The sequence below is a fragment of the Poecilia mexicana genome, unplaced genomic scaffold (genome assembly GCF_051168715.1).
Source record: "Poecilia mexicana isolate PSO_F unplaced genomic scaffold, ASM5116871v1 scaffold_11, whole genome shotgun sequence".
Taxonomy (NCBI): Eukaryota; Metazoa; Chordata; class Actinopteri; order Cyprinodontiformes; family Poeciliidae; genus Poecilia; species Poecilia mexicana.
In genome coordinates this window covers 21,038,758-21,303,524 of record NW_028263380.1, presented here as the reverse complement: position 1 = coordinate 21,303,524, position 264,767 = coordinate 21,038,758, and the positions used below count along the sequence as shown (strand labels likewise).

Sequence of the window (264,767 nt, the reverse complement as noted above, 5' to 3'; positions counted from 1 at the left end):
TATTGGGTTATAAGGACTATGGAAGAAAACTGCACTTAATGTAATAAAGAAATCTCTGGATATAGTATTTATTACAAAAGTTAGTGCATGCTAATTCCTGATAGCATGCGTGTCATGCAGGGAGCTTTCTATTTATAAAAACATAAATACTTTAACTTTTGTTTATTTATAAGGAAAACTATTTAACTGCGTTCTGAGCATTCCAAAAAAAATTAATATAGTCTGAAAATAACAGGATCTTTTGGTTTATCGGTTAGTCCGTTGCAAGAACCAGATGCATGCTATTCAGTTAGCATGCATAGCATACTTGAAGCTGTCGCCAAATACAACCGTAAATTGTTGATCTGCAAATGTTTCATTATTGTTTAATCAATTTTCTTCTTTCTGAAAAAATACATATAACACAGTAAGGAAATCACTTAATGTAATACCGTAATTTCTACAATTTTATGAGAAAGTACATGCTAATGCCTGTTAGCATGCATAGCATACATTAAACCTTCATACACAGCATTGAAGAAAATAACTGAGTAAGAGTTTATTGAATATTGAATAGTTTATATCGATGAGAACATAGTGAGGAGAAAAACGGAACTTTTCAAACAAATTTTCAGTCGTTCAAGATTATTGGTGTTTCTGTATTCCTACAGATATATATCACTCCGCCTAGTCTGAACGTAGTACCCTACCATAGAAGAAACAGCAGTAAAAGCACAGAGGGCGGAGGGATCCGTCTGCCCTCTCACAACACACAACCAGCCTCAAACGTGTTCTTGGTGCTAAATGCTAACAGCAGAAATTCTCTATGATCATATATTCAGACTTCATTTTTTAAAATACAGATGTTTAGTGGTTTCAATTTTAATGGAATAAACAAATAGTTATCATACTAAAAGCGAAGAGAAGGTAAGTGCACGCGAAATATTCTTGTCAAACGTATATCACACTGTTTATGAAGTGAAAGAGTTAGCTGTTCGGCTAGCTATTAGCTTCGTTAGCTCAACCCGAACTGGCTCAGGAAGGTGGGGGCAAGATCGTGCATGCAGGGAGAGCCCTTCGTGTTTGCTGCAAAACACAACATTGCCAGTGATTTTCAAAACTGCACGTCAGGATTATTAGACTGAAAGTAAGTGTAAAGTCATTAACTTTAGCAGCTAGTGCGCTTTATGGTTGTTAATGTTGAGGTAGCGTCTTTGAACTGTTTTTGAACGGTACATTAGTCGGTTAGCTCACCTAGCTAATTGAAAAGCTAAGCCTTAAAGAGGTAGTACATCAGTACAACATCTCAGTAACATCAATTTTAAACAGCATTAGATGCGATCATTTAATAGAGTTTGCAAATTTAAATGAACGATAAAAAGTTACAAATCTAATTCATGGACAACAGTGTTTGAAGTAGCATTTGTAGCACGGAGCTAACACTCTTTGTACCGTACATACGGTAGGTGTGAAATTCATTTTTATGGTTTACAGTTGAGGTAAAAATTATTTAAGTTTGGTGATCAGTAGTTTAATAGTACATATATAATCTGTTTTGTTTCTGATCACTCACATATTATTTTTTTTTCTCCTCACCGTGTTAACGTGTGATTTGGTTAAGATTTGATTTATACGGTATTTTATTTGTTTGTTTATTTCAGATGACCGATTTATATAGCTGACATAATATAAACTTTGTTTTTGTTTTTCATTTTTACTGCTGACAAATAAACACCCTGGACAATTATTTAGAATTTTAAAAAGTATCTAGAAATCCTAAATAAAACAAAGGGTTCAGATTTTGTCCCTTTGTTACTGTTAATATATTTACTTTTTTGACTCAGATATTTGGAGGTGTTTTACAGCGCTCCGTTTGTATGCACTTCAGAGTCATTAAAGGTGATGTTTGACAACTGATGACTTCTTTTAATGCAGTCAGACTATTCAGGGTGCTGTGCAAATGTGTCTGCAGTAAATAATTTTGTTTGCTTATAACTTCATAAATTTATCAAGATGATGGATCAAATATTATCAAAAGAACTTTTTCACAGTAAATGATAAGCATTATGATAAATGCCCACCCAAACATCAAACTCACCATGTATTATTATTTTTAAGCAGACCTTAATTCATGTCACCTGAAAAATAAGATGTAAGAAAATATTGCATTAAATCAATTCTTTGTCATTTTGTTGCTGCGTAAACTAGAACTGCACAGACGATTGCATTGTCATATGATTTTTTAATTTTAGCACAGTGATGCTAATTTTCTGCATCGTTTAATCTGTCGTCACAAATGAACTGTTTGATGAGTTTAGATGTCTGATAGTGTTCTAGCAGCTGGTCACTTTTTAAACTTTACAAAGAAAATGGATGTTTGCATTTAGAGTTTGTTTATTTAAAGAAAGGGGAGCAAAGAAACTTAAAATTGCTAATCTGACATTTTTTAACTGCACTTCAAACCTCAAAGTAATGGTGTCTTGCTAATTTAGATTAATTGAAGGGTTAAATTATTTCTTCAGTTTGTCACAGAGTTCTGCAAATAATCCATTTATATTGGTTGTGTTAAATCCAAATAAAACTTGGAGGACTGGATTACTACTTTGTTTAATCTATTTATACTTTTTATATTGTCTTTAATATAAAAAAATCAGAACATTAAATAATTTAAATTGTACATCTTGAGATTTCTGAGCTGCCTGATATTCCAGTATTTTACACAGTTGCTATTTATTTTGCATGGAGCCTATAATAAATGTTGTGGGTGTTTTGTTTGCAGGTGAGGAGTGGAAGATGATGGAGGTGGAGACAGCAGATAAAGGTCAGAGTTCAGAGAGTCATCATAAAATAACATATTGTTCAAAGTTTCTAACACTGACACCAATAGTCGTAGGACTAGATGGAGATTTGTTGTCTCTTTTTTTTTAATTTATAGAAATTTTAAAATTTGTGGTGCAGGAAATATAATATTACTACCTGTAATAAATCTGCAGTTGGTAACTTTTATAAAAAAATAGTTTTTTCATTTTATTTTTTAAAACTGTGACTAAGTTGTGACAGTTTAATATGAGGCAGATAATCTGTGAAAAGATGAATGTCCTCCATCTCCTCCTGAGTTACTGCTGTCATCTGAAGAAACACACCGCTCCCAAAAATAACCTGTCAGAGCCAGGAGGAGAGTCTTAGCGCTGTCAATCATTCTCATGTACTCGCTGCTGAATGTGCTAATGGTGGACAAACAGCTTACAGTTACAGGAAAACCTTTTATCTGCTGTCATTGGTAGAAATGCTAACTGGCATTAGCATCATAACAGGCTCTGTTGTGGTGAAGCAGCAACAGAGCAAAGAAGGTGGGATGGTGAGCATGAGAGTGATTGAAAGCACTGAAACCCTCCTCCTGGCTCTGATTGGTTGTTTCTAACTGAGTGGTATGTTCCTGTAGTTTGTACTGTCACAACATGGTGACAGTTTCAACTTATATGTAAAAATCCTTCTTTTTAAAAATAAAAACTACATGCTGTGCAGCTTCAGGAAGTTGTTTTTTGTAACGGTTGTGCCAGTAATTGCAGGACTGGATGTAGATTTGGGTTTTTTTTCTAGGAATTGTCAAATCTGTGGTACAGGAAATGTGTTGTTAATCTTTAATAAAACTGGTCTCGTTTGCAGCAGCGTGTGCTTCATCCACTGCGGCAAATCATGAGTGGGAGAAAAGCCCTGAACCAGTCCGGATCATCCAGATCCCAGCCCAACCAGTCACCACAACCTCCACTCCCATTAAGACCGTGAAGGTAATGAGATATTTGCATAGTGACGTCACTGACGCCGACTCGACGTTGAACTGTTCTTCAGTTGTAAGTTGCTGCAATGACCCAGTTCATGTCTTCAGCCTGCAGGATCGACTTTGGGCTTCACAGTCAACGGTCGGCCGATCCACCTGCCGCCTGGAGGTCAGTCTGACCGGGTCACACTGGTTCAGGGTTTTACATTATTCCATCACACTTTAGTTTTATTTCATTTTGACTTTTTGTTTGTCTAGTTCAATTAGTTTTAATTAGTCTTTAAAAGTGTTTCTTAGTTTTTATTAGTTAAATTTTGTTTACTTCAGTTTGTCTAAGTTTTAGTTGTTGTTTTACTTTTTTATACTGTGGTTAATTTTTAGGTGCAGAATTAAAAAGTTATGGTTATGTACACATTGATCGGATAATAAATACTCAACAGAAAATATTATAGACAGCGTTAAATGTAGACGACGTTCCCTGATCTACTTTTTTTTTTGTTTTGGTACATCGTTGACTTTTAAATATAGAAATATTCAAATTAACGGTTCATTCACACCAGCCTAGTTTAATCCACTTTAATTAAACTCTAATTTGTTTATCTAGAAAGTTTGAAACTCTGATGCAGACCAGAAAAGTGAACCCGGACCCATTGAATGAATTAATTATTTTTAGGAAATCAAATAAACATTTTATTTCCTGAATGCAACAACAGAGCATTCCTTTAGTGAACACTTGATGCATCTGCAGCTAAAAAGATGCATCCAACACCAACATTTTAAAGCTCTATCCTCCAAAAACAGGAAGAGAACTACAATGCAAAGAATTCTGGGTAAATACAACCAAAACAAACATCTAACGCTACCAGGAGAAATGGCTCGTGGTCTTTTACCAAAAAGAAAAGAGAAATCCTACACCCACTAAAATCTGATGCTACTCGATTGTTTTTGTTTACATTTCGTGAAGAAAGAAGTTGCGCTCATGTTGATTCCTTCAGTGGTTCTCGGTGCAGCGCCCCCACAGGCGAGGAGGGGAACGAGTTCATCAGTTAGTTTGGTTTGTTTGACGCAGTACAGCAGCTGAAAACATAATAAATGTTGACATTTTGATCCCCAATCGAACCAAATCCACCAGACCAGCAGAAAACACAGTTAGTTGTGCAGCTCAGCTCCTTCATTCACTAAAACTTTTCTGTCTGTCCTGCAGGTGGCTCTGCAGAGCTGAAGCTTTGCTCTCACCCTGGAGGCTCAGCCAGCGGCTTCACTTCGATCCAGATCCCCGTCACTCTGACCCTCAGCAGTCCTCTGGGGACTCACTGCATTTCCACCTCAGCCTCCCTCACCGCCTCCTCTTCCTCATCCTCCTCTTCCTCTGCTCCTCCTGCTGCTGCTTCGTCTCTCTCAGCGCTGCTTGAACCCATCCCCATCATCACAGGTTCTCACCTCAGCCACGTCTGGAGTCACCTGGCTGTGTTTGACCTTTGACCTGACTGTCTTCTCTGGTGCAGGTATAGTTTCGGGTGAGGCGGCCCAGAAGGTTCTGAACGACCACAGCGTGACGCTCAACTCCAGCTCTCAGAAGACAAAAAAAGCTCCGCCGGCTGCCGGAGCCCCGAAAACGAAGAAACCCCGACCCAGCAGGATCGCAGCGCCCGACAAGCTGCTGCGAAAAGGTAAAACTCAGCCGGAGCCGGTTTCAGCATTTCTGCTGCTTTTCTCCTTCTGTATTGATCATCTGCTCCTGTCACTCAGATTCATCAGTGGCTTATTGAACTGTTAGCTTTAGCGATACACGATAGATCGGTACTAACATCGGTATCGGCCGATTTGTATCGGTGCATTATTTATTTCCATCTGTTTTTCTGCTGCTGCAGTGTTCATGTCAGGCTGCAGATAACGATTGATTTATCAGTATATTGATTATTCTGACGATTAATTAGATAGAAAAATTGGCACATTCTGCATATTTCTCATTTAAATCTTTTTATACAGTATTAAAAATACAAATAAACAATTCAATTCATCTTTAAATCAGAAAAGGAAAATTTAATTTAATAAAATTTAATCTGCAGAATGGGCCACATTTTTTTACCTGATTGTCAGAATAATTGATTAATAAAATAATAAGCAGTTTCAGCTCTAATCTGAATGAAACTCTGCCTCCTTTGATAAAGTCCAGACTCTTTTTTTTTATATATATATTTTTGTTCTTTTTCTCTCCACAGGTGAGATTGGTGCTGCCACTCCGCCCGACTGTCAGATCTGTAAATCTCAGTACAAACTCCTCACCGAGCTGCGAGGCTTCATGTGTGTAAGTAACGACGTCATCAGACTCTGCACATCGTTTTATTTACCCTAATCTAACCGACGGCGTTCTTCGTCCTCTTCCTCGTCTTCCTGCTGCTGCAGATGTGCAGCCCTGAGATCGCTGAAGCTCTGATCAACCTGAGAAGGCAGAGGATCAAACGCCGCAGGAGGGAGAGAGAGCGAAGAAAAGCCTTGAGGCTCAGCAAAGCGCCTCCGGTTTTCCACAGAGAGTCTCCGGTGCAACCAGTTCTGTCTCCTGTGAGTTTAAACTTCAATCCCAGTTTAAATCGCCTCTGACGTCTGACTGGACAGAACTAATTAGAATTTAAAGTTTATTGGTCTTTGAGAATGTATTTTTGCATTATTATACAATAATAATAATACTTGAAAATTGTCTCAAAACAACAATATAATCATTTATGGAAATAACTTCTGGGACTGTTTATTAACTAGCAAAATTTGTTATTGTTACAGGTCTAGGTGTTTGTTATTTTGGATATTTAAAATGTTTTCCTTTTCCAATGTGGAGAGTTCATTACAAAATTAAAGTTTCTTGGTCTTTTAGAGAAAAAATTTACATTATACCATTATTGAGATATTTGAAAATGGCCTCAAAACAACAATATTATCACTTATGACAATAATTACTGAGACAATAGTCCCAGAAGTTGCTGTGATATTGTTATTTTGAGACCATTTACAACTAACATAATGTTAATAATGCTAGAACATATTACCAAAGATAAACTTTAAATTCTAATTAACATTTAACGCTGAATCTGGAAAACATTTTGAAATATCCAAAAGGAATACCGTATTTTCCGCACTATAAGGCGCATAGAATAGACGCTACAGTTAGGGTTGCCACCCGTCCCGTATTGAAGCTAAACGGGACGCGATTTGTTCCGTACTCTACAAATGTGGATGTGTTATAATTACAAATTGGTCCCCGAGTACTTTATATAGTAGGCCAGTCATTGTTTTACTCACGATATTGTGCCCATGTGCTTTCTGGGTAACACAGACCAATTGACACGCTGCCGCCGCAGTCTCTGTCCCCCCACCCTGCTTTAAATGTATAGGGGCTGGTCCCTTGGTAACCCTAGTCGAAGCGCCCCGGATGAATGTCTAAAGCCACTTTGTTGACATAAAGAATGTCAACAAACAGTCCGACTCCGGTTGGCGAGGAGAACCTTCCGCGACTGGGCCGGGGCGTCGCCGGACGATGGTCACCCTTCTCTGTTCGCCCACAGCATGTTGGTGGAGAACGTGGTGCTAAATGACCTGCAGACGACCTGATTCTAGACGGTCGGTAGGTTGATAGGTCAGTCAAACTTTATTAACAAACCAGCGTTCTGACAACTGTCCCAGCATGCACCGCGCGCTTCTTCTTCTACGGGTGAAAATGAAGTCGGCGGCTGCTTACCGTAGTTGCTAGGCCTGTTGTGGCTCAGTATTGGTCCATATATAAGGCGCAGCAGATTATATGGCTCACTGTCGGCTTTTGAGGAAATCGAAGGTTTTTAGGTGCGCCTTATAGTACGGTAAACAAAACAGAAACAAATAAAATTAATTATAAGGTCTCAAAAATGGCCGATGCATCAGACTGAAGGCTTTTGTCATCCAGTTTTTGGTAGAAAAAGAGAAAAGCGATAAATCAGGACCTCGTTTTAATTTATCCTGCGATAACTTCCTTCATTTTGTCCCCTGAAGATCAAAGCCATCACTCCTCCGCGGAGGATTCCTAAGCAGTCTGGAGACGTCCAGTCGGAGGAGCTCAGCAGCCCCACGTCTCCAACCCTCAGCCCCCCAACGCTGGAGAAGTTTCTGCCAGTCGACTATCCTCCCAGTAAACTGGTGATAATGGTGGAGGACTTCTTCTACGGTCGCGCCCCTGGATGCAGCACGGATAAAGACAACCCAGACGAGAAGTTCGGCGGGGTTTTCCACTGCATCCACTGCTCAGCCGTTCTCAGCAACAACATCCAGTGAGACTTTTCACTTTGAGTCGATTGGTTTCGCTGAGTAAGTCGCTGATTCTCGTTGCTTTGCTGTTTGTGTTGCAGGTTGATGGACCACATACAGCAACACGTGTTGTCTCAAGAAGACGGACATGGTGACAGCGTGTCCACCTGTCCCCACTGTTTCCGTCATTATCCGTCTCCGTTCAGCTTGCAGAGCCACATAAAAGACGTTCACAGCCAGAGCGACTCAGCAGGTATTAAACTACAGTGTCTTTTTCTGCTCTGACATGCATCTATATTTGACTCATATTAATTCATTTTCTTCAGTTATTGTAGATGGTTTTGGAGTAGCTCTGTGTTTTCATTAAGACTCTTCTTTTTCAAGGTTTTCTGATGTGTTCCTGCTGTCAGCTCATGTTTGACTCATTTTTGTTATTATATCCTTTATTTTTCCAGCTACCTTGTATTGTTGTAATGACTTGATATTAGATTATTCCAAGAAACATTACATGTGGCTGTAAAGGTTACTTTTAAGTTAGTTTTGTCTCATTTCAAGTGTTATACAATATTTGAACCAGAACCTAAACAGAAATACTTTTAAATAGATTTTGTGTTTTCACAATGAACCAACCAAATCAGAACTCAGCCAATCAGAAAACCGGACAGCTCAGACTGCTGACCAACCAAAGTTGTCGTGTTTTCAACAGTTTTTAAAATATTTTTCATGAACACTTCTAGGTTAAAATGTGTCCAAAAGGATCAGATAAGTCTGGAAATCTGAACATGTTAAGTGTTTTTTTTTTTTTACATAAAATGCGTTTGATGCGTTTGAACCTTGATAAAACACAGCTCAGTTTGCCACAGCTTGTAGAGAAAAATGATTTCCAGAGCCGTTAATAAAACAAGGGTAAACAAAATCCATCTTCTTCAGGAACCTGGTTGGTTTACACTGTAAAAACACAAAGTCTTACCAAGTATTTTTGTCTAGTTTTTAGTGAAAATATCTGAACACCCTTGAAATAAGACAAAACTAACTTACAAATTTCAGCAAAATATAGGTGATCGTTCTTAATATTAATGAAGAAATACTAGTTTCCATTGGAAACATGTCTTGTTATAAGTGAATTCATCTGCTAGTGCCACAGCTCTAACTGGGTTGCTAGGTAACGGGCTTGGCTTGGCTGGGGTTGCTAGGTAACGGCTCATTGGCAGTTGATTGTGAAATAAGTGAAAAAATCTTCCAATTTAACTTGTACTTTTCTTTTATCAATGTTAATGGATTATTAACTTAAAACAAGTTTGTTCTCAGTTAGTTTTGTCTTATTTCAAGCGAACTAAGATATTTTCTCTAGAAACTAGACAAAGGAACTTTGTAAAATTTTGTTTTTTAATTGCAGTAATGAGGAGCTGATCTGAAAAATCCAAAATAAGCAGTCGGGTTGCAAAAACAGTTTCCTAACCTGCTGTTGATCTTGAAAACCTCTTGACTCTTTGTGACGATTTGTTTCCTGCTCCAGTGATATGCAAGATCTGTGAGGTGGCGTTCGACAATGAACCCGCCCTCCTCTGTCACATGAAGAGCACCCACAAACCAGGAGAGATGCCCTACGCCTGCCAGGTGTGTTTCTGCTCAGACTCCTCTTCATCCGCCTCCTCTTCGTCTGCCGGGTGAATCTGATCCCTGCTTTGTGTCTGCAGGTGTGTGAGTTTCGGTCGTCCTTCTACTCCGAGACCTGGTCTCACTTCAGAGAGGATCACTGTGACACCAGGGAGCTGCTGTGTCAGTACTGCCTCAGAGTTCTGCACACCAACAGCTGCTACCAGCAGCACGTTGCCCGCCATCAGGTACGCCGCTGCACTGATTAACGCTGTGCAACCTGAAGAGCGGATTGAATAATCCTGCGTTTGTTTACAGAAGAAACAGACACTCAGCTGTGATAAGTGTCGCCTTCACTTCCTGTACGTCAGAGAGCGCGCTGAGCACAAGGCGCTGCATCATAAAACTCACGTCACTCCGCCCCAGCTGAGTGGACTCAAACCCGGGACCAAGGTACGCCTCATCTCTGCACAGTCTGCTCTGAATCTGTCAAATCAACATTAAAAAACCTCATAATCCTGCAAAAAGAGAACAAAATTCAATTCAAATTCAAAAATACCTTTTTAATCCCAAAGGGAAATTAAATAAATGAATAGCTGTGAATCTGCTTTTCCCCATTCCATCAGTTCGCTCTGAAGCACTTTGACAGAAAACCGTCCGCCCTAGACTAATTTCAACAATATTTAATTTAAATAAAAAACTCACATTTACATTTTTCTCAACAAAAAACATTTAAGTTATTCCCATAAGTTGGTTTGCAAATGAATTTTTTGCATTAATGGTGACCTGTTATGCTTCCTTGAGCATCTTAGCATATCTCTGACCTATAGGAAACATTGCAGTTTTTGCACAAAATGATTCTCAGATAGTGAGATTTCAGTCTGCTTAGTTCTGCCTATTTTGACCTCTGTCACTTTAAATTCTAATAATGTTTACACTCATACCTGAAAGTTGCTAAAAAAAGATGCAAATTTTACATCAAATGCATCTTTGAAAAGCATTAGTGGAGCCTCCTGCATAACCAACAAATTTCAGCAAGTGGTTAACAGCGCATTCAGCAGTAAAACCAGCTGACCAAACATCCTGGTTCACATGTCACCATCATCAGTTCAGGTGACATGTGAACCCATTAATTCACACATCTGTCCATCTGTCCGTCTGTACATCTATCAATACATGTCTGTTCTTTCAACTGCAAATTAATCAATGTTTTAAGCTTCCAATTTAAATTCAAACATCTGTAGAAATATCTCAAATAAATTTTTGTTGGTACTTTAAAGATAGGCCATAAAAATTGTAGAAATCTTGAAACAGTTGGAGCCCGCTGGATGATTTGACACAGCTGAACAGAAACATTTTACAGCCTAAATGTTACAGACACTGAGAGTCTGATGGAGCAGCAAGTTTGATGTTTGTTTTTCACTAAAAATTTTGAGTTTGTTAGTTTTAAGTTTGGTGAGTATTTCTTCTTGAATTAAACTTTGCATTGTTTCTGTTCTTCTTGCAGGTAACAGTCAGGATGTATTCTATAATCGGTTCAGAGAAGAAGGACGAACTGGACAAAGTTTACATTCCCTCAAAGGTCAGATATTGGTCAGATATTTATTTAAAGGCCATCCGCCACATGCAGCAGTTTTTCTGCCATGTTTAATTAAATTTTTGTTTTTCAGGTGGTCGATGTGGCTCCGCCTCTCCTCCAACAGGAAGGCACCAAACAGAGACCAGTCGAGCGTTTGGGTTCGCTTTTGTCTGGTTTGAGCGCCAACAGGTAGGATTACTGAACCTCCATCTCTTCTTTAAGACGAAGTAAAAACAAGTCAAGCAGCAGAAAGTCTGGATTCAGCAATGTAAAATAAATTGAATTGTGGTTTATTTATTTTACCAAAATAGCAGCTCAGAGTTGCAGCTCAGACTAAAACAGGGCTGTAAATGATTCATAAACATTAAAGTAATCAAAACCTAACATTTCCTTTAATCTTGTAGAGAGTTCCTTTTAGTTATTAGTCTTTGGTTTTTTGTAGCTTTAATTTTAAGGCCTTAAACTTCATTTTGTGAATAAAATAAGCCTGGAATCGATGCATCCAAGCATCTTTTGTTTATTATAAAACAGTCAAGAAGCAGGGAGTTGCTTAAAGGAGCCAATCGTGTTCCTTCTGTCAGTATTTCTTTAAATCACACGGCTCTTTTGGCTCATTCCCGTGTGAAGTCTAACATCTTCCCGGGTCCACAGAGTGTTATTGTCTTTAAAATCCCCCAGCAGCTGCACCGTTTACATTTCTCAACTTAATGATGAACTGCTCCCAACGTAAACAGCACAAACCTGTGATTAATAACTGTGGAAGGTTCTTGTTGGGTTTATAAACACTGTTTAAATTTACATCCATGCAGAACAAGACAAAATACACAAAGTTTGATTTGTGTTTTATTGTATTTATTCCACACACTGAAGCGCAGATGTCCTATTTGTATATATAGTTTTCTTTTTTAAGGTCTCCCGGCTCCTAAGGCTTATGTCAACAACTGAGAAATTAAGTTTGTTTGAATGTCCACATGGATCACTTGAATGGAATAAAAACTTAATGCAACAGAATAAACCTTTGTTTTTTTCCTCCACTGGTTTCACAAACCCAACCGGTGTTTAGAAGAATCAGGTCTTATAACGGATTCAGTTTCTCTGTTTACCTGCTTGTCTCTGTCAAAAAAAGAGGAAGGGATTTTTCTTTGAGTGTTTTTGCAGAAAAAATAAATATTTAGTTTTTCTTTTCAGGTGATCAAATGATCAAATTCAGTCCACAATCTTTAACAATCAGATTAGTGTTCCTTTAATGTAGCAGCAAAATGAAATCGGATACCTGCTCTGCCAGGCGGCCATGTTTTCTTCCAACTGTTACACTGTAAACAACACAGAGGACATGGCTTACCGTTTGATTGGTGGAAAATGACAATAAGCTACAAAAACCTGTTCAAAAACAACTGAAAAATTGTGTTTTTTTAATGCAGTTTTGCTGCCCCCTGTCACAGTGGCACCCTGGAGAAACAGCCAGCCGTATTGGAAATTAACTACTGAATCTGTCAGTATTAATGCTGAAATCTGCTGTAACATAAAATAATTTAGTTTGAACGTTTGAAGTGAACATTTGCATACATTGAGCTGAAATAGATTAATTTAGAACCAGGCTGAAGCCCAGAATCGTCTTTTTTCTCTTTGTGTTTCAGCGACTTTGACCCGTCGCAGCGCTGCATCGAGTGCCTGAAGACTGTCCCGGACCTGGAGATCCATTTCCCAACACGAGTTCACTGCTCCTTCTGCAAGTTCGCCACATGTTGCTCCAACTCCTATGCCAACCACATGATCAAGTATGTGTGCACTTCACCTCAGACCCCGTCCAGCGTTCATTTTGCAGAGCACAAACACTTGAACCCTTTCACAAGTCGACACAATGTGCTGAGATGTCAGTGCAACGTTTTTGGTCAAACAAGCATCACAGCGACAAAACTCTCCTGCACTTATTTATTTTGTCAGATTTCCTCTATTAGTTTTGTCTGGTTTCTAGTTCAAATTAGGACTGAATAATTATTATCATAGTCACCAACTAATTTAGTAATCGATTTGTCATTAAAAAAGACAATTTGCTGTAAAAGTAACACACTCATATGTAAACTTTGCATTTAAGATGAAAATATCTTTGTAAATAAGACTTATTTACAAAGATATTTTCATCTTAAATGTAAAGTTTATATAGGAGTGTATATTTATATCTTTGTAAATAAGCACTATTTACAAAGATAAAATGATACGTTATTGTATTTTGGCAATAGAATTTGTTTTCTTATTTAAAAAAGGAATTGAATTGTTTATTTGCATTATTTAATGGATTTTTAATATTGTATGAAAAAGGCTAAGGCGGTTAAATGAAAAATCTGCAGAATGTGCCAGAGTTTAATCTGATTAATTGTCAAAATAATCTGTAGAACAATCGATTACTAAAACAATTTAGTTGCTTCCCTTGTGTAAATATTTTAGTACACTTCAGATAAGATAAAACTAACTTACCAGTAACTTTTCAGCAAGAAACAGAAGGTAGTTTTAAGACATAAAATCCTTAATATGAATGAAAAAGTACTAGTTCCACTGCACATAATTTCCCTTATTTCACATTCAACTGGCATTGAGCTGTTACCTAGCAACCCTAGCCAAGCCCAGACCGTCACCTAGCAACCAGTTCCAGTTCCGCTGGCAGATTTTTTCACTTATAACAAGACATTTTTGCCAAGTTAGAAGTGAAATAATCTGCCAGTGGAGCTTTTCCATCAATATGAAGGAATTAATTATGTAAAACAAGCTCCTGTGTCTTGGTAAAAAGTTATGTACAAGTTTATTTTGTCTCATTTAGACTAGCCAAAAATACTTGGTAAGATTTTTTTTTGCAGTGTAAATGTGTTATTTTGTGGCCTTATTCAGCATGTTTTTTGTTTTCCCCCCCAGTAATCACACCACATGGAAAGACCCTCAGTTTCCAGCCGTCTTCCAGTTGAATCCAAGGTGAGCGATGAGAATCTGATGGGTGTAAATGGGTATTTCAGATGGACTGAAGGTGCAGGCCTGTTAAATTCCCTGGTTGTTTACTTTTCAGGTTACCCCAAGCTTTAAAGTGCAATTCGTGTAAGTTTACCACCTTCAACGGGGATGCGATGGCCAATCACGTGACGCAGAAACCGGATCACGTTTGCATCATGTTAACAGACGAAGGTATAGTACAAAAAATCACTTCGCTCCTGCTATTTACAACTTATCTAACTAAAACATAATTTGTTTATTTTTGTGCACTCATTGCATAGTAATGCGTACATGTGTGTTATTTGTGTTGTTTTGGACATTTGGTGTGAATTTGATGTCAATAAAACAATATTTAATGAAATTTTGACATTTTTAAAACATATTTTGCTTGAGGTACATTACATGACCACCAGATGGCGCCACTGTTGAACATTTCTGTGTTCCATGTTGTTGGCATTTTTGTAGTGACATCCCAACTTTAATTTAGACGTTTTGCTTTTTTCCACACAGAGAGAAGTTCGAAACAACCTGAGAATCAAACGTTTGAAAATCAAACGTCTGTGAATCAAACAACTGGGACTCAAATGTCTGAGAATCGAACGTCTGAGAATCGAACGTCTGAGAATCGAACGTCTGGAAATCAAACGTCTGGGAATGAAACGTCTGGGAATCAGACGTCTGGGAATGAAACGTCTGGGAATCAGACGTCTGGGAATGAAACATCTGGGAATCAAACGTCAACGTCTGAAAATCAAACGTCTGGAAATCAAACGTCTGGGAATCAAACGTCTGGGAATCAAGTGTCTGAGAGGTAAACACACAACACTGAACAAAACCTCTCGATATATTAGACATTATATTGTAATTTTATTAATAATACTGATTAGATTTGAGGCTTTATTTGGATTTAATGTTCAATTTGTGAAAACAAAGAAAAATAAAATTTGAAGGCAAAATAACGTTTATTTCATGAGACATTATTATGAAATTTATTTCCTTCATTGTTTTCATGAGATGTTGGCTATAATCGTTAAAGTTAACTGGAATAATTGCTTGAATGTAGCAACCTGAGTGTTATTGATTGTTGTACCTAATTTTGCAGTAGGTACAATAAACAAAGGTAACTTTACTCACTTGGTCTTTACATTCAGTAATGAACTTAACTGTTTTACTTTTGACTTGGTTTTCTGAAATAAATGCACCCTCTGATTATTTGTTTTCTATCAAACTGAGATAAAGAAAACAAAATAATTTGATGAATCTTTTAGGCTACGATTCTGTGAACAGTTTCTTTTGTTTTCTTTATTTTAATCCTCTTTTAATCTCGTTTCTGTCTTAGCCCCCCTGTCAGTAAGAACCTCAGTAATCGTAATGGCGTCTTCATCCCGATTCAACTTGTCCAAAATGGACAGACGTCCCCTCAGCTGTCCGTCAAGGCCCTCAGCGCCGCTTCCTCTCCGCCTTTCAGACCTGCCATGACCATCAAGATCATGGGGGTTGAAAAGGTGAGACAAACTCCTGCGGTGGAGCTGAGGAAGCAATAAATACATTTATTTAATTTCTCTTTGGGAAAATCTTACCAGGTATTTTTTATCTAGTTTCTGGTGTAAATATCTTTGTACTCTTGAAATAAGACAAAACTAACTTACAAATAACTTCAGTAAGATATAGGAGCTTGTTTTAAGTCAATAATTCTTTAATATCTATGAAAAAAATACTAGTTTCACAATCAACTGGCACTGAGCCGTAACCTAGCAACGCCAGCCAAGCCCAGACCGTAACCTAGCAACGCCAGCCAAGCCCAGACAGTAACCTAGCAACGCCAGCCAAGCCCAGACCGTAACCTAGCAACGCCAGCCAAGCCCAGACAGTAACCTAGCAACGCCAGCCAAGCCCGGACCGTAACCTAACAACCCAGTTCTAGTTCCACCGGCAGATTATTTCACTTTTAACAAGGCAAATTTCCCATGTTTTAAATTAAATAATCTTCCAGTGGAACTAGAGATGCACCAAGCCGATGTTAATATCTGTATCGATCCCGATATTTAAAAAAAATTCTAGATTGGTTATTGGTGACATTGTGCTTGATTCATAATGGCAGATCTATTCTCAGTGATGTTATTTATTATTTATTTTTACATTATAAGTAGAATTTCTATCTGTACATTTTAAAGAAAGTTTGTTTTTACAAGGTAGTCAACCTGTTGTTTTTGTAGTTTTCAGTTTCTTTATTATTTTTTCTACATTGGCTGTTACACTCCTAATTTCACTGACTGAACAAAGTAAAGTTGGTTTTACACCTGAGCTTGTGAAGCTATATGTGTATTTAATTGTGTGGTACTGGTGCAGAGTTATCAAATATATTTGTGGGTGAGTATATTTATGTCTGTGTTTAAGAAAATAAATGCTTTAAGTCAGTTCAACACCGCTTCACTATATTGGACAATTATCGGCTCAGAAACCTCAGATATCTGCGTTGAGATCAGAAGAGAAAAAGTGGATTGGTGTACACCTGAGTGGAACGAGTATTTTATCATCAATATTAAGGAATTATTAACTTAAACAAGTTCCTTTATCTTGCTGAATAGCTGCTTGTTTTGTTTTGTCTTGTGTATTAAGATGTCTACACCCAAAGCTAGACCAAAATATCGTAGTATTTTGTGTTTATGTGGTGTATTTTGTCTTTCCTCCTCTCCAGCGGGTGGGTCCTCTGTCCCATGATCAGCTCTGCGTCGTCCTCTCCTCTTTGTGCCACGGGATAAACGAGACGGCTCGCCGTACCAACGTGTCACCCACCACGATCCGGTCCTGGATCGCGTTGCAGCAGCGCGGCCTGGCGCAGAGGAAGTGGGGCTGGAAGTCGGACAAGATGGCGGAGTGGGTCCTGAACCGCAGGGAGCAGCAGCTGAGCGTGACGGAGACGGTTCTGCTGCTAACAGCCCGGGCTGCGCTGGGGGAGAGCACCCAGGTGGAAGACTGCTACAGCTGGACCATAGACTTCATGCTGAGGCACGACCTGGGTCTGCAGACCACCAACAACAACCGGCTGAAGAGCATCCGGGAGAACAGCAACAGCTTCATCCAGTCCATCCACTCACTGGTTGGTTCGGTAGAAAACCCGGAAGGTCCACTTAACTTTATTTAAACCAGAACTTATCAAATAACAGGATCTATGTTGTTTTTATTCACGCTGGACTGGAAGACAAGCCTCCAGCCACTAGGTGGCAGCCATGTTCAAATTATCATTGTATCATAAAATTACGACTTTATTCTCTTATTAAAATCAAACAAAAATTCTTATATTATTACTGTAAGCAAACTAACTGCAGCTCACTGACAAAGACCAGGCAATAGATGAAGCCTATTTAGTGATAAACGTTTACAGTTTTAAAACGGTTTAAGTCTAAAAACTAGGGACACACTGATTTACGTCTTTCACCTCTGATATTGAGGTCACATAGAGCTGGTCCCAGCGGTTTTTACTGATAAATTATTAAATATTGTTTCAGTTTTTGTGGAGGATGTGAAAACATTCCTGATGCCCTTTGGGTCACGACTGACGAGGTTTATAAATGCTCTCCAGGTCCAGAAGGGGGCGCTGCCTCTGCACTGCTGGGGCTGCATGGACGAGCTTCCCGTCTTCATCGACTCGGACCTGTTCTCCAAGCAGCAGGCGTCCGCCTTCCAGCTGTTCGGGTCGCCCGAGGACGAGCCCGTCTTTGACATCGTCCTGTCTGCGCTGTCGGACGGCCGCCTCCTGCCCCCCCTGCTGTTCTTCAGAGGAACTGCGTCCAGCGTCCCGGACGGTTTCCCCGACAACGTTCTGCTGGAGGCCCGGGAGGGCGGGTTCAGGGACGAGGAGCGCCTGCGGATCTGGGTCGATAAGGTCAGCGGCGCCATGGCAACGGAAAAGTGTTTGGTGTTAGACATCGATTTAAAAAAAAAAGAATCATTTATAGAAATAATAAATATTTATCTACTTCAGATCATTTTATCGCTTCATTTATCATTTGACCGTCTCTGTTTAGTTACTGACGTCCGTCTATCAGTCCGTTTCCATCCTTCCTTCCTTAATTCATTCATCTGTCAGTCTGTCCATCCATTTCCATCAGTGGCCTTTCATTCATCCATGGTCAATGTTTACATCCTTCTTCACCTTCATCCATCTTCCTTTTCTGTGTTTCTTCCTTCCTCCTTTTTTCCTTAAATCAAATTTGTCCTTCCTTCTCTTTTATCTTCTTTTCTTTCCTTCATCCGCCCTTCCTTTAATCAAACTTTTCCTTGTCTTTCCTTTTATTCCCTTCATACTTCCTTTCCTCCTTCCTGTCTTCCATCTCTCCATCTTTCCTTACTCCATTAGTCTGTATTTCTATCATTCCTTCTTTCCTTCCGTCTTTCTTCTTTCTTGTCTTTTTTCCCTCATCTTTCCTGTTTTCATCATTCCTTCCTCAACTTTTTCACCAAACTTTTCTTTTCCTTTTTTCCTTTTTATTCCCTTTGTCCTTCCTTTCATCCTTTCTGTCTTCCATCTTTCCTTCCTCAATTAGTCTGTATTTCTTTCCTTTGTCTATTCCAGTGTTTCTCAACCCTGGTCCTCACTGCTCTGCTGCTCTGCATGTTTTAGATGTGCCTCTATTCCAGAACAGCTGATTCAAATGATTGCAGACCATCAGGTGCTGCAGAAGCCTGTAAATCACCCAGAGATACAATTCAGGTGTGTGGCAGAAGGGAAATGCCTAAAACATGCAGGACAGGGGGCCGGTGAGGACCAGGGTTGAGAAACACTGGTCTATTCTTTCTTTCAATCCTTCCTTCCACATATCAAACTCGTCCATTCATCTGTCCGTCCGTCCGTCTCTCATTGCGCTGTAATTTTTTGTCTTTTTAAACACGATCGTCCGTTGCCGTAGAAACCAGGTTGTTTTCCTTCGAGTCATTCTTGATCTTTAACCGGTCGGTGTTCGGCGCCGTCCCTCCTCTCCGCTCCAGGTGTGGCGACCTTACGTGACCTCCAGATCCGGCGACAGGACTCTGCTGGTGATGGACGTCCACCGCGGTCACCTCAGCAAGGCGTTCAGGGACAGTCTGTCCGCCGTCAACACCCACATCGCCTTCATCCCCGCAGGATGCAGCTGCCGCCTCCAGCCGCTCGAGATCTGCGTGACGCAGGTGCTGCGGGATTTTCTGCAGGTAGGCAGCGGTGGAGGCGGAGCTTCTTTCCTTCCTTCCTGCCTCAGTGTGTGGATCTGTGATGTTCTGATTGGCGGTTCTGTCTCCAGGCCCGGTGGTCCCAGCTGATCGCTGATGGAGGTCTGGACGGGCTTGGACTGGACCAGCTGGCTCTGACGTTGGCCTGCTGGCTCAGTGAAGTCTGCTTCACTCTGAACGCGCAGACCGACGTCCTGCGCAGGTGAGAACACCTGATGATGACATCACAGTTACTTAAAGGCCATTTTAAACGTCTTTAATTGGGTTTTATGGGATTGACCAAAAGACGCCTACAAGACCAAAAGACGCCTAGAAGACGATGCATGATTGGATTTTTCGGATACAAATAAGTATCTGAAAAGTGTGGCATGCATTTGAATTCGGTAACAAATAGTACTGGACAATAAATTATCCCAGAAGTTACTGTGATAAACAATAATACTGTTGTTTTTGGACCATTTTCACCAAAAGTCACAGGAATTACATTTAATCATATTTTCAAATGTATTTATTGATACACTCAATGACTAGACAGTGGAGAAAACAGTAAAAATAACAATATGGACAGTTAAAAAAAAAACATTAATTGGAATTTATTATGAAAACAATAAATCAACATTTTTATAATGACAGGAAATTTATTATAATAAATGATAAGTAACATGACAAATACCCATACCCATGGGTATACATACATTAAAAGATGCAAATAATAAAATAAATTCCCTTTTTTAAATAAGAAAAACATTTATAGCCTAAAATGCAATAGGAAAAAAAATTCAACTGTACGCCACACTTTTAAGATTTTTTAAAAAAGATTTTAAAACATTTTGTGTTTACTTTCATCTCTTAAAATACATTTAAGTGTAAGCTTTTCACAAAAAGTGAACACATTTAAAAGTGTGAAAACTTTTACTCACCGCTTCCACGATCTCCTTCAAGGTCGTTCACGTTGGCTTGCAGCCTGCAGCACCTGGAGAACCAGGGAGAGGCGGCGAGGATGATCACAGCTCTGACCGAAGTGCTGACCCAGCCGCTCGACTCTGGATCTCCAGAACCCGGACCAAAACAAGAGCGTTTACTGGAACAGACGCCTCCGCAGCCGCCGCTGCTGGTGATCAAGGAGGAGAAGACAAACGGTTGGGATGAAGAGAAGAAGCAGGTGGAGGTCGGCAGCCTGTCCGCCCTGCGGCAGGTGTTCAACAGCGAGAGCGACGCCGAGTCGTTTCACGGCTTCGCCGACGTCTGATTCTTCACCGCACATCGTATAAACAAGCTGCTGCATCCGGAGCCTCTGATACGTTTAGAGACGCTCATAAATGCTACTGACACAAAGCTAGTCGAAGGAAAACAGGAAATGCTGTGTGTTTTTAAGGTGGAAAAACTTTATAGACATTGGTATGTAATGATCAGAAACATCAACATGAATCATGAAAAATAATCTAATATTGATTCTGAAGCTCAGAATGGAAACATGAGTCTTTTCACTGCATAATTATTACAAATTAAAGTTGTAACTGCTGGGATGGTTTCTCACTGCTGCTTTGTAAAATAAACCTTATTTTTGTTACTTTTTTACTGTACCAATGAATTATGTGATGTTTTTTCTAGAAAAATAAAGGAAGTTATGTTTAAATTGATGTCACCGACTCAATAAATTAAGAACTGAATGAGAATTTATATAATAAGGTGTCAGTGAAAACTTAAAAAGTCTTAATTGTATGTATTTAATATTAAGTCCTTTAAGCGTCTTGCATTTAGTTGTGACCAGGACTGTTTAATCTCGTATAATCTGTGGGGGTTTTTTCTCGCTGGAATTTTTAGTGAGGCAAATTTTTGAATTACGCGCATGCGCAGAAGCATAAATTGAGTTCTGTGAGTCGAAGCGGTTGAGGCTACGGCTAACTAGCTGCTAGCTGGCTAGCTAGCTGTTTTGCTTTTATTGTGGGTTAAATGCACATTTATCGGACGACGTTAGCCATTGTATTATTTCTGCAGATAAACTCATATAATAAACTGCAGTTATCATATGCAAAGCACAAAGAGCCACAAACGAACCTCAGAAATGTCAGTTTTGATCTCCTTGCGTGGCTAAAGCTCCCCAGAAAACAGTCGCCGTTTCTACTACTATTAGCACTGGCCTAAGAACGACACAAACTCTTAAATCGGAAGCTTAGTGGATTTTAAACACAGTAGTCAAGCACTAGTCCTGCCTATTTTTTTATTATTATTTCAACTAAATTGTTAATATGGAGGCTGTGGAGAAATAAAAAAAATGTAATCAAGTATATTCATGCTTTGAGTGAGTTTAGCATATTTTGAATATCAAATATAATGGTTTATATTGCTACACTATGTTATACCCTTTACAAATTTGTATTCTCCTTATAGTTTGAAATGTTTCGGCTAAGGCCAAGATGAATAACCTTGTTTGCATGCAACAGACAAGGAGCGTAAATTATGCTAGAACAAGATGTACGGAATGCTCTAGCATTTTCTGATAGAAAGGTGTAGCATCTAGTACGTAGAAGAAAACATTACTCCTTAAATGGTTAGCAGCCAAGACTGGAGTGTTTGGTGCAGGAAAGGATTTGACAGTTATAGTTTGTGTGTATGGGAATAGTTGGAGGGGTTCGCAATATCTCCGGGTGTGAGGATGAGAGATAAAAGTATGAGGTCCTCACTCTCTCACTCAGAGACGCGACCTCCATCTGAAGGGACTCATTGTGTTTGTGGGTGAGTTGTGTCTCCATTTGGCCCAAAGTATTGATTTAATAAATGTCTGGTGAGTGATTTTACATTCTGGTAGAGAGACGTGTTTTTGAAGCGATGGTTGTTTCTGTCTCTCAACAGCTGAGAAGAAGGAGAAAATAAAGGCTAGCAGAACATGGAGCCGAAAAATGCAGCGATGATGGCGACAGACTTCAATTAAGTAAGAATATGACAAGAACTACAGTTAATCTATATGGTTAGATGGTTTTAAACTTGAGTTTTGGGTTGGTGAAACACTTAGAAACCATGTATAAACTTTAGTTTTACACACTCAGTTTTATACACTGAGGTTAACGTAAATGAACTCAAATCTGTTAGATTTTTGTTGTAAAAGTGACCATCATCCCTATTGGTGCTTAAATATAGAACCATGAGAACAGAACCCGTTTCCCAGCATGTCCACCAGAACCAGGGCTTCACACCCCCTGACCCCCAAGGGCGGCTCTGATCAGCAGGGGGATGCAGGATTTCAGGACCTTCACTGTCCTCTGTTTAAATTTAGATTTAGGACAAAGACCAGACCTTGTAAATCCCACTCGGGCCGAACCCACGGGTCCACAAAGGCTTCTAACATGCTCAGAATGTGCAGAGCTGTGCAAAAATCTCAAACCAAATCTCATTTCTTTAAGATTTCCTCTCAATGATCCACATTTTCTGCTAACTTTTTAATATGTTCTTCATTAGTTGCTCTTGAGACTTTCTCATCTTTCTTATTTGGGTTTTAAAACACAAAATGTTACCTAGTGTTTTTAGTCTAGGTTAAGAAACACTCCAATGGGCATTGCAGCTCCCCTCACCGTCCTCTACAGGGCAGTAAAATGTGCAAACTGTTTAAAAACTCTTTATTCTCTTACTTTAGCTCAAATCCTAATGTTGATTTTTCTGATTTATTATTGTCCCATTGATACATTTTGTTTTTTATTCAATCAACTTTTTGTGTTTTTGAGCTTTTCTTGGGAGACAAAAACAGAAAAAATGTCAGATGTCATCATGAACTCTGACCTCTAATCTGCACATCTGGAAACTGTGTATTTATCAGAAGGCCGATTAGCATTCATTAGCATCCGTTAGCCTCCCTCTGAGCAGCATTAGCATGTTAAACTGTGGCCCAGCGTGCAGTCTGAGGCTAAAGGGGTCCAGCAGGGGGATCAGAGCAGAAAAATCAACCATTTCAGAGTCGATTACAGCAGCTTTGATGTTCTGTCTTGGTTTATCCCGAGTTGCTCCTCACTAGTTTACATGTCAGCCGCAGCAAAACGTCGATCAAACAGCTGAGCGACATGCAGAGTTGCTCCATGCTTTAATCTGATCATCGCTGCTGCCTGATCAAACATAAAACCTTTTTAATCTGGAATAATTACAGAGAAAATGTCTGCACAACTCAGCTGTCTGTTTGAGCTGGAAAAAGGGGAAAAATTGAAACACTGGGTGGTTCTCTCTACCGCTGCGCCGTCTGAGCAAGCCTCTCTGTGCTGTGTGTGACAAATAAGAAGTCTGAATTTAATCTGAGTTAATCCAGCTCTCATTCCAGATTACAGTCTGAACTGATTGGAGCTTTAGAGGGGGAGCAGCAAGAGACGGAGACCAGCACGAATTTAATGGGATTCTGACAATATTACACTAACTACTAGTGAGGAGCCATTAAATATGTTGATAAATATGGAGGTTAACGGTCTACTCAAAGTACCCCGGTGTTGAGGGGGCAAAATAAACCCAAATCATCACTCCTCCACCACCGAGCTTTATTGTTAGCGTGATCCAGAAATCGTGTTGTTCATTCAGGTCAGACTATGCGTACCTAAACCTAAAACCTGAACCTGTTCTTTAAGAAACAAGAAACTTCTCACCAAGAAATAGGAGCTGGTTTTAAACTGATAATTGCTTAGTGTTGAGTTTTTGAAAGTACTAGTTCCAATGGCAGATTATTTCACTTACAACAAGACATGTTTCCCTTGTTATGAGTGAAATAATCTTCCAGCGGAACTAGAACTGGTTGCTAGGTGATGGGCTAGGCTTGGCGTGGGTTGCTAGGTAACGACTCAGTGAGGAACTAGTACTATTTTCATAAATATTGATGAATTATTGACTTAAAACAAGCTACTACATCATGGTGAAAAGTTACTCGTAAGTTAATTTTGTCTTATTTCAAGTGTACAAAGATATTTTACGCTATAGGAAATAGACCAAAAACACCAGGTAAGATTTTGTGTTTTTGTAGTGTTTGGACACCGTAATCGTTAGAGACACAACTTTGGCTTTTTCAAATGCCAGGTAACCACAATTTATTAATATTTCAGAACATTTTAACATGTATTCTGATGTTTCACGATAATTCCTAATAAATGTTTGATAATCTCTGGAAACTTTCTGAGTTTTCTGAGAAATCCTGGCAGTTAATGATATTTTCCTGCCCAAACCTGACAGTAGAAAATGTACTTGTAAGTTAGTTATTTGCTACTTTAAGTGCACTGAGATATTTAGGCGGAAAAAACTCTAGTCACTATTTAAAAAGGATAAAGTTGAGTCTGTTTTAAAACCTTGAACTGGTCCAGAACCAGTTGGACCAGTTGCTCTGAAGTGTTTGTAGCCAGTGGACTGGAACAGGATGGAGACCCAACAGTTGTACATGCTTTCCCACTGAGCAAACGTTCAGATGTCCTCATGTGGACAGCGATGACATCACTGGTGAGGTCACCCTGCGGTGGATTTCCCTGAGAACCGACCTGAGTCTATTGTTCAGCATCCAGCTGTGAGCGACGAAACAATGAGCTTTTATTACGCTTTGAAGGGCTGCACAGCAGATTTTCTGACGGGGTTGTTTTGTCTCTAACCGGCCGGATCAGTTTAACGACACAGAAGCTGTTGGTGTCTCGGCCTGACTGAACCTGCGGCGTTCCTGCGCTGGCGCTGGAGCGTTCTGCTGCTGTGTGCTTGGACTGGAGCGGCTGCAGCCTTGAGTTTTCCTGCCCCGCCAAGACAATGCGATGAGGTGGAGGGGGTGGCAAGACCAGACAGGAAAATCTAATCAGATAAAAAAATCTCCGGAGTAGCGCGGGAATTCAGCCCGAAGTTCTCTGGATCTGATGCTGCTGCAGGAGCTCAGGAGAAATTATCAGCTTCGTTTCACAAACTGCACTCAGAAATAACAGCTGACATGTTTTCTGTACTCCAGCTTCCTGCAACAGGCCAGAAACATGACGGTCAAAGGTGAACAGGATAGCTTAGGTCAAAAGACCAGTGACCATTTTATTTGTAGCACAAAATCATCTAGATCATGAGATTTTAGTCTGGTTCTGCCTAATTTGAGCTCCTTTCGGGATCAGGGTTGTGATAGTTATCACATTATTATAGTTTAATTTAATGCCATAATTACTTTTAGTTTGTCTAATTCAGTCAGTTTTAAGTAGCATCTATAGTGTGTTTGGTAGTTTTTATTAGTAATTATTAATTAGTTAGCAGTTTTAGTTTTTTCATACTTTGGTTAATTTTTAAGTGCAGTAGTATTGTGATTATGTAAACATAGATTAGACAATTAATACTAAATATAAGATACCATCTTCAAAAAATATGTTTCATTATTGTTGAATAACCAACTGGTGGTGTTTTCTCCAAACTTTTGCTGACTAGCCATTTTGCGGACTAGCATAAGGACGATTATGAACTGCTGTCATTTCATGATGTAAATTGGTTGTGTAGAAATTTTTTTTATTTCAGATCAGTTTGAAAGGCTAATAACTAGATTAATAAACACAAAAACATGGATATTATATCTATAGTTTCAGTATGTTTTAGTTAGTTTTATAAACACATGATGTAGTTTCACTTAGCTATAGTAATTTTTCCCCATTAATTACCAATTTTATTTATTTCAGTTAACGAACAACAACATTTAAACATTAAGATGTTATTTAATTGAACTGAGTTTAAAAGAAGCTGACCAGCAAGCGTGTTGGAACTCCACTGTGGTTGCTAGGTTACGGGCAGAGCTCCCCTGGGGTTGCTAGGTGACGGGCAGAGGAGCTCTGCCCGTCACCTAGCAACCCCAGGGGTTGCTAGGTGACGCGCTGGGCTCCACTGGGGTTGCTAGGTGACAGGCTGGGCTCCACTGGGGTTGCTAGGTGACAGGCTGGGCTGCTGAATTTGTGACGTTACATTTGGAAGATTTTTGAAACGGCTCTTTTTCCAGACACCAAAACATATTGCCAGAAAACAACTGGTTGGTTTTAAAGTGTTTGGGTTGTTTTTAGTAGAAACCATAACAGACAAAAATGTGCAAAATGTGAGTTTTGCATATTACGTCCCTTTAAAATTAATGTGACATCGGAATTGGGCATCAGCACCTGCCGTGTGAATGTAACCAGATGTTTTTCCATTGACCATATTGTTGTGCAACTTGACATTTTGAAAGTAGATTAGCTTAATTTTGAAAAAACAATTTTTTTGACAAAAACATTTGGCTTTTGCATGAGGTAGTTTGTTTTCTTTCTGTATGAAAATTGGTTTATTTCGCAAAACATCAATGGAAAACATTTTCCACATGAATCAGATGATCACCCACCGGATGTTGCCACAGGCGGAAGCCGCAAAGAGGAAAATTGATTTATCGTGTGAACAAACTTATTCATGTGATTTTAATTACATTTCTTACTTTATGGAAACTCAGCAGATGCAAACTTGTGATTTTTTTTTCCACATCATTAGTGGAATATAAAGAAAGTTTTGTGCACATTTGTAATTGAAACACAGCTACTGTTTACTGAGAAGGCCTGCATCAAACATGCAGCCTATATGGGCCACAATCCAACCTGTAGACTATTAATCTCAGGCCCATGTGGGCCCCATATGTGAATGCCGTTCTGCAGGATGAGAGGTCTAGAACTGTATTTCTAGCCTGTCTGAATAAATTATGTTCCTCAGAAGCTCATTTTGCAGCTTGAAATATTACATGTGCTGCCTTTGATGGTCAGCCGTTGTCTAAATTAAACATCGAGGCGCTAATTTTGGTGGTGAAAGGCTCCAAGTGAGGCTGAATATTGATCAAGGGAACGCTGTGCAGCTGCAGCCCGTTTGCATAATCTCAGATATTCTCATTTTAAATGAGCCGAAGGCGCAGCGTTACAACTAATCCCTCTTCTTAAGATTTATATGACACTTTTTAATGGAAAACTAATGTTGTTCTGCACACATGTGGGTTTCATTGTGACGTTCACTTTTCTTGTACGAGCTTGTTCTTCCCCCCCATGTGCCTCGGATCCCTACAGCGGAGGTGGTGAGTGCATGTTTTGCATGACTCACACAGACACAATAGCTGGAGGTAAATACACCAGTTTGAGGTTAAACTGGGATTTTCCTCTGACTTTAAGTAAACTCAGGAGGAAACTGATTCCTTATAAGAGAACATCAGAAAAAGGAGTGTTTTATCTCTTTGTTTCTGCTGATCTTGGTGGGTGAAGGTCTCTTTTCTTCACTTTTGGCAGGCTGGGGATAAACTTGGCAGGAAAACCATTGCAGCTCGATCCCCTCCTCATCTTCTCCTCCCCCTCTCTCCCTCTCTCTCCTCCCCCTTTTCTCTAGATGTGATCATGTTCATTCAGAGCTCAGGCGCTCAGATCATCACACCTCTCCGTCCTTTTGTCTTCTGGTTGTCCGCCTCTCTGTCCTTCCATGTGAACGATGTCCAGGCTCAGGTTTCTGTGCGTCCATGGAGGCTCTGTGCTGCTGCTGCTGCTGCTGCTGATGGCTGGTGAGTCTTTAACTGTCTGAATGTTGCAGCTGTTCGACTTCCTGTTCAGCTGAACTTATTTCACTGCTGAACTGTAACCTGACATGTTAGACCCCCTCTTCTCCTCCTTTCCTCCTGCTGAAGCCACCAGAGGTCTTCCTTTTTGTTAGGATGACAGACGCATGTTTGCTTTAGACTTTGTTTTGTTTTTTACACCATTTAATTAAATCCACATCAATCCAAGAAATGAACATTTGAGTTTAATAAGATCTGTTTAGAGCACAACCTGTTTATGCAAAAACAAGCTGACTAATCTGATAATGTTTACGCAAAATTCAACTTTAAGACTCATTCTTTGATGGTTTCTCTACTCTGTAGTTAATACTTTTACTTAAATAGCAACACTTCTAGTTTCTAGTGCAAATCTCTTAGTGTTCTTGAAATAAGACAAAACTAACTTTTAACCAATAGGAATTTTTACCAAGTACTTTTAGTACAGCTGCAAATATCTTAGTTCACTTGAAGTAAGACAAAAGTAACTTACATGCAAGTTTTCAGCAAGAAGTACAAGTTTGTTTTAAGGGAATAATTCCTTAATATTAATTTTAAAAAACGCTCTAGTTTCACTGGTAGATTATTTTACTTATAACAAGATGTTTTCCCATATTAAAAATTAAATAATCTGCCAGTGGAATAAACACTTTTTCAGCAATATTGAATTTTTTAAGTAAAAAACTCCTGCATCTTGATGAAAAGTTACTTGTAAACTAGCTTTGTCTTATTTGTATTGTATTAAAATATTAGGATTAGAAGCTGAACCAAAACTACTTGGTACGTGTTTGTGTTTTTGCAGTGTTGTACTTTTCAGCCTGACTGAGGTTGCAGGTTTCACACCAGCGTCTCAGACTGGATGGCTGTGGGAGAAATGCTGAAGTGTTTGCTGTCCTCACAGGCTTGTTTGCATTCACTTATAATCTAATTAACGTTAACTTTGGTGACTTTCAGAGAGTTCAAGTGGAGGAAATCAGATTACATCCTCAGTATTTTTCAAAGTGTTGACCAAATGTGAAGCAACAAGAGTTTAAAATAAGAACAACAGATGGAGTTATAAACAATCAAAAGGGAAATAAGATGATAGTTGTGAAGGTTGCAAACATCTAGCTGCAGACATGGGCTGAGTTTAGGTGGAGATTTAACCTGCTAATAATTCTGCTTTTGTTTTCTATTTATTTTTTATTTGCAGATAATTTATATGTCAACCTGAAGTGCAGATGTACTTTTATTTGTAGCCTAAACTAAAAGTTTAAGCGTGTTTTGTTAAGGCCGTTTTACTCGATCACATGAGTCATTCAGGATGGTTGTGTGGGAAGTTGCAACGAGTTTTCTAACTAAATAAAGATGGTATCACACTTTATCAGTAATCTAACGACTTCTGAAGTGATAAAACTAAAGTTTATCATTGCTGTTATTTATAAACATTAAATCAATGATCCCAGCAACACCAGTATTAAATTAAATAATTACTACAATGTGTTTACACATTAATGACTTCAACATGTCATGAACAAACAGCTCATAAACAGTTTAATAAGTTTTGAATAAGTACTTGAAAGGGCTACTTTTCACCTGTATGTAGCAGCTAGCACTAACACTTTTGTTTGTGAATAAGAATAAAAAGTAAAAAATAATTTTCAACCTTGTTATTCTTTAATTCAGATGTATCCATGTTATTTTTGTCTTCCTCTACAGGCCCGCAGCGGCTAAGAGTTTTTGTAATGTCCAACAATTAGCAGCTAGCTTTGCTGCTATTTTAATGCTAGCTTGTAATAAAAAGCTTATACAGTCTTAAACTTTGTTTTTATCCATTTTCTCTCTTTTTCTTTAAGATGTGTTCTTTTTATATTGTGACGGATGTTGGACCTTCTCTGGGGATAATCTATGTTCTCCTCTGTAACAGTTAGAGAAAACATTTTTGTTAGCATCTGCAATGCTATGTTAAAATGAATCTTTAAAATACATTAAAATTAATCTTAAAATGAATTAAAATGAATCTTAAAGCTAATCTATAGTTATTAGCATCTGCAATGCTAATAACTATAGATTAGCTTTAAGATTCATTTTAATTTTCTTTTCTCTTTTTTATGACAACACAGATAGCATAAAATTATGCATTATATTTAAATAATTTGTGATTTTTAAGCGGTTGCTTTTGCTAACATCCAGTAGATGCTACCTGCTGTATTGCTAGCAATAGCTTTGTTTAAACAGTAGCAAGTGTTTTGTTAGCAGCTACCAAAAAGCAAACAGCTTTTAAAAGTGGTAACTTTGTATTGTGAGGATTTCTACCCCTCTTTGTGGCAATTGGGGCAGTTCTGGCTAATAACATTTTTGCCCTCTTGTTTTTTGAACTGCTGTTTTGTTAGATGCTTGGAAACAGTTCGTTAGCAATGTAGCTATTAGAAGCTAACTTTGTATTTATTTTAATGCTTAGTTCACATATATTAAGAAAACTAAGGCTAATTTTAGATTATTAAATGTTTAATTTTAGCCTTCTTTAGATTAAAATAGGTTTTCTAGTAAGTCAACTTTCAATTTATGTCCTTTTCAGTAGCAGTTCTGGCTAACAACATTTTTGCTAGCAGTTAGCAGTCACACATAGAGTTCCATTAAATTTTCTTTTAACTCAGATCATATTAGCATCTTCAGAGAGCTGTTGGGGTCAGGAAAGACCTCTGACAGCAGTCAGTTTCACAGCTATTCTGAGGAGGCCTCTGACTGAAGACTGTTGTTGTATGACTGCCTCATGACTGTCCTGACATACTAACAGCTTAATTTCATGTCCTGGCTGACACCATTGCCACTGCTAATCCACCTCGTTTGCTTTGCCGCTCCTCTTTAGTGGTCTGGCTGGTCATGTGGTTGGAAAACCAGGCAGAGACCTTGGAGTCAGTTATATGATCTTTGTCTATTATGATGGATTTAGCGTCTTAGTTAAGTTAAGCTTTAGAGATGCTAATCATCTGCTTCTCGTTGTAAAAACAATACCTTGTTGCCACGGTGATGCATCATAAAAACTGTCTAAGAGGGAAAAAAACAGGGGAAAAAGACGCAATAGTGCAACAGAAAGCAGTATGCTTTACAAACTGGAACAAATTTGGTTTTAGGTTTTCTCTTTTGTTTTTCTCTGCCTTCTTTTACAATGAAAAGCAGGTGATGAAATATCCCATGTGTTGTTCCCATATGATTTTTAATTGAAACTTCCTGTAGATAAATGTGCTACAACTGGTGTTTACATAAACATGAACAAAAAGTGCAGACTTGATTACATTTTTGTTGATCCTTCTCTAGAAAAAGCCGCCAAAATGTTTCCACCTTTCACCTGCTTAGTTGCTGTGGTGTTCAGTTGCTGTATTCCTCGGGGACCACAGGGGGGCGCTGATGCTCACCCACAGCGCATTGCAGTGAGTGAATCCGACATGTGCTCAGCCGGACCCGAGTAACAAAGGTTGCAGCGTCTACTGGTCATGGATTCATTCATGCTGCTTCTCAACGGCAACGATCCATCAAATTGCTCTGATGCCCAAATGTGGCTTAATAAGCCGCTTCCTCCCACATGCTTGACCCCTCTCCTCCTCGGGGGCCACAGAAATCGCGGTCGTCATGGTTACGGGGATCAGCGGTGACCGTGCGGGACAGATAAGAACAGCTGTCCGCCTAACGTCTGCTTTTTAAGCGGAGCAGAAAGATCCGACGGTCCTTAAAGTGCACACGTTCAGCTTGAGTTTCATTTAATTTCAGCCAAGCTGAACGTGTTTTACTCTGAAGTGCGTGGGCGTCGGAGAGTTTGTGTTGTGCAGCTGGTTTTGGTAAAGTTTCTCTCAGGATCATGTGACTTTGCCAACAAACACCCCCACACTCTGACAGACCCCCTCAGGCTTTTATTTTTCTGACTTCCTGTCAACTTCCTCCCCCTTTTTCCTCTCTGCTAAATTCAGTCTCCAATCATCTTCCTTAATCGTCGTCCTCGCTTAGTTTTTGACTTCCCATTTGGTTTACCGTCCAGTCCTGTTTCTTTCCCCGTTCCTCCTCCTCTGTGTTGATTCTTCCCTCTTTTCCCTTGTATTGTTTAGTTTAATTCCCAAAGTGGACTCATCCCCGCCAGGGGCGGTCCTAACATGTTGGGTGCCCTGGGCAAACAACATTCAGGGCCCCCTTCTGCTTTTTCAACCAACCACAGTACATCATTTAAATTTCTATTGTCACAATACAAGCACACTTTCTTTTAATATCTCATTTGAAAAACGTGAAAGTGTGATGCAGTGTCAAAAGTGTAAGAAAATATATCTTACATGATATTTGTAAATAATATCGGTTCATCTCTATTTAATAGGTTATAAAATAGTTTCTAAGAAGTAGCCCAATACAATAGAGTGATTACAGCCGGCTAACATAACTTTCCCAACTAATGTGGGATTAATGTGGGAATTAATTTAAGGGGAGGCATTATGGAAAATTCACATTTTGTACATTTTTGTGGTTCCATTTGAGCCTCAACTCCTTCTAAAACAGACAAGTGTTTAAATAAAACCACACAGACAGGTTTTGGCAATCGGTTAATGTTTCTTGGTGTCTGTTTCACAAACCTTTGGAATGTAGCAAATTTGCTGTGGTTGCTGCGTTACCTAGCAACCACAGCAAAGCCTCGCCCGTTACCTAGCAACCCAAGTGTGTGGAGTTGGGGGGGCGTGGAAAGCAGCAGCTTATCTGGATTTAAAGTGACATGAGGCCCTAAAACAACTCAAAATAGGCAGAACTGACCAAACTCAAATCTGATTATTTAAGAATAATTCTGTGAAAAGAACGTAATGAACATGTTTGTATAAAACTTTAACTAACCTGCTCAAGTAAACATAATAGATCAAATTTAAGGGGTTGTTATACCGACAGCAAAAAACTAGGACTAAAACAAACAAACCTACATATATTTCCAATATTTTTTAATATTCAGAATGGGAGATCAATCAACACCTCTATTATAATTATTATTTCCATTAGTAATAGTTTTACTTTATTATCTTGTAGTTTGAGAAGAATTTGAGTATTTAAAACTGTGATATTTTATTCTGAAAACCAAATTTGTCATCCTAAGCAGCTAAAAGCAAACAACAAAGTTCCTGCCGCCCAAGACGAGAAGCCGCCCTGGGCAGCTGCCCATGTTGCCCGTATTGATCCCATCCTGTTGACTGGCAGCTGACGTCATACGGCGTGTTTCTGTGTGTGGGTCAGCTGGGTTTCATTTCCCCGGCCCTGATGAAGCTGTTGACTGACAGGCGCTCACAGACGACACACTTCCTCTTTAATCACTATTAGCAGCCCGTCAGTCAGCCGTGTGCTTTGATATCCCAGTGGGGACGTTAAAACAACCAAACACGTCCACTCTGCCAGGTCGGACCGAGGTTTACGAGCCGGGGTTGCTTCATGTCAGCGCTGGTATGTGAGTGGTGGTTGGTTTAGAAAGGGAAACACAACAGGAGTCCAAAATATTCACTCCATGCACTCCGCTGCGTCCTCCAGCGGGACGTTTCACATCGTTTCTGTTCTGGATCATTTGGGGAGATAGCGTCTTTACTTCCATGTAAAAGAGCAGGTGGGAAATGTTGGCCGACAACCAACCAGATCAGATTTGACGGATTAAGGATGGCAGATTACGGACATTTGACCTCAATCACTGAGTCGCTCTTCTACGTTTGTGAGCCTCAGTTTGGGTTTCAGGCTCCATGTTTAAAAAGAAACTCGACTACGCTCTGTTTTTGGTCATTTTGCTCTACTTGTATATGATTTTATTTCCACAGTGAAATATTGATTTAACACTTTTTAAATGATTTCACTAAATTATCCTGGAAAATATTTAATTTGTCCCTCCAGGATGTAAAACAGTTTTTTTGTGATTGTTGCGTCTTAAAATTGCTGATTTTGTTGAACCTCTTTCAAAAAGTTGCAATGACAACTTTGCAATGACATGGTCTCACAAAAAAATTAAAACACAGCAAAGGTTTTAGAAGATAATTCACATTTGTGTTGCTGGAAATGAAAAAAAAGCCTTTTATAAATCAACAAAATAGAAAATAATTATCCCAAGATGTTAAACTACTGCAAACATTGAGGCAAACCTCATATTAGTGTCTGTTTTATCAAAATATTACCCATTTAATTTATTATTGAGTAATATTTTTACTTTTGCATTTTTAATTGGGGAGAAAAAGTTAATTTTAGCTTCTGAGGAATTTCATATAAGGGATTTCGGCCCTCTGTGCAAAAAAATTTGGACACCACTGCAAAAAGTTGGTGAAAAGTTTGTGAAAAGTTGGTGAAAAGATGGAGAAAGGTTGCAGAAAAGTTGGTGAAAAGTTGGTGAAACGTTGGTGAAAAGTTGGAGAAAAGTTGGTGAAACGTTGGTGAAAGGTTGGAGAAAATTTGGAGAAAAGGTGGTGAAAAGTTGGAGAAAAGTTGGTGAAAAGTTGGAGAAAAGTTGGAGAAAAGTTGGAGAAAAGATGGAGAAAAGTTGGTGAAAAGTTGGAGAAAAGTTGGTGAAAAGTTGGAGAAAAGTTGGTGAAAAGATGGAGAAAAGTTGGTGAAAAGTTGGAGAAAAGTTGGAGAAAATTTGGTGAAAAGTTGGTGAAAAGTTGGTGAAACGTTGGTGAAAAGTTGATGAAACGTTGGTGAAAGGTTGGAGAAAATTTGGTGAAACGTTGGTGAAAAGTTGGAGAAAATTTGGTGAAACGTTGGTGAAAAGTTGGAGAAAAGTTGGTGAAAAGTTGATGAAAAGTTGGTGAAACGTTGGTGAAAAGTTGGTGAAACGTTGGTGAAAAGTTGGAGAAAAGTTGGTGAAACGTTGGTGAAAGGTTGGAGAAAATTTGGTGAAACGTTGGTGAAAAGTTGGAGAAAAGTTGATGAAAAGTTGGAGAAAAGTTGGAGAAAAGTTGATGAAAAGATGGAGAAAAGTTGGTGAAAAGTTGGAGAAAAGTTGGTGAAAAGTTGGAGAAAAGTTGGTGAAAAGTTGGAGAAAAGTTGGTGAAAAGTTGGAGAAAAGTTGGTGAAAAGATGGAGAAAAGTTGGTGAAAAGTTGGTGAAAAGTTTGTGAAAAGGTGGAGAAAAGTTTGTGAAAAGGTGGAGAAAAGTTGGTGAAAAGGTGGAGAAAAGTTGGTGAAAAGGTGGAGAAAAGTTGGTGAAATGTTCACTCAAATGTGCAAATGATGAGTGAATTTCCATTAATAGTTGCATCTTTAGGAACTTCCTGCCTGATGCTTCAGTCAGAGGTATAAAATGCTGAATAAATGCTAAACGTTTTTTAACCTTCGTGTTTAAAAACAGCTGACGGGCATTATGTCCGTGTTGTGGTTGAGTCAGTGAGCATCCTGGGAAAATTTTGCTCTTTTATCTGGAACAACTGAAGCCAAAATATCTCCTCTGTGAAGCGTTCGCTCTGTTCAGCCTTGAGGGAAAAGGTGAGCTGCTCAGATTAGAGGTGGTGCGAGAAAAGAACCAGCCAAGGTAGTTCAGGCATCTGGTGGGGATGCCTTCCAGATGTCCTCCACAGGAGGAGCCCGGAGCCCGGCAGAGATCATATCTCATGGCCGGCTTGGGAACGTCAGGATCCCCCCCACAGAGCTGGAAGAAAAGGCCTGGAGGAGGGAGTCCGTGGATCAGTGCTGCGTTCCCCACTGAGCCCCAGAGATAAGGGCAGGAAGATGGATGAGAGGACTGAGAGGGTGTTGGTGGAAAGGTGGGACATTCCTGCTGCTCGCTGCAGTCCTGACAGAGCTTCAAAGGGAGGGCCGAGGTTTTACGGTCCGGGTCCGAGTCCTCTGCGCGTGTTTGTGTTGTACAGGAGGAAACAGGAAAAAGACGGAAGAAAAGGCAGCAGGAAGCGGAGTCAGCACTCACCTGCAGAGCCTGCAGCTGTTTTTACGCTTCGGTCAGATGGTAAAAGTAGCAGAAGAGTCAGCGGACGAACATGCATCAGTGCAGCAAACAGCAAAACATCCTGGATGGTCATCAGATCATCGGCATGGAACAGAACAGGGGAGTCCAAGGTTTCTGCACCGAAGCTGAAAATGTGCTTTTTCTCTCCAATATGTGAAAAAATATTTATCCACACGACAATAAATAAAATAAGTTAAATTGAATGAAACCAACATTAGTATGACATTTTCCTTTAATGTTTACATTTATTGTACATTTTGGATCAATTACGTTCTATTTCATTGGTCTATCTTTGTATTGTATATTTTATATAAACTTTTGTTGTCGTTTCCCAGACACCAAGACACATTGAACTTATTTCCAAAAAACGACTGGATGGATTTCTAAGTGCTTGAGCTTTTTCTTTAGAAACAGTAGAGACCAAAATGGAAGTACAAAAACGAGAAAAATGTGAATTTTTGGCCTTTAAGGTTAATCACCTGCAGACTAATAAACTGACCCTTCAAATGGACCTTTTAAAACTGTCACAATGAATCACACACGCAAAAGTTTCCACATCTAATGCAGTTCCTGAACCTTTTGTTTTCACCATTAAAAGAGCCAACAGCAACAAAATGTTTTGTTTATTCACATTAATGGACGGTAAAATCCAGATAAAAGCTGAATAAATCCTGTTTCTCAGGAGGAGGAACATTTTTACTGCCTCTCTGAGGCTTTATCAGTCACTACCGTGGGCTTAATTCACCAGAGTTATGATGTGAAGCTCCAGCGGAGAGGAAACTTTTTCCCAGGATCGTCTCTGAGGGTCTCTGGAGCGGCTGATGGATGTGAGGGAGGAAGAGGAGGCTCCTGAGGGAGCAGCTTTCCCATCAGGCTGAAGGGTTTTCTCATCACTGTCTCTCTCTGTGTGTCCACTCCTAAAACATCTCTGTTAATGGGTGATCTGTGTTTTTTCACCCACCTGCTCCTCTGCGTTTACACTGGAGAATCAGCGCCACCTGCTGTTCATCTGCTCTGATGCAGCCAGTGGCAGTGGGAGGAAACCGGCTTTAATTTATGTTTACTGGGCTTCTGGTGGCCAACCAACACAAACTAACCCATGACTGAGACATGGAAGAGAAAATAACGCATCGCCTTCTGGAGAACCGCCTCCCACTGGACTTACATCTGCGATTATTTTGATCTGATGATGCTGAAACTATTTTTAACAGCTATGATTCCTTCAAAATCTCATGCAAATTATGAGCAAACTTTTAAAATGTCACAAAAAAGAGAAAAAGTTAAATGTAGCCATGTTTACATCTACTAGGCCTGTCACAATGAAGTATTGTTCCAGAAGTTATTACGATAATCAATAATATTGTTTTGAAACCATTTTCAAGTAATATGATGGTATTAGCATAAATAATTCACAAACTCAAAGATCAGTAAACTTTAAATTCTAACGAACATTTAACTGGAAGACATTTTAAATATCCCAAATAAATAAACAAAACAACAGAAACAATAAATATAATAGATTATGAACAAAATTTCTCCTAAAAATTCAGCTAGTTGAGACCAAAACAGCAGACTGAAGATTTTTATCATTCTACCAGTTTTTTGGTAGAAAGAGAGAGAAAGGAGAAAAATGATAAATCACTCAAATGGAAACTATTGAGTTTAATTTAATTTATTATGTGATTAATTATTACGACAGGTCCACCAGGCAACCCAAAGCTTAACTTCATCAAACGTTGACGCTACGCTTGGCTGTAACAAACAGGAAGTAGAGGTTTCCTCTCTCTGTTTTTAGAAAACAGACAGAGGTTTTCAGGAATGTGCTTCTGTCAGGAAAGTTTTAACTCCTGGTCTTCATTTAACTTGAACTCATTAACCTGTCAGACGTTCACCAAACCTGAGATATAATTTAACGTTTGTAAACTTCTTAATGTGGGCTGGACAATAAATCAATAGCAAAACATATCGCAAAGGATCAATGGATAATACGGCTAACAGAATATTCAGTATTCAGTTAAGCTAGGTTCACTCTGTGGTTACCTAGCAACTCTCTCACCCTTTGGTTACCTAGCAACTCTCTCACTCTGTGGTTACCTAGCAGCGACCTGCTGAGTAACTTTCACAGTAGCAGTTTAAGGTTTCTCCATTGTGCCTCATAACTGCTTAAAAATAAAAAACAACGGCGTGGAGTGAAAACTGGATAAAACAGGTAAAGGTAATGCCACTAGTTTGGAAGTATTTCAGATGTTTAAAACAAAAAACGAATCAATTATTGATATTCTCTGATATGAAAAGCTTTTTTTCATATGTTTTTCAGCCATTTTCAGCCCTACTCTGAATTTGAAGGTTTTCAAGAAAATTTTCTCCTTCAAATATAAATATCGTTGGTATTCACAGAACAAGAAAAGTTTAGTCTGATGTGATATCAGTGAGAAAATGGTGGAGATGTTCAAAATATCAACTTTCAACTGTTTTATCTACTCATTTGTGGACCAGGACAATGTGCATATAAGGGGAAAAAGGCCACTGTTTCACTTTCTCTCTGTTCTCCGTTTGAAACTTTAGAAAGTGAGAAATGAGTGGAGGAGGAGAAAAAGTGCACGAAATGTGTGCAAGAAGGATTTTAAGAAAATCTGTCTAAGCATTTCTGGCTCTGGGAAATCTCTGGGCAACACTAAACTAATCTAGTTTAGCCTCAATTGAAGCAAAAGCAAATGGAAACTAAAGGAGTTTAAACCAAAGTAGCTAAATTAAAACCAAGAATCACTGGGTCCGTTTATCTGGGCTGTTTGGTCTCGCTGGATTTCTTCTCAACTGTCTCCCTCAGACAACTGCAGTAACTCTGTTTTACCATAAAGTGGAAACATGCACAGAGTTTATGAGAAGCCAAAAAAATTCACAAACTCCCCACAGACTCTGCTGCAGGCTGCTGGAAAATAGCTTACACACATGCACATGTAGAAAACTAAAAAAAAATAAGAGAAAACATTAATAGATCATCTCTGGTGGTAAAAGTTCAACTGTAAACACTTCAACAAGTTTTTTATCCTAAAACATCAAAAGGTTTATGTATCAATAAGTTTGTTATTGATGAATCATGGATGAATCATGGATGGATGGATGGATGGATGGATGGATGGATGGATGGATGGATGGATGGATGGATGGATGGATGGATTGATTGATTGATTGATTGATTTATGGATTATTAGTTTATAGTTTTAAATATTGAGATAATTTTTCCACTAACTGTGAGACAGAAAGTAGAGACTTAATGTTGACCTCTGAGTTCGTTGACCTCTGACCCCGTCACAGAACGCAGCCTGTTTGACGTTTTAATGTGTTTCCAGTTTGTGAGGCTGAGTACTACAGCGACTCCACAACGCCTTCAGAGTACGACTCCGACTACAACTCCACCTTCGAGTACAGCTTCTTCAGTGAGTCCCGCGCTCTCAACCGTGTGGTTTCTCCATCCCAAACTGCTTCAACGGACTGATGCTAGAACATAGATAGCAGCTCAGGTGGAGGAATGAAACCCCTGCTAATAATGGCTGCTCTCCTCCCAGGTAACAGCAGCATAGAGGAGCTGGACAAGTTCATCGGTGGGATGTCAGAGGTCGACGAGGAGGAGGACGAAGCAGAAGAAGAAGAAGTGTCTTTCACTACAGCAGCTACACCCAGGAGAACCACAGAGAGGAGCAAGAAGGAGCAAGGCGGGTCAAGAGGGGGCGGTGTTGGTAGCAGCGCCTCTCTTCCTGTTTGTCTGGTAAGAAATCAGTTTAGTTTGGTTCCAATTAAATGTTTTTAAATCACCAAATGTCTGTCAACACACTGGTGAAAACAAACACAACATTTCAGAAAAATATCGTCATCCCATAAACCTGACTTCCTACAAGCCAACATAGAAACGATGCAGACACAGTGTAGTGTCTGTAGTCTGGAAGTCACAGCGCAGTTTGTGACTTCCATTAAAGTAAACAAACTGACTTCCGTTAAAGTAAACAAACTGACTTACATTAAAGTAAACAAACTGACTTACATTAAAGTAAACAGACTTCCATTAAAGTAAACAAACTGACTTACATTAAAGTAAACAAACTGACTTACATTAAAGTAAACAAACTGACTTACATTAAAGTAAACAAACTGACTTACATTAAAGTAAACAAACTGACTTACATTAAAGTAAACAAACTGACTTACATTAAAGTAAATTTGTTCCCTTTAATGGAAGCTGAGCTTCTGAACTTTCTGAAGATGCTGATTCTGACTCAAACCTCAGTCTCCAGTCAAGCTTTTTGTTTCCTCTCAATAGTTTTTCTTTATTTTATTGAATCCAGCAGCAAAGACAAACACGAAGCGCAGCAGCAGACGATCCGGATCAAAGCTGCGATCTGTCTGATGTTATTCTTTAAAGTGCTGATTCAGCGGCCCCGTGCAGGTGGCTTCTGTTAACACGGAGAGTCCATCTGCTTTCTGTGAGAGTGGATCCGATCTCTGCCAGCGTCAACAAACACAGCACTCCTCTGGACCGGCCAAACTAATACGGCCGAATGGGTTCAGCCCGACACGGAGGATTGGGCCTGAAGAGAACCAGCAGGATGAAGGAGAAGGAAACGTTGCTGTTTATTTTAAGTATAAGTGACCCTGATTGAGTCCGAGGTTCTTCTGGGTTGAATCAGTGTGGGGTTCGGTGTCGTCTCATTGTTCAGCTTAGGAACCGGCACAAACATCTCCAGGCTGTCGTCTGCACCACAGAGGGAGAAAAATGGAGTTCAGGGACAGTTTTTAAAACCTCAGACGCGACAATTTAATTATACTTTTCCTCTCAACAACAGGCTGAGTTTTGTCTCGTCGAAGTGGTTTTACCTCCTGCAGCCTGGAAGAGGACGACATCTGGACTGAAGCAATCAGAACCGTTTCAGTTTTGTATATAGAAGTTGATGAAGACTCAGTATAAACCCAGTGTTGATGGGGGGCCAGAATGTGTTTACATACTTTAAGGACATTTCTCACTGCTGTATTTAACTCACAGTTTGAGAGGTTCCTGAGGCGGCCAGCAGGGGGCGGACTGCATGTAGTGCTAACGTTAAAAGTGACACATTACTCTTCCTTATGCAGGTCAGGATAAACAAAACGTGTTCACTACATCTTTTAATCTTAGATAATCAGATTATTTGGTCAGTTCTGAATATTTTAAACTCATTCAGAATGAGATGTCTTTGGGGCGTCTTGTCACTTTAAATCCAAATAAATTTCTGCTGGCCAGGCCTCCCAACCCAACGTTTACACTGGCACAGGAAGTGGCATTGATAGAGCTTCCTGCAGCCGACAGGAATGCAGAAAGTGGTTTCTGGATGGAAAGTCAACAACAAACCACTTGTGTTTTCCACCAACTTTTGAACAGAGCTTAGAAAAGTAACCAAATGTGCTGGAACTTCAGTTGGGTTGCTAGGCGACGGGCTGGGCTTGACTGGGGTTGCTAGGTAACAGTGCAGTGCCCGATCAATGTGACTAAAGGTTCTTCAAATGGCTCACTTTCTATACACCAAAAAACAAACTAGTTGCCAAAAACCACCCGGGTGTTTTTTTAATTGCTTGGACTGATTTTAGAAGCAGTGGAGACTCAGATGGAAATACGAAAATGTGCAAGATGTGAATTTTTAATTATAGGTTCTCATTTAAATCAGAAGAAATGACAAGTGATGCTCCATTATCCTAATTTAGGGACTTTATACCCACATTTTACTATGTAACTGTATTTGTTGGGCTAAGTTTCCACCTCATGAGAGTTTTGGGTTTTGCTGATGAGGCGTTTACTGTCTGCAGGAACTCAGGAAGCTGCTCTGGACTTCGATGATCCTCGTGGTTCTGAACTTACAGCAGCTGTGACACAAACTGACGGAGGAAACGTAAACGTCCAGGTGAAACACAAACATGAGACGGACACGAAAAGCGTTGTGCATAAGTTTTAAACCACCACCGTTGATATTTTTAAACAGTTTGATCTAAAACAGTCTTACAGACGTTTTCATCAACTTTCTCCAGTTTAACTTTTTAAATCCTTTTGTGTCCAGTGCTGTAATGGAGAATGAATCACAGGAAAACCAAAGAATAAAGAATAAAGAATAAATGTATTCTGTACACAAGAATCTTAAATGTGATTTGTTTGGTAAAAATAGCTCAGGAATCACCTTACTAGAGTAAAAAATAAAAAAATGTCTATCTTTTGTCAGATTAAGAAATTGCGGCAAATTTATGAGCTACTTTTGACTCACATTTCAACATGATGAGAACAAAAGAAATTAGGAAATTTAATACTATTGTAAATAACATCACATCCTCAAAGTTTTGCTGAATCAGGTTTTCATAGTTAAATTTATTTACATTCTGGTTTCCATCTATTTTTTTCCACAACAGAAGAAGAAACATGAATTTCAGGTTTAAATGACTCATGACTGACTTTGTTTATAGATCATAATTTAACTCTGGAGCTCCAGGATGAATTCATTATGAAGAACAAATGTGTTCCCACAGTTATTCTGCTTTGTTTCAAAAACTTTTCCAGTCTCCCAAAGGGAAATGTTCTCCCACTCAACATGAAGCAACCCGGAGAGAAGCAGACATTTTAACTCCACAAACATTTCTCTGGAAAAAATTAATTCAAACATCAAAACACGTAACTCAGCTCCTTTTAATTGACATTTTTGGCACAGATGGTTAACCTAAAAGCTGTGTCATTTACCTCCACAGGAACTCAGTATTAATTAAAAAATAAACATTTGAGCATCGATATCTGCATGAAACTAAATCACTGAATCTTTAACCTGAATCAGAGGAGGTCGTCTTTCTCTGTTGGGTTGGACCGATAACAAAAAGTCATTTTATAGATGGAAAGTCTAAATGTTTCTCTGCATCTAATTAGTTCATGGTGTAGTTACCATTTTGAGCAGACAGAGTCCCTTTTTGAACAAAAACCGTCGCTTTTCTCGACATTTAGAGTAAAAAACTATCAGATTCAAGCAGCTGCTTGAAATGAGACTCAAACAAAAGTTTGTCTGCAGCCGCGACAAACGAGACACGAGGCTGATGTTCGATTCGGCTCAGTATCTCACCTTCCAGCTCAGGTCCTACTTCACAAAACGCTGCTATTATGCTGTGATTTATACTATTGGCTCAAAAGCTAATAACAAAAAAAACAACAAATTAACTTTTAAGCTAATTTGTTTTTAAGCTTTTGGCTTAAAAACAAACTGGCTCATCAGCTAATAACAAAAATCACATCCTAATTATCTGTGGAAAAGTAGCCTATCTGTGAATTTTTGCAGTTTGGGAAGCTAAACTATGTAAATGGTCTGAACTTATATAGCGCTCATTTTGACCACTCAAAGCGCTTTACACTAGAGTCACATTCACACATTTATACACCAATACGCAACTCGGTAGGCATTTGGGGTGAAGTGCCTTGCCCAGGGGCACATCGACACGTGGCAGGAGGAAGCTGGACTACTCTACCCACAGAGCCACAGTCGCCCTGTAGATGTAGATGTAATGCTACTTGATACAATCCAGGAGTTTTTCCTTGGTTCTGATTGGCTGTACCTGAAAATGTGAAGATTATTGGATGTAAGCGTTTGTGGTATTGCTAAGACGGTTTCCACTGAGAGCATTAAGGCATATTTAATTCATTAAAACCAGCAGTTCAAAGGGGATCTCAGGTATTTCAGCTCGGTTTAAGAGGCTGTAGCTCATAACCACTGTAAATACCGGGGGTTCACTCAAAATACAGCGTACGACTAAGACAGGCTAAGCATTTTCAGACTAAACAGAACTCAGATCTGGCCTTGGGGATGACTGATTCCCAAGGCTCACTCATCGGTCCTCTAATATTTAAGATAAATACAGTAACTCTAGCAGGCTAACAACAGCCATGTCCTCATTGAGGTTTTTTGACAAAGTATTGTACATATTAGCTTAAGTTTGTGTAAAATACGCAGCGCATGCATTTCGTTGGTGTAAACAACCTCGAGCTGCTGTGAACTGGGCTGAAGCTTCAGCTGACGGTTTTCTGATGGACTGTTTGTCTCTTCCAGGTCTTGGCGGGTCTGCTGAATCACCTGAAGCGCGGCGGGTTGGGTCCGTTTGAAGTCGGCGGAGGCTGAGCCGCCCCGACCGGTCCGAACATGGCTGCCCTTCGCTCTGATTGGACGCCTGCCAAGCCCGACGCTGAACTCGACTCCAAACAGACTGAACTGTCACACCTGAATCCGTTGAAAGGGAATCCGCCTCATTTCGGGAGCGCAGCTTTTCCTCTCTGTGGGGACATTTTGAAATCTATGATGGAAATATTTAAAGTATGGATGTTTGATTTTGCCAGAATTTGCTGCGTTAGCTTCCTCTAGAAATGAAATTATGACCAAACAAAATGTCTATTTTCAAGTGAAAACATCTGGAATTTATTTTTAATATAACACCAAATGGAGAACTATTGAGATTATTTTCCTCTAAAGTACTTTATTTTGCAGTTTTTCATCCAGTTTAACCCCAAACGCCATATTAAGAACCCAAAGTTATATTAAAAATGCCCCACAAAAATATAAACACTTACAATAAAAGCCTTTGTTGTGGTAAAATGTCCCCATCAAACTGTTTCAAGTGGTAAAACTACTAAATGCTCTAAAAATGCAGCAGCAGAAACACTCTTATTGTTGTTACAGAAATACGGAAACAAGGTCACTAACATAAAAAACATAAAAGATCCAAAGAGCTTTTTTTATTGCATTTCAATGTGAATTTTAGTTTTTATGTCTTAATTCAGGAGCCAAATGCATCAGACCATAAATACGAGCACAGTCACTGCTTTCCCCTCTCATTATGAAGCTTTGCACACCTGCACAGGTCTGACCTCTGACCTCTTCGTCTAAATAAAGATTTTCATCTGGGACTCTTTGTTTGCACTGCAAAAACAAAAATAAATAAATGCATGTACTTTTCAATGAGAGTAATAGCAAAAAGGAAGCACGTTTCTGCAGAATGTGAAATAAAGACACTTGTTTTTTGAATAAAAGCGAGTCATTTCGTTTGGAAGAGAACCACAGCGCCCCCTACTGGAATTATTGGTTTTAATTTAAATGCTTCAGCTGCTGTTGTGACTGCAAATATCAGATTAAACAAGAAGCTGCTTTCTTTACTGATCCAGAAAGATTAATGCATGAAAATGTCTCATATTTTTCATTTTTATTTTCTGTCTGGTCAAGTTAAGATAAAATCTAAAAACTATTTTTCATTATTCTATATGAATTATCAATGGGATATATATGTTTTGCCTATATTCAACCAGGATGAGTAATAATCAAAGTGTTGTCTTTTAAAAAGTGGATAAATCTTCCAACCCAGAGCAGGGAAATCGGCTTCAGGCTGTTTAGTATGTCTGCAGTTTCTTACGGCTTCCATAAATAAAAGTGTCTTATCTTTTCCACTTCATCATTTTGGGTTTAAATTGTTCTGGGAGGTTTTAGATGAATGGTGTGAGCAATCCCCGCCGTCTCGCAGCTCCTTGTTCCTGTTTTTAACTCCAGACTGACCAAGGGAAGGAAAACGGAGTAAACGTTGTGGATTAATCTGGCCAAGGTCCCTGCATGACCTCCTTCTGGAGGCAGCGATGAGTGACGGCGCAGGAGAAAATATTCAGGATCCCACTTTTACACGTACGAAACCGTCCTGATGTGAAAACATAGTCCAACATCTGGATATCAGGTTTCTGAACATGATTTAGGTTTCAGCTTTAAGTAAAACTATAAACTATACCCCATCGTTAACAGGATTTCTTCATTTCCTGTGGGTAAATTGTGACTCTTAATTTGTAGGTTTTTTTTTTCCTTACACTTTTCTCCACCTCTGTATATTTTACCATATTCTGCTCAAAGCATTACGGCTAACTATTTTGGTATTAACATCTATAATAATCAGTTTTCGTGATGAGACACTGGCCGACTAACGCTGAGGGATCCCAACCCTGCAGGATGTCAACTGTCACTGAACCGGACCCACAAGAACAGAACCAGCACAAACCTAAACCACACAAATACAGGACTCGTGCGAGTAATGTGCACAGCAACAGCAGATCTATATTTTTATTTTTATTTATTTTTTTTTTTTACAAATTATGCTAAATAATAAAGACATGAAAGCAAAGCCTCCCCTAGATTTAACTTTTAACCCTCAGCATGATGCTCAGGAAGAGAGCAGCAGATGTCACGGTCGGCTAACCATGTGACCTGTCAGCTCTTCAGTTCGCAAAACCCCAAAAAAGGTGTTAAACCGGCGAACCCACCAGAACCGCACACAGTAAAAAGCTCAGGCAGGATCCAAACGACAGATCTTAGAACGACGGGAGGATCAAACTCCGCTCATTCATTTTAGCTTACAGAAAAAGCGCCAACAAAAGAAAACTGACTGATAACCTTTAGGCTTTGGCGTGCCCTTTGACCCCCACAGACTCACACAGATGTGCGCTACATACAAGATGTTTTGACACAAAAGATCCATTTTTCTCCACAATTTTAATAATAAAGAGATTTAGATAATAAAAAAAAATCAAAAACTGTTATTTTCCTTTTTTTTACTGAAAGGAAAATCTCAAGCACGGAGCCGTCCAGCCGTCCAACCGTCCAACCGTCCACCCGTCCAGCCATGCTGCAGGCTCTGCTGCTTCTTACCCCAAATCCAACAGATTTCCAGATGTTTGCTAATTGCTGCTGGCTAGTCTGAAGGAACTTCTACACAATATAAACTAACCCCAGGTTTTGGGGCGTCACAGAGAAGAGCTGCTCTGTAAGCTGCAGCTCTGAGGCGGAGCTTCGTCCTGGGAGGCGGGGCTAAGTCCCCCCAGGTGTTATTCACAGCTGGATAGTTGCCATGGAGATGAAAGCATATCTTAAACATGCATGAAAGAATCAAAGCAACATGTTCCTGATGAATGAATAAAAATGACGTAAAGTTTAAAAAAACTCAGTTTTACATAACACTTGCCCTTTAAATAAACATGAAGACATTTTGTTAAACTGGATGTGAGCTGGACTCAGTTATTGATGATCAGATGGTTTTCAAACTTTTTCTATTTAAATCACATTTTGACATTTTAAAGTGATCGTGACTTCCTGCCTGCTTGGAGTCCCGCTGCTTCTCACGGTTTATTTCTGGTCTCTGGTACGTTGAAACGTTTGATCGTGATCTGAGGCGTCTCCTAACGAGGAAAAGTCCATCACTGTCAAAATCTGGCAGCAAATGTTGCTTAAAGAGAGAGCAGGAAGTGATGGACGCCGCAGGGCCGAGCAGATATTTCAGTCCAGCAGAAATTTGCACGACAAGAAAAAAAAAAGAAAACATACTGTACCTCGTAAATGTCAGATTTTAATCTGGATTTAATGAGTTTTACAGAATCTGTTTACATTCAGGAGGGAAACATATGAACGAGCCTTCAGCTCTGAAGCTGAAGTTACAAACAAAAATAAAGATTTTATTTCCTAAATTGACCTTTTTTTGACCTCCAGACTCAGAAATAAACTACCCAGCAGCTCTGGCCAGAGGATGAAAGGTTCGTTTGAAGCTTCTGGTCGTCTGTGACCTTCAGTGAAACTCGGCCGTCAGCAGATTAAACATCAGCTTCATTTCCAGACGCTGAAAACGAACCCAAAGTTTCAGCAGCGATGACGGATTCTTCTGATTGAGACGTGATGCAGCGATGACATCAGCAGAGAACCGACGCGTCATCACAGGAAAACAGTTCAGATTTTACGTCAACCAGGAGAAAATTTTAAATTCTGCAGGAAATTAAAGTCAGCCTTTATTAAAACAGAGCTGGTTCCTGTCAGACAAAACACCTGATGAAGGACTGAGAAATAAATAAAATGTAAAATAAGATGTAATAAAAGAAGCAAAAATGAAACTAAATTAAATAAAGACATAGAAGCAGAGCTTTATAAAATAAAAGTAAAAGAGACAGTGACTAAATTATAATGAAATTACTTAATATAAATTAAATTAAATTATATTATATTTTTAAATTAAATGAAAATGAACAAAATCTTTTTTTTTTAATAAAACTAAAGCAGATGACTCAATGGCTAAAATTTAGTTAAATTAAATTAAGGAGGGGAACAGGTTCTTCGGTTAGTTTTGATCGTTTGACGCAGCGTGAAAACGAACAACAGCTGAAAATGTAGCAAATGTTGACATTTTGTTCCTGAATTAAACCGAATCTACTGGAAAACACAAAGATGCTGCAGTCAGTTATAAACAAATCAATACTGGAAGAAATCCTGCAAAAAATAAATATACATATAAATAAATCTAGGATGAAGGTCAAAAAGTATTGACCTGCTTTCATTGATCTTCAGTGATTGGATATTGATTTGATGTTGAATTGGACGCGTTTGTCTTGTGAAGCATCTTCAGGTGACATTTAGTGAAAATTGTTGGTCTGAGTTGTAATTAAACTGAAACAAACAAACCTGGACAAAGTCCCAGTTCATCAGGTAAATGTTCCCAGTAAACAACTGGAAACCAGTTTGCTGCTCCTACTGGATGTTTTTCCATTCATCAAAACAGTTTTTGGCTTTAATAATTGCTTTGCTGATGGCAAAATAATGACCTGAACACATCAGAGACAAAGTTACTATAGTTAACTAAGTTAAAAATGAATTAATAATAAATGAGAAAACATTTTCAGCTGAATAAACTGTAATTAATTGGGAAAAACTATATTATCTGTTTGTAAACTGTAACTTGTAGATATAATATTCTTTTTGTGTTTATTAAATGTTTATGGCCTTTCGGACTGAAGTGAAATTTATTTTTCATTTGTCGGTAAATTACATCAGCTGCCAGTAAATTACGGCATAATCCTGCCATTGATTACGTTAAAATGGTGACGGCAAAAGTTGTTTAATAATAATTGAATCCATTTTTTAAAATAGTATCTTTTGTTGATTATTTAAAAACTAAAACTGACACAATTAATAAAAACTGAACTAAAATCTTCACTAATAAAAACTAGAAAACACACTTAAAGCTAAATAAAGCTAACTGATCAGACAGAAAACGTCAGAAGAAAATTAAACTAAACTAATAAAAAGTTAAAATCTATTATAACCCTGATCAAATCTTGAGATTACAATCCCAACTCCACACAGTCACATAATCTGAATCGTTCGTATTAAGCCTAATTGGTTTAAATCTCAGGTGGCTCTTAAAGTTCTGGTTTTGTTATTTTTCAGTAAATCCTGCGGTTTGTGGGGTTTGTTCTGCAGCTGCGGCTCATTTTTCTTCTGAAGGCGACAGAAGCTGCAGCTGGAGGTCGCAGCGTCCTCTGAATAATCGGCGCGTTGGTGACGTCAGCGTCAGCCTCCGCTGTCAGGCGCAGATTTATCTCCGGCTGCTGGTTTTATACTAATTCAGATGAAAAAAACAAACAAAAACAGAAAAAGTTTCTCTTTACCTGATGTGGATCTACGACTGGATAAGAAGTGAATATGATCAAAATACAAATAACTGAATTTAGATAATTAATTTTGAAGAAAATACTTCCCTACATTCATTACTTCTTAGTTTCTTGGCAGTAATTTTCATTAACCAACAGTGAATGAAATAAAACATTGAAACTTAATTTCACCTTGAGTTTCTGTTTCCATGAAATCAACTCTGATCTCAAAATCCAACATGTGATAAATCAGCCACATTTATTTAAATAAAACATGTTGAGAAATTTAAACTTAACTTTATACTATTAAGTACGGAAGAAGAATAGTGCCACTAAAGAATTTAATCCTGACTTCAATCTCAGATTTATGGGGAGAATGTCAGGATTGAGAGATTAAAATGAGAATTAAAAATTACTATAGTCAATTAAAAAAGTCAAAATTCTGACTTTTTTCTCATGATCATTATTTTTGTTTATTTACTATTAAGTAATTTTAACCTCAAAATTCTTACTTCACTCTTGTGATACTGACTTTTCCCCAGAATCTTGAGGACAAAAAAGAAAAAAAATTAAATTCAGAAAAATTATTTTAAAAATTCTTAAAAAAAAAAAAAAAGAATCCTGTGATTAAATCTGAAATTTTGTTTTGAAAAAAAGAGTAAAAATTCTGAGACTAAAGTCAAAGTTCTGAGAAAAAAATGTAGAAAATAAATTCTGAGATTAAATTTGGGATTTTGTGGAGAAATAAAAAAAAATCTCAGATTAAAATCTAAATTTTGTGAGAAAAGTGAAAATTCAAAAATTAAAGTTTAAGATTGTGAATTAAAATCAGAATTTTTTAGCAACTAATTTTTCACTAATTTAGAGTTAAAATTCTCAACATTTTAGTGTTAATCTGTATAAATAATCTTGTCTTTTGGTCATTTTTGATGCAGAGTCAAACTAACCATCATAATCTGTACATCTTTAAACTGAAAGCCTAAAAATAACTTACATATGAGAAAGTTTTCATTGTGGGCCTTTTATACGGACGAGAGCAAATCAAACATTTACTTTGAGTTTTCGAACAAGATTGTTGTTCTTGTTCAAATCTTTTGCTTTTTTCTCAGGCTTATGACATTTTGTTGGGTTTCCTCACTGAATCTGTTGTTTGTTCAATCCGCTGACAGTCAGTCGGTTTTCTGTCACTTTTAAAACATTTTTCTTTAAAAGTGAAAGTTACAAATCGCTGCTCCAGAAATGCAGATTCAAGATGTTGTTTCCATTTAATCTAGAGTGAACTCCCCGTGTTTAATGCTGTTATTTTTGCCTTAAGCTGAATGTTTCGGTTCGTCTTTCTCTGGACGCGCCGTCGGATGTGCAACAGCTGAGATAGGAGCCGCCATGACATTTAGCCGTTAATGAAAGCCGAGATGAAAGCAGAGACCGGAGCAGCCGAGCTGCAGGTCGCAGCACGATGCAAATCAGACCAAGAAAAGGGCACAAAGCTTTTCCTCCTGCGTCATTATTAAGCTCAGAGCTGACCCGAGGGGAGCCGGATCGAACCAGCTGCTGTTAGCAGGACGCGACTCCATTGATTCGTATGATAAACAGAAACTCCTGAGGCTGCTGACCTTTGACCTGCTGCCTTTGTTTAATGAGCAGGTGGAGACAGAGGGATGTCTCTGGTCATTTCCAGGTATTAGACCGATCCCTCAGAGGATTACTACAGCTTTTAATTAATCTTTTTCAACCATTTTCACACACACACAAAAAAACAACTTCATCAGAGTTTAATTATGGTCTAGAAACATTTAAAGTGACAAAATAACTTCAATAATGCAGTTCAGATCCGGTGAAATGACACGTAAAACAGCAAACCATGAAAAACAACTACAAGAGGCAAAAAAGCATTGTGATGAACAAATAGATGGAGAAAAAACATAAAACTGATCAACAGAGACAGAAAATAACCAAAAGATTACAAATAAAAGTAACAATAGCAACAAAAACATTAATAATTACAATAATTAATTTATTGGTAATTAAAGAAACCAAATAAGAGTAGAAATAAAAGACAGAATTACCCACACAGATCAATTCTCACCAAAACAAAAACATAAATTACACACACAAAAAAATCAAAAATAAAATAAATAGTCATAGAAAGCTCCTGGCCGAGTTTCTAGTAAAAATATTTTAATACACTTTAAATAAGACAAAACTAAACACCTTCCAGTAAAATAAGAGCTTGTAGAGCTTAAAATTAGAGCTTAAAATTAATAAAAAGTTCTAGTTCCACTGGCAAGGGGCAGTGAGCCTTTACCTAGCAACCCCAGCCATGCCCAGCCTGTTACCTAGCAACCCCAGCCATGCCCAGCCTGTTACCTAGCAACCCAGTTCTAGTTCCACTGGAACTGGGTTTCACTTATAAAAATAAATTTTTCCCATGTTATATATTAAATAAAATGCCTGTGGAACTAGCACTTTTTCAAATCAATAATAAGGAATTATTCACTTAAAACAAGCTTCTATATTTTATTGAAAAGTCACTTGTAGATTAATTTTGACTTATTTAAAGTGAAGTAAGATATTTACGCAAGAAACTAGACAGAAATACTTGGTAATATTTTGTGTTTTTGCAGTGTATGATTGAACTTTTCAGCAACAAACACTTAAAATTTTTTTACAAAGCACGGTGAAGGAGCTATGATGCTGTGGGCTTGGTTTTGGAGTACAGTGAGCGCTTTAAAATATCAGAACATTCTCAGTAAAACTCAGGTGGCCTCCACGTCTTATGAACAAATCAACACAGAAATGTTTCAGCTGAGCCATTTCTGCTGGTTCTCGTCATCAGCTGACCTTTGACCTCCACATATACATCAGATCAAGGTGTTTAATGGTAACTCAGAAAAGCTGCAGACCATCAATCACAGGACAACACAGGGTCACGGTTTATCTGATGAGCCGAATACATGAATAATCTGAGTGAGGAGCAGCAGACGAGGAAGAGGAGGAGGAAGATGAGGAGGAAGAAGAGGAGAAAGAGGAAGAGGAGAAGGAAGAGGCGGTATAAATAAAGGAGCGGGAGAAGCTGGAGCTCACGCAGAAAACTTGAAGACGGAAACACCGATAACCACAGCGGAGCCGCAGACGAGGAAATCGAACATTTTTCTCATCAGTTTTTAATTATTTTCCACATTTAAAGTAAATTTCTGCCTTATTTAAAAGTTCGGTAGTTTGGTAGTTTGATGGTTTTCATTTCAGTTTTTGATTTTTTTAGGTGTTCCCACTCTGGAGATGGAGAGCCTGCGAGCGGTCGTCTACCTATCCATCTTCCTGTCAGTGATGTCATCCATTTGTCAGGGTGAAAGGTCAACTGAGGGTCAGCTGCCGGCGGCACCGGATGAGCCGACCTTTGGATTTGAACTGGTGAGTGTTTCCCTCACCAGGAGGTTTTATAATTATAAATGTGCATCAGAGTTCAATAAAGTTGTTTTAGTAGAAAAAGTCAAATCCACTGATACATATTGATGATATAATAAAATATAAGTAAATATTGAAGCTCCAGTTTATTGTAGCAAAACCTTTTAAAGTAAATGATGTTGATTTCAAGCTGCCAGTGATATTTAGTGCAACATGTACATAAATACAGCATTTATGAAAACATTCAGGCTTATTCTGAGTAAAATTATGTTAAAATTATTGTTTATTATATTTAATTATTAAAAAAGACAAAATAATGTATGTTTAAGTTCAAATTACACAAGAAACTGTAAAAACTTTCTAAATAATCAGCTGTCAAATGTAAAAATTAAAATAAATAAAAGAGAAAATGGAGGATTCTGTTATTCCAATGAAAAATGGAGGTAAATATGAAATAAAATCAATAAATTTAAAGTAAATAACTGTGACAAAATGGTAAAACAGTGACTTTAGATAAAATCACTAAACATAATATCAATAGTCAATAATAAATAAAAATTTGCATGAACGTAGTTACAGAATTTGAAATTGGTGCTAAATATTTGATTATTTCAGGATATCAGGAGGTTTAAAAACACAATTAACTTATTTTATGTTCAAAAAGCTGAACTGCATGAAAGATCATAAAGATTCAGGACCAAGATTTAAAACTGGTGGTTTATTAGTTTCAGAAACATTTAATCAATGCTGACGATAAGGTCAGGAAATGTCATCAAAAGGTCATGGTGGTGCGTTCGGATGACGCAGGAAAACTCAGAGACACTGAGAGGAAAACAAAATCCCACTATGGTTTAGTTTATTTTACCGTTTTATTCAGGTCATCATTTATAGGGAAAACACGTCTTTCTGTATGAACTGCTCACTATTTCACTCACGTTTTCTTTATTTGTTTATGTTACATTTTCTAAACCTACTGAAAATAACTTCAGCCCAGCCAGCATGGATAGGTGGGCCCCACTTGGGTTTGATGTGGGCTACATGGGTTATGAGTGGGCATGGGTTTTATCTGGGCTAACTGTATGGGACCGATATGGTAACCTAAAATGGGGCCCACTTGGGCTGGCCCATTTGGGCTAAACATATGGGCCTCATTCAGCATTAATGTGGGCTAACTGTGAATGGGGCAGAAGTGGGCAACACTATGTGGGGCCCATGTAGTTTCGGTATCACGGGCCCAACATGGGAAGCCCATGTGGGCTGACCACATTGAACCCACATGAGATAAGTATGGGCTGACCGTACATGGGTTGGACCTGGGCATGCCTATGTAGGCCCCATTCCTTTTTTATGTGGGCTAACTGGGGATGGGGCAGAAGTGGGCAACACTATGTGGGGCCCATGTAGTTTCAGTATCACGGGCCCAACATGGGAAGCCCATGTGGGCTGACCACATTGAACCCACATGAGATAAGTATGGGCTGACCGTACATGGGTTGGACCTGGGCATGCGTATGTAGGCCCCATTCCTTTTTTATGTGGGCTAACTGGGGATGGGGCAGAAGTGGGCAACATTATGTGGGGCCCATGTAGTTTCGGTATCACGGGCCCAACATGGGAAGCCCATTTGGGCTGACCACACTGAACCCACATGAGATAAGTATGGGCTGACCGTACATGGGTTGGACCTGGGCATGCCTATGTAGGCCCCATTCCTTTTTTATGTGGGCTAACTGGGGATGGGGCAGAAGTGGGCAACACTATGTGGGGCCCATGTAGTTTCGGTATCACGGGCCCAACATGGGAAGCCCATGTGGGCTGACCACACTGAACCCACATGAGATAAGTATGGGCTGACCGTACATGGGTTGGACCTGGGCATGCCTATGTAGGCCCCATTCCTTTTTTATGTGGGCTAACTGGGGATGGGGCAGAAGTGGGCAACACTATGTGGGGCCCATGTAGTTTCAGTATCATGGGCCCAACATGGGAAGCCCATGTGGGCTGACCACACTGAACCCACATGAGATAAGTATGGGCTGACCGTACATGGGTTGGACCTGGGCATGCGTATGTAGGCCCCATTCCTTTTTTATGTGGGCTAACTGGGGATGGGGCAGAAGTGGGCAACACTATGTGGGGCCCATGTAGTTTCAGTATCACGGGCCCAACATGGGAAGCCCATGTGGGCTGACCACATTGAACCCACATGAGATAAGTATGGGCTGACCGTACATGGGTTGGACCTGGGCATGCGTATGTAGGCCCCATTCCTTTTTTATGTGGGCTAACTGGGGATGGGGCAGAAGTGGGCAACACTATGTGGGGCCCATGTAGTTTCGGTATCACGGGCCCAACATGGGAAGCCCATTTGGGCTGACCACACTGAACCCACATGAGATAAGTATGGGCTGACCGTACATGGGTTGGACCTGGGCATGCCTATGTAGGCCCCATTCCTTTTTTATGTGGGCTAACTGGGGATGGGGCAGAAGTGGGCAACACTATGTGGGGCCCATGTAGTTTCGGTATCACGGGCCCAACATGGGAAGCCCATGTGGGCTGACCACACTGAACCCACATGAGATAAGTATGGGCTGACCGTACATGGGTTGGACCTGGGCATGCGTATGTAGGCCCCATTCCTTTTTTATGTGGGCTAACTGGGGATGGGGCAGAAGTGGGCAACACTATGTGGGGCCCATGTAGTTTCAGTATCACGGGCCCAACATGGGAAGCCCATGTGGGCTGACCACACTGAACCCACATGAGATAAGTATGGGCTGACCGTACATGGGTTGGACCTGGGCATGCCTATGTAGGCCCCATTCCTTTTTTATGTGGGCTAACTGGGGATGGGGCAGAAGTGGGCAACACTATGTGGGACCCATATGGGCTGACTGCATTGAACCCACATGACATAAGCACGGGCTGACTGTACATGGGTTGGGCCTGGGCATACATATGTAGGCCCCATTCCATTTTTATGTGGGCTAACTGGGGATGGGGCAAAAATGGGCAACACTATGTGGGGCCCATGTAGTTTCAGTATCATGGGCCCAACATGGGAAGCCCATGTGGGCTGACCACACTGAACCCACATGAGATAAGTATGGGCTGACCGTACATGGGTTGGACCTGGGCATGCGTATGTAGGCCCCATTCCTTTTTTATGTGGGCTAACTGGGGATGGGGCAAAAATGGGCAACACTATGTGGGGCCCATGTAGTTTCAGTATCATGGGCCCAACATGGGAAGCCCATGTGGGCTGACCACACTGAACCCACATGACATAAGCATGGGCTGACCATACATGGGTTAGACCTGGGCAGGAAAATGTAGACCTAAATCCTTTTTCATGTGGGGTAATGGGAAAATTTTTTTTAAATCTGATTAGACAATGTGGTTACCCTGTCACTTTTAAACTTTTTACTATATGTCAAAAGCAAAAGCTGCAAGAGCAAGATTATAAAAACTTTGAAAAAAATTATGAGATGTCAGATTGATGGCCTTTAGCTAAGGAAATTGTTACTCAGTTGGCCTGTATTGGAGCTGATAAAAGGTAAATTGTTGAAGCAATTGTATAAGCTTTCTACAAAATGAAAAGCTCTCCTTGGATGGTTACCTCGTCTTGGAGGTCATAAAGAGTTATTGTATTTGAACCATGCTCACTACATGATTTCTGTGTCTGGCTCATTTACTAAAACCGACATTACACTAGGGTTCCAGAAGACCAAAATATGCTTCAATGCTTTATTTTTTAAACCAGTTCAGTATTGTTCAAGCTACACTTTGAAGTCCTAGCATTTTACTTTTTATTATTTTACACTAGAACAGTCCAGATGTCCTAACATTTTTGTGACATTATCTGTTAAATATGCATAATCTTCTGCTGCTCACTCAAAATAGGTAATGGTTCAGAGTGGACTTTTGTCCTTGCTTCTTTTTTTAAATGTAATTTAATTTTATTTTATTATCAATAGGATGTTCAGACATCCAAAGTGTTCATTGCAGCTTTTTCACAGAAGGACTTAATTCTTATTTGGAGAAATAGTTCAGATCAGATCATCGTGAAAAATATTACAAAATGTTTAGAAAATGAATTCAAACAAAACTCAAGTGAGAAAGACAAGAGTAAAATTTTTAGCATCTGTTTTTTCATCTGTAAACATTTTCCAAGTTGTCAGCATAAATAAAATAAAAAAACTAAACATTTCTATTAATGATTATTTTTTATATCTTTTAATCTTTTTTCAATAATCTTTTTAACCTTTTTGTTCATTTTTTCTCTGGCACCGTTGCCAATAAAGGTTGGTGAATTGAAGTAGATACTTTACACATCCACTAAAGAAAGTAGTTCCAAAACACATTTGAATAAGGACGACTATATTTATTTATTTTTATTGAGAAAATTTGTGAGTGCTACATCGGTTTTACATTTGTTAAACCGATGTATTACTCTCAAAATTAATCTCGTGTTTCTTGGAGAACGTACAATTGTTAACTGCGGATGGATATGCGGTTTCAAAATCAAACGTAGTCCCATCAGTCCGTTGGCGCGGAGTCTGCAGGTTCGCTGGCCTTCTACTAAAGAATCTGTAAGTACACTTCTGTCTGTTTTGTCTGTGTCAAATTTTAGGGAGAGATTTTAAATCGCTAGTTAAAACATTTGTTGCTCGTAATGGTTCGGATGACCGGAGTACCCCGAAAGACCTAATTAGTTGTTTCTTCTTTTTTTTGGCTTTTTTTTTTGTTTTTCTTTTAGGTGATTTTTTTTATATTGTTAAAACACACACAATAAGTCATCTGCCATTATTGAGGTAAGAATATTTGGATGCAGAGCGATTTCAAACTGTTCTGGGCCAGATCATTTTCAAATACGCTGCGGCGCCATTCACCGGTAAATTTGAGCGCCAACGCGGCAGAATAAAATCGGTTCACTAATGAATCTACGTTGCTAGCGGAGGTTGCTTTTAAAGTACCTTGACACGATAAAACCACTTACATTATTTATAAAGAGTAACTACTTCGCTTTCATTCTGTGTACATGGGTTTTTAACAATCTTTCTCGCAGCCAATTAAGCCAGCATGCATAGCTGGGATCCATTAATTGTGCATTTTTAATTATTATTATATTTTTTTCTTCATGAAACTGCATTGAATCGTGTCGTTATGGGCTAGATAGGTAATGATGAATGGGCATGGGTTTTGTCTGGGCTAACTACAGGAGGCCCATATGTTTAACCTAAAATGGGACCCATATTGTCAGCCCATTTGGGCTAAATGTAGACTGTATTCAGCATTATTGTGGGCTAACTGAGAATGGGACAGAAATGGGCAACACGAAATGGGGCCCATGTGGTTTCAGTATATTTGGCATAAAAGCTTTTTTGTAAATAGAATGAAGGCATAGTAGTAAATATTTTAAAATCATGTTTGTTTTATTGTGTAAGTGACATTTTAAAGCGTTTTATTCTGTCATCGTTTGACTGCAAAAAACATGACAAGTGGGTGTTTAGGTCTCAACTAGCCATTTGTTTGGTCAATGCAAATGGGAGCTTTAGATTTACCAATGTTTTAATACTTTTTAAAAAATTATTTTCTACAGACTACTATGGAGAAGCGTGAAGAAGGCTTGCAAGGGCAGAAGTGACATCAGATCTTCAAAGAGATAATGATATTCCAGAAAAGCGACGTAGAAGGTAACGTGGAACAGGGACTTCTGTAACACACAACTCTAGATCAGTGGTTCTTAACCTGGGTTCGATTGAACCCCAGGGGTTCGGCGGAGCCTCTGCCGCGGAGGGAAAAAAAACTTGTGTAAAGTCGTGATGCGCCGCTTTGCCATCATTTGCTGCGGAGGATCACGTTACATTGCTTAGCCAATCAGTGCTGCGGAGGAGCGCAGGGATGGGGCAAGGAGGGGGGGGGGGTTCGGTGAATGCGCATATGAAACTGGGGGGTTCGGTACCTCAAAAAAGGTTAAGAACCACTGCTCTAGATCTTCTGTCTCCCTGGTTGTCATTTGAGCTGCTCTCAGTTCTTTTACCCATTTGGTTCTCCTTGCTTTACTTTTTCCTTCTAATCCTTCAAAATTTATTGACTTAAATTGATACAGACATTAACAATTGGCATTTTGTTCATGTATAAAAAGTAAGCTTATAAACTATATATGTGTGAAACAATATATAGCTTATAACAAATCAATTAATAAAAACTAAATGTATCATGTGTCCTGATTTTAAAATGTTGTCTTGTAATTGTCATTATACTTAAGGTTGTCATGGTTGCAGAAATTGGAGGAGGGTCCTTAGATGATGCAGTACAACAAGCTGTGCGATTCCTCATGTCCCCTGAATTGGCCCTCCAGTTCAACCTGTTTGGCCGACATAGGAAACAAGTTCCGGGACCTGCGTCTCTGATGTTTTGTATGGTAAAGATCAGTTTTTATATTCACGTTTTTTCTTGAACATTTGTTAATTTTGGTTGTCTTATGCCTTTTGTTCATTTTTAGTAATCTTTTTTTTTTTTTTTTTCTTAAGATTAAAAACTGAGACTTCAATTTTTGGTTTAATTCACATAGTATTCTTTCACTGTGCTCTCAAGAACTTAAAGATTTGATTGCTGACAAAATTTGAAGGTAATATTGTTTGCATTTCAAACAGTATTAACAAAATATACAAGACCATGATAGAACCTTTATGTCAGTAGTTGATTTATATACATTAATATATTTTAAATTTACAATAAGAATATAGTGTGTGTACTAGGGATGCTCCGATCAGGTTTTTTGCTTCCAATTCTGATACCGATCACCCATGGGGCCCATCTCTGCCGATCATCTGGATTGGCTGTTATTTTTTCACTTTAGGTATAAATGATAACATGTTATCTGGCAAAATTAAAAAGTCTGCGCAGTGTGACGGAAAGAGTAGATCAGCTGCACACACAGGCTGCGAATGAGATACAGGTGATCTGCAACAAGAGGCCGTGATCAGCGATCACCAATCAAACACATTTTCACGGAAATTAACCGATTATGATTGCTGATCGATCTGCACACCTCTATGTACATAATAATAATGACTCCAGAGTGCTTTGATTTTGGCAGATCCCTGCAAGCATTTCTGCCCCTTGAAGGGGAAGAGATGCACATTTCATTAATGTTACATTGTACTAAAAGTAAAACACTAATGCAATTTCTACCTTTGCTTGTTTTTTAGGGGCACTTAAAAGAAATGGATCCATCCACGGAATCACACAAAGATACGGAAAAGGCACTCGAAGTGGGTTACTGGAGCCCCGGACAGAGGTGGAAATAGAAAAGTTAGAGCGACTAGAGCCAGCTCAGACTCAGGTGGGCAGGTTCCAAGATGGACAGTTACAATGATGTATGAGAGCTTTCAAGTGTGGCATATAGGTTATTAAAAATATTTGACAAAAATGTAGTGTGAAAGAGCTATGTAGGTGTGTGTGTGTGTGTGTTGATATATATTTATATGTATTTATATATAGATGTACAGATCTATCTATATAGTTGCATATCTAGATATAGATCTATATACATTTATGTATCTATACATATTTACATAACTAGATGCATAGTTATCTAGATAACAAGATATAGTTATTTAGAAATATAACTAGATATATAGATCTATATATATAGAGATAAATATATATTTACATAGCTAGAAATCTAGTTATATAGATAATTATATATCTACATATAGATCTATGTTTATACATTTGTTATATTAAACTAGTTTCTGTTATTTTCAAATCTGCCATATGAATAATTTTGTAGATTTCTTTTGCCAGTGCATTTCTTGTGGCATCATTTGCTCTGTGTTAATAAAGCTCTTATAATTGACGAGTTAAAAAAACTGAATATTTTAAATTACCAAATAAAAACCTTGACCAAAAGACATTTTTCATCTCTTTTTCTTTAATGCAGGTTTTGTGCTAAAGCATTTTAATACTTTGGTTTGTTGATTAAGATTGTATATCTATTAATGTAATTCACTTTCAGGTTAGGTGAGAAAGACCCCATTGTTCCTACTGGAATGAGGCATCTGGGCCCCACTGAAAACCCAGTCAGCACCCATTTAAATCTACCTGGGCAAACCCATGTGGGGCCACCATGGAACCCGTGGACAAACCCACTTGGTACCCATATTCTAGCCCAGTTTAGACCCAGTTGGGGCCCAGGTAAAAATGAAAGCTCCCAAGTGGGGCCAAGATGGGCCTCATGTAAGTTACCCATCTGGGCCCCACTGAAAACCCAGTCAGCACCCATTTAAATCTACCTGGGCAAACCCATGTGGGGCCACCATGGAACCCGTGGACAAACCCACTTGGTGCCCATATTCTAGCCCAGTTTAGACCCAGTTGGGGCCCAGGTAAAAATGAAAGCTCCCAAGTGGGGCCAAGATGGGCCTCATGTAAGTTACCCATCTGGGCCCCACTGAAAACCCAGTCAGCACCCATTTAAATCTACCTGGGCAAATCCATATGGGGCCACCATGGAACCCGTGGACAAACCCACTTGGTACCCATATTCTAGCCCAGTTTAGACCCAGTTGGGGCCCAGGTAAAAATTAATGAAAGCTCCCAAGTGGGGCCCAGATGGGCCTCATGTAAGTTACCCATCTGGGCCCCACTCAAAACCCAGTCAGCACCCATTTAAATTACCTGGGCAAACCCATGTGGGGCCACCATGGAACCCGTGGACAAACCCACTTGGTACCCATATTCTAGCCCAGTTTAGACCCAGTTGGGGCCCAGGTAAAAATTAATGAAAGCTCCCAAGTGGGGCCCAGATGGGCCTCATGTAAGTTACCCATCTGGGCCCCACTCAAAACCCAGTCAGCACCCATTTAAATTACCTGGGCAAACCCATGTGGGGCCACCATGGAACCCGCGGACAAACCCACTTGGTACCCATATTCTAGCCCAGTTTAGACCCAGTTGGGGCCCAGGTAAAAATTAATGAAAGCTCCCAAGTGGGGCCCAGATGGGCCTCATGTAAGTTACCCATATGGGCCCCACTCAAAACCCAGTCAGCACCCATTTAAATCTAACTGGGCAAACCCATGTGGGGCCACCATGGAACCCGCGGACAAACCCACTTGGTACCCATATTCTAGCCCAGTTTAGACCCAGTTGGGGCCCAGGTAAAAATTAATGAAAGCTCCCAAGTGGGGCCCAGATGGGCCTCATGTAAGTTACCCATCTGGGCCCCACTCAAAACCCAGTCAGCACCCATTTAAATTACCTGGGCAAACCCATATGGGGCCACCATGGAACCCGTGGACAAACCCACTTGGTACCCATATTCTAGCCCAGTTTAGACCCAGTTGGGGCCCAGGTAAAAATTAATGAAAGCTCCCAAGTGGGGCCCAGATGGGCCTCATGTAAGTTACCCATCTGGGCCCCACTCAAAACCCAGTCAGCACCCATTTAAATCTAACTGGGCAAACCCATGTGGGGCCACCATGGAACCCGCGGACAAACCCATTTGGGGCCCATATTGGCAGCCCACTTTTATCCCATATGGGGCCCACATGGGTATGCTGGCTGGGAGGTAGATAAAACAGAACTTAGATAAATTAAATATATTTTCTGTGTTAGTTTGACAAAATACATGTACTTTCAGTTATCTTAATTTTCTTTTTATTCTCACTCAACTTAAACAAATCATGTTACTTTACTACAATTTTCTATCAAGTCTCTTAAATCAACTAATATTTTATCTGCATTAACTAAATTCAAACATCAACAGGTTCCACAGAAATGAATTCATTTGGTTTAATGCAAATTTATCTTCTTTATTTAACACCAAATAAGAAAAAGAATATCGATTGACAAACAAGAACAGATTTTCACTTTTAAAGTGCGTCATATTTGGAAAAGCTAAGCCTTAGCGATGTCAAATAAATATTAATCCTAAAGGGATGGAAATGGTAGATTTAATGTTTGTTTATTAAAATAAAATATTTCAAACAAACAGTTTACGGTTTACTCTTGAGTTTTAGCCATTACAGCCAGCCTCTTGTAGTTTGAGTTATTAGTTAGCTCGCTAGCAGTTACCTCAAGCTGTTGCTAGCTTGTTAGGAGCTAGCAGTTTATTAAGCAAACTGTCAGCTCCAGCAGTTAGCAGGGAGTCAGTTATTAGCTTAAAACATCTGCTATCTAGTTAAGTTTCCATTTTTAAGTCTTGGAGGTGGTAGTTAGCTTAGGTAACTGTTAGCTTGTTAGCAGTTAATTTATTAAGCAAACTGTCAACTTCAGGTTAAGATAACTGCTAATTCTGGTGATTTGTCAGTTAGCTCATTAGTAGCTAAACTAACTAGTAATTCAAGTATGTAACTGTTTGCATGTTAAGTGTTAGCAGTGAGCTTGAGCTAAATAACTTGGGGAGAAGAATTACAATCAATCAATCAATCAATCAATCAATCAATCAATCAATCAATCAATCAATCAATCAATCAGGTTTATTCAGCACATTTCAGCACATTTCAGCAACCTGGCAGTTCAAAGTGCTTTACATCATAAAAAGACAATTTTCTGTTGGTATTTAGCCTCTAATGTAAACACGTAACTGTGAGTTTGTTAGCAGTTAATCATTTCTGAAACAAACTACAAACTCTAGCAGTTGGCTAAGAGTTAGCAGTTAAATTGAGTTAACTGCTAACTCTGGCATAGCGTTAGCATCTGGCTAAATGTTAAGCTGTTCACAGTTCTGGCAGCTAATTGCTAACTAGTAGCTACAATTTTAACATGCAAGTTTCCAGCAGTTAAGTTAACTATTAACTCCATCTCTTAGAAAATGAAAATTAGCTAGTTAGCAGCTAGTTAGCAGTTAACAACTACTACTACTACTACTACTACTACTACTTCTAACTGTAGTATTTAATTACACACATTAAAACTATAACAATTTTTGTGTTATTAAGTTGGAAAATAAATAAAAATTGTCCAAACGAAGCGTAATATAAAGAAATATAACAAAATGACTGTAAAAGCCTCCGTTAGCAGAGTTGTCCTGCCGACAGACTCACCGAGCCGCCATGTGGCCAGAAACTGTCAGACAGGTGTGAACGTCTTATTTGTGTGAACGTCTTATTTGTGTCGCTGACGGCGTGTCTGTGTCTGGTTTGCGTGAGCAGGCTGAAGCTCTGCAGGGTCTCCTGGACGAAGCTGACAGCAGAGTCGGCCTCTCCGTGGAGAAGAAGGCCAGCGTCATCCCCAGGGTGAGAACATGACTGACGGCTTTCGAACCGCACACGGCAGCTGCTGCCGCCAACATCAGAATCACTGAGCACAACCACTGTTGGCTTCAACCAAAACTGGGTTTGATGTTCTGTTATTTTCTGAGGCGAGAAATGTGATTTTATTAATCAAAATATCAATCAGATTTATTTGTGCAGCATCGAGTTGGTTCAAAGTTCATGAATACACAAATACAAAAAGTCACAAAAACACAGATTTGAGAACAAATATTACATTTATATGAAAAACATGGGTAGATATCATTTTATGCATGTTGGCCAATATAGTAAAAAAGTCTCAAAACAATTCATATTTTTTATAAACTAAAAAGATTGAAATGTATTTAACAGAAGCTTCAGTGACAAAAAGAATAATTTCCCCTTTAGTTTTAAAGCCACCATGTCTATTGGTCTAATTAATTATCAGGAGGAAATCCAGTGTATCGTCTTGTCTAATTAATTTTTCTTTCTAACAATGTCTGCAATCTGTTTGCACCAAACACTAAAAACACAGGAAATCCTGGTGTTGAAGCTCTGCTTTAATTAACTCAATAAAATGACAAATCAGATTAAATCAGATTAAATCGGACTAAATCAGATTAAATTGAGCCTGCTGTGTGTCCTGTCAGTGCGACGTGGGCGAGCGCTGTGCGATGAAACACGGACCTCGGATTGGCCGACTCTGCGACTGCCTGAGGGGAACGGCCTGCAACACCTTCTTCCTGCGCTGCTACTGATCGTTACTTTTATCCTGTGAGGAAGTGAAATCTAATCGTTAATCTATAATCGGGTCAAACGGACCCGGTCCTCACAGATAGAAGAACGCACTGACTCTCTCTCTCCTGTTCGTCTCAGTGTTTTTGATTTAAAGTTTGTCTGTAATTCAGATTAATTTGTTTTTGTTAGTAAAGATTTTTCACAAAGCTGTGTTACGGAAAAGATTTTATGATTTTCTAATTTATTCACCTGATGAGTCAAACACAAACTTTTGTTGTCAGATAAATTTGAAATATGTCTTTAACACATAAATGTGGATTATTGTATTTATTCTTGAAGCACAGACGTAAACATTTAGTTCAGGTTGTTTGTCTTTCTCTGTTGTAAATTATTTTTAAAGTATCTGAAATTCAATGTTTACTTAAAGTTTACTGTTTGTCCTCTGGTATATAAAGTTATTTGAAACAGATGTTATTCTTTATCTGCCTATTTGTATGTTTTTGTCTGTGAATCTTTATCGTTTTTGCAATTAAATAAATGGTGGTGTACCACAGAGCTCAGTACAAAGACCTCTGCTTTTCTTCACTGCTTTGTGTCATATTAAAATGTAATTTAAATTTACATGCAGATGAAGATCTGCTGGATGGTTGTTTACTGGTGTTAAGTAATAATACTGAAAAAAAACACACAAATAGATTCTGTGTTTAAACTCCTTGTTTGTTTAACTAAAGTTAAGAGAAAAAGGGAACATAAAACAGATTTAACTCATATCTCCAATTGTAAATGTAACCGTATGGCAACTCTGTATAAGAAAAATATATATAATTGCTCTTTATAAACATGGCTAAAATCCAGACATTGTGGTTTTTACCATATTAAAAAAAATGTGTTTGAAAAAAAATGTTTACATACAAGTTAGTGAAGCACAACTTTCGTTTCAGTACGCTACACAACATCCAATAATAAAGTAGTGATAAAATCTTCAGCTTATTTTAGCACTTCAATAATCCATATTTATTTAGAAATATAGATCAACAGATTGAAACCTACAGAATGGCGCTACATGCAGTCATTTAAGGCCCGTGTTTCTTTACCCAGTGGGTCTGTGATGAGACAAAATGGTGGATTGTAAGTTCTGCTCCGAATCTGAGCAGCATTGATACTTTACTTAATTTAGCAGGTCAAACAAGTATTAAACACATATCTGTCTTCCTTTTTGTACATTAACTCTGTTTTGGAAAAGCCTAAAAAACACCGAGAGAGTAAAAATCGTTTTTCCAAAATTTTGAGGTTTCCATCAATCTTTTCTTAAGCAATACTTCAAAATCAATGATGAAAGTTTAATCAGTTTCTCTTCTCCCAAAAGCTAACATGTAGCATTAGCTAGAAATGACGAATCGAGCCAAACAGGATGTTGTTGTGTGAAAACTAAGTTATTTATAGAGTTTGAGACACCCGTTAAACGTCCACTGGAAATATGTAGAAAAGTGAGACTTTCAGCTGCTTCCATTCACTCCACTTCAGAAATTAAGGACAACAGGAGAGAAATCTGAAGCTTCTGTTAAATACATTTCATTTTCCTTTTTAGTAAAATATTTACTATTGTGCTAAAGAAATACAACGATGGTTTACTTTTCTCCCTGCAAAACACAAAATCTTACCAAGTATTTTTGATCTAGTTTCTTGTGCATTTGTACATTTGAAATAAAATAACACTGACTTACAAGCAACTATTCAGAAAGATATAACTCCTCAGTATTGATGAAAAAGTTCTAGTTTTATTGGCAAATTATTCCACTTACAACAAAACATTTTCCTACATTACATACAGTATAAATATATAAAACTTTTTTATAGATATTTTGCTGAAAAGTTACTTGTAAGTTAGTTCTGTCATATTTCAAATGTACTAAGAGATTTTCACTAGAAACTAGATCAAAATACTTGGTAAGATTTTTTGTTTTTACATTGCTATAATAAACTTGCTTTGTAATTTTCCTCTTTGTTCATGTTTTTTGCTTCCTGTCTAGTGAGAAATGCTCGCCTCCAGCTGAGTTTCCATTACCAGAATCGTCCAATCAGAGCGAGCCGGGTCTGATTAAGGAAACCTTTAACATGTCATTCAGGCGGGCGTAGATTTATCAGCCAGAATCAGGAACAGGATGGCATTTAGCTCCCAGCTTCCAGCCCTCAAAGATAAGATGGAGTAATTACTGGATCCAGAACCTGCAGAGCTGCAATAAGAAGCAGGCTGATGCTGACACACATTCACACATTCAGGGCATTTCAAAGGTTTTCACACCCATTGTTACTATTGCAAACGTCAAGGTATTTAAATTTTTATGCAATAAACCAACACAAAGTTGGCATAATTTTAAAACTATTTCAATGTATTAGGTTTTATTATGAAAATAATCTGAAAAGAGTACCTGGCATCTGTTTTAGCTCCACCGAGTCAAGTTTTCACTACCATTCCCTTAATATATATAGTTTTTACCAGGTTCCACATCAAGAAAATTTAGAGCATTACCACAGCCTGCTCACTTGTTTCAGGGCTGGACTTTGACTGGGCCAAAGGAGGTCGGTTTTCCGTCTTTACTCGTTTACGGATTCTAACCGGATTTTCTGTAGGACTGTTCAACATGCTTTTGATATATATTGAATAGCATCCAGATGTTTTCATAAATCTTTTCTTTTGAAAAATTCTATCAGCTGGATTTGTGACTACAGGTGGAAATTGGCACTTAGAGCAGTAACCTGGAGCAGTGGTTAATACGGTCCGTTTTAAATAAAATAGATCATAAATCTGTACTTCGCTCCACTCATCTTCCTGCTGACAAAAAGCCCCCCCAACAGCATGATGATCCCACCACCATTTTCCACCATATGGATCTTAGTTTTCCTCCACACATTTTTCTTTTACTGCAGGTAAAAGAAAAGTTCTGGTAAAAAAAAAAAGACCAGAACACCTTAATCTTTCACGTTTGTTGTGCTCTCTACATGCTTTGAGGCAGGTTACAATGGTGACTTCTTGTGGCTTTCATTCAATTATTTATCTCCTTAAAAATACTTATTTTAAAACATTACACTAACTCACATGTTCACAATATACAGCTCAAATTTATTTCACATTAGAAATACATTCCAGTTTTGTTCTTGGCATAAACATGAAGTAAAACTGAGTCATGATGAACTTGGAACGATGCTTCAACAAATAACACGTCAGTGATTTCACATGGAGAAGGCAATGATCTGGTGCAATTCAATGCACTGAATCATCGGGGCCCTAACCCAGTAAAGCTCATGATTCAGTATAGCTTATTGAATCATGTTTTAGTCTAAAATAACTATTTTATTCTAATTTGATAAACTAGGATGAAGCAAAGCTATGATTTGAAATTGAATGAGAAAAACTTTCACAAGAAGGAATTGTATCCTAATTCTGTATGTTTAATGTCCAGGTTGAGGGAAGATCTATCATCTTCTCGTCCTGCTAAGGATTTAATTATGTGGTAAGGGTGTTAAAAAAGTGCTTTAGCTGAAGGACTGGAGTTTCATATCCCTAATCGAGATTTAATTTTTAAAAAACTCACTACGTCCAATTACCAAAAAAGTTAGATTTTTTTTTATGCACATCAGTAAATCCATGCCACCTTAATAAAATCCCCACAGCCAGTGGTTTTGCTTCTTTCTAAAATGTTAAAGCAACATTTTTGAGTTTTTTTTTTTACCTTATAAATAGTCTCACCTGCTGCTTCGAACACATTTAAGGTGATTTTTTTTTAGTCATGAGACAGCAGAGCACAATGGTTCCTGTCCTTCATGAATTCTCATGTGAGAATTTAAATATAAGATTTTGCTGAATCCTTGACCACAAGCGGAACAACTAAAGGCTTTTTCTCCGCTGTGAACTCTTGTGTGGTTCACAAAGTCCTGTTTCCTCCTAAAAGCCGCTGCACAGACAGAGCAGTTGAAAGGTTTTTCTCCTGTGTGGATTCTCGTGTGCTCCATCAGAGCGTTCTTCCATTTAAAAGCAGACTTGCACACGGTGCAGGTGTAGGGTTTCTCCCCCGTGTGACTCCTCATGTGACGGTTCAAGCCCGCGTTGTGTCGATAACTCTGACTGCAGATGGAGCAGATGAAAGGTTTCTCACCCGTGTGGGTTCTCATGTGCTGCTTTAGTGTATATTTCCTTTTGAAGGATGCATCACACAGGGTGCAGCCGTAGGGTCTCTCTCCCGTATGAATTCTCATATGTTCCACATAGGAATTCTTCCATGTGAACGTTGCGTTACAGACGGCACAGCTGAAGGGTTTTTCCCCAGTGTGGATCCTCGTGTGCTCCAGGAAAGTGTTTTTCCATCTGAAGGTGGCCTTACAGAAGGAGCAGGTGTACGGTTTTTCCCCTGTGTGGCTCCTCATGTGGCGGCTCAGTCCCACACTGTGTCGGTAGCTTTGGCCACAGATGGAACAGCTGAATGGTTTCTCGCCTGTGTGGGTTCTCAGGTGTTGGACTAAAGTATACTTTCTTTTAAAAGTTGCATCACAAAAAGAGCAGCTGAAGGGTCTCCCTCCTGTGTGGACTTTTCTGTGTCTCAAAAGACGTTCCCTGCGGCTGAACGCTTTCCCGCAATCAGTGCAGGTGTGTAGTTTATACTCGATGTCACAGATTATATCACCTGATTTTAAACTTGGCTGTGGTTCGCCGCTCTCCTCCCAGTTTCCATCGCTGACATCCGTCTCTGAAGAACCAGAACTTTTTTCTTCATGATCTGATTCTGAACATTCATCTGGTTCTGGTCCCATAAAGTTTTCATTCTCTTCAGTCTGGGTTTGATGAATCTTTGTAGACTGAGATTTCTCTTCATCCTCTTCACTCTTGATGGTATTCAATTTGAACTCAATAATCTCGGCTTCCTCCTGCTCTTCTTTAATCTGTGGGTGGTTCTGGTCATCCTGGTCCAGTTTGGGACTGCGGGCCTGCTCCTCTTTGATTACTTTCAGCTGCTGGACGTCTGCAGGAAACAAAACAGATCACAAAACCGCATTAGCTTTAAGTATATACACCTGGTCTAAATACAACTTATTAAACACTCACTGTGGTACCAAGCAACAAAATGAGAAAAGCACATATTGAATACATCTAGAACAGAAGTGAACATAACATAAATGTAAACATCCTGAATTGAAACTGGATCTTTTTTTTATGATTGTGCCTTACTAAAGTATTCACATTTTATTCCATCCAGCCAATCAATGTATTTATTTGGAATCATATAGACAGATATTTCTTTTTTCATTTTCTTGCAATAAGAGAATTGGAGGGAAATTTCTCAATGTGCAAAGTTTGTAGAGCTATACACAAACAGATTTAAAATTGTAATTTTTTTATTTATTTTGACAACAATGTAAATTACCTGCCATGAATGCACTGCTTTCTGTTGGTTTATTGATTAAAAATCATAATAAATACACCAATGTTAGAGATTGTCAGCTGAAAAACTGGAAAAGTTAAAGACACAAATAATTTTGGACGGCAGTGCATGCGTACAAAATTATATTTTTGCCAATTGCGCCCATATTAGATACCTGAATGATTCATTATCACATTTATGTTAAATTCCCATTTTTAATACAAAGATATGTTTAATGTTTCTTATGAAAACAAACATAAATAAAAACTCAAGTTCATGCCACTACCTTCCATATTATGTTCATAAATATCCAACCTGAAAGTGATTTAACTTCAATGAAAAAAAACAGATTACCGTTAGTTTCGGTTGATTCATCGGAGGGTTTTAATCTCAGATCCTCCAGCGATGACATTTTAGCTGCTACTTCTCACACAAACACAGCCAGCTCCCCGTCAATCTGTCTGCTTATTTATCTTCATCATCCTGACTGCTTCAAGCTAACGCACTGTCAAGCTAACGTCGGCAGCTAAGCAGCCTAACTGACGCCAAATCAGGTAAAAATATATTTTAAAAACAATTTGAGTAAAACGTGACAATCAAAAAACTATTATACACTTAACTACTTAATTACAACGACTGAATGTTGGGAACACAAACGGCTAATAGAGCAACCGCTTAGAATGAACCACTTCCGTTGATGCACCATGATACATCCTGGTGGCCTTCAAAATAAAAGCCTCAAATCCGCTGACCTATTCAATAAATTTGATTATTTAAAAATCCATCTATTTCAGAGAGTCCATCACCAAGTGAAGAAAATTATATATATTAATTAGACTTATATATATATTAATTAGACAAAATCACAACATTTAATTTCCCTTTTTTACCATTGGAACGTGTGTAGCAGGTTATATCCTGTCGTATGTTCTCCGGGACGAAAGGTGGCAATGTGCATCCTAAAGTGGTTTGTGATCCGCCATTAAACACAAACAAGAACCAACGGATGTGACTTCCTGCTAGCAGCAGAATCCATGTAAAACTATTGTTTATTGTTAAATTTGAGCATTTCTGAGTTGATTTAACCATCCTTATATGTTATAAACATGCCGTACAAACTACAGCGCTTCTTACAGTTTTCTCTCAGTTTTAAAACGGCGTTTATTCCCGGAAACAACAGCAGCTTCGGGTATTAGCTTAGCATGTTAGCTGGAACCAAACCAGTCACACAGGGGAAGAGAGAGTCGTTTTGCAGGACAGACTGGAAATCTGATGGAGTTAAAGGGGAAAAAAGTTTCTGCCGTGCTGGTGTGAAAACATCAGAAAACAAAGATGGAGGGACGGACACACAGAGAGCAGATGGACTCTCGGTTTCAAGGTAACAGGCAGAGAGACAACAGTAACAATAAACGAGCCTTGTTGCTTCTTTTCTTTACGTTGTTTTTAAGGATTGTTTTCCAAAGCACTAAATGTTGTCATTGTACGATTTTTGTTTGCATTTTTCTGTTGCTGTAGCCCATCCTTTTCAAGGCTTGACATGTTATGCAGTTAAAGATTATATTTTTAATTCTGGCGTTGCTGCAGTGTGATTGAATAATTCTCTGTTTGTGCCACTCTAGATTCCTTCTTATTTTTCTCCATACTTAATTTGTTCAAATCATGAAACTAATGTCGAGTTTTTAATGATTTCTCAGAGGAAAAAAGCTGTACCCTTAACTTGTTGACATGTAGTATTTGTTTTAATTCAGCTACATGGGAAGAGTTTCTAGCGTGAATCACCTGCTAAGGTCTGGCTACAAAATGTTGATAAAAGTTAAGGTGAAAAGTATTGTAGCTTCATTTCATTCCCCTTTAGCAACATTAAAATGTTTAAATGATAACAACATTGAGTATGTAGGTTAAAAATTGAAACTACTTTGCTCTTTTTAAAACTTAAATTCTGAGCTAATTTTTGTTAAATTTTGTTTTGTTTTGTTTTGTTTAGGTTTATTGTGTAGGTTTATACACAGAATTAAAACTTTATGCATGTTTGACCTCATCTTTTCATGCAGACTTGTCCAGGATGACGTGCAGGATATAAAATCCCTACACTGGTTGAGGCGTTGACACCAAAACTGGAAAATGTTCTTGGACATATAAGATGGAAATACCACAGGAAAAATCATGTCACTGGAAACGCAGCCTGTGCTCTTCATATGACACTTCAGATGAGAGCCGTGCACTTTAACCTGTTTGTGTTTCCTGCAGACATCCAGCAGCTGATGCGGACGAAAGAGGAACTTCCTGCTGAGGAAGAGAACTGGACTCCCTCACTGGACCAGAACCAGAACCGCCCTGAAATTAAAGAGGAACAGGAAGAGACAAAGATTATAGAGTTCATATTCAACCCTGTCCCTGTAAAGAGCGAGGATGAGGAGGAGAAACCTCATCTCTCAAAGTTTCCTGACTGTCAGACTGAGGAAAACAGAAACTCACTAGAAACAGATGAATGTTTAGAATCAGATGATAAAGATAAAACTTCAGGTTCTTCAGAAACAGATGTCAGTGATGGAAACTGGGAGGAGAGCGATAGAACTAAGCCAGGATTGGACCCTGTTATTAATACATTATCTGTCAATGATATGGTGTATGACACAGGTAAGAAGCTACACAGCTGCCCTGAATGTGGTAAAACTTTTAGCCAAAAGTCAGATGTTTTGAGGCACAGCAGAATCCACACAGGAGAGAAACCTTTCATTTGCTCCATCTGCAACGCAGCTTTTTCTTGGAAGCATGTCTTGGCTCAACACATGAGAACGCACAGTGGAGAAAAACCCTTCAGCTGCTCCATCTGTAGTCAGCGGTTTGGAAGGAAGATACATGTCACCTCTCACATGAGATGTCATACTACAGAAAAACCTTTCACTTGCTCCATTTGTGGTCAAAAGTTCAGCCGGAGGGAAAGTGTGACGCGGCACATGAGACGTCACACTGAAGAAAAACCTTTCAGCTGCTCTGTTTGTGGTCAAGAGTTTGGCAGGAAGGAAAGTCTGACCTATCACATGACTCATCACACTGAAGAAAAACCGTACAGCTGCTCCGTCTGTAACAAAGCTTTTACTTTGAAAATAACTTTAACGGAGCACACGAGAATCCATTCAGAGGAAAGACCATTCACCTGTTCTGTCTGTGGTGCAGCTTTTAAAAGGAAACATACTTTAGCAGAACACACAAAAACCCACACTGGAGAGAGACCTTACAGTTGCTCTGTTTGTGGACGAAGTTTTGTTCAACTTATCAGTTTAACTCGTCATATGAGGGGTCACACGGGAGAAAAACCTTACAGCTGCTCCACCTGCAACAAGACGTTCAAATGGAAACAAACTTTTCTGACGCACACAAAACTACACTGCGGTGAATAATTTTCATCCTGTGAACAGACTCTTACTAAATATCCACGAAGGTTAGACAAAGTCTGGTCATGTTTTCAGTGGCAGGTGAGCTCACGTTGAATCTGCTCTGTTTAAATATAATATGGAAATACCACAGGAAAAATCATGTCATTTTTAACAAAAGAACAGACAAAAAATAAACAAATTAAAACTTATCCATGTGTCCCAGTCAATTAAGTTTGGTGAGTATTTATATATGTATTTATTTTAATTGAAATTGTAATACATAATTAAAAAACACATTATTGTATCAATTTTTTACCTACCCAACTGTTAAATGTTTGTGTAACTAAAGTTTGTTTTTATTTTGAGTTAAAATCATACATGTTTGTTGTAGACTTTAATTATTGTACATTTCTCGCTTCATTCTGAAATTATTTAAGCATTCATCATTGATTCCTAAAGCAAAACACCAGAATCTAATTAATACTCCTGCCCAACCCCTTAACTGCAGACCAATCACATTATCTGTAGCAGTGATAGCCTCGCCCTCCGAGTTTGACAGTTTCATGCAAATTTAATACATGATGATTCCTGTTTAATTGCAGGTTGTTTTTGTCCTAAAATAAAAGAGTTGGAAGTTTGTAATTAAATAATATTTTCAGCATATTTAAATTGTCCACTTTTAAAATGTTCCCTTTCATTACAACTACATGGTAGTAAAGGCACCGTAGGTTTTAGAAATGCATTAAAAGTAAACGATTGAAAACCGACTTGTTTTAGATGCGCTTAGTCATTTTGGTGAGGATTATTTATTTGATTTGTCATCTGAAATAAACTCAACTGCATCTCTGATCTCTGTATGTGTGACTTTTTTTATATGTCTGCCTTGTGTGTTTCTCTGAGACTGTTTAATAGTCAAAGTACACATACACAAGTAAATCCACACCGGATTTCCATCTGAAAATACAATTATGTAGGTATTCTTAAAGACTTTGTGGTACAGATGATGAAAAATATTAACAAGATTATTAAACCAATATATAAATCTTAACATACCACAGGTAAAGCTTTCAATGTTTTCAACAAAAATAAAGCTCTCCAAGGATGACGATAGATTTAGTTTGGTTATTTGACCACTAGATGGCAGTATAACTCCATCTAGAAAACAACTGGCACGTTGCTGTCTCCCAAGCATATTTTTGAGATATTTCCAGTCAAAATATAAGTTAAATAATAACACAACTATATATTTTAAGCATTCCAAGAATTAATTTCCACCCAAATATAAAGTGGTTCTGGTGTTCTTTCACTCAGTATGAACTTCAAATGTAATTTATTTAAAATCATTTTGAATATTGTGATTAAATAATTTCCTTTTTATGTGTAGAATTGTAGCCTAATGTTAAATGTACCAGTACAGACAATAAAGCGCTTTTTACAGATTTCGTCGGGCGGGATACAGATCGAGCTTTTATTTTGAAGGCTAATATGACCCGCTCGCTACCGGAAGTTATTGTCTCCTAGCAGCAGTTGCTAGTGAGCGAAAAAAAGTATTGTTTCCCTTCCCCAGTTTGCTTTTTCATGTGCTGTCAACCTTTGATGGTCTTTTAAACATGCTTTGAAAACCACAGGGGATTTTTATCGTCTTTGAGGAGTAAATATTTTTTGTTGTTTGTATTCGTTTCCTCTCGGGAACGGGAGCTCTGAGTATTAGCATCTTACATTAGCTGGAAACAGACAGTCAGCGATTCAGAGACGCTTTGATCGAGAACAGACCGTTTCTGATGGAGTGTAAGGAGAGAAAGGTTTCTGCTGTGACCAGGTGAAAACCTAAAAAATGAAGCGAAACAATGGAGGAACCGACACTCAGTGAGCAGATGGACTCCGACTTTTATGGTAATTAGGCTTTTCTAAAGCTCTATTATTGTGTTGATATTAAGTCAACAAAAAATAAACCCAACTGAAAACATGAGGCAGAAATAAAACGAGACAAACTTGCAGCAATACTTTTCCATTTATACAAATAACGAATATAAAGAACTATTGCTGACCTATACAATAAAATCTTATGTACAAAATTGCTTATCTTAGCAAACATGTTGTTTATAAATCTTTGATGAGGTTAAATGGAGTTGAAATTTTTATTTTTACACTGATTTAGTTTCCTAAAATGTAAAACTATTGCTCTAGTTGGAAAAGCAGATTTTTCTAAGAAGAAAAATGTTACAAACTAAAGCAACTGTATAAAAATATTATAATCCCTTAGTTTCAGCAGGAAAGTTATCGAACAGAAGTACACCAACACAAAATTGCAGGAAATGTTAATCCTAAAATGTCAAGTTTATTAAGATAAAGTATACCTGTATAAATTGTGTACATATGTGTTTAAAATAGTAATAATAATGCTATAGATACAAGACTACAGACAGTAGTTTTAACCAGTTTGGAATCTGTGCCTGTTTTAATAAAAATGCATGTAATTTTCTGTAATGTGTTTATAGTATGTATGTAAATTTGGTTATGTTCCTATTAAATAATATTTACTAACATAAAGAAATAAGTGCAGCTGGTCACGTTGTTATTTTGGTTTATCAGACTCCATAATCTGACACTGAAAGTTCAATTGGCCCCAATAGAAATTAGAACTGAAATATGGATGGAGAGACATGCCAATTTTTTTCTGATTATCAATAAATTAACTAAATTCTATGAGTTTTGGTATTTTTTTTATACATTTTCCCATTACTTGTGAAAATAATTGTTGGTTTGAAGTAATTATATGGGTATTGCAGGTTTAAAATAGAAATAGGAAGAAAAATGTAGGAATTAAATGGTAAAGGGGCTAACTTGACCCAAGGTCAGCCACAACTAATTTCTCCTGAAAGACTCAAAACCAAAGACAGAAGTAAAAGAAAAGGAAAAATTATACTAGTCCTCTTTGGTCCTCCACACCAAAGAGGACTGATTTGATTTTTAATATGGGAACTGGTTTTAGAAGCTGTGTGTGTTTCCTGCAGATGTCCAGCAGCTGACGGTGGTTAAAGAAGAGCTTCCTCTTGAGGAGGAGGACTGGAGTCCCAGACCAGAACAGGAGGACCAGAAGCCTCCACAGATTAAAGAGGAACAGGAGGAAAATGAGATCACCGAGTTCTTATTTGATCCTGTATCTGTAAAAAATGAAGATGATGAAGAGAAACCTCAGCTCTCAGAGCTTCATCATGACCAGACGGGGCCGAACAGAGACGATACAGGACCAGAACCAGATGAATGTTTGGAAACTGACGAGGAAGACAAAGCATCGGGTTCTTCAGAGACGGACATCAGTGATGGGAACTGGGAGGAGAGCAGCGAAGCTGAATCTGGTTCAGACTCTGTGAGAAACAACAAATCTCCTATAGGTGATGGAAGCTGTGAGAGAGATGAGAAGCTTCACATCTGTAGTGAATGTAGTAAAGCATTCAAACGCAGATCATGTTTGGTACGACACAACAGAATCCACACAGGAGAGAAACCCTTCAGCTGTTCCATCTGTAGCAAATCGTTCACATGGAAACGAGGCTTGGTTATACATATGAGAACGCACAGTGGAGAAAAACCTTTCAGCTGCTCGGTCTGTGGTCAAAGGTTCTCGAGAAAGGAGTCTGTGACCTCTCACATGAGATGTCACTCATCAGAAAAACCTTTCAGCTGCTCTGTTTGTGGGAAAAAGTTCAACAGGAAGGAAAATGTTATTCGCCACATGAGATGTCACACTGAAGAAAAGCCGTTCAGTTGCTCCATCTGTGGACAAAAGTTTGGCAGGAAGGAAAGTTTAAGCTATCACATGACGCATCACACTAAAGAGAGACCCTACAGCTGTTCTGTCTGTAACAAAGCTTTTACTCTGAAAGTAACTTTGATGGAACATACAAAATTTCACACAGAGGACAGACCATTCAGCTGCTCTGTCTGTAAAACTGCTTTTAAAAGAAAAGCCTATCTGACAGAGCACCAAAAAATCCACACCGGAGAGAAACCTTTCAGTTGTTCAGTCTGCGGCCGAAGCTTCCGTCAGTCTAACAGCCTGAAGCGCCACATGAGAAGTCACACAGAAGAAAAGCCTTTCAGCTGCCCCATCTGTCACGCAACATTCAAATGGAAAAGTGCTTGTGTAAAACACGTGAAAAATCACACAGGTGAATAACCAGTGAAGTAGAGACGCAGCGCTTTGCAAATGTATTCATACTCATTAAAATTTACTACGTTTTCTAATGCTACAACAACAAACAGCAGGCCGGGATTTTCATTAATCCAACAATAAGTAGTGAATAATGGTGTGGCAGGAGGAGAATGATTGTTTTCAGTATTATTTTATCAGTTATTGCAATCGGTTGATGGTATTCATCGCTACTGTGGGTGGAACAAGCAGTGACTAGGTTTTTATGAAATGTGTAGCAGATGTTTGGATGGATGGACAAAAATGTGAGCGTGGGATGGAGGTTCATTGTTCAGTAAATCTGAATATTATTTAAAAAGTTCATTTCAGTGACTTAACTTTAAGTGGAACACATTATATAAATTAGTTACACACAGAGCGATGTTTTTAAACTTTTATTTCTTAATTAGAATGATTTTTTTTTTACTTTAAACGAATGAAAATGCAGCATTTCAGATTAAAATACTACATTAAACCAACAAAAAACACATGCAGGACAGAAATGTTGGCTTTGTAAAAAATTATGTTTAATTTTGGATTAAAGGCTGTTTTCAAAGCATACTTTAATCTGACAGACGAATCTCATAATAAATAGGCAGTTTTATGGCTGATTACCAATTTTAGTCAAAGCCGATTTTTGTTGTCCGAAAAGTAACTAAATGTAGCAACAAAATTGCTAACTGCGCATGGCTAGCTTTTTGATTCACTGTTGTTGCAGGAATGTAACCAAAAATTTGCAGGACAGCAAAAAACAAGGACTAGAGTTGTAAATGCTTTAAACTGTTGTAATGTTTCAAAGTGTCCCAGTGAAAATTCAGACATAGGGTTAACTGAGAATCTGTGGTGAGAGTTCAAAATTGAGGTTCTCTGTCCAATCATATAGAGATAAGCTTTATTGTTTAACCCAAAAGACTCATTTTTACTTTACATAAAATGCAAGAAAAAACAGAGATTTTTATTGTTTCAAAGTGACAAAAATGTGAAAAATTCAGGGGTGTGAATATTTTTTATGCAAAGTGTAACAATTTGCCCTGTTTGGATTTTGTTGTGCCTCTTTAATTGATGTGTAACATTAATAAACTCTGCTGCATGTCTGATGCCCATGAATGATTTCTGTCTTAAAAATGATTTAATATAAAAAAATACATTTTAGATCAAAATACAGCAATTCATACAACGGTACAGTACAGCAAGTTTAGTTTGCAGTGTTAGAGATGCACATGTTAAAATATCCGCAAATTAAAGTTACATTAGAGAGTTTAATAAAAGTGAAACACTACTGGAACAACAAGCGGTGGCATCATTAAAATTTTAAAAAATTGTGTTTTTTCTGTGCGAAGATTTTTTGCATGTGATTGTCTACAATAAAAATACAAGTTTGGTGACAGAGAGAACATAGTAAAGTCATCATAGATTGAAAAACCTGATGCAATATAAAGGTAAAGAGTGGATTAAATCTTCATATTTATCGTTTTAATGTTTTATCTTACAGTAACTTATCAATTATCAATATGAAGTAAAATATTTTCTTCCTGATTACTGTCTCCAATAAAGAATAAGTGAGAGAAACGGATATTTAATTTATCCAATTCGGGCTTTTATTTTGAAACGACCTCAGCACAAACGGAAGTTGCTTTCTGCTAGCAGTAACAATGAAGGCTGTGCGAACAAAAACAGGATTACGGTTTATTTAATGTAAATTCCCATGATGTGTCGCGCTTCATTTTATTTTGTAAACATGCTTTAAAAACCGACGACCATGTTTATCCTCTTGAAGTTATTATTTTATCTGAATTTCCTCCCGGAAGCAGCCGCAGTGTTAGCTTAGCTTGTTAGCTGGAAGCAGACCGTCAGCACCGAGGAGCACAGCGAGTCAGGGATACAGTTTGATGGAGAACAGACTCCTTATGATGGAGAAAAAGAGGAGAGGTTCTGCTGTGGTTGTGTGAAAACCTCACCGGTTAAGAGCTTTAAAGAAAAGACAACAGAGATGGAGGAAGCAGCACTGAGTGACCAGAAAGAATCTGATTTTAAAGGTAATTATCTTATACATTCTGTAAATTGCTATGAAGATCAATTGTAGTTTCATTACAAATATAAAAATATGTGTATTAATTATATATGCATAAATTCATGTGTGTGTAGTAATTAGCTACACGTATTTGAGTAGCTTTGAAACAGAATATTTTAATGCCCCACACTTTTAGCTTCTGCTTGAGTATTTTAATAACCGAATAATACATGAATTTATATACAATTATTCAAAAGTGTTATTGTTTTTCTGTCAATCAAATGTTAAATTAATCAAAGGTTAACAATTTGAACAATTTGTAAATTTAGGCATGATGCAAATTAGATCCATTAGGCACTTAAGATGTTTTAATCTCAATATGTTATTTTATAGATGTTATTTCTCCATCAAGACTTTATAATTAAACAGCCATTGTCAGCTCATGTGACAACATTTTTATTTGAAGCTGTAAAGTTGGATTAATTGTGTAATTAAATGTATATTATTGACATTAAGAGTTTTTTTTTTTTTGTCTTTGCTCTTGCTTCTTTTTCCTGCAGACGTCCAGCAGCTGGTGGTGATCAAAGAGGAACTTCTTGCTGAGAACTGGAGTGAAAGTCCAGACCAGGAGGACCAGAAGCCTCCCCAGATCAAAGAGGAACAGGAGGAGAATGAGATCACTGAGTTTATATTTGATCCTGTATCTACTAAGAGTGAGGATGATAAAGAGAAACCTCAACCCTCAAAACATCTTCTTGACAAATCCAAAAAGAACTCTGTTGGACTGGAACTAGATGAATGTTTTGAATCAGACAGTAAATATAAAACTTCTGGTTCAGAGACGGATGTCAGTGATGGAGACTGGGATAACAACGAATCTCAGTCAGGTTTGGACTCTGTGAGAAAAAAGCAAGTTTCTGAAGTTAATATGATATGTGATGGTGGAGAAAAGTTGCACAGCTGTGCTGAGTGTAAAAAAACATTTAACAGCAGATCATATTTAATAAGACACAATAGAATCCACACAGGAGAGAAACCGTTCAGCTGCTCCATCTGCAACAAAGCTTTCACATGGAAACACGGTTTAGTCCAGCACATGAGCCTGCACAGTGAAGAGAAACCTTTTAGCTGCTCTGTCTGCGGTCAGATGTTCAGAAGAAAGGAAGACGTCACCTCCCATATGAGGCGGCACTCTGCAGAGAAACCTTTCAGCTGCTCTGTTTGCGGAAAAACATTCAAAAGGAAGGAAAGCGTAACTTACCACATGAGACGTCATACTGAAAAAAAACCCTACAGCTGCTCCTTCTGTGACAAATCCTTTACTTTGGAAGTAACTTTAATGGAACACACTAGGATCCACACAGAGGAGAAACCATTTAGATGTTCTATCTGCAACGCAGCTTTTAAAAGGAGGTACACATTAACAGAACACACCAGAACCCACACTAAGGAGAGGCCGTACAGCTGCTCCATCTGCAGCCGGAGCTTTGCTCACAGGTCATATCTAACCGTCCACATGAGAGATCACGCAGAAGAGAAACCCTACACCTGCTCTGTTTGTAATGCAGCTTTTAAGAGGAGGTACACCTTAACAGAACACACGAGAACCCACACTAGAGAGAGACCTTACAGCTGCTCAGACTGTGGCAGGAGCTTCATGCACTGTGTGAGTCTGAGGCGCCACATGAGAAGTCACTCAAAAGAAAAACCTCTTAGTTGCTCCATCTGCAAGGAAACGTTCAAATGGGAAAAAACTTTTCTGAGACACAAAAAAATCCACACAGGGAAATAAATTTTCAGCTGCATAGACGGGTCGATCTGTTGATGTGTTAACTGGAAGTTTGTGCCTTGTCTGAGTAAAAATAATTCACATTTTATTCTGCAGTTTGAGAAACCCATAAGACACACACACACACACACACACACACACACACACACAGAGAGAGAGAGAGATTACTAGATGTTTTATTTTTTTAAGAACATAGTAATTGTGCTTCATCTTTGCTCACAGTGATGGATTCAGAAGCTGCATCAGCTTGTTGGTGTCAATCTAAGGTGATTAGAGGTTCCTACAAAACTGTGAAAAAGATTTAGCTCTTCAGAATATCATCAAAAAAATTATTTTCAAGATGCTCAAATAAACTTAAATCCAGTTTCTTGTTAGTAACTAAGCCTAAAGCTGAAATTGAGTAGCTTTTTATCCTGTTTTCTGTTTTACTGTTAACTTTTCTGTTTGTTGCAGCTAAGCCTCTCAGGTAGAACTGTGTTTTGTTATCATAGCAACCTCAACAAGAGAGTTACCAAAATAAAAGCATATAGTCTTATCAGTAATTACAATAAATAAAAGTAACTTCATCACATGACTCATGTGATGAAAGTGTTTTCATTGCAGTTTTGTGAAATACATCAGTTGTGATATGTCAACAAATCACTTCATCAAAAACTTTATTGAAATTTTTTTTCTGAAATTGGCATGCTTCCATTAAGTACATTTATTTTGCATAATTTCAATTTCTGCAATGTCATAGTTAATGGCAAAGCAACTGTTGACAGTCATGGTGTTTCTGCGTGTAACAGAAATTTATGAACTTTAACTGGACTGCTGATGGCACTTAAGATGACAATAAAAACATCTGAAGACATTCTTCTGAGGTGAGAATTATTTTAACTACTTGGGAAAATATGTAGTTATATACACCATTATATCCCTGCTGACTATACAAGTTTTTTTGTTTTATTTTACATCTAGACAAATATCTGAAAACATGCAAAAGTTGTTGCTACAGCAATGGTTTTTAACTATTCTCATTGTTTTTTAATTTTTGATTGATGCATGCACACACTCACACCTAAGGAGGAGAATTTAGAGAAATCAATCAGACAACCTGCAAACTAAATGGAGAAAGACCTTGGACTGGGAATTGAACCCACAACCTTCTTGCTATAAGGCTTCAATTCCACCAACTGCACCACTCTGTAAGTGGAGAGATGTTATTAAAAAGCACCAAAGATATATTCTTTAGATCTTTTTCTTATTTGGCTGGAAACAAATTAATATAAAAAAAAATTCTCAACCTGAGGAAACTTAGGACATTCAAGTAAGGTCCCCACTAACATAAGTAAATACATATATCAATAAATTAGGATACCATTGATAAGTTCATTTTTTATTCACAAAGTGAAACATCATTTAGATTAATTACACATCAACTGATGTTTTCAAGTCTTTATGAAAGAGGATTATGGCCACTGAAAAAAAAGTTTCCCTCAGAATTCTGACTTCCTCTGAAACACAAAAACAAAATCACATAAATCTGACATTTTCTTCCAGAAAGTTGGCTCTATTTCGACACAACTCATGTTTCTGAAGTCAGAATTCTAAAAAAAAGCATTTTAAGAAAAATAGCAAGAAAAAAATGCCAGAATTCTGAGGAATAAAGTAAAAATTCTAAGTCAAAATTTTCAATAAACAGAATTCTAAGAAAAACTAAAAGTTCTAAGAAAGTCAGAAATATAGAAAAAAGTCGCAATTCTAAGAAAAAAGTGAATTCTGTGGAAAAATCTGAGAAAAGTCATTTTCAGTGACTTTAACCTCTTCCATATTTATTTCTATTATGGCAATTTTCTGCTTATAGCCCAACAAAATACATATTCAACATTACATTATTACATCACACCAATGAAAGAAAAAGAAAACATTTTAATTCAGAAACATGAAACTTGTTCATTTTTTTAACAGGATTACTGTTAAAACATGGCAACAGAGGATATTTTCATAAATTCTGATTCAGTTTCTGCTGTTATGAAACCAAGAGTGAATCTGGGTTTGCAGTTTTTATTCATAATAAATTAGTTTACTGTTGATAAATCAGAATCCTTGTGATAACTGCTCATCTCTGCCTCTTGTGTTTTTACAAACAGAACTGAAATTTCTTCTTTGAGCGTGCACTGCATGCAACCACGTGAACCTTTGACCCCGAACTGTAGAACCCAACAGTTAAGTGCCTGTGTGGGTCTTTGTGTGTTCAACAAGATCTTGTTTATCCCTAAACTTGGCCTCACAAAGTGAACATTGGAGAGGTTTTTCTGCGCTGTGACAGCTCATGTGGCAGGTGAGACTGGACTTGCGGCCAAAGCTTTGCTCACAAAGGGAGCAGCTGTACGGTTTCTCTCCGGTGTGTGTCCTCATGTGCTCTGCTAGCGTGTATTTTCTTCTAAACGCTGCGTTACAAACTGAACATTCGAAGGGTCGCTCTCCTGTGTGGACTCGGTTGTGTCTCAACAGATCTGCCCGATGGTTAAAAATTTTACCGCACTCGGAGCACCTGTGGAGCTTCTTGCCGCTCTCGCAGGCAGTTTCACTAACTGGGCCGTTCTGCAGAGAGTCTAAACCCGGCTCCTTATCGCAGGATGACTCTAAATGCTGATCTAGACTCGGCTCCAGGCTCACAGAGTCTATGCTCTCCTCAGCTTGACTGGGATGAATTTGTGACAACAGAGATTTGTTTTTAACATCTCTGCTCTTCACAGGGATGGCAGGTAATCTGAGCTCGGTAATCTCAGCCTCCTCCGTTTCCTCCTTAATCTGTTGAGGGTTAGGCTGTTCCTGGACCAGTTTGGGACTAGAGCTGCTCTCCTGATGCAAAGGCTCCACTTTAATCACCAACAGCTGCTGGACACCTGTAGAAACAAGGAAAAGAAAAGAGAAGAAAATGAAAGAAAATGCTTATTTTTAATGTTAACACATTTATTTTTTCAATTAATATACATTGACATCAGAATTTACTGCAAGAAGGAAAGAAAGAAAGCCAGAAAGAACGAGTAAGAAGAAAAGAAAGAAAAAGAAAAACCTGCATGGATCTTGGTGTGCTTCACAACGTCCTGGTTCCTCCTGAACGCAGCCTTACAGACAGTGCAGCTGAATGGTTTCTCTCCAGTGTGAATCCTGGTGTGCTCCGTCAAGGCGTTCTTGAGTTTGAAAGCAGCCTTACAGATGGGACAACTGTAGGGTTTCTGTCCCGTGTGACACCTCATGTGACGGGTCAGGCTGATCCCATGACTGAAGCTCTGGCCGCACAGTGAGCATCTGTACGGTTTCTGTCCGGTGTGGCTTCTAGTGTGCTCCACCAGTGTGTATTTCCGCTTGAAAGTAGCCTTACAGATAGAGCAGCTGAACGGCCTTTCATCCGTGTGGATTCTCCCGTGCTCCATCAGATTTCGTTTTGAAGTGAAAGCTTTGTTACAGATGGAGCAGCTGTGAGGTTTTTCTTTAGTGTGGTAGGTCATGTGATACGTCAGACTCTCCTTTCGGCTGAACTTTTGTTCACAAACTGAGCAGCCGAAAGGTTTTTCCTCAGTGTGACACCTCATGTGGCGAGTTACGCTTTCCCTCCTGCTGAACTTCTGGTCACAGAAGGAGCAACTGAAGGGCTTTTCTTCAGAGTGGATTCTGTGGTGTCTTACCAGACATGGTCGGCTGTTGAAGGTTTTCCCACATTCGGAGCAGCTGTAGACCTTTTTCGCACTCATATCACCTAATGAAGATCCACTGCTCTCTCTGCAGTTTTCCTCTGAAGCCTCTGGAGGTTTAGATGAGAGCGATTCTGGTCCCACCGGGTTCCTGTTCTCAGTCTGGATGTGATAAAGCTCCAAAGACTGAGAAAGGTCTTCCTGATCTTCATTTTTAACAGGATTGAATACAAACTCTGTGACCTCAGCCTCATCCTGTTCCTGTTTAATCTGTAGGTCGTCCTGCTGGACATCTGTGGGAAACACAAACAGCGAAAGGTTTAAGAAAACAGACCCAAAAGTGGCAGCAATCAGTTTGTAGTTATTTGGCAAAAATATATATTCATTATTTTACACATGAAAAACATACACATGAACAATGGATGGATGGATGTCATTCCAGTGACATCACACATTGTTGCCGCTGCAGTCGTGATATGAATGAATGTCATATTAATTTATTTTGTGTTGAATTTTAAAAACAATAATTGGATGCATAATCTTAACTTTATAGTTGTGCTTTATTACTTGTCTAATATTGTAAATTTGTCCTTACTGTAGACTCTTATTCTAATTTCTTTTTTTTTTACCTTTGTGTGAAAACACGCATCTTATTTTAACTGGCTGCTGTTGCACCTGATTTTCACCACTGGTGGGACAATAAAATATATTTACATTAGAAAAAAGGAAACCTACTGGCACCAAAGCCCATCAGTGTGCATATTGGTGCAGTTTGGGAGTGAAGCTCGGTGAATGTGGCTCTTTAAAACCGCTTTTAGTGCTCAGTATGATTACAAAAGCACTCAATAAATTCAACCCGTTTACTTTTTACATTAAGATGCCAGATTTTAAAATGCGGAAGCTCTTCTTTTATTATTATTTTAACTACTTGGCGATCATTTCAAAAATCTAGTTTAGTGCTTCTGAATTCAATCTAAAAGTCCTGTTAATCAACTCAGTGATATTTTCTAGTATTTCCAGTCAGAGATATGTAGTTTTACCGTCACTGCGTGTCGGTTCCTCCATCTCTGTTAATTGTCTTTTCTCCGACGCTGAGACCTTCTGAGACCCTTCTCCACCTAACCTTCATCAGAAAATGAATCTGTTCTTCATCAATGTGTCTGACTCACTGTTTCCAGTTCGCAGGCTAGGCTAGGCTAACTCTACGCGCTTCTGCTGCTTCCGGGAGAGAGAAAAAAAATCAGATAAAACCAAACTTCACGAGGAGAATAAAAACAACATAAACACATTATAAGTATATTTTCGGACACGCCAAAGGGTGGTTCAACACCGATTCGCAAGACTTGCTGAATGAGCTCCGATTTGTTTAAATAGCTACCGTCACTTCCGGTAGTGATCGAGTCCTTCAAACTAAAAGCTTGTGCGTCAACGGCTGCATTTACAGTTAGAATAATGTGTGTTCTGATTTCGCGCTGGGTCCGATTAAAAGTATCTTTCCAAAATAACTTTTAAACGGGTACGTACTTATAATTCAACCCACATTTATCTATTAAAATGTTTAGGTTTTTTTATGAAGTATAATAATAATAATAATAATAATAATAAAAAATAAATACATTATATATATATATATATATATATATATATATATATATATATATATATATATATATATATATATATATATATATATATATATATATATATATATATATATATATATAAAAGAAACATCTAGTCTGAATTTTCACCCTGTGATCTTCAGCCCACTATTACTGGAACTTTATTCATGGAAATATTTTACTGGGTCTAGAAAATGTCAAATCTGAAAATGTTTTATGCTCTTAAAATCAAACATGAGATTCAGAACACAAATGTTTATTGTAGGCTATATATTTAATACATACAGCTAAGTCAAAGATGACACATATAGTAGATGTGTTTTCCCTTCTGCATCAGTGATTTTTACTAACTAATATGAGTTTGATCCCTGGAAGATCTCCAAACATCTCAGCAGACTTTCGTTAGCTGCAGAACTGTAAGAACAATTCAGTTTATTTAAGTGGCGCCAGTTCACTTAAATAAACTGTAACAATTTAATTAATTGCAATACAACTATAATGTTACAACTAGGTTTATGTACAAAAAATGTTAAAGTTGAACAGCTTCTCTTTATATTTACTTTCAATGTCATCCTACAGAGTTTAGGTTCTTTGAAATGCTGTTTTACTAACAGACCAGCTGGAAAGTGTTCTTCGTTTTTCTCCTCCCCAATGTTAGAGACCGACTGAAGCTTTGCAGCTGAGAGATTATATCGCTGGATGGATCTTTGTGTGATTCACGAAGGCATGTCTCCATCTGAACGTGGCCTGACAGGTGGAGCAGCTGTACGGTTTCTCTCCTGTGTGACACCTCATGTGACGAGACAGGCTTATATAGCGGACATAGCTTTTACTGCACAGTGAGCAGCTGTAAGGTTTCTCTCCAGTGTGGGTTCTGATGTGTTCCTCTAAAGTGAGTTTCCGTTTGAACGTTGCTTTACAGGTGGGACAGCTGAACGGTTTTTCTTCTGCGTGACCTCTTATATGAACAACTAGATAGGACCGGTACCTGAAGCTTTGGTTGCAGATTGAGCACTTGTGGGGTCTCTCTCCAGTGTGCGTTCTGATGTGGTCTTTCAAAGTGTGTGCTCTCTTAAAAGATGTGTTACAGATGGAACAAGTGTAAGGTTTTTCCCCTGAGTGAACCTTTGTGTGTTCCATCAAATTCTTCTTAGAAGAAAAGGTTTTGTCGCAGTCTGAGCAGCTAAAAGGTTTTTCTCCACTGTGGGACTTCATGTGTCGCACTAATCCATTTTTCCATCTAAAAGCTCTGCTGCAGACGGAGCAGCTGAAGGGTTTCACTCCTGTGTGGATTCTCTGGTGTTCTGATAAATATCGTCTGCGAGTGAAGGTTTTACTACATTCAGAGCAGCTGAAACGACCAGAGGACTCCCTGTTGGTCACTGATTGAGTTTGAACACTCTCCTCCCAGTTACCATCACTGACGTCTGTCTCTGAAGCAGAAATTTTGTCTTCAGGATCTGATTCTAAACATTCATCTGGTTCTACAAAGTCTCTGTTCTCCTCAGTTTTGTCATGATTAAGCACTGTGAGCTGAGCTTTCTCTTCATCATCTTCACTCTCCAGAGGACCAGGACTAAAACCTCTTTCACCAAAGAGAACTTTTTTAATTTTCCCAGATCCAAAACCTGACTGAGTTTCACTGCTTTTCTCCCAGTTTTCATTACTGACGTCCATCTCTGAGGAATCTGAAGACAAACCTACATTTTTATCTTCAACATCTGATTCTACATATTGTTCTGGTTCTGGTCCAACAGAGTCTCTGTTCTCCTCAGTTTGGTTGTGATGAAGCTCTAAGAGCAGCGGTTTCTCTCCATCTTCACTCTTCACATTGAGAGGATTGAATGTAAACTTTATAATCTCGTTCTCGTCCCGCTCCTCTTTAATCTGCGGATGCTTCTTTTCCTCCTGATCCAGTCTGGGACTCCAGATCTCCTCCTCAGCAGGAAGCTCCTCTTTGATCACCACCACCTTCTGGACATCTGCAAAAAACAAAGCAAGTTACAGGAAACGGCTTTCAACCTCCCATTCCACAACTACTCTAGTTTTGAAGTTCTGAAGAGGAGCTTTTTTTCCCCATCATGGTTAATTATGTTACTGATCAAACCACCAATATGTCACCTTTGGTTTCAATGTAGCATGATACCTGCAATATTCTGCTATTAGAATCCTGGTCACTTCTTACAAAGGTGAATGCAGTTAAAGCTGCAGAATGTAACCTAAAAAAAAACATTTTTAACATATTTGTTGAAACTATCACTAGGTCACAACACTATAGCATGAGACAGATAATCTTTAAAAAAATTGTCTTTGCTTTCTCCCTGTGCTAACTAGAAACAACCAATCAGAACCAGGAGGAGGGTCTTAGCGCTGTCAATCACCATCTGTGTGGTGCTGCTAATGTCCCTCTCCTTTGCTGTCTGCTACGCTGAAGCTAATAGAACCTGTCGTGAATATTAAAGCTAGTTAGCATAGCCACCGATGACAGCAGATAGACGGTTTTCCTGAAACTATAAGTTGTTTCTTCACCATTAGTAGATTGATCACCAAGTACCTGAGGATGATTGACAGCACTAAGACCCTCCTCCTGATTTTGATTGGTTGTTTTTGGTCAGGAGCGCTGCATTTCTTCAGATGGCAATAGATACTAAGCAAGAAATTGATTATCTATCTCATATACTGTCACGACATGGTAACAATATGTAAAAGAAATAAATTACATGCTGCAGCTTTAGTTACCTTTTCTTACACTAATAAAATAGATTAGTTGTATTATGTTTCATTTGTTTATTCAGAAGCAGTTATGCTTAAAAATGGTCAAAGAGTGTTAATTTTTGTATATTAAATTATACTCCACTTTTGGGAGACTTTTAGGTCATTTCAACATTAAATCTGGCAAGAATATTAATACATTTCTCTGATAACAGGCTACAAGTAAATCACTTATTTTGATTAATCTTAGAAAGAAAGTCAATGTAAAAATGTGTGATTGTTTTTTTCTAGTCATAGTGATGTTTTAAAATTGGATCTAAAACTGATTTAGTCATCTTTACTGCCTAATCAATGTTTTATTAGTTTATTTAATTTATGCATCCAGGTCCAGCTTATGACTTCACTCTGAGCGTTTCGTCTCAGTGGAAAATCATGTTTTCCATTTGTGCTGTTTTCATTGGTGGCATGCAAACATTTAAAGAGCCGTAGAAGAAGATAATCACCATCACAGTCAGAGTCCATCTGCTGACTGTCTGTCGTTTCCTCCATCTCTGTGAGTCGTATTTTATCCAAAGCTGAGGTTTTCACACAATCACAGCAGAAACTATGCTCTCCATAAACTCCTTCAGAAACACAGTCTGTTGTCCATCAGTCTCTGACTCGCTGCGCTCTGTAATACTATCTGTGTAGAGCTAACAGGCTAAGCTAACACTCGACGTTTCCGTTATTTCCGGGAGGAAAATTCAGCTCAAACAAAACTTCACAAAGAAGATGAAACAATGAATAACGTAAACAAGGCATAGTTAAGATATGCCGCCGATTGGTCCAACGCCGATTCACGAGAGACCCTAAATAAGCTGCACATTGTTTACATAGCTTCTGGGACTTCCGGTAGTTATTTCTTCCTTCAAAATAAAGGTAGCTACGAACTACATATACATGTATGATATAGATTTATGTCAGACAAGAGTATAAAATTTTGGGCCAGTTTAAAGAGAATGTAATGAAACAAAGTAAACATTCTCCACAGTCTTATTCAATACATTAAAATATACGATTCATTTGTCAAATTAAAATTTAATTTTGAAAATAACCTTCACTCGGTTATGTTTCATTAAGGCCACATTTCTCTATTGAAATATTTTTCTATTGCTCTGATGTATTATAATCTTAAATGCAATGTTTTCATGTAAGCAGAAAATTATCACACTTAAAGAAGTAAACGCTTGAAAACATCAATATCTGTTATTAATCTATATAATGTTTTCTAATTGGTGAATTAGTTAATGAAATAACTAAAATAAAAATGTAAATCATATTTAAAATTTTAACAGCAAATATATGTAAAGGAATTGGTTTCCTAATTAAAATTTTAAGGTATGTATCTAAATATTAAATAAATTTATCAGTAAAATAAATTCACTTTTCAATAATCTAATTTATTTAATGGGTCTGAAGCCTGCGAGGACCAGAGGATCAGAAGTGTCCAATTAGTGTGAGATTTATAATATAGATTCAGGTCAAAGTACAACAATGTTGGTCAGTTTAAAAAGAATGAGACATGATGGGCCTAGTCAAAGTAAAGTAAACACACTTAAACTTATTTTACTCTTCATGGTATTCTCAGGTTGTTTTTACTGATGTCATATCTTTTTGACTTATTTGATTTTTATTTACCGTTTTTTTTTTAATTGACTGAAGTTATATCTGTATAGCAGATTTACTTAAATAAATGCAATTATACTGACACAAAGTAAGAAACTGTCAGCTCAGTTTTGGATGGAGGCAAATTTAGATTACTTTTTCATGTCTACACTGGGTACATTTTAACAGTAAAACAATGAGGTGGTTTTTATAAACCACCTCATACAGAAGACGCTGTATTCACAACGTAATCAATAAAGTTTATTTGTAGAGCACATTGCAGCAGCACAGCAGTTCAAAGTGCTTTACATCATGAAAACATAAAACCCATAATAAACACATCATACACCCAACAGTTTTGAAAACCAAAAACAGACTTTACATTTTTCAAGTGCCATCGTTAACATAATACATCTCTCCTTTTTTAATCTTGATTTAAAGGAACGCGGTGTTTCGGCTGTTTCATAGTTTTCTGGAAGTTTGCTCCAGATATGCGGTGCATAGAAGCTGAGTGCTAGTTACTCAGCTGCAGTTTTTGAGTCTTTTCCTCCTCAGCTTTTGGACCAAATGAACAAGTTCAGCCTGCCGTCCCTCTCTGCATATTAGGATTTTATCCTCTCATCTTCCACTTAATACTTTAAATAACAGAAGCAAGTTTCTGTTGAACTGACCTATAGTGACCAAACATGATTTTTTGTAAGAAACTTATCATACAAGTTGCTGAGTTTAATATTTTCTGTTTTATTGACTCATGTTGGCCCATTTTTTTCCAGCCATGTAAGGTAAAATTGTTACATTTCTGTGTTTTGAGGTAGACAAAAAATGGTGGAAAGGTGGATAGTGTTTGAGGTGCTGAATCTTAAAGAAGGGCCATGGAGTCCAAAACAGTTTGGAAGATTACGTAAAACCATAACTTAAACTCTTCTGTGAGCTTCTAGCTGCAATTAAAATCAACAGGGAAGTGAAAGAGTTAAAATAAGCAATATTGAACGGCAGCAATGTCAACTTAGGTAGAATAAAAACATCAAATAAAACAGGCTCATGATCAATAAACCACACAACTAAGTTAAAAAGAGGTACCCATCAGCTTAAACAGTATCAACATCATCATGGTTAAAAGGTAAGCTGCCATTGGCTTCTCAGCACAGCATACATGAACATTAAATGCCCCAACAATAAAAATACAATATTTCAACCAACAGATTAAAGAAGCCCTGATTGTGTTTTGAGAGGCCCAGATGGGACTAAAACGCCCTGAGCAGGTAAAAAGTTATTCTACTGGATGGATCTTTGTGTGGGCCACGAACGCTTGTCTCCACCTGAACGTGGCCTGACAGGTGGAGCAGCTGTATGGTTTCTCTCCTGTGTGTGTCCTCATGTGACGAGACAGGCTTATGTAGCGGACATAGCTGTTACTGCACAGCGTGCAGCTGTAAGGTTTCTCTCCAGTGTGGGTTCTGATGTGTTCCTCTAAAGTGAGTTTCCGTTTGAACGTTGCTTTACAGGTGGGACAGCTGAACGGTTTTTCTTCTTTGTGATTTCTGACGTGAACGATTAGATAGGACCGGTACCTGAAGCTTTGGTTGCAGATCGAGCACTTGTAAGGTTTCTCTCCAGTGTGGGTTGTTTTGTGCTCCTTTAAGGTGTGTGCTCTCTTAAAAGATGCATTACAGACAGAGCAGGTGAAAGGTTTTTCCCCTGAGTGAACCTTTGTGTGTTCCATCAAATTCTTCTTAGAAGAAAAGGTTTTGTCGCAGTCTGAGCAGCTAAAAGGTTTTTCTCCACTGTGGGACTTCATGTGTCGCACTAATCCATTTTTCCATCTAAAAGCTCTGCTGCAGACGGAGCAGCTGAAGGGTTTCACTCCTGTGTGGATTCTCTGGTGTTCTGATAAATACTGTCTGCGAGTGAAGGTTTTACTACATTCAGAGCAGCTGAAACGACCAGAGGACTCCCTGTTGGTCGTGGAGTTTAAACCTGACTGAGCTTCACCGCTCTCCTCCCAGTTTCCATCACTGGCATCCGTCTCTGAAGACACTGAAGAAGAATCAGAAGTTTCATCTTCATCATCTGATTTTGAACATTCATTTGGTTCCACAGAGTTTTTGTTCTTCACAGTTTGGCTGTGATGAAGCTCTTCCTCTTCATCATCTTTAGTCTTCCCAGAAGCACCAAGCGTTTTATTTGACCCAGACCCCAAACCTGACTGAGCTTCATTGCTCTCCTCCCAGTTTCCATCGCTTACATCCGTCTCAGAGGAATCTGAATCTCTGTCGTCTGATTTGAAACGTTCATCTGGTTCTGGTTTCACAGAGTCTCTGTTTTTCTCATTTTGGCTGTGATGAAGCTCTGAGAGCTGAGGTTTCTCTTCATCTTCTTCACTCTTCACAGGAACAGGACCAAACGTCAACTGAGTGATTTCATTCTCCTCTTGCTCCTCTTTAATCTGTGGAGGTTTTGGGTCCTCCTGGTCCTGACTCCAGTTCTCCTCCTCTTTAGTCTCCATCATCTGCTGGACATCTGCAGGAAACAAACATGGTGGATTCAGTACCCAAAAATTGTACTCCAGTAAGAGTAGCACTACTTCAACCCATTTGTAGTCAAGTAAAAGTAAAACTTAGCCATCAGAGAAGTCATTAAAGTAAAGGTAAAAAAGTATTTCAGAAAAAGGAAACTTGGGCTTTAAGTAACTGATCATAACATCTGGTTTAATATTTGAAAGTAATGTCATAGTTATGTGAAAATTCTGATATTTACAGAATAAAATGAAAGAAATATACAAAAACATAATTACAAACAAATATGCAAAAGGTATAAATTCAAATTCAAAAATCCTTCATGGATCCCAAAGGGAAATTAAATGTTGCTGTAACTCAAATTAATTAAAATTAATCAAAGAGTTATTGTAGATGGTGATAGCTGTTGACAGGAGAGATCTCTTGTAGAGGTCTGTGCTGCAGCGAATATGAAGAAGCCTCTGACTGAACGTACCATTTCTCTAATCAAATATTTTCAATATAAACTAGTGGAACTAATACTTCCGATAAGAAGTATATATCTATATATGTTAAGTATTTCCATTGATAGTATGTAGTTTTTAGTGTATCATCATGATCTACGAAAGGCTCAGCAGATAAATAACGATGACGACAAAGCTTGTGTACAAACAGGAGGTCTCACTTCAACAAATAGTTTCGTATCTGCTGCATTATTAGTTAAAATGTTTATCTTTCATTAAGCGACATTACTTACAGTGAGTAAAGTATTCAGACATTTCACTCAAGTGAGAGTAGTGATACTTCAGAATAATACTACCCAAATAAAAGTAAATAGTATGGTGTAGTAAAATTACTTCTAAGAGTTTATTAATTTATTTATTTTCACAAAATGTTACTCAAATAAATGTAATTGAGCAAATGTAATTATTTACTATCCACTTTTGATTATTTTGCATAATAAACACATTCATTGTAGCTGATCTAATTTTGAAGATCTGAAGGAACTTTCACGTTATTGCACAACCAGATGAAGGAAGTTGGGATATTTTTCCTTTAGTCATGCTTAACAACTCGGGGAACCGGACTAACCTGTGTGCACACTTTTTAAAATCTAGATTTTATAACGATTATTTTATCTATGCATCCAATTCCAGGTCTGGACTTCATAGTGAGCATTACTTTATTTCAGTTTTAAAGTTAACTGGTAGTTTTTTGGTTTTTGAAGGAGTAAACCAGCCATCTGCGGCATGTAAACATTTAAAGAGCGGTAAAGAAGAACATCACCTTCACACTTAAAGTCCGTCTCCTCACGCTGGGTCGGTTCCTCCATCTCTTCTGTGTTTTCTTCAATCTCGAGACCTTCTGAGGGTTTCACACAATCTAAGTTAAAACTTTTGTTAAACTCCTTCAGAAAATAATCCGTCCGTTTCCGGCTAACATGCTAAGCTAACACTCGACGCTTCCAGTACTTCCGGGAGGAAAATTAACACTAAAAATCTCTCATATCAGCGGTGAAAAAGTTTGAATACTGTGAAATGTTTATATTATACTCGAAAGACTACTAAATTGCGATTTTTCACTTATTAAAAGAGGGTAAACGAAACGTTGATGACGGAGGTCATGTTGCTAGGAGGCAATCACTTCCGTTGGATTTCAGATCATACTGGCCTTCAAAATAAAAGCTTGATCTGAATTATAAATTAAAACACTTTCCATTTCACGTAATGTTACATGGACCACCTATAATTATACGCAGACACATCAGTTGAGGCCGAGTCTAACGGGAGTCAACTTAAAAAAATATAGAAAGGAGCGTTTTTGACCCCAACTGCTTCTTTGATAAAGGCTAATAAATATGACCCGTTTCAATTCAATTAAAACATTTTTTCATTCATCCAAAAGAAAAATTAAATATTGTCTTAACTCTGATCATCCAAGCATCTTCAGAGAGTTGTGGTGATGATGCTTTGGGCAGAAAGGATCTCTGGTAGCTGTCAGTCTTGCAGCAAATCTGAAGAAGCCTCTGACTGAAGGCACTGTTGCTGAATAACAGTCATGACGTGTTAACAGCTCCGTTTCTCCATTGAGGAGACGATATTCCACAGTAACATATCCTGGATGACACCATATGTTGTTGTCAAGTTATGCTAATCCTCTTTGTCTGCTTTTGCTGCTTTTCTTTAAATGTATGTCTGATTAGATGTTGAAGTTGGGGATCTGATACATTACGACTGATGGGAGAGCTGGCTTGAACTTCCTCTTCCTCTCTCTGTGGTCCTCCTCTGCGTCCATGAAGCCTCCTTTTCTACTCCTCATGAATTATTGTTTTGATAATCGTCTGATTTCATTCAATGCAGTCACATTCATATAGCACAAATCCTCAACAAATGTTATCTTAATCCATTTAAAAAGCCCAAAAGGCCCAGTTCATATCTACTTAAATAGGATGAATTTTATCCAACTGTAATTTTTAAAGACAGGTTGTCTATTGAACAAACTTTATTGGATTTCTTTTCAATAGATTTGAAAAACCTAAAATCCTAATCAGTAAATGCACTATGTACAAAATGTCCACAACTTTCTTAAACAGTCTGAAACTAAAGTTAGCTTCATTTGAAAAACTAAAATGTTTATATAAGGAGGAATCCCAAACAAACCAATGATGGTAGAGTGGAGACCAGTAACACCTGATGATATTACAGCACCATCTCGAGGCCAAGAGGGTGAATAATTTATTTATCATGCAGTCAGAGATTTCTCTTAAATACATTTTCCAATAGTTTTTGTAAAGAAACATTTGTTATAATGATCTGTGTAGCTGATTTAAATGGAACTGTTGAAATATACACATGAACAGTATGATTAGAGAGTTTGACTTTAGAAGCAATGTGTTAGCATTAAGTTTACATGAATAAGACCAAAAAAAGAACTTGTAAAAAAAAATCATAATGAATTTTTCTTTTAATAGATTAAATTTAAAATATACTTCAAGGAGTCCCAATACAAGGCTGAGTTTATCAATTGCTTTTCTTGCTCCAGAGCAGGTACAGCTTTCTCCCGTCTTTTCCTTTCACTTGACAAAGTAACATGAAATGAGATTGTTGTGTTATTTTCTTTTAAATAAAATATTTTGTTTTGTTAATGCATACTTCACAACTTTGCCCCATTTCTCATAATTTTACACATAAACAAATACAATTAAAAAAATTGCTCAGTTGTCAACGATTCACTAAATTGCGAGTCTTCATTCTTCTCAGGACATAATTTTCCAGAAGCAACAAAAAATCAGGTGGATTCATGAGAGATTAACTTTGAATCACTTCCCTCCAGTCCACTGAATCAGTTTAAAACATTTGTTAGAGGTGTTTGTCTGTCCCACTGCTTCATTTCACTTCAACCACAGTCTGTGGAGCTAAAAGGTTGCTCCCCTTCGTGGGTTTTTGTGTGTTTCACAAAAGCACTTTTCCACATGTATGATGCCTTACAGACGGAGCAGCTGTACGGTTTTTCTCCTGTGTGACGTCTCATGTGACATGTTAGACTTAGACAGTGAGCGAAGCTCTTACCACACACTGAGCAAGTGTAAGGTTTCTCTCCAGTGTGGGTTCTTGTGTGTTCCACTAAAGTGCGTTTCCTTTTGAAAGCCGCCTTACAGACAGAGCAGCTGTAAGGTTTTTCTTCTGTATGACCTCTAATGTGAAAAGTTAGATGTGACCTACAGCTGAAGCTTCGGCCGCAGACCGAGCAGCTGAAAGGCTTCTCCCCAGTGTGTGTTCTTGTGTGTTCTACTAAAGTGTTTTTACTCTTAAAACCTGCATTGCACATGGAACATATGTAAGGTCTTTCTTCTGCGTGTATTTTTGTGTGCTTTTGTAAATTTCCCTTAGAAGTAAACGCTTTGCTACAGACAGAACAGCTGTAAGGCTTCTCTCCAGTGTGGATTCTTATATGTTCGATTAAATTGTTCTTCCTTTTAAAAGCTGCGTTACAGACAGGACATCTGCAAGGCCTATGCTGAGTGTGGACTTTTGTATGTTCTTTTAAATTAGCTTTGGAAGTAAAAGCTTTGGTACAGACAAAGCAGCTGAAAGGTTTTTCTTCACTGTGCGTCCTCATGTGTAGAGTCAAAGATTGTTTCCATGTAAAGGTTTTGTCACAGATAGAGCAGCTGTAGGGTTTTTCTCCAGTGTGGATTCTTTTGTGTTCTAATAAATATCGTCTGCGGCTGAACGTTTTGCTGCACTCAGAGCAGCGATGTAACTTTTTACCTTTTTCACAAACTGAATCTGTGTTATTGATTCCCAACCCCAAACCTGACTGAGCTTCACTGCTCTCCTCCCAGTTTCCATCACTGATGTCCGTCTCTGAGGACTCTGAAGAAGAGTCATAAGTTTTATCTTCAACATCTGATTCTAAATGTTGATTTGGTTCTGGTAAAACAAAGTCTTCGCTTTCCTTGGTTTTGCTGCCATGAAGCTCTGGAAGTTGAGGTTTCTCTTCATCATCTTCACTTTTCACAGGATTGAATATAAACTCAGTGATCTCATTCTCCTCCTGTTCCTCTTTAATCTGTGGAGGTTTCTGGTCCTCCTGGTCTGGTTTGGGATTCCAGTTCTTCTCCTCTTTGATCACCATCAGATCCTGGACGTCTGCAAAAAACACAAAAGACACATCTCTCAAAATAAATAGCATAGTAACAATGTAATGTAAAATTGTATGTCAAAATGCAGGCATGAACTATTCTGATAACAAAATGTAAAACTTGATCATCCTGGTGTTCAATTGTGACCTACAACTATTGTCAGAGATCAGTGATCAGAATCACAAAGAACCAGGGCTTTATCATCCCACAGTGGAGAGGTTATACATCAATCCACCCGCACTACATGGAGACCGAAGTTAAAACTGGCAGGGAAATTAGTCCCAATTGTTGGTGCATTGAGTCTTATATCACTGCAGTTGTGCATAATCTTATGTGCAGCACAACAAAAATGTGCTTGAATTTAATGTTATAAACTGATGTGTGGATAATATAACAAACTTCCAGAAAACTGTAAAAACCCTGAAACACTGAGTTCCTTTAAATGGAGGCTAAAAACATGTTTACAGTTGCCTTTCACTATCTATAACACTAATACTTTCGTCTGTATTCAAATCTCTCTTTACTTAGCTGTATTATGTCAATGTAATGTACTTATTTTAATGATTTAAAGTACTTTGAATCGTCTTGTTGCTGAAATGTTCTCCACAAATAAACATGCTTTGTCTGTGTGGCTTTTAGTAAAATGTAAAAAAAAAAAAAATAAAAAAAAAAACGGGAATAGACGAAGGTAGTCACAGTCAAACTGATAGTCCATCTACTCACTATAGACTGCTTCCTCCATCTCCGTTAGTTGTCTTCTGAAATTATTTGAAATAAAAACACAACAGAAACGTTTCTCTCCATAATCATAAGAATCAGCCTGTTCTCCATCAAACTGTCTCTGACTCGGTTTTCCTATCTGCTTCGAGCTAACAAGCTAAGCTAAAACTACCGGTAGGAAATTCAGATAAAACTATTAAAAAATAAAATAAAAACTCCACAACTGATGTAAAATCACATCGGCTTTACTGATACGTTTAAATATTCTCATAAAAATGACTAAGGTTACATTTTACACTGGTTTCGTTCGCCTAGCTTCTGCTGCTAGGAGACAACTACTTCCGCTATTCGTCAGGTCATTTTGGCCTTCAGAATAAAAGCTCGATCTAAACCGCACTTCAAAGATACGCAGGAGCTGGATTTACAGTTATATTCAATAAACTAGAATCTTACGAGGCTTGTTTGATTAAAGATACCTCTCGAAAATAACCTTCAAGGAAGTATAAAACATGCTATTTAATAAACCCACATTTCAGTTTTAAAATGTTTTAATTGTTCTAAAAATCATAAAAGAAATCAAGGTTGAAAACATAATGTATTTCATCTGTACAATGTGTTTTTCTGTGAATCAAATTACTGAAATAAATGAAACATGAAAAATAAACTACTGAGTAAAAAACTAATCCACAGCAGCTTAGAATGGCCCTATATTATAAACATTTAATTTATTTTTTGGGAGCAATTATTCTCTAAATTAATTTCAGTTTTTATTCTTCAGACGAATGTGATTACATCCAAAGTCATCAAAATTAAGACAAAAAAAGAAAGAAAGGAGTAAAAAAAATGTCTTCTCACAAAAACGTTTAATGGACTTCATTGGGTCCTTTAAAAGAAAACTAATAAATAATTAAAAACTCAAGTTGAGCTGTTTCAATTCATAAATAGCAGTTGCCATATTTAAGACTTGTATCTTCCTAAATTTTCCAGGAGTGATTAAAAAAGTCAATTTGCTTTCCCTCTGGGGTTAATAAAATATTTTTGAATTAAAGAAACTCTGTTGTTATACTCTGGTCAGACCAAGAGGATGCTCTGGGCTGACCATTATGTTCTTGATTTTACTTTAAAAAATTACCTTAAACTGGGTCCAACTGAGTCAAGATTAAATTCAAACCAAGACAATCAAATCATGTCATCATATTTAATTTCAATTACAATAAAGTTACACATCTTCTTTTCAGCTTAAGGTCCAGTGTCTTCCTGGGAGGGTTATTTCCTCTAAAGAGAAGCTGAAAAGTGAAAGCTTATTCTTCAAATCAGAGTCTGGCTGAAGCTTTGACCTCAGTCTGTGCAGCTGGAGGGTTTTCTTCCATATTTATTCTTGCGTGGCTCTCGAATGTTTTTCCACTTTTAACGTCGCCTTACAGACGGAGCAGCTCTACAGTTTTCCTCCTGTGTGACGTCTCAGGTGGCATTTTAGGCTCGTAAGGTAAGCAAAGGTCTTTCCACAGACTAAGCAGCTGTAAGGCTTGTTTCCGGTGTTACCACACATATGAGCAGATAGATGTGACTTGCAGTTGAAGCTTTGGCTGCAGACTGAGCAGCTAAAGGGCCTTTCAGTAATGTGAGTTATTGTGTGTTCTACCAAAGTGTTTTTAGTCTTAAAACCATGTATTTTTGTGTGCTTTTCTAAATTAGTTTTTAAAGTAAAGGCTTTGCTACAAACTGATTTTAAACATTGATCTAGTTCTGGTCTCACAAGGCCTCTGTTTTTCTCAGTTTGGCTGAGATGAAGCTCAGGGAACTGAGGTTTCTCTTCATCATCTTCACTTTTCACAGGAACTGGATTGAATGGTAACTCGGTGATCTCGTTCTCCTGCTGCTCCTCTTTAATCTGTGGAGGCTTCTGGTCCTCCTGGTCTGGTTTGGGACTCCAGTTTTCCTCCTTTTTGATCCCCATGAGCTGCTGGACGTCTGCAGGAAACACAAAAACAGAGAACATACAGGAAATGGCTCTCATATCAAATGCAGGGCCTCAGGGTGGGGAAAAGACTATTTTGACGATGTATTGAGATGCGGACATGGAATATTCTGACTTAAAAGTTAAAACTTGATTTTTTTTTTTTTTTTAATGTTCACTTGTGACATAACTTTGAGGAATACATAAGTTTGAACGGGTAAATATTGCTCCTGCACAGTTTGTTGTTAGAATCATAAACAATGAGAAAATTCTTCAACAAGATCCATGCCACACTAATTCTTCATTTTATTGTGTATTTAAACTTTTATTTACTTAGATTTTTTATGTTTTTATCATGCAAAGTACTTTGAATTGTGTTGCTGCTGAAATGTGTTCCACAAATCAACCATATTCTACTCTATTCTGAGTCACCAGAACCAGAACCAAATCCAGAGAAGCAACATTCAGTTTTTATGCTCCATAAATGTGGAACAAATTTCCAGAAAACTGAAACCCTGGATTAATTAAATCAAGCCTAAAACACAATTTGCTTACAGTTGCCAATGATTGTTCAATTTATAACACTAATATGCATTTTAGTTTTTATTATGCCACTCTGATGTACTCTTTATGTTTTCATAATGTAAAGCACTTTCAGTCGTCTTGTTGCTGAAATGTGCTCCACAAACACACATGCATTGCCTGAATCACTGTTAGTAAACGGTGTAAGCAGAAGATAATCACCACCGAACTGAGAGTCCATCTACTCACCGTGTGCTGGTTCCTCCATTTGTTAATCGTTTTCTCGCCGACGCTGGGACCTTCTGAGATTTTCACAAAGTGAAAATAGAAACGTTCCTCAGCATCATCAAACTTTCTCTGACTCGCTGCATCCCCGTCTCCTTCCAGCGAACAGGCTAGGCTAAACCTGCGGGGAGGAAATAAAGATAAAACTAAAGAAAAGCAAAACTTCACAACTGATATAAAATCACGGTGGATTTAATGATGCATTGTAATATAATCGGGAAGCCAACACAGGAAAATTGTACATTAAAAATAATGAAAGGAATCAAAACTCGATGCTAGGAGACAATTACTTCCGCTATTCGTCGGGTCACGTGGACCTTCAAAATAAAAGTTTTTTTTTTCTTAATTTTTATTGGCGGTTGGAAAGAAACATTACATTACAGAAACATTAAGCATTACCGCCACCTACTGGCATGGGATGTGGCTCAAAATGTCTATTTTATAAATTTAAAGCATCTTAAAGGTACTCAGGAGTCGCAGTTACAGTTTTATTCAATAAATTAGATCATGTGTTCCTATGAGGTTACCAATGACGCCACCATAAAGTAAGTACATTTTATTACCCAGTTTCATACAAAATGCAGAAGTTTACAAATTGTAGTTAGAAACATAAACAATAACAAAAAATCTTCAAAATAATAAAGAACTGAGTGTAATGTTCAAAATACAGCAAAAAAGCATAAAAATAAAACTACAGAGTAAAAAATAGAATCACAGGAGCATACTGAAGTAAAACAATAAGTCTGACAAAAATCAAGTTGAACTTGTTCAATTCAAAAATAGTTTCCAGATTTAAGTTTATCTTCACTGAAAACTCCCTTAGCAGAACTGTTGTGATGAAACAAGTTTTGTACATATTTAACAAGTTTTCTTTCAGTAAATAGACGTCAGTTTCCTGTCTCTATAAACTGATTACACACTGACTGAAGCACTTTTTAAAAAGTCATTTTAAACATAAATACAGGCTTAAAATAGTGTTGATGGTTTTTTTTTCCACATTATGCATTATATATTAGCAAGACCCATGTCAAAGTCATCTGTAATTTTAAAATGGAAGTAAAAATGGTGTGTCAGAAAAAAAATATTAAATTAGATGCTTCCTGCCCAGAGCCATCAGTATGTACAAGTCTTTCATGAAAATTGTGCAATACGAGTTACATTTACTTTCCTTCTGGGATTAATAAAAATAAATCTCAACTGAAGACACCTTGTTATTGTACAAGACTCTCGTAAAAAAGGTGCACAGTTCTTGATTTTGAACTGTGTCTTATGTTGAATTTCATGGCAATCAATTCAGTTTATTCCGAGAATGTAACGCATCTCTCCACTGTGAATTCTCATATGATTCATGAAACTGTTCTTCTTTATTAAAGCCGAGTTATAAGTCTGACATTTGAAAGGTCTGTGCAGAGTGAGGACTTATATGTGATCTTTAAACTTTCCACTAGAAATAAAGGTTTTACCACAAACAGAGCAGCTGAAAGGTTTCTCTTCACGGTGCATCTTCATGTGCAGCGTCATAGATGTTTTCCATGTTAAAGTTTTGTGACAGACAGAGCAACTAAATGGTTTTTCTCCAGTGTCAATTATGTTGTGTTCTACCAAATATAGTAAACTGCTGAACATTTTCCAACACTAAGAGCAGCAATGTAACTTTTTACATTTCTTATGAACTGGATCTGTATTTTTCATCCCAGACCTCAAAGCTGACTGAGGTTCACTGCTCTGCTCCCAGTTTTCATCACCTCCATCTTTTTCTGAGGACTTTAAAGAATCAAAAGTTTTCTCTATGTGAATTTTTGTGTGCTTTTTTAAATTAGATTTTGAAATAAAAGTTTTGTCACAAGTAGAGCATCTGAAAGGTTTTTCCTCAGTGTGCTTCTTCAGGTGTCGTGTCAAAGATCGTCTCCATGTAAATGTTTGGTCACAGACAGAGCAGGTGTAGCGTTTCTCTCCAGTGTGTATTCTCATATGAACTATTAAATTGCTCTTCTTTTTAAAAGCCGAGTTACAAGTCTGACATTTGAAAGGTCTATGCAGAGTGTGGACTTTTGCATGGCCTTTACAGATACTTTTGGAAGTGAAAGTTTTACCACAAACAGAGCAGCTGAAAGGTTTTTCGTCATTGTGCATCCTCATGTGCAGTATCAAAGATTGTCTCCATGTAAAGGTTTTGTCACAGACAGAGCAGCTGTAAGGTTTCTCTGCGTTGTGGATTCTTTTGTGTTCCCCTAAACTGAATTTAGTCCAGAAAGCCGCTTTACAGACAGAGCAGCTGAAAGGTCTTTCTCCAGTATGTCTGCTCATGTGTGAAGATAGGGAGAATCTACATTTGAAGCTTCGGCCACAAAGCGAGCAGCTGTAAGGTCTTTCCTTGGAGTGGGTTGTAGTGTGTCTGTTTAGATTTGCTTTTCTAGTAAAAGATTTGTTACATATAGAGCAGTTGTGAAGATTTTCTCCAGTGTGGATTCTTTCGTGTTCAAACAAACTGTATTTGCGGAGAAAAGTTTTACTACATTCAGAGCAGCGATGTAACTTTTTACCTTTCTTACAAACTGGTTCTGTGTTTTTTGTTCCAGACCCCAAACCTGACTGAGCTTCTCTGCTTTCCTCCCAGTTTCCATCACTGATGTCCGTCTCTGAGGACTCTGAAGAAGAATCATAAGTTTTATCTCCAGCATCCGATTTTAAACATTGATCTGTTTTTGGTTCCACAAGTTCTCCATTTTCCTTGGTTTGGCTGTGATGAAGCCCTGGGAGCTGAGGTTTCTCTTCATCTTCACTTTTCACAGGATTGAATGGTAACTCAGTGATGTCATTCTCTTCCTGTTCCTCTTTAATCTGTGGAGGTTTCTGGTCCTCCTGGTCCAGGATGGAACTCCCTTTCTCCTCCTTTTTGATCTCCAACAGCTGCTGGACGTCTGCAGGAAACACAAAAACAGACAAATTACAGGAAGCAGCTCTCATATCAAATGTCATATTGACATAAGGCTTAAGGGTATAGAAAGAGCTGTACTTAAAGATGCAGACATTGGCTATTCTGATTTGATTAACAAAATGTAAAACTTGATTATCCTGATGTTCACTTATGGCAAAATTCTGGAGAATACAGAAAGTGGAACTTCAGCTATGTTCGCCTTAATGCTCAGTTCCAATGTTTTGTTAAATCAGATTTTATTTTTTGCACTGTCATTCACATTTCCAAATATGTGCGACTTGTATCATCTCCTGTGTGAACTGCAAACAACCTAAAACTGCCCTGCATGCACAGGAGAGGGCGCAGTAACGTCACACGAAGTGAGCGCTTCATGTTTGCAGAAGTAAACCTGGATGGTGATAGTGGAGCATATCTTGTGATTTTAAAGTAGGGCTGGGCAATATGAGGAAAATCTAATATCCTGATATATTTTTGCCATATGACGAGACACGATATACATCACGATATTCTTAACTGAGCTCCAATGTTACTTTAAACTAGACCCCTTGCAGCATGATGTCACCCACGCAAGTTCCCACCTCCATTTCTCTGCTAGACTTAAATGTAAGCTCATATTAAAAGTGATGCAGTATTTTGCTATGAACTGTCTACACATGACTAGACAACAAGGTGAGAAATAAGTTTTAAAGAAGAAAAAAAAATAGCGAGGGAGCAGGAAGTAGGTCAGTTATGCTCGACATTGACAAACTTAAATAGATGTGCTGTGGAATAAGGTGTGTTTTGTTTCAGCTTAAAAATAGAAAAGGCGATCTACACACAAACTGACAGATCATCAGTAAACCAGGTGTTTAAATTAGCTAAGTGGCTAATAGCAGCGGTGGCTAATCTACCACAACAACCACTCATTAATAATCCCTCAATGCACATCAAGCCTAAAAACTGAAACTGTAACAAACTGAATCTTCTGTTCTATGTGGGGTAATGTTTGTTTTTGGTGCTGAATCCTGATACATGAAGTTACGTTGTTGTCAGTTGCTATGGCAATGAGTCTATGTGCAAAGACAACATGGAGAGCGAGAAAATATTAGTGGTTTTGAGTTATTTTTCCCAGGGTCGGCCCAAGGCATAAGCAAACTAAGAAGCCTTCTTCCCAGACCCCAAAGCTGACTGAACATCGCTGCTCTCCTCCCAGTTTTCATCACGGCCATCTTTCTCTGAGGACATTAAAGAATCAAAAATTTTCTCTTTGTGTATTTTTGCGTGTTTTTTTAAATTAGCTTTTGAAATAAAAGTTTTACCACAAACAGAGCAGCTGAAAGGTTTTTCGTCATTGTGCATCCTCATGTGCAGTATCAAAGATTGTCTCCGTGTAAAGGTTTTGTCACAGACAGAGCAGCTGTAGGGTTTTTCTCCAGTGTGGATTCTGTTGTGTTCTAACAAAGATAGTAAACAGCTGAACATTTTCCTACACTTAGAGCTAGGCCTGCCGCGATAAGCAATAAATCAATTAATCGCATGATAAATTAAACCCATCGACCTCATTTTAATTATAGGCTTTATCGTCTCTTCCTGCCTTTTTTTCTTTCTGTTGATGACACTGAATGAAAAAAGGCTCAACTCCGGTGCTCTCCACTGACCTTCCCTTCCTCATTTCCTTAGTGTAATGTCCAGCACACACTACACGAGTTGTCGGCCCATTGTCGGCCCATTTTCAAAACCTGAGAGACACATTAGCCGACTGAAATCCTAGGTATAACGGTTTAATCGGGTTCGTCGTGCCATGTGGTGTCCAGCCACAAGGGCACAAAATAAGGGCTACAAGTCCAGTTAACTAATTTTAATATCAGGCATTAATCAATGCTTTACTAGAATCTACCTGTGATGCATGTGGCTAGTATCAGTGTAAAGTCCTGACTGAATGAAAATCATTATAACCTATTTATGTCATGTTAACGAAGAACAGCTGAAAACTTACCGGGTTTATCAACTGTGGTAGCAATTTGGCTCCAACTCCTCTCCTTGTCATTTCTATATTCTTTGCACAAAATGTTGAATAAATATTAATGTTGTTTCCACATATCATCTCTGATGTCCGCTGGATTTTGGGTTGTGCGCTGTGTCAGCTGTTTGGGATTCCCCTCCGTAATTTCCCCTCAGAAAGCGCAGAGGAGAGTCTGCGTTTTCTGATTGGCTACCTGACACATTAACGCTCCCAGTCGGGGAAAACCCAGGATTTAGATCGGAGCGGCCACGACGATCTAAATCACACTACAGGATGATGGTTACGAAATCACCAGCGAGAATCTTAGATCGGCCAACGATCTAAGATTCTCGTAAGGGGAACATAGGGGCAAAAAAATCGTGTAGTATGAACTACTGCATTAGGTAGTCGGATGTGCCCATCTTCTCTATTTAAATCTCGTGATTACTGAAGGGCAATATGGTATACAGATTTCATAATCTGCACTCTTTTGGTTGAATGCAGTATTTATTTCCACTTTGGCTTCATGTTGTTTAGTTTTATTCAAGTACGTTTTTTAACGGAGACTGAGAATCCATTTTAATTTTGGTTGTTTTGTTTAGTTTATTAGTTCCAGTGTTATGTGTTCTTCTGAAAATAAAGTGTATCTATGGCAGGAAATAGCAAGCATTATTACGTAATTTCCATTAAATCAGTGTCAAACGGTCTTGAAACAGTATTATCGTTTATCGCAATAATTTTTAGACAATCGCTCAGCAAAATTTGTTATCGTGACAGGCCTATTAGCAGGTCTATTTTACATTCCTCTGATCATATAATTAATTCTGGTATATTCACCAGTTTCTTCAGATTTTCTTTTGAGTGACCCACTTATCCATTGTCATTTTTTTCCATAATCATTGGTATGGTAGCTATAGCGTAAACCTTTGAGCTGACGTCACGGCAAATGAACGGTCGTTTACATGCAGTACCTTGCGGACCACTAGGGGGCGCCCGCGGGCCACAGTCTGATAAAGATTAATATAGACAGTAATTCAGTGTGAACTCTTTGTCTATTATTTTCCTGATATTCAGGTTGCGCTCCAACTTGGTAGTTTTGATTTAAAATTTTAGTTTTATTAAAAATAGCTCTAAACAATTATTCATAGTTATTCATAGCCAAACCACACCTTGTTGTTGCACAACATGCTTCAGCTTATGGTCAAAAAGTGAGGGATGGATATTCGCCTTGCAGAGAGGAATTATATTACTGTAAGTTGCTCAAGTCCCAGCACCGTTGTTAGTAAAATATTAAAGAACGGGTTTACCAGAAGATAATCACCAAACAGAGTGCAGCTTCTCACCATGTTTTGAATCCGCCATCTTTGGCAGTTGCCTTTCCTCCAACGCTGAGGCTTTCTGAGGTTTTCACAAAATCACAACAGAAACGTTTCTCTCCTTAAACATAAACGGTCTGTTCTAGATCAAACTGTCTCTGACTCACTGTTTTCCTGTCGGCTTCTAGATATCAGGCTAAGCGAACTCTACTGGAAGGAAATTAAGAATAAAGTACAAAAATCATCTTACACGTTGGCGCCTCCGACAACCGACTGAACAGACACATTCTTCGCCTAACGTTTAATCCTAGGAGACAACTACTTCCGCTGTTCGTCGGGTTACATTGAGCTTCAAAATAAAAGCTCGATTTGAGCCGCACTTTAAGCTTACATAAGAACATTTAATTATATTCAAGATGAAAGTAACGTATCTGTTATTTACTACGGTAAAATGACAAAAATAGTAACGCACAGTGACTTTAGATTACTCATTACAAAATCATGGGGTTGGTTTGCACATTACCAAGTAATGCATTAACATCACTGCAGTTTGGCACACAAAATGAAATAGAAGTGACAAACAGGGTTATTAGATACATCACAGAAAGTGACACCATGAAAATAAACAAAAGCAAAATTAAGATAACCACTGAATAGCCAATATGTGCTGCCTTTATAATGCAATAATTAATGCAGCGTTCAAATGAGATCAGAAAAAAAAAGATTCAAAAAGTGTCTAAATGTAGACCACATTATATACTCCCTGTGCTAGATCTTTATCTTTTTCTCAGAGAGTTATAATATTTCCTTACCTGAGGAGACCCTGAATCATCTGGCTGCTGGCCTCTAATGTCTCCTCTCTGACTTTGCTCTTTCTATTGTGGCAATAAAGATTTATTTTAAAATATGTGGAAGGCAGCATGGTACAACAGAGTTATAGACGGACTCTAAGCAAAAACAAAATTACAAGAATAAACTGCCGTGAGATTAAATTCAGAGAATAGTCATAATATAGCATCCAGTCAATCGTGAGGCCAGAACTGATGGTTAAATTATTTATTGCAGCCATTCATCAACCAACACAAAGGCTAGAAAAGAACAAATAATGTTCACAATCATTTCTCCGTCTCTTGTTATGAATAACTCATTAGTAGAATTATTTCCATTAACACAGTAATTACAGATTTTTCTTTAAACATCTCAAATTATTCAAAGTTACTGACATTGTTCCTTATCGACTGAAACAAAAAATTTAGTTTCCTTTTGTCCTTTTTCTGTTTTGCGTTTAACCTTTTCAGGTAGAACTGTGTTCCGTTACCATGGTTACCTTAACAAGAACTTTCTTTTAATTTCCTTTAAGGTAAAATCTCATTTTCAATAGGAACATGGGCAAAATTACCAAAATAAAAGCATATAACCTTAAGAGCAGTTACAATGAACACTCGGTCACGACAAACTTTACTCAGCTGGCCTTTACACATATTCTTGTGTGGTTCCTGAACGTGTGTCTCCACTTGAACGTTGCCTTACAGACAGAGCAGCTGTAAGGTTTCTCTCCAGTGTGGGTTCTCATGTGGTTCCTGAATGTGTGTCTCCACTTGAATGTTGCCTTACAGACAGAACAGCTGTAAGGTTTCTCTCCAGTGTGGATTCTTGTGTGCAACACTAAACTGTTTTTGAACAGAAACTCTGCTTTACAGACAGAGCAACTGTGTCGTTTTTCTCCTTTATGACGGCTCATGTGAGTAGACAGATAGGACTTACACTTGAAGCGTTGGCCACAGAGCGAGCAGCAGTGAGGGGATTCATTTGAGTGGGTTTTTGTGTGTTCTCCTAAATGTCTTTTAGTTTTGAATCCTGCATTACACACAGAACATATGTAAGGTCTTTTCTCTGTGTGCATGATTTGATGTTTTTGTAGGTTTCCCTGAGTATTAAAAGCTCTGCTACAGATGGAGCAACTGTAAGGTTTCTCTCCAGTGTGGTTTCTTGTGTGGCTCACTAAACCGCGTTTCCTGTAGAAAGCCGCCTTACAAACAGAACAGCTGAAAGGTTTTTCTCCAGTATGGAGTCTTGTATGTTCCACTAAACTGCTTTTCCTTGCAAAAGCCACATTACATACAGAGCAACTGAAAGGTTTTTCTCCAGTATGGGTTTTTGTGTGCTCCACTAAACTGTTTTTCCTCAGAAAAGCCACATTACAGACAGAGCAACTGAAAGGTTTTTCTCCAGTGTGGGTCATTGTGTGCATCTCAAAACTATATTTTCTGTGGAAAGCCGCCTTACAGACAGAACAGCAATAAGGTTTTTCTTCAGAGTGACAGCTCATGTGAGCAGATAGATTTGACCTGTACTTGAAACTTCGACTGCAGACTGAGCAGGGGTAAGGTCTTTCCCTACTGTGTGTAATTTCGTGTTTATTTAGTTTTCCTTTTGAAATAAAGCTTTTGTCACAGATGGAGCAACTAAATGGTTTTTCTCCAGTGTGGATCCTGTTGTGTTCTAACAAATGCTGTCTGCAGATGAACGTTTTACTGCACTCAGAGCAGCGATGTAACTTTTTACCTTTCTCACAAACTGGACCTGTGTTATTGGTTCCAGACCCCAAACCTGACTGAGCTTTACTGCTTTCTTCCCAGTTTCCATCACTGACGTCCGTCTCTGAGGACTCTGAGCAAGAATCAGAAGTTTCATCTTCACCATCTGATTCTAAATGTTGATCTGGTTCTGGTCCAACAAGGTCTCCGTTTTCCTTGGTTTGGCTGTGATGAAGTTCTGGGAGCTCAGGTTTCTCTTCCTCATCTTCACTTTTCACAGGATCGAATATTAACTCAGTGATGTCATTCTCCTCCTGTTCCTCTTTAAACTGTGGAGGCTTCTGGTCCTCCTGGTCTGATTTCCACTTTTCCTCCTCTTTAATCCCTATCAGTTGATGCACATCTGCAAGAAACACAAAAACAGACAAACTACAAGAAATAGCTCTCATATAAAATATTATATTAATATATGGCCTAAGGATGCTGCAGAAAATATATTTAAAGATGCTTAAATATGCAGACATGGACTATTCTAATTTGATGAACAAAATATAAAACTAAATTATCCTGATGTGCCCTTGTGACAAAATTCAGGGAAACACAGAAGGTTGAACTTAGAGCATGTGAATGAAGCACCAGGGACGATTCATGTGAGCATCAGATGATACGAGATAATCATTTCAACAAAACAGTATGGTGCTAACTACAAGATATCTGCCTTTGTTTCCACAGCAGGAGAGCAGCCTGGAGCTGAGAAGAAGATTGTAGCTGCAGCTGGTATTCCTGCCAGCGCCACTATTAGGGTAATCTTCTTTAGCCACACTAAGCTTCTCACGTTCCTTGGAAATTCCCTTACTGAACTATTATGCTGTGTCTGGGCAGAGGAAAATTAGATAAACAACTTAAGTGTTTTTTTTATGTGTATTTGATTGCGCTTTTGCATTGTTGATGCTTACAACTGTTCCAAGCGAAGCTGTTCTTGGACAAAGCTGCAGCTGATGCTATTAACGATTCAAACTTCATTCCAATGAGTTGTTCAATTATCAATATTCCCGTAAGATGAGCTCTTTCCTTCACCATCTTACCACTAAGCCACCTAAAATATTCCTAAAAACAAGCGTGTCTTGTTTTCTCAATGGCTAAACACTAGCAAAGCTAAGGTAGCTACTGAAGCTAAAGCTAGCTCAGTGAACCCACATTCTGAAATGGCTTCACTCTCTTCATGCCATGATGAACCATAGTGCACTCAAGTAGTGCCAGTGCTAATTATTAACATTGCAGATGATACACAGCTCTATATCATGACTTATAAATCATTGAAGCGCTGGGCAGATTCATAGAACAAATCAAAGTGTGGATATGGAATAACTTTTCTCACCTAAGCAGAAACAAAACAGAAGTAATTATATTTGGATTTAAAGAGGAATGCCCAAGAGTCGACCTGCAACTTTAAGGTCTGAAATGTGGGTGTAGTGATGGACCTGAACTTTGAGAGAAGCATGAAGACAATTACAAAGCCAGCCTGAAGAACATTTCTGACATTTAAAGACTTGTATCACAAAGAGGTCTAGAGAAACTCATCCATGCTTTTGTCTTTAGTTGCATTAATTACTACCACAGCGTCTTCACAGATCTAATGTCAGACAGCTGCAGCTGATCCAGAACGCTGCTGCTGGTGTTCTGACTAAAACCAGGAAGTTGGAGCACAACACCCAGTTCTAAAGTCCCTACACTGGCTCCCTGCAGCTCAGAGCATAGACTTTAAAATACGTTTGCTAGTGTATAAAACAAAGAATAGTTTAGCACTAAAATACAGTAGAGATCTGCTGCTACTGTTGCATCAACTTTCCAGACCTCTCAGGTCTTCTGGTTCTGGGGATGCAGAGCCAGAACCAGAACCAAACATGGAGAAGCAGCATTAATATTTTATGTTCCTCTAATTTGGAACAAACATACAAAAATGCAAGACTACTGAAACCCAAAGCTTCATTAAACTTGGGCTAAAAACTTATTTGTTTTCAGTTGTTTTCGACTGATTTATTTAAAGCTCATACTTCATCTTAGGCTGTATTACAAATTTTCTTTGCTTTCCTTTATAACGCCACTCCTTTTTAGGTTATCATTTAAATCTCTTTGAATTGTCTTGTAGCTGAAATATGCTCCACAAATAAAATGCCCTGCCTGTATCGTTGTTAGTAAAATATTAAAGAACAGAAGTAGCAGAAGATAATCACCATCAAACTGAGAGTCCCTCTACTCACCGTGTGCTGGTTCCTCCATCTTTGCTAGTTATCTTCTTCCCAACGTCGAGACCGTCTGAGGTTTTCACAAAATCACAACAGAAACTTTTCTCTCCTTAAACGTCAGAAACAGCCTGTTCTCCATGAAAGTGTTTCCTATCTGTTTCTAGCTAACATGCTAAGCTATCGGGAAAAAGAAATACAAGAATAATGTTAAAAAAAAAAACAACGTCATAAGCAATAATAAAAATAAAATAAAAAACCAGTGGCTCCACTGAAAACCCGACTGAACTGGCACATTGGAAGGACAAAAGGAAACAAAACTGTTCGCTTAGCTTTAGCTGCTACGAGACAACTACTTCCGCTATTCGTCGGGTCACATTGGCCTTCAAAATAAAAGCTCGACTTGAGCGGCACTATAAAGCTACAAAGGAACAGCATGGAATTATATTCAATAAATTTGAATATGCGTCGCCATGAGGCTCATTTCTTAGATTAAAAGTATTGTTTTTAATGCTCTTATTTTATATATTCATCTTAATATATTTTTATGTACTGTAAGTAAACAAAGAGAAAAAGAAAACCAAGTCATCTACGCAATCTGTTTCATTCTGTGAGGTTACTTAAATAAACTTCAAAGGAATATTCAAATTTCTAAGTGACTAACGATGACACAAAAAAGTAGGCAAATCTAATTTATTTGGCAGTTCCCATACATAATGCAGCCTAACGTGGATGTTTTTGGACTATGTAAGAAAACCAGAGTACCCAGAGAGAACCCACACAGACAGGGAGAACTAAACACCTGGCCTGGATTCAAATCATGGTACCAACGACCCCATCATGAAGTAAGCATTTCATTTATTCAGCCCTTTTCTTACAGAACCAGAAGTTTACACAGAATGTCACAGGTAAATACTTTAATTTAAAAACTTACTAAACTAGCCACACTCAATTAAACGACTATGCTAAAGATGAAATAATGGTGAAAAGTAAAACTACTAAAAAGTAAAACAAAATTATACAAGTAAAAGTAGAGGCAATTAAATCTGCTGCGCAGTGCACCGGATGCTGATGCAGCGTGACATTGATTCATATTCCCTCTATAATTCAAAGATCCCGTTAGCAGAATTATAAATAAGGCCAAAATCCATACAGTTGATGCACAGACACTGTATATTTATTATATCAAGGGCTTGTGGTAAGAAGCAGACCTCCCTTCGCCAGCTAAGTAGAGGAGGAAGTTGCACATAGTCTTCCTGATGTCGGCTGAATGCTAAAAAGAAACCATGCAGGTCTTTGTTTCCTACAGTTCAGTCCTTTATGGCTGGAGGGGCAAAAACAATCTGTTGTATAAGAGTCTCATGAAGAGGATTCTCAGGGTTGCCTGTAATTTTCCAGATTTTATAAAGAATCCTTCTTAAACAGGGTCTAATTGGGTCAAGATTTAATTTAAACAAACCAGGTTTGTTTAAATTGATTTAAATATATCTTGTAATATTTAATTCCATAAACAACATATGATGTTAACCACAGTTACATTACACAGCTTCCCTTTAGCTTAAGTTCCAGTCCTGTGAGGTTTATTTCCTTGAAAGAGATGTTGAGACAGATGAGCTTAAATGTGAACGGACACTTCATTCTCCAAACCCAATATCAAAGACTGCCTGAAGTTTTGACCACAGTCTGTGTTACTGATCTGTGTGCAGTCTTACATGATTGTTGAATGTGTTTTTCCACTTAAATGTTTCCTTACAAACAGAGCAGCTGTAAGGTTTCTCCCCAGTGTGAACTCTTTCATGTTGCACTAAAGTGTGTTTCCTCAGGAAAACCGCCATGCAGACAGAGCAGCTGTAAGGTTTCTCTCCAGTGTGGGTTCTTGTGTGTTCTTTTAAATTGCGTTTCCTCATGAAAGCTATCTTACAGACAGTGCAACTGTAAGGTCTTACACCAGCATGACCGACCATGTGAGAGGATAAATAGGACCTGCACTTGAAGCTTCGGCCGCAGACCGAGCAGCTGAAAGGTCTTTCCCCAGAGTGGATCCTTGTGTGTTCCACCAAATTTTTTTTTGTTTTGAAACCTGCATTACACACAGAACATATGTAAGATCGTTCCTCTGCATGTATGATTTTGTGTTTTTGTAAGCATCCCTGGGAGATAAAAGCTTTGCTACAGATGGAGCAGCTGAAAGATTTTTCTTCACTGTGCATCTTCATGTGGTGAGTCAAAGATATTTTCCTTCTAAAACTTCTGTCGCAGATGGAGCAGCTGAAAGGTTTTTTTCCAGTATGTGCCATTGTGTGGTTCACTAAGCGCTGTCTTGTTGGGAAAGATTCCTTACAAACAGAGCAGCTATAAGGTTTTTCCCCAGTGTGGATTCTGGTATGTTCCACTAAACTTTGTCTTCTTTGGAAAGCTGCCTTACAAACAGAACAGCTGTAAGGTTTTTCTCCAGTATGACCAATCATGTGGGAAGATAGATGTGACTTATACTTGAAACTTCTGCCGCAGACCGAGCAGCTGAAAGGCCTTTCACTAGAGTGTGTTATTGTGTGTCTTTTCAGGGTTTTTTTTAAACTAAAGCTTTTGTCGCAGATGGAGCAACTAAACGGTTTTTCTCCAGTGTGGATTCTGTTGTGTTCTATCAAATATTGTCTACAACTGAACGTTTTATTACACTCAGAGCAGGGATGTAACTTTTTACCTTTCTTACAAACTGAATCTGTGTTATTGGTTCCAGACCCCAAACCTGACTGAGCTTCACTGCTCTCCTCCCAGTTTCCATTACTGACATCCGTTTCTGAGGACTCTGATGAAGAATCAGAAGTTTCTTCTTCACCATCTGATTCTAAACATTGATCTGGTTCCACAAGGTCTTCGGTTTCCTTGGTTCGGCTGTGATGAAGCTCTGGGAGCTGAGGTTTCTCTTCATCATCTTCACTTTTCACAGGAACTGGATTGAATATTAACTCAATAATCTCATTCTCCTCCTGTTCCTCTTTAATCTGTGGAGGTTTCCGGTCCTCCTGATCCAGGATGGGACTCCATTCCTCCTCCTTTTTGATCACCAGCAGCTGCTGGACGTCTGCAGGAAACACAAAAACAGACCATTTACAGAAAACGGCTCTCGAATGAAATGTCACAGTGATGCAGGGCAGAGGTCAGCAACTTTTTCTGTAGCCTGAAATTCCTAAACTTGAAACTTTAAATTAATGGCACGTGGCATGAACATGTTTGATCACACTTTATTTACATCTTCAGCATTATTTAGATTTTTCACAGCTTCTTGCATTGCAAGTCATTGAACTACATCATCTACTTGAAACTTGATTTACTGTGATTGCTTGTATGAAGTTGTTTGATCTGGTGATTTGAGGCTGTGATTGGGTTAGGTGTTTTGTGTAATTTCCTGATGGAGTATCCGGATGTGTTGGTGTTTCAGACTCTTGATTTGATCTAATTTCTCCATACCAAATTATTCTAATGGATAAGCACCTTATAAAACAAATTTTATATTGTCGTACATTACTTTATGGAAAATCTTTGTGTTTCACATAGTTTTTCTTGTTTTGGTACAGGATCGCTAGCTTAGTTAGCTTAGCATCAAAACAAGCAGGTAGCCAAGGCTCCTTTGCCAGCGAATAGCCAACAAGAATAGACCCAGAAAGCAAAAGATGTTAATTCAGTGTTGAATTATGGTCAAAAAGGTTGATTTTTAGTTAAGGTTGACTGCTGATGGTGGATCAACCATCAAACAATCACCTAATTCTAGACAATTAACTGATGTTGAAAAGACGTCATTGAATCAATGTTGTTTGTGGTTGAATTCGAATTACTGAAAATGAATTAAAACCACTTGTTTGTTTGCATCATCCACAAGGCCGTTACTCTCAATTTTTAGATCACATCTCAGTTTGTTTTCAAAAAAAATGTACGTAGTGTTAAATACTGATAAGGTCAATATTCTGTGAGATTTTAACATTGCCGTTGACCTTAAAAGTGGTAGCCTAAATATTCATAAAATCTTAGACTCAATTACCTTCATTAAAAGTATCTACAGCCCTAACTACTAATGTAGTCATACTAATACCTTGTGCTGATGCGGCATTGTGTGAAAAAATAACAGTACCTCCCCAAAACTTAGTATTTTCTGACAATTGAGCTTATCTAAACTGAATACACCAAATTTGACAGAAATTTGGTGCATTTCACTATAGATCCTTAAAAGGCAACAACCTTGAGTATATTCCATGTTTAATTTCCTCAGAGAAACAAGCAGAGGGCAGCAATTTAACAAATTGATCCCTTCACAAATTGATGCTCTTGCTCATAATGTTACTTCCTCACTGCCATAAGACATTGTGTTCCAAAACAGAAGGTAATTATCGACAGAAGATTTGCTTCTCTGATCTGGAGAAAACTTACAGGAAATTGAACAACTGTTAAAACACTGAGGTCCTAAGGTTTGAGTACAGTTTTGTTATTTTGTTTTTTATAATACTGATGCTTAGTTTTAGTCTGTATTCCAACTTCTCTTTAGTTCCCTTTTTTGCGCCACTGTAATGTGATCTTATTTTTTCATCATTTAAAGCAATTTTAATTGTCTTACTTCTGAAATGTGCTTCACAAACTAATATCCCTCCCCTGTCTGGTTGCTAGTAAAATGTTACAGAACGGAAGTAGCAGGAGATAATCACAATAAAACTGAGTCTATCTACTCACCATGTGCTGGTTCCTCCATCTCTGGTAGTTGTTTTCTCTCATACGCTGAGACCTTCTGATGTTTTCATAAAATAAAAATAAAACGTTTCTCTCCCAATACATCAGAAACAGTCTGTTCTACATTAACCCGACTCTGACTCGCTGTTTTCCTGTCTGCTTCTAGCTAACGAGCTAAGCTAAAACTAACGGGAGGTAATTCAGTAAAAATACACTCATAAAGCAGACTGAACGGAGACATGTTCGCTTCAAAAGGGAAGAAACAAAACTTTGTATTCGCTTAGCTTTTGCTGCTAGGCGACAACTACTTCCGCTATTCGTCGGGTCAGATTGACCTTCAAAATAAAAGCTCGATCTTAACCGCTCTTTAAAGCTAAAAAGTAGCAGTAGTTACATTTGTATTCAGTAAATTAAAATATGCATTCAGATTATGCTATTTGTAGGTATTTTATATTTTTTGAAAATAACCTCTAAGCAAGAATAAAACACTTTTTTATTCAGCCCACATTTCTGTTCTAATATTTTGATTGGTCTGGTGAAATATTTTAAATTTTGCATTAACGGTAAGATGTAAGCTGTAAGAAATAAAAGCTTGAAAAAAAAATCTGTCTTAAATTCATCTTTAAATTAAGTTACTCAAATACACTTAATATTCTAATTTACTGAATGTGTATTGATGAAACTAATAAACCAATAAATGTAAATTAGAAGAATCAGCATTTTGATCCTAACCAGCAGGCAGTTTTTTTTGTTTTTTTTTTTTAATTAAAAGTGCATATTTTCAGCTGTTACCAGATAACATTATTCCTATTTCATTGTGACAAAATGTTTCTTTTCTCATCCTGGTGACAAATACTTTGCTCAGGATTCACTCATCCATGTTCTGTAACCCCTGACGTAGGAGGGCCTCCAGTTACTCCAGTGGAAATTGGAAGAAAGGAGAAGTTCACCCTGGACAGGTTAGCAGATCATTACAGCACAGCAAACACAAAAACTTACTAAGGGCAACTTAGAGAAATCAATTAACTTAACATGAATGTTTTTGGACTGTTTGTTAGAGGAAACCCAAGTACTCAGAGAAAACCCACACAGACAGGAAGAACATGCAAAATAAGCATCTCACCAGGATTCAAATACAGCAGCAAATCTGCTTTATTTAGAAGTTTTCATACATAGAGCAGAAATGGAAAAGAGAAAATGTCAGAATGTGTCTGAAAATGCATATCACTGCCCTTTTAAAATAATTGTGAAAGTGGCTGAAAATTTGACCACAGTCTGTACAACTGGTACAGTTATTCATCCTTATGGTGTCTTGAGTGTTTCTTTAATGTGTTTCTCCACTTGAACTTCTTCTTACAGACTGAGCAGCTGAAAGGTTTCTCTCCAGAATGTATTCTTGTGTGTTCTACTAAAGTGTGTTTCTTCAGGAAAGCCCTCTTACAAATGGAGCAGATGTAAGGTTTCTCCCCACCGTGGATTCGTTTATGTTCCATTAAGCCACGTCTCCTCTTGAAAGCTGCCTCACAGACAGAGCAGGTGTGAGGTTTTTCTTCAGAATGACTTTTCATGTGAGCAGTTAGATATGATGTGCGGCGGAAGCTTCGACTGCAGACTGAACAGCTGAACGGCTTCTCCTCTTTGTGGATTTTTGTGTGTCCTAGTAAAGCATTTTTACTTTTAAAGTCTGCACTACAGACGGAACATATGTGAGGTCTTTTCTTTGTGTGAATTATCATGTGTTGTTTTAAGTTTCCCTCAAAAGCAAATGTTTTGCTACAGATGGAGCAGCTGTGGGGTTTCTCTCCAGTGTGGATTATCAAATGTTGTCTTAAATTGTTCTTCCTTTTAAAAGCTGCATTACAGAGAGAACATTTAAAAGGTCTGTCCTGAGAGTGAACTTTTGTGTGATCTATTAAATTAGTTTTTGAAGGAAAAGATTTGTTGCAAACTGAGCAGTGGTAAAGATTGTCTCCGGTGTGGATTCTTCTGTGTTCTAACAAATTGCCTCTGTGGACGAATATTTTCCTACACTGAGAGCAGCGGTATAACTTTTTGCCTTTCTCACAAACTGGATCTGTGTTGTTGTTGTTTCCAGATCCCAAACCTGACTGAGCTTTACTGCTCTTCTCCCAGCTTCCATCACTGATGTCTGTCTCAGAGGTCTCTGACGAAGAATCAGAAGTATCTTCAGTACCGGATTCTAAATTTTTATCTGGTTTTGGTCCAACAAGTTTTCCATTTTCCTTGGTTTGGCTGTGATGAAGCTCTGGAATCTGAGGTTTCTTTTCATCATCTTCACTTTTCACAGGATTGAATATAAACTTGGTGATCTCATTCTCCGCCTGCTCCTCTTTAATCTGTGGAGGTTTCTGGTCCTCCTGGTCTGGTCTCGGACTCCACTTTTCCTCCTTTTTAATCTCCAACAGTTGCTGGATGTCTGCAGGAAACAAAGTCAGTGTTTGCAAAACTGGCAGTGTCACAAGCCGTGCTTCTATTAATCACATAGAAGTTGCTCAGGTTGAATTTGGTTAATGGGAAAAACTCCAATTTTGAAAAAGCTAAATTTTCAATTAAATGATTTTCTTTATTTTGGCCATATTAAAATTGGTTTATTTTGCAAAACTGCAATGGAAACACTTTACGTCCAATGATCAACATCTAGATGTCGCCACTGACACAAACCACAAAGACAATAACAGGAAGTAGAAGAAAGATTACAACACAGTATGTTTTTTAATCATATCACGTAAAAAAAAAAAAATTATTCACGTCTGATTTTAAATTACGTTTCTTATTTAATGGAAACACAGCAATTGTGAAATTGTGGTTGTTTTTTTTACATTAGCAAAACATTAAAGTTTCGCACACATTTGTAATTAGTCTATCGCTAATTCCCAAATTTTTCAAATTTTTTCCATCTATTTTTAGATGTTTTGTGTCTTCCCTACTCTTTTGTTCACAATGGAGCAGACTTTCTTCTGGACAGGTCTGGTTTTATTTTCATCATCCGTTCGGAGACTAAGTGAACGCCTCCTGCTGCTTACAGGACTTTGAGATAAACTATAGGAACATGGAGGGCTACTTTAATTTTAATGTCAGTTTCTTGTTTTGAGTAAAACTTTACAGTAACTTCCTACAGTTTGGATTGTCATCTGATATTGTATTTCTTGCTAATAAAAGTGGTTTGAGGTCACAAATAGCATTAGTGTTTGTATACATACCTGCTCTGGAGTCTTAATGAGACTTTAATACAAATATACATATTCAACTAACACATTGATACTTTAAATAGCTTGAATATAACACACTAAATTAAAATTCATTTAAAGCTACAGTACATAACTTTTTCAAGAAATATTTTTTACATACTTGATAAAATTCTCATTATGTTGGTAAAGTTTACTATAAGACAGATAATCAGTGAAAAAATTTAGCTTCTCTGCCTTTCCCCAAAGCCAGGAGGAGGGTCTTTGCGCTGTCAATCACCCTCATGCACACTTGCTCTCTGCTATGCTAACACTTCTTCACAACAACTGATTCTACCATGAACGTTAAGGCTAGTTAGCATGGCCACTGTTGAAGGTAGATACACTTGAGGTTTCTCTGGAACTGCAAGTTGTTTCTCTACCATTAGTACATTTACTAGTGCATATATGAGGATGATTGACAGCGCCAAGACCCTCCTACTGGCTCTGGTTCCTTATTTTCGACCAAGAGCGGTGCATTTCTTCAGATGGCAATCGTAGCACTGGGAGGTGGAAGAGATCAATCATTTCACAGATTGTCTCATATCTTACTGGGACAACATGGTGACAGTTTAAACAAATATGTACAAAACATTTTTTAAAAAAGTTACATGCTGCAGCTTTAAGGGTTAAACACAGTGGGTCTGACTTACATTAATAAATATTGTTTGTTATTTATCAAGTCATTATGATACAAATATAAATTTTGGACTGTGTTGAAACTTTTCTTTCGTTTCCTTTAGTATGCCAGTGCATTTTTTAATGTTTTCATCACGCAGAGTACTTTGGCTGGTCTTGTTGCTGAAATGTGCTCGACAAGTCAACTTGCCTTGCCCTGCATCGTTGTTGGTTGCGTTTTAAAAAACGTTGAAACAGAATATAATGACCATCAAACCGAGAGTCCATCTACTCACTGTGTACCGGTTCCTCCATCTCTTAGTTTCTTTCCTCCAATGCTGAAGCTTTGAACTCGCTGCTTTCCAGTCGGCGTCCAGCTAACAGGCTAAGCTAACACACCTGGGAGGAAATTAAGGAAAAACTTAAGTAAAACAGAATTTCATAATTAAAGTAAAACCTCAGTGGCTTTAAAGATACGCATATAAATACCAGGAAAGATGACTGAACACAAACATTTTACACTAAATAAGGAAACAAAAGTTTTTGTCCACCTATCGTTTGCTGCTAGGAGACAACTACTTCCGCTATTCATCGGATCTTATTAGCCTCCAAAATAAAAGCTCAATTTGAGCCGCAATTTATAGCTACGCAGGAGTTGAATCCACAGTGATTTAAGTTAGAATATGCGTTCCTATCGGACTCATTTCTTAGATTAAAGTTACTTTTTGGAAATAACAGCCTATAAGCAAATGCTAAACATACTTTTTTTTATCAAGACTACATTTCTGTTTTGAAATGTTTTTCAGTGTGATATAAATATCCTCATCTTAAATATTGTTTTCATGAGCTTTAAGCAAAAATCTGTATAACAGAATCTATATACAGTAAATAACCTGACATGAAAAATAACCTGATATGAATGCTTCTGGTCTGTGGGAGGAAACCAGACAGCCCAGGGAGAACCAGACAGGGAGAACTAAACACCTGACTGATATTCAAATCCAGGAACTTCTTCCTGCACGAGACCAATGCCATCAAAGACACCAGCATGAAGTTTGCACATTTCATTTATTTAGCCCTTTTCACACATAAAGCAGAAGCTTACACAAATTGTAGTTAGAAACATAAAACTGAGTGTAATGCTCAAAATACAGCAACACAAGCATAAAAATGAAACTACAGAGTAAAAAATAAACTTGCGAACAGCACAGTTGTTCCTTTCTATGTTCCTACTGAACCTTAAATAATACTTTGACAATGTAAAACAAGTTTTGCACATATTTAACAAGTTTTCTTTCTCTAAATAGACGTCAGTTTCCTGTCTCTATAAAGTGATCACACAGTGGCTGAAGCACCTTTTTTTTTTTAAGTCATTTTAAACATAAATACAGGCTTAAACTACTGTTGATGGGGTTTTTTTTCACATTATGCAATAGTATCAGCAAGACCCATGTCAAAGTCATCTGCAATTTTAATATGGAAGTAAAAATGGTGTGTCAGAAAAAAAGTAATAAATGAGATGCTTCCTGCCCAGAGCCATCAGTATGTACAAGTCTTTCATGAAAATTGTGCAATACGAGTTACATTTACTTTCCCTCTGGGATTAATAAAATAAATCTCAACTGAAGACACCTTGTTATTGTACAAGACTCTCGTAAAGAAGGTGCTCTGCTTGTGATTATCTTGATTTTAACTGGACCTTATTATGTTGAATTTCATAGCAATCAATTCAGTTTATTCTGAGACGAAAACTAATCTTTTCTAATAGCAACAGTTACGTTTCTTCTTGAGGATTATTTCCTTTAAAGAGATGTTTTAGACAAAAAGGCTGAAGAGTGAAGATACAACTTATTATAAATATACAATATCACAGACTGACTGAAGCTTTGCAGTCTGTGAAACTGGAAGGTCATTTATTGTTTGTTTTCTTGTGTGGTTCTTGAATACAATTTCCCACTTGAATGTTTTCTTACAGACAGAGCAGCTGTAATGTTTCTCTCCAGTGTGGGCTCTTGTAACCAACGCTAAACTCGATTTCCTATGGAAAGCTGCCTGACAGAGCAACTGGAATCATATTCCACAGAGTGGATTTTTTCTCATTGTACTAAAGATCTTTTAGTTTTAAAACATGCATTACACACAGAACATTGGCAGGTTTTCTCTTCCATATGTATTTTGCGCCCTTTTTAAAATTAGCAATGGAAATACAAGTTTCATCATAAGCAGAGCATCTCAACGGTTCTCCTGGTCTGGTCTGGGACTCCAGTCCTCCTCTTTGATCCCCATCAGCTGCTGGATGTCTGCAGGAAACAGAAACAGACAAGTTACAGAACAAAGCGCTCGTATGAAATGTCATAAACATGAACCAAACATGGAGAAACAGCATTCAGCTTCTATGCACCACAAATCTGGGACAAACTTCCAGAAAACTGCAAAACTGCTGAAACACTGAGTTCCTTTAAATCTAGACTAAAAACCCAGCTGCTTAGTCATTTTTGAAACACTAATCAATAATCTGATGTGTAATGATGACAAAATGTCATGTTGTCTGTGTGTTCTATGACTTTGTGTTTTTATGATGCATTTTGAAATACAAAAAAGACAAAACCTTTTTTAACCTGAGATGCCTGAACTTTGTCCTGAACCAAGGCAAGATCTACCAGTTAATGCACTGAACAATAAAAACAAACACAAATTTCTTGCAAATTTAAATTGTTAGAACTCAGCATTAGTAGGTTTGATTGCACCTTATTTACATCATCATTACTATGATTTGTCACAGCTTCTCACAATGCTGGACATTTAGCTACATTGTTAATTTCATATTGATGTAGACACTCAGCTTTCAGAAATTACTGTGACTTTCTGCTTGGATAAACGTATCTGGTTTAGTAAGAAGTGATTTGAAGCTGTGATTGAATGTACATGTTCACTCTTGTCTTGTAATGTGGACCACAATGTCACCCAAGGATTATATTATACAAATGACTAAACCTGATTTTACTTTATTTGGTGCTTCCAGAGTTAAAGATTCAGTCGCTCACATTCACCCAATTAGGGTGAATCTTACTCTAACTGTATTGATTATGCCACGACTTATAGTCCCTTTTCTACAAAAATATAGCAACCTCAATTGCATAAAAACGGCACCGAAAACAAGACTTACATGACAGGAATGTGCTGGAAGAAAACCAACGAAGAACTAAAACAGGAAGTACAGCCTGCAGCATGTGAAATTGTTCCAATTAGGGGACAATTGAAAGCACCAAACAAAGTAAAATCAGATTTAATCATGTGTATAATATAATCCTTGTGTGACATTGTGGTCCACATTACAAGACAAGAGTGAACATGAACAGTGAGGCTTTGAATAACTGGAAACCAGTTCCTCTAATCCTCCAGGTGTCGAGCCAGATGAGATGCAGGAGTGCAGAAATTCACCTGCAGAAAATCAGTCCTGCAGCTTTCCGCTACGCCCCCTGGTGGTGATCTAAAGGATCGACGCTGGGAGAAGAGTAGCCACACACACACACACACACACACACACGCACACACACACACACACACACACACACACACACACACTGGATTCCTGACAGCTGACTAAATATTCATTCATGTCTAACGCTTCCATTCTTTGACAAGCCAACTAAACTTTGCATTTTAAATTTTTATTACTTTCAGCTTCCTTATAAATTTTGCTTATGAACAAAGTGAGTCTGTATTTTTCCTTACACAGTGTCCACACAGAGATACACTGATACATAAAAGTTAGAATTAAACTAACACAGACTGATCAGTCTGTCAAAAAAAAATTTGCTAAACAAATTTTTATGACACAGAATTGTTGAACCTTAGTTTGAATGTGTTGATATAAATATACTAAAACTATTGGAAGAAAATGATGGAGAACTCTTGGAGAATGAAGATTTTTGTTGCTGCATTGAAAGATAAAAAAATATTTTTGTGCTTTCTTATTTTATGGTTATTATTAATTTTGTCATTTTTATTAAAACGTAAACTATTTACAGTTTATTGTAGAAAATAGAAAAAAAAAGTTTCTCCTGGTTTTCATGCCTTCATCAGATTATTTCCTGGTCAATATGCAAATATATTAGTGGGTCTATTTGATGAAGGCCATTGATAACGATGAAAGTGAAACAAGCAACTATTAATAAATAAAGTTTCCTGCAGCTGTTTGTAGTTTTCATGGATTCCATTTGCTTCAAAATTTGACTATCGAAACTGCAAACTAAATTAAATTAGAAGTATGTAACCTGTTTTGATGTTAACATTGCAAAAAATAATGCAATTCATCAATGTTATGAAATAATTATGAGTTACAAGATCTGATGGCCTGCAGAAAGAAAACAGAAACAGACAATGGAGTTTATCTAAATAATTATGTTTGTGTTTTTGTACCTGGGTAAGTAAAGTAAGTTGAATTTAACTTCAAGTCCATCCTGATGTCAGTTTACTTTCATTTTTTTCTTACTGTTTAAATTATTTTTAGGTTTGATCCCTTTTTTTTCTTTTAGGATCACCACAATAAGGAAAAACATTTGATGGAAAAAATACCGTTGAACAAAAGTACTCATTCCTAACAATGTTTGTTTGCTACAGTAGATCCATTTCTAATTGTTCTACATGCATCAAATTCACATCAGATATTAGTAAAAATCCAACAAAATACACAGAGAAAGAAAAGAAACAAATTAGCCAATAGATGAAGGTGTATGTAATTAGGTAGAATTAAAAGGAAATAAAAATAAAACACAAAATGAAGTTGCAAAATGTCAGAAAGTCCAGAAATTTTTCTCTATACATTAATATCCCCAAGTGTTTAGAAATCTTTCCATTATCTGTGTAAATGAGTATCAGCTAATATATCGCTAACTGATGATCAATAAAGGACTCAACTTTAATCCGAATGGAAATCATGAAAATGCAGATTTAGATGTAAAATTACTTTAATTCAAGTAAATTTGTTTCTCATAGGAAATGATGCAGCCTCTCTGAACTGGGCAGCAGTAAAACTGTTTCTTTGATCAATTCTTCAGATCATTTCTGGTCTGAGAATGGTGCAGAGAAATCGCCATGGTAACATCCTGGTCTGTTTCTAACAGTCAGAGCTATGAACATCCAGACAAAAAGATAAACTTTTGTTTTTTTTTTTTACAATTACAGTTGGTTTCACCAAGACCTTTGACTGAAGAACTAAAACGGTACCAAGAATTACAAAACAAATGTAAACATTATGGAGATAAAAATATAATCTTCATAAAATATTCTGAAAATACCAGATAATCTATAAAACGCAACACCAAAATCTCTCACAATCTTGGATTCTCATAGTTATGTTTTCCCGATGCTGATTTTATTTTTTTATCGTCTGGCAGCGTCCAGGTGTGGGTGTGTTTAGAGGAGGAGGAAAAGCAGCTTCATAAAATCCAAACTCCTGGTTGCTGCTTTCACACAGCAACTTCTCATCAGAAAGGTAAGTTTATGAGAAACCAAAGAATTAACTAAATTATGTATGTGTTTGCATTAATCCTATATGCAAACATAAAGGATTAATGCAAACATTAATCCTTAAGGCATTAAGCATTAAGGCAGCATTTTTTTGGTTTTGGTAAAACTATATTCAGCATTTTATTTGTAACATTAGTTTTGCTATTATTCAAATTCTGCCAATACAGAAACAAACAAGATGAATAGTTTTGAAGATTCCTCAAAGTTTCCATAAGACTTAATAAGTTCAGAGCTCAAGTTATACTATGAGATGTTTGACTATCAAAGTAACCTGGTAGAGAGAGTGACGTCATGAAGTTTGACAGTGTGAAATCTACGGCTCATAGTTATGAAAACCTTATTTTCATAAATAATTGTACTTCTAACTTTAATTTAGGAAGTTTCCCATGTTAACCTTTATTTGATCTTTTATATGTTACAGACGATGAAGCATCTGATCTGTCTCTCACTGCTGCTCCGTAGGTTTCCAAATAATCCAAATAATCCAATGTTGAACATGCATTTATAATATATGTGTCTATTTCCTGTAGAATCTGTTTCTCCATTTGTTTACTGGATACTGAAATATGAACCAATGGAAATTAAACATTTTGTTTGCTTTTTCTGGTTTTGTGTTGTTTACAGCAGCCTTGGTGAAACATGGCTTTTCTGGAGAAACAGAATTTTTTACTGAAAGCAGCTGCTGTCTTGATCAACACCCAACAATATTGACAATTAACTGCAACAACAAGGATTGGCAGCTTCACTGCAGTGAGAATGGTGGACATAAGTCATTCAACCTCACATGTTTAAACAACGCTATGAAGACATATGACTTTCAACTTAGTAGCACCAATGAAGGTTTGTTCCGTCAGTGTCCTGCAACATTTTCTTTGCATGTCTTTGAGCTTCAGAAGCTAAATGGGAAAATTACTCTATAATGTATAACTAACTGTTCCATACAGTAAAACTTAAATCCCGTTTATAAGAAATAAAGTTTGGATGCACATGTAAAAGAAATAAATTCCTGAACTTTTTACAAGTTTATATATGTCCCTAACAACTTTCTGTGATTTTAATTTCCAGGAATTTGCTTGAAAGAGAATTGTGAAGGCCGCCACAAAAACAGTAATTGTCATAAGTAAGTTGTGTATTTGTGGTCTCTAAGCTGTGGCCTGAGGGCTATATGTGACCCATGGAAGGATATTGTGCCTCCCAAGGATCCCAAAATGTGCTTTACCAGTCCTGGAAATTAATGCAAATACAATCTAAAAAATTATAATTGGGATCCTATTTTCACTGAGATGATGCCTTTCAAAGGAGATGGAGACAAACTAAAATGTTCTTAAGATGTAAAACACAATTTTAGATCAAATTTGTGCCTTGCATCACTTTTATTTTTATAGTTTTGTGGCAAAAATATTTGAACATCTCTGTTTAATGTAAACTATTATTTACACACTAGAAACTAATTGTGTTTGATCTTGGTTTCAAGAAAGTATTTTTCTTCCACAGTCAGATCTCCATTTCATCAAAATCTAATTCATCATATAAGATACAGCTACATGGTTCTGACTGTGAGTTTGTCCATCGGAGAGCTGATGATCAAACAGGCAAGTATTTTAAAATGATGAAATTGTCCTTCAACTCTTACATTAGGTTTAGAAAAACAAAGTGATCCTATAGGTAAGTGAGATGTTTCTAAAATAAATTATGTTATTTTACATCTTGGTTCACATGTTCAAGTCATATTAGCCAATCAAGTGTGGAAAAAGATAAAACAAATGCTTTGACTCCAGGAAACTTACACAATATTTTATTTCATAATCTAGTTTCCATTTTCACCACATAAAATTATTGTGATCGCAAAACGTAGACAGAAATTAATTTGGGAAAAACTCCAAAATATTTTTCCAATATATTTTGGAGTTTTTCCATGCACAGCAACATATGTTTTAAAAAACGGGTGAATAATTCTCTAATTAATGGTTGTCCAGCTCACGTTCTTACAGCGTCGATGAGCCTCTGCTCCAACACGGCCGATTCAAATAGTCCAACTTCCTCAGCATATCAGAACAATCATTTAATCCTTCCCCCATTCCTCACCCACTCAGTTCCTTTAGACTAGCGGCAGCAGCTGTCAAAGGCTTAATGGAGGAGTACTGCTGTGATGACATGCTGAAGGCAGAGTGTCGGGAATAGATTCCTAAAGAGACAGAGGTCCATTTTACCATTTCATTAGCCTGGTCACTCCCTTCATGTGCAACTTCACTTAAATAAAATCTCGCTCATTGCACACTCTGGGTTTTCTCCCCTTCACTCAGATTGTCTCTGGTAGATTTTATACTGAGCCAATCAGCAAACAGATGGAGACGTTGTGGACAATGATGTGGATTTTCTGCACATCATCAAGAATTGCAGTCTGCCTAAAGCCTGAACAATGACGGTGAAGGAAGTGAACAAAGCCGATCAGTCTGTGTTGGTCACGCTTCCAAATAACAAATTAACATTAACAGGAGTCTGGTTTGGGTTTGGCACTTCTCTCTTTGCGTGGAAAATGGTTTTTGAAAGGCAACCTCCAGTAAACTTGCGTTGAATTGGCGCAATACATGAATCATGGGCAAACATTAGTGATTAAAATTTAAAACTTCAACACAGTCCACACGTCCAGGAAGCAATCATTTCTCACAGCTGAGAGCCCAGACCGTCTGGACAAAGATTTCCATTTCATTGATTACTTATAGATCCATGCAGCAAAAGTGATTAAGATATATGAATAATCTGTTGTTGTATGTTTTTAAAGGAATGTTTCCGATGACCAACAAAACTTGGATTAAAGCTTTACAATACTGCAGGAAATTAAATTCCACTTTGGTTCAAATCACCAACCAAACAGTGCAGGATGCAGTGACTGTGATCCTGAAAAATAAAACAGGCTTGCAGAACGGTGTCTGGGTCGGCCTGGAGAGATCCATCTTTGGCATCAATCCAGAGTGGATCTGGACGTCTCGGAACAAAACTATAAATCCTGACTGGACCAGCAACCGTCCTGTTGACCCTCTGAACAACCACTGTGGAAAGGTTGTCTTGGATGGGGGTCAAGTCAAGCTGGTGGATGAAAACTGCCATGAGAGTTTACCTTTCATCTGCCACGGTAAACTGGGTTTGTAGTCTGATAATCTGTTCTTTGTGATTTTTATTTATAATTCTTTGAAGGATTTTTACTCACTGCTGATGCTTCAGATTTCACACCAATTATTACTTATGAGGCATGTGGTTCTGTTTCTGACTGTCGTTCTATAGGTTAATATCATAACTGTTATTATTCATTAATACATTTTAAGGTGATTCAGTGTGATTTAATCATTTATAGTTTGATTTATGTGAGTCATTTAAATTTATTTATAATTTTGTTGCTGAACCTTAAAGAAACAAGATTCAAACCAATTGCTGTCATTGGTAAAGTCCTCTAATAGTGGTGGGGATTACAGTCTTGGATTAGAATAATCTGAGTAAATGTTATCTCATGCAAACGACCATGTGATGTAAATAACTGGTTATCATTTAGTTCTGACAAACATCACCTGAATTTCAGTTTTCACTGCAGCAGCGAAGAATAACTAAAAGTTACCAAAATGTTTAGGTTTGTCCTTTCATGGACAAATTTAAAAGTTTTATCAAGGAAACTACAAATATGTGTTGTATGTTTGTAGTAGAGACACTAAAGAGAGGAGATATTGGTGGAAACGATGCAGAAGCAGCTCAGGTCTCTGCTATTTATAAACCAACACTGTAAAAAAGCAAACAGGTTAAAGTCATAATTAATGTTTATTCATGTTTTTAGGTCTGGTCCTCACAGAGCCAGATATCTGGGAAACTAAAACATTACAAATAATGAGGAAGTTTGAGAAAACTCCATATTTGTGTTTGCTTGTCAGAAAGAGAAAATAAAGATTTATGGTCTTTACAGTCAAATAATTCACCAACATATCAACGTACTTTCATTGATGTGATTCCCAGCCAGCATTGTTTTATTAACTTTATTGTAAAAGTCTATTTAAAAGTAGCTTTGTCCACACCTGGCGCCAGGTTTAATTCCTAACAGGAAGTCAGGGTTGTTTTGAAGCAATCTGATTGGCTGACAGGTTTTAGCTAAGCGCTACGCTGCCCCCTACAGGTTTGGCACGTTGTAGGTTCATGTGAATGAAAGGTTTTCTGAAACTGATCCCGTGTGTATGATATTTTTAAATGACGTGGTGGAGGTATTTGTTTTTATAAAGAGTGAAATGTGAGTGAACAAGGCTTTATCGAAATGTAAACATATTTATGCTGCTGTGACGGTGGTGGGATTTCAACTTTGCCCTTCCTGTTCGTGACAATCCAGATGTTATAAAACTTTATGAAAAGACACCAGAGTGGCACAAAAATACAGCATGTATATGTAACAATATTTGCCGACTCTTTTTTTAAATGTAATTTTACATTGTAAACATTTCCATGAATAAATAAAAAGGCCTATTGATATAGTGTTTCATATTGAATGAAGAAAACACCCAGCCATGCCTCATAGTTTCAGTAGTTTATTTCTTCATCTTAGAAACTATCAATGCTTTATTGTTTGATGATCACTTGAGTCTCTAGAGTTATGAAAAACTGGGAGAAAATGGGCAAAACCCCAAACCTCCGACCTCAAAACAAAGAAAAAAGGTAAACTATAACATTTAGTGAATCGTTCCAACTCTACTTCTGCTTTAGATGTTATATTGGTAGTTTCTAAATAAAGTAAGTGCAGGAACCAAGTTCACAAAGGTGAATGAATTCATCATATGACGTCATTTACAGAATAATGTAAAAATTGTATTGATGGAGAATGACAGGTGCATGGACCTTATATCTGAAGGCATAACCACTTTAATAGTGCAGTCAGATAAATGTAGCTACAGTCAGGTTCCTTTATCAGTCACTCTGGAACCAGTGAGGTCAGAGTTCACGGACTCAAAAGTTAGTTGAATCTGAGTTCCCTTCAAACTGGAAAGAAGTTACATGGAGTTATGGCGCCATCTGGAGGCCAAAAACTGAAGAAACGTCCTCATAATCAGGGATGTCTTGCCTCCAAAAGTTTTTGCAGAGCTAAAAAAAACCCATCTTTTTAAAAATAAACAGCTGCAAGTGGACAAACTTACTTTTGTGCACTGCTTTGAAGTAGTGAAATTGAGATTTCATGACGGCTTTCAATCATGAAATTTAGCTTGAAAAGGCAGATGTAGCACATATTTAGCTCTAGTTTTATTTTTTATATTACAAAAATACAGTGTGTTTAATAGCTCCCCCTGGTGGGCAGAAACCAAAGTACAGCTCACTGGGTCTGTTTGGAGGAGTTAAATCAGTTCTCTCTACATAAGACCCAGCTCTAGTGAATTTCATCCATCTTAAAATTAAATTATCCATGTTCATAGGTCAGCACCTAAGCATTTCAAATTAAATTCACAGTTTCAATATGAACAGATTTTTGTTGACCTTTGATGACCTCTTCAAACATTTGTTAATATCATTAAAATAATAGCGCATATGTGGGAATGTGACCTCGGTTTTCCTTTTTTGGAGTTCTATCTATGTTTTCTTTTATATTGTTTTTATTGCTTATATTTTGAAGTTTTGTATTTTCTTAGGTTTAGTTGAGTTAAACTTTTGAGTTTGCATGTTTTTCTGATTGGTTATTTTTGAGGTCACGTGCCCGGATACCCAGAGAGGCCCACTGCACCGGCGCAGGTACTATGCATCGGCTTAACTAGCATGGAGATTGGGAAGGACAGGAAGGAGACAAGACGCGGCTAGAAAAGGAGTAGACGGATCTGGGTGAGCGCGTTTTGTTGGAGCTGGAGGACAGTACATGCAGACCGGCGGACTAGACGGAGAGACTGGTCGCCGTTGAGGAGCGGGCGGCTGGATCCTAGACGAGGTCCGCCAGGAATCGGAGGATTGGCAGGTCTTGTGAGAAATTCAGTTCCCCTGTGAAAATTTGTTCCCCCTGTGTCGGGAGCGCGCATTGCAGCCAGAGAAGTGGATCCGGCGGATCTGACCATTTTCACGGCGCTTCTGATCGATTTCTCGGTAAAAACTACTCGTATAATCATGTCAATGTTGTAACTTTCAGTTTAATCGGCAGAAATCAAAATAAAAATGCATACATAAATAAACGAAGTCCTGTGTGGAGGTCTTTTTACGCTGTTTTGTGTTATTTTAAACGCGAAGAGAATCGATCTTTTTTTTTTTTCAGCTTTTGTCTCGTAAGCCTGACAAATAAAAGTGAGTCAACAAACAGGCTCCCAACACGAAGTGTGCATTTATAATTTTTCATTTCTGATAAAGGAGGAGGGAAGCTGGCTGATAGCAAGGCACAAAAATAAAGACTTCCTGAAAAGATCAGAGTGTAAACTTTTTGGTCAATCCCGTTCTAATGTAAAATAAGGAAAATAAGGAAATGTCTAGTATGCTATCACACATAATTTTTGAGAATTTGGAAACAGTTACTTTATATTTCCCAAAGTTATAGGGGGAGAAGAGGAGAGAATGGATATTTCACCAGCCTGATAAAATCTGTTCCCCCTCTTAAAATGGAAACAAATTAATTTACCTGCAAGTCTTTTACTGTGTTGATTCCACTCATCAACAACAACAAATCCTGCAAGTTTGAAAACATTAGCTCTTTATTTGCCAAAGTTAGGATGGGGGAACAAAATATTTTAAGCGCCTGATAAAATCTGTTCCCCCCCTTAAAATGGAAACAAATTAATTTAACCACAAAGTCTTTTAATGTGTTGATTCCACTCATCATCAGCAACAAATCCTGTGATTTTCATAACATTAGCTCTTTATTTGCCAAAGTTAGGATGGGGGAACAAAATATCTTAACCGCCTGATAAAATCTGTTCCCCCTACATAAAATGGAAACAAATTAATTTACCTGCAAGTCTTTTAATGTGTTGATTCCACTCATCAACAGCAACAAATCCTGTGATTTTCATAACATTTGCTCTTTATTTGCCAAAGTTAGGATGGGGGAACAAAATATTTTAAGCGACTGATAAAATCTGTTCCCCCCCTTAAAATGGAAACAAATTAATTTAACCACAAAGTCTTTTACTGTGTTGATTCCACTCATCAACAACAACAAATCCTGCAAGTTTGAAAACATTAGCTCTTTTTTTGCCAAAGTTAGGATGGGGGAACAAAATATTTTGGCTCTTTCAGCCACCTGAAATAATATGTTCCTCCTACATAAAATGGACATGTATAGTGAATTATTTTTCTTTGTTACCTAAAATGTGAATCATTAATGAAGCAGTTTATTTCAGTTTGCAGAAAAAACTCCTAGCAAAAGTGGTTGTGGATTTTCCTGTTTCCACTGCGGCAGTCTACTGCATGAGGTTGGACATTGCTGTGAGACTTATTCTGAACAGTGGTTGTTATAACATTAATATTCTTATTTTGAGTGTTAATGAACATTTTTATCATGACTATAATTTGTATGTTTTGATAAAAAAAAATGTATTTAGCCAAAACTTAATACATCAACATGTGAAAACAGTTATTTAACAAAATTGTTTGTCTATAACTTAATTTCATTTCCTCTAGTTATTAAAAGTAGATGCGGTTGAGGGTCAAGAAAACCCCTTTATTGAAGTTTCAATTATTGTACTTATTAAGTGTACATATGCAGGGTGTTGGGGGTTTTCTTGACCCTCAACCGCATCTACTTTTAATAACTAGAGGAAATGAAATTAAGTTATAGACAAACAATTTTGTTAAATAACTGTTTTCACATGTTGATGTATTAAGTTTTGGCTAAATACATTTTTTTTTATCAAAACATACAAATTATAGTCATGATAAAAATGTTCATTAACACTCAAAATAATTATATTAATGTTATAATCACCACTGTTCAGAATAAGTCATCCTAACTTTGGCAAAAAAAGAGCTAATGTTTTCAAACTTGCAGGATTTGTTGTTGTTGATGAGTGAAATCAACACATTAAAAGACTTGCAGGTAAATTAATTTGTTTCCATTTTATGTAGGGGGAACAGATTTTATCAGGCGCTTAAAATATTTTGTTCCCCCATCCTAACTTTGGCAAATAAAGAGCTAATGTTATGAAAATCACAGGATTTGTTGCTGATGATGAGTGAAATCAACACATTAAAAGACTTGCAGGTAAATTAATTTGTTTCCATTTTATGTAGGGGGAACAGATTTTATCAGGCGCTTAAAATATTTTGTTCCCCCATCCTAACTTTGGCAAATAAAGAGCTAATGTTTTCAAACTTGCAGGATTTGTTGTTGTTGATGAGTGGAATCAACACAGTAAAAGACTTGCAGGTAAATTAATTTGTTTCCATTTTAAGAGGGGGAACAGATTTTATCAGGCTGGTGAAATATCCATTCTCTCCTCTTCTCCCCCTATAACTTTGGGAAATATAAAGTAACTGTTTCCAAATTCTCAAAAATTATGTGTGATAGCATACTAGACATTTCCTTATTTTCCTTATTTTACATTAGAACGGGATTGACCAAAAAGTTTACACTCTGATCTTTTCAGGAAGTCTTTATTTTTGTGCCTTGCTATCAGCCAGCTTCCCTCCTCCTTTATCAGAAATGAAAAATTATAAATGCACACTTCGTGTTGGGAGCCTGTTTGTTGACTCACTTTTATTTGTCAGGCTTACGAGACAAAAGCTGAAAAAAAAAAAAAAGATCGATTCTCTTCGCGTTTAAAATAACACAAAACAGCGTAAAAAGACCTCCACACAGGACTTCGTTTATTTATGTATGCATTTTTATTTTGATTTCTGCCGATTAAACTGAAAGTTACAACATTGACATGATTATACGAGTAGTTTTTACCGAGAAATCGATCAGAAGCGCCGTGAAAATGGTCAGATCCGCCGGATCCACTTCTCTGGCTGCAATGCGCGCTCCCGACACAGGGGGAACAAATTTTCACAGGGGAACTGAATTTCTCACAAGACCTCTCAAATTTTCACAGGGGAACTGAATTTCTCACAAGACCTCTTCGAGCCAAGAGGGGGCTGAACGTGGTGGAGGACCGCACCCTTCCTTCTTTGCCCAGCTAAGGACAATTATAGACTTGTTTATTGACTGATTGTCAAGGACTGCCTGCACCTCCTTCTCTTGGATTATTGTCTTTTAAATAAATTATTGTAACTTTACGGGTTTGTTTTTACCTTTGATGACCTCTTCAAACATTTGTTAATATCATTAAAATAATGGCGCATAAATGAACATTTTTGCTTCACAAACCATCACAACTCCAATTCCATTAGAGTAACTTTACTCGGGTCAGAGCGGACTGGGTTCAACAGAACCACAGAAGGAATGAGAGCCGAGCAGCCAAACGGGAAAAAAGTGGGGAGACGGTTCCCTCTCTCTTTCTCTCTACCTCTCATATGGTGTGTTCCCTCTCTCTTTCTCTCTACCTCTCATATGGTGTGTTCCCTCTCTCTTTCTCTCTACCTCTCATATGGTGTGTTCCCTCTCTCTTTCTCTCTACCTCTCATATGGTGTGTTCCCTCTCTCTTTCTCTCTACCTCTCATATGGTGTGTTCCCTCTCTCTTTCTCTCTACCTCTCATATGGTGTGCTCGCTGCTGAATCCTCTCCCTTATCATGAAAATCTGCTCTCGGTGAGGAGCCTCTTCACTTCAGATAGTTGAAACGTTCACGACCGACGCGTCATTCCTGGCCTCCATTCAGTCACTGTGCCGTAATGAAACAAACAGCGACAAATGTAACACAGAGAAACCTGCAGGGAACAAGAAGACAAGTGTATTTAACACAATCACAACATCACAAAGTGACAAACGGACAATAATAAAACCACCCAACAGTTCTCCTTTTACAAGCAGTGGCGGTTTCTGTGTGGTGGACAGACGAAGCTTCGGATGTGTCTGTAGTGTTTGTGAGATCACCTGTTTGCTTGTGCGACCAGATTGTATTTCTCTTTTGTTATAATTACACAAAATGTCTGGGATTTTTTGTTATTTGGATTGTTCCTTTACCTGACTGTTGTTACTGAAAACAACAAAAATGTTGTTTTCAGTAACAAGGGAATTCAAAGTGCCTTACAGGAAGCAAAAGGAAGTAAAAAACAAAATAACAAACCAAAGGAAAGAGCAAAAGCAGAAAAAGAATCTCATGATGATCTAAAGTATATAAACTAGATACTCCTGTTCAGGGTTGCTGGATAAGTATAAGTAAATATCCTCTGGACTTTCTAACTGTGCTCTAAATTTGTAATGATTACTCCACAGTTTCTAAGTAATAATAAAAACTAAATGTTTCTGTTCTGGAAGATTTTTTTCTGGATTCTAAGTTTGTTCTAATTCCTTTTCCAAGTTGCAATAATAATAATAATCTAAAAAGTATAACATTGGTCTAAATAGTGAGTACTCTACCGTTTAAAGTTGCTTCTCTGGATTATAAGTTTGTTCTAACTCCTTTTCTGGGTTCTCCACAGTTTCTAAAAAGTAATAAAATGAAAAGGGTAAAAGACGCATTAGGGAAAGAAACCCAAAAGCTTTGACCCCAGTCATACAGTAGAAACAGTATGACTTATCAAATGTATATAAACTTTTAAATTCAAGGAAAGTTACAAAAAATTTCTTAAAAAGGTTCCCACCAAATTTAGCAGATATAAATAATTTTGGTAATTCTAATTAAGCTAAAACAAGAACATTTTGGTCAGTTTTAACTTCAGACAGTGAGAAAAATTTGTTTGTGTCTTCTTATTCATGTAAAAATCTGTTTTCAGCTGTTTATGTCTCTTTTAAAGTGTATAAATACACCTTTTCTTCATATTCTAAAAACATAAATTTCAGGGGAACATGGATTTGCATGTGGCTTGTGGGAACAAAGGCTTATTTTCTAACAGGAAAAACAAGTAACAGGAAATTACAAATTAAATGCAAATACAAACTCTTGTATAACACAAGACAGCCTCGTGTTATACAAGAGTTGTGCTATACTTGTCTGATGGTGAAGTTGAATGCTGCTTCGCCATGTTTGGTTCTGGTTCTGGGGGTGAGGAACCAGAACCAGAAGACCTGAGGGGTCTGGAAGGTTGTTATGACAACAGCAGATCTTTAGTGTGTTGTTTTCAGTTGTAATAACTGAAGCTGTGCATTGACTCTAGATCTATAACTCTAGATCTATAACTCTAGATCTATAACTCTAGTTTGCTCCTCTTTAGGCCCCAAAATAATAACTTCAGTTTTGTTTCTGTTCATCTGGAGAAAGTTTTGGCTCATCCACACATTTATCCGCTCTGAGCTTCTGTTCAGTGTCTGCAAGCATCTACTGCAGACACTGAAACTGATTAGTGAGACTTTCATGCAATGTCAAAGCAAATACTTCCAACTGAACTCACATTTGATCGAATTGGTTAAACACATTAATCACAGTTCTGCCTCTGTGTTAAGAGTTTAAATAAAGTATCCTCAAGATAGGTGAACACACCTAATAGCTTATTAGCCATTGTGAAACACTGAATATCCACATACACATATATAAAGGACAGACACAAAAGATGTCCAGATTTTTTTTCACTGATCGTTTATGTGGTCTGTGATGCTTTGGTGCCATTTGATTAAATTAAAGGATTTTTGGAGAATTTAAATTATCTGCTAGAAAAGCAATCAAAAATAAATAAGCAGCTAAATTTAGAAACACTTTGGATGCTCTGGAAAAATGAATAGTCAGAATTCACTATGTTGGTTTTGAATTGTTACTTTGAATTCTTATTGTTTTCTCTCCAAGCCCATTTTTGTTTTATGCTATCAGTACATTAAAACCAAGAAAAATAAACCAACATGAATTGTATTTTTTTTTTTAATCAAAAGTTTTGTAGCATAGCAAATATATAAAATGAAAGGAGCAAAACTCACAAAATCCAAATGTAAACTAAATGATTTAAACTGTCTGGTCCTTTTAGTCGTCTCTCTAACTAATGCTGCTGAGACTCAAGCACAAAAGGCCATCCTCAATTTAATGGTGATAATTTGTTTTATTGCAGAAAAGACTCAAGTGAAAGAACCTGAGAAACAGCAAAGCAGCTTTGTACAGGGAAACTGGCATAGAGGACACAGAGGGTGAGTTGTAATAAAAGAGATTTCTGTTTTTGTTTATGATGAACAAAGATAAAAAATCAAATATCTATTTTCATCCCTCTGTTTTGAATTTTGTCACGTTACAACCATAAAGTTATTGGGATTTTAATTGAAATCCCAATAACACAACACAAAGGTTTGTGATAACATAGATAGTATTACACTAGTTGTTTTGAAGGAAATAACTACCCCAGAGGATTTGTAGCTGTAGCTGAATTGTAAGGTGGAGGATTGAAGGAGGCCGGATTTATGAGAGAGAATCTGGCAAAATGGTTCGTTTAGAAAATGTAAAGAATACATGAAGTTTGAGAAAACAGAAAAATAAACTCAAAGATGACTCAATGAACCACGTATCAGACATCTTTAAGCTGCGAAGCTTATTTTAACACCTTAAATCTTGTTTTCTTTCTAAAAGCATAATGAACATAACATGATCAAAAATATGATTGCAGTTGAAAAATGTCTTCTTAGATAGTTGCCTGGTGTCAGTTTCAGATCCACATCAAACATCTCCTGTCTCTTTGTGCCAAACCTTTCAGAAACAGGAACCTTGTTTATCGTCTGGCAGCGTCCAGGTGTGGGTGTGTTTAGAGGAGGAGGAAAAGCAGCTTCATAAAATCCAGACTCCTGGTTGCTGCTTTCACATTTTGGACACAAACAGCAAATTCTCTTCAGTAAGGTAAGTTTATGAGAACCCAATAATTTAATGAGGTATTTATGTTTGTACTAATCCTACATGTAGAAAATATTTTAATTTCAAAAAGACATTGGTTTATGGGAAAATTGTATATTTTATTATTACTTTTACCTGTAATAGAGCTTATGCCTTACCACTGGTCAGAAGCATTTGACTACCAAAGTAAGCTGGTACAGAGGGCGACTTCATGAAGTTGAACAGTGTGAAATGTATGGCACAAAAAACGTTTTTACATAAATAATTTTACTTCTAACTTAAACTTATAACGTTTCCCATGTTAACTTTTATCTCATCTCTGATATGTTACAGACGATGAAGCATCAGATCTGTCTCTCACTGCTGCTCAGTATGTTTTTATTTAATCATCCAGACTATGCTGAACATGTATTTATATTATTTTATTTTTTTCTGTAGAATTTCAGTTTCTCCATTTACTTACTGGACACTGAAAAGTGAACTAGTGGAAATTAAACATTTTGTTTGCTGTTTCTGGTTGTTTTCTGCTGTTTCTAGCAGCTCTGCTGATCTGTGGATCATCAGGGCAAATTTGTCAGGAAACCAGCTGCACTATTGATGGATGCCTCTGGACTTTGAATATTAGCTGCAACAACCCGACTACGGCCTGGCAGCTTCAATGTAGAACAGATAATGACCATTTGAATCTGTTCTGCAGTTGTGTAAACAAACTTCAACCTCCATACGTCTTTCAACGTCATGTCCCCCTTTCAGGTTTGTTCCTTCAGAGTCCTGGAACATTTTCTTGTTTAGCCTCAGAAGATAAAAGGGAAAATTTCTCTGTAAAGTGTAACTAAATGTTCTCCTGAGTAGAACTGAAATCACATGTTTATGAGAAATGAAGCCTGCATGCACACTTAAAAGAAATAGATTCCTGAACTTTTCAATAATATGGTTAGAATCAGATACGTCCTTAAGAACTTTCTGTGATTTTAATTTCCAGATACGCTCACATTGAACAGGAATTGCCAAACTTACTGCAGCAGCAGCAATAGTGACAACAGCAACGACGACAGCAGCAATAGTGACAACAGCAACGACGACAGCAGCAATAGTGACAACAGCAACGATGACAGCAGCAATAGTGACAACAGCAACGATGACAGCAGCAATAGTGACAACAGCAACGACGACAGCAGCAATAGTGACAACAGCAACGATGACAGCAGCAATAGTGACAACAGCAACAACGACAGCAGCAGCAATGATAGGAAGTTGTATGTTTATATATATATATATATACAGGTGCTGGTCATAAAATTAGAATATTGTGATAAAGTTCATTATTTTCCATAATGTCATGATAAAAATTAAATTGTCATATATTTTAGATTCATTGCACACCAACTGAAATATTTCAGGTCTTTTATTGTTTTAATTTTGATGATTTTGGCAAACAGCTCTTGAAAACCCAAAATCCCTGTCTCAAAAAATTAGAATATTATGAAAAGGTTCTCTGAACGAGCAATAAAAATAATCATCTGAATCAACAAAGTAACTCTAAACACCTGAAAAAGATTCCTGAGGCCTTTAAAAACTCCCAGCCTGGTTCGTTACTCAAAACCGCAATCATGGGTCAGATTGCTGACCTGACTGCTGTCCAGAAGGCCATCACTGACATCCTCAAGCAATTCCAGACCAAAACCGATTCCAGACCAAATTAAATTTTCATCTCCATAAAACTTTTCAGCAGATGGAAGCATGAAGTGCTCCAAAATCTTCTGATAGCTGCTGCATTGATCCTGCCCTTGATAAAACCCAGTGGACCAACACCAGCAGCTGACATGGCACCCAGACCATCACTGACTGTGGGTACTTGACACTGGACTTCTGGCATTTTGGCATTTCCTTCTCCCCAGTCTTCCTCCAGAGTCTGGCACTTTGATTTCCGAATGACATGCAAAGTTTGCTTTCATCCGAAAAAAGTACTTTGGACCACTGAACAACAGTGGTCCAAAGTGCTGCTTCTCTGTAGCCCAGGTCAGGCGCTTCTGCCGCTGTTTCTGGTTCAAAAGTGGCTTGACCTTTGACCTGGGGAATGCGGCACCTGTAGCCCATTTCCTGCACACGCCTGTGCACAGTGGCTCTGGATGTTTCTACTCCAGACTCAGTCCACTGCTTCCCCCAAGGTCTGGAATCGGCCCTTCTCCACAATCTTCCTCAGGGTCCGGTCACCTCTTCTCGTTGTGTAGCGTTTTCTGCCACACTTTTTCCTTCCTACTGACTTCCCACTGAGGTGCCTTGATATAACACTCTGCAAACAGCCGATTCGTTCAGAAATTTCTTTCTGTGTCTCACCCTCTTGCTTGAGGATGTCAGTGATGGCCTTCTGGACAGCAGTCAGGTCAGCAGTCTGACCCATGATGGCGGTTTTGAGTAATGAACCAGGCTGGGAGTTTTTAAAGGCCTCAGGAATCTTTTTCAGGTGTTTAGAGTTACTTTGTTGATTCAGATGATTATTTTTATTGCTCGTTCAGAGAACCTTTTCATAATATTCTAATTTTTTGAGACAGGGATTTTGGGTTTTCATGAGCTGTTTGCCAAAATCATCAAACTGTGGCCAGGGGGCTGTGTGGCCCTCAGGGTCAAAATTTGAGATCGGTACAAATTTGGTTCAATAGACCTGGTAGTTAATGCAAATGCAATTAAAAATGTTAATTGGGACACTTTTGTTTTTTTACTGAGATGATGCTTTTCAAAAGAAATGGTGACAAAAATATTCTTAAAATGGAAAACGAATCCAGGTAGACGAAAGAAAAAAAATCTGATTAGGATATTGTGATTTTTTGTTCTTCTAGCAGCGTAAACAAAGTTTTATACTGCAGACCCACAATGATTTACAATTCATTTTCTTTAAAAATCAGGAAACTTTTTTGTTTTTATCATTAAAATATTGCATATTTACAATATTATTTCAAATAATTTAAAATGTAAAATTTAAAATGTAAAATGTAATTTAAAATGAAACATTTTCAATTACATTGTTTTTGCATTTTAATGAATAAAATTTGTGACTTATAACTACTTTTATTTTGAAACCTTCGGCCACTGTAACAAAATATTTGGATATTTAATGTATGGTAGGACTTATTTTATTCAAGAAGTATAATTTACACAACAGTTACCACTATGAATTTGATCAAGTATTAAGAAAATATTTTTCTTCCACAGTTGCATCACCGTCTCATCCCAGAATCGTTCATCTTTTAAGATAGAGCTGGACGGTTCTGGCTGTTCGCTAAAAGTCATTCAGACTGCTGATGATCAAACAGGCAAGTAATTTAAAGTGACAAAATTGTCCTGCAATTGTCATATTAGCAGCTTTCGTGAAGAAAAACTTAATCCTTTCAATAGTAAGAAAATTAACTAAGATCTTTTTAGAATACAATTTGTTTCTGTCACTTTACGTCTTAGTGAACATTTTCAACCATTCAGTGATGTTAAAGATGAAATTAATGCTTTCAAACAAACAGATATGGAATATTTTATCCGTCCATTATCTGCTGGTGCCTTTCTGCAGGTCGCCAGCCCATCGCAGGGAAAACATATTTTATGTCTTAAGCTCATTTTTCACTTTCCTCATATAAAATTAATATGATTTCACAACTTGAAGACAGACATGATTATGGAAAAAGTCCCTCATGTAATAGTTCTTATCTTTGGTTTCCATGGAGAAGGGAGTGGAAGTGGAAGTGGACCTACTGAAGATGACTGCGTTAGAAATCAAGGTAAGAAGTTTAGCCTTCAGTTGAATAAAGTCATGGATAATATATGATTTAAAATGAGCTGGAGTCCTGCCAGTTTTAGATGTCTCTGCTCCAACACAGCTGATTGAAATGACCCACCAACCTCCTCAGCAGGTCAAAGTTCTCCAGAGGTTCTGCTAATGAAGGATCATTTAATCCAGGTCCGTTGAACGAGAGAGCTAAAACATGCAGGTTACTGACCATTGAGGACGAGAGATGAAATGTATTGAAGTTCTCAGTGTTGTGCTGTGAATCTGGAAGACGTGGGCTGGGTTTGGGTGTGATGACCGCTGGATCTGTGAGGGAAGTTTGCTTCAGTAACATAAGGTGCGCTAGAATCATAACTTTAAAGCTGTTCATGTGTTTAATAAGCCCGACGATCCCTCGTGAGGGATCTGTTTTCGGGTCTTTTCGGCTTTCTCCGTAAACAACCGCTCCACGTTACTTTTTTTTTTCTGTCCGATAGAGAAGGCTTTCATCATTCGAAAACTATCCCGCATCCAAGTTTTGCTCAACATGTTATGGTTTTACAGCTATTTCAAAACAGCTGTCGAGACTGAAAGGTCCTCGGAGATTTTGTACTTTTTCTAAAACTCTCTTCGAGAACAACCCTTTTAGTTGAGCAGAGCTCCATCGACAAGAATCACATGACAGGAAAGGGACTGACCTTTGTAGATATCATATAATCAGCTACGTAAATTTACTACCGGGTCTGAATTTTGTCTGCGTAATGAGACCCTCTCTCGTGCGTAATCCGTGCGCCCTGCATGCGTTCTTTGTACGGAGATTTGTTTGATGAATACGGACTGAAAACGTTGGAGTTACGTCACTTTTCAGCGTTCCGTCAGTTCAGTTTTGATTTATTTATGGAAAATCTATCATTTTTGATGGCACAGCAGAAGAACGTATGTTGTGTCCGCTTCCATATTAGAAATGTAGAGCTTTTGCTCCTTCACGTCACTTCCTTTGGGGGGAGGGTGGAGAAGGGTTGTCTTCGCATCTGCCTGAATAAAATGTAGTTGCGACCCTGCGGTGATTTATTTATGTTTTACTGAAAATATGTTTGTTTGTTTTTTGTTCATTACTTTGTAGTAAAACACAATTTTATGTAATTACTATTATTTTCCTTTGCTAGCTATACTTCAAAAAGTTATTTTTTTACTGTTTTACTGCGTTTCAATAAAAGTTTTCCAGTTGGAGTCAAAGTAATAGCAACAGTTCATTATTATTATTATATATATTATACATTTATAGATATGAATGTGGTAAATGTCATGACCAATGGCTAGATTATATGTACTAAGTTTCATTCAATGGTAATCAGTGATTTAATTTAAAGAAATTCCCAGGATTGATGTGAAAAACACATTTGGCACAGTTTGGAGACATTTTTGGATAAATGACCTCTCCACCTGGGACATTTTTCAGTAAAACATTTATAAAACACTATATTTTTCAACTGAGTGAGTCCAAATTTGGTGAACTTTTACCCAACATGTAGATCTAATAGTCTAAACTACTTTTTTGTGTGAAACATAATATTTTAGAGACGTTTTGCAATGTTTATAACAAAATTTTTGTGAGGTAAAAAAATGCTACATTTATTGTATTTAATTTAAGCAGGGTAAAAGCACAATAGTACTGACACCAGGAAATGATTCTTTGATGTCTTACCTTTACAGAGATACCAAAAGTTTACACTTTAATCTGATAACTGTGAGGCTATTAGTGATTTATTTTTGGATGTTTACAAAGCCCTTTCCACCCTTAGGGCATAAAGGGTTAAGGCTGCATTCACACCAGCCCTGTTTAGTCTGCTGTAATCGAACTGTACTCCGTTTGCCTAGAAAGTCCGGTTTGTTTGGGGAGGTGTGAATCAAACTCTGGCCCAACTAAAAACCTTGGTCTCGGTTTGGTTGAAGTGAACTCTGGTGTGGTTCAAATGGATATGTGAATGCCAAGCAGAGCAGAGGCCAAGCAAACCAGAGACGAGAGAAAAGCAGGAAGTGAAATGCAGTGCAGGGCATTCTGGGTAACTACAATCAAAACAAATATGCAAATCTAGCTGGAGAAATGGATCATAGCTGTTTACCAAAAACAAAAGTGAAATCCTACAACGCTGCTCCATTTTTGTTTGCATTTTGTGAAGAAGGAAGTTGTGCTCAGTGTCTTCTTCAGAGATTTTTGTGTCATTTCCTTCAGTGGTTCTTGATGCAGCGCCTCAGGCGAGGAGGGGAACAGGTAGCTCTAACTGTTTAGTTAGTTTGACTCAGTGCAGTGTGAAATCGAGGCACATCAGCTGAAAATTTAACAAATATTGCAGCTTTTGTCCCCAGTCAGACAGAGTATACCAGACTATTAGGTGTGAAAACAACTTTATAGATAAAATTTTATTAATGACATATTGTTTTCTTCATAAAACAAAAATGATTAAGAAATATAAATCATCTTTTTTGCTTGTTTTTAAAGGAACACATTTGAGGCAAATTGACGAAAACGAAACTTGGATTAAAGCCTTGCAAAGGTGCAGTAATTCAAATTCCTCTCTGGTTGAAATCACCAACCAAACAGTACAGGATGCAGTTTACTGTCTCATGAGGAATAAAACAGGCTTGCAGAACGGTGTCTGGGTCGGCCTGGAGAGATCCATCTTTGGCATCAATCCAGAGTGGATCTGGACGTCTCGGAGCAAAACTATAAATCCTGACTGGACCAGCAACCATCCTGTTGACCGCTTCAACAACCACTGTGGAAAGGTTGTCTTGGTTAAGGGTCAAGTCAAGCTGGTGGATGAAAACTGCCATAAGAGTTTACCTTTCATCTGCCAAGGTAAACTGGGTTTGTAGTCTGATAATCTGATCTTTGGGATTTTTATTGATAGTTATGGTTTACTTTGATTCGACAAGTTGTGTAAAAAGATGATTAAATATTCAAAACTGATGAAAAAAATGGTTGTAAAATGTTTATTTTCTCATCTCAGGTAAAATATAAACAAGTTAAGAGGCCCTGAAAACTTCTCTGAAGATCTTCTGATTACTTTGAAGGATTATTCACAGCTGATGCTTCAGATTTCACCTTTCTGATTATTACTTATGAGGCATGTAGTTTCTGTATTTCTATAGGCTAATATCATAACTGTTACTATCCATTAATACATTTTAAGGTGATTTTGTTTGATTACATCACTTCTGATTTTAATTTATCTTAATCATTTAAATGTATTTTTAATTTTGTTCCTGAACCTTAAAGAAATAAGATTAAAAACCAATTGCTGTCGTTGGTAAAGTCTTCTGATAGTGGTGGGGATTACAAAGTCTTGGATTAGGATAATCTGAGTGAATGTTATCTTGTGCAAACGACCAGATGATATGTAAATAACTGGTTATTATTGAGTTCAGCACCTGAATAAATGTACAGTTTTCACTGCAGCAGCCAACAACAGCTAAAAGTTACCAAAATGTTTAGGTTTGTCCTTTCATGGACAAATTTAAAATTTTTATCAAGTAAACTACAAATATGTGTTGTATGTTTGTAGTAGAGACACTAAAGAGAGGAGATATTGGTGGAAACGATGCAGAAGCAGCTCAGGTCTCTGCTATTTATAAACCAACACTGTAAAAAAGCAAACAGGATAAAAGTCATAATTAATGTTTGTTCATGTTTTTAGGTCTGGTCCACACAGAGCCAGATATCTGGGAAACTAAAACATTACGACTAATGAGGAAATTTGAGAAAACTCCATATTTGTGTTTGCATGTCAGAAAGAGAAAATAAAGATTTATGGTCTTTACAGTCAAATAATTCACCAACATATCAACATACTTTCATTGATGTGATTCCCAGCCAGCATTGTTTTATTAACTTTATTGTAAAAGTCTATTTAAAAGTAGCTTTGTCCACACCTGGCACCAGGTTTAATTCCTAACAGGAAGTCAGGGTTGTTTTGAAGCAATCTGATTGGCTGACAGGGTTTAGCTTAGCGCTACGCTGCCCCCTACAGGTTTGGCTTGTTGTAGGTTCATGTGAATGAAAACTTTTCTGAAACTGATCCTGTGTGTACGATATTTTTAAATGACGTGGTGGAGGTATTTGTTTTTATAAAGACCTGGCTGTGAGAGAACAAGGCTTTATCAAAATGTAAACATATTTTTGCTGCTGTGACGGTGGTGGGATTTCAACTTTGCACTTCCTGTTCATGACAATCCAGATGTTATAAAACTTTATGAAAAGACACCAGAGGGGGACAAAAATACAGCGTGTATATGTAACAATATTTGCCAACTCTTTTTTAAATGTAATTTTACATTGTAAACATGATTTTACTGTCTTAAATCTATGAATAAATAAAAAAGCTTGTTAATATTAGCGTCGTCTCACATTTCATGAAGAAAATACTCATCTTTTACCTCAGATTATTGATATGCTTATCAATACTCCCTCAAAGTTTCTGTAGTTTATTTCTTCATTTAGAAACATGTTTTTAGGCAGAGGGACAGCTTGTTCACTTTTATGAATTTGGTTTCTTCTTGTATCTTAATTTTCCTGCATGTATTTATAAACTACCAACATCTTAAATGGAAGTAGACATGGAACAATTCACAAAATAAATTAAATAATTAAATTAATTAATTAATTAATTATTTAATTAATTAATTAATTAATTATTTAATTAATTAATTAATTAATTAATTAATTAATTAAATTAATTAATTAATTAAATAAATAAATAAATTCTGTCTGTTGCTTGAGGAGAGAGGAGCTGAGTAAGAAAACATGACAGAACAAATGTTTCAATTAAAACAGTTCTTTTTGTAATAGTATCACAATGGCATTGCAACAATAATATACCAAGCAGCTGTAAGATTTCTCTTCAGAGTGGGTCTTCGTGTGTTCTACTACAGTCTGTCTCCTCTTGAAAGCTTTCTTACAAACAGAGCAGCTGTAAGGTTTCTCTCCAGAGTGGGTTCTTGTGTGTTCTACTAAAATGTGTCTCCTCTGGAAAGCCGCCTTACAGATGGAGCAGCTGTAAGGTCTCTCTCCAGTGTGGATTGTCATATGTCGCACTGAATCCTTCTTGCATTTAAAAGCTGCGTTACAGACAGAACATCTGAAAGGTCTATGCCGAGTGTGAACTGCCATGTGTTTTTTTTAAATAAACTTTTGTCAAAACACCACTGCTACAGACGGAGCAGCTGAAAGGTTTCTCTTCACTGTGTGTCTTCATGTGTTGTGACAAAGCGTGATTCCATGTAAAGGTTTTGTCACAGATGGAACAACTGAAAGGTTTTTCTCCAGTGTGGATTCTTTTGTGTTCAAACAAATATGGTCTCCGGTTGAATGTCTTCCCACACTCAGAGCAGCGGTGTAACTTTTGACCTTTCTTGTCAACTGGATTGGTGTTTTTCTTCCCAGACCTGAAACCTGTCTGAGCTTCACTGCTCTCCTCCCAGTTTCCATCACTGTCGTCTGTCCCTGAAGACTCTGGAGAAGAATGAGAAGTTTCATCTTGATCATCTGATTCTAGACATTCATCTGGGTCGGGTTTTATAGTCTCCATTTTCTTCTCAGTCTGGTTATGATGCAGTTCGGGGGGCTGAGGTTTCTCTCCCTCATCTTCACTTTTCACAGGAACAGGACTAAATGGTATCATCTAACAAATGTTCTTGCATTATTATGTCATTATATCTCTTGAAAACAGTGCTAGGTTCCGAACCAAAGACTGAATGCTGAAATTAAATCAAAAGATGTTTCCATATGGTTTAAGGGTGTACACATTCCTCTCACAAAATGCTTGTTTTCAAACTTACTTGTACAGAATTTATGTCACATTAAGGTGCAGAAAAAATTTTAACTCGTGGTTTTATGCATATCATGGTATTTTAACTGATTCGTGTTTTTAAAACGGATGTAAAAGACGATAATTACCATTAAACTGGGAAGCCATTTTTGCTGTTCTCCTCAGTGGTTGATGTGCTTCCAGCTGGCAGACTAAACTAGCAGCAAAAACTCGGAGCTTCGGTTGAGCCAAGAGGAAAATTCAGCAAAAACAAAATGAAAACCCTAAAAAAAAACGTACAAACAGGGTTAAAGATACTTTTACAAGATTCACGATGGAAAGCCGACTCAAAACGGAAGTTTTACGTTCTTCTTCTTCTTGATTTGTATTTGCTTTTTGCAAAAAAGCTGTAGAATGCATTACCGCCACCTGCTGGAATGGAAGAAACACAAACACTTTCACAACAATGGAGATTCATAGAGATAAAATGTAAAATTAAACTTAATTTTCTGTTTTAATAAAAAAGAGAAAGAGATTACCCTCCAACCTCCAAAGAAATACTTTTAATATTTTACATAAAAAAAAATAAATAAATCTGAGTCATTGCCACAAATGTAACCTTACCGATAAGGATACTTCTTTTAATATCTAAAAATATTGCCAATTGTATTTTAGTCAAATTCTTTATCCTAGTGGTTAATAATACTTATATTTTACACTCCAATATGTCATAAGAGTCACTTGTAATAGCTTGATTGGACTCTTAAATGCCTCAAGATATATTGATTGATTGATTGAATATATCAACCAATAATAGATTGATTTTATTTAAATTGGCAAAAAGCACATTAATTAATGTAAAATGTTGTCATAAATATACCAGATCTATCAAAAAGCTAATTTCCATCAGTCCCAATTTAATAACTGCTATCAAAATATGTTAATATCTGTATTTCTGTCCAGCTTCTTGTCCTCTGAAGGCGTAGATAACCAGTTTAATAGAGGATTGCATCAGAATGCTGGGATTATCATCACAACAAAACTATCTAGAAGTCCCCAAACGATTATGAGGATTCATCAAGAAAAAACATTACTTTCCACCAATCGTCTACTGTACAGGAATCAATTTAATTTGGCACCAGTTTACAAATGTAATCTCAAGGCACTTTACAACACAAAAGGTCCAGTTCATATCCAGGTAAAAAGAGTTCAACCTCATCAACATTCAATACAAATCATTCCAATACTGTGGAAAACGGTTTTTGTTAGGGACCAAAACCACCTGTGACTATTTGAGACGTCCTCTAAATACATGCTTACATGTTTATTTTAATAGTTCAAAAACAAAATATACTTTAATAGTCATTTAATTGAGGTGTGTTGAACCAAGTTCCTCAAGGCCTGGAACTGAGGACTGGTGTACAGTCATTCTTATCTCTTAAGTTTTGGCCGGGGTCTTGGCAGCTGAAAAGTTACTCATCAGTATGGATTTTTATATGATGTGTGAATGTATTTTTCCACTTGAATGTTGCCTTACAAACAGAGCAGCTATAAGGTCTCTCTCCTGTGTGACTTCTCATATGACATGTTAGACTTACACAGTGGGCAAAGTTCTTCCCACAGACCGAGCAGCTGTAAGGCTTCTCTCCAGTGTGAGTTTTTACATGGGCCAATAAGACGTTTTTCCTTTTGAAAGCTGCTGTACAGAGAGAACAGCTGTAAGGTTTTTCCTCAGAGTGACACTTCATGTGAACAGTTAAATACGACCTGAAACTAAAGCTTCGGCCGCAGACGGAGCATCTAAACGGCTTCTCCCCAGTGTGGATTCTTGTGTGTTCAATTAATGCATTTTTACTTTTAAGAGCTGTACCACAGACAGAACATTTGAACGGTCTTTCCCCTGTGTGGACCTTTGAGTGTTTTTGCAAGTTTCCTTTTGAAGAAAAGGTTTTGTTACAGATGGAGCAGCTGAAAGGATTTTCTCCGGTGTGTATTCTGTGGTGTCCTAACAAACCTTGCCTGCTTCTGAATGTTTTACCGCAGTCGGGACAGATGTGTAACTTTTTACTTTTGCCACATTTTCTATCAACAACAGGAACGGCGTCATTTTTCACAGAGTTTAAATCTGACTGAGCTTCACTTTCCTCCCAGTGTCCATCACTGACGTCCGTTTCTGAAGAACAGTTTGAAGTTTCGTCAGCATCTGATTCCTCAGAGTCTCTGTTCCCCTCAGTCTGACTGGGAAGAAGTTCTGAGAGCTGAGGTTTCTCTTCATCATCTTCACTCTTCACATGAACAGGACTGAAAGTTAACTCTTTGATCTCATTCTCCTCCTCTTCTTCTTTAATCTGTGGAGGCTTCTGGTCCTCCTGGTCTGGTCTGGGACTCCAGTCGTCCTCCTCAACAACCAGCTCCTCTTTGACCACCAACACTTGTTGGACATCTGCAGGAAACACAAACAAGTTATATCAGTTTATTGTCAGAATTTGACAATAAAAACTAAAAATAAATCTACTAAACTGTTGGGGGGAAATCTGATCACCACAACAGCATGATAAGGCAGGGTAGACTCTTTAAAACTGTTCAGAGTCATTGTAAATAAATTAGAAAGCCTCATATGTTTAGGCTTAGTTTTGTTGTAACATAATGGCTGAAGTTCTAGAGTGTTCTCCTTCAGAAACTACTGCTACTAAAGATCCACAGTGAAGATCAGACAAACTTTTACTGAATTTGGGTAAAAAAAAAAAAAAGATTTTATAAGTAATAGGTATAATGTGGCAGTTCGTTTAAATTTTTTACTGTATTAACCAGCATTCTGTCACTTTTAAAGCATAAAAAAAATAACATTATGCGTGTACCCTGGGAAGTGATACCCTGGGAACTAAAATGCACGTTGTGTGTTTGCCACTGTTTTAATACAACTTTTTCCTATTTATTTACATAAAGAGCATAATGGGTGCTAGTCATTTTTTCTCCTTTGTTGGATATTTTTTATGCAACTTCAAAGATTTTAAAGGCCTAAAATTAAGATAAATGATTTTTATTTTTTTATGACTAAAGGAGCTGCAAAGCAATCTTAACAGGGTAACTATGTTTCAAACCTTCACTCTGCCAGCTACAATCATTATGTCTGTTAAAATAACCTCAACAAATCAACCAGAGAACATTAGGTTGTGGTATGTTTTTATCTAAAAAAGAGCTGACAGGAAAAATGATAATATTCTGTCAAATAAACTACTGTTAACTCTAGCATGTATTTTTGCTATAACTTTTTTGTGTGTTTTTGCATAAAATAAATTAAGAACAAATCATGTAAAAATGAAACATTACCATAACTGTCAGGATTCATTTTATTTTAGAAGCTGTAGAAACAAGTATTGCTTTTGTTTTAAATGAAATCAGATTATACATTATCATCGCAATTTCTTTAAGATAATTATGTTATAATGCTATCAAGTGTGTAAAATACCATAAATATTATACTCAAACTGATTACTGTCAAGAAAAATTGTGAAGTATTTTGCTTAAATTTGGTTGTATGTAAATAAATCAGTGATTGTTGGACAATGTTCACAAACTTGCTCAACATATATTTTTCCCGTTTGTTTTGTTACATTTGAATGTAATAAACGTTAGTTTGTATTTGAAGGTGTGAAATAATTTGGAAACAAATACACTGTTCCTAAAATGCTACAGTTATGGAAAGATGTAAAACATATAAACCATAAAGCTGAGAGCGCGTCTGCTCACCATCTGGTGGCTCCTCCATCGTCCTTTCCTTTCTCCAGCACTATGGACTTCCTATGTTTTCATACAATCGCAGAAGAATATTTTATCTCCTTAAAGTCCACCAGAAATAGTTCTTCATCAAAGTGTCTCTGACTCGTTGTGCTCCTGTCTGCCTCCAGCTAAAGAGCTAAGCTAACACTGCTACTTCCGGGAGGAAGTTCAGCTAAAAAGAATTTAAGAAAACACGAAAAACACAACAGAGAAGAGTAATGACTTTTAACAGAAGCTGTTATACTCGTAGGACATTCTCAACGAAGTAACTTCATACACAGAAGGGAAAAAAGGAAACTGAACTTGCCCGCATAGCTTCTGTTGACAGTCGAAGATCACTTCCGGCCGACCGCAGTGAAGTTAGTTTCAAGTTGGATATTCGATATTCGAGCTCCGCGGAGTGAGCGGCGTTTACCTCAAGGTTGATCCGATTTATGAACGCTAATGTCGGCCAGCGGTTCTCCACCGCTCCCGGCCCGAGCTCCGCGGAGTAACCGACGTTTAGCTGAAAGTTGATCCGATTTCGGAACGCTACTCTCGGCCAGCGGTTCTCTATCGCTCCCGGCCGCAGCGCCCGAAGGTTCACTTAGGGACTATCAACAAATTACTGAACCTAACATTCCTGTCAAAGAAATATAATGTTTTCTTCAATAGCTTCCAGGTCATTTGACCTAATGACTCAAAATCACTTTGAAATAATTATACTAGTCTCTTTAGATGAGGCACAGTCATTTGTTTTCCATTTTAAATCATTTTCCATTTTTAATTAATTTTTTTCATCAAAATTGAGGGTTTTTATTCAATAGCTTCCAGGTCATGTGACCTAATGACTCAAAATCACTTTGAAATAATTATAATAGTCTCTATAGATGAGGCACAGACATTTGTTTTCCATTTTAAATCATTTTCCATATTTTAGGAATTTTTTTCATCAAAATTGAGGGTTTATCTTCAATAGCTTCCAGGTCATGTGACCTAATGACTCAAAATCACTTTGAAATAATTCTACTAGTCCCTATAGATGAGGCACAGACATTTGATTTCCATTTTAAATCATTTTCCATTTTTTAGGAATTTTTTTCATCAAAATTGAGGGTTTTTATTCAATAGCTTCCAGGTCATGTGACCTAATGACTCAAAATCACTTTGAAATAATTCTACTAGTCTCTTTATATGAGGCACAGACATTTGTTTTCCATTTTTAGCCATTTTCCATTTTTAATTAATTTTTTTCATCAAAATTGAGGGTTTATCTTCAATAGCTTCCAGGTCATGTGACCTAATGACTCAAAATCACTTTGAAATAATTATAATAGTCCCTATAGATGAGGCACAGACATTTCTTTTCCATTTTAAATCATTTTCCATTTTTAATTAATTTTTTTCATCAAAATTGAGGGTTTTTATTCAATAGCTTCCAGGTCATGTGACCTAATGACTCAAAATCACTTTGAAATAATTATAATAGTCTCTATAGATGAGGCACAGACATTTGTTTTCCATTTTAAATCATTTTCCATATTTTAGGAATTTTTTTCATCAAAATTGAGGGTTTATCTTCAATAGCTTCCAGGTCATGTGACCTAATGACTCAAAATCACTTTGAAATAATTATAATAGTCCCTATAGATGAGGCACAGACATTTGATTTCCATTTTTAGCCATTTTCCATTTTTTAGGAATTTTTTTCATCAGAATTGAGGGTTTTTATTCAATAGCTTCCAGGTCATGTGACCTATTGATTCAAAATCACTTTGAAATTGTTCTACTAGTCTGTATAGATGAGGCACAGTCATTTGTTTTCCATTTTAAATCATTTTCAATTTTTAAAGAATTTTTTTTGCCAAAATTGAGTATTTTTCTTCAATAGCTTCCAGGTCATGTGACCTAAAAAATGTCTGTGCCTCATCTAAAGAGACTATTATAATTATTTCAAAGTGATTTTGAGTCAATAGGTCACATGACCTGGAAGCTATTGAAGAAAAACCCTCAATTTTGATGAAAAAAATTAATTAAAAATGGAAAATGGCTAAAAATGGAAAACAAATGTCTGTGCCTCATATAAAGAGACTAGTAGAATTATTTCAAAGTGATTTTGAGTCATTAGGTCACATGACCTGGAAGCTATTGAATAAAAACCCTCAATTTTGGCAAAAAAAAATTCTTTAAAAATTGAAAATTATTTAAAATGGAAAACAAATGACTGTGCCTCATATAAAGAGACTAGTAGAACAATTTCAAAGTGATTTTGAATCAATAGGTCACATGACCTGGAAGCTATTGAATAAAAACCCTCAATTTTGATGAAAAAAATTAATTAAAAATGGAAAATGATTTAAAATGGAAAAGAAATGTCTGTGCCTCATCTATAGGGACTATTATAATTATTTCAAAGTGATTTTGAGTCATTAGGTCACATGACCTGGAAGCTATTGAATAAAAACCCTCAATTTTGATGAAAAAAATTAATTAAAAATGGAAAATGATTTAAAATGGAAAACAAATGACTGTGCCTCATCTAAAGAGACTATTATAATTATTTCAAAGTGATTTTGAGTCAATAGGTCACATGACCTGGAAGCTATTGAATAAAAACCCTCAATTTTGATGAAAAAAATTAATTAAAAATGGAAAATGATTTAAAATGGAAAACAAATGACTGTGCCTCATCTAAAGAGACTATTATAATTATTTCAAAGTGATTTTGAGTCAATAGGTCACATGACCTGGAAGCTATTGAATAAAAACCCTCAATTTTGATGAAAAAAATTAATAAAAAATGGAAAATGGCTAAAAATGGAAAACAAATGTCTGTGCCTCATATAAAGAGACTAGTAGAATTATTTCAAAGTGATTTTGAGTCATTAGGTCACATGACCTGGAAGCTATTGAAGAAAAACCCTCAATTTTGATGAAAAAAATTAATTAAAAATGGAAAATGATTTAAAATGGAAAAGAAATGTCTGTGCCTCATCTATAGGGACTATTATAATTATTTCAAAGTGATTTTGAGTCATTAGGTCACATGACCTGGAAGCTATTGAATAAAAACCCTCAATTTTGATGAAAAAAATTCCTAAAAAATGGAAAATGATTTAAAATGGAAATCAAATGTCTGTGCCTCATCTATAGGGACTATTATAATTATTTCAAAGTGATTTTGAGTCATTAGGTCACATGACCTGGAAGCTATTGAAGATAAACCCTCAATTTTGATGAAAAAAATTCCTAAAATATGGAAAATGATTTAAAATGGAAAACAAATGTCTGTGCCTCATCTAAAGAGACTATTATAATTATTTCAAAGTGATTTTGAGTCAATAGGTCACATGACCTGGAAGCTATTGAAGAAAAACCCTCAATTTTGATGAAAAAAATTAATTAAAAATGGAAAATGGCTAAAAATGGAAAACAAATGTCTGTGCCTCATATAAAGAGACTAGTAGAATTATTTCAAAGTGATTTTGAGTCATTAGGTCACATGACCTGGAAGCTATTGAATAAAAACCCTCAATTTTGGCAAAAAAAAATTCTTTAAAAATTGAAAATTATTTAAAATGGAAAACAAATGACTGTGCCTCATCTATACAGACTAGTAGAACAATTTCAAAGTGATTTTGAATCAATAGGTCACATGACCTGGAAGCTATTGAATAAAAACCCTCAATTTTGATGAAAAAAATTCCTAAAAAATGGAAAATGGCTAAAAATGGAAATCAAATGTCTGTGCCTCATCTATAGGGACTAGTAGAATTATTTCAAAGTGATTTTGAGTCAATAGGTCAAATGACCTGGAAGCTATTGAAGAAGAACCCTCAATTTTGATGAAAAAAATTAATTAAAAATGGAAAATGATTTAAAATGGAAAAGAAATGTCTGTGCCTCAATTAAAGGGACTATTATAATTATTTCAAAGTGATTTTGAGTCAATAGGTCACATGACCTGAAAGCTATTGAAGAAAAATCCTCAATTTTGATGAAAAAAATTCCTAAAAAATGGAAAATGATTTAAAATGGAAATCAAATGTCTGTGCCTCATCTATAGGGACTATTATAATTATTTCAAAGTGATTTTGAGTCATTAGGTCACATGACCTGGAAGCTATTGAATAAAAACCCTCAATTTTGATGAAAAAAATTCCTAAAAAATGGAAAATGGCTAAAAATGGAAATCAAATGTCTGTGCCTCATCTATAGGGACTAGTAGAATTATTTCAAAGTGATTTTGAGTCAATAGGTCAAATGACCTGGAAGCTATTGAAGAAAAACCCTCAATTTTGATGAAAAAAATTAATTAAAAATGGAAAATGATTTAAAATGGAAATCAAATGTCTGTGCCTCATCTAAAGAGACTATTATAATTATTTCAAAGTGATTTTGAGTCAATAGGTCACATGACCTGGAAGCTATTGAAGAAAAACCCTCAATTTTGATGAAAAAAATTAATTAAAAATGGAAAATGGCTAAAAATGGAAAACAAATGTCTGTGCCTCATATAAAGAGACTAGTAGAATTATTTCAAAGTGATTTTGAGTCATTAGGTCACATGACCTGGAAGCTATTGAATAAAAACCCTCAATTTTGGCAAAAAAAAATTCTTTAAAAATTGAAAATTATTTAAAATGGAAAACAAATGACTGTGCCTCATCTATACAGACTAGTAGAACAATTTCAAAGTGATTTTGAATCAATAGGTCACATGACCTGGAAGCTATTGAATAAAAACCCTCAATTTTGATGAAAAAAATTCCTAAAAAATGGAAAATGGCTAAAAATGGAAATCAAATGTCTGTGCCTCATCTATAGGGACTAGTAGAATTATTTCAAAGTGATTTTGAGTCAATAGGTCAAATGACCTGGAAGCTATTGAAGAAGAACCCTCAATTTTGATGAAAAAAATTAATTAAAAATGGAAAATGATTTAAAATGGAAAAGAAATGTCTGTGCCTCAATTAAAGGGACTATTATAATTATTTCAAAGTGATTTTGAGTCAATAGGTCACATGACCTGGAAGCTATTGAAGAAAAACCCTCAATTTTGATGAAAAAAATTAATTAAAAATGGAAAATGATTTAAAATGGAAAAGAAATGTCTGTGCCTCAATTAAAGGGACTATTATAATTATTTCAAAGTGATTTTGAGTCAATAGGTCACATGACCTGGAAGCTATTGAAGAAAAATCCTCAATTTTGATGAAAAAAATTCCTAAAAAATGGAAAATGATTTAAAATGGAAATCAAATGTCTGTGCCTCATCTATAGGGACTATTATAATTATTTCAAAGTGATTTTGAGTCATTAGGTCACATGACCTGGAAGCTATTGAATAAAAACCCTCAATTTTGATGAAAAAAATTCCTAAAAAATGGAAAATGGCTAAAAATGGAAATCAAATGTCTGTGCCTCATCTATAGGGACTAGTAGAATTATTTCAAAGTGATTTTGAGTCAATAGGTCAAATGACCTGGAAGCTATTGAAGAAAAACCCTCAATTTTGATGAAAAAAATTAATTAAAAATGGAAAATTATTTAAAATGGAAAACAAATGACTGTGCCTCATATAAAGAGACTAGTATAATTATTTCAAAGTGATTTTGAGTCATTAGGTCAAATGACCTGGAAGCTATTGAAGAAAACATTATATTTCTTTGACAGGAATGTTAGGTTCAGTAATTTGTTGATAGTCCCTAAGTGAACCTTCGGGCGCTGCGGCCGGGAGCGATAGAGAACCGCTGGCCGAGAGTAGCGTTCCGAAATCGGATCAACCTTGAGGTAAACGCCGCTCACTCCGCGGAGCTCGAATATCGAATATCCAACTTGAAACTAACTTCACTGCGGTTTCCGACCGTTAGTTTTCTGGTCGGATTGGCCTTCATAATAAAAGCTCGCAAAAAATATCAACATTACTGAGGAAGTCGTGACTCATTTAGTGATTAGAAGACAAAGTGATGGAAGACAATAAATAGTAAACAGGTTGAAATCATTGACTGAAAAACATATTTAGTTGTGATTTTTTACAACATGATATTTTAAAGAAAGTCCAAGAAAGTCTGTTCAAACTTTTTATATTTTAAAACAAGCAAAGTTCTTTGGACATTTTCTATTAAGGCAACTTGGCTAGTGCTCTAACAAACTATTACTTCTGTAGGTGACAGAAACGTATGAAAAAAACTTAATCAAACTAATTGGATAAGCAGTGGACATTGTTTATAATACAGTGTCACTATAAACAAGTTAATAAAACCAAATCTGAAAATGGCAGAAAGTAAGAAACTCATTATAATCATAACAGCTGTCTTTTAGAAAGTGATTCTTATAGTAGCTTTCATTTGCATGTAAAAACAACAACTGGGAAAACTGCACAGTCTATGCTAAACCAAAACATGAAAACATCTCACTCTGTAAGTGATGCAGACATGGGTTGACATTCATCTAACATTTATTAAAAATCTGGAAAATGTTTCAACATTTAGCTTCCCTGTGATAAACCAAGCAAATATTTAGTTACATCACAATCAGAACCAACAATATTTAACAACACAAACCAAGGACTGACTTTGGCTCTGCTTTGCTCTCAATAAAGGCATTTAAAGTAATATAAAATACTGAACACTGATTTAAACCTGTAAAACATGAAGTTGATCAACTTCTGGAATCTGTACCATTAACCTTGATGCTCTGAAACCAAGATGCTGCTCAGTTACAGAGGTGTTTGGGGTTGTCGTCTTGGTAAATTTATTTATTTATTTGTACATCACATTTCAGCAACAAGACAGTTCAAAACTCTTCACATGATAATTTCTGGGGGGAAATCTCTCTAGGGTTTAATGGAAATAACATTTCAAGTATTTTGATGTATTGAAGCTGCGTGAACATGAACACTTCCATTCTCACGGACTTCATTGTTGAGCTGCATGGATTTTTGAGTGTTTTAAAAATGTTTTTTTCCATTTGAAAGTGGCCTTGCAGACAGAACAGCTGTAAGGTTTTTCTCCTGTGTGACTTCTCATGTGAACAGTTAGATATGACTTGGAACTGAGGCTTTGGCCACAGATCCGACAGCTGCAAGGCTTTTTTCCCGTGTGAATTTTTACATGTTCTGACAACGTTCTCTTTTTTTTAAAAGCAGCATCACAGACAGAACATTTGAAAGGTCTGTTCTCTGAGTGGATCTTGGCGTGTTCTTTCAAGGTTCTCCTGGATGGAAAGTTCCTTTGACAGATGGTGCAGCTGAATGGTTTCTCTTTTGTATGAGATCTCATATGTCGTATTTCGCTTTCTTTCCACTTGAACATTTTTCCGCATATTGAGCAGCTGTAAGCCTTCTCTCCAGTGTGGGTTTTTACATGTGCCAGTAAAGTATTTTTCCTTTTGAAACTAGCTGCACAAAGAGAACAGCTGTAAGGTTTTTCCTCAGAGTGACACTTCATGTGAACTTTTAGATATGAGCTGAAACCAAAGCTTCGGCCGCAGACGGAGCAGCTGAAGGGCTTCTCCCCAGTGTGGATTCTTGTGTGTTCAATTAGTGAGTTTTTCCTCTTAAGAGCCACACCACAAACAGAACATTTGAACGGTCTTTCCCCTGTGTGGACCTTTGAGTGTTTTTGCAAGTTTCCTTTTGAAGAAAAGGTTTTGTTACAGATGGGGCAGCTGAAAGGATTTTCTCCGGTGTGTATTCTGTGGTGTCCTAACAAACCTTGCCTGCTTCTGAATGTTTTACCGCAGTCGGGACAGATGTGTAACTTTTTACTTTTGCCACATTTTCTATCAACAACAGGAAAGGCATTAATTTTCACAGAGTTTAAACCTGACTGAGCTTCACTTTCCTCCCAGTTTCCATCACTGACGTCCGTTTCTGAAGAACAGTTTGAAGTTTTGTCAGCATCTGATTCCTCAGGGTCTCTGTTCCCCTCAGTCTGACTGGGAAGAAGTTCTGAGAGCTGAGGTTTCTCTTCATCATCTTCACTCTTCACATGAACAGGACTGAAAGTTAACTCTTTGATCTCATTCTCCTCCTCTTCCTCTTTAATCTGAGGAGGCTCCTGGTCTGATCTGGGACTCCAGTCGTCCTCCTCAACAACCAGCTCCTCTTTGATCACCAACACTTGTTGGACATCTGCAGGAAACACATACAAGATATGTCAATTTTCATATTAAGTGAAAACTGTGTTCATTATCAAACTTTGACAGTAAAAAACTAAAAATCAATGTACTAAACTGTTTGGGGGAAATCTGACCACAGCACTGCACCACCAGAAAAACATGCTACAAGCACAATTATCAAAAAGTCTTATCCATCCATCCATCCATCCATTTTCTTCCGCTTATCCGGGGTTGGGTCGCGGGGGCAGCAGCTTCAGAAAGTCTTATCAATGTTAAGGTAACCTTATTAAAACCACTCAGCGTCACACATACATTTACAAAAAATAGAGAACAAATCATGTTGAGAGAGAATTACCATAACTGTTAGGATTCATATATTTTGCAAGCAACAGAAAATAAAATCAGACTTTACATTATCTTATTTTATTTGAGAAACTGTAGTGAGTGTGTTCTGTTAAATGTTACTATACAGCAAGAGTTTCAAAGTGATTGCTGCCTAGAAAAATAGGGAAGCATTTTGCTTGAACTTGGTTATATGTAAATAGTGAGAGTGACAATGCTAAGAAACTTGTTTGCTATATTGGTTTTTTCCATTTGTTTTGTTTATATTTCTTACATTTAATAAGTGTTAGTTTGCGTTTGAAGGTGTGAAATAATCATTGAAAACAAAAATATTGTTCCTAAAATGCTAAAGTTAAGGAAATATGTAAACATAATCACCATAAAGCTGAGAATGCGTCTGCTCAACATCTGGTGGCTCCTCCATTGTCCTTTCCTTTCTCCAGCACTCTGGTTTTCTTACGTTTTCATACAATTGCATAAAAATATTTTCTCTACTTGAAGTCCATCAGAAACAGTTTGTTCTCTATCAAAGTGTCTCTGACTCGCTGTGCAGCTGTCTGCCTCCAGCTAACTGGCTACGCTAACACTCGGAGCCGGTGCTACTTCCGGAAGAAAATTCAGCTAAAACCAATTACACACAACACTAAAAACACAATCGAAGCTATTAATAATAACTTTAATAGAAAAGCTATTATAGTCGTATGACCTCCTCAACGAAGTAACTTAACACACCGAAGGGAAAAAAAAGGAAACTAAACTTGCTCTCGTAGCTTCTTATAGTGGAAGGTCACTTCCGGCCATTAGTTTTCGGGTCGAATTGACCTTCAGAATAAAAGCTGGAGTAACCAGCGTATACTGTTAATGTTCTTTACTGACACCCTGGACTTTAATGCTCTGCTCTGTTATACTGAAAAAGATACCAGCATCGCAGTATTTGCTGACATAGGCCTGCACAATTAGAAATAAAAATGCTCGGTACAAGCAGCTGTTCCACACACGAGTCGGAATCCCCCTGTTAGCAGATAAGCACATGGAGAAACTCCATAACTGTAGCATAGCATTTGCTGTAAACTAGAGGGAAGTGTACTTGTGGTGTCAGCAAAATGCCTCCTCTTTGTGTTTTAGCATATATAAACACTCAGCTGCATGTGGTCACATTTACATAAAACGTGAGCTCATCCATGAACAAGGAAACTACCTTTTCTCAGCTAGCCTAGCAATAACCAAGATCACTGACGTCATAACAAAGCGCTCTTTTAAAGTCATAGTACAGGTATTAGAGTTGATGCGTTATTTAAAACTCTAATACATAACCAAAAATGAGGATTATATAGTGCTAATCAGAATTGGGTGAAATTACAAACATTCTGATAAAAAATAACAGCATATTTTCTAAAGTTGCTATACTCATTAAATCACAGCATTACATTTATTTTAGAGTAGTAGAAGACAGAGTGATAGTAAACAGGTGAAAATCATTGACTGATCAATATATTTACCTGTCACTTTTAACAATAATTGAACTTGGAAAGGAAACCCAGGAAATCCTAGATCCAAACTTTTTCCTTATCTTCTAAAAGAAGCAAAGTTCTTTGGACATTTTCTATCTAGGTAACTTTGCTAGCTCTCTGACTGGTTAAAAACTTAACCAAGAAAGTTGGATCTGTTATTGGTATAGACCTTACAAAGTTGTTAAAAAACAAGACAATAAGGTCAAATCTGAAAATGGCAGGAAATGAGAAACTCATAAGATGATCGATTTGACTGAGAAGGTCCTGTGTGCCTGCAGATGAGATACTTCTTAATACATTGTTTAAAACTCTTATACTGCTTTTATTTCCAATCACTCAAATCACTGGGAAAACGGCATGTCCTAAATCAAAACATGAAGAAAACGTCTCAGTCCACAGGAAGAGAGATAAACATGAGTCAATATTTTTCTTCACATTTATTGTAAAATCTGGAAGTTTTACAATATTTAGCTTCTCTGTGATAAACCGAGCAAATACTTAGTTACATTACAATGATGATCAGCTTTATTCAACAACTTTGCACACACCAACGAAGAACTGACTTTGGCTCCACTTTGCTCTCAACAAAGACATTAACAGCATTAATATAAAAAACTGATCACTGATTTAAATCTGTATAACATAAAATTGATCAACTTCTGGAATCTGAAACATCTGGAACCACTTACTGGTGCGTTTGGGGTTGTTGTGTTGCTAAAACACCAATTTTAAATCAAGTCAAGTTTATTTGAATAGGACATTTCAGCAACAAGTCACTTTAAAGTGCTTCACATGATCATTTTTGGGAGGGAATTTCCTCTACAGTACACGGAAACAACACTTCTTCAAGTATTTTGATATATTAAAGTTGCTAACAACATGAACAATTCTGAAGGACTAGATTATTGACCTGAATGGACCCTTGAGTGTCTTACAAAGGTTTTTTTCCATTTGAAAGTGGCCTTGCAGACAGAACAGCTGTAAGGTTTTTCTCCTGTGTGACTTCTCATGTGAACAGTTAGATATGACTTGGAACTGAGGCTTTGGCCGCAGATCCTGCAGCTACAAGGCTTTTCTCCCGTGTGGATTCTTGCGTGTTCTGACAACGTTCTCTTTTTCTTAAAAGTGGCATCACAGACAGAACATCTGAAGGGTCTGTTCTCTGAGTGGATCTTGGCGTGTTCTTTCAAGGTTCTCCTGGATGGGAAGTTCCTGTGACAGACGGAGCAGCTGAAAGGTTTGTCTTTCGAATGACATCTCATATGTCGGGTTTCACTTTCCTTCCTCTTGAACTTTTGTCCACAGATGGAGCAGCTGAAAGGTTTGTCCTCGCTGTGACACGTCATGTGTCGATTTACGCTCTCCTTCCTGCTGAACGCTTGCAGACAAACAGAGCAGCTAAAAGGTTTCTCGTCACTGTGACGCCTCATGTGGTAAGTTAAAGTTTCTTTCTTTCTAAATGTCTGGCCACAAAAAGCGCAACTGAACGGTTTTTCTCCACTGTGTGTCCTCAGGTGCTGCACTAACACATGTTTCCATGTGAAAGAGGCATTGCAGATGGAGCAGCTGAAGGGTTTCTCTCCTGTGTGAACTCTGTTGTGTCTCAACAAATCCGACTTTTGGTTAAATGTTTTCCCACATTCACTGCAGCTATGGAGCTGCTTGCCTTTCTCACCTACAGGAAATGAACTGTTTCCTAAAGAGTCTGAATGAGATGGAGTTTCACCGCTCTCCTCCCAGTTTCCATCGCTGACGTCTGTCTCAGAAGAATCTACATGACCTGATTCTGAACCTGAAGAGTCTCTGTTCTTCTCAGGTTGGCAGTGAAGCTGAGGTTTCTCTTCATCATCTTCACTCTTCACAGGATTGAAAATAAACTCTGTAATCTCATTCTCCTCCTGTTCCTCTTTGATTTGTGGGAGTTTCTCATCCGGGTTGTGACTCCAATTCTCCTTCTCAGCAGGAAGCTCCTCTTTTAAAACCAACACCTTCTGCATGTCTGCAGGAAACACAAACACAGGCAAATCACAAGAGGCTCACAAATAAAACAAAAATACAAAGGAAGAAAACTGATCAAATCCAGATTACAAGCCATAACAATAAACACAATAAGGAGGTTGATCACTGAAGTTTTGAGGACATATGAGCTCCAGAGACAAAGAGAACTTAATTAAATAAGTTGGGTGATTTACGCCAGCATGATATCAGAAGGAGAATTGTTACTAATCGGTTCAAAAGCTGCGTAGTTTATATAGTTGTAACATTCCAACGCGACAATAATCTAACATACACGACCAAGCAGAAGATCTGGACTGGCCATCTCAGTCTCCTGCCGAGGAAACCAACAATTTATAGAAACTGAATGTTTTTTCACAAAGCTTTACCATCTGATTAAAAACCCAGACTCATCCAGTTTTCTTTAACTACCAGAAATGACCTCAAGTTGTCGTTCATGCTGAAAAGGTCAATACATAATAAGAACTAAGATATGTAAACTTTTAATCAGGATCAAGTGGGTAGTTTATGTTGTTGCTTTTATAGTTAAAAGGGCAAGCGCTATTCTTAAAATAAAAAAAAAGGAATTTGTATTATCGTTAATAATTTTACTAAAAATTGGCCATAAAATTGGATTAAACTTATGAACAGCTTAAAGGGTGAGGCTGTATCTTGTTTATTTTGTGGTGTGTATGGCAAGTCTTGTTTTGTCACTTGCAAAGGAAAATGTTGTTTTTGTCCTTTGTGACTCTTATAAATGAAGCCAGGGGTCCTGCAGCCTTTTTACAATCCAAAAAGCCATTTTTTACCCTCAGCCCAGCTAAATAAAACATGTTTACAGCCAAAAATATCACATAACTTTAGTCAGAAAAGCTGACATTAGAAAAAAGACAGCTTTTCATTTTTGTTATGAATATGTTCTATTGTAAATTTGTTATTTTAAAAATCCAAAATTTTATTTATATTTTTACATTTTTAAACTTTTGCAATAAGAGGATGGGTACATTTTCTGCAATGGGATGTTATTTGAGAAAAATTATATATGAAAAGGGAGAATAAAGAAAAATCTAAATTTCCAGCCTGAGCAGAAAATTGATCTAAACAAATAGACACTTAAGTAGTGTCAACTCAATGACACTCCTTTAAGTGTTATTCTGTTGTGAAAATTCAATTCCGTTATTACATGACAAACAACAAACAAAAAACAGAAATACTGCAAGAACTTGCATTTTTTTATTATATCTATATCTTTTTAAAAAATATTTCTATATCATTTTAGTCATAATAAAAAGATCCTGCTTTGACTCAGATTGTCACTCATTTCTGTCTATAAAACCACTTTCAGCTTAATTAAAACAAGCATCGACATTTTGTGTTTTTGCAGGTTTGTTCCGTCCTCCTGAATGCTAAACATTACAGAATTGAAGATCAAAAGTACCGTCAAACTGAGAGTCCATCTGCTCACTGTGTGTCGGTTCCTCCATCTCTGTTAGCTGTCGTTTCTCCGACGCTTTGAACATCTGAGGTTTTCACTCAGCTCCATCAGAAACACTGTCTGTCAAGCTAACACCAGGCTAAGCTAACACTCTGAGCTTCTGTTGCTATCGTGAGAAAATTTAACTAAACAAAGTTGTCAAGGATAATTAAAAACATTGTAACTTTTTAAACGTGTGTATAAGTGACGGGGTAACGCAACGTTAACCAGGACATTTCCCTACAGTCAGGAAGAAACTAAACGTTGTTCGGGTAGCTTCTGCTGCTAGGAGACAAACACTTCCGGTAGAAGTGGCGTCAAATAGCCTTCAAAATAAAAGCTCGAAATGAATGGTACTCCAACGCCACAAAGTTTTTCCAGGCAGGTTCTCCAAATGACCAAAGCCATTGTGTCCAAGAAACAAAATGTATTTTAGTTTTTAGATTTAATAAGTTTTCTTTAATGAGACATTTATTATTCATAGAAAATCCATTCATAACAAATATTCCTAACACTATTTGTACCATTCTTTCTTGAAATGTTATTCATATGTTGCACCAAAGAAAAACTGCTGAAACTAGCATTTTAAAATATTGCTCATTTTTTTAGTATTTAAACGACAGTGAAGGATCTAAAGAGCTACAGGCTTTCTAGCTACCAGCTAATTAACGGACTGACTCTGTTAATTAGCTGGACACAAACCACACAAAACTATAAATCTTAAATGGTTTTAAAATAAGGTATATATTTAAAAACAAACAACAGAGGTAAGAAAAGCTTAGCACACAACTATTTATTATGAAATTATCAAAACTGTTTAAATCAATTACTGATTTAAAATAATAGAAATAACAGGCTAATACAGTACAGTTTTAGGGTAAATCGAATAAATCTAAATGAAACTCTTTAAAATGAATAAAAATAATCATCTTCAATCAGATCGAATGTTTTTTTTTTTTTTTTTTCATTCAGAGATGACCCGTGAGGTGAAGAGATTCTGCCTTCAAAGGGAGAAGCCATAACTACAAACATCAGTGAATGTTCAAAAGTTGTGCATGAATGTGAAGGAAGGATAAATATACTTCATCTGAACAAGTTTCCATGTAAAAATCCTATGGAAGTCACCCAACCAGTTGACTTGTGTGTAATTTAATGAATCCAGCTGTTTTCTGAAGGCCTCATAAGTTTGAGAACATTTATGAACAAACAGCAACATAAAACCAAACACCACAGCATACAGGTCAGGGAGGAAACTGTCGACACATTTTAAGAAAGTTGGAGTTAAAAAACATCATCCTACTGTTTTAACACCCCAATCAAGAGTAAGGCACAAATACAAACTTATCAAGACGTGATCCCTCCACCTAAACTCTGAGGCCAGGCAGGATGAGCTTTAATCTGAGACACAGCTGAGAGCCAACAGAGACTTTCGACAGGAAATAGTCATTTGTATAAACCTGTCACAGTCATGCTGCTGATAGTAATTTGATGCTGATGTGTTAAAAATATACATCTATTTTTTTACAACCAATAACAAAATATAACTCCACAAGATGTTCAACATTCCTCAATTAATTTTTTTTTCCACGTCAATTTCTCCTAAAGTTGCTACTTAATTTTCATATTATGACTTTATTCTCATATTATTTTGACTTCATTTTTGTATTATTTCAACTTTGTCATATGACTTTATTCTCATATTATTTTGACTTCATTTTTGTATTATTTCAACTTTGTCATATGACTTTATTCTCATGTAATTATGACTTTATTCTCATATGAATACAATTTTATTCTGCAATTGTTCTTTTGTTATTTCAAATTTATTCTTGTAATTAAAAAATATCTTAGCATAGCCCTACAACTCCTTCATACTGCAGAAGCTTTCTGTTAGAGGCCATGATGAGAAATGTTGATGAAACTTGATTAATCTGCAGTTTGAACACCAAGATCAGCTCAGCTTGCTGCGTAAGCTTAAACATCGTTTCTGATGCGTTTTGGACCAGGACAGCTGGGTGAACTTCTTGTTGCAGCCCTTGCAGCTGTATGGTTTCTCTCTGGTGTGAACCCTCGTGTGCAGCTTCAAGCCGTCCTTCCTTTTGAAGGTGGCCTTGCACACGGAGCAGCTGAACGGTCTCTCCTCTGAGTGGGTTCTCATGTGCTGGATCAAGGCGTTCTTCCTGATGAAAGCCACCGCGCAGACGGAGCAGCTGAAAGCTCTCTCACTGTCATGAAATCTCATGTGCCGAGCCAAGCGAACAGCTTTGTCGAAGCTTTGGCCGCACACCTCGCAGGTAGACTTGCTGTGAATTTTTGTGTGGTTCACAAAATCTTGTTTTCTCCTGAAGGCTTCCTGACAGACAGAACAGCTGAACGGTTTCTCCCCTGTGTGAATTCTTATGTGCTCCACTAAAGTTTGCTTTAGCTGAAAGCGGGCCTCACAGACAGAACACGTGTAAGGTTTTTCTCCTGTGTGACGCCTCATGTGCCGATTCAGGCTCTCCTTGACGCTGAAGTTTTTGTTGCAGACAGAGCAGCTGAACGGTTTCTCTCCACTGTGGGTTCTTAAGTGTCGCTTCAAACTGTCTTTTCTTCTAACAGTTGTCGGACAATAAGGGCAGCTGTGTGGTTTCTGTCCGCTGTGGATTTTTGAGTGCTGCACCAGCGTTTTTTCACTTGAAAAAGGCGCCTTGCAGACAGAGCAGCTGAAAGGTTTCTCTCCACTATGAGTCTTTATGTGCTCAGCTAATTCACGCTTGCACAGAAAACCACAGCCGCAGATGGAGCAGCTGTAAGGTTTTCTTCCAGTGTGTCTCCTCATGTGCTGAGTTAACCATCCCTTCCTCCTGAAGTTCTGGCCACAGATGGAGCAGCTGAAAGGTTTGTCGTCACTGTGAGTTTCCACATGTTTCATTAAGGCGTATTTCCATATAAAAGCCTGCCGGCAAGAGGAGCAGCTAAAAGGTTTTTCTCCTGTGTGGATTCTCTGGTGTCTTAGTAAATAAATCTGAAGGCTGAAATTTTCGCCACATTCTGCGCAGGTGTGTAATTCACCATTTCCTGACTTACCATCCACTGAATCTTTATTGCTTCTAGCAGAGTTTGTATCCGATAAGTCGCTGCTTTCCTCCCAGTTTCCATCACTGACGTCGGTTTCTGCGGAATCTGAAGTGTCGTCTTCATTGTCTGATTCTACACACTGATCCAGTTCTGGTCCAACACAAGCTCTGTCCTCTTCGGTCTTGCAGTGATGAAGCTCTGAGGGCTGGGGTTTCTCTTCATCATCTTCATTCTTCACATGGACAGGACTGAAAGTTAACTCTGTAATCTCATTCTCCTCCTGTTCCTCTTTAATCTGTGGAGGTTTCTGCTCCTCCTGGTCTGGTTTGAGACTCCACTTCTCCTCCTCAGCAACTACTTCCTGTTTGACCTGGTGGATGCCTGCAGGAAAACAGAAATGCACCCTGGGTTATTTTTCTATGGAGGTGATCCAGACACTATCAGCTGTACAAGAAATGAATGAAACCAAAGAACTCACACATTTCTTGTTTATAACACAACAATCAACAGCAAAAACTTCTCTGCACTTTGAGTATTTCTTGTCACAACAAATTTACAATAAATTGTCTCAGAAGTTATTGAGATAAATTATAATATTGCAGAGTATTTATGCCTTATAATGGAGAATTATAGAGAATTATAATCTGATAGTAAAGGAACATTTTTTGTTTAGATTGCAAAAACCTAAAGGTATTGTGGGAAAAGGACTTTGTAACTGTATTTGGGTACAAATTGATTTGCTTACTGGGAAATGTATAAGAGAATGTAAAGGTAAACTTACCCAATATAATATCATTCAAGTACATTACTGTGCACCTGTTATATTAAATAGAATTGGTTTGGTTTTAAAGATGACCCACTATTTGCTGCTCTTAAAGTAGATATCAGATGTCTGGGAAAATTAAAAGGTTAAAAACAAAGAGAAAGAGCAGATACTTTACCAGAAAGTCGGGGATATTCTCCAGATTTTGTTCCAGTCGGTTCTTCCTCTGCAGGTTCTGGTTGCTCGGTGTCTGACTTCATCATCCTTTGGAGCTCAGATATCTTCACACAATCAGAGGAACTTCTTCTCCATAAACTCCATCATGAACACAACCTGATCACCGTCAAAGCGTCAAAGCTCTAACAACGTCCCGTCCTGTCGCTCAGTATGCTAAGCTAACATTAACTTAGCTGCTGCCAGAAAAAATACGAAAATGCCGTTATAATACCGACGAACTTACATTTAGACACATTAATTGGCCAAACTAACTCCCTCTAGATGGGAGATATATGGAGAAACTGACCATAGAGCAGAAGCTGCTGACAACGACGGACTCACTTCCGTTATTCTTTGTTTTCTCTAGTGCGCCTTCAAAATAAGAACTCAGGTTTGGCTACTGTAATCCCGAACGACTAACAATATTCTCGTAATTTTGCTTGGTTTTAGTTCGTACTAAAGAATAATCAGTGGTTATGTTGTCCATCAGGTTACAACTGAAATCACATATTTTACACAGACTCTTAAAAAATACATTGTTTTTATGACTTTATTCATTACTACGACCTATTTCATTAAAGAAAACATTGACACCTGCTCTGTTGCCACGTAGAAACAGAATTATTGATGATAAGCTCAACCACTATAATTTGTATTAAATCGAAGTAATTTTTTAATGTTATTTTTAATTATATTTGATAAAGCTCTGATAAATATTAAACAGGGATTGCCGTAGTTTGAGTTTCATTTTGAAAATCATTACCCGGAAGTAGTTTTCAACCGTTCCGTATTTGTTTACGTTGATAGGTTAAAGTCGTTCGGAGTAACATTTGGCAGTTTTAACCATTTTTAAAGAATGAATCTACATCAACAAAGATCATCTGCTGGATCGAGACACACAGGTTCGGTTCTGTTTCTCTCTTTGTTTTATATTCATCAGTTTGTTCTGAAGTTTATATCTAAAATCGATGCTAAGACAAAGGTAGCTAAGCTCCTCTTACAAGACAACCTGGCACCTGATATCGTTTTAATTATACTTATGCATTAACATTTTAAAAGTTTTATCGGTAATTCGCTGTATTTTATGCTTATTATGTATTGTAATGATGGCATTATAAAATAGCATCGATCTTGTGGGAATCTGACCATCCCTTTAACAATTTGTGCTACCTTATGTTATTTGCTAAAAGTGATTGAAAATTATAGTATCAGAACCCAAAGAGTGAAACATTTAACTCACTGTCATTGGCAAAGACTCAACTAAGACAACAGTTTCTGTAACTAGTTGTGTAATAGTGCTTGTTAGGACCTGGTAATAACTCTGAGCGAGAGGGGGACTGTTGTGCAATTACTGCACACAAAGTTAACTATTTACACTTACTTCTGATACATGCGGACTCAGTCTGCTGATGTTTTTTGTTGTTATCTTCTTTTATTTTTTGGCTCACAAGTACTTGTGAACTGACCATTTTGGCCCACATGATAAAAAATTTGGACACCTCTGATTTAGAGAGACTAATTAACCAGACAAGGTTTTGGACTATGGGAGGAAGCTGGAGTACCCAGGAGGGAACCCACAGACTCACAGGGGAAACATGCAAACTCCATGCATAAGGATTGGAACACAGTTGTTCATGTGGAATAAATCTAAGGAATGACCATCAGTAGAAATGCTCAATAACTGGTGTCACCAAAGTCTTTTTACGTGTTTTTCTTTTAGCTTTTGCCTGTTTTTTATTGCCTAAGATCCATTTTGTGTTCTACTAATACATTTTTAAATATGGAAAAAACATTTTGCTGATGTAGTGAGTGAACTGTAACAGATTGTAACTTAAACTAAAGCTAAATATCACTAACTCATCCCATTGATGATCAATATTTTTTTCATTTTGGCCCTAAATTTGACAGGCCATGCCCATTTTCAACCCATCTGAAACATTATTGTTTCACTGGCTTTCAACCCAACAGAGACTTGATTTTACTTAATGTTTTATCTGTTTAACTGCGTCGTTTTATTGTGTTTTGAATTGAGCTTTTAAGTAATTATTTTGCACTTAGTTTTGTCACTTTATTTTTATGCTTTCTTTTGCCTTATTTCCTTGTGACTGATGTTCAGCACATTGTTTTAGCTGTGGCTGTTGTTAAGGCACTTTATAAACTTTAAACTTTGAGAGGTTTAACGTGGCAAGTCATTCATATATAGACACTAATTCAAACATAAACTTGTTTCTGCTTTTTAGCTACCCTGCAGGTGTTTGAAGTAAATACTCCACCGGATCAGCAGATTAATAGCTCTGGACTGGACCAAGAGAACAAGCTTTATAAAGGCAAGAAAAACAGTCTGCATCCTCCTCAAAGACTAACTGAAGCTAATGTTTTTAAACATACAAGTGAAGACCACATGGAGGATGTTAAAAACTGCCACTGCACACAGCTGAGTTTAAATAGCCAAATAAAAGAAGAGGCAAGTGATTCGGAAAGTTATTCTGACACAAAACGGCTGAGCTGCTTTTTCTGTGCAGCAGAATTCACAACAGGAGGTCTGCTGACGATACACACCTCAGATCATACAGGAGAGAAGCTGCTGACCTGCGTTATCTGCAAGAAAACCGTCAGTTCAGAGTCGGAGCTTGTTAATCATAAGTGCAACTCTCTTGAGCATCCTCATAAACAAACCGAGGAACAGATTCCAAGCAACAAGCTGCTCTGCTGCTCTCAGTGTGGCGACAGATTCTCCACGAGCGAAGACCTCGACCTGCACCTCAGACGTCATTCCAGAGGAAAACTGTTCAGTTGTTCGGTTTGTAACACCAGCTGCAGTGACAAAGACTCTCTGATTCAGCACATGAGGCTCCACACCAGACAAACCCAGTTCACTTGCCACGTCTGCGGAAAGGACTTCGCCTGGAGGAGGCACCTCACCAAACACATGGAGGTGCACAGGAAAAGGAAGAAGGTTTTCCGCTGCAGAGTGTGTGGCGCTGAGTTTTGTACCTATTATCTGCTGTCTAAACACAAGACTATTCATCAGACATCAGAGCTTCCTCAGGAACAGACCGAGGAGGCAGCTGAGGGTGATGACGCTGGCACAAAAAACCTGGTGAACACAGATTCTGAGCTGCAAAAAGAGACCAACATGGAGGTTTCAGCGTCTTTTAAAACTGAAAATGACCTGTGGACAGACTCAAGTCAACTTCTCCCAAATTTCAACCTCAATGGACCCAACAACGTCTCTGGGCCTGACAGGATCACAAAGATACAGAAAAAGGTGAAGGAGGAGGATTTCCGACCTCCGCAGATAAAAGAAGAAGAAGAGGAGATGGAGATCGGCAGGTTCACTTTCAGTCCTGTGCCGATGAAGACTGAAGAAGACGAAGAGAAGCCTCAGTTCTTACAGCTTCATCCCACAGAGGAGCATAAAGACTGCGTGGAAGAAGGGGAACCAGGTAAGACAGAAAAAACCTCAGAGTTTTCTGACCCCGACACTGACGACAGCGAATGTTGGAGACCAAAAACAAAACTTGGGTCGGGTTCGAATTCAGAAAGCGATTCTGGCAGAAATCCTTCCAGCTGCTCCGATAACAAACCGTCAGAGTCTCTGCAACCCGAGAGCGACGACAGTGTCGACAGCGACTTCTGGAAGGACTACAAGAAGCCGCAGTCGAGCACAAACCTGCAGAAACAAGAGCCTTTGGAGAAAGGAGTGAAATACGTGACGGATGTAAAACCATACAGCTGCCCTCAGTGTGGCAAAGCCTTCCGCTACAGCTCCTACCTGAAAATTCACATGAAGCAGCACACAGAGAGGTACTTCTGTTCCATCTGTGGACACAAATCCACCTCCAGCTCGAACCTCAAGGTTCACATAAGAACTCACACTGGAGAGAAACCGTTCAGCTGCTCGGTTTGTGGGAAAAAATACACAAATAAGGCAAGCATGCTGTCTCACATGTCCATCCACGATGCGGAAAGGAAGTACAACTGTGACACGTGTAAGAAAAGCTTCGCTTGGTTCACGGAGCTCAAATACCATCAGTGTGTCGGTGAGTTGTCAGGGGAACGAACACACGAGGAGGACGCGAGCATCAACCTGAAACGATACACTTTATACAGCTGAAGTGACTCATCTACAGAAGTTGCTTCAATGACTGTTTTTGAAAAATTGTATGCAAGTTATTTCCTAAAGCTTCTTGAAACAGTGAAGTCTTTTCTGAAAAATATTCTCTGAAATGGTTAATTTCCTAAGGAAGAGCTCAGAGCTTCTGATATAAAATAAATGAAGTTCAAGTTAAAGTGTCTTCTTGTATCCTATGGAGCTGGTTTAGTACGTGGTTTACAGGGAAATCTGCTTCTGCAACTGAACACCATTTTTACTGAAGAACTTACAAATGTATTTATTTAATAATCTTCAGCTCAGCTGTATCTAAAGTTTTTTGGGGTTTGCAAAAATCCAGAGTCTAGGTCTGGTCTTTTATATGCAAAGCTAAGAATGAGTTTGATTCAAGAGAAATCAATAATGTTTTGTATCCCTCAACTGTTTTATACATTTATCTCAATATGATGAATTTTTACATTCATCATATTTTTAATCTTAGGATTAAAAATACTGATAAGCTAAAGTTGAAATATTACCAGAGAAGCTGCAGCTCCACTTGTATCAGGAATAAAAATGTAATAGTATTTTTATTTGTTTCAACTTTTTACTATTGTTTTTATTTATTTGTGTTTGTTTTATCTGAAATCCTAAAAGTTTGGGATAAAAATCACCAAAGCGAATCTATTCTGAGAATTTCTTCATAAAGCTGTTACAGAAGCAGGGATTCTGAATGACCGCCTGAAATAATCAGGTTTCCTGATGTGTTTGTCAGGTTATGTGGTTTTGAAATGTGCTGATTAATGCAACAGGTTGAGACTGATTTTCTGTTTCAGGACTAGAATTTGTTTTTATTTTTTAACTTAAATCAATAATACTCCAGTGAAATGAGTCCAAACTGCTGCCTTTCTAGATGAACGGTTGTAGTGGGTCTGGTGTTAAATAAAACGACACGAACGATGCTAAGGTTGTTTTTGTTTAATTTATTTGCAGATTTACATTTTATGTTGTAGTACTAAGGACATTATGGATAATTGGTCAGAGGAGTAAATTTCCACCAAAAATGTCAAATTAACAGTTTCAAGAAAAAAACCTGAATATTCTTTGATGTCAAAAAGTCCAGAATTTACTGGTTAAAAAAGGAACATCAGATAATAAACTAAGGGGGGGGTTGTTTTGTTTTTTTACGAAGTTTTGACTAAAATGCCAAAGAATAGTCTTGTTTTAATATTGTAAATTTATGCTTTTAATCATGGAGGAAACAATTCTTGCAAATTTCCAACTTTTTGGCATCAGAGAATATGTAATTTTTTTCTTGTACACATCCAAAATCAAAATAAAAATGTATGATTTTATTTGGCAGAAAATTACTCCTCCAATCTGTAGTGACCCTAGTGCTAAGTACCTGTCTTCTTCTTTAGTCAAATCATTTTCCTAACTTTGTTTTTTTTAGGTGCACCAACATAAAGGCTATTTGCACATAGATTTTCAAATTTAATATCACAGTTTTACAGGTTTAATTCTTCTTTTTTATCACTGTTTGTGAAGGTAATACAGACCTTTAAACATGAAGTTGTTTATTTGAAGCAGAACTGTAATTAAAGGTTATTATAATTGTGAAACCCATATAAATTAACATCTGTTGATCAACATGTAAAAAAAACTTTTACATATCAAGTGAAACTAACAGGATCTGATCAGGCAAGTGTTTATTTACTCTGGTGTCACAAATTAGTTCAGGATATATTTGTATGGACCCCACATTTTACAATCTGATACAGTTTGAACATCAGTCATTGTAACTTTTTGTCTTTAAGCCGATCTGTGACCTCCTGGATGAGCCGTCAATGTGCTCTTGGAGTAATTTTGTTAAGCTGACCACTACTGGGAAGAATGAAAATGGGATCCCAGACTACAGACGTCAATGACCGTTTCTAATCTTTTCTTGAATCTCTTTTGCTCAGGACATGATGTATTGGATCCACTCCATTCTGCATCAGTGCACCAAAAACATCCACATCCATTAATAATACAGAAAACTACCACACAATTCTTCCAGTCAGATGTTCTTCCAGTGAGGGGCCTGGAGCTTTCATTACATCTGTATCTGCCAAAGAGATGCATAAATGCTGCTGCTTTGGATCTGATGCATGCCTTGGGTTTGCTTGAATTCAGTTCAGTCCTCTTCTTGCATGGGGTTCAGAGAAAATGAAGCAGATTGCACTGCTTCATGATTTGCATCCATATTTATTTTATTTAAAATGCACCAATTATTTTTTTATATCCATCACAGTTCAAGGTTTTTAGCATTTCCTAGACTTATGTGCAGTTAAAGAACTAAAGACAATACATGTTTGAGTGGAGTATTATCGTAGAAAAAAAGATTAATTGGGTTAAATAGGATAATATTCCACAGGGTTAGGAATTTGAGAAAATTTCACAAATATTCAATAAAATATGAGGATTAACAGCTGAAAATAAGATGCATCCAATTTCAAGTAAAGTTTGTCATCTAGAACTCATTTCTGGTCTTGATGGACTTCCAGATGTTTAGTCAGACCTCCTTTCTGTCTGTATCTTCTCCCACACACCGGACAGCTGAAGGGCTTTTCTCCTGTATGAATCCGCATGTGAACTTTTAGGTTCCCACTTTCAATAAAACCTTTCCCACACACGGTGCACTCATAGGGTTTCTCACCCGTGTGGATCTTCACGTGTTTCTGCAAGCAGCCGTTCCATGAGAAACACTTCCAGCAGATGGGGCACTTATAGGGCTTTTCCCCCGTGTGGCATCTCATGTGAGCCTTCAGTTGTCCCTTAAAGCCAAATCTTTTCCCGCACACAGAGCAATTGAGAGGTTTCTTACAGGTAGAACACCCTGTACAGTTTACATGGACTTTACCACTTCCACTTTCATCAACTCTGAGATTAGGTCCTGCTTTTAAATCCTCTTGAGGGGCTAATTCTTGTCTTTTCACAAAGTTTCTGTTCGCCCCCGCGTGGCTGAGATGACGAAGCTGCTGTGACTGATGAAGGCTGCATTTGATTATGCTGTCACCTTTGTGAACAGCCATGTGCATGTTCAGATTCCCTCGTTGTGCGTAGCTCTTTCCACAAATGGTGCAGCTGAAGGGTTTCTCTCCTGTGTGAATTCTCATGTGGACCTTAAGGTTGCCACTCTCGCTGAACCTTCTTCCGCACACCGAGCACCTGAAAGGTTTCTCCCCCGTGTGGATTCTCATGTGCTTCTGGAGACGTCCTCTCCACGAGAAGCACTTCCTGCAAACCGGACACCGGAAAGGTCTGTCTCCTGTGTGGCATCTGATGTGCAGCTTCAGGTAGCTCAGGGAGCCGAATCTTTTCCCACATTCAGAGCATCGGAACGAGTTCAGAACATTAGACCCGATGTCGTTCAGAGGATTCTCATGATCCTGGATTACATCACACTCCTCATCTCCAGGGTCAATTCTGGGTGCCATCAAGTCTGGATTAGTGTAACCGATACCAGTCTCAGGTTCTTCACCGTCGTCTTCCTCCAGAATGATAACGATCTCTTCAGTCTGGCTGTCATGAAGCTCAGAAGACTGAGTTTCCACCTCCTGTTCTTCTGTCTTCACATGGACAGAACCACTAAACATGTTGGTGATTTCAACTTCCTCTTGTTCCCTTTTAAACTGGAGGCTCTTTGGTTCCTCCTGGTCGACTGTGGAGCTTTTCACCAGCTGCTGCTCAGAGTGAAGCTTCATCAACATCTGCTGGACATCCGAATAACCTAAAGCACAGAAACACAAGGAAGGGAGAGATTTTTGGTAATGGTTCCTAACAGCAGGAGTTTCAGCATTCAACATAGTTAACTTTCGTTGTTTCAGAAGTGTTTTCTCCAGTAAGTAATAAAATTATATTTTCTTGCTATTGTGAAGCGTTAGCTGACTCTTCTGTGCAACAATTTAACAATAGTAATATTTTATGTCGCCAGTTTTAAAAGCGTGTTTTCTTGCTAGTTGTACTTTAATTGTGAGCATAACTGGTTATAACTCATCTATTTTAGTATGTTGGCATGACTCAAACATTGTTTCCTACATAATGTTTGAGCTATTTAAAATAAATGGGGGAAAACATTTTTTAACATCTCATAAAGTCAATGTTCTGTTAAACAATAAATTTGATATATTTATGAAACAAAATAAAATGAATTGTTGACCTCTAGCTATTTATTTGTTCTTTTTTTTATTCGCACCATAATTACATTTTTTTTTGGGTTGATATATGTGGTTGGAATTAAAATCAGAATGATAAAAACGGAAAATGTGGAATTTGGAGAGTAATAAAACAGATTTCACTTGGCTTTCTGTCAACATTTCCTCCTGCCTCTCTCTTGTAAATGTCAGATTTGTGGAGTAAATGTCTAATAATTATCCATTTAATTTTTTTTCCATCTGAGCTGTGAAATGTGGAAAACTTTAAGGAACATGACCCTTTTTTTTCGCCGAGTTTAAATTGTGACATCCGTAATATTAATTTGGAGACATTTAACACTGCTGTTTTTTACTCGAGTAATTTCTTGGACGTCTACTTTTTACTTTTACTTGAATAAAAATACGTTAAAGTAATGCTACTCTTACTTGAGTACAAATTTTATGTACTCTACCCACCTCTGACTATATCATTTAGGTCACATTCCTGCTGCAGAAAAACAAACAAACAAAAAACAGAAAATCATGCAGCACTTCTTAGTCATAATAAAACGTCAGATTTTTGTTTTCTAACAAAATATAAAGTATTGTATTCCTTCAAACACTGTGATTGCTGTTAGAGCATTTAAAGGAGCATTTACAACCCCAGTTTAGATGCAAACCTGCTTTGCGATGCTTCATTTCAGCCGTTAAAATCACATCCAGAAAGTCTCGATGGCGTCGCTCCGTCTCCTCTTCGTACTCCAGGATCGTCTCCTCCAGATGTCCCAGGATGTCCTCCACGGCCGCGGACAGCCGCTGGCTGACGAAGACCTTCAGACTTTGGAGTTTGGACATCATTACAGCTGAATACTTTGACGTTTTTGGGCTGTTTTAGACAAGAGAACCAAACCAAACCATCCTTCAGCTTAATTTGAGTAAACAAACGATCGGTTTCCGGGTCGGTTTTCAAAATAAAAGCCCAAATTCGCAACCTCCGCGTTTTCTTTACAACTTCTTGTCATTTAACTCCATCGTGATTTTTTTTTCCAGGTCCAGGTAAATTTTGAATTAAAGGCCAATACGTCTTTGTCTAAATTTAGGCTAAATATTTACTTCTAAATCTGGGTTTTGGATTGACTTGACAGTGACTCGAGTTGTAAAAAATAGATTTTGTTTTAGAGATTTATAAAAACGAGACACAGAGTTATAATTTGGACTTTTAAAATAAATTAAAAGCTTAATATCAACTTTTTAACATTATAATTACCGAATACCATATTTTAAATTTAATAGGATATAACCGGTCTCCATTGTGGTGAATAAAAAGTGGTGAAATTAACTACATTATTTATTTCTGGAAACTATGGTCGTTAAAAAAAGAAGTTGTTGCCATGGCGGCGTTGCTAGGATACGACAAGCCGCTACGCCGCCATTGTCCATTTTTTTCCTTTCAGTTGGAGCTCGTCTTCGGTTGTTTGGACAAAGTTTTAGCCCGGTTTGCTCTGAGTCCGTCGTTCTGCTTCTCGGCGCCTGTCCCCGGCGGCTGCACGGCGAATCCCGCCAGCCATGGAGATCACCTACGTTTACTCGAAGTTCCGCCGGGAGTTTGGCCGCCAGGGTCTGTTCTCCGACCGGGCTGAGGCGGTGATGGTGGACATCCAGCCGAATCCGAGGCTGATGAGCAACTTTGTCGTAAAGACCCCCAGAGATCAGGCCTCGCAGGCCTGCATGGACATGTCCGAGCACCCGGTTGGTTTACCTTTTAAATTCATTTTTAAATGACTGTTTTTGGCAACAATTTCTGACCGTTTCATTTGATATTATTACTTAACCATGTGGGGTTGTTATTATTTAAGATTTAAAAAAATAAACACCTAAAAAAATAATTTAATGTAGTGTATAAACATGCTTTCTATACCATATTTTCATCTGATTAGTAATTAGAAACTTTAACCTACTTGAAAGCCTATTAAAGATGGGAACATTTTAAACATATATAAATATGTATTGTAGGTTTACAGTGAAGTAATATTCTTTTTTTTTATACTTTTAGATCTTGGTTTTATAGACCAACCTCTAACATTGTACCTTATTTTGTCGCGCTTATTTATGAACTTTAAACGAGCCAAGTTTAAAGGTTTTTCACTTTACTGTAACATGATGCAACATCCCTGAGAAAAATGTTGTTTTTGCCTTCTGTAAATGGATAAAAGTCTAATTTTAGCATATTTGGTGGACTTAATAAAATTATTCTGTGAAAGTATGTAAAGTGTTTGGAGGAAACAGTGAAGCTACCTGACGTTTTTAAGTTTTAAGCAACTAAGGATTAAGCCGTGTTAATCTGGGTAAGATGCTTGTCGTTTTCAGGTAAACACTGAGCGCTTTGAGTCCAGCAATTGTGGTATAAACCACATGGAGGGCGCGTGGCCAAAAGACATCAACCCGAGGGACCTGGAACAAACCGTCCGCTTCAAGAAGAAGATTGAAAAAGAGGAAAACTACGTCAACAGCCTCGTGCACCTGGGCTACGTAAGATCAACTTCGGTCCAATCAGCAACTGGAAGTCACCGCTGCTTTCGTTTATTTGATTTTAAGACTTTCCATTCAGGTGAAGACAGAAAATGTTGTTTTATCGATTTATCTAACTGCTGTCCCTCTGCTATCGCCATGACAACCAGGTGATGGACCACTGCATCAGGCAGAACAACACCATAGACATCTACCAGGAGCACTTCAAGGAGGACGAGATTGAGAAAGTGCCGGAGTTCCCGACTGCGAAGACCATGAGCGTCTTCAGGTAAATCTGACCAAGCATCAGCGCAGGGCTCAAACCAGCCATTATCTTAGTTATTGATCAATCTATCGATTACTCTGACGATTAAACGGATAAAACATTTCCACAATATGCAGATTTTTCATGTAACCTCTTCAGCCTTTTTAAACAGTATTAAAAATACATTAGATGATGCAAATAAATACGATATTCAATTCAATTTTTAATAAGAAAATAAACATTTTCTTGCATAGAATGCAAAAACAGCATTCCTCTAGTGAACGCTTGTACCAAAGGATTCAATTCAATTGAAAACACTTTACTGTTCCTAAAGGGAAATTAAATGTTGGTGTAATTAATTAAGATTTTTCTGCAGCTGAAAAATATTTCTAACATGTTAAAACTTAAAGCTTTCTGCTTGACTTAACATCAATACAGTGTGGGGATGATCTGGTGATTATTTTTGGATTAACTGATTATTAATTGGATATCAAAAGGTGTTTAATGAGATATTTATTGGCAGAATTTGAACCTGGTGAAGATAAAATTGCCACCTGAGGAGTTCTTAGAAGGAAGAACGGATTTTTTTTTATCTTAATGCAAAATTTGTATATTGTTTGTACAGTTTTGGCTTCAGTGTGTTGTTCTTTCAGAAAATGATCCTTTTTAGAGTCTGTGTACGGCAGGTATCAATCTATTATTAAATTAGTTGATTATTTCAGTAATCGATTCATCACCATTAATCTGATTAATCGTTTCAGTCCTACGTCAGACGGATTCACCACTGAGACTTTGTGCTTCACGTCTCCCTCAGAGATCCTAACCAGGTGAAGCGAACCATCACCGGCCTGTCGTGGCATCCCGACGGTGGCAGGAAGTTGGCGGCGGCGTACTGCAGCCTGGACTTCCAAAAAAGCCCCCCAGACATGAGCTTCGACTCCTACATCTGGGACCTCGGTGGGTCAGACTTCAGTCACAGAGGCCTGGTGACGTATTCATGCAGGTTTTCTTGACACAATGCAACCAAAAACCTCCAGTGGTAGCGGCAGCATCATGCTGTGGGGATGCTCTTCTTCAGCTGGGGCAGGGAAAAGATGGAATAATTGGCACATAAAATAACTGTTAGTTGCAGCCCTAAAAAGAAGTTTGGTCTGATTTAACTTCAGACAGTGGGGAAAAAATTAATCTAGTGTATGTAAACTTCTGGTTTCAGCTGCAGATGTTTCCATCTAGTCTGACAGGGCGGGATATTAAATGTGGAGAAATTACGAATCCAGGCGTGTAAATCTGGTGGAGACATGAACTGAGAGGAACTGAAAATTCAGATTATCTTTAGTGTCATTAAACACAACATCAGAGGTCACAAACAGAAACCAGCTGGATAAACTACAGAAAAAATAATATAAAATAGAATAAGAACCAGATCAATAAAAGGGAAGGCTGTATAAATATGAGTGAAAACTTTTGCAATTTGTGCAAAACAAATGTGTCAGGAATAATATAAAATTCATACCATACACCAAACAATTTTATTTAAAAAAATAAAACTTTGTGTTATTTTACTTTCACTTCACAGCTTCAAGCTCCTCTTAGTCTGTCAGAAAAAAAAGAAAACAACTTTGATATTTGTAGTTCTAAGATAGAAACGTATTTCCACCTGAACCAGATTTGTTGGACATTTTGTCTTCCAGAGAAACCAAACTACCCTGAAATGGCTCTGAAACCAGAATCTCCACTGGTTTGTCTGGACTACAACCCGAAGGACCCCCACACTCTGCTGGGGGGCAGCTACGGCGGCCAAATTGGTGTGTTCACATTCAGGACTCAAGCCATTCCCAGGGTGGGGATTTATCTGTGGGTGCGTTTGTTTTAGTCTTGTGGGACACCCGGAGGGGCAGCCAGCCTGTGGAGTATTCGTCTTTGGAGCACACCCACAGAGACCCGGTTTACAAGATCATCTGGCTGCAGTCCAAGACGGGAACGGACGCCTTCTCCGCCTCCACCGACGGACAGGTGGAGCAATCCCACACAGATTAAATCATGACATACAGGTGGATTAATATGGGACTGAATCAATTGATCAAGTATTGAAATGATTGTTAATTAATTTACTAACCGTTAACTGCGTTGTGCACTGAAGAAAAGGTCATTTACTGAAAGAACAGCCCAGATATTAAGACATTAAGCCAAAACTGTACAAAAAATATTTAAGTTTTGCATTTAAGACAAAAACAATTTTGTCTTTTAATATGTTTTAATGTGTTTAATCCAAAACTCATCAAGTGGCATAGATTTAACTTCATCTGATTTAAATTCTGTAGAAAAAAATCCATTAAGCTCCTTTTTTATTAATTAGCTAATAATCCAAACGTAAGTTCTACACCGTATTGATAAGTCAGGCTGAGCTTTTCACATGTTGATGTCATAAATGTTTTTTAACTGCAGATTCATCCTCTGCTACTTATTTTCAAACATTCGCTAAAGAAATGCTACGTTGTTGCATTTCAGATAAATAATAATATTTATTTTATCTAAGAAAAATAATTGAAGTTTTTATTTATTTGCATCTTTTAATGTTTTTGCTTGTATAAAAAGGCTTAAATAAAAAAACCAGCAGAATGTACCAGTTGTTTTTACCTGACTCAGAATAACTGATTACTAAAATGATCGTTAGCTATGGCTTTACATCAGTGACGGCCGGACCGGGCCGGAACGGACCGGACCGGACAGTGAATGAGGGACGGACATTTGATGGATTAATGGAGATGTCCTAGTTAAAGTAATGAGCCTTAGAGCTGACGGTTTATCTTGTCTTGTCAGATTCTGTGGTGGGACGTCCGTAAGCTGAGCGAGCCAACAGAGCGTCTGGTTCTGGACCCGAGCCGGGAGGGGAACCTGGACCTGGCTCTAGGTGCCATCTCTCTGGAGTTTGAGCCCACCATGGTGACTGTTTGCTGCTGTTTTTCTGCTGTTCACAAACTGAAACTGCAGTTTTTACATTTATTCATTCAGAATGAGGATAGTACTAAATTAGATTTAATGATTTCAGCATTGAAAGATTTTAAATTGTTTAAATTCATCATTAACAGGAACTGCCACGTTCCTACTAATAGTCCTCATAGTTTAGTTGTTGTTACCATGGCTACAATCTGATGCTATCAGTTTAATCTTTGTGTCAGAGATCAGTTTAACCAATAATGCATCTCAGCACATAATCACCAATTATCACAGGTTGTTTTTAAGCTAAGCTAATTAAACATGGCCGCCTCTCCCAGATTCCTCCAAATCTGTGTAGAAATGCTGTTAATATGATCTAACCAGGAAGAAACGTCTTCAGCTTCAGGCCTGGACTTACTTTCATCAATAATTTTGTCTCTTATAATTTTAGGACATTATTATTTGTCAACAACTTACATTTTTTATTGTGTTTTTATCATATAAAACACATTAAACTGCCTTGTTTCTGAAATGTGCTTTTCAAATAACCTGGATTTGACTACCTCCCCTTTATTTCCCCCCTTTATATCTAGTAATAATAATAATAATAATAATAATAACACATCCACCTCTGCACAAGCAGTCAATCGATGTTTAGAGCTTAAGCTACAAAAACAAGACTTACTTACTTTTAATGCTTTTTAAATGTAAGTCTGCTGGAAGCTAAATGTGGACACCCTGATCATGTTTCCCTCAGCCAACGAAGTTCATGGTGGGCACAGAGCAAGGCATGGTGGTGTCCTGCAACAGGAAGGCGAAGACTCCGGCCGAGAAGATCGTCTGCACCTACGAGGGCCACCACGGACCCATCTACGCCATTCAGAGGAACCCCTTCTTCCCCAAAAACTTCCTGACTGTTGGGGACTGGACGGCCCGCATCTGGTCAGAGGACATCAAGGAGTCCTCCATCATGTGGACCAAGTAGGAATCTTTTTGATTTTTTTTTTTTATTAAAATGTATTTCATAACTCTGCGCCAGGCTTGGTCAAACCTGTGAAAACGATTCTTTATTTTGCTCAGTTGGTGCAGTTAGGAGAATAACAGCAAATGTAAAATAAATAATAAAGAAACTGACAAAAAAAAAAAACAGGTTGACTGAAAGAATAAACTGCAACAAATCTTCTGTCAAATGGCTCAGAAAGTACAATTAGGAAATATAAATGTAAAATAAATAATAAACACGACGTCACTCAGACATAAAACATCGGCCACATTGTCACTGATCCAGATTTATTTCCAATATTGTGACCGATACCGATATTAATATTGGTTCGGTGCATCTCGACTAAATACCAGATGTCAGTTTTATTGCTCTGTGTTTTTGCGCTGCAGGTACCAGATGTCCTACCTGATGGACGCCTGCTGGAGTCCAGTGAGACCTTCTGTCTTCTTGACGGTGAAGATGGAGGGCGTGCTGGACATCTGGGACCTCCTGTTCAAACAGAGTGAGCCCACGCTGAGCGTCAAGGTGCTCCGACCCCACCTGAGCTCCCAGCAGCGTCTCCTCCGCCGAGTCAGAATCACCGTGACGTTTGCTCTGTCCCCAGGTGAGTGACAAAGCGCTGTACAGCCTCCGTATCCAGGACAACGGCCAGGTGCTGGCGTGCGGCTCCCACAGCGGCGAGGCCACGCTGCTGCATATCTCCTCTGGACTGTCCACCCTGCAGAAGAACGAGAAGAGTCTAATGGCTGCTGTAAGAAGCACAAAACATTTCCTGATCAGAGATTTCACTACTAAATGTACTGCCTTGCAAAAATATAAACTAAAACAACTCCTGCTTTTTTAAAGAAACTTTTTAAGATTTTCTTTCACACTGGAATAACCTTTATCCTCCAGCATCCTCTGAAAAAATGTTTCTGCATTATTCTGCAGATGTTTGAGAGGGAAACGAAGCGAGAGAAGATCCTGGAGGCCCGTCAGAGGGAGATCCGTCTGAAGGAGAGAAGTCGCTCCGAACAGAGCAGAGAGGACGAGGCGTGGCGGGAGGACGGAGACGAGGACCCCGAGCAGATCCTCGCCAAGGTCGAGAGCGACTTCTACAGCATGGTGGAAGTAGAGATGAGGAAGAGGGAGAGGGAGAGGAGAGCGGCAGCACCACAGGCGAGGAGAGACGGGGGATCCTTTGGTTATCATTCTTATCGGTCACATCTGTTTTATAATCTGTTTCACTCTTTCCTCCAGGAGGAAGAGGCCTGTGATGAAAATGAAGTGAAGAATGAAGAAGAAGATGAAGTGAAGAAAGAAGATGAAGAAGTGGAGAAAGAAGAAGATGAAGTGAAGAAAGAAGATGAAGTGAAGAATGAAGACGAAGTGAAGAATGAAGACGAAGTGAAGAATGAAGACGAAGTGAAGAAAGAAGAAGGTGAAGTGAAGAATGAAGAAGAAGGTGAAGTGAAGAATGAAGAAGAAGGTGAAGTGAAGAAAGAAGATGAAGTGAAGAAAGAAGAAGATGAAGTGAAGAAAGAAGAAGATGAAGTGAAGAAAGAAGAAGATGAAGTGAAGAATGAAGAAGATGAAGTGAAGAATGAGGGAGAAAATGATGAAAAGAATGAAGAAGAAGATGGTGAAACTGAGTAATCCTTATAAATGAGCCTCAAACTCTTCACCTTCGTTCCAGTTTAAAGTTTTTCCATTTACTTGTAATTTGCACCTTAGTTTTCACATTCTGGCTTCATTAAACTGAGCGCAGCTGATCTGTGTTTGTGTGATCTGTTCATGCACCATGGAGCGCTTCATAAAAACAGGGTTACTAAACACTCTGGAAAGGTTTTACAAAAACAAGGAACAACAATCAGGCTGGGGGAAAAAACAAGCAGTCTCTTGTGTTCGTACATTTAGTCTTTAAAACTTGATCATTGTAGAAATATGAACTTTATTTCTGTACTTTAAAGACTGGCAAAAAAAAACAAAAAAACAAAACAGGACTAAACCACTGAATTCAAACACTGAAACATTTTATAATATTTTCTATTTTCAATTTGTACAGATTTTTATTTTCCACATATGTATTCTTATTTATAGTCTATATATAAAATCATGTTTTTAATGTTTAAGATTTAATGGGTGGGTGAATATTTGTGGTTAAAGTTTGAATTAACATGCTACTAATTAAGGAAAATGTATTATAATTAATTTCAGTTTTTAATCCTGATTGGTTTAATTTATTTGGTACCTGTTAAAATTAATTTTAAATCACGAAAACACCAAACCAGGTAAGTCAGAGCATACATTTGATCCAGAAAATAAACAAAGTCGGGGCTTCTTTCAGTGTTTCACAATACGGTAAAAATAATGCGTATTATACTGATCTGTAATCAAAAACAGATTAATGTAGAAAAATATTAAAATAGTAGCGAAAAACTCCACTTTTATGTTTATTTCAACTCAAATGATTTTAGTTAACACATAAAACCAAAAGAGGGCAGTAAAGTGATTAAAATAATTCAAAGCAGCCGCAGAAGCAAAGAAGAAGAATTCCGGAAGTCCTCTGTTGTTTACTTCCGTAGCGCTCGTTAGCAGCAGCCGGTCATTTGGAGCGGATTTAGTCCATAATAGTCGTCGTATTCCAACCTCTCCCCCCGGAAGGCGACATGTCTCGGTCACAGAAGCTGCGTTTGTTCATCACTCAGCGTCTGAACGCGGCGGTCGAGGAGATTTTGGCGGCTTTTGAGGAAACCATCGTGAAGTACGAAGAGGAAGCCGTTCTCCGGCAGCAGGTGATCTCCCGCCAACACGCGCTGCTCTGCGCCCTGGACAAGTCTGTGATGGAGGCACCGTCCGCAGGTGAGCCTCCCACCTGTCTGTCCACAGGGGATCCTAGGACATGAAACTTTCTGCGATGCTGACTTCCACCAGCAGGGGGGGCTCAAGTTATCCAGTTAAATGGCTGTTGTTACTCCTCAGTACCTTTGAAAGACACTAAATTGAGGCGGGTGTTTGAATTTATACTTTTTAAAAATGAATGAAAGTTTTTTAGGAACTTGTAATTCAATTCATTTAAATTGTTCTTTATTTATCCCAAAGGGAAATTAGATGTTGTTGAATCTCATGTCATCCTAGCATCTTCACACATATACTGTGGGCAGTAGCAGTCAGTCCTGCAACAAATCTGAAGAAGCCTCTGACTGAACCTTAATTTCTGGGCAACTAAAATGATATTCCACAGTAACATGTCCTGGATGACATCAACAGCTATTGGGAAACATTGCTGATCCACCTTTGCTTTTCCTGCTCCTCTTTAGAAAGACAGACAGAAAGATGTTGGCAACTCTATTTTTTTTTCATTACTACTTATTTGTATTTTTACTTGAGAACAGTTTTTGGCTTCTCTATCCACCTCTCTCTGTAGAGCATCTGCACCAGGAAAGTTGCAACAGAAGTACTGTGAAGTGCATCAGAAATCTGAAAATCAAAATTCCTTTCAACTTCTGTCAAATGCTAAAGCCAAGCCCATTCAGCTGAATGCTCACACACAGACTAACACACAGACATCCGATAAATCCAGATGATTTTAATCGATTAATTAACTGTCGCATACAGATTCTTAAAAAAGCTAATTTGCTAAAAATAAAAACCCAACATACTTTAAGAAAACACCTTTTAAAATCCAATTATTGATTTCTTAATCCAAAGACTAATCAACAGATCATCCCAACATTATATTAAGTCGAACATGAAGCTTTGAGCTTTTCACACGTTGTTAGAATAATTTTTTATCTGCAGATTCTTTGCTACAAATGATCAAGATTTCAGTAACAGGATAAAATGTTATTGCATTTTAAGCAACAAATTATTTTCTTATTTAAAACAATGATTAAAATGTTTCTTTTTTAATATTTTACAAACTAGGCGTAAGTGAAAAATCTGCAGAATGCGTCAACCTTTTATCCGATTGATCATCAGAATAATCAATAATCGATTACAATCTTTAGTTTGTTTATATGGAAGTGCCCTGTCTGAACTCAAAGTTAGTCTCATATTTACTTTTATTTTTTTCCAGCTGTCTTCTCACAGCAGCTGGTGGATCCCAGAGACGACCTGCTCCTGACCCATCTGGACCAGAACCTGCTTCTTGAGCCTTCCCGCCATGTTGAGGTCAAACCCGAGGAGACTCTCCCCGCTCTGGACGCGGCAGAGATCATCGAGTTCACCTACAGCTCCCGGCCGTCCGCCAGGCTACGCGACGGCGTCCTCCCCGTGGCTGACCCAGACCCGGACGTCCCGGTTGTGTTGTCGTCGGACACCGAAGACAGCGACGACTACAGCAAAGGCTTGCCCGACCCCGGATCAGCTCCTCGGGAACAGCCGAGTCGCCATGGCGACGGGTTCAGCTGCCAGGCGTGCAGTCGCGCCTTCAGCGCCCGCAGGTTTCTGTTCAGGCACATCGGAGGCCACCTCCAGGACCCCACGCCGGTCTGCGGTCTGTGCGGGGAGCAGTTTGAGGTCCCTCACGCACTCAAGCTTCACCTCCAAACCCACAGCAGGAAGAAGGTTCTGAAGAACCAAAGCAGAACCCTGAGCAGACCCAGGCGGCTCCAGCAGCTCTCTGACGTCAAAGAGCCGGAAGCCCAGAAAGAGGAGAACCCGAACCGGACCAACCTGAAGAAGAGGCCCCGGGGTTGGCCCCGGGGTCGGCCCCGGGGTCGGCCTCGGAGCGACAGCCGAGACCCAGACAGTCAGAAAGTTCTGAAAAAAAGGAAGAGGAAACTCTGAACCTCTAATCCCAGCTGTTAATCCACTTTATTCCACACACACCGACTCCAGCTCGGTTTTAACTTCTGCATTTTTTACTCCGTTCTTTGGTTTGTTTGGCTTTTCTACTTTTATAAAGTACTTTATTTTTTCTGGGGGAAAAATTCCACAGAAATTCTGACTTTTTTCAAAATTCAGACTTTAATCTTGTGAGAAAAGTCATATTTCAATCAATGGCTGTAATCCTCTTCCAAACAGGAGTTTTGGCAGCATCTGTGACTGTTGGAAAAGCTTTTCCCGTAAACAGAAAAAGAAAAACCTAAAAGCTTCAGGTCTTGGACATCAAAATGTTTCTGATTTTAGACGATAAACAGAGATGAGATGGAAGGACGACGACGTGCATTTCTGAACTTCTCCGTCCTGAAATTAATTTAAGAGGAGTTTCCATTCAGAACCACAGGTCTCGTTATGTACTGAAACACCGAGTTATGTTTTTCTATCAGTTATGTCTCGGATGAAATAAAGTTTGAATTAATTGTTCGATGCAGAAATTCGGTACCACATTAAAACTTTTGTACCAGTTGAAGTGGCTCAAAGATTATTGAATTTAAACTTTCCTCAAACTGAGAAATCCAGTTTAAACTTTTATTAAAATGAGAAAAAAAAACAACGTTTTTTCATATGCCAAACTTTATTAAAAATTCAATCCAGAAAAATTAAAAATGTATCTTTATCTGTAAAATTTATCTTTTAAAACAGATTTTTTTGTATAATAATGAGTTAGAATGATTAATAGTTACAATCAGAGCGGTGGAGATGCTGCAGTAAATAAGTGCAGCTGTCAATAATGGGAATAAATAACTACCGTATTTTTCGGACTAAAAGCCGCTACTTCAACCACCAGGGGGCTCTTTAGCAGGAAGTGAATAATTGGAAGTCAAAATTGGAAATCAAAGAAGAAAGTACTAATTCTCACTTAGAACATGTATGCTACCATGTTTCCCCGAAAGTAAGACAGTGTCTTACTTTCTTTTTATCCCCAAAAGCCCCACTATGTCTTACTTTCGGGGTATGTCTTATATTGGAAAAAAATTGTCGAATTTTTTGTTTTAACCATAAAATTAACGGCAGTGACAAGTGCAGGGGACGGCGCGGTGACGTATGGAGAGGGGGACGGCGCGGTGACGTATGGAGAGGGGGACGGCGCTCATTTGGATTAGAGGGAGGTGGCAGACGTGGCGCGGCGACGTATGGAGAGGGGGACGGTGCGGATGTGGGCAGGAGGCGGCGCGCAGCTAGATGAGGTGTTTCCCCGAAAAGTAAGACATATGTCTTACTTTCGGGGTACGGCTTATATTAGCCGACCCCCCTGAAACCCCCGATACGTCTTACAATCGGGGGTGTCTTACTATCGGGGAAACACGGTAGCAGCAGGCACGACAGAGAAATGTTTTCAAACTCAAACCCCTCATCATGGAAACCACACAAAGTTCATATGATGCAGCTTTAAGTTGAAGGCCGTCGATCTGGCAGTAAATGGAGCCGCTGCACATAAACTCGGCGTGAACGGATCCATGGTTCGGTGTTGGAGACGCAGGGCTGCGTTCTTAATAGCAGATTTATTAAGGACGCTCCCTCTGCTGCTTCCTTGTGAAAAACCGACAGCGGCGGAGATGCCAGCGGCTTATATTTGAACTTTTCCAGTTTTTAGAAAAGCTTTGTAGATGCGGCTTATAGTGAGGTGCGCTCTACAGTCTGGAAAATACGGTAATCATCCGATCTAAACGCTCCAGAATCAGAGAGTTATGTTCAGTTTTATCTGCTGGAATCGCTTATTAGCTTCTAAATACATTTTTGTGTTTCTGGTGCAGGAAACAATCGCTCAGAAACTGTAAAAGAAGCTAAAGTTTGTTTCAGTCTAAGCTGATTAGCGTGACCTTGGCTGTGGCGCCTCGGTTCAGGAGGCGGGGTCGTGACCCTGCGCTGACCCATCAGCAGACTTCTTGTCCCTGGTCTTGTAGCGACGTCGGGCTCTGCGTTTGGTTTGTTTCTGACTTGGCTGTTTCTCTTTGGGCTGCTGATTTTCTGCTGACTCATCACCAGAAGTTTTGACATGCTGTGCTGCGGTGTTGCTCTCCACCTTCTCCTGGTGCTTTATGAGTGTCGCAGGTTCACCAGAAGCTTTGACATGCTGTGCTGCGGTGTTGCTCTCCACCTTCTCCTGGTGCTTTATGAGTGTCGCAGGTTCACCAGAAGCTTTGACATGCTGTGCTGCGGTGTTGCTCTCCACCTTCTCCTGGTGCTTTATGAGTGTCGCAGGTTCACCAGAAGCTTTGACATGCTGTGCTGCGGTGTTGCTCTCCACCTTTTCCTTGTTCTTAATCAGTGTCGCAGGTTTACCAGAAGCTTTGACATGCTGTGCTGCGGTGTTGCTCTCCACCTTCTCCTGGTGCTTTATCAGCGTTGCAGGTTCTTTCCTCACGGCGAGCCCCATGATCGGGTTTCTCTCCGGCTCGTCGATGCCTCTGTTGCTCCTCTTCGCGGCGTGCTGGAGGTCTCGGATGTAGTTCTTCCTCTCGATGTGGTGACCTCTGCTGGAGTTGAAGAGCTGCAAAGCCGCGGCGGCATCCAACCTGTCCACATCGATCAGGTACCTACAGATCAGGTAGCCGGTGCGGTTCAGCCCGTGGGTGCAGTGGACTCCGATTAGCCTGCTGTTGTCCTGGTTCTGACTCAGGAAGTGCCTCACCGCGCGCTTGAAGCTCAGGATGGCTCCGTCGTTTGGAACGCGGTGACCCTCGGTGGGGATCTTGATGTAGGCACAGCACTGCGGGATGTCTGACACTGAGTAGTACCTGGTCGTAAAGGTGAGGTCGATGATCAGACCGAGCTCCTGGTTCTGCTGTCGCACCGAGTCCAGCAGGTCCCACAGATCAAAGGACTGGGAAGCGGGAAGTTGGCAGTTCAGGGCGGCTTTTAAAGGAACCTTGAAAGGAATGAACCTGGTTCCTGGTATCCTTGATCCGACGGGACAGTAGTCCAGCCACCCATCAGGAATGCCCGTCGTCTTCTTCTTCTTCTTCTTCTGCTGCTGCTGCTGCTGCTGTTGAGACATCGCTACGCCAAGGAGGGTTCTGTTCCCAGCTGACGCTTTAAGACCTAAAACACAGAAAGATCCACAAAGCTGTAATATCATTTTTAATGTCAGTATATATTAAAAATATATTATTTTAGATACTTTTTGAAACTGTCACAATGTTGTGACAAATAATCTGTGATAGAGTTCGTCTGCCTTCTCCCAGTGCTTATTAGAAACAACCTTTTTAAATAATATGCCGAATTTACCAGAGGATATTCTTAAGTATAAAGAAAAGTAAGGTGATGTTTTTAACTGTATGTCACTGTTCACATGATTAAATAAAAACAAAAATCAACATTTTTCTAAGGAAGTTTGGTTCAGGTTTTGAACTACGAAGCCGAAATTGGTTTCTGATTCCAGCTTCTGATTTGGTAAATGTCTAAAGGGCGATTCCACCTAATTTTTCACCATCTTCAGGATATTTAATCTGCTCTAATTAAAAAACTACAAAACTTGGACACTTCAAACCTGGACTGGATTATTCTGCTCTAACAACAGAATATTACCCATCAGTCATCAGTGACTACAGACCTGTAGCCCTGACACTGCACAACATGAAGGTCATGGAGAGACTCCTGTCGGCCCACCTGAATAAGCAGACAAGGATATCAAGACCCTCTGCAGTTTGCTTCTTGCAGTGGAGTTGGAGTTGATGATCCCATCATACATCTGCTTCAGCAAACCCCCTGTCACAAGACTGTCTTGGGAAGGCAGAGTGTCTTCAGTCAGAGGCGTCTTCAGATTCAGTGCAACACAGACCGCTACAGAAGATCTTCCCTTCCAACAACCATCACCATCTACAATAACTTTTTGAAGAATTAACGAGTTACATCAATATCTAGTTTCCCTTTGGGATTAATAAAGTGGTTTTGAATTAGAATTGAATTTAAATTTGGGAGGAAAAATACTGCATGGAACGGGTGTGAATAGTAATCTGAACTTTAGTGAAGTTTCACAAATTCCATACATAGTTTTATATATTCTGCTATTAGAGCAGAATAATCCAGTCCATGTTTGAAGAGTCTAGGTGTTGTGGCTTTGGAATTAGAGCAGTTCTAATGTGATCCAGATGCAAAAAAGTGATGAAATTGGAAGTTTCACAAATCACAAACATGGTTTTAAATATTCTGCTATTAGTTGAAAAATAATCTACTCCAGGGTTGAAGTGTCAATGTTTTGTAGTTTTTAACTAGAGTAGATTAAATATCCTGAAAGGAGTGAAAAATTAGTTGGAATCGCCCTTTAGGCCTTTCCCGAACCGAAAAACCAACTTCAGCTTCGTGTTTGAATTCAAGTAACAACCAAAAATTAAAACCGTATTTAGACAAGCGAGTAAATTAAAAGATAAAACATTACAATGCAACGCTAAACTTACATAATAAAGTACTATTTCGGCAGATAAACAACCAACTCATTAGTCAGTTGAACTGTTTCCTTGGCGCCCTCGAGATGACGTCACGCCCGCGCCGGAAGTTCTTCGTTCTGTTTACATTTCGCCCCTTTGTTGTGTTTAAAAACCTCTTAAAAATGTCCAAAAAGCGGCCAGAGAGCGGCAGCCTGAGGGCCTGTGTGGAGCAGCAGCTGGCGGCGGCAGCCTCGGGGGTCCTCGGCCTGCTGGAGGAGCGCGGCCAGGCGGAGCTGGAGGAGCTGCGGGCGCTGCTGATGAAGCGGATCGCAGCGGCCGTGGACTCCATCCTCACCGCGTTCGAAGCGAGCAGAGCGGCCGAAAGAGGAACTCTGGAGCCGGGAGAGAGGCGGAGAGGAGGCCGCGGAGAGCAGTCAAAAGGTCCGTGAGCTCACCTGTAGTAGATTACAACCAGAAAAACCATATTAAACTCATAAAAACATGATCCACCTTATATCAGTGGAGCTTTCAGCGATATGCAAAATATTAATAGATCGATTTAAGGTTTTAACCCTGGATGGGGGCAATATAGGAGTAATAAACAACCAGATGATAATAATAATAATAATAATAATAATAATAATAATAATAATAATAAATAACATTAATTGTCATTACAAAAACATGTAAGACAGTAGCATTCGTAGAAATACCGAAAACTATTTAATTATATTGTTTAGGGTTAGATATCTGTAACAAACCAGTTTTTTTAATATTGTTTTTAGCTTTAGTTTTGTATTTAACCTAAGTTAATACGTTTTTGTTCATTTAATCATGTTTTTTTACTGCTTATGTGATCATAAAATTCTGTTTTTTGTGCAGTAAAGTGGAAAATCAGTCACCTGACACTAATAAACCACAATTATTAATATATTTTAAAGTTTTCACATTTTTCTCACATTTATAATCACAAACATCAGTGTGTTTCATTTGTGTGTTACATGATGATTTCATATTTCCCAAGTTATAAGTGAAACAATCTGACAGTGGAACTAAAACTATTTAATCAATTTTAATGAATTATTTTTAAAACAAGCTCGTATGTCTTTCTGAAAAGTTACCTGTGAATTACTTTTATCTTATTTCAAATGTTCTAAGATATTTACAAGAAAAACTGAACCGACATGCTAGGTAAGGTTTTGTGTTTTTATTATTGTCAGTTGCAGCTTGTATTATCAGCAGCAAATGAATTTGTTGTTTATTGTCTTTGCAGAACTGTGTCTGTCTGTTGGTGTTAGGAGTCAGCCTTTCCAAAGACCACCTGGTTCCACTTCCAGACTCGACCAGCAAGCGGCTTTTCCAGACGATGAGGCGGCAGCTGAGGAGGAAGAGGATGATATGGTTGCAGCAGATGAAACATCTCCCAGCTGCAAAGTTTGTGGGAAATCCTTCGACACGAAAGGCTTTTTGATCAAACACGTGGAGAAACACGCCAAGGAAGTGGAGAGTCGGTGCGGTGTGTGTGGGGAACGTTTGGAGTCCAGCGCCGACCTGAAACGACATCTTCAGATGCATCGCGACAGCTGCAGGACCTGCGACTTCTGCGGCAAAAAGTTCCCCTCGATCCGAGCTAAGGAGACGCACGCACGGCTGCACACCGGTGAGAAACCGTTCAGCTGCCGCCACTGCGGCAAAGGCTTCAGCCAGAAGGGCAACATGATGACTCATCTGCAAACCCATGTGGAAGAAAAGCTCTCTGAAGACTTCGTCCACAGCGTTTCACCAGAGCAAGACATGAAGGCCGACGGTGAACAGACGGCGTTCACCTGCAAAGTCTGTGGAGCAGATTTCTTAACGACCTCTGACCTCAGGAGACACGCCCGGAGCCACAACCAGCTGAACGACAAGAGCAAACGCAGAAAGCCGAGTCTGACTCCTTCTCACTCCTGCAAGGTCTGCGGGAATGCTTTCCACAATAAAGGGAACTTACTGCGACACACAGAGACACATTTAAATCACCCCGACCTCCTGTGTGGCGTCTGTGGAGAGCGGGCCGAGTCGTCCGAGAGCCTGCAGCTCCACATCCAGAGTCACAGAGAAATGAACAAAGCCTGCGACATCTGCGGAGACAACTTCAGGGACATGGAGATTCACATGAGGACGCACTCCGGGCAAAAACCTTTCAGGTGTAAAGACTGCTGCAAGGATTTCCCCAGGAAGAGCTCCCTGGAGAGACACCTGAAGCTGCACGCCGGCGAGAGGCCATACATCTGCGAGTTTTGTGGGAAGACTTTCATTGAAAGCACCGTCCTCAAGCGGCACATCAAGAGCCACACCGGCGGGAAGCCCCGGATTTACACCTGCGAAACCTGCGACAAGAAGTTCACCATGAGCCAACATCTGGACGTGCACAAGAGGATCCACACGGGGGAGAAGCCGTTCCCCTGCAAGGTCTGCGGCAAAACCTTCAGGCAGATCGGCAACCTGGACTCCCACATGAGGATCCACACGGGCGAGAAGCCGTTTATCTGCAGCCTCTGCGGGAAAACCTTCCGCCAGAAAATCTCGCTGGAGACGCACGAGCGCTTCCACAAGAAGGACAAGGCGTTTGTCTGCCAGGTGTGCAGGAAGGGCTTCGTGCAGAAGATTGACCTGAAGAGGCACATGCTGACGCACACCGGCGAGAAACCCTTCAGCTGCCACGCCTGCGGAAAGAGCTACCAGGAGAAGCGCTCGCTGGAGTCGCACATGAAGGTCCATGCGGGGGAGCAGGCCGCCAAGGACCCAGCTGTGATGTCACACATGAAGCAGCAGGAGGCGGAGGTCCAACCTCAGTTCACTCAGCTGTGATCTGCTGCTGTTTGTGCATAAACGACTCGACTCCTTCCTGTCTGGTATAGGAAAAATGACAAAACAAGAAGTCTGCTCTCACATTAAGAGACAACGCTTCCTGTTTCTGATGCTTTTTGTAAAGGTCAGCTCCATCCAGCTCACTCTGAAAGCAGAAACTCTGAGTAAAAACACATTTATAACAGCTGAACTGAATCCTTTCTGCATATAATCCCCATTTCAAAACAGACTAATTAATTCAATAGTTTATTTCATCCGATTAATCGTTTCAGACCAAACTAGAACTGTCATAGTGGTTTCAAATAATTTAAATCTGCTTTTAAAGATTCACAAACTATTTAGAAAAAAACTTTAAAGACATTCCTTTTCTCATCTTCCTGAAGTTATTGAAATATTCTGCAGATTTTTAATGCTCACTTTATTCAAAATTTTACTTTCAGGTGATCAGCTGTAAATCTTTCACATTTGGGTTTAATTTGTACAATTAACTCCGTTCCTGAACTTGGAGGATTTAACTGGATTTGTAGATTTTCAGTAAAGCAAAGAGTCGACTTGTGTAATTTTTCCAGAAATAGGGCAGAAAATATCAGAACATTTTGAACAGAAAACCAGTAAAATAACTACACTATTCCTATAATATTAAGTAACTATTAGCTGATGACTGGAGTTATTTATAAATTAATTGAAAGTTTTATTAAAGCTGACAGAATAATTATTGCTACTAATTTTGTAAACATCAAAACACTAAAAAATTAAATCCTGAAAACAATTTTCAAAATACAGAGAAAACTTTGGATCTCACCTGTAGTGATTAATTTTTCAATTATATTGTTTATTATTGTATCTTAATTATTAACAGTTATTACTTGTCTCCATTCCTAAAAATATCCAAAAATATCTGTTTCTCTTACAAAATATGATACAAACTATTTTTAAAAATGTATTTTTATCTGTTTTGATCTCTTTTAATCCTTGTTGTGCTTTAAGGAGAATATATATTTTTGAAATTTCATATTTCAAAATTAATTATTTCCTGGACAGAAATTTGACGTTTTTTTTTGTTTTTTTTTATCAGTTTCTTTCAGCAGTTTGGGCCTCAAACCAAAACAATCAGCGATGAAAAGATCAAGGAAAAATATTTTCTACAGCTGATAAAAATCTCCTGAATTGTTTATTATTGTACAGGAACCTTGTAAAATAATTTAAATTTGATTCTTTTATTCTTTCCATTATTTTTTTGTTTTGAAAAGGAATGAGGATCAAAAACGTGACTATTGTTCACTTATAAACATTTCATTGCTATAATCACAAATTAAACTTTTGACATAGTTTAATGCATTAAAGTTGTTTTTGTGTTTTCCCCTCATTATTTTGAGGCTTTTAGTGTTTTTATTTTTCTGCAACTTTAATGTATTTTTCTCTTTTTGTTTGACTTTAAGTGAAAACTTTTATTTTGCAGAACTTTTATTTGAAGTTGTATAATGATGTGGTGATGCTAAAACTGTGTGAAATTTTAAAAAAAATAAATAAAAACGGTTTGGTAAAATTTTGATGGCAATTGTAATCATTGGCTTTACGTTGGTATTTACTTGCAACCAATTGTTAATAGAAATGGGGAGTCGAATCACGATGAAGAAAAACGTAAATAACTGGGGAATCAGATCGATCTCTGAAACATAGAAACAAAAGCAGACACTACCGATCCAGCAGGGGTCGCTGTTACATCATAACAGTAAATGTAAGCTTTGTGTTTTCGTGTTTTACATTATAGACAAACGCAAACACTGCGCTCCCACCTCTTATTTTAAATGGACCGTGTTGTTACATATTCCATTGCATTTTTAAATACATATAAAACTGTAAACAATACATTCATGTGTATTGGTACTAGCTTTTTTGTTTGTACTTTTGGAAATAGTGGATAAACATTGTTTGATTACCTTAAACAAAAATGTCAAAAAGGGTGGAAATTATTAAATTTACATTGGTGAATATGAAACTTGCCAAATATAATAAGAATAATTGCCAGTATTCTGCCTGGATGTGCAATATTTTCCTGAAAACCAGAAATTTGTCAACATTACCAATTATAAATCCAACATTTCCTTGTGATACATTTCCAGACTAAATCACTTAAAGCTGGGGGCTGTTTGTGTTTATTATATTTCATTGTGTATTAATTAGTAGGATAAATTTAGAGTAAGAGTTCAAAGGAGACATCTCTCATTTTGTTGCTTATAAAACGTTTTTTTTCCAATATAAAAACAGCTGAAGGTGGATTTTTAAGTTAGTTAATAAAGGTATTTACATATTCCTCCTGACCAACAGAGGTCACTCTTTCCTCTTTATGCCTCGCGTTCACTAAACGGAAGCGTTTTCCACAGATTTCCTAAAAAAATTGTGTTTACATGCTCCCATCCTCTCTCGTGTTTTAGCGGCTTTGGGAGCCTAATCTGCGGCAGAATGAGCGCGATTCAGCTGCTGCGGATGTCGGTGCATCAGCGGATCAGCGCCGCCGCTGAGGACGTCCTACAGCAGCTGGAAAACGGGGAGAAAGCGGTTAAACTCCGGATACAGAGAGCAGTGATAACCGCGCGGCTAACAGCTACCGCGGAGGAAATCTTCGGACTGTTTAAGGAAACTTTAGCGGAGTACGAGGAGAGACTGCGGCAGTCCGATCAGGAGATATGCCTCCAGAGAAAGCAGCTGGATGCTCTGCTGAAACCTGAAGTCAGACTGCAAAGATCGGAGCAAACGGAGGCTTTTAAAGCCGCAGGAGCCGCTGCTGCCAGCGCTTACTCGTCCAGTTCCGGTCAACTTCACAATAAAAGCCCTGCAAATCAGAGTGAAGAGGAAGCTGAAGACACAGGTGCGATGAAGACGCCTGAAATAAAAATTAGTACCAAAAGAATGTTCTCAACTAACACTGGCACTTATTAAACATATTTTCACTCAAGTGAAAGTACAAAATTGCTGTCTAAGAAGTTACTCCAGAATTAAAAAAGTTTACTCAAAAAGGCCAGTTGAGTACTGAATAATCAACGAATCTGACTTAATAGTTTAAAATATTGTCATCAAACAGCCAAAAATATAAAGTTGTGTGCAAATTCTGGTATTTCACATACTGAAATGAAGAACAAATGTACAAATAAATAGGTTTTAAGAAGATTTTTTTTTTTCAAATGTCCTTTTTTTTAATATAAAACAACTGAAACTAATACATTACCCTGAAAATTTGAAATTTATACGTTTTTGTTGTTTTTAAAAGAACATTTCTTAGATTAAGTCAGTGATTCCCAAACTTTTTCTTCTGCGCCCCCCCTATGGATTACAAATGGCTGTCTGGTTGAAACGACGCGTGTGAAGGGGAGAAGGAGAGGGGGGGGGGGGCATCGACTTTTTTGGGGCAAAATGAATGTACGTAGCTGAAAATAGACACCAACATCGGTAGCCTACAAGGTACTTGTTAAGCTTAAGGTTCTGTATTGATATTAGCTAGTCATATTTTAGCTAACATTACCTGCATCCAACATCTTTACTCAACTCAGTCGGTTAGTTTGGAGGGAAAAACTGTGAAAAGTTCTTTGCGTTTTGATGGTTTGCTGCCGTGATCCTAACACAAACCTACATAGCTCCGCACAGCAGCAGCAGGTCTCCTTCACAGGTGTAAACCCAGCGTGAGCTTCATAGCGCTCATGTTGCGTTTAAAGGCGGCTCGGAAAAACAGGTTACAACTTGTTAACACCGGATTAAACAGTTTTAACTGCTGATGAAAGTGACAGAGGACACAAATATGGGAAGTGTGGAAGCTTCTACTGTATCAAATTGACATAGGAATAACAGAGAGTTGGCCATTCTAAGGTAAAAACCCAGCGCATACAGTGTTCATGTTTTTTGGGTTTTTTTCCATCCAGACCGCTTCCAACGGTTTTTTCCAACGCATTTCCGACTTTTGGAGCTTAGAAATTTACTTATTTTTAATAGAGAATTTCTTAAATTAATCTCAGAATTTTTTTGGGCAGAAATGTATTCCTCCTTTTTTTTCTATCTACAATGGCATTAATCGTAGATAATGCGATTAAAGTGTTTACGAGCCGTTTACTTTCTCCTAACTGCCTAAGTTCTTGTTGACATGGTAACCGGAAAAAAAAAAGAATAAGTCAAAGATAGCTTGCTGCTAAGAGCGCACACTTTGTCATATTTTTACAAATACAATATAGAAAGCACATTTTTAACACAGATCTGACTACATTTCAAAACCCAAACTTTTTACCGATTCCTAGCATGAATTTAGTTGAATAACTTGTTTATTGATGTAACTTAAGATTGCTGTGACACACAGTTACAGACATACTTACTTAAAAAAAAAGATGCAATAAATGGTTATTTTCACATTTATTGACATCACGTCTCAAAATATTGTGATAAAATTTTAACTCCATATTGCCCACACCTACTTGAAATAAAGTCTTTTTGGGGAGAATTTATGAAACATTTGGATTCTAGAAACACAAGTTTTTAGAGCTGTGGGGTTTTTTTTAAGTCTGTTAATCTCTTCGGTCTAAACATAACTTCAGTCTAAATAAGCAACTTTTGTTTCCAGGCCTTCTGAAGATAGTGACCCTGGACGACTCTGGCCTGCCAGCCCAGTTCGACTCAGTGGACCTGAATCCGCTTGATTCTGAGAACGTCAGCGATGCTTCCTGCCCGTCGTCGCCACGCTCCTCTTCTGACTCCTACCACCTGGCGGCCTCTACGTGCACCGACGACGACGACGACTGGATGGAGAGTCAGTCTCTCAGGTCAGAGGGCAAAAGGAAAAAGAAGAGAGGTCGGCCTTACAGATCTGTCGAGAAAATGGAGGGAAGTCCACCTCTCGGATCTGCTGGGAAGAAGAAACGAGGACGACCTCTCGGATCTTTGGGCAAAAAGAAGAGAGAACTTCTTGGTCTTGAACCTTTAGTCATTGTGAAAAAGCGAAAGCGCACTCCTCCTACAGAGCGTTTCAGCTGCCATGTCTGCGGACGCCTCTGTCCGGGGAAAGGCTTCCTGCTGCAGCACGCTCTGCGGGTCTGCGGCAGCAATCCGGACCGGCGCTGCGGCTTCTGCGGTGAGCTTTCAGACTCTGCTGATGGGCTGATGGCTCACCTGCAGGCTCACCAGCAGAACACCAAAAAGTGCTCCGTTTGCGAGAAGACGTTCACCTCCATCAGGGCGCAGGAGCTGCACTTCCGCATCCACACCGGGGAGAAGCCGCATGAGTGCCCCGAATGCGGCAGAATGTTCCGGCAGAAAAGCAACCTGATGTCTCACATGCTGGTTCACGCAGCGGAGAAACCGTTCAAATGTAAAGAGTGCCCTCGCGCCTTCTGCCACATGACGTCGCTGGAACGCCACATGGAGGAGCACAACAACGCGCTCATCCTCTCCTGTAGCATCTGCAGTCAGGAGTTCAGCAAGCGGAAGGACCTGCGGAAACACATGGCGACCAATCACGAGGACAGCGTCCCTAAAGCGAATAAAAGCCGCACATCTGTGTTGACCAACTGCAAGGTGTGTGGGGAAGCTTTCGACCGGAAGATCCTGCTGGTCAGGCATGCTGGGACTCACGCGCAGGAGCCCAACTGCTGCTGTGGTGTTTGTGGGAATCTGTGCGACTCCATCGACAGCCTCAACGCTCACCTGCGCTTCCACCGGGTCGCCGCCAGGACCTGCGAAACCTGCGGGAAATCCTTCCCTGGCCGATCAGCACTGCTGATGCACCTGAGGATTCACACCGGGGAGAAACCCTTCAGCTGCAGCTTCTGCGACAAGGCCTTCAACCAGATCGGCAACCTAAAGATGCACCTGAAGATCCACACGGGCGAGCGCGCTTTCTCCTGCAGCATCTGCGGGAAGGGCTTCACCCAGAAGAACAGCCTGGACACGCACATCCGCTTCCACAACAAGGAGAGGCGCTTCCTGTGCCAGGTGTGCGGGAAGGGCTTCATGCAGGACGTGGACCTGAAGAGGCACATCCTGGTCCACACCGGGGAGAAGCCGTACGAGTGCAGGGTCTGTGGGAAGAGCTTCCAGGCCAGGCGCTCGCTCAACGGTCACCTCAAGGTTCATGAAGCCGGTGGGATGGCGGGCGTCACCGAGGACCAGAGGATGGACAGCTTCTTCTCCGGACCCTTCCAGTTGTAGATCAGAAACTAAGCCCAGGGCTGAGCGATGCGGCTTAAAAATGAAATCTCTGATATGATCATATCCAATCTGATTTCAAATTTTAATAAACTTTTTTTTTTCTCTGTTTTGCTCTAAAAACCAAATTACAAATGACAGAAAACATTTTCAAAAAGTGGCCTTTTCTTTGATTATCCCTTCTGTAAGTTTTACGAAGGGGAATTAGGGCCAGGCTGTGAGAATTTTAGCTCAGTTAGAAGAAAATGAAGTTTTACCAGACAAAACATCTGAATATTAAGAGAAAAAAAAGTCGTTTTAATAAGAAAAAAGCTTTGATAAAGTTATCAAAATCTGTTGTGACCAGTTCAGTCCATGTGGTTCTTTTTTGTAATGGACTGAGTTGTTGGCTCATCATTTCAAAGTCCTGCAACTGATAAAAAAAAAAGTGGAATTACTATTAAATATTATCTGTAAAACCTATTCTAAAGTATAATTTTACTAGATGCTCAACATTCCTCATTTAAATTTTTTGTTATTTTTCATGTTTGAGTTCTCATAAAATTACGACTTTATTCCCGTGATTCAAAAACCAATCTTAGCCTAACACTCTGTCGTAGAGTTGACCTGAATTCAAAGTCCAAATAAATAAAACAAGATGGCCGCCCTGGGCATGCTGACATCACTCTGATCTATGGAAACTCCTGGAGTGGATTGATGGAAAAAAATCCAGATTTTCCAAAAGACTTTATCTTTCAAACCCAAATAATTAAATCAGCATCCAACTTTCTGTCTTCTATGCTCCTTCTGAAAACAGACTTCTGGATTTTTTTGTGGTTTCATCTCTTGATCCGGACATAAACAGTAATTTCTTTTTTACTACAAGCTTATAAAAGCAGATTCTTGTAGATTTATAAAAACAGTTTGCAGTCTTTTTGCCTCTGCACACAACAAAGAGCTGCAGCAAAAATTAAAATCCTACACTAAACACTAAGGAGTTTTTTCAACTCAGTACAGAAACTGAGCTGCTAAATAATAATCAATAATCTGTCGAATCAGATTTTTAAGTGTAAACATGGAATAAATTGATGATCAGACCCAGAAGTGGAAAAATAATTCAAAAAGCAAAGCAACAGTCCCCATTTCACTGTCAGTTTAATAATTTACATAATTAATTTGAGCTTAGTGTTCGCATCTTAGCATTCCTGTAACTGTTACTTTACTTTCACCGTAACGATAAACTGACTCAAACAAGGTCAAGAGAATAAAGAAATGGAGGATGCAGAAATTAGAAAAGTTAAACATTTTCTAAAGATTTTATCTTTGCTATTAGTGAAAATATTTGATTGGAAAGTCAAAATAAACTGATAAGCATTGATTTACATACATTTATTCTGCCAAATTATAAGCTATACTGAACTACAAATTGGTGGAGGATTAAATAAACCCAGAGAAGATATGAAGATAGCTGTTGAAACTAGAGATAATAAATGAGGTTCATACAATCAAAACATCTCAATGTAGTTTGACTATATGATGGAAGTATAGTTGTTGGATGGAAAACTAAACCAGGGTCAGTTCTGAATCTGCAGGATCTGGTGTGAAAGTAAAACTGTTCTCTGGTTTGTTTAGTTTCTTTACTTTAATGTAAAACCAGTTTGGAGCATCAAGAGCTTCAAGTAGAAGCTGCAAGCATGAGACTGATTTTATTAATCTTCTGTTTGACATTTTGTCCCACAGTTGATTCATTTTTTAAAAATTTCAGACAAGATGTAAATATTTCTGTTTCATTTAGTCAAATGTTATGGTCTGGTGATTTTGTTCATCTCTCCTAATTATAATCGCCTTAAGTTTTAGGCTGAGATTGGATAAATTGGACCTCTGGTGCTAATTATTATTACCTACACTGTAAAAACTAAATCTCACCAATTATTTTTTGGTCTGATTTCTAGAAAATATCTTAGTACATTTGAAATAAGACAAAACTAACTTACAAATAATTTTTCAGCAAAATAAAGGAACATGTTTTAAGTAAATAATTCCTTAATTTCATGAAAAAGTAGTTATTTCACTTAAAACAAGACATTTTCCATGTTAGAAGTGAGATAATCTGCCAGTTTATTTGTACATTGTCATTAATATTAAGTAGCTATCAACTTAAGCTCTTATCTTGCTGAAAAGTTGCTTATAAATTTGTTTTGTCATATTTCATGTGTATTAAAACATTTTCACTAGAAATTAGACCAAAATACTTGGTAAGATTTTGTGTTTTTACAGTGTAGAAGCTGAAACAAATTAAAAACTGACTAGATATTAATTTCTACTTAAATAATTCATTTTTCTTTTCTAGGTAATCAAGATACTGAGCATTGATCTTAATCTGTGATGCAGCTTTTGCTTCTTGTTTCTCCATCTTTTACTCTGTAGATGATATTATGAAGGTTTTTTATAAGAAAAGCAGTTGAATGTGTTTGTTTTTCATTGCTTGGCATGCGGTCTCTTTTTTTTTTTTTTAAAGACTCGATGCTGAAGGATTCTTCATGAATTCAGCAGAATGTTCCTCTGAACCTGGTTTAACCAAAAACTGACGTTTAAAGCCGTTACAGGACGTGTAATATGTTGATTATATGTTAATGTTTTTTATATGTTGTTGGACATTAAAAGCTACTCTGGGCCCATTTTGAGCCTCATCACCCTGACCGGTGATCAGACAGTTGGAAACTCAAAAATCCTGTCTTGTTTTCAACCAGTGAATGCAACTACATGCTACCAGGTTGTGGTAGAAACACTCTTCAGTGTGGACTGTGTTACTGAGGGAGGAAAACTGTTTGGTATGGATGTTTTCCTTTAATAAACGCTCATCAATCATTTGAAAACTGCTTATCGTGTTCTTATATTTATTATTCATTTTTGTCTGAAATTAAAGTTTATTTTTTATTTATTTAACCTTGAACCGGGTTTAGAACAAATTCTTATTCTTGACAACTACCTATTCAGAAAACATTAAAACATCATACAACAGAATACTGTAGACCAGAAAACAGAAGAATATCATAAAACTAAGAGAAAAAAAAAATACAATCATATTTTAAGTGATTTTGAGAATCCATTGTAAAGCATTATATAAGTCTGATGTCATTTCATATTGATACTGACTAAATGTACTATAATACGTCAAAAAATCAGTGGAAAGCAAAGTATATATTTTTATATTTAACTTTTTGTTTCATATAAATGAACCTGGACCACAGAAAGAATTGGACATGTTCAGCTCCTCCGGTCCTGCAGGGGGCGCTACGTCTCTCTGCTTCCTCTCAATGACCCGGACAGATCAACACGAGCTGGACGGTTTTCCTTCCTGCAGCCAGCCCGGTGGACGGGGCTCTGCATCGGGATGTCTCTGTTTGTGTCCACCCAGAGCTGCGGGCTCCGGCCCCTGACCGACTCGGTGTCGGAGCTGCTCTCCAAAGTCGGTGAGGAGATCCTGGCTACGCTGGAGAAGCGCGCCGGGGAAGCCCGGTCGGTCAGAGGCTCGGGCCGCATGGTGCGGCTCCTGCGGCCGCTTCTCACGGACGGGATGGCTTCAGCTGCGGAGATGATTGTTCGGCTTCTGGAGCGGGAGGTGGAAGAGTACCGGTGGCAGCTGGAGCGGCAGAACCGGCTGCTGGAGGCCGCACTGAGTCCGGTGGTTCTGCTGAAGCGAACAGGTGAGAACCGCTAGCTTGATGCTACAGCCAGGGTGACTGTTGCTAGGCAACCAGAGACCAATCAGAATCAAGCTGCTCATCATTTACTAACCGAAATACAAGAAACGTCATTCAAATTGAGCAGCGTCATTAATGTAGAAATTATGGGTATATTTCTAATTATTATAAATATCTATTTTATTATAATGACAAATACTTAACTTTTTTTTTTAATCCCCTGAAACAGACATTTTCTTTTAATCCCGGACTATTCACATAAAGCTTTTATTCAACCCATTTAATAAATATTTTGTCAGAATTTAGTTAATCTTACTCCTCTATGACCACATAAAAATCAACACTTGGTTCTCAAAACAGATGTTGATGCAGTTTTGTTTAATTTGTAGATTAATTTTATTTTTTCAGTATCTAGATGTTTTTCACCCTGGATAAATAACCATGGTAACAGATCTCAAACCATCAACCAGTTTAGAGTTTAAAATGGCTGCATAAAGGTCCCCCAGTGTACTGCTTTACCCCTTTGTTTAACAGTTAGATATGAAAGTTAAAAAAGTGTTTTCACTACTGCACTGATCTATTTAATGCTAATTAGTTATATTGACCAGTCTTTGAAAACAACATTTAATTAAATGGAATGGAAAATGTTTGGTCTTAATCTTACAGTGAGATGAACGGGTTATTTGTCTTTATATTCATATATCTGATTTCATATGTTTAGTTTTCTTCTCTTCATTCATTTTTTCTGGGAAATCTGTTGTTTCAACAAGGGTAAAAATATTCCCAGATCTGCTGATACCATCAGTACATTATTTGATTCTTATCAGCAGAGTGATTTGACTGTCATAAGAACATCAGAGCTTAAGTCTTACTGTAAAGTAAATAAATTGGAGCTTTATATTACAACTAAATGAACTTATTTGCCACACTGATGACTCTCTGCAGCATTGCCTTCTGGCCCAGATTGTGGCATAAATGTTTTTTTTATTACTGATGGCTGACTGATACTGATTTCCTGTTTTCTTCGAGGTCTGAGCCCCAGAGTCTCATTATGTTTCCAAGAACTATGACCCATATAGGCTCATATGAGTAGACTGTATCTTAATTCAGCATTTAAATGAAACTAACATTAAACGCACAACAAAAATGAGCTGCAGTTTCCGAACTTGAGGTAGTTCTGAAATGAACAGAAAACGGTTCCCTGACCTAATTTAGGTTTCTCTAAACAAAGTGGGTCAAACCATGAGCTGTTTGACGAGATTAAAGACAGGTTAAGAGGGAATACTTCAGTTTTTCTGCATTTAGTGAACAAAATAAGATTTTTCAGTATATGGCGTTTTACTCAAGTGGAAATTGGTCGACTTTGATCATTTTTGCCTGAAAATTTATCTTAAGTTATATTTCCTTATCGCTTTCATGAATGTCTGTCTTCTGATGCCATTAATAAATACAACATTTTTACCATCTGTTTTTTATGTAAACAGTAAAAAACTGGGTCTTGTGAAAGTATGTGCACCCCTTCAGCCATTTTTGTTTTGTTACTTCTGTGAGAATAACAAATTTTACTGGATGTTAAATTGTCCCAGAAGGTATTGAGATAAGTGATAATATTGTTGATTTGAGACCATTTTCAGGTAATATAACAGTATAATGCAACATTTTTCAAAGATCAATAAACCTTACATTCTAATGAACATTTAAAACATTTTAAATATCCAAAATAAATAAACAATACAACAAAAATAACAAATAAAATGAATTATTTAGTCTCTGTAAACAAAACAAAAAGTTGAGACAAAAGCACCAAACTGAAGACTGAAGACTTCAGTTTTTGGTGATGAAAGAGAGAAGAGAAAATTGATTTATTGCTACAGGCTCAATTTCTATTATTAAGGACATTATTCTGTTTTTATTTGTTTTTTATGTGAAAAACTGACAAAAGTTAAAATATTTGTATGAATTAAAGATGTTTTCTTCTTTGTCAGTCTCCATCGGCTCCTCCGCCAAAGAGACAACCACAGATGATGAAAACCTCCCGCTGCATTTGGACGCAGTAACTGCTGCCTCCTCAGACATTTCTGCTGCTGAAAGTGATGAAGAATGGATTGAAAACTCCTCAGATGAGAAAGAGACAAACACAGCAGATAAAAGAGATGAACCTGTAAGTAATAAATGTTTAATCTGTGGGAAAACTTTCCGTCACAAAGGAAATCTCATCAGACATGCGGAAACGCATGCAGACTTTCCTGAAAATCCCTGCGGAGTCTGTGGAAAACACCTGGAGGGTTCAGGAGATTTATCCGACCACCTCACCTCCCACAGGAAAACTGTTTGCACGAGCAGGTTCTGTGAGATCTGTGGGAAGAGATTTCAGAACATAGAAACTCACATACGGAGCCACACTGGGGTAAAACCATACAGCTGTGACTTCTGCAGCAAGAGCTTCCCACGGGCCAGCGCACTGAAGAGGCACAAGAAGATCCACAACAGAGAGAAACTGAGCGCCTGTCAGATCTGTGGAAAGACATTTGCTGAGAACCAGATGCTTTTAGAACATCTGAAGACACATGAAGATCGCCGCAAACGGGAGGATGATAGTTCAGAGATGGCTAACCCGGAAGTAAACGTAGAACCACCCCCTGATGATTCACTCTGCTGCAGAGTTTGTGGAGATTCCTTTCACAGTCGAGGCTTCTTAAGAAAACACGCAGCGACACACAGCAGCGACTCCAGATGTGTGTGTGGAGTGTGTGGGGAGCAGCTGGATTCATCAGACGTTCTGCAGACTCACTTGGAGTCTCACAGGGAGGGTGGTGGGACATGCAGTGTCTGCGGGAAGAGTTTCCAGAACATGGAGACGCACATGCGAATCCACACAGGGCTGAAGCCATACCGATGCCCCCTCTGTGGCAAACGCTTCCCCCGACCTGGAGCTCTGAGGCGACACAGGAAGACCCACAGCGCCAAGCGTCCACTAGGCAGAGAACAGGAAGTCCAGAATACAAAAAGTCAAAATGCAGAGATGTCAGTTAGTCTGTCATACAGCTGCAAAGTCTGTGGGGAGAGTTTTCAGAGCAAAGGCAATCTAAGAAAACATGCCAAGCGCCATGCTTCACAGTCTGTCTGTGGGGTGTGCGGTGAGGATCTGTTGCCGTCTGAGACGCTGGCCAATCACTTACAGGGCCACAAAGAGAAAGGGAAGGTCTGCCACATCTGTGGCAAAACCTTTCAACACATTGAGATCCATATGCGGACCCACACAGGCATCAAACCATACTCCTGCAGCATCTGCGGGAAGTGCTTTCCGCGACCCGGTGCTCTGAGGAGACACAAGAAGAGCCACAGTGGGGAGAGGCCGTACATCTGTGAGTTTTGTGGGAAGACGTACACCGAGCGCACCTCTCTGACGATGCACATCAGGAGCCACAACACCAACCGAACTGTCAGTCGCGTCTCCTGCGATACCTGCGGGAAGAGTCTCGCCTCTGCCCAAATCCTGGAAGTTCACCGGAGGATCCACACAGGCGAAAAGCCATTCCCCTGCCACATCTGTGGGAAAGCCTTCAGACAGATGGGAGGGCTTAACGTCCACATGCTAACGCACACGGGAGAGAAACCATTCGTGTGTACTCTCTGTGGCAAAAGCTTCTCCACCAAAGGATACCTGGAAACCCACATCCGCTTCCACAGGAAGGAGCTGGCCTTCGGGTGCCACCTGTGCTGTAAGGCCTTTGTCACCAAAACTGATCTGAAGAAGCATCTGTTGACCCACACTGGAGAGAAACCCTACAGCTGCCAGGTATGCGGGAAAAGTTACCAGGAGAAACGCTCTCGAGACGTTCACATGAAGGTGCACCAGGTGGTCCACAACAGCAGGGAGTCAACCAGAGGGCAGGAGGAACTCCAGACAGACTTCATCCAGCTTTAGAGAGTCAGATTAGTTCAAACTCATAACTTACAAATAATAATAAAACCTTATTACTAGAGGTGTGCCGATCGATCGGTCACCGATCATAATCGGGCCGATTTTCGTGAAAAAGTGTATGATCGGTGATCGGCGATCATTGGCTCTTGTTGCCGATACCGATCATCTCATTTCGCAGCCTGCCCGTGCAACTGGTCTCCTCTTTCCTTCACACTGCGCAAACGCGCAGCAACAAATCCTAAGCGATGTGTAACTATAACGCACTGAGTGAAAGGGGAAGTTTGCCTGTTGCGGCAGAAATTTGAAGCACGTCAAAATGCATCAACACAACGAAGCTAATACGACATAAAAGCAATGCCATACTTGACGGAGTTTGGCTACATCGAGGCTCACTGCAGTAAAAAAGACATACGGAGGATCAGATAGCAGGTAAAGCAGCGCACAGCTACAAACACTCACCCGGATTAGCATGACGGTTAGAAAGCTAAACAAATAACCCGCAAAATTATTTAAGTCTTCGAGCTGCGATGTAAGACGCTGGTTCTGGTCTCACTGTTGAACCGCTGCTACGCTACAGGTAGTAATATTTGACAGACGGAGCTTCGCTTCTGCTCCACCTGGTAGTGACTCTCACACCGAACCTCTGCTTAAAGCTGCAGCATATAACTGAAAAAATAAATTTTACATGCGTATTAAAACTTTAGTTGTCCTAACATGAGACAGATAATCTCTAAAGAAAATAATCGATCTCCTCCCTGTTCTGCATAATTACTCCGCTCAGTCAGAAACAGCCAATCAGAGCTAGCAGTAACCAGCTAGCCGCCATGCTATCAGGAAGTTTTCATTCAATAACTCTGGATTGTTTATTGTAATGGATCCTGTTTTTGCCTTTGAATGTTAAGTTTTATACTTGAATTTTTTTGGCAATGTTGAGAGGTTTTAATTTGGCTCTTTGCATTATTTAGCCTCTTCAGAGCCTTCATATGTTATCAGTCTGTTAAAGATAGTATTATCAATAGCAGTACAATTTGCAGAATGCATGTTTTGTTTAGTTTTCTTCTTGAAAAAAGTTATTAAAAAGTTTTTGTCTAAATTAAGGTGAATTCATGGTTCCTTTTTCCACATAATGTAACCGGTAGTGCTTATGATAAAAAAAAAAAAATAATTATGTGATCGTATCGGTGATCGGTATCAGTGATCGGCCCTCATGGGTGATCGGTATCGGTATCGGGAGGAAAAATCCTGATCGGCACATCTCTAGTTATTACCTGTTGAACAGTAATCACATGAGAGACAAAGCTGTTTAAGTTGAAACCAGAAAGAATAAGAGAACTGGAGAACTAGACTACCAAATAATACATTTTTAGCATGTTGAAGAATACAAAGATCTCATTTTCAGATTATTCCTTTTAACATTTTACAGAAAAACAAACAAAATGCATTCATATGGAGATCCTCTACCAGAAAGATCTGTAGATTTTCTGAGTTTGTTTGAATGAAATTTGAGCATTTCAATCATGACAGACCTGATCTTTTACTGAGTTTTAACTGAGTTTAACATTTTAGTTGTTTTCTAAGAAATCCTACAGTATTTTGAAGGTCCTTAAATGTTTTTGGATTAGTTTAAACAGTCTTTACTTTCAAAGATCTGCTGTAATTTAGTTTTTACCAAAGAGATAAAGTTCTAAATGAGGTTCGACAAAATTTCTTGGTATTTTTAGTAGGAAAGTTGAGAGCACCATTTTCTACATCAAAATATTGTTGAATATATAAAAAGATTAAACAGTTGGAGACATGTAGCATCACACTGTTTGTTGTTTATGTTTGTACAACCAATAAAGAGCTGTTCAATACATTATTACTAATTTCTACATATTTGACTGAAGTCTGTTTTTTTTATTTCAAGACATTTAATCTAAAAAAACGACATGAAAAACATTTATTTGCTGTTTTTAATGGATTAGGGTTGCATCTGTACACATGACCAATAAGTTTTTCTCATTTCGTAATCTTAACTATTGATAAAATATTATACTTGTGAATGTATAGAAATTATAGAAACTGCTTTGGATTAGATTATAATTTTTTTTTTCTTAATTTGAACATAAATCCATATCTATATTTATAATGATCCACTTTTTAAATTATTTTCAAAGCAAATCTTAAGTTTTTTTTACATGCATTAAAAAAATTGTGAAGATAATTGTTGAATTAATGTAAAATAATTTCAAGTGTTAGTTGCTCATGTGGTAAATTAGCATAAATTTGATGGGAGAATTTTAATTTCAGTCATTTGAGACAAAATTAGACTTGAAAATTTGACTTGTAAACATCTGCTAGGGATTTAAGCGGCTCTGTGATGGTTTTACTTTAACTGTCGCTGAATGTGAAGATCTGGACGCGGCTGGACTGGAGGAGCTCAGTAAAAAATAAAAACAGAGATGTAACAAAGTTTTTCCACCAGATGTCACTACAGCTTTTAAGCCTGACCTGTTGAAATTGAACCTTTAAATCAGTTTAAAACACAGATGGAAGATCCAAACCTTTGCGGCACATAACACCTGAACTGCTTTTTTATTGCCTCATCATATAAAGTATTACATTTAAGTTTATAAACAATAAATCTATTATTAATTCTGTGAGCAAAGGTGAAGACTGCCTATAGTGGACTTTAACATTTACTGGGAACTGTGAATAGATAAACATTTCAGCTTTAATTGTGGAGATTTATCCTCCTTTCTTTATAGTCACTGGTTTACTTCTCTTTTAGAAAATGGGTAAACTTTAATTTTTAAACTGGATCGTTTACAGCCAGTAATTTACTGATTCTGACTGGATTAAATTGGGAGATTTAGAATATAATCCTGACTTGAAAGCTTTTATCTGTAGTGATAAATAATTGAATTTAATTTGAATATATTTGAAGAACAAGCATAAAACTTTAAGATACTGCAGGTAAAATAAGTTTTGAAAACAATAAATTTATGTCTAATCTCTCTATTGACATTAAATTCACACCTGCTGTTTGTAACAACCAAATAATCCACACATAAAACGCAATAAGAATAAATTATTTGATAAATTAAGATATGTGACCAAATTCAGGGAACAAGTTCTGAACACATGAAGAAATTAATTTGCAACAAGGCTTAGGAACCAGCTGTTTTTAGAAAGCGTTCAATGTGTACAAATAAACTGGTTTAACATTAACTGGCAGCCAATAAAAAGCTTCTTTATAACTAAAGTGTTGCACAGAGTTGTATAATGATTGCTGTCTGAGTCGTAATCCAAAAGTGAAAGGATGAGTCTGTCACTAAAAACCAGCTGAAACAGAAACCTTCAAAAAAACCTGGAATAAAACAAAGTAAAACACAAAATAATGCACAAAACCACAACGGCCTCCATCCACACTCCCTGCGTAAGACTCCACTGCTGAAGAAAAAACATCTGTAGGCTTGATTACAGTTTGCTGTGGAAGATTTGGATAACCAGTGAAACACTGAGAATGTATAATCTGGTCAGATTATACGAAGGGTGAGTTATAAATATAATTAAACCCTTATATATTATATGTAAATATTCTTATCTAATGGTAGGATCAAAGCAAAACTGGACATATTTTATAGCAAAATGTGCAGATTTCTGAAAGACATCTGAATCATCTTTAAGGCGTTGTTACTTCATTTTTTCCACAAAGTATTTTGATATATTTTCATCAATACATTCAGTTTTATTTTCCCTTCTAGAAATTGTCAAATGTAATTTCCATATTTTACCCATAATTTCATTTTCGGACAGATTTTAATTGATTTCTTTGTTATTTACTACATTTTCCTTCTGGTTTGAGATGCTTAACATAGATGAAAAATGTCGCTGGTAGAACGGTTCGGACCGATATGTCCACATTCTGTCTCTGTCTAAATTAAATTAGATATATTATGACTAATTTTGTTATCATTGTGGAAAAGGGTGTAGCTGCCATGTTGGAGAATGGAACAAGAATCAGGCCTGAAATGGAGAAACAAAACGGAAGAATCCAGTTATGAACAATGAAAAACCAGGAGCTCAAATACTGAGGCAGCGATGGAAAGTGACTAAAGAACCAGGAACACTAATCAGAGGAAACGAGGTAGAGCTGAGGAGAGGATAAAGCAGGGAAACTGAGGGAGGAGGCTAATTAACACAGAGGAAGCTAAGCTAGGACTGAAGGCTCTAGAAACCAAAAAGCCTGCAGCAATCTAAGAAAAATAGATTCAAACACAGAAGACGAGAAGAAACGATGAAGCTAAACACAAAGGAATGAACTAATACAGCAACACATTGACAACAATAATAAACAGAGAAATGAACTGGATATGGCAAGACCTGTTGAACATAAATAACCCAAAAACAAATAAACACAAGAAAAAGATTCAAACACTAAAGGAATGTAACAGGAGCGACGGCTGCCTGTTACAGCGGCAGGTTTTTTGGGATTTATAGACGTTTGCTTTTTTTCCTACAGTCTAAAAACATGAATGTTAGGAAACCTGGAGAGTCTAATGGTGCATTCACACAGCACCAGTTTAGTCTGCTTTAACTGAACTCAAATTTGTTTGCCTAGAAAGTTCAGTTAATGTGAACTCTGACCTGAACCAAAAAAGTGAACTCGGGTCGTTTCCTTCAATGGTTCTTGGTGCAGCGCCGCCACAGGCGAGGAGGGGAACAGCGGCTGAAAAAGTAACAAATGTTGCAACATTGGTCTCAAATTGAACTAAACTCACAGTCCTGGTTGAGTTTGTGTCTATCCAAAGTGAAAAAAACATTCTGCTTACTGAACGCAAGAAATGTGGGCCAGCAGAGACTAAAAGGACACGGACAGTTAATTAATTACTCTGAGAAACGACTAATATTTGAATACACACTTACACATATGTGTGTAAATATATATGTGTGTGTGTGTGTTTTTGTTGTTGCTTCCTTGTCAAAGCAAATTGACTTCTGTTTGAACAGACTTGTGAGGAATTCCAGGTATTTACACTCATTAACAACCATTGACGTCTCTTGTCACTCTCACCTGACTGACCTGTGGTTCGTTGCAGCCAGTGGGCTGTTTACTTACCCACGTAAAATCTGCGATGGTGTTTTCACATCAATCAGTGAGAGCGTGCTCGTCAAACCGCCTGGGGAGGAATGTAAGGTCTGCATTGTGTGTTGATGGCTGGTTAGCAGAAGAGCTCCAGTGTCAATTTAAATATGTTTTGTCCAGTTTAGCATTTACTTTGGCTCAGTAAAGATGCAGCATGTTCTGATGGAATAAACATAAAAATGACAATAAAAGTTATACATGACTTCTTTTTGTAAGGCTCTGACTGCATGGCACAGCAAATACTGTACCGCTCTTGAAAAGCATTCCCATGTGTTATTTTACGACACCAGACCCATAAAGAAGTGTGATTTCTATTACTAAGTTGCACAGCAAAATGCATTTTATTACATTTTCAAATTTATTGATATTTCTTGACAGTATGATGGAATATTAGTGCCATAGCAAAACAGAGGAGAAATTTTGAGGTAACACTTTATTTGAAGGGGTGTGCATAAGACTGACATGACGCTGTCATAAACATGACATAACATCTGTCATGAACATAAAGAAGTCTTTATGAATGTTTATGACAGTTGTCATGAAGTGTCATTCGGTAAATAATGACACTTTTAATGCAAAATTGCTCTAAAAGTTGCATTAAAAGTCCATTAAAAGTGCCAACTTTGCATGATTTTGTAAATTATAATTTAATGCAAAGTTGGCACTTTTAATGGACTTTTAAAGCAACTTTTAGAGCAATTTTGCATTAAGAGTGTGATTATTTACCAAATGAACTGTGATAAACATTCATAAAGGCTTCTTTATGTTCATGACAGGTGTTATGTTTATGACAGCGTCATGTCAGTCTTATGCACACCCCTTCAAATAAAGTGTTACCAATTTTTAGATTAATCTTGAAAATTTAAAACAAAAAATTTTGACATTTCTGAGTTTCAAAAGTTAAAAAGATTTGACTTGAAAGTCAGAAAATTTCTGAAAGTTGAAAATTTCAGAAATTTTGAGGTCAATCTCAGAAATTTTCTTGAAAAAAATCTCAGAAATTTTCTAGAAAAAACGTTTACATTTCTGAGTTTAAAAGTGAAAAAAATTTCACCTGAAAATCAAAAAATTTCCAAAAGTTGAAAATTTGCTAGAAAAAAATCAATTTGAGATTAATTTCAGAAATGTTCTAGAAAAAAATAGAATATTTTTAATTTCAAAAGACAAAAATGTTTGACTTAAAAATCAGAAAATTTCCAAAAGTTGAAAATGTTCGACTTTTTGAAACTCCAAAATTTCCAAATTTTTTCTAAATAAGAAATAAATAAGTTGAAATTCCCAAAAAAGACAAGATTATAACAGTTGGTATTTAAAGAGAAAACAACATTTTCAAGTCCCTTCTTGAAGTTTCATCATTAATAGAAATAAAACCAAGTCCTGAGGAATAGCCAAAGTGAAAAAGTTGCGCTCATGTCTTCTTTTGAGGTTTCTGTGTCGTTTCCTTCAGTGGATGTTGGTGCAGCGTCCCCGCAGGCGAGGAGGGGAACAGGTTTTTCAATTAGTTTGTTTTAAGCATTGAACCACAGCGGCTGAAAATGTAACAAGTGTTGCCATTTTGATCCCCAATCGCACCGAGTCTACAGGACTTTCAGGAAGGAATAAACCTTTAATTTCAGGTTTCTGAACCGTTAATTTGATGAAACCCAGTGGAGGCATTTCCTTTGACCCCCGGTGTTTGCCTGGAGTCGATGCTTTCACTCATCAGACAAGAGAAACATACACAAATGAGTCTTTTCATTAACAAGAGAGTTATGAGTGGAGGGCAGGGAGTGTGTGTGTGTTTTAACATGTGTGTGTGTGTGTGGGTGGTGATCATTTCCAGGAAGAGGTACAGAGGAGGGAGAGTTTGTGTGTGTGTTACTAAGTGGCTTCCTGGTCCACCGGGTGTATCCTGTTCAAAGACGCATTCACCCTGAGGGTCATGCATACGTGTGTGTTTGTCTTGTACATTAACTTTATCAACAACACACACACCCGCACACACACACACACACACACACACAAACACACACAGTTTTTGTTGACTCCACATTCTGTCCAGGATAAACCTGATTGTTGTGGGTGTCAAGATTTGCAGATTCAGAACATCACCGAGGCGAAGACGCGTTCTTGTGTTTTGTTTAGCGCCGACTTCCAGGACAGCCTCTGACTGGCAGGGAGCCGACAGCCCAAGAAGGTCAAAGTTTAATAAGAGATTGTTGAATCATTAAACCTTAAGTGATCAGGAATGTTAGCGTCCTGCGTCAGCCGTCTCGATGAAACTCAATCTAAGAAATTAAAACAAACATGTCGGTTTTCCCACACCGGATCGTGTTCAGAGCAGTGTACAGTTATCTTAAACGAGGGAGGTTGTTTAAAAAATTTGCTGAAAATATTTAAACAATCAAAGTGTTGCAATAAGCTGCTTCACTGCAAAAACACAAAATCCTCCAAAGTGTTTTAGTGTAGTTTTAATGCAAATAATTTGAAATACACTTAAAATAAGACAAAACTAACTTACAAGTAACTTTTTAGCAAGATATAGAAAGTTGCTTTAAGTCAATAATTCATTAATATTGATTAAAAAATGATTAGTTGTTCCACTGACAGATTTTTTTCAATGTTTTAAGTGAAAAATATCTACAATGGACTTTTTATAATCAAAAGTTACTTATTAGTTAGTTTTGTCTCATTTCAAGTGTACTGAGAAATTTGTACTAGAACCTAGACCAAAAATATTTGGTAATACTAAAGCACAGTGGTTCTTAACCTTTTTTGAGGTACCGAACCCACCAGTTTCATATGCGCACTCACTTAACCCTTCTGTAGTGATAAATAAAATATGATTTTTTCCCCCCCAAATTCAAGACATAGACAAGATCACCAAGTCTTCTTAAAAGGTAGAGTCTCTGAGAACAGTTCTTCAAAATATAGTCAGTGTTTTCAGCAAAGTTGAGCTGATTGTCCGGAACGACCCAATTAGCCACAGTTTCAACAGGTTGGCCTTTGAGAGAAACTGGAACCACTTTAAGGTCTTGTTTAGATCATTTAATTAGCTCTACATTCTTAAGAGAATGAAAAATTAATAATAAATAATAAAGACTTTGCGGTATTCTGATTTAGTAATGTAATTATATTAGTTGTGTTACCACCTCCACGCCACTAGAGGCAGTAGCAACACCGAAAAGATAAGACAAAGGAGCAGATTTAGAAGTACACCGAAAGCTACAGATTTTGGTAAAAACGGTGAGTTTTGCTGAAGTAATTAAAGACACAAGTTCAAATTCATGCTGAGAGTGGAGCTCCTTCCCGCAGCACTGATTGGCTCAGCAATGTAACGTGATCCTCTGCAGCAAGCCATGGCAAAGCGTGGCGTCATCATGACTTTACACAGCGTGTCTTTACCTCCGCGGCAGAGGCTCCGCCGAACCCCTGAGACCGTCTCACCGAACCCCTGGGGTTCGATCGAACCCAGGTTAAGAACCACTGCTTTAGGGTTTTTGCTGCTATCTAAAAGAAGAAAGCTTTGTTTTTCTATATTTATTGTATTGCTACAAAAATGTGTGGGTTACAAAAGTTGTACTTTAAAACTCACACGCCCAAATTAGTTGAGCTGTATAAATATTTTGTTTTTATGAATATAAACAATATTCAGTTTTGAAAATTGTGCAGTTATAGTGGATTTCTTTGGGAACAACATGGAGTTATTGGCTAGAGGACGCATTAACCTTATTAAACAGAACGGTTTATTATTAAACTTATTAGATTATCATTACTAAGCAAAGCATCAGTTCATACCTGCTGATTTAAAGGATTAACCATTAATGCAGTGAAATTTGCGTTAGTTAAATAATTTTTCCTTATTTGATTGGCTGGCAGTATTGTGCAAAATTCACTTTTGTACACTTTTGTTCTTCTATTTGGGTCTTTAAAAAAAAGCTCTAAAAAGAAACATCCAGCTGTTCTGGAAATTAGTTAATGTTTTTTGGTATCTGGAAAAAGTACCATTTCAAGAAACCTCCAGATTATGACGTCACAATGGGCGGGCACTACTCCGTTACCTAGCAACCCAGGCGGAGCTCCTCCCACGTCATCATTAGGTGTTTGATCAGCTGGTTTTACCGCTGCATGCGCTCGGCTATGGCTGTTTTGTTGTGGACAGTTCCACATCTCTTTGCTGCTGTTTTCACATGTATAAAATGGGAGTGTAAACATTGCGTTGGGGGGCGTGGCCAGCAGCAGTTAATTTGCATAAAAGTGAGAGAGCCATGAAACGGCTCATTCTGACAGGAGCTCAAAATGAGCAGACTAAAATTTTTGATTTTGTATAAAATAATGTAATGAACATGTTTAATATAGATCTATTAATTTGAAGCATAATAGGCCACCTTTAATTAAATAAATTAGAATAAAAGCTTCAGTTTATCCCTCAGCCGGTGATTTACTAATCATGAGCATCATGTAGTTTTATGTCTTTATTGGCTGTTCTGTCTTATCTGGACCTGTTTGTCTGCTGGGTGTGATTCGGGAGCACAGATTATTCCCACACCAGGAAATGTTTGTGTTCGGGAGCGCGGCTGATCACCAGGGGGCTCCACAACTGCGTGGGTTTCCTGCTGTCCCCACTAACCTCATCCACACCAGCTGGACTCATTAAACCGGACCCGAACCGTCCGCTGCGCCGCCTGAAGTCGGGTCTAATCGTGGGGGGAAAGCTTCGGAACCAATCAGCAGACCCACGGGTGGGACTCGGACACGCACGCTTACTCAGCGCTATCTGCCCTCGTGCCCTGTTTACGTGCCCCCACTTTGAAAGAAAAAATAAAAGCGTGCATGTGCGCGCGTGGCCGTGAGGAAGGTGGGACATCGCCGGGACCTTTTTCTGTTTTCCTGATTGTATTGGACCGGAAAAGTGCCGGCAGCAGCGGGGGGTTCGGTGCTCCGGCGTGTCTCCGCTGAAAACCTGAGTTTCTGCGCAGCTGAGGAAACATCACGCTGCTCTTCTACTGGTTCTGGTTCTGGTTCTGGTTCTTCTGGCTGCTGGAAAACATGAAGCTGCAGGAAGAGAAGCTCTGAGGATCTGAACAGGTAAAAGAACCGACTGGCTTTAGAAGTTCACGAATCCTCTGTCATTTCAAGCAGCCGAACCCACTCAGAGCTGCTGAGTTTGATCTGGATCACATGTTTACGTTCATTGAAGGTAATTACCATTAATTACAGTTATTGGTCTAGTTAAAGTTAACCCAGAAAGTCGCCATGTTTAATCCTGAGGAAGCAATTAATCAATCAATCAGACATTCGGAGAAGGGTGATAACATTTTAAATTTTCCTTAAAGATTTCTTAAAGCTCAGGAATTAAATTCAAAACCAAATATTATTATTAGTGATAAAAATATTACAATGTATTTGGATTTAAATGAGTCAAAATGCATAAAACAAAATCTGACCAAGTGTTTTTCTCTATTTCTGGTGCAAATATGCTTAAAATAAGAAACATTTTTTGCAAGATAAAACTCTAAAATAAAGGACACAACATAATAAAGATGTGGGAAATAAAAACCAAACATTGTAATGAACCCAAAATATAAAACTCTGATTCCTTATCACCATGCCAAAAATACAGATTAATCATTTTAGTCTTGTTGCTTTAGTTTGATCTGTTATTATTTTTCCCACACTGCAAAAATACAACATATTACAGAGTATATGTGTGTAGTTTCTATTGGAAATGTCTTGGTATACTTGAGAAAACTAACTTATAAATAGCTTTTAAGCAAGATATAGGAGTTTGTTTTAAGTAAATAATTCCCTGATATTGTAACATAGGAATCTCGTTAAAAGTGAAATAATCAAAAAATCAATATTCATGAATTATTAAGACAAACTGCTGTATCTTACTGAAAAGTTACTTGTAAATTAGTTGTGCTGTATTTCCACTCTACTAAGATATTTACACTAGAAACTGGACCAGAACTCCTCTGTAATATTCAGTATTTTTGCAGTGTGGCCTCCTGTTGGTCCTCTCTGGGTACTCCTGCTTCCTCCCTCAGTCCACAGACATGAGTGTTAATTTATGACTGACTGTGAGTGAATGTGAGTCTTCCTGCTTGTATCTCTGAGCCTCTCAGTCATCACTACGTTTGAGTTTATGAAACAAACTGTCACAGCTGAATTTAACACACATTGAATTTAATTTTATTTCAAAACAGTAATTCTGTATTAATCCATAAATTGACTGAACATACAGTTGAAAAATATCTAATAAAATTAAAGAAAATAAAAAGTGTCCATTTATGGTGTTTGCAGACATCATTAATTACAGATTACTGCATTTATTACTGTGTGGTAATAATATATTGCTGATATGCTGGTATGTTTTTAAGGGCATGTGTAATATTTACATTCTTCCACTTAGAGCTCATGATAGTTTTACTCACTTTCATTACAAAAACTGATTATCTCAAACAAAATGTTGAAAGAGAAAAAAAAGACAAGCACAGTGAAGCTAAAAATGCAGCTGAAATGTTATTTTTGGGACTGTTTGGTATTAATGTATAAAACAACTCCGGTCCAAGACAAAAATAGTTTTATTTAAGTCTCCAGCTCAAATTTCAGCTCACAAAGTAACAATGTGTGTGGTGAATTTTTCAGTCAGAGAAATGTCAGAGAGCCATAACGCCAGGAGCTAACAAACCGGCACCCTGTGGAGGGAAATAAAAGCTCTCTGTGGTTTGCCCCGTCTGCCTGTGATTCATCACATCAATCACTGGTAATGTGGAAAACCACAATTCTAACAGAATTCAAACAAATATGATTTCTTTCCTTAATATTGATGAAAAAGTTCCAGTTCTATTGGCAGATAATGTTTTGTTATAAGTTAAATAATCTGCCAGTGGAACTAGTATCCAGTGGCAGATTATGTGAATAATTGTGTGAATAATTTCATTTCATTTCATTTCATTTCAAATAATTCCTTAATCAATATTAAGGAATTATTAATATTCCTTAATATTAATAAGGAATATTATTAATATTATTATTATTAATTATCCTTAATATTGATTAAAGATAATTCCTTAATCAATATTAAGGAATTATTCACATAAAACAAGATCCCATGTCTTACTAAAAAGTTACTTGTAAGTTAGTTTTGTCTTATTTCAAGTTTGCTTAGGTATTTTCACTAGAAACTAGACAAAAATATTTGGTAAGATTTTGTGTTTTTACGCCAAGCAGACTGAAGACCTCTCCAAATTCAGGAAGTGGACTACAACACAGGGAATTCTGGGTAAACACAACCAAAACAAACCTGTGTGTTTGGCTCTGGCAGTAGAAATGACTCGTGGTCTTTTAGCAACAACAAAAGAGAAATCCTCCAAGCGTTAAAAATTGATGTCAATCCATTTTTGTTTACGTTTTGTGAAGAAGGAAGTTGCGCTCATGTCTTCCTCAGAGGTTTTAATGTCGTTTCCTTCAGTGGTTCTTGGTGCAGCGCCACTACAGGCAAGGAGGGGAACAGGTTTTTCAATAGTTTGGATCGTTTGACACAGTGGAGTGAGAAAGCAGATGAAAATGTAACAAGTGTTGTAACTTTGGTCCCCAAACAAACAGTTTAGTAGACTATCAGGAAGGAAAACACTCCTAAATACCAAAAATGTTGGAACTTTGTTGACTATTCCTGATTTTAAAATAATTCTTTGACAAACTGGATTTTAAAACTGGTGATGGAGTCAATTTAGGCTCTATTTGAACCCCATATACAGATATGGATTAGTTTCTCTAGATCTTGTTGGGATATTGGTCGTTTAGTCCTGGAAATGTTCTTGAGGTGATAGAAGACCGACTTTGTAATCGTCTTTAAGTGGCTCTGAAGGCTCAGATCCATCACTACGTCCAGATAACAAAGATCTCATCCTCTTAACGTGATTTTTAATCTCACTCACTTGAGGTCACAATTAGAGCTTCTGTAAATTAAAAGCAGCTTCTTTCTTTCTTTTTGAAGTTTCTCTTAGCAGACGTTGATGCTGCCGTTTCCTTCCTCGTTAATTTGATCTGAAGATGAAGATGCATAAAGATGAATCAGAACAACAGGCTCAGCTGTGTCCTGTTTGATCTGCTGCGACTGAGTCTCTGCTGCTGTTTCGCAAGACTTATATAAGTCTGAAGGCTTGCATGAGAACAATGGCGCGCACACACACATCCACCACAGCACAAACACACACACATATTTATTGCTTTGGTGTTCCTTCTGATAAAGAAATGAGATGTGTAATTAATTATCCTCAGTGCTTAAGTTCCCCCAGTGAAGATGCTCTTTGCGTTGTTTTCTGTGGTTCATCATCACCTATTAAAAATGTTCTGAATCACTTCATGACCTGAAACGCACCGGCAGCCTCAGTGAGTCACAGATGAAACTGTGAAGCATTAAAAAAAACCTTCTGTAAATGTTTTCGTGTAGTATTCGTTGCTCAGGTTTACCGCGTTTCATTCTGGCGTCCGTCTGAACGGTTCACCGGTTCACAGAGCGGCGCATCAGATCTTCACCGTCTCTGTTCGTCAGAAAGCGTTTACTCATTACTCGAACGGTAAACAGGCTCGGCTCCTTCTGTTTAACCTGCAATTAGCTCATAACAGCTCAGTTGCACACATTACTTCCATATCTGTGGACCCTCAAGCACACATGGGGCCCACATGGAGCTAATGGGTAACAGTTTATGGATCCCACATGGAAACCTTGGCTGAGGTTTCACATGCCGCAACAGTTCCTCAAGAGGATCCATTAGTTTTGAGATGTTCACTTCATTCAGAAAAGAGGATGAATCACTCTGGATTTAATTTAACAGCAAAGGGAAAGTTTCCTAATTTGATCTACGGAGAGTTTAGCTGGTTTCGGTTTCGCCTGACAGCCTGTTTAACACTAAAACAAGTTTATTTACTAAAAACACAGTTAGCAGGCAGACAAAAGTATTCACACCCTTTCATTTTATTGGGATTTTGTGTATTAGATCAACACAAACGCTTTGCTCACACAGCAGCTGAACGTAACTTTTTCACGGCAGTCTGAACTATTCTGATCTGTTCCACTTCCACATGTTGTACCAAATCAGAAACGAATCGGATTCTTGTCAAAGCGTCTGCAGTCTCAACGGTTGTGTCGGATTTTATTAATGCATCACCTATTAAAGGGTTTCTGAATCAATTCCTGACCTGAAACACATTTTTCTACGTCATTAATGTGAGACGTTCTGCACCCTAAAACCCAGACGCATTAAATCAGCATGTAAACAAGGTGCTGTTATTTTAGGGCTACAACTAATGATTATTTTGGTAATCGATTATTCTGATGACTAATCGATTAATCAAATGAAAAAAATCTCACTGCTGATTTTTTACAATATTAGACATACATAAAACATGAAAATAAACAAATAATTTAATAAAATAAACATTTTATTGCTTAAAATTGCAGTAACAGCAGTGCTTTAGTGAACTCTTATTTGTAGCAAACGTTGCATCTGCAGCTTATAAATATGAGAAACTTTTCTGCTTGACTTAACATCAGTACAGTTTAAGGCTAATCTGCTAGTAATTTTTTGGGATTAACCGAAGAATAACGAGATACTAAATTTAATTTAATAAGAGCTTTTGTTTTGTTTTGTTTTTTTGTTGTTTTTTATTTGTTTATCAGGAGATCATACATACATTGATATTACATACATTTTGCAAAACTTACATGACTTCTCCGATTTTTTTTTCCCCATAACGAACATAAATCACCGTACTGACATAAAAACTAGACAAAATAAGTATAAATACATAAAAAAAGAATACATTAACAACAAAAAAACAGGGGAAAGAGGGTCGGACGGCATTGAGAAGCTAAAAGGCAACAACATTACACCCATTTATTCTGTAAATTTTAGTCACATGACATGATGAGTCAGTCACATCAATCTATGCATTATAAAGGCAGAGATTTTATGTATGTCACAAAAGGGGCCCACTTGTAAGTAAATTTTGCTGAACTATCTTTCACTGTTAATAAAATTTTTTCTATCTTTAAGCATGATCTTACAGTATTAAGCCATTGTGAAGTAGATGGAGGTGTAGGAGTTGTTTTGTTTTTTTTTTTATTGCAGAATTTGACCCAGGTGAAGCAGGTGTTTACAGATGAAAGTTTTTTTTGAGTTTCATATATTTATTGAAAGGTTTTTGTTACAAATACACAAATGTACCAAAATTCCCAATGAAAATAGGCAAATAGTAGTAATAATAATTAATAAAAACCCAATTCCACAATAATTCCAAGTCCTCACTGTCATTTAAATAAAGCAGAACAATATATATTGGTATATAATACCAGCGTAATCAGTATAACTAAAACCCATCTGATCCTCAACCAGCGTCGAGGGTTGATTTAAAAAAAAGACAAGATTTCCAAGTCAAGTAAAATTTTCACGCCAATTTTTTCCTCCAGTTTTAGAAGTTTTTCCAAAATTATTATTTTAAATACAAAATGTTTCTAATTTTAAAACAGTTTGGACTTTATTTTTTTCAGACAATGAATTTGTTTTTTGCAACTGTATGCGCTAGTTGACAGTGAATCGATTACTTGTTAACAATTATTTAAATGAATCATTTCCCGCAGTAACTCAAAACAGATCATTTTAAGTAAATTATCCAAATGTTTCTCCACATCGTGGATGTTTATCAAAGTGTTTTCTTCTCCCTGCAGATTGTCTGTCAGGCGACCAAACTCATCTTCGTCATGCAGCCACGGCTCTGCCTCCTGCTCATCCTCTTCCTTCCCCTCATCCAATCAGACGACTGCGTCTTCCCCAATGGCAACGCGACCGATGGCCGCCAGACGGTCACCATCGCAGCCATCTTGCCAAAGACCAACACAGAGTATCCCTGGTCGTGGCTCCGGGTGGCGCCTGCCCTCTACCAGGCCATCTCACGGGTGAACTGTGACCCCTGGCTGCTCCCGGGCCTGAAGCTGCATCTGGTCAACGGCAACTCGGAGAACACCGACGGCTACTGCTCCGACTCCATGGCGCCTCTGGTGGCCGTCGACCTGAAATTAGCCCACGATCCTTGGGCTTTCATCGGGCCTGGATGTGAATTCTCTTCCTCGCCGGTCGCTCGCTTCACCACCCACTGGGATGTTCCCATGGTGACCGCCGGTGCCCGCGCCATAGGCTTCAAGTTTTACGCGGCGGTCACCAACACGGGCCCGACTCACGCAAAGCTGGGCGAGTTCAGCTTGAAGTTCCAGCAGGAGTTTGATTGGATGCGGCACGTCATGCTGGTCTACACTGACAACAACAAGGACAGCAACTCCGACAGGCCGTACTACTTCACCGTGGAGGGCGTGTACGAAATGCTGAGGGACCAGAACATCACCGCCTACGACTACTCGCTGGAGACCGACATCAACTACAAGCTGGCAGTGCAAAAGATCAGAGACAACGGCAGAGGTCAGCTTCCTTTCCCCTCTCTTCCTGCTTTATCTCCATTGATCAGTCGAAGGCATCTGAACTTTGACCCTACAGCTGCTTTCACTGTTTGCTCGACTCTTGGAGCTGCCTCTTCATTTCTCCACTTCATTTCATTTATTGATTTGCTGTCTTGGAGATCCACAGTTATGACCTAGTGCAGAATTCATTATTGATTTCTATACAGGGCCTATAAAAAGTAGGATGTTTCAACATTTTATGGCTTAATTCTTCCAATTTTTTTGAAGATTAATCGATTAATTAGATGAAAAAATTCACAAAAATTCTTCTGATTTCTCATTTATCCACTTAAGCCTGTTTTGCACAAGATTATAAATACATTAAAGGGGATGTATTACGCAAAATTCACAATTTGCACATTTTTGTACTTCCATTTGGGTTTCTGCTGCTTGAAAAAAAGACTAAGTGCTTAAAAAAACACCAACTTGTGTTTAGGCAGTTAATTAATGGTTTTTGGTGTCTGGAAACAAGATATTTCAAAAATCAGGCGAATAGCGTCACAAATCAGCAGGCACTGCACTTGACCTAGTAACCCCAGGAAAACCAACCCGTTACCTAGCAACCACAGCGGAACTCTGCCCGTCACCTAGCAACCCAGACAGCACGTTTTTGTCAGTTGGTGCCAAAATAGAAGTGTTCTACGGCTTCTATTTAAGTTGACTTTGAATTTCAGTTCAACCCACAGAAGACATTATTTAAATACAACGTAGTTTTTAAGTTTATTTTCTGTCATTTGTCTTTTTTTTTTTTTAAATTAAAAAGTGAGAAAAAAAAGTCTAGTTTCCAGTGCAAATAACTACATTTGAAATAAGACAAAACTCACAACTATCTTTTTTTCCCCAAGCTTTAGGAGCTTTTTGAGGGGAAAAAAAATCCTTAAAAATTGGTAAAACAGTTTCACTGGCAGACATTTTTCACTTATAACATGAAATTTATTTCCATGTTACAATTCAGATAATCTGCCAGCAGAACTAGTACTTTTTAAAATCAATATTAAAGAATTATTGACTTGAAACAAGTTCCTGCATCTTGTGAAAATGTTCCTTGTAAATTAGTTTTGTCTTTTTTCACTTAATAAATTCAATCAGATGCTGAGATAAAAATCAAGCTGTATGTCCTTCTAGCTTTCCGTAGTTCTTCCCTTCTTCTTTATGGCCCGTCATCCGTCATGTTTGGATGATCAATCGAGGTCCAACACTTCAGCTGCTCTGACTTCCCTGTTTTGATTCCTCTTCACTCCCATGCGCTCTTTCCCGTTTCTTTCCTCATCCTCCCTCGTTTTAGAGCTCTCTCCCTCCCTTGATGTCGTTAAATGAAGGTTAATTATTGCTTGATTTTTCTCCGTACTGGTTAATGACTGACCTCGGTTTTATATCTTTGTCTCCAATTGAGTTTGTGTGCTTTTTTTGTTTTGTTTTACATCCTACATTTATTGGCAGTCATTTCGGTTTAGGGCCTCGGGAGTGACGACATTCCTGCATCGTAAGGACATTCCTGCATCGTCAGGACAGTCTGGTCCTCTGTGTGGGGCTTCAGCTTAGAAACAGAATCAGTTGAGAGATTTTTTCCCCCCTCGGTTGGAAAGACTAATGTGAGTGCATTTGTTGCACACACCTGTAAGTAATCTGTCCCTTTGGTTCTTTTTGTGCTTATTTAATGTGAAACATGCCGCTGCCGTCACGGAGTGAAGTAACTGCACAAGTTAAGGTATCACATATAACCGCACGCCTCGACTGTAAATACTTATTCCAACTTGAAACCTGATCATCTGATTCCTGCTAAATCAGAGAGCAGATATGCTTAGTTTCCTTTGTCTTTATCGGGGTTGGACTTTTCAGCATCAAATGTTTTTGTCCTTGAAATTCTTTGATAATCGTCCAAATATTCCTGGTTACACAAAGCAGAGAATCTGTTCCCAGGACGGCTAGACGTGGCAGAGAAAAGCCATAAGAGACCCCGAAAACATCTGGAAGATGAGCACATTGAACTACAATTCACTATGGTGGAGCATGGTGGTGGCAGCATCAGGCTGTGGTGGTCAATCTACAGAAAACACAAATCAATCGTGGGAAAAAACAGGATTGGTTGCAGAAGAGTTGAGTTGGGCAGAGATGTATCTACAGCGATCTACCTACCTACATATTTATGTATTAGAGTGGTCTAGTCAAAGCCAGATAAAAAAAGAACTATATATGACAAAACCTGGAAACCTCAGTTTTATTTGTAAAAGTCAAACATATCTTTCTATTGCCACCTAACAATTATGTGCTGGTGTTAAATACAGCAACATTCCTTTGCTGCAGTTCCATGAGCTCCCAGCTCTTTTTTCCACACTATAAAATCAGTCTTACAAATTAAATTTCAACACATTTTTTAATAACCGTTTGTTTTCATCCTGCGGCGATTGAAATAAAGCTAAATACTGAATGTTCCCTTTACTGTACCATCCTAAAAACCTCTATCCCATATTGTAGGTTATTAATGTATGTAAATAATAATTTCCTTGTATTATTTTTTTGTAATCAGAAGAAATCATTTGATTCGAAGTTGTATTATTAAGGTACATGCACAATTATACATTTCTTAATTTGTTTGTTGCCTGGTGTCGCTAAAAAGCTTCAAACTCAAAATTAGAAATAGCGCTTTGAATTTTGGTCACATGTTGTCTATTTTAATATATAATATGTAGAAAAGACTAGCAAACATAAATATTTGCTTTATTTCAGAATATGCTAGGTTTTATCAGAGTTTAGCAGAAAAAATTAATGCAGTCACCACATTTCACACTGGCTTCCATGAATCACTTGTAGTTCACATTTCGACCACTAGGTGGATATCAGAGGTCTTCTAGTAACATTTTTAGCATGAGAGGCACAAAAACCCAACAACATTTGTAGCATTTATTCTCCTGTTGGTCGTATTCCTTAAGCTAATTAGCATAGCTAGCATGGCTGATATTTCTACGACTATGTATGCTTTGTTACTTAATCAGTCAAGAAATCAGGCAATGAGTTTTAAGGAGTGGAATATGCTACAGATGCTTCTTTTCCCAACTTTGTAATCTTTTCCAAGTAAAACTGAAATTTCTTAGGTAAACAAGATCACTTCTAGTTGGTCTTGTGCTTTGTCAGATTTCGTGTGAAAAATAGCAGCCCTGCTTTTAAAAGTCATGTGGTGTTTAGGAAACACCTTGGTCCATTAACTTGTCGTGCTGTGAAGGTGTTGGTGTGAAACAACCTGGCCATTTTTCCGCTAAACCTAATAACTGGTTGTGCCACTTTTGGCAGCGACGTCTGCCGTTATGTGTTGGTGACGATTGTAATGAGTTTTTCACATCACTGTGGAGGAACTTTGGGCCACTGAATCATTTTTATGCCTGAAGAGTCTCTCTAATACCACAGCATCCCTTTCCAGTTGAAAATGTTTGACTTTTGAAAATAAGAAATTTCCAAGTTTTCTTTCTAGGTGTTTTCTGAGATTAGTCTCAACATTTTCAAGATTTTAATGGAAATGTACTTTTTTTTCTAGCTACAATGTGGAGCTAGTATTTTTTACCAGTATTTCAGAATTATTTGTTTTAAACAAACTCCTTTATCTTGCTTAAAAGTTACTTGTAGTTTTGTCGAATTTGAAGATATTTGAGGTGAAAACTAGACCAAAAGAACATAGTAAGATATTGTGGCTTTGCAGTGGCGATGATTTCGTCATCTGTTCTTTAATTTTCCCTAGCATGAAGCTTGGTGTGTTACATTTTGTGACGTAATTTAAAACTTTATTCCCTTCTGTGACATTTTCCCTGTAAATCTGCTGCTATTTGTGTGGACTCCATAAAGTTTCTGCACAGATATCCTGTTCAGGTGTCAGCGACATCAGTGTTGGTAAGCATCAGGTTTGGACCCCAGCAGGTCCGAGGCGTACCGGGTGCAGTTTGGTGTTTGGGATGACATCATCACTGCTCCTCTCTCTAAGCGACACCAGCTGCTGCCCCCGGCAACGCTGGACGTCCTCAAAGTAATCACCCCTCGGTGTGTGTCTGTGCGCTTGGCAGACATAATTCATGCAAATCTGTTTACACAGTCAGATTATGGGGAAGTGTCTTCAGTTCCACGTATCGTATATCAAAACGTGTTAAAGTTAAGACGTTTATGGTTCGGCTGAGGTTGAGGAAAGGGTTAGCTGAGCGGTTGCTATGGCAACAACTGGAGTAAGTTTTCTGAAATAGGTGTCAGTTGGATTAATGTCCTCTGAAGTCATGGAAACAGAGAACATGTGTTTGTGTGTCAGTGAAAAGTTTCTCGCTCTGCCTTTTTGTCTTTTTTTTTAGAGTTTTATTAAAAACAGTTTATGAAAGACAAACATGGTGGAACTTTCTGGGTTTCACATGTGAAAGTTGCTGCCCGCAGTTATTGGGTCCACCTCGGGGGACCCAGCGGCGCGGGGTGGGGAGGGACATTTTTCTTTCTGTGGAGGACTTTGAGTGACACTGGGGAGGCTGATATTTTCAGTCTGCTCCAGATTTAAACAGAATGTGGTTCGACTGGAGGGTGCAGGAAGGATGCTTTCATTTGTTCTCATGCAACTTTAATATTTTATTATCTAGGGAAAAACAATCTAGAGTATGGTGCTAATGTTTTTAACCATTCCAGATCTTTCTTTCAAAGAGTCAGACTTTATTCTAGTGGCATAAAGGCGACCCATTGTGCATCCTTGAACAGGTTAGGATAGATTTATAAACTCTATAAAACATGTCCATTACATCTTTTGCACAAAATCTTAAATAATGAGATTTTAGTTCTGCCTAGTTTGAGCTGTTTTAGGGCGTCCTGTCACTTTAAATCCAAATAAGCTGATGCAGGCCACGTCCCCCAACTCAATGTTTACACTCACACGTGAAAATGACTGCAAACAGATGAGAAATTATATAACCATACATCTTTGAAAAGCAGAAGTAGAGCCTCCTGCACAACCAACAAGGTTGCAGCATGTGATTTCTGAATGGTAAGTCAGCAACAAAACTCTTGTCTTTTCCAACAGCCATTATGCAGCACATAAGGTGGTAAAACCAGCTGACCAAACATGCTGCAGCTCCATTTGCGTTGCTAGGTTACGGGGCTGGGGTTGCTAGGTAACGGCGTGTTGTCCATGGAATGTGACTGTGAAACAGCTCATTTTCCAGACACCAAAAAACATTAACTATCGCCAAAAAAATGTCTGGGCGTTTCTTTTTAAGCGCTTTTAGCTGCTTCTAGTAGCAGTAGGGACACGAATGTAAGTACAAAAACATGAAAATTATAATTTTGAAGAATAGATCCCTTTTAAACAACAGTTTTTTCTTCAGCTCTGTTGCTATGACAACATAAATTGCACAATATGCTTTAAAAAACATTAGGAAAGCAGAAACATGGAGGACAAAAGAACAAGAATCTGGCCCAAGAACACTCAGATTTCACACGTCACATTCCCAAGTCTGCATCCTGTTGCTGAACAAACTGAGATTATCTGTGAAAATAATCCGACTAGCTCCTCTCAACACGCATTTGATTTCAGTATTTCTGTTGTCTCGAGGGTTGAGTTGACACCTTTGCCGAAGTACTGTTCATAACGATCCTAACGAGTGTGTCCTGTCTAGCCGCTGAGCTCGTTAGAGGGGGTTCTTTGATTATCGCCATGGAAACGGAGAGCTGAGGTCACGAGCCCTGAGCCGTGCCTGGTTCACAATCTGCTGGAGTCCAACTGGACCCTGAAGCACTCTGAGAACGGCACAATGACGTTAGACGAGTGCAATGTGAGAAAACGACCAAACGAGATCAGAGCGGCTTCAGAGTGGAAGAAAACAGCAAAATCATCACAGAGAGAGAGAGAGAGAGTCGCATTTAACGTACGAACACAACCTCTTCCAAAAGCAAAAGGAGTTAAAGTGGCCGTGACAAATAAAAGTCACATTAAGGAGATAAACAAAGACCCAAATCAAAAGACACAAAAGGACAGAAAGTTGAGTCAAATCCAGCTTCAAGGACTCAGCAACAAGTAAATGCTTACATAGTCAAGTTTAACGTTGAAGATGATTAAAAGAAACAAAACACTGCAAAAACACAAAATCCTACCAAGTATTACTGGTCTGTTTGTAGTGCAGAGATCTTAGTACACTTAAAATAAGACAAAACAGGCAACTTTTACCAAAATATAGGAGTTTGCTTTGCATAAATAATTCATTGAAATTGATTTTTTTTTAAAGTTCCAGTTTTAAATATTGATTATTTCACCAATTAGACATTTTCCCATGTTATAAAGGGGAATAATGTATAAAATCACCAAAATGAGGAATGTTGAGCATCTTGTGAAGTTATATTTTGATATTTGTTTTACAAATAAGGAAATAATCTGTTAACTCATCAACATCAAATTATTATCACTAGCAGGACTTTGAAATTATTAGCGACTGTGTCTGCTGCTATGACTTTTTTCTCTTTATTGGATGATGCTGTAAATGAGTGTAAAAATATATTTAGAACTTTACCCCCTCATTTGAACGTGTAAATATACTTTACTGCTGTTCTTCTTTTGTTTGCTTTTGTTTTAAATTTATTTTATTTATTTATTCTTTTATTACATTCAGTAAAGTCAAAATCAACTCAACTCAAATCTCGTAATATTACAACTTTATTCTTGTAATATTATGTTTTTATTCTCATAATTTATTTTTTAATTCTTATTTTTTTCCTTACCTGATCTTAATATTGCATCATAATAACATGCCAGTGGATCCAGCTCTATTTTGTTAATATTAAAGAATTATTTTAAAAACTAACTCCTACATCTTTCTGAAAAGTTAATTGTAAGTTAGTTTTGTCTTATTTAAAGTGTTCTAATGTATTTACACTCAGAACTAGACAAAATATTTGGTGAGATTTTGGGTTTTTGCAGTGAAAATGAAAAATCAAATATGTTTCCAGGTTGGTTTTCTCCCATAAAGCATCAACGTCTCTTTGCTGGTTTCTGTTTGTTTCCTTCATAATAAAAATAATCTGCCCTCTGCTTGTTGTAATGAAGTCGGTCTCCTGTCTCTGGCAGTGGTGTACGTCTGCTGTCCGCGGGACATCTTACGGAACCTGATGGTCCAGTTCTGGAAGGACCGGGTGGACCTGGAGGACTTTGTCTTCCTCTTCATTGACCTTTTTGCTGAGAGTATGAGTGGCGGACAAAACGACTTGCAGAGGTGGGTAGAAAATACTCAAGTAAGATTAAAAAGTAACTGATCAAATTATCAATCATTTAATATTTAAAAATTACATCATCAGACGGACCAAAATATAAAGTTAAGTGGAAATTTTGATATTTTAAGGATGAAAAGGACAATAATTCATTTAACTAGCAAAAAACAAAATCAGGCAAAAGAAAATTTTTAAAATAAGTTTCTTTCAACAAAAAACTTATGGAAATTTATCAAAAACTACTGGTTTTTGTTAAACCTATTTGAATTTTTGGTTAAAACATGTTTGTTCCTCTTTCAATTGGTAGAAAATCCAGAAATTTTCTGTCCACTAAGACACGTGTCAAACTCGAGGCCCGTGGGCCAAATCTGGCCCGCCACAGTTTTTTTATGTGGCCCTCTAGATTCTAGACTAAACAGTAAGTGTGCTTAAGTGTTATGTTATCAATCAAATCAATGCAGTTTTTACCTGTTTACTGCCATATTATATCAATCAGTCCTTCCAGTTTCTTGCGAATTATTGTGGAAATTCACACAAAATCAACAAATCCCCACACTTTTTTGCGCCAGCACTTAACTGGCAGTTTATTGCAGATTTTTCTCAAAAATTGTCAAAAACTTTCTTACTTGTACTAAACATCTGCCTCAGCTTTAAATGATGTCAGATTATGGCCCATGACCTATACAGCAAGTAATAAAAAGTTGCATTTACCATCATAAATAAGTGCAAATATTTCCAAATTGGTACAACAAACACTTTGATTTTTATTGCAAATAATCACAAAAACAATCGTGAAATTCTGGTGGCACTGAAAAGATGTTAAATATTATTTAACTTTAAGAATTCATTACTATTTTTAACAGTTTGCTGGCTGGTTTTATCAGTACATTCTGGCCCTTTAAGAGCATTTATGATCTTGATTTGGCCCAAAACGAAAATGAGTTTTCTGGAAGCCATACGTCAGAATAAATTTACTCAAGTAAAAATGCGTAGTAAAAATACTCTGAAAAGTAGATTTAATAAAAAAGTTTACTGAAGTAAATGTAATTGAGTAAATGTAACTCGTTACTTCCCAACTCTGCCGCCAGGCCCTGGTACCGAGGAGACGAGGACGACCACGCAGCCAAGATGGCCTTCAGGGTGAGAGGTCACTCTGCTCGTTTCTCTGAAGAAGTTCAGTCTTACAGGTGAATTCACTGTTTTTACCGTCTCCTGTCAGAGTGTGAAGGTGCTGACCTACATGGAACCTCAGAACCAAGAATATTTCAAGTTTGTTGAAGATCTGAAAAGAGACGCAAAAGAAAGTTTCAACTTCACCATCGAAGACTCTCTGGTAAGTACATCCATCGTGGCAGGATGACGTCAGGCAGACATTTCCTGTTGACGTGACGCGTCTGTGTTTCCCTGTCAGTACAACCTGATAGCGGCAGATTTCTACGACGGCGTGATGCTGTACGCTCAGGCTCTGAACGAGACTCTGAGCCAGCAGGCGTCGGGACCGGGACCCATCCAGAGACCCAAAGGAGATCTGGTGACACGCAGGATGTGGAACAGGAGCTTCTCAGGTGATTCTTCTCCTGTTCTGGACAGGCCTGGCGCTCAGATAGGAATGGGCTGTCGGTGGTGAACCAATCAGAGCGCAGCGTTGGATGAGAACTGTCTGCTTTGAAAATGTGTGTTATTAATCAGAAAACCGCAGCGCAGAAATATCCATCTCATTTTCAGCTTTGTGTTAAAATGCAGCTGCACTTCACCGGAGTGTTACCAACAAAACACGCCTTCGATTTCACAGTAAATCTGCTCACTCAGTAACAGCAAAAACACATGTTTAATTAACTGTTTGTTCTGCGGACATAAAATGCTTCAGTCAAGATAAAAATATGAATTTTAACACCATCACAGAGCTTTCGTGTAGTGTTAAGCAAACAGAGCAGAGATAAGGAAGACTGAAGGCATTAATGCATGTTAAAGGGGATCTATTATGAAAAATTCACATTTTGCTTATTTTTGTTCTTCCATTTGTGTTTCTGCTGCTACTAAAAACAGACTAGGTGCTTTTAAAAACACCCAGTTGTTTTTTGGCAGTAAGTTAATGTTTTTTGGTGTCTGGAAATGACCCGTTTCAAAAACCTGTTGTATGTAACGTCACAAATCAGCGGACACTGCACTTTGACCTAACCCCAGCAAAGCCCAAACCGTCACCTAGCAACCACAGTGGAACTCTGTCCGTTACCTAGCAACCACAGTGGAACTCTGTCCGTCACCTAGCAACCACAGTGTAAGATTTTGTGTTTTTGCATTGAAAAACATTATAAAAATTATATTAAGTGCGTGTAATTGCAAGATTCAATAATCAAGTAAAAAAATCACACTGTTCTTTATTAGAAAACATGTTAATTTGAAAAAGCCTTTGACCGTCTATTAAAACATTTTAATCATAAGCTAACGCTCTATGAAGTCATGATAAAATTGCCAGTTAATTGGTATTTTTACCGGTGTAAATCAGAGCCTGTAAAGCCTGAAGTTGGCTCAATGCGCCCTGAGAGAAACCAGCGTTTCTCTGCCACCAATCAATCATGCAGTCGATTAACCAACGAGCCTCAAGACCTATCAGGAGCCCCGGAGCGCCACGGAGGTCAGCCTGGGAATCTGAGCCTGACGGACGCTCACATTCTCACGGCTGTGATGTGTGTCAGCGGGGAGCTGGCGTGTTAGCACAGAGCTGCGGCGCAAATTTGTACCAGCTGGCAGCGACACTGGGAACAGGAAGTCTTAGGCCCAAACCAACAGCCAGGGCAGGAAAGTCACACCGCAAGGAATTTAAAGGGAAAGTTTCACTTTTCTCTGTTCTGCCTGGTCAGAAGCGTGCAGAGATTTGTGAGGGTTGTTTTGTGGGTCATTCTGGAGAACCTGCAATGTCAGGCAGACCCAGGTTCTGGAGGTCAGAGTCGGTCCGCGGTATATTGTCAAGGCTGAACGCCTTACATTGTTAGCACACACAGGAAGTCGTCAGTCATTTTTCAGAGTCCCTAACAGCTTCAGGAAACAGTTTGCAAGTGTAAAAACAAAGAGAAAATTTTTTGCCTAATTTTACTGCTGACAGTGTTGACACAGGAAAACGGAGGATGTGTGTGTGTGCGTGTGTGTGTGTGTGTGTGTGTGTATGTGTGTGTGTGTGTGTGTGGGGGTGTGTGTGTGTGTGTGTGTGTGTGTGTGTTGTTGACACTTTACCTTAAACTAAATATAATTGAGCTGAATCCTCCTGGGGGAAAATTTCCTTTCATTAATCAGGTTTATTTTTTTATTTCAAGTCAAGTTTTAGAAACATTTAAATAATGTAAAGTATTAGCAAAAACCTGTGACTAAGTCCAGATAATAAATTGTCAAGTAGGTGACTGATTTGGTTGTGAAGACAGTTTAAGCTTTAATAAAACATGCTAATGCTAACATTAGCATACTCAGTAACAAGAAGTAATTGTTTCAACTCTCATTCCTGATATTTATTTTGTAGCAACTCTACATTGATTTATTATGTCTCAACATATGACACAAGCAAGTTTTAAAGGGGTCTTTTTATGCAAAATTTGCATTTCAGATGTTTTTGTCTTGCTTCTAAAAACAAGCTAATAGCTTAAAAAACACAGTTAAGGTTTTTTGTGTCTGGAAATGAAGCCGTTTCGAAACTCTCATGATTGTTAAGTCACAATTGATGGGTACTGCTGTTACCTAGCAACCTCATGGGAGTCCTGCCTGTTACCTAGCAACCCAAGCTGTAAGATGTAGCAATATTTATAGTATTAACCTGTTTGGGGGTTTTTTGCATTTCGGTTTGCGTCTCATATATTTACAGCCATACTCTATAGGATCTGTCTGTAAGCATCTTTAATGGAGTAAAATGCTGAGCGAATGTGTTTTGGTTTGCATTCCTCACTAAGACACATACTTTATATGGAAATAAGTTGATTCAATTTGGAACAAAAGCAGTTAAAAATCTGTAGCTATCACTTAAGATCTTGCCTGACCCGAAAACTATTTGTTTTTTAGACATTTTTAGACATCACTTTAGATTAGATGTGTCAAAAATGTGGCCTGGGGGCCATTTGTGGCCCTTGAAATGATGTTTTTTGGCCCTTGACCAGAAGTCAAGAGTAGTAAAAACTTGGCCAACAAACTAGAAAACAACTGATGACCCAAAAATGTGGAAATTGTCTGTTTTTCTTTGAATATGGCAAAAGACCAAGGACCTATTTATGTTTTAGATTTTTTATGTCATAGAAATGTAGTTTTTGTTGAGTAGACAATACTCAACAAATTATCTTATCAGTGAAAATTATCTTATCAGTATAAGATAATTTTTGCAGTTTTAATATGATGGATTTTGTGGTCCGCCAGTTGTTTAAATTGTCCAGTTTTGGCTCCCAGAAAAAGTTTGGACACCACTGCTTTAAATGGTTGAGTGATTTCTAGGGAAAACTGGTTCCAATGGTTTTTATTAGAGGGCGTCGGAGTAAGGTGGGCTAAAGACAAATACAGAGTATCTTCATATTAAAACATAAAAGCACAGGAATGTTCATACTAGGATGTTTTGTTCTCCTTGTGTAATACCCAGATGTAAATGGGTCATTTTAAAATGAATCCCCCAAAGAAAATGCATTTCCTAATTTCATAAAACCTATTATTATGGAAAGTTTTTCTAACAATGGAGCCCCAAATTCCTGCACTGACACCACACCCAGCTGGTTTTCCCAGGAAGGAGTGAGATAACTGTTTGTCAGTTTTGCTTTAAACTTATTTGTTTGATCCAGCTTAAATCAAAAATAACCTAGACGACAATTCTGGGATTAAATATTATCAGAAATGTTTCCCCTGATCTCCTCCCCTTTGTTTGCGTTTGTCTCTTCTGTTGAGATTTTATCAAACTTTTTTTTTCTTCCTCAAAACCTAAAAAGCAGCAGATAGCGTTTGTTGAATTTGGACCTTGGAACTGAAATAACTTCTTCTTGCTTCACCACAAAACTAAACAGAGAAAGAAAAACTGCTGAACAAATAGCAGAGACAGACTGCGATCTATCATCGCAGCAGACCTGAAGTTTATGGTCCATAAAACACGCCTCAGTCGGTCAGATGCAGATGTTGATTCAAACTTTCAAGAAATAACTCTTCTGTTGTTTTAGTTTGTGAAATATTTAAAAGATAAACAGATAAGAGCTTCCATCATTCTTGACTCACACAGCGGAAAGCACTGAGATGGCTCTCTGGGTTTCTGCAAACTCAGAGACGATGAGATGGACCAGATTAACAATCTGAGACAAACCAGACAGAGAAAATCTAAAACAGAAAAAAATGAAATCTGAAAAAATTATGAAGGGCTAAAAGTGACAAAATTAAAGAAAAACGTGTTGAAATAATTTTGATAATTTATTTAATAGGCAATTTATTAAGTATGTCATTAAATGATTAAAATGCAAACATATAATAGACAATGCACCATCAGTGGCACAAAAAGTGAGTATGCAGCGCATGCAACACATAGGGGCGCTGCACCAGAGGGGGCGTCAAAACCCCGTCTGGATGGGGCGGCGTGCCGATGATGTCTTCGCATCCACTTGAGCGCCCTTAAGCTCCTTCACCTCGCACACATAACGGGGTAAATGTAGCGAGTTTTGCCTTTCACGCGTCTGGGTCTCGGGGAGTGGGGGGGACAGAAGGGGGCACCTATTTAAGTTTTCGCAACCACCTGAATAATATGTAGGTGCGACCCTGTGCACCATAAAATAATTTTATCTTTTATCTTCAACAGCCTTGATTGGTTGATTAAATTATGCCTAAACACTAAATTAAACATTTATTTATTTTATGACACGTTTATTGGTATTTATTTAATTTAGTCCCTTATGACCCCCCATACAAAATAGACATGTTCTGAAAATTCAGATGTTTTTTCTGTTTGTGTATTTTCTTTATTCCTTTTATTTTAGAAACTCATTGGACAGAACATGTTAGACAAATGTGAGGTCAATAACTAAGAGGCTTTTATACAGCGTGTTCAGCCCAGTACAGTCTAATCATATCGTCACTTTTAGTTATAATAAAGTACAATTGGTACCAGAAGCCCAGCTGATTGCATCCAATCATTGAGGAAAAATAGTTTAGTATATGAAAGTAGACGAGGTTTCTGTCCGACTTAAAGAGGCAGAACAGATCTGGATCCAGAGGGAGAAAGAGTCACTTTGAACTTGTTAATAGTTCAAACAAAATAAAATACCTCAAGAATAAAGACGAGGCAAGAAGAGACAAAACAGCACAAAATAAGAAACGCAAAGCGATGGAGGACTGGAGGAGGTGGGTCCAGGTGTGTGAGAAACGTCCCCAGAAAGTGACGATGCATCATTGGAAGAACCAGACAGGCAGACGGTCTCAGCTGGACAGAAGCGCTAATCTGATCACTGCGTCATTATTTATGCCTGTGATCATGAATCTGTTGATGCAGCTGCCGTGAGGAGACCTGCATGAAGACAAGAAATAATCTGCTTGGTTTCATAGTTTACGCTTCAGGAAGTGACTGAATGAGCCATCTTTAAAACCAGCAAACCAACCTGTTTAGATTAACTACAAACCAACAATTACAAAGGTCAAACTCCAGTCAGCCTTAAAACTTGATTGATACAAAAACCCATGTGATTGACGGGGAACTTTAATAGAGCTGTATGTACATATTTGAGCCAGTAGGATCAATTTTGACTGTGTGGATTCGAATAAGTTCAAGCCTAAAATTCATGATATCCATGAATATGATGAGTAAATTACAGGGGGTCTGTTGTGTAAAATTCATATTTTGCATGTTTTTCTGCTTCCATTCGGGTCTCAGCTCCTCCTTAAAACAGACCAACGGTTTAAAAACCCACCCAGCTGGTTTCTGACAACAAGTTCATGTTTTTTGATGACTTATTTCAAAAGCTTCTGTAATGTAGCATCACAAATCGGCAGACATGCCCTTCATCTAGCAACCCTGGTTCTTCTTTTAGATGCCATCCATCGCTGCGCTGCTGCAGTAGAACGATAAATGAAACCTGGAGATGTAGGTGTTACTAATTTAGTGCCACAGCTAAAGACAAATAAAGCCGAATACCTACTGAAGAACAACTCAAAACCACTTGTTTTCTTCGTTTGTCTCGCTCTCTGTGCCCCCTATGCTACACACAGACTCGTTGCCGTAGCAACTGACTGACAACAGCTCCACTAGTGTATTGGGAATCAACACAAAAAAAACACGCAAACATTTCCCACACCAGGCTTGGTGTTTATTTTGCTGTTGTTAATAAGTGATTGTCTGGACACAGCAGTGGCTGATTAGCTAATTTAAACACAGCTCTGCTGTCAGAGTTGGTGTGTGAATCGCCTTTTTTTCTTTAATTGAACATGAACACAGAATCCCGCAGCACATCTACATGTGAAGGTTGTCAAGCTAGCATTACTGATCCCCTCGCTATTTGTTTTTATTAAAGCCTTTTCCTAGCCTGTGAAGTGTTTTACCCTCGGACCTTGTTATCTCGTTGTCCTAAAGTTGACAATTAATAGCAAAGCACTGCATTCTTTTTCCTTTACACATCAGGCTTATGTTAAAGATTCAGTGCGTTATGCTGACAACTGGACAGGTAAAACCAATGGTAATCATCGTCTGTGAGCGGTTTTTGCCCTCCATCTGGGAGATGTTGCCTGCGTGACGTCACATTGCAACATGTCTAAATAAATAAGCAGACCAGAGCAGATTAAAATATCATTATCTAAGAAGGATTTGATGGAAAAAAGTGTAATGACCTATTCTAACCTGTTCAAGGAAGCGTAATAGGTCACCTTTGACCTATAGATGCCTATATTTACAGCTTTTACATAAGGAAACTGATACTAGTATTTACCCTAACTGCATCAAAAGCTCATTTAATTTCCCCCATATATAGTAGCTAAATTTATACCTAAACTGTAACATAATCAAAACCAGGATCACACTAAGAACTCAGACACTCGGATCCATGAAAACACACCCTTGTCATTTCAGTGTGTCTTTCAGCGTGTTGATGGCGCTGATAAACAGGCCGCTCTGCTTGCTCTTTATTAGATTGAACTGCTTTTATCCACCAACACACACTGAAACTAAGTCAGCGCCCATCAATCACCGGCGATGTGCGTCAGAGGAGGAGAGAGCGATGCTGGTTGAATTCAGGACGAACTGGACAGGAGTAGCAAGGCGACTCCAGTAGTTGGCAGTAGAGGGAGCTCTGACGGGCAACAGCAAAGTATTTCTGGTCACTGTCAGACCTGTAAAACAAAAAAATCACTGGAAAAGAACCTGTCTGACAACATGAAGCAGGCGAAAAGTGCTGAAAAAGAAACACGTCATGCTCTGGTCTCTATTCAAGATTAAATGAGAACAAAACACGAAGGCTTTCAGACTCCTGATACTTAAACTATGAGTCAGGATAAAATAATCAACTAATTTAGCTATCAATGGATTGTTAATTGAAGTATACAGACTCAGATCAGTAAGTAAATAAAAACTTCAAAACAGATATATACATTTTGCATTTAAGATATAGATAGATAGATAGATAGATAGATAGATAGATAGATAGATAGATAGATAGATAGATAGATAGACAGATAGATCTAAGAGTGATGTAGTAATTCAATTTGACTGAATGTAAATAAATAAATAAATAACAAGCATGCACATACAAATATGTTAAGCTAAAAATAATCTATAAATGTAATAAATAAAAACATATGTGGACTAGGATATACATTTTTTCTTTTAAATCTTAGAAGTTTAACTTTTTTTTATTTTTGAGTGCTTGCATTAATAATCCACTACATTTTTATCACCATATTAGTTGAAAATAATCTCAAAATGACGATGTTATCATTTATCACAATAATTTCTCGTGACTGGAGCAGCAACAACCCTTAATGTTACCAGTATGTTTGAATTCCCGCTTTGCGCCACTCCTTCTCCTCCCACTGCTTTCCAGAAAAGGTAAACGATCGAGCGTTCAGCTTTACTGGTCTGGATGGTGTGAAAAAGTTCTCACACTAAAACACTGACATCAGGTTTCAGGCCAGGTGTGGATTTGCTCTCAGTTTGCAGCTGAACGTAATCAGAAAACATGAGCAGAAGAAGTGGAACATCTGGAATCCAGTTCATTTAAATACCAGTCTGTTTTTGAGATGCTGAGCTCCAAATCTGGACTTTTTCACTCTTTTTTGTGGATGCTGTGACTCTTCCCACCCTCTCAGCTGAAAGCTGAGTCTCCTCCTCCTCATAATTCTTTCAGTCACATTCTTGGCTTTTGTCAGTTTGTTGGACTTTAATCAACGAAAGCAACAACTGTTTTCAATCACTCTTGCGTTGTATTTTTTTTTTTTTTTTTCATTTAAAACAACACAAATAACTGTTATCAATTATAAAATATGTTCAGGAGAAAAAGCAAACAAACAAGGCAGAGGAGAAGGAAGACGTTTTATTAAATTAACTCAGATAATGTGTGATTTCTCTACAGGCGTGTCGGGAGAGGTGAAGATGGACAAGGTTGGAGACAGAGAGACGGACTTTGCCGTGTGGGACATGACGGATCCAGAGTCTGGAGAGTTCCAGGTAAAATTTCAGATGAGGCCTTCACAGTGATTTATGAAACCGGGATAAGCGTGAATCTGCAGCTGTGGTCAGGAAAAGGCAGCAGGAGTTATTTCAAACTAGTTCTGGGTCTGTTAGGGCAACAATCAGAGGGATTGTTGGGTCTGTAAGGTAAAGACTAACTAATGACTGCAGCTACAGTAATAACAGTTTTTGAACTTCACGCTCTAGCAGTGTGTGAAGACTAGCCTTTTCATTCAGAATACCTAAGAAACAAGTTACTTATTAACTAAAAGGTGCATTTTAGCCCTAAGTCAGATAAACTATGGATCACTTTAAAAAACAGACTGAAGATTGGGAAAGTTTCAGTAGGAGTAACATTAAAGGTTGAACAGACGTAGGTCTACGGGTTATACTACACTTAGTACTTAGACAATGAGATTTTAGTCTTCTCAGTTCTTCCTATTTTGATCTCCTTTCAGATTGAGATGTTTTAAATCTGTCACTTTAAATCTAAAAAAGCTGCTGCTGGCCACGCCCCCAAACTCAGTGTTTACATTCGCACATAAAAATGGCTGCAAACAAACTCTCGCCTTTCCCATCACCCATTGGTAAAACCAGCTGACCAAAGTTCCGCTTGGGTTGCTAGGTAACGGGGCTGGGCCTGGCTGGGGTTGCTAAGTAACGGGGCTGGACCTGGCTGGGGTTGCTAGGTAACAGGTCTGTGGAAGGCAATTTAAAAACTTGGAGGTTTTGAAATGGCTCATTTTCCAGACATTAAAAAATATTAACTTGTCTGGGTGTTTTTTTTTTTAAGCAGTTGGGTTGTTTATAGAAGGAGTTGAGACCCAAACTTAAAGAATAAATCACTAACTTTACACATTTTTTTCTTCCATCAAGTTCCACATAAGGTATGGTAATCTGTTATATTTACAATAACAAACCAATTTAACCCAACAAACACCTTGTTAATGTGTTAACTGGAAATAAAACGTTAACTGCACCGTTTCCCTTCTTTCAGTGCAAATGGAAGTACAACAAAACGTTCAAAATGTGAAATTTGCATAAGAGTTCAGTCTAGTTTAGATAGAAACAATAATGTTTGTTTTTACAGTTTGCAGTTTATCTGCACCAACACCCAGATTTATGTTGGTTTGACATTATTTAACTGAGGCCTATAAAGTTGGAGACCATTGTTAATGGTCTTTCAGAGTGTAACAGACAAACAGACTACTACATTTACTTTGTTTTTCTCCTCTATCAACACTGAGGTCTCTCTGCGTTCAAATACAATCATCTTAATTGCTCTAGGTAAAAACAGGGCAATGAGGGTCGATGCGATCTCCCAAATATGGTCGCGGTATGAGATTTAAAAACCAGACACTGTTTGTAGCCAAAGAAGTTATTTGCAATGCTGATATTGAGCACACTGACACAATGATGATAAAAACATGTTTTGCACTAAGAATATTATTCCTTACAGAGTGATTCATTACCCTGATGCACTGTTTTCATACAATAACTGCTGACAACTTTCCACCCTGACATTATTTTAATGATGCCAAACTAATGCACGAAAGCTCCAGAACAGCTAATCATGGTTAGTAATGATAATTTAATCGTTGCTGTGTGTTTTCAGGTAGTGTCTGTGTATTATGGCAGCAGCAAGTCGCTGGATAAGAGTAATATTCGGTGGCCTGGAGGGAAGATACCCGTAGACATGCCAGAGTGCGGCTTCAGGAACGACCACCCGACCTGCCTTGCACGTACGAACAGCACACATACATGGAAATCTGACACAAATATTTACTTTAACCACATGTTTCATTGGGTTTTATTGAATTTTTATGTGGTAGACCAACATAGTAGTGAAGCATAGCTAAGAAGTGAAAGGAAAAGTTAGTTTTACGAATAAAAATCTGAAAAGAACCCCATAAATTTGGTAGAAGCACCAACATTGTTTTGGGTTCACTGCAAAAACACAAAGTCTAACCAAGTACAGATTATACAGTAAATATCTTAGTACAGTTTAAATAAGACCAAACTAACAAGATATTTTAAGTAAATAATTCCTTAATATTTTCCCATGTTGGAAGTAGAATAATCTGCCAATCGAACTATTACTTTTTCATTAATATTAAGGAGTTACTTACTTAAACAAACTCCTATATCTTACTGAAAAGTTACTTTTAAGTTAGTTTTGTCTTATTTCAAGTGTAAGATATTTCACTAGAAACTATATCAAAAATCCTTGGTAAGATTTTATGTTTTTGCAGTGTTGTCTCTCTACCAGCTTCGCACATTTACTCAATTTGTTGCTCAGGTTTCTTTGCAAAAGAGCCGAAACTCTTCAGTACAGCTGAAACGATTAATCAGATAAATTGTGATTAATCAATTATTGAAATAATCGATAATAAATAGTAATTGATTAATCATTAACTGGAGTATATGGACTCAAAACAATGCCAATACAACATACTCAGAGCAGTAATTAATCCACACCTTTCAACAAATTCTCCCATCAGCTTCTGTCAGATAGAATAACAAGATCCTTTAAAGTTTTTGGTCTTAATGAAGCAAAATGCTTTAAAAATAGTTGTAAATATATTTCCAGGTACTTAATGACTGTAGCTGCATTTAAAGACATGTCAGCAGATTAAAACAGTGTCTGCTTGCTCTACTTGAAAGCATCGTGTGGCTGCAGAACCGCAGTAAGATTCCCATTTTCTTCATGCTGGAAGCAAACAGCGTCGTCTTCCCGTGCTGATGCAGGCTGCTTTTCCTTCTCACCCACACAGGTACCGTTACAATGCATCAGATGGTTGCCATAGTGATCTGCTTCGTCTTTATCATCATCGTCACCATCACCGTCTTCATCTACAGGTGAGACTCACGGGCTCAGCGGATCCTGGTGTCAGTTTGTGTTTCCCTTTAGAAAATGTAAACTACATTAAATATTGTGGGTCAATAAGATATGGCAGCTGGTCAGGAATAATTTTAACAACTTTTATGGTTTATTTTTGTATTTTTGACTGAGCTGGCAACCAATAATTTCACCACCAACTTTCTGGATTAGAATGAGAATCAGAAAGTTGAAGGGAAGCATTATATATTTTCGAGGAACATTCATAGTGCCATTTTATATCACAATCAAGTAACAATGTTAACTTCAGTTATAAAGATGCTGTATGTCAAATGTGATTTGACTTTTTAGTTTGATGCCTTGAAATTGGGCCTCTGTCTCTTTAAGAAGCTCCTGCTCTTTCCAACACTTCGCCTTCAGGAAGTTGTCACATCAAAGTTTCTCCATTATGTCTTTAATATTGTTCAGGGTGATGTTAACAGAAAGGGGAGAATAAAGGATTTATTAAACATTTAGGACAGAATCAAAACACTCCAGGTATGCTTTGGATGAGAGAATAACATTTTAACATGATATAAAGCTCAAAAAAGTCGATTTGACAAAATAATGCCCCTTTAAACCATTACATATATGTCAGCTACTCTGCTGAGTGATTGTTTTCCATAATTAATCTTACAGATAACAAGATATATTTTTAAAATATGTATTTTTGTTAATTCTAAAAAATGCCTCTTAGTGTTTTGCTTCACTGAAAGTAAGAAATGCAAGCAACAGCAAACGTTGACAGATGGTAGAGCAAGCTGTCAGTGAAATCCTGAGACTGGAAGCAGAACCAAACAATCCCTTCTTCGTTTTGTTAATCAGGCACAGAGAAATCTTTGTGGTGAAGGCTCCAGAATGGCTCCAGTGAAATGTGAAGTTAAGGTGCAAACAGCCGCTCAAATGAGGCGTTTTAAAAAGCTTAATGATGAAAACAGAAAACTTACAGGACTGAGCTTGGAAAGAACAACACCCAGAGGACTGAAGCTCAGATAAGGCAGAGAAACAGAAGAGTCCAGGTCTGAACTATGAACAATGAGGAGCTTAAATACTCAGGCTGGGTTGTTAGGTGACAAAGGAACCAGAAACACTAATCACAGGAAATGCGGTGCAGCTGTGGCGAGAAGAATAGTAGTGACACTGAAGGAGGAAGACTCACGAACGCAGAGGAAGCTGAACTAACGCTCAACAAACCAATAAGAGAGAAAAACTGACTATAATCTAAGAAAAACTGACTCAAACTGGGTTGCTAGGTGCTGGAATTCTGTATGCGTTGCTAGGTAACAGGGCTGGGCTTAGCTGTGGTTGCTAGGTAACGCCGCAGCGGTGGAATGTGACTTAACATTCTGGAAGTTTTTAAAACGGCTTCTTTTCAATGCAACAAAAAACATTCTCGTTTTTTTGTTGTTGTTTTTTTTAAGCAAATGGAAATACAAAAACATGCAAAACATGATTTAAATTACTATCTTTACTATGGAAATTGATGGGTTTTTTTTTTGCCTGTTATATGACTAAAAAGAATGGATCAAAATCTGAATTGGCACATCAGAACTGAAAGAAAACAAGAAATCAACATTTCCCAAGAAAAGCCTGATCAGTTGATTACTAAAAGTATTTTTACTAAAGTATAATACAGTTTTATAGTCTTTCAAAATGTAAAAAGAGACACAATGAAAACATAGTTTTCTCACTCATAAAGTTATTTTTCTGTTGGTGTTCTTGAGATTAGTTTCTGCTTCTTCTACTGAGCTGACAGGCGTAAAGACAAGCTGCCTATACTGCCACCATCTGGTCGATCTGTGTTGCTTTGGTTTGATGGCTTACAAAGTGTCTGATTTACAGGTTTTTACTTCTGTTTTTTTTTTTTAATGTTTAAGGTTTGCTTTGACTGTGACTGGAAACCCAACAACAAACACTTTTGCACATTGTCATGAGAGCTTTATGATGGTGACCTTTACTAAAGGTCGTCGTTCACAAAACTCAGAAACTCACTTTGGTTCTCACAAAGATACGGAAATAAAAACACATTTTTGTGGCAGTTCAATCTCTCACAGGACCTCTCCCTCTCTCTTTCTCTCTCTCCATTTTATTTTGTATTTTTCTCTCCTGTCCTCTTTCACTTCCTTTCTTTTTCACACATCCTCTTTCCTCTTCTCCCTCCTCCTCTGTCTTTTTTCTGTCTTTCCTTTTGTCTGTCATTAATAGAGAGGTCACAGCGAGGCCCCGAGTCAGAGGGTGGAGAATAAACATTTAAAAAACAGGACTTAAAAAGATCACAGCGTTTTTCTTTTTAACACTAAAATTGTTCTGACCTTTTTAAAAATGTCAGCAATTTTCATACAACTGCTAGAAGCTGAACTCATCTGCATGTTTATGAAATACTAAATACACTTTTCTTAATAGATTGAGACACAATTTACTTAAAGAAACATTACTGTTGTAACTGTATTACTTTGACACTGATGTGTGTTTGTGGTAGATAATTAATATTTTTGTTAACATTGTATGCATTGTATGGTAAATTGTATGCATCAGTTTGCAGTATTAAAATATTGTAATACTTGAGAGAAGTGGGAATTAGTTTGAAGGATTTTATGGGCAAAACTTTACCGAAAATATTTTTTACTTGTGAATATAGCTTTGTAAAATTATGGAATAAAATTTGGGAGATTGAAAAAAAAAAAAAGATTTATTTCTGTGCAGTTTGTGTCGATCTGATTAGATTTAAAAAGCAGAAATTGATGCGTATCATTTAGCTCACCTTGGCAAAGTAATGAAGCCTCAAGCTGATTGGACAGAAGATCGACCAATCAGAAGAGAGGCTGTTAGCTGCATTTAGCATCTGTAAGAAGTGTATATTCATGCAGAATGTAACTTAAAACCTTCACAGAAACCTTAATTAAATAAACCGGCATTAAAACATTGAGTAAATAAACATAATAATAATCACATTGAAGAAACAAAATACTGGTAAATTGTTAATGTAAATAGTTTCAGGGTGAATAACCCGATGAAGTAACTCTGTTTCTGTAGGTTTTGGATTTTTGGCAGCAGCGTTTTGGATGAACTGTTCTGCCAACAAAGACTCCTTTCCAGATTTCTAATCTACTAAAAATAAAAGCGCACAGCTGCTTTTTGTTATCCTTTATTTTGAAGGCTGATATAGTAAAATACCTTCGGTGGATGTTAAAATTAGACCTGAATTCTTTGGCTTCACTGAGTGTATTTAAACGCTAATCTCTTACTTTACACTTTCGAACAAAAACATTGACTTTACTCAGATTTTGACCCATCCAGTCACTTTTATTACGGACGTACTGGTGCTAAAAGCTCTCAGGATCTGTAAGGAGACGTTCATAAACTTCATAAAAAACTGAATACGATATTTTTTCCTACATCTACAGTTCAAATAAACTTACCGTAATTTTACTTTATTCACAATAATACAAAGTACAAAATATTTTTGGTGCATTTTTGCCCCTTTAATTTCTCTAAACAGAGGAAAATGGTTTATGTATGAAAAAACTAATAATGCTTGTATTTAGTTATCCTTCTGTTTATGTTTAATATCATTAATAAACATGTCAAGCAATAAATCTGGGTTGGTTCTCAGTTCTTAGGTTAAAGCAACACACTGTAAAACCTTTGAAGTTGGTTTAACTTGAAAATTTAAGTCAACAAGAAATGTAGTTTGTGCTTAACTCAGAAATTAAAGCTCATGAAATTGATTTAACGAGACAAGTCGTCTAAACATTGTTTTTTAAGTTCATTAATCTTGAATTGTGAGTTTTAACTTAATGCTGTAATTTAAACAAAATAATTATTTCACAATGAAAAGAAAATAAACTGCCTTCATCTAGTTAAAGAGACACATTTCTCTATTCTTTTACTCACAATATCAAGTTAAAATAACTAATTATTTTACTTTAGAATAATTAACAAACTAGACTCAGATCAATGTAACTCACTTCCATCTCAGATACAAAACATGCCGCTAAGCATTCTGGGAAATAGTTCCTATTCCTGCCTTTTACTTCTTTCTGTTTTTAAAAACTCTAGTTTATTCAACTCTTGACTAAATTAATGAAAAGTTAAAACAACTTTCTACTGTAAGTTTATTTTTCACAAACACATTTAGGTTCAAAATATAAAATTCACTAAATTTATTTGACTTAAAGTGTAGAAGATAGTCGACACAACTAAGTGCAGCTCAAATGTTTTACAGGGCAACAAATAATAAATACACTGCAAAAACAAGTTTTTTGTCTTGTTTCTAGTGAAAATATCTTAGTACAAATATAACAAAATTGCTATTTAAGCAAGAAATAGTTTCTTTTCTTTTATGAGTAATTCCTGAGTATTGATTTTAAAAAGTAGTTTTACTGGGAGATTATTTAATTTATTGGAAAAATGTTTTGTTTTAGGTGAAATAATCTGCTAATAAAACTAGTACTTTTTTATTAAAACAAGCTCATATATCTTGCTGAAAAGCTACTTATGAGTTAAATTTGTTTTATTTAGAGTGTTCTAAGATATTTGCACTAAAAATACCTGGAAAGATTTTGTGTTTTTGCAGTGTATTCAATTAATTATTGTGTAATTTGAGCGAATTTGGTGTCAATATTTTCTTTTTTTTTTCTTGTGTTTTGGAAATTAACCGTCTTCTACGCGCGCATCCCAACGTTTAGTGGTTACCATGAGCCTTTCTTAGTCAGCAGTGTCAACCCTGAAATGATCAGAACTTGTTTTGACCTCAGAAATCGTTTCTGTCTCTTCTCTCTGGTGAGCTCTCCTGTCGCCTCTCTCAGTGTTTCCCCTTGTTTTTAACACACACTAATACATCACCAGCTCTGCAAACACACGCACACACACCTGTCCTCCTGTCTGTTGGATAGGAAGCTGAAGCTGGAGAACGAGCTGGTGGCCCAGCTGTGGAGAGTTTCCTGGGACGACATCCAGATGACCAACCTGGAGAAATCCCTGCGGAGAACCTGCAGCCGCCTCACCATGTCTCTGGTACAACGTGCCGTAATGCAGCATCAACACTGTCACTGTGTGTTCATTTACAGTATCTAAACGTCCGAGTTCTGGTTCCTCTGACTGCGGTTCCACCTGAAGCTTTTAGCACGTTCTGTTGCCTGACGTTATTTTATTATGGCTTTTATTTTAAAATGTTTATGCAAGACAGTCAATAATGACAAAATGAACCTAAATAAGTCGACCTGCAAAACTATGATGGAGCATTAGAACTAGAATATTTTTTAATTACAAGAAAAACGTCGTTTTAATAAAATATGAGCAGCAGGTCCGTATCATTCTTCCTTCAAAACATAAATTAGTCAAGTAGTTATTTGCATAATAATTTCAAAGTCCTGCTGATGCTGAAGTATTTTAATATGTGTAAAAACAAATTATAACTTCTCTAGATTGTTGGTCATTTTAATCTTTTTATTTTTTCATAAAGTAGTTTTCATAAAAATATTACTTTATTCACATAATTATTATAACTTTATTCTAGTTAGATTATCAATATTCTCATTCTTTTGACTTGACATTTTTCTCATATTTATTATGACATTATTCTCATTTTATTAAAATTTTATGATCGTATGACTTTATTTTCACAGTTGAAGAAAGAAAATCTTATTCTGGCTTTTATGCTTCAATGTACAAAACTGAAGTAAAAAAATCAAAAAAGTTTGTTTTTCTGTGCAGACAGTTGTAAGATAAAAATTAAATTGACTTATTTTAAATTTTGAGGATTTTTTTAAATTTTTTTTATTTTAAAAATATTAAATTTTTTACAGACATTAAAATAAAATAAAAATTCATCTTATTATTATTATTATTATTACTAGTATTATTATTATTTGTTGTTGTTATTATGTTTATTTATTTGGCCATATTTAAATTATCTTAATTTTGAACTTTTCTTTTTCTTTTGCACATTATTGTTGAAACCTTCCTTTACATAAAATGACTGAATAACTTTCAGGCATTTCAGATGAAAGGTTTTACTTACCCTGATCATATTTATGATTTTTTTCTCCAGAAAGGATCAAACTTGGGTTCTCTGATGACCATGGAGGGAAACTTTCAGATCTACACTAAAACTGGATACTACAAGGTGTGTGAGAGTCGCAGCACATTAATCTGTAAATCTGCTGTAAATCTGCTGTAAATCTGCTGTGAGGGGATGAAGACGAGGATTTTCTTCCTCTCAGGGAAATCTGGCTGCCATCAAATATATCAACAAGAAGCGCATCGAGCTGACGAGGAAGGTTCTGTTCGAGCTCAAGCACGTAAGGATCCGCTCTATTTTTAAACTGTCCTGGTTCCAGGCGGCTTTGATGTGATTTCAGTCTCTTGTCTTCTGCAGATGCGAGACGTTCATAACGAACATCTGACTCGTTTTATTGGAGCCTGCCTCGACCCGCCGAACATGTGCATCATCACAGAGTACTGCCCCAGAGGCAGCCTGCAGGTAGAACCCACCCACCTGCACACCGACCAACCCGCTGGACACAAACACTTTTTACATTCAGCTCAAGGAAAAATATAAAAAATCTGAATCTTTTATTTGCTGTCCAAAAGCAAATACATCAACATTTACAAGGATTTGGATCAACACTTCAACCAGATTTAAATATTTTTCATTCTCAGTTTGTTAGTTTTTACTTTTTGAGCTGTTTAAACTGACGGCAGAAACGTCTTTTCTCTATTTTTAGCTAAATTGTCTTTGGTTGGCTAAAAATTAGTCACATATTCAGAGCAGATTAAATGACTCCAAACCTTATTTACTCTCTCAAAAATAATAATAATAAAACATAAGAAAAACTCAGAAAAGATCAGGGGTGTCCAAAGTGCGGCTCATGTGCCTCATGTGGGCCGTGGAATGATTCTGTGTGGCCCTCAACAGGAAGTTGATGCAGATAGATTAACTTTTCGTCTTTAAAGATGAGATTTTCCACAGGTACATATTTCTTTTAATTGAAAACTTTAGCTAAAACACAAATTATTTGTCTGTTCTTAATCATATTTTTTACTTTATTTTAACTTCATTATATTACATACAGAAACTTTTACTCAAAAGCAGACTTGGCACCCAGTCAATAAAAATGGAAAAACACATTGAACATAATCTGCATATTATTCTTATTTCAGAAAAAAACCTTCTACACTAAGTAAGTAGAAAAAGATAAAAATTAGAGCAGTGTGCATGTTTCTGTTTCAGATCTATGATGATTGACAGATCAGTTTTGTACTTAAAAATTTGATTTGAATAACGATACTTCATATTGAGTTTTTTATTGTGCAGGGAAAAACAGAATCAATTGGAAATTATTTTTCCATTTTCAATTTTAATAAAGAAAGCTTTGGCTAGCACTGCCTTCTGTGATGTCATCAGAGCCATGTGAGGTTTTTGGTACCGTTTGAAAAGTAATTTACAACAAAACAGCAAAACAAATTTAAAAATTGACCATGTCATGTTATCCTATTGTCCACGAGATACATCTGAGGCAATCTGACTGATTTTACAGAAAAATCTAGGTAGCAGCTTTAAGGGATCGGGTTAGGACACCTGATCTGGGCTCAAAAATGATCCAAAAAGCAAAACAAAAGAAGGTTTTAAACTTTTCTTCTGCTCAAAGCTTTAAAGCGTTACAGAATCGTCTCTGTGTCTGAATCACTGCGATATTTTTACCCATCATCCTCCATGACCCACCGTCCACATCAGCCTCTCAAACCTTCAGCTCTGCAGAAGTCCTCTGCACAGCTACAGTTATCTCCCAACACTGTAACCTAGCAACCTGCCAGCAGGGTAACCTAGCAACAGCTGCTGTGGGCTGCGTGGGGTTTGGGTTGTTGCCAGATGACCGCTGAATTTAAGAGTGGAGTGAGTTATTTTCTGCCCTGAGAGGACGGAGACGGGGTTTTTTTAGTGGAGGAACATCGCCGTCCTTCTGCAGATGTCCTCACTGAAACGACCTCAGAACGGTTTCACTGCAAGAAAAAAGTCTCCGCGCTGCAGAAAAGCTGCTGAGGTGAAGAAATATCTGCAGTTTGAAGGTTCAGGATGAAAGCAGGACTTTCTTGTGTTCAAACTGAAACCTTTTGCTTTGAACGAGGGGAGAAATGATTAATCATGATTAATTGATTATTTAAATAATCATCAAGTAATTTGCTAATTGATTAATTGTTAACTGGGCTCAGAAAAAAGGTAATTTGCTGGAAGAACAACACACTCAGAGCAGTAACTTAAAAAAAACTGTATAAAATATATTTATATATTTTGCATTTAATGTATATATAAAAAATGTTCTAAGCAAAATTTATCAAGTAGTTTTAGCTTTGCCTGGTTCAAATTATGTAAAAAAAAAAAAAAAACTAAAAAAAACACCCACAACACAGAAAGTTAGAACTTTGCAAAGTGCATAAATACAAATAGGCAAATGCAAATTAAATGTGTTTACAAAGCTTGTTTTTTTTCTGAACACTAACATCAACGCTTCTAAAATAGTTTCATTAACTCACGTTTTATCCTTTCTGTTATGGCAGCTAATTTTACCCATAATTCTTCTCTAAGTTTAAACCAAGACATAGTTTATGCCAAAAATAGTAATACTAATTAGAATTGAAATGATTATTGAAATAATTGTCAACTAATTTAGCAATTGATTAATCGTTTACTAGAGTATACGGACTCAAAATGAAGCCCATTTTCTGGAAGAACGACATACTGACAGAGCTGTAATTAAGTCAGGTAAAAGGAACTGAGCGATTCAAGTTGATTTTAGACGTGTTTTTTTCTGCTGATGCATCTTTTGCTACATATAATCAAACATTCACTAAAGGAACTCTGTTACTGCATTTTAGGCAATTAAAAGTTTATATTCTTATTTAAAAAATGAATTTAATTATTTGGTTATTTAATTTTTAATGTATCGTTAATGAAAACGTCTTAAGTGGTTAATTGAATAATCTGCAGAATGTCCCCATTTTTTATCTGATTAATCGACTAATGTTCAAAATAAAGTTCCAGCCCTCCTTCAAAGCGTTGTCTTTGCCCAGATAAGATGCAGGATGTTTTAATGTTTTGGACTTTAAGACTTTTTTCTACTCGCTCTCTGACTGCAGTGAGGCAGAAATAACATCCCGTACTCCAGACACGACTCTGGTGGTGCTGCCGCAGCGTGGGCGTGCTTGTTTAAGTTGTCGGCGTCGTCTGCGGGGTTTTACCCGCTGGCTGCTTCACGAGCCCACACAGATGATGATGATGATGATGATGATTAAAACAGCAGAGGGTCGGGATGAAGCTGCCTGTGTTTGTCTTCCAGGACCTGATGGAGAGCGACGGCATCACTCTGGACTGGATGTTCAGATACTCGCTCATCACCGATATCGTCAAGGTAACGACCCGCTCAACCAAACTCACCGATTCTGCTCTACCAAACTGTTGGAGGATGCAAAAAAATCACCGATATAACAACCTAATATTCACATTTATTTTCTTTTTAAAGCAGATGAGTACAGATCAAAAAACTTGCTGCTTCACTTTTTCCTTCCACTTAACTTTCTGTAAATATTCTCCAACTTTTTTTGCAATATTCTATATTTGAAGACATTAAATTTTGGTTTTTATAACCATCAAAAATATCAGATATGAAGGGTTGAAATACTTTCCTCTATGGGTGATGATTATATAGTGCTGAGATGACCAATCGGATTAATAATGACAAATCAATTATTCAAATAAAGCTCAACTAATTTAGTAATTGATTAATAGTTAGCTGGAGTACACAGAATAAAAAAATGCCAATTTGTGAAAGAACAACATATTCAGAGCAGAATATTATTATATTTTAAGATATTTTTCAGTCAGATAGAGAAATGTGAAAGCCTCTCGATCAACTCTCTACTGCAGCCGCTCTGGTTTTTCTGACAGTAATAATTCATCTACTTCACCAATCCAGTAATTTTCACATGTAGCATTTGACAGCCTTTGCATGCTCCAGTTATTTCACATTTCCACCATATATTTACAATCAATCACCCAGCTGTCAGTCATTTTCAATAATTATGCCTGCGCAGGGAATGGCCTTCCTCCACAACAGCGTCATCGTCTCCCACGGCAACCTGAAGTCCTCCAACTGTGTGGTGGACAGTCGGTTTGTGCTGAAGATCACAGACTATGGGCTGCAGAGTCTGCGGACCAGCAGCTTCCCCGAAGACACACACGCCTTCTACGCACGTACGAACAAAACACACACTACCCAGTTCACAGCACAGGGCGTCGAAAAAATATTTACACCCCTTGAACTTTTTTGCAGTTATTGATCAAAAGAAGTTGACTCAAAAGTTTTCACGGGCCAGAAAGATGAAAGTAAAACTAAAATAAAGCAAAAAAATAAAAATAAAAAGCAGTCCATATTTTTTTGTTGAAAGAAATCCAAAACTTAAAAAGGACTTTGAATATTTGCTGTATTTAAAGAAGGGTTTTCAAATTCTTTTTATTCTCAGTAAAAGAACAGAAGTTGGGTCACTTTCTTTCAAAACGCTTGTTAATGTTTAGCCAAGGTTAATAATTCAGATACAAGCTGATCTGAGAGCAGCGAAGTCGACTTTTCAGAAAAGTCTCTGTGATGGTTCTGCTTATTATAAACGCTTCAAATATAAAACGACAAAAAAAAATTCCATTGTAGGAAAAGTATGTCTGTAACAATTTTAGCCTGATTACAAGTAAAGTCTGTACACTGCAAAAACTCAAAATCTCACCAAGTATCTTTGGTCTAGCTTCTAGTGCAAATATCTTACTTGAAATAAAACAAAACTAACTTACAAGTAACTTTTCAACAAGATACATGAGCTCTTCCAAATCAGCAATTCTTAAATATTTATAAATACTGTCAGATTATTTCACTTATAACGTGGGGAAAATGTCTTGTTATAAGTGAGATAATCTGCCAGTGGAACAAGTACTTTATTTCAATAAAAATAATTATGGAATTACTTAATTCAAAATACAATAAATCACCTTAAAACAGTCTCTACTACAAAGCAATGGTTCCCAATGAATAGCTGACAATTATAAAATTAAAAATATCTCAAATGCACGATATTAACTGCGCTAACAGTTAAAAACTTATACAAAATGTGGCAAAGTTACACATAAAACCGTGTATAATTAAATTTATCTAAATATAATACTGGTGAAGAAAACACAGAACTGATGGTCCTAAAGGTTACCGACGGGATCAGAAAACGGGGGCGGTGCTGTCGGTTACTGGTTGCTACGGTAACCACCAACTGCCAAGAGCAGGTAGCAGGAAAAGTTACATTTTGACTCAACAAGACGAATTTGAAGAATAAATAAATAATTTGGACAAACTTTGAAACTATAATATTGTTAAAAGAAAACCCTGTTAGATAAATATATGTAACAAGAAGAGATTGTCAGCATTTTGTGTAAGATTTTTGCATTGGATACACGTAAAATATGAATCTTTCTGTCCATAAAGTGACTACATTTCAAGGAGGTGTCAGTACTTTTGCTAAGCGCTCTAAAAAAACATTTTTTCCAGTTAAATAGTAGTTTCTTTTTATGAATGAACTGTTTAGGAAAGCTGTGGACTGCTCCTGAGCTGCTGAGGATGGAGTGCCCACCCTGCAGCGGCACCCAGCGGGGCGACGTATACAGCTTCGGCGTGATCCTGCAGGAGGTCGCTCTGCTGAAGGGAGTCTTCTACCTCGACTCGCACTCCCTCTCTCCCAAAGGTCAGCGCCGAAGCCAGCCTCTAATCTCTGAGCCGAAACACAAACGCGATGAAAGCGTCGGGCTGTTTACATTCCTGCCTGGCAGCTGGACGGGCCTTCGCCGTCGGCACGTCGTTAACCCTTCGCCTCGTTGGCCGCTTGGCGTCAGGTGTTATCTCCACTTCTGGAGTAAACATGTCGCTGCCTGGCCCGCTTCGGCAATACACAACATTAATTATGATAACAGTTAAAAACATCTACCAAACACGGCAAAGGTACAGATACAGGAGCTTGTTTTAAGTCAATAATTCTTTAATATTTATAAAATTTCTAGTTCCACCGGCAGATTATTTCACTTATAACATGGGGAAAATGTCTCGTTATAAGAGGAAATAATCTGCCAGTGGAATTAGTACTTTTTTATAATCAATATTAAGGAATTATTTTAATTCATAACCCTAAATTTTAGATAATTTTGGCCAATGTGTCAAAACGTTCTGACGCCACTTCCTCCAGGTGATGATGTTTTAGGCAACAAGTTGTCAGAGTGACGTTCAACAGGAACTGATTCCTATTGAGTTTCAGAGCCGGGAACGTCCAGGTGGGTTTCCACGGCAACCGGAGCCTTAAATATTTATTAGTACGCGTCTGTTTTGGTCCGCAGGTAGAGCGGCAACATGTAGATCTAGTTGTTGTTGTTTCGCTGTAGCCCGGCTGCTCTAACTCGACGCCTCTGCGCGTAACAGAGATCATCCAGGCGGTGATCCAGGGCGGCGTCCCTCCGCTGCGGCCCTCGCTCTGCTTCCACAGCCACAGCGAGGAGCTCGGGGTCCTCATGCAGCGCTGCTGGAGCGAGGAGCCCAACGAGAGGCCCGACTTTAATACCATCAAGATCCTCCTGAGGAAGCAGCACAGGTGGGGAAACCACATTCATTCAGACGAATGAACCAGAATGGGTTCATTTATCTTACTATTTGAAACTAACAAAATGAACCTATTATGAAAAAATCAACATTTAACTAAAACTACCAAAAATAACGAAAAGTTACATTTAGAAAAAATGTTCATTAAGATAAATAAAGAGGAGAAACTATAAGATCGAATGCACCAATCCTGGTCAAAAACAACCAATCAGAGCCAAGAGGCCTTAGTGCTGTCAATCACACTCATGTAGGTGCTGCTCGATGTGCTAATGGTGGAGAAACAACTTACTGTTACAAGAAAACTAGACTTTATAGTAAATACACATCAGAATATATTAATAATCAATAATAATAATAATTACACTTAATTATTATTGTTTCATTATGGCTTACAGCTAATTAAAATAAAACCAAAATGATTTTTAGTAAATTAGAATCACAAAACGACTTTTTATACATAATTATGTTGACGTTCGACTGTCGTTGAGATCCTCCATTAAAAGGTCGCTGCTGGTGTCTCCATGTGTGTTAATGAAAAGTTTAGTGGAAGGAAAAAGTTTGACACAAAACAGTATGTTCGTTTGAATTTTTGAGTGTGAAAAATCAATGAGATCCGGCAAATATTAAAATTTAAGGCACAGCCAGAACACCTCAGTTCAAGTTAATTTGACCAAAGACGCCACAGTAAACGATATTATGAGATAAAAATGAAGCAACCGTTGTTTTTCTATTAGAAAGCAAATCACATTCTTGGTTGGTCCTTTCCTAAAATTAAAGATTCACACATTATTAATTGATCTATTGATTATTACCGACAATTCAGCCATTTGTAATTTGATTTCTCTGTGTCACAGTGAGTCTACTCTTAATGTCTTAAAGGAAAAGAGGCTTGGTTTATGATATTTGAGTGACTTTTAAATTAAAGTATAAAATGTTTTAGCAAAAACAATTAAGGGAAAAACATTTTAATATAAAATAAGGCTTTTTTCATTTGTTTTCTTGTTGGTTGTATTTTTAGAGGTTACGGTTCCAACATCCTGGACAACCTTCTGTCTCGCATGGAGCAATACGCCAACAACCTGGAGGAGCTGGTGGAGGAGCGAACCCAAGCTTATAACGAGGAGAAACGCAAAGCCGAGGCTCTGCTCTATCAGATACTACCACAGTAAATATCCTCCACGGATAAACTGTGTGCATTAAGTGTTTTCTGCAGCAGCAATGCGGCTGAAATGCTTTTATTTTTGGGTTCCAGTTCGGTAGCCGACCAGCTGAAACGAGGCGAGACGGTTCAGGCCGAAGCTTTCGACTCGGTCACCATTTATTTCAGCGACATCGTCGGCTTCACCGCTCTGTCTGCAGAGAGCACGCCGCTGCAGGTCGGTGGAAACCAAGAAACCAGCCCTAACTGGAGGGAAATGAAGCAGAACACCGGGAGATTAAAACTAGACTGACATCTAGTGGAGAAAGACAGTAACTACACCTCAGATTTCCTGTTTCTAGCGAAGGAAATCACAACAAATCAACTTTTACACAAAATGGGGGGATTTTATGTGGTAGATAAACATGAAATAATGCATAAATTGTCAACCTTTTTTACTCTGATACCCCTAAATAAGTGCAAACAAATACCTTCAGAAGCCAAATAATTAGTGAAGAGAGTCAAACTTTCAATTAGGCGTTTTCAGATTCAATTTATCACCAGAGCAATAAATTAAAATTATTATCGTGATAAGAAAATGATAAACGATATGATAAATCCTCACCCCTAATATGAAACTTTTAGAAAACAAAAGTGTATAAAATAATTTATTTCCCCTTCACATGAATTACTGTGTTTCACCATCAAAATATTTATTTAATTTATTTATTTCGAACATGATAATGATATACAATAACACACATAAACAAGAAATGGAAAGGACACATATCTTTGCACCACAATATCCTGAAAAACAAATGTAATTACCACAAGTTTTATTTATGGTTTTTACACAAAGGAATTTTGTATTTCCAGAGGTGTGGATACTTTTGCAAGACAGCAACTTTCCTCCTTTCAGATGTATTATATTATATTTTTATATACATTTATAATTATAGAGAACATTTTTCTTATTTTAACTTTTTATTTGTTCAAAATTCAACACAAAATGTCTGAAATGTATCTTTTATTGAAAAAAGTAAACTTTTTCTGGCTCCTCTGTTTTGTATTTGTATTAAAAATGATTGAATTTGTTTCTCCCTGCAGGTTGTGACCCTGCTAAATGATCTCTACACGTGCTTTGATGCCATCATAGACAACTTTGATGTTTACAAGGTGAAACTAATATTTCAGTTTAAAATCCTGGATAGGAGGCGTATCATGGCTATTTTAGATTGGAAAAAAAAAGTAAATTTTCGCCAAAAAATCGTAGAAATCTTCTAGAAAAACTTTCTGAGCTTGAAAGTCTACAATTTTCTCCAGCAAATTCGAAAATGTTCGACTTTTGAAACCCAAAACTTCCAAGTTTCTTTCTAGAAAATTTCAGAGATTTTTAATCGCATTTCTTTTTACTTTTCAAGCTCAGAAATTCTTACATTTTTTTGTAGAATTTGTTTCAGTTAACCTCAAAATTTCAGAATTTCTAGAAAATTTTTGACTTTTCAAACTCAGAAGTTTCCAATTTTTTTTCTAGTAATTTTTAAAAATTAATCTAAAAATTTTGGAGTTTTTTGGCTTAAATTTACTCCTTTGTTTTTCTACATTTGCCCTGATAAGCCCCCATAGCTGCCAGTTGGGCTAAATGTTAAACGATTCATTTTCTGCGGTCTCTTCAGGTGGAGACGATTGGGGACGCCTACATGGTGGTGTCGGGTCTGCCGGTCAGGAATGGTAAGCGACACGGTCGGGAAGTCGCCCGGATGTCTCTGGCTCTGCTGGACGCAGTCAAGAGCTTCAAAATTCGACACCGACCCAGTCAGCAGCTGCGGCTTCGCATCGGCATCCACAGCGGTACGGCCGCGCCGCCGCACGCAAACCTAACAGCAAACTACAAAAACGCCCCAATGACCTGAGTTGTTGGTGTGTTCTCATCTAGGCACAGTGTGTGCAGGTGTGGTCGGGTTAAAAATGCCCAGGTACTGTTTGTTTGGAGACACGGTCAACACGGCGTCACGCATGGAGTCGACAGGAGAGGGTGAGACCTGCAGGAAACCGCACACGCATCAGCAGAAAACTCCAGCATTTACACCCACAGAACCAAAAAGTTAGAACTTTACAGAACCACCATGCAAGGTTCAAGCACTATTCATTACATATAACTAGGCAAATTAAATGTGTTTACAAAGGTTGTTTATCTTCTGCTGGACAATTGGACAATTCAACTCACACAGAATAATAAAATCCACACTTGCACATGAGTTTAACTGGCTCATGTCTATTTTTATCTGTATTTATTATAGAAGCTAATATTAGCCATATTTCTTCTCTAAAAATGTAACCTAGGACACAATTTATGTAAAAAATAGAAATACTAATTAGAACCAAAACGATTAATCGTGATTAATTGAAATAATTAACTAATTTAGCAATCGATAAATCGTTAACTTTAGTGTACAGACTCAATTAGAGGACATTTTCTGAAAGAACAATACACTCAGAGCTGCAATTAAGCCAAAACTGTACAAAAAATATAAATATTTTGCGCAGTGACAAACAATAGATTCAATTCAGTTCAGTAATGTCAGACATGTTTCCCTCTCAGCCCTCAAGATTCACGTGTCGGAGGCGACTCGTCAGGTCCTGCAGGAGTTCGGCTCCTTCCAGCTTCAGCTCAGAGGGGAGATCGAAGTGAAGGGCAAAGGTCGCATGAGGACGTACTGGCTGCTGGGAGAAAATGAGAAGAACTGAGAATCAAACAGCTGGACGGTGTTTTCAGACTGACTGATCCAAGCTGGTTTCTCCAGGGATAAACTGTAGAAAAGAGTAGACACAGACAAGACGAATGTTTCATTTGTAAGATAAAACATCAAAACTTGTGTAAATACATAATAAAATGGGTATTGTTACTTTTGTTTAAACGTCTCCTGGTAGTTTTCTGTGTGCAGTTTGCATGTATTGTGTTTCATTTTTATATATTTAGAATAACCGAGAACGTTTTTCATATTTTAACATTTCTTTGTTCAAAAGTCAACGCAAAATTTCTGAAATTTGTCTTTTATTCAAAAGTGTATTTAAAATGAGTTGAATTTGTTTTTCCCTGCAGGTTGTGATGCTGATAAATGATGCTTACAAGGTGAAGCTAATATTTCAGCGTATT

General features: G+C 37.8%; 27 protein-coding genes, 3 long non-coding RNA genes and 1 pseudogene across 36 annotated transcripts; 16 read left to right on the top strand and 15 right to left on the bottom strand.

The window, feature by feature from the left end:
• The first annotated feature begins 22,241 nt into the window (after positions 1-22,241).
• Positions 22,242-45,348, top strand: LOC148156525 (uncharacterized). The gene is made up of 6 exons (XM_088010399.1): positions 22,242-22,320; positions 27,735-27,903; positions 39,216-39,302; positions 39,432-39,631; positions 41,695-41,789; positions 43,959-45,348. Exons 2-5 carry the CDS (start codon positions 27,834-27,836, stop codon positions 41,755-41,757), a joined length of 420 nt encoding a protein of 139 aa, XP_087866525.1. The 5' UTR covers positions 22,242-22,320; positions 27,735-27,833; the 3' UTR covers positions 41,758-41,789; positions 43,959-45,348.
• A 7,133-nt stretch (positions 45,349-52,481) lies between these two features.
• Positions 52,482-64,859, top strand: cart4 (cocaine- and amphetamine-regulated transcript 4). The gene is made up of 3 exons (XM_088009912.1): positions 52,482-52,756; positions 63,919-64,002; positions 64,650-64,859. The coding sequence occupies exons 1-3, from the start codon at positions 52,625-52,627 to the stop codon at positions 64,755-64,757; spliced, it is 324 nt and encodes a 107-aa protein (XP_087866038.1). The 5' UTR covers positions 52,482-52,624; the 3' UTR covers positions 64,758-64,859.
• LOC148156524 (uncharacterized) lies at positions 55,634-60,191 on the top strand. 3 transcript variants are annotated; one of them, XR_015764661.1, is made up of 4 exons: positions 55,634-57,345; positions 58,356-58,449; positions 59,025-59,180; positions 59,971-60,191. It is a non-coding gene; the product is annotated as an uncharacterized LOC148156524 (long non-coding RNA). The 3 variants fall into 3 exon arrangements; XR_015764660.1 differs by having other exon boundaries at positions 55,634-57,567; XR_015764659.1 differs by having other exon boundaries at positions 55,640-58,449.
• A 2,978-nt stretch (positions 64,860-67,837) lies between the features above and the next one.
• LOC106928512 (uncharacterized) lies at positions 67,838-70,865 on the bottom strand. The gene is made up of 2 exons (XM_015004814.2): positions 70,506-70,865; positions 67,838-69,752 (listed from the first exon to the last, which is right to left on the bottom strand). The coding sequence occupies exons 1-2, from the start codon at positions 70,561-70,563 to the stop codon at positions 68,524-68,526; spliced, it is 1,287 nt and encodes a 428-aa protein (XP_014860300.2). The 5' UTR covers positions 70,564-70,865; the 3' UTR covers positions 67,838-68,523.
• A 240-nt stretch (positions 70,866-71,105) lies between these two features.
• Positions 71,106-74,377, top strand: LOC106928528 (uncharacterized). The gene is made up of 2 exons (XM_015004828.2): positions 71,106-71,529; positions 72,399-74,377. The coding sequence occupies exons 1-2, from the start codon at positions 71,484-71,486 to the stop codon at positions 73,550-73,552; spliced, it is 1,200 nt and encodes a 399-aa protein (XP_014860314.1). The 5' UTR covers positions 71,106-71,483; the 3' UTR covers positions 73,553-74,377.
• A 626-nt stretch (positions 74,378-75,003) lies between these two features.
• LOC106916146 (uncharacterized) lies at positions 75,004-78,817 on the top strand. The gene is made up of 2 exons (XM_014984239.2): positions 75,004-75,421; positions 76,543-78,817. Exons 1-2 carry the CDS (start codon positions 75,376-75,378, stop codon positions 77,706-77,708), a joined length of 1,212 nt encoding a protein of 403 aa, XP_014839725.2. The 5' UTR covers positions 75,004-75,375; the 3' UTR covers positions 77,709-78,817.
• Positions 78,818-79,340: 523 nt separating this feature from the next.
• On the top strand, positions 79,341-82,373 carry LOC106916143 (uncharacterized). The gene is made up of 2 exons (XM_014984238.2): positions 79,341-79,756; positions 80,292-82,373. Exons 1-2 carry the CDS (start codon positions 79,711-79,713, stop codon positions 81,521-81,523), a joined length of 1,278 nt encoding a protein of 425 aa, XP_014839724.2. The 5' UTR covers positions 79,341-79,710; the 3' UTR covers positions 81,524-82,373.
• A 509-nt stretch (positions 82,374-82,882) lies between these two features.
• LOC106916134 (uncharacterized) lies at positions 82,883-86,590 on the bottom strand. Its single transcript, XM_014984209.2, has 3 exons — positions 86,241-86,590; positions 84,582-85,493; positions 82,883-84,411 (listed from the first exon to the last, which is right to left on the bottom strand). Exons 1-3 carry the CDS (start codon positions 86,263-86,265, stop codon positions 83,729-83,731), a joined length of 1,620 nt encoding a protein of 539 aa, XP_014839695.2. The 5' UTR covers positions 86,266-86,590; the 3' UTR covers positions 82,883-83,728.
• A 472-nt stretch (positions 86,591-87,062) lies between these two features.
• Positions 87,063-90,411, bottom strand: LOC106916141 (uncharacterized). The gene is made up of 2 exons (XM_014984230.2): positions 90,038-90,411; positions 87,063-88,804 (listed from the first exon to the last, which is right to left on the bottom strand). The coding sequence occupies exons 1-2, from the start codon at positions 90,081-90,083 to the stop codon at positions 87,510-87,512; spliced, it is 1,341 nt and encodes a 446-aa protein (XP_014839716.2). The 5' UTR covers positions 90,084-90,411; the 3' UTR covers positions 87,063-87,509.
• A 1,006-nt stretch (positions 90,412-91,417) lies between these two features.
• Positions 91,418-95,305, bottom strand: LOC148156523 (uncharacterized). The gene is made up of 2 exons (XM_014984235.2): positions 94,961-95,305; positions 91,418-93,698 (listed from the first exon to the last, which is right to left on the bottom strand). The coding sequence occupies exons 1-2, from the start codon at positions 95,004-95,006 to the stop codon at positions 92,449-92,451; spliced, it is 1,296 nt and encodes a 431-aa protein (XP_014839721.2). The 5' UTR covers positions 95,007-95,305; the 3' UTR covers positions 91,418-92,448.
• Positions 95,306-96,367: 1,062 nt separating this feature from the next.
• LOC106916142 (uncharacterized) lies at positions 96,368-100,475 on the bottom strand. Its single transcript, XM_014984236.2, has 2 exons — positions 99,042-100,475; positions 96,368-98,325 (listed from the first exon to the last, which is right to left on the bottom strand). Exons 1-2 carry the CDS (start codon positions 99,058-99,060, stop codon positions 97,070-97,072), a joined length of 1,275 nt encoding a protein of 424 aa, XP_014839722.2. The 5' UTR covers positions 99,061-100,475; the 3' UTR covers positions 96,368-97,069.
• A 1,503-nt stretch (positions 100,476-101,978) lies between these two features.
• Positions 101,979-108,985, bottom strand: LOC148156522 (uncharacterized). Its single transcript, XM_014984221.2, has 2 exons — positions 108,065-108,985; positions 101,979-104,723 (listed from the first exon to the last, which is right to left on the bottom strand). The coding sequence occupies exons 1-2, from the start codon at positions 108,081-108,083 to the stop codon at positions 103,438-103,440; spliced, it is 1,305 nt and encodes a 434-aa protein (XP_014839707.2). The 5' UTR covers positions 108,084-108,985; the 3' UTR covers positions 101,979-103,437.
• Positions 108,986-109,078: 93 nt separating this feature from the next.
• LOC106916136 (uncharacterized) lies at positions 109,079-113,295 on the bottom strand. The gene is made up of 2 exons (XM_014984211.2): positions 112,836-113,295; positions 109,079-110,977 (listed from the first exon to the last, which is right to left on the bottom strand). The coding sequence occupies exons 1-2, from the start codon at positions 112,852-112,854 to the stop codon at positions 109,500-109,502; spliced, it is 1,497 nt and encodes a 498-aa protein (XP_014839697.2). The 5' UTR covers positions 112,855-113,295; the 3' UTR covers positions 109,079-109,499.
• Positions 113,296-113,496: 201 nt separating this feature from the next.
• LOC148156521 (uncharacterized) lies at positions 113,497-117,854 on the bottom strand. The gene is made up of 2 exons (XM_014984216.2): positions 117,540-117,854; positions 113,497-115,902 (listed from the first exon to the last, which is right to left on the bottom strand). The coding sequence occupies exons 1-2, from the start codon at positions 117,556-117,558 to the stop codon at positions 114,506-114,508; spliced, it is 1,416 nt and encodes a 471-aa protein (XP_014839702.2). The 5' UTR covers positions 117,559-117,854; the 3' UTR covers positions 113,497-114,505.
• Positions 117,855-118,664: 810 nt separating this feature from the next.
• LOC106916139 (uncharacterized) lies at positions 118,665-122,018 on the bottom strand. 2 transcript variants are annotated; one of them, XM_088009883.1, is made up of 3 exons: positions 121,951-122,018; positions 121,696-121,798; positions 118,665-119,973 (listed from the first exon to the last, which is right to left on the bottom strand). In XM_088009883.1, the coding sequence occupies exons 2-3, from the start codon at positions 121,712-121,714 to the stop codon at positions 118,829-118,831; spliced, it is 1,164 nt and encodes a 387-aa protein (XP_087866009.1). In that variant the 5' UTR covers positions 121,715-121,798; positions 121,951-122,018; the 3' UTR covers positions 118,665-118,828. The 2 variants fall into 2 exon arrangements, with proteins under 2 accessions (XP_087866009.1, XP_014839709.2); XM_014984223.2 differs by having other exon boundaries at positions 121,889-121,975.
• A 4,718-nt stretch (positions 122,019-126,736) lies between these two features.
• Positions 126,737-128,523, top strand: LOC106916151 (uncharacterized). 2 transcript variants are annotated; one of them, XR_015764539.1, is made up of 5 exons: positions 126,737-126,896; positions 127,353-127,389; positions 127,556-127,771; positions 127,997-128,051; positions 128,426-128,523. It is a non-coding gene; the product is annotated as an uncharacterized LOC106916151 (long non-coding RNA). The 2 variants fall into 2 exon arrangements; XR_015764538.1 differs by having other exon boundaries at positions 126,739-126,896; positions 127,997-128,523.
• Positions 128,524-139,910: 11,387 nt separating this feature from the next.
• On the top strand, positions 139,911-143,087 carry LOC148156520 (uncharacterized). Its single transcript, XM_088009975.1, has 5 exons — positions 139,911-140,001; positions 140,102-140,138; positions 140,306-140,521; positions 140,751-141,024; positions 142,979-143,087. The coding sequence occupies exons 2-5, from the start codon at positions 140,105-140,107 to the stop codon at positions 143,085-143,087; spliced, it is 633 nt and encodes a 210-aa protein (XP_087866101.1). The 5' UTR covers positions 139,911-140,001; positions 140,102-140,104.
• A 389-nt stretch (positions 143,088-143,476) lies between these two features.
• LOC148156519 (uncharacterized) lies at positions 143,477-147,913 on the top strand. The gene is made up of 3 exons (XR_015764541.1): positions 143,477-143,535; positions 146,023-146,382; positions 146,534-147,913. It is a non-coding gene; the product is annotated as an uncharacterized LOC148156519 (long non-coding RNA).
• Positions 147,914-148,347: 434 nt separating this feature from the next.
• Positions 148,348-149,240, bottom strand: LOC106916161 (uncharacterized; annotated as a pseudogene).
• A 1,198-nt stretch (positions 149,241-150,438) lies between these two features.
• Positions 150,439-153,725, bottom strand: LOC106916148 (uncharacterized). Its single transcript, XM_088009887.1, has 2 exons — positions 153,080-153,725; positions 150,439-151,772 (listed from the first exon to the last, which is right to left on the bottom strand). Exons 1-2 carry the CDS (start codon positions 153,096-153,098, stop codon positions 150,802-150,804), a joined length of 990 nt encoding a protein of 329 aa, XP_087866013.1. The 5' UTR covers positions 153,099-153,725; the 3' UTR covers positions 150,439-150,801.
• Positions 153,726-159,158: 5,433 nt separating this feature from the next.
• Positions 159,159-162,757, bottom strand: LOC148156518 (uncharacterized). Its single transcript, XM_014984231.2, has 2 exons — positions 161,933-162,757; positions 159,159-161,225 (listed from the first exon to the last, which is right to left on the bottom strand). The coding sequence occupies exons 1-2, from the start codon at positions 162,030-162,032 to the stop codon at positions 160,009-160,011; spliced, it is 1,317 nt and encodes a 438-aa protein (XP_014839717.2). The 5' UTR covers positions 162,033-162,757; the 3' UTR covers positions 159,159-160,008.
• Positions 162,758-163,483: 726 nt separating this feature from the next.
• On the bottom strand, positions 163,484-166,878 carry LOC148156517 (uncharacterized). Its single transcript, XM_014984234.2, has 2 exons — positions 166,499-166,878; positions 163,484-165,064 (listed from the first exon to the last, which is right to left on the bottom strand). Exons 1-2 carry the CDS (start codon positions 166,578-166,580, stop codon positions 163,968-163,970), a joined length of 1,179 nt encoding a protein of 392 aa, XP_014839720.2. The 5' UTR covers positions 166,581-166,878; the 3' UTR covers positions 163,484-163,967.
• A 434-nt stretch (positions 166,879-167,312) lies between these two features.
• On the bottom strand, positions 167,313-179,834 carry LOC106916140 (uncharacterized). Its single transcript, XM_088009974.1, has 5 exons — positions 179,522-179,834; positions 177,191-178,438; positions 173,785-173,935; positions 170,536-170,672; positions 167,313-169,975 (listed from the first exon to the last, which is right to left on the bottom strand). Exons 1-5 carry the CDS (start codon positions 179,697-179,699, stop codon positions 168,486-168,488), a joined length of 3,204 nt encoding a protein of 1,067 aa, XP_087866100.1. The 5' UTR covers positions 179,700-179,834; the 3' UTR covers positions 167,313-168,485.
• Positions 171,343-175,632, top strand: LOC106916128 (uncharacterized). Its single transcript, XM_014984199.2, has 2 exons — positions 171,343-171,475; positions 172,814-175,632. Exons 1-2 carry the CDS (start codon positions 171,430-171,432, stop codon positions 174,688-174,690), a joined length of 1,923 nt encoding a protein of 640 aa, XP_014839685.2. The 5' UTR covers positions 171,343-171,429; the 3' UTR covers positions 174,691-175,632.
• A 198-nt stretch (positions 179,835-180,032) lies between the features above and the next one.
• Positions 180,033-187,982, top strand: dnai2b (dynein, axonemal, intermediate chain 2b). Its single transcript, XM_014984166.2, has 12 exons — positions 180,033-180,590; positions 181,209-181,370; positions 181,520-181,638; positions 182,429-182,571; positions 183,306-183,419; positions 183,488-183,627; positions 184,435-184,557; positions 185,309-185,532; positions 185,944-186,079; positions 186,159-186,305; positions 186,485-186,712; positions 186,794-187,982. Exons 1-12 carry the CDS (start codon positions 180,408-180,410, stop codon positions 187,187-187,189), a joined length of 2,115 nt encoding a protein of 704 aa, XP_014839652.2. The 5' UTR covers positions 180,033-180,407; the 3' UTR covers positions 187,190-187,982.
• A 112-nt stretch (positions 187,983-188,094) lies between these two features.
• LOC106916150 (uncharacterized) lies at positions 188,095-190,889 on the top strand. Its single transcript, XM_014984246.2, has 2 exons — positions 188,095-188,395; positions 189,612-190,889. The coding sequence occupies exons 1-2, from the start codon at positions 188,203-188,205 to the stop codon at positions 190,322-190,324; spliced, it is 906 nt and encodes a 301-aa protein (XP_014839732.2). The 5' UTR covers positions 188,095-188,202; the 3' UTR covers positions 190,325-190,889.
• Positions 190,890-190,975: 86 nt separating this feature from the next.
• LOC106916149 (uncharacterized) lies at positions 190,976-194,909 on the bottom strand. 2 transcript variants are annotated; one of them, XM_014984244.2, is made up of 2 exons: positions 194,818-194,909; positions 190,976-193,462 (listed from the first exon to the last, which is right to left on the bottom strand). In XM_014984244.2, exons 1-2 carry the CDS (start codon positions 194,855-194,857, stop codon positions 192,261-192,263), a joined length of 1,242 nt encoding a protein of 413 aa, XP_014839730.2. In that variant the 5' UTR covers positions 194,858-194,909; the 3' UTR covers positions 190,976-192,260. The 2 variants fall into 2 exon arrangements, with proteins under 2 accessions (XP_014839730.2, XP_087865997.1); XM_088009871.1 differs by lacking the exon at positions 194,818-194,909 and adding an exon at positions 194,030-194,297.
• On the top strand, positions 194,892-199,189 carry LOC106916129 (uncharacterized). Its single transcript, XM_014984200.2, has 2 exons — positions 194,892-195,228; positions 196,061-199,189. Exons 1-2 carry the CDS (start codon positions 194,892-194,894, stop codon positions 197,635-197,637), a joined length of 1,914 nt encoding a protein of 637 aa, XP_014839686.2. The 3' UTR covers positions 197,638-199,189.
• Positions 199,190-199,972: 783 nt separating this feature from the next.
• Positions 199,973-206,675, top strand: LOC106916127 (uncharacterized). The gene is made up of 2 exons (XM_014984197.2): positions 199,973-200,506; positions 202,241-206,675. The coding sequence occupies exons 1-2, from the start codon at positions 200,101-200,103 to the stop codon at positions 203,821-203,823; spliced, it is 1,989 nt and encodes a 662-aa protein (XP_014839683.2). The 5' UTR covers positions 199,973-200,100; the 3' UTR covers positions 203,824-206,675.
• Positions 206,676-207,059: 384 nt separating this feature from the next.
• Positions 207,060-213,301, top strand: LOC106916125 (uncharacterized). Its single transcript, XM_014984195.2, has 2 exons — positions 207,060-207,506; positions 209,489-213,301. The coding sequence occupies exons 1-2, from the start codon at positions 207,194-207,196 to the stop codon at positions 211,429-211,431; spliced, it is 2,256 nt and encodes a 751-aa protein (XP_014839681.2). The 5' UTR covers positions 207,060-207,193; the 3' UTR covers positions 211,432-213,301.
• Positions 213,302-220,849: 7,548 nt separating this feature from the next.
• npr1a (natriuretic peptide receptor 1a) lies at positions 220,850-264,528 on the top strand. Of its 2 annotated transcripts, none has more exons than XM_014984188.2 (23): positions 220,850-221,623; positions 227,271-228,015; positions 235,126-235,270; positions 236,354-236,405; positions 236,485-236,598; positions 236,677-236,830; positions 244,820-244,914; positions 246,533-246,659; positions 247,692-247,776; positions 252,691-252,811; positions 253,848-253,922; positions 254,020-254,097; positions 254,175-254,279; positions 257,134-257,205; positions 257,888-258,047; positions 259,415-259,570; positions 260,296-260,464; positions 261,491-261,637; positions 261,725-261,848; positions 262,718-262,786; positions 263,287-263,461; positions 263,547-263,645; positions 264,213-264,528. In XM_014984188.2, exons 2-23 carry the CDS (start codon positions 227,304-227,306, stop codon positions 264,356-264,358), a joined length of 3,180 nt encoding a protein of 1,059 aa, XP_014839674.1. In that variant the 5' UTR covers positions 220,850-221,623; positions 227,271-227,303; the 3' UTR covers positions 264,359-264,528. The 2 variants fall into 2 exon arrangements, with proteins under 2 accessions (XP_014839674.1, XP_087865967.1); XM_088009841.1 differs by lacking the exon at positions 220,850-221,623 and adding an exon at positions 223,198-223,304.
• Positions 264,529-264,767: the final 239 nt, after the last annotated feature.

Bases quoted from the DNA above. Each gene is read 5' to 3' on its own strand.
- LOC106928512 (XM_015004814.2), bottom strand. From the start codon at position 70,563: ATGTCATCGCTGGAGGATCTGAGATTAAAACCCTCCGATGAATCAACC. The intron at 69,753-70,505 runs GTAATCTGTTTT...TGTTTCCTGCAG, and splicing joins TGAATCAACCGAAACTAACG to ACGTCCAGCAGCTGAAAGTA.
- LOC106916146 (XM_014984239.2), top strand. From the start codon at position 75,376: ATGGAGGAACCGACACTCAGTGAGCAGATGGACTCCGACTTTTATG. The intron at 75,422-76,542 runs GTAATTAGGCTT...TGTTTCCTGCAG, and splicing joins GATGGACTCCGACTTTTATG to ATGTCCAGCAGCTGACGGTG.
- npr1a (XM_014984188.2), top strand. From the start codon at position 227,304: ATGCAGCCACGGCTCTGCCTCCTGCTCATCCTCTTCCTTCCCCTCATC. The intron at 254,098-254,174 runs GTAAGGATCCGC...TGTCTTCTGCAG, and splicing joins TTCTGTTCGAGCTCAAGCAC to ATGCGAGACGTTCATAACGA. The intron at 258,048-259,414 runs GTACGAACAAAA...TGAACTGTTTAG, and splicing joins CACACACGCCTTCTACGCAC to GAAAGCTGTGGACTGCTCCT.
- cart4 (XM_088009912.1), top strand. From the start codon at position 52,625: ATGGAGAGCCTGCGAGCGGTCGTCTACCTATCCATCTTCCTGTCAGTG. The intron at 52,757-63,918 runs GTGAGTGTTTCC...TTGCGTGAGCAG, and splicing joins CGACCTTTGGATTTGAACTG to GCTGAAGCTCTGCAGGGTCT. The intron at 64,003-64,649 runs GTGAGAACATGA...GTGTCCTGTCAG, and splicing joins AGGCCAGCGTCATCCCCAGG to TGCGACGTGGGCGAGCGCTG.
- LOC106928528 (XM_015004828.2), top strand. From the start codon at position 71,484: ATGGAGGGACGGACACACAGAGAGCAGATGGACTCTCGGTTTCAAG. The intron at 71,530-72,398 runs GTAACAGGCAGA...TGTTTCCTGCAG, and splicing joins GATGGACTCTCGGTTTCAAG to ACATCCAGCAGCTGATGCGG.
- LOC106916134 (XM_014984209.2), bottom strand. From the start codon at position 86,265: ATGGAGGAACCGACACGCAGTGACG. The intron at 85,494-86,240 runs GTAAAACTACAT...TGTTTCCCACAG, and splicing joins GGAACCGACACGCAGTGACG to ATGTCCAGCAGGACGACCTA. The intron at 84,412-84,581 runs GTTTTTCTTTTT...TTGTTTCTACAG, and splicing joins GCACACCAAGATCCATGCAG to GTGTCCAGCAGCTGTTGGTG.
- LOC148156523 (XM_014984235.2), bottom strand. From the start codon at position 95,006: ATGGAGGAACCGACCCAGCGTGAGGAGACGGACTTTAAGTGTGAAG. The intron at 93,699-94,960 runs GTGATGTTCTTC...TGTTTCCTGCAG, and splicing joins GACGGACTTTAAGTGTGAAG to ATGTCCAGCAGATGATGGAG.
- LOC148156517 (XM_014984234.2), bottom strand. From the start codon at position 166,580: ATGTTCAAAGCGTCGGAGAAACGACAGCTAACAGAGATGGAGGAACCG. The intron at 165,065-166,498 runs GTACTTTTGATC...TGTTTCCTGCAG, and splicing joins GATGGACTCTCAGTTTGACG to ACATGCAGAAGGTGTTGGTT.
- LOC106916140 (XM_088009974.1), bottom strand. From the start codon at position 179,699: ATGATGTCCAAACTCCAAAGTCTGAAGGTCTTCGTCAGCCAGCGGCTG. The intron at 178,439-179,521 runs GTTTGCATCTAA...TCTGTGCTTTAG, and splicing joins AATGAAGCATCGCAAAGCAG to GTTATTCGGATGTCCAGCAG. The intron at 170,673-173,784 runs GTTGAAATTTGG...TTCATGATGGAG, and splicing joins ACGTTGTTGGGTCCATTGAG to TTTATGGAGAAGAAGTTCCT.
- LOC106916150 (XM_014984246.2), top strand. From the start codon at position 188,203: ATGTCTCGGTCACAGAAGCTGCGTTTGTTCATCACTCAGCGTCTGAAC. The intron at 188,396-189,611 runs GTGAGCCTCCCA...ATTTTTTTCCAG, and splicing joins GATGGAGGCACCGTCCGCAG to CTGTCTTCTCACAGCAGCTG.
- dnai2b (XM_014984166.2), top strand. From the start codon at position 180,408: ATGGAGATCACCTACGTTTACTCGAAGTTCCGCCGGGAGTTTGGCCGC. The intron at 181,639-182,428 runs GTAAATCTGACC...CGTCTCCCTCAG, and splicing joins AAGACCATGAGCGTCTTCAG to AGATCCTAACCAGGTGAAGC. The intron at 186,713-186,793 runs GCGAGGAGAGAC...TCTTTCCTCCAG, and splicing joins GGAGAGCGGCAGCACCACAG to GAGGAAGAGGCCTGTGATGA.
- LOC106916141 (XM_014984230.2), bottom strand. From the start codon at position 90,083: ATGGAGGAAACGACAGACAGTCAGCAGATGGACTCTGACTGTGATG. The intron at 88,805-90,037 runs GTGATTATCTTC...TGTTTTTTGCAG, and splicing joins GATGGACTCTGACTGTGATG to ATGTCCAGAAGGTGGTGGTG.
- LOC148156525 (XM_088010399.1), top strand. From the start codon at position 27,834: ATGTCCAGGCTCAGGTTTCTGTGCGTCCATGGAGGCTCTGTGCTGCTG. The intron at 39,303-39,431 runs GTGAGTCCCGCG...CTCTCCTCCCAG, and splicing joins CTTCGAGTACAGCTTCTTCA to GTAACAGCAGCATAGAGGAG. The intron at 39,632-41,694 runs GTAAGAAATCAG...TACTGTCTGCAG, and splicing joins CCTCTCTTCCTGTTTGTCTG to GAACTCAGGAAGCTGCTCTG.
- LOC106916149 (XM_088009871.1), bottom strand. From the start codon at position 194,111: ATGTATGATGGGATCATCAACTCCAACTCCACTGCAAGAAGCAAACTG. The intron at 193,463-194,029 runs GTGGGCCGACAG...TCTGTGTTTTAG, and splicing joins ATCCTTGTCTGCTTATTCAG to GTCTTAAAGCGTCAGCTGGG.
- LOC106916127 (XM_014984197.2), top strand. From the start codon at position 200,101: ATGAGCGCGATTCAGCTGCTGCGGATGTCGGTGCATCAGCGGATCAGC. The intron at 200,507-202,240 runs GTGCGATGAAGA...TTTTGTTTCCAG, and splicing joins AGAGGAAGCTGAAGACACAG to GCCTTCTGAAGATAGTGACC.
- LOC106916129 (XM_014984200.2), top strand. From the start codon at position 194,892: ATGACGTCACGCCCGCGCCGGAAGTTCTTCGTTCTGTTTACATTTCGC. The intron at 195,229-196,060 runs GTCCGTGAGCTC...TTGTCTTTGCAG, and splicing joins CCGCGGAGAGCAGTCAAAAG to AACTGTGTCTGTCTGTTGGT.
- LOC106916143 (XM_014984238.2), top strand. From the start codon at position 79,711: ATGGAGGAAGCAGCACTGAGTGACCAGAAAGAATCTGATTTTAAAG. The intron at 79,757-80,291 runs GTAATTATCTTA...TTTTTCCTGCAG, and splicing joins GAAAGAATCTGATTTTAAAG to ACGTCCAGCAGCTGGTGGTG.
- LOC148156518 (XM_014984231.2), bottom strand. From the start codon at position 162,032: ATGCAATTGTATGAAAACGTAAGAAAACCAGAGTGCTGGAGAAAGGAA. The intron at 161,226-161,932 runs GTGATTATGTTT...TGTTTCCTGCAG, and splicing joins GACGCATTCTCAGCTTTATG to ATGTCCAACAAGTGTTGGTG.
- LOC106916128 (XM_014984199.2), top strand. From the start codon at position 171,430: ATGAATCTACATCAACAAAGATCATCTGCTGGATCGAGACACACAG. The intron at 171,476-172,813 runs GTTCGGTTCTGT...TCTGCTTTTTAG, and splicing joins TGCTGGATCGAGACACACAG to CTACCCTGCAGGTGTTTGAA.
- LOC106916125 (XM_014984195.2), top strand. From the start codon at position 207,194: ATGTCTCTGTTTGTGTCCACCCAGAGCTGCGGGCTCCGGCCCCTGACC. The intron at 207,507-209,488 runs GTGAGAACCGCT...CTTCTTTGTCAG, and splicing joins GGTTCTGCTGAAGCGAACAG to TCTCCATCGGCTCCTCCGCC.
- LOC148156520 (XM_088009975.1), top strand. From the start codon at position 140,105: ATGAAGCATCAGATCTGTCTCTCACTGCTGCTCA. The intron at 140,139-140,305 runs GTATGTTTTTAT...TGCTGTTTCTAG, and splicing joins CTGTCTCTCACTGCTGCTCA to CAGCTCTGCTGATCTGTGGA. The intron at 141,025-142,978 runs GTATGTTTATAT...TTTCTTCCACAG, and splicing joins AGCAGCAATGATAGGAAGTT to TTGCATCACCGTCTCATCCC.